Source organism: Brienomyrus brachyistius, chromosome 1, assembly GCF_023856365.1.
Source record: "Brienomyrus brachyistius isolate T26 chromosome 1, BBRACH_0.4, whole genome shotgun sequence".
Taxonomy (NCBI): domain Eukaryota; kingdom Metazoa; phylum Chordata; class Actinopteri; order Osteoglossiformes; family Mormyridae; genus Brienomyrus; species Brienomyrus brachyistius.
Genome location: NC_064533.1, coordinates 55,654,610 through 55,888,107, shown reverse-complemented (window position 1 = coordinate 55,888,107; position 233,498 = coordinate 55,654,610). Strand labels below are relative to the sequence as shown.

General features: G+C 44.7%; 9 protein-coding genes and 2 long non-coding RNA genes across 35 annotated transcripts; 3 read left to right on the top strand and 8 right to left on the bottom strand.

Annotated features, from left to right (window-relative positions):
* The first annotated feature begins 11,275 nt into the window (after positions 1-11,275).
* Positions 11,276-30,559, top strand: obsl1b (obscurin like cytoskeletal adaptor 1b). Of its 5 annotated transcripts, none has more exons than XM_049028385.1 (26): positions 11,282-11,544; positions 14,883-16,290; positions 16,698-16,967; positions 17,112-17,372; positions 17,461-17,766; positions 19,072-19,338; positions 19,600-19,872; positions 20,044-20,319; positions 20,402-20,680; positions 20,762-21,034; positions 21,183-21,458; positions 21,742-22,017; positions 22,094-22,369; positions 22,473-22,748; positions 22,828-23,097; positions 23,261-23,527; positions 23,676-23,948; positions 24,206-24,472; positions 26,756-27,022; positions 27,268-27,380; positions 27,620-27,773; positions 27,897-28,058; positions 28,282-28,386; positions 28,467-28,733; positions 28,866-29,135; positions 29,394-30,559. In XM_049028385.1, the coding sequence occupies exons 2-26, from the start codon at positions 14,916-14,918 to the stop codon at positions 29,399-29,401; spliced, it is 7,107 nt and encodes a 2,368-aa protein (XP_048884342.1). In that variant the 5' UTR covers positions 11,282-11,544; positions 14,883-14,915; the 3' UTR covers positions 29,402-30,559. The 5 variants fall into 5 exon arrangements, with proteins under 5 accessions (XP_048884369.1, XP_048884351.1, XP_048884359.1 ...); XM_049028377.1 differs by having other exon boundaries at positions 11,283-11,665; XM_049028394.1 differs by lacking the exon at positions 29,394-30,559 and having other exon boundaries at positions 11,280-11,665; positions 28,871-29,064.
* On the bottom strand, positions 30,126-57,581 carry LOC125750518 (carboxy-terminal domain RNA polymerase II polypeptide A small phosphatase 1-like). Of its 7 annotated transcripts, none has more exons than XM_049028470.1 (9): positions 56,910-57,217; positions 39,516-39,670; positions 38,751-39,163; positions 35,017-38,055; positions 34,237-34,338; positions 33,692-33,748; positions 32,787-32,879; positions 32,480-32,665; positions 30,126-32,250 (listed from the first exon to the last, which is right to left on the bottom strand). In XM_049028470.1, exons 4-9 carry the CDS (start codon positions 37,825-37,827, stop codon positions 32,122-32,124), a joined length of 3,378 nt encoding a protein of 1,125 aa, XP_048884427.1. In that variant the 5' UTR covers positions 37,828-38,055; positions 38,751-39,163; positions 39,516-39,670; positions 56,910-57,217; the 3' UTR covers positions 30,126-32,121. The 7 variants fall into 7 exon arrangements, with proteins under 7 accessions (XP_048884427.1, XP_048884398.1, XP_048884436.1 ...); XM_049028441.1 differs by lacking the exon at positions 56,910-57,217 and adding exons at positions 43,741-43,761; positions 43,861-46,904 and having other exon boundaries at positions 35,017-39,163; XM_049028479.1 differs by lacking the exons at positions 35,017-38,055; positions 38,751-39,163 and adding an exon at positions 57,529-57,581 and having other exon boundaries at positions 56,910-56,999.
* On the bottom strand, positions 54,527-56,895 carry LOC125750550 (uncharacterized). Its single transcript, XR_007400369.1, has 2 exons — positions 55,777-56,895; positions 54,527-54,911 (listed from the first exon to the last, which is right to left on the bottom strand). It is a non-coding gene; the product is annotated as an uncharacterized LOC125750550 (long non-coding RNA).
* A 2,703-nt stretch (positions 57,582-60,284) lies between the features above and the next one.
* Positions 60,285-64,511, bottom strand: LOC125750549 (SPEG neighbor protein-like). 2 transcript variants are annotated; one of them, XM_049028540.1, is made up of 5 exons: positions 62,280-64,511; positions 61,853-61,959; positions 61,287-61,594; positions 60,901-61,042; positions 60,285-60,762 (listed from the first exon to the last, which is right to left on the bottom strand). In XM_049028540.1, exons 2-5 carry the CDS (start codon positions 61,957-61,959, stop codon positions 60,624-60,626), a joined length of 696 nt encoding a protein of 231 aa, XP_048884497.1. In that variant the 5' UTR covers positions 62,280-64,511; the 3' UTR covers positions 60,285-60,623. The 2 variants fall into 2 exon arrangements, with proteins under 2 accessions (XP_048884497.1, XP_048884486.1); XM_049028529.1 differs by having other exon boundaries at positions 61,853-64,511.
* A 148-nt stretch (positions 64,512-64,659) lies between these two features.
* On the bottom strand, positions 64,660-115,759 carry LOC125750489 (striated muscle preferentially expressed protein kinase-like). The gene is given in 44 exon segments (XM_049028366.1): positions 64,660-65,369; positions 65,371-65,568; positions 65,758-65,907; positions 66,130-66,205; positions 66,607-66,830; positions 66,916-67,155; positions 67,519-68,464; positions 68,545-68,709; positions 68,834-68,956; positions 69,436-69,603; positions 69,964-70,080; positions 71,067-71,204; positions 71,321-73,871; positions 73,954-74,022; positions 74,202-74,244; positions 74,436-74,588; positions 74,665-74,691; positions 74,777-74,949; positions 76,728-76,805; positions 77,113-77,170; positions 77,386-77,586; positions 77,827-77,929; positions 78,324-78,492; positions 78,913-79,025; positions 81,111-81,283; positions 81,519-81,642; positions 81,811-82,017; positions 82,263-82,367; positions 82,489-82,608; positions 82,851-83,080; positions 83,546-83,735; positions 84,284-84,442; positions 84,825-85,085; positions 85,862-86,037; positions 86,241-86,329; positions 86,578-86,759; positions 89,967-90,149; positions 90,480-90,623; positions 90,802-92,303; positions 95,477-95,627; positions 97,363-97,458; positions 97,818-97,852; positions 98,902-98,944; positions 114,594-115,759. Coding segments are annotated over 44 exon segments (11,016 nt in total). The 5' UTR covers positions 115,021-115,759; the 3' UTR covers positions 64,660-65,233.
* A 1,125-nt stretch (positions 115,760-116,884) lies between these two features.
* On the bottom strand, positions 116,885-124,561 carry LOC125750542 (gap junction gamma-1 protein-like). Of its 3 annotated transcripts, XM_049028513.1 has the most exons (3): positions 123,980-124,559; positions 118,128-119,257; positions 116,885-118,038 (listed from the first exon to the last, which is right to left on the bottom strand). In XM_049028513.1, the coding sequence occupies exons 2-3, from the start codon at positions 119,224-119,226 to the stop codon at positions 118,025-118,027; spliced, it is 1,113 nt and encodes a 370-aa protein (XP_048884470.1). In that variant the 5' UTR covers positions 119,227-119,257; positions 123,980-124,559; the 3' UTR covers positions 116,885-118,024. The 3 variants fall into 3 exon arrangements, with proteins under 3 accessions (XP_048884470.1, XP_048884458.1, XP_048884448.1); XM_049028501.1 differs by having other exon boundaries at positions 116,885-119,257; positions 124,091-124,561; XM_049028491.1 differs by having other exon boundaries at positions 116,885-119,257; positions 123,980-124,560.
* A 4,236-nt stretch (positions 124,562-128,797) lies between these two features.
* On the bottom strand, positions 128,798-148,575 carry LOC125711274 (serine/threonine kinase 11 interacting protein). Its single transcript, XM_048980451.1, has 26 exons — positions 147,729-148,575; positions 146,470-146,537; positions 146,021-146,223; positions 145,564-145,638; positions 145,224-145,319; positions 144,894-145,001; positions 144,654-144,725; positions 144,132-144,261; positions 143,823-143,926; positions 142,694-142,783; positions 141,377-141,418; positions 141,121-141,291; positions 140,960-141,035; positions 139,883-140,266; positions 139,581-139,786; positions 139,372-139,482; positions 138,086-138,254; positions 137,110-137,270; positions 136,599-136,890; positions 135,600-135,712; positions 134,957-135,054; positions 133,402-133,583; positions 131,351-131,435; positions 130,617-130,702; positions 130,284-130,510; positions 128,798-130,080 (listed from the first exon to the last, which is right to left on the bottom strand). The coding sequence occupies exons 2-26, from the start codon at positions 146,534-146,536 to the stop codon at positions 129,940-129,942; spliced, it is 3,489 nt and encodes a 1,162-aa protein (XP_048836408.1). The 5' UTR covers position 146,537; positions 147,729-148,575; the 3' UTR covers positions 128,798-129,939.
* A 21-nt stretch (positions 148,576-148,596) lies between these two features.
* Positions 148,597-171,240, top strand: LOC125708012 (anion exchange protein 3-like). 6 transcript variants are annotated; one of them, XM_048979031.1, is made up of 23 exons: positions 148,597-148,740; positions 152,635-152,785; positions 157,539-157,695; positions 158,141-158,418; positions 158,729-158,871; positions 159,677-159,900; positions 161,467-161,615; positions 161,790-161,970; positions 162,047-162,182; positions 162,469-162,634; positions 163,334-163,436; positions 164,218-164,402; positions 164,526-164,745; positions 166,013-166,228; positions 166,382-166,530; positions 166,640-166,834; positions 166,951-167,172; positions 167,928-168,017; positions 168,122-168,288; positions 169,076-169,329; positions 169,613-169,782; positions 170,004-170,177; positions 170,318-171,240. In XM_048979031.1, exons 2-23 carry the CDS (start codon positions 152,732-152,734, stop codon positions 170,393-170,395), a joined length of 3,711 nt encoding a protein of 1,236 aa, XP_048834988.1. In that variant the 5' UTR covers positions 148,597-148,740; positions 152,635-152,731; the 3' UTR covers positions 170,396-171,240. The 6 variants fall into 6 exon arrangements, with proteins under 6 accessions (XP_048834988.1, XP_048834141.1, XP_048835846.1 ...); XM_048978184.1 differs by having other exon boundaries at positions 166,001-166,228; XM_048979889.1 differs by having other exon boundaries at positions 158,141-158,388; positions 166,001-166,228; positions 170,004-171,240.
* LOC125714764 (uncharacterized) lies at positions 163,804-179,497 on the bottom strand. 4 transcript variants are annotated; one of them, XR_007384053.1, is made up of 6 exons: positions 179,367-179,497; positions 169,104-176,189; positions 167,674-168,354; positions 166,628-167,263; positions 166,355-166,523; positions 163,804-164,675 (listed from the first exon to the last, which is right to left on the bottom strand). It is a non-coding gene; the product is annotated as an uncharacterized LOC125714764 (long non-coding RNA). The 4 variants fall into 4 exon arrangements; XR_007383896.1 differs by having other exon boundaries at positions 166,355-166,503; XR_007383957.1 differs by having other exon boundaries at positions 166,355-166,503; positions 167,791-168,354.
* On the top strand, positions 179,091-193,705 carry LOC125711879 (insulin-like growth factor-binding protein 2-A). 4 transcript variants are annotated; one of them, XM_048982510.1, is made up of 4 exons: positions 179,091-179,706; positions 185,071-185,249; positions 185,518-185,658; positions 192,346-193,705. In XM_048982510.1, the coding sequence occupies exons 1-4, from the start codon at positions 179,340-179,342 to the stop codon at positions 192,544-192,546; spliced, it is 888 nt and encodes a 295-aa protein (XP_048838467.1). In that variant the 5' UTR covers positions 179,091-179,339; the 3' UTR covers positions 192,547-193,705. The 4 variants fall into 4 exon arrangements, with proteins under 4 accessions (XP_048838467.1, XP_048837660.1, XP_048840177.1 ...); XM_048981703.1 differs by having other exon boundaries at positions 179,092-179,706; positions 185,071-185,250; positions 185,510-185,658; XM_048984220.1 differs by lacking the exon at positions 192,346-193,705 and adding an exon at positions 185,962-187,882 and having other exon boundaries at positions 179,103-179,706.
* LOC125713885 (insulin-like growth factor-binding protein 5) lies at positions 192,611-204,134 on the bottom strand. Its single transcript, XM_048984884.1, has 4 exons — positions 203,386-204,134; positions 196,853-197,067; positions 196,639-196,758; positions 192,611-195,239 (listed from the first exon to the last, which is right to left on the bottom strand). Exons 1-4 carry the CDS (start codon positions 203,705-203,707, stop codon positions 195,102-195,104), a joined length of 795 nt encoding a protein of 264 aa, XP_048840841.1. The 5' UTR covers positions 203,708-204,134; the 3' UTR covers positions 192,611-195,101.
* Positions 204,135-233,498: the final 29,364 nt, after the last annotated feature.

Sequence of the window (233,498 nt, the reverse complement as noted above, 5' to 3'; positions counted from 1 at the left end):
GAGCTCATCACCTGTAGGAGGGACCAAAGGGATCAGGTACAGTGTGAGTTGGGTAGTGGCCAAAGGCGGGGACCTTGGCGGTCCGATCCTCAGCTGCAGAAGGTAGCTCTAGGGACATGGAATGTGACCTCTCTGGCAGGGAAGGAGCCTGAGCTGGTGTGCGAGGTTGTGAGGTTCTAAATAGCTATAGTCGGACTCATCTCTACACACAGCTTGAGCTCTGGAACCAGTCTCCTGGAGGGGGTTGGACCCTTTTCTACTCTGGAGTTGCCCACGGGGAGAGGCCCCCTGAGTTGCCCCCTGGCTGGGTGCCTGTACATTGGGGTTTACCGCAGTGGACGAGAGGGTAGCCTCCCTTCGCCTTCGGGTGGGGGGACGGGTCCTGACTGTTGTTTGCGCTTATGCGCGAAATGGCAGTTCAGAATGCCCATCCTTTTTGGAGTCCTTGGAAGGGGTGTTAGAAAGCGCTTCTCCTGGGCACTCTCTTGTTCTGCTGGGGGACTTCAATGCTCACGTAGGCAATGACAGTGAGACTTGGAGGGCCGTGATTGGGAGGAATGGCCGCCCCAATCTGAACCCGAGCGGTGCTTTGTTATTGGACTTCTGTGCACGTCACGGATTGTCCATAATGAACACCATGTTCAAACATAAGGGTGTCCATATCTGCACTTGGCACCAGGTCACCCTAGGCCGCAGTTGAATGATTGACTTTGTAGTCGTGTCTTCGGACTTGCGGCCGCATGTCTTGGACACTCGGGTGAAGAGAGGGGCGGAGCTGTCAACCAATCACTACCTGGTGGTGGGTTGGCTCCGCTGGTGGGGGAGGAAGCCGGCCAGGCCTGGCAGGCCCAAGCATAGTGAGGGTCTACTGGGAACTTCTGGCGGAATCCCCTGTCAGGGGGAGTTTCAACTCCTACCTCCGGCAGAACTTCTCCCATATCCCGGGGGAGCCGGGGGACATTGAGTCCGAATGGGCCATGTTCCGTGCCTCCATTGTGGAGGCAGCTGACCGAAGCTGCGGCAGTAAGGTGGTCGGTGTCTGTTGCGGCGGCAATCCCCGAACCCGCTGGTGGACACCGGTGGTGAGGGATGCCGTCAAGCTGAAGAAGGAGTCCTATCGAGCCTTTTTAGCCTGTGGGACTCCAGACGCAGCTGACAGCTTTGGCGGTTGCTGAGGCAAAAACTCGGGGGTGGGAGGAGTTTGGCGAGGCCATGGAGAACGACTTCTGGACGGCTTCGAGGAGATTCTGGTCCACCATCTGGCGGCTCAGGGTGGGAAAGCGGTGCAACATCAACACTGTTAATGGTGGGGATGGTGCGCTGCTGACCTCAACATTTTGGGTCAGTGGAAGGAATACTTCGAAGACCTCATGAATCCTACCGACACGCCTTCCGATATGGAAGCAGAGTGTGGGGACTTGGGGGTGGACTCGCCTATCTCTGAAGCGGAGGTCGCTGAGGTGGTTAAAAAGCTCCTCAGTGGCCCGGCCCCGGGGGTGGATGAGATTCGCCCGGAGTTCCTCAAGGCTCTGGATGTTGCGGGGCTGTCCTGGTTGACAAGCATCTGCAGCTTCATGTGGGCATCGGGGGCAGTGGCTCTGGATTGGCAGACCGGGGTGGTGGTCCCCCTCTTTAAGAAAGGGGACCGGAGGGTGTGTTCCAACTACAGGGGGATCACACTCCTCAGCCTCCCTGGTAAGGTCTATTTGGGGGTCCTGGAGAGGAGGGTCCGCCGGATTGTCGAACCTCGGATTCAGGAGGAGCAGTGTGGTTTTCCCCCTGGCCGTGGAACAGTGGACCAGCTCTATACTCTCAGCAGGGTTTTGGAGGGTTCATGGGAGTTCACCCGACCAGTCTACATGTGTTTTGTGGACTTGGAGAAGGCATTCGACCATGTCCCTCGGGGAGTCCTGTGGGGAGTGCTCCGGGAGTATGGGGTACCGGGCTTCCTTTTAAGGGCGGTTCGGTCCCTGTATGACCGGTGCCAGAGCCTGGTCCGCATGGGCGGCAATAAGTTGGATTCGTTTCCGGTGAGGGTTGGACTCCGTCAGGGCTGCCCTTTGTCACTGATTCTGTTCATAGTTTTTATGCACAGAATTTCTAGGTGCAGCCAGGGCGTTGAGGGTGTCCGGTTTGGTGACCTCAGGATTAGGTCTCTGCTTTTTGCAGATGATGTGGTTCTGTTGGCCTCATCGGACCATGACCTTCGACTCTCACTGGAACAGTTCGCAGCCGAGTGTGAAGCGGCTGGGATGAGAATCAGCACCTCCAAATCCGAGACCATGGTTCTCAGCCGGTAGAATGCTCTCTCCAGGTTGGGGATGGGGTCCTCCCCCAAGTGGAGGAGTTTAAGTATATCGGGGTCTTGTTCACGAGTGGGGGAACGATGGAACGGGAGATCGACAGGCGGATCGGTGCAGCGTCAGCAGTCATGCGGGCGCTGCATCGCTCTGTCATGGTGAAGATAGATCTGAGCCAAAAGGCGAAGCTCTCGAGACCCCGGGGAAGACCCAGGACACGCTGGAGGGACTATGTCTCTCGGCTGGCCTGAGAACGCCTCGGGATCCCCCCAGAGGAGCTGGATGAAGTTGCTGGGGAGAGGGAAGTCTGGGCCTCCCTGCTGAGACTGCTGCCCCCGCGACCCGACCTCGGATTAAGCGGAAGATGATGGATGGATGGATGACACTGTCACTAGCAAAATAGTTGCTTTACGGTCATAAATGTGACCCTCCAGCACAAAACTGTATGGAAGTCGCCACCGATCGACTGCCAGAGGAACTCCAAACTAATGCAGATGCTCTTTTCCACCGTGTTTAGTCATTCTCCATATAACAAACCTAACTATATTTCTTTCGATAACTATTCAATGTAATCCTGGGTACGCGGGCAGAATCGCTCAGGAAAATCTGTACATCTCCATGCAACTTGCATACGGTTTTGTGCTGGAGGGTCACAAATGTCCCCGTCAGGGTCCGTTTGTTATTGACGAAAAGGTAAAAACAATAAATACTTCTTAAAAAATATAACTAAGACAAAACAAACACAAACAAAAACAACAAGATAAGTAAATTCTAACTATATATAACCGTGTACGTAAAACAATATATACTATAGAAGAGGAATGAAGAGACTGGCATCATATTGTTGACTAATGAATGAAACAAAATGATTTTATTTTGAAAATCAATTCCAGTGTAAGTGCCTAGGGATTTGATTTTGAACTGCTCACTGTCTGCCATTCGGGGGGGGGGGGGGGGGGGGGGGAATCACACCTTGTTATTTCCTATACTGACAGTGGAGGTGTCCTGAGAGTGCAGACTGCAACGGAAGTGACTCCACAGTGAAGGTCTGCAGCCAGATGGTCTTCGCATTGTCGGCAGTAAGTCGGACTCCGCCAGGGCTGCCCTTTGTCAACGATCCTGTTCATAACTTTTATGGACAGAATTTCTAGGCACAGCCAGGGTGTCTGGTTTGGTGACCTCAGGATTAGGTCTCTGCTTTTTGCAGATGATGTGGATCTATCGGCTTCATCGGATCATGACCTTCAGCTTTCACTGGAGCAGTTCACAGCCAAGTGTGAAGTGGCTGGAATGAAAATCAGCATCTCCAAATCCGACACCATGGTCCTCAGCTGGAAGGATGGAGCAGGAGATCGACAGGCAGATCGGTGTGGCGTCAGCAGTGATGTGGGCGCTACATCAGTTTGTCATAGTGAAGAAGGAGCTGAGCCAAAAGGTGAAGCTCTCCATTCATGTTCCTACCCTCACCTATGGTCATGAGCTGTGGGTAGAAACCGAAAGAAGGAGGATACAAATACAAGCGGCTGAAATGGGTTTCCTCCCCAGGATGGCTGGGCTCTCCCTTAGAGATAGAGTGAGAAGCTCTGTCAATCAGGAGGGACTGTAGAGCTGCTGTTCTTCCGCATCAAGAGGAGCCAGATGAGGTGGCTCGGGCATCTGGTCAGGATGCCTCCTGGACGCCTCCTTGGTGAGGTGTTTCGGGCATGTCCCACTGGGATGAAGCCCCAGGACATGCTGGAGAGACTATGTCTCTCGGCTGGCCTGGAAACACCTCGGGATTCCCCCGGAGGAGCTGGACGAAGTGGCCAGAGAGAGGGAAGTCTGGGTTTCCCTGCTTAGACTGCTGCCCCCGTGACCCAACCCGGAAAAGCGATAGAAGATGGATGGATGGACATGTGAAAGCAAATGCAAAACTCATTTCATTTCTTTTTTTTTAAATACTTTATTGATTCCCATAGGGAATTTCTCTTTTGCACTGCCCCCAAATTGCTCCCTGGATGTATGAGCAAGCTGGCAGTGAAGGGCAGCCACCTATAGCAACACCCAAGGAGCTAGGGGTTAAGAGTCTTGCACAAGGTCCCACTGAGATACCGAGGCCAGGCTTGAACTGGCAACCTTTTGATCAAAAGCATAGAGTCTTAGCCCACTGAGCCACACTCTGTCCCCAACTGAAGCGTTCAGTTTAAATGATTTTGTTCATTTTCTGTTAATTACCTGCACATCATTCATACCATCATTCTCCTACTCAAAACTGTCTCCCAACAAATTCTCTACATTGTAAAGTCTACAATATTGATAGCTATGCCTTTAAAGTGTATATGTAACTCTGCTGAGCAGCACAATAAAGTCAATGTAAGAAAAGCAGGGCAACACCCAGGACTAGACAGCAACCATGAACAACGCTGAACTGACCAGACCCTGACCAGGGTGCCCTGCCAAATGCTATTAATGAACATACTCTTTGGTGATGTGATGCCCGGCCCGTCTGCTCCTCGTGTGTACCACGCCCCCTAATTATCCACGTGTGCTTTCCCGATCGTGCCCAGCTGTGTCTGATTATTTTCAACCAGTCTTGTCCTTTTAAGTCCACGTCTTGCCTAATGCCTTTGTCTGTCATTGATGTTAGTTGGCGTCCGATGTTTCCTTCTCCCCGTCCTTTGATTAAACCCCTAGTTTTGCCCCGTATTTGCCTGTCTGCCTGCTCATTCCACGCCTGCCCGCACGATCGCCGTTCGGTTCCACGCAGATCGTGACAGGTGAACTCAAAAACGTGCAAGCACCATTAACCAGGATAGCTGACAAACTACTACTCTGTGGGTGTTTGAAGGCTTTAGGGACCAAATATCTAAGTATGGTTGTTAAAAAAGCTGGATGAAAACCATCCTTCTGTTGAAACCAACGTTTGGCCAAAAGAAAAGTAATGAACATTTGGCTTATCTGTGCTCAAAAAACAAGCACCCATGTAGTGATCAGGCAAACAAAATCACTCAGATGAAAAAAAGAGTTTTATTACTACTATCCAGGAGAGAACTCCACAGCAGCCATGATGGCAGCAGAGCTTCTGCCCTCTTACACTCTGATAAAAAAAGATTTCACATTTGTACTTTTGCTTGTCACTGGGGCTGTACTTTTGTAATTGTACATTTTAAGGTACAGGAATGGAACAAACAGTATTAATGTACCATCAATGGTACAGAAATTTCCCTCAGAGTCCATATCTGCACGTTAAAAGGTAGAATTATCAACTGCTAAGGGTATAATTGGCAGATCCTTGAGGGTACAGCCCCAGTGACAAGCAGAGGTACCCTTTTTCTGAGAGTGTACTTAGGCATCTGAATCAGGCCAAGCCAGGTTATGCCTGTGTTATGCAGTGTGTCTAGTGATACTGTGCATATGTGCACTGACTCCATGGCCTGATTGCGATGTAACAGTGCAGACGCATCCTAAAGAGCATAACTTTCCTGGGGGCTGTACTTTTCCACTCATTCCTACAGAACCTTGCTGAAATGTGAGGAACATCCTAAAGAGGTCAATCTGTTCTATCCATTTTAACATCCGTTTCCAGCAACAGAAGGCTGAGGCAATCAAGAGCCAGTAAGAGCAGCCTCCGTGTAGGGGTATGATGGACAGAGGAAGTCTTTAACCAGACAGCAAGATTCCCAAAATGATTCATACATTCCCAGCAGAGGCACAGACCCACAGAGACCAACAAGCCTGTTGTCACCCCCTCTGGTATGTGCCTGCATGGGGGTTTCATTGAGCCATGTGCTGATAGGTGAGGCCCCACCTCCCCACCCCCTGGCCGACATCCCACCCAGATCCAGTATCTGTTCTCATTCTCTCGCTCGTCCTCCACATCACCTCCAGGAGCAACCATAAAGATTATCTCACGACCCCACATACCCAAGAGAATACAAACATGCTAAACTAGCATAAGGTCACACGGTGAGCACAGCCCGCGTGACACGTCCCCCTCAGATTTAATGGCGGCGACACTCATGCATTAATGAGACGCATGTTCGAATCGCACATAATTTGTACAAAGTATAGAGTGAAAGTGCTTTCTATTTACTTAAGCAAATTCGTTCTCTGAAGGTGCCTTTATAGCAATGTGAGTGCAGTCGATAGCTCCGATTACATTGGGAAAACCGGACATCGCTGCAAATTGTGCTTTAATGTTCACCTGGTCAACCACAGTGTAAGAAAATTTTATATATCTGGGTGACAAGCGGACTATGCCGTCCTATACAGCTGGCATGGTGCGAATTGGTGTTGACTAAATCACTATGATCCCTGAATACGCATTCTCTTCTAATTCTTCCATAAACTACATCTTCCAATAACGCAAGAGCTGCCATGGCAGTTGTAATAGTTTGGTCATTTTCTGCACCGTTTTATTGTTACAAATTGAATAAAGAATCAGGTGCCGTACATTTGTATACAATATACAATTAATGTCGGTGTATTGGATAAAATCTGCATCATGATTGAGAGTTTAAAAATGGAAACCACAGTAGCAATGACTTGACACTGGGTGCCATCTGTTTACAAAACCGAACAGAAACGTGCGTACACTGTGTCTGGAGCTGCTCTGAGAATGTGCGTAGCGGTATGCCAAGTTTCGTTTTTATACATCTCGACGTGAGTGTGGAGACGAACGTACGCAACATTTCCCGTGTGTACGCACCGTTTATAAATGAGGCCTGCGGTCTGGACCCTAAAAGTTCTGTATGTATTGCAGGCTAACAATATTTTTGAAAAATTTCAATCTGGCTTCTGCCAGAAACATAGCATTGAGTCTGCTCTTTTGAGAATCTTTAATGATCTTATGTATGCTGATGTGGGAGAAGACAGAAGTGGGTTGGGATATCAGGCGTTGCATTAAATTGATTTCTGTCTTATTTGTCAAATCATAAATTTGCTGTATCAACTGATGATAATTTTTCCTCAATTTGAGATATTAATTCTGGGGTAGGGCTGGGTGATATGACCTCAAATCAATATTAAAATTAATTGAACATTTTATCTTGATTACAATTAATGAACGATTATTTTGTTTTTGTTTTGCCCTCATATTTCATTGACAAGGTTTGTACTGTAAATATGCTCAACTATTAAAGCTGGGATGTTTTTTTCTAATGAATATCTTTATGATTTAAAAATAATTTTAAGAATTACTTGAACAACTGAAATCAAAACACAAATCACTTGAAATTAAAACATCTCATGAAAAAGGTCACATTTTAGTTTTAATGTAAAAAGCAAGTTTCCTAAAAAAGTAGAAAATAGTTTTCTTTTCTTACAAACAAAACAAACAGTTTATAGTCACTATAAATGGATGATCGTTATATCCGTTTCTTTTTTTCTTTATGTCTCAGACAAGTTACCAAATAATTCACATTTGTATATTTAGCCTCAGGTAGCTAGCCAGAAGCAGACGGGTTACTGTAAGGCTATGTAGGCAAGTAAAAAAAAGGAATAATTTAGGTAGGTTTTATTTTTTCAGTACGTTATGTACAAAAAGTTCATAGTGAACACTAAGCAGATTACCTGATTACTATAAGTAAATTATTTAAACAGTTTTTGTACAGGAATGATTCTGTCCCAAGGTTTTTGATCCATATAAGCGGCTGATAACTATAACCGTGATCACTATAAGTGGTTTTCACTGTATTTTAAGTACTCATGTTCAGATCAGGTGGTATTACCTTTGGTAGCTGAAACTTTTTTCGCATTGTTTACATTTGACCTCTTTTTCTTCAGTGTCTTCTTCACTAAAGCCACAATGTATCCAAATGACGGACATGGTATTTTTCTTTGGTACAAACCTGCTGGAGTTGCTCAGTTGGCTCGGTGTTTGAGTTTTCCTGCCTGTTGCTTCCATGTCGCAGATTGAATGAGGCAGAGTCATGTGACAACACACATGGTAGTTTGTTTTTAAGTGAACAGTTCATGAACACACACTGGGGATTAACAGATTTTAAGAAGTATTTAAGAAGTATTAACAGAATTAAAAACATTTAAAAATTAAGTAACCGACATGGGCAAGATTATGTCAATTAGAGGTTCTAAATGTTGGTTTTGATTAATTTAGATTAATTGCCCAGTCCTACTCTGGGGTGCCTCAAGCATCCATTCTTGGTCCTATTTTATTCTCACTGTATATGCTTCCCCTTGGATGTTAAATCTGGAGTTCTAATATTTCTTTTCACTTTTATGCAGATGACATTCAGCTTTATCTCTCTTTTAAACTGAACAAAGTCGCTGTCATTTAGGTTAGATAATAATCTATTTGAGTGTATAGGAGCAATTAAGGACTGGCTGTCATGTGACTTTTTAAAACCTAATAAGGATAAAACCGAGGTTTTCATCATTTGACCTAAGAATTGTTCAAAGGACTTGCAGGATACTGATTGGTCTCCTTTGGATTCTTGGTGAGCTTATGTATTAAGAATTTTCAGTTCAATTTTTCTCTTCAGGTAAAGAAACTAGGACTATCTTGCTTCAAATTTTACCTCAAAACTTATTACTTTAATAACAAAAGTTTATTTCCACTTTAATCATGACAGTTCATTTAGACTTTTTCCTCAAATTGGGGGAGCCACAGAGTCACCATTTCAAGTTTATAATCTAAAAAATTCAACTTTAAAATCTAAAAACTTTTCAGTTTAATGTGAAATATTTTTTTTCCTCTATTTGGTGACCCAAAAGTTGTTCCCTGAGAAACAGCCATATGTCAAATACTTCCAAAAAAATAAATAAACAAACAAACAAATCAAAGGCGCCAACTTTTAGATATTGGAACTACTATATGGATCCCTTCATACATTTCCTTCATACATTTACTGTAGGTCCAGAGCAGCACAAGAGATTGTCACTGAAAGCAGATACTGTTAAGTACTATGACACCTGCTGTTCACATCTATTTTTGTGCACATTGTTCTAAGAAAGTATGTGTTGCATTTTGCAGGGGTTGTACAGCCTTTCATGGTTAAGTCATTTTTGTCCATGATATATTAACTTAGTAAGTTTAACTCTTCTGACAAGTTCACATACCTCATGTCGTATTTGATGTAAACAGCATAAACCATGTAATATTTGTTCATGACATGTGGTGGTTCAGGTCTTTCTAAGGACTCAGCACAGGTACAAAGCACAGGTGCATTAATGTAGCACTGCCAGCTTTTATCCAAATATCTGAGGAGGCTTTTAAACCATGAATGTGATCCAGGAATGTCATTGTCACAATGTCTCGAAGCTCTCTGGCCCTTCGTTGGCAATTTTTCCCCATTGGCTATTGATTTCCTTCTTGGCATACTGCAATTAGAGTATCTTTAATTACTGTGGCATACTAACTAATCCCCCATGTACTGATAATCTGCAGCACACTTCACATTCGTGTTCCTCACCATCAGGGGGAGCCACAAACTCACCACTGACAAAAGGGAGATCCTCTGTAAGGTACTCTCTACAGTCTTAGGGACACTCAACTCTGGTCCTCAGGTATGGACGCCCTAAAGGTCTTTGGCATTGGAGGATCAAGGGCAGGATTTTCACCTGGCATCTAGGAGGTCTGGGCTTTTATTCCTTGCCACTACAGCCAGGTGTGAATGTTAATAGTTAATTTTATTGTGGCCATGTGCTCTAACTTTCTGTTGCATTTACAATATTAGAGTAACATAAATGAAATACAGAAATGGTCCCCCAGGATTATTTGTCCATTTTCTGTAATTTAGGACCTAGGAAATACTGGTCACATTAAGGAGGACACCAAAGAGGAAACAAGGGACCACATGAGGGAAGTTCCACCAGTGGCCACACCTCTCATGTATTAAAGGCAACACATCACCAAGTTCAAAAGTGAAGCTGCTGAATATTTAACAAACAGAAGACTTGATTGGAAAAATGGATAAGGTCTGCCAGAAGATTCTGGCTGGCCTGGTTAAACAGGTGTGTGATGCAGAGACACTTTGAGAAGAACTAACACGCAGACATGATGACGCATTACAAATGCCCACATAGCCAGTGCCAGGACATGGTTAAACACAAGCCTTTCTCCTCCTCTCCCGTTGGTGGGGGTGGTCCCACATTCCAGTTGAAGTAACTGAGATTGTGTAAATGAGAAGGACACCAGGTTCAATCTGGAGCAAGGTCATGACGCCAGCTGAAACCAGAGAGGTGGGGGCAAGACAGGGAGGGGGTTCTCAAACAGCCCAAGAAGGTGAGGGGGGAGATGAAACAGACAGTCTCAGAGTACACACACATACACACACAAACTGGTTTGTAATTATATCTTTGTGGGGACTCTCCATTCATTTCTATAGGGAAAATTTTAATCTATGAAACACATGACGACCTTAGCCTCTACCCAGCCCTAACTTTAACTATAAGTAGCCTTTGCTGGGGTATGAGACTTTTGGTATTTTTACTTTTTAGATTGCATTCACAAATCTTTGCGGGGACCTGAAAAATGGTCCATAAAACGTCAAACCTCCATGTTTATCACATTATGGGGAACATTCGGTCAGCACAAGGTAAAATGAACATAGACCACACACACACACACACACACAGAACGCATCAGCTTCCCCTCCAAGGATAGTAGACGTGCTTCTGAGACACCAGGAGCTCTGTTTGAGAGGGTGATATGATCAGCTATACAATGGAAGGTTTTGGGCAACATTATGCCACATGCACAAGCAATTGCCTCTCACAACAACTCACTGTGTATCACGGTATGAAAAACTATGTGGGGCAGCAAACTGTGTTATTTATTCTATTTCCTGAATAAACACATGACAGCAGCTGTGCCTGTTTGTGCAGTCAGAAAAGAGCATGTGCTAAACACTCAAGCAGAATGCTAATCAGGCCCTTATGGGAGAGGAGAATGTTGCCCTCAGAGCAGTCCTTGGGGTTAAGTAGGTTGCCCTCCTCATTAACGTTCACTGCAGGAGTGAGCTTGGCGATTCACCCTGCCTCAGTCATATTGTCTATCTTTGGCCAGCTAATGGAAAGGCCGGGCTTATCTGCACCCAGATACTAGAGGCCACCGGTATTTTTAGCCGCTTGCAGCAGCTGCAGAAGTGTTTAGCGGTGCTGCCTGGACAATGAGGGTCAAGGAGTGTCGGCAGCAGAGTCTGCAGGGACAGATCGTCACACACAGAGCTGGGGAGACTGCGCCATAAAGCCGGATTTCACACGCTGGGGAGATGGACTGATTTAACACTGGGAAAAGAGAAACAAGGTTATAAACCAAACTGCATTTGGTAGGAGAGAATATTTAAGGGAGATTTCAGAGGCTGTTTGTGGTACTTCAGGAAGAGCCAAAACGTAGATGGTAGTGGACCTGTGAAGACAGGAAGCAGGTAGGTGATGAGAGGGTTACAGGACATGCAGTAATGGGGTCAGAGGTTGCTCTCATTAAATTTGAGTGATGGGGGTCACTGTCATTAAATGTGAGCAGCAGACATGAGGCTTAAGCAGTTTGTGTCACATGGTGCTGATCTTCATTAGGAATGGAGGACATGCTTGGGGGAATTCTGGAACATGCCTTGACTTGCTGCTGTAGAAGTATATTCTTTGTTGTATTTAAAATGCATGTATGTAGATTAGACACGAAAAGTCCCGGTTCATCTAGCGACTGACATAAAACAACCTGTTGGAAAGGGTGACATCATGCTTGGAAAGGGGGATTCCGTAAGATGATGGAAGTATGTGATGGTGGAGTGAAGGGGCCTGTGTGGTATGCCCCAGCATGCCTGTATGTGGTGCGGCTAAACAGAGAGTTTGAGTCATGTGGGATGGCGTGTGAGAGCCAGTGGGACAGTGGGATTCCATGGCGAGATCTGGTTCCCCAGATTGTCTGCAGCCTTCCGGGGAAACTTCCCCTTCAGAGACATCGCCCACAGCAGTCCAGGCTGTTTTTTTAGGGTGGATTCACACTAGCTGATTTGTATTGTGCCCAAACATATTTGACTCCCAAAATCCAATTCATTTCACCAGCATGTTAGGCTTAACCATGCCTTGGCCCACTTGATGAGGTGGCCCAGAGCATTATTAGTCGGATTCAGGCACAGTACGCATCAAGTGTGATCACTAACCGTGCCCAGTTACAGTACACAGACATGACATCAATGGTGCAACTGACACACGCATTTGCCCCTCTAAAGAAACGTTTCAGGTAGGATGCACAGATCACACAATTTTAGCAGCAAACATTTCTGAAACATGCTTGTGAAGCCTGTAGCTAAGGATACTAGTTTGATTATGTTAAAGTAGCCTCTTTGCTGCATTATAATATCCCTTACATAAATCACTGACTTGAAGCACAGGAGATGATATTTAACTAGTTGACATTTTAATTCGCTATACAGCATGATGTATGCATTTCTGACATAGGAAGTAGTTGACATTCGGCACAGGTTCTGACATATTGTTTCTGATTTAGAGGTTAGCGTTAGAGATGACTGTAATAGTGTAATTAATACCAGCACTAAAGAAATGTAATACCAAACAGCTTTCAAAAATGCAGTACCACGGTACCTTATCAGTGCAGGTATCCCTAGCAATACTAGTCTGCGTAAACTCTGAGATGTTATATGCATACAGCATGAATAAATAAATATCACTGCATTGCATACTTGATAAATCTATATGTGTCCTCGTGCCCAATGACTCCAAATAAGCCATGAAATAATGACATTAATCATGAATTCCACTCTGCTGTGCCATAGTGCTTTCCGTCCTAAGTTTTGTTCAGCACAAAAAAGTCACACAATGATGATGAATGCATGGGGCAGGATTGTTAAATTAGATGAGAGTACAGGACAGCAAGGGAGTGGGGAGATGGGACAGTCATGCTCAGGCAGAGTACAAGACAGCTAAAAGTGTGAAGAGGAAGTGGTGAGGCCACCAAAAGTGCTGCAACGCGGGTCAGACCTACTGCATTTTATTTAGCACCAGCTGTGAATGCAGCTGCTATTGGCCAAAAACTTCAGGGTCCTCCCAAATCGCACTGAGCAGACTCTTGCATCCACCATGGCTTACAAAATGTGGCTTTGCGTAGTTTTTGTGCATCTTTCCCTGCAAGTGAACAAGGCTCTGCTTTCAGGGCTGTGATCCTACATCAGCCACTCCTGATTTTAGATTACAGGGTTTCATTGCATCTGCCCCCCAGCAGAGAATCCAAGAAAACATGGCTGTGAACTGTCAATAACTACATTTACATGCACAGCTTAGTCGAGCAACAATTATAGCTCGACTATGCCATTATTCGGACTACTAACCAGTCCTAGTATACATGCATGGGAGGAGAATCAAATCATTGAGTGAAGGATATCCGACTTCGCTACAATAAGTGCCCATATGGCTCCTGTCAGCTTGTTAGTACTCGGGTTTTTCCAGCTGACACATACGTAAAAAATATAAAATTAATAATAATGGATACATGAACAAATGAAGTGACACAAGCTTTAATTGTGATGTGGTCGGAATAACAGATAGAACAAGATCAGGAAAGCATAACAAGAAATAAAGTATTTTGTATAATATACAATGACAGCACGGTATTGGAAATTTTTTAAATATTGATTTTGCTGTAATAAATATTGGGGTATTTATGAAACAAAAAAAAGACAAATTTCTCACAACCCCGTCTAGGAGTGATTTAAACAGCAAGGATGAAAAGGATTACGATTGTCTTGGAAAACACATGCAGTTCTCATGCACAAGCAGCGGAGGTAAACTTTAAACTGATTTTTAAATATATACTAGATAATCTTGAAAATGAATAATTATTAAAATTATTAGGATTTTTTTCTTATGACAGAGTAAAAATATTTTAGCAAGACTTAAACTCCCTGCGCTATAATATTCATATCAAACTGAAAGTTAGAAAAAGCCTGATCTTAATCTAGTTGACTAGAGATTTAAGAATTGCATGTGTCCAGTCCTACTACAGCCATTTTTCGAATTCATTACAAAAAACCCCGCCTTGTGTTGTATTGTCATTCGGCGCTGGTACCAGTTTTTACACCAATGGAAAACCAACACCTTTAAGTACCATACTTTTGGTATCTTCTTAAAGTACCAAAGTACAGTACATGATGGGGTGGAAAGCACCCTTTTGTTAAGTGGTGAGTTGGACAGCTTTACAGCACTGTACATTTTATACGTGCTGTATGTCCTCTGCTATGCTCCAAGCTTCTTCTGCATACCGGCATATTTTGTTACTTTCGGGTCAAAGTCCAGGGGGGAAACTGGAACATGCGCAGAATACCTAGTCCAGTTTGAGTCCAATTGAGCGTATACATGCAGGAGTAAATTAGTCTTAGTCTAATTTTGAGACATTTGCTTGGAGAAATGCACTTTAAAAGTCCAGTTTTAGTCGAACTAACACAATAATTAGATTTTGCATGTAAACATATTGAGTGAGAGTCAAAGATGTTCAAATGTGTGACATTTCCTCTCCTGACACCTAGTAGATAAAGTAGGGAGGTGTGTGGTGTGCAGGATTAGGCCTTCTGTGCAGAGCATGTCATCTGAAACCTGTTTGAACAACCACTTGTGTTTCCATCTCCTCAGGTGAGTGTGTAACAAAACAGGGAAGCAGCAGCGATGGATGCATTTGCGGGCGCCCCCCGCATCCGGTCCTACCCCCGTCCTGTCACAGTATGTGGTGGTTCTGATGCCATCCTGACGTGCTGTATCAGTGGAGATCCCCATCCTGAGGTGGTCTGGGAGCGGAATGGAGAGAGGATCCCCATGGGAGGGCACTTCTGTCCCACCGAGAATGGTGACGTCTACAGTCTCACGATCTCTGCAACAACACCAGAGGATGCTGGTCAGTACATCTGCAAGATCAAGAACAGTGTCGGGGAGGCTTACGCAGCTGCTACACTGAGGGTGGAGGGGATAGCAGATAACAGGGACACCAGCCTGAAGGGTAGGGGCAAGATGGAAGGGATAGGGTTGACCAGGGAGGACGATGACATCACCATGAAAGAAGGGGGAAAGATGGAGGGAATGAGGTTAACCATGGAGAACTTGGACTCCACCCTGAACCTGGAGAGTAAGCTGATGCATGAGAGGTTACCTGAAGATAATCTGGCAGTTATCCAGAATATGGAGGGCAAGGAACAGGAGAGAAGATTGACTATGAACAATGAGGACACCAAAATAAATGCTGAGGGAAGGCAATCGCCTCTGGATTTCAATGGCTACACCCCCCTGAAAGTGGAAGATAAGATAGAGCAGAGGAGGCAGCCCACAGAGAGTGAGGCAGGGAGGGTTGCGAATGGCTACGCTCCCCTGAATGTGGAGGAGGTGGAGTGTGCGCCCCGCGTCCTCATCAGGCCGCTGTCTGCCCGTGTGCGCCTTGGTGATGATGCCACGCTGTCCTGCAAGCTGTGGGGACATCCCCTTCCAGAGGTTACATGGGAGAAGGACGGCCAGCGGCTAAATGAGATCTTCGACAGTGCACACTACAGCGAGGGAAGCCAGGATGGTGGCTGGGTCCAGCTCTGCATCTTCGGGGTACGGGGCCCTGATGGGGGGGTATACACTTGCAGGGCCCGCAACACAGCTGGACAAGTGCTGGCCAGCGCCATGCTTCTAGTGGACAGGCTCGACCTGGAAGAAGATGCAGTCCAAAATGGCTATGGTCACTGGGAGGGCCGTGGGCGGTACCACATCCCACCGCTCAGGGACGATCCCTCCCTCAACCCCAGCAAAGTCAAGAAGTTTGCAGTGACAGAGGGCAAGCATGCCAAGTTTCGCTGTTACGTGACAGGGAAGCCCAAACCGGACATTATATGGAGGAAGGATGGCTGGGCAATCAGATCTGGCCGACGCCACCTGCTGTATGAGGACCGAGAGGGCTACTTCACTCTCAAGGTGCTCTACTGCAAACAGCAGGACATCGGAACATACGTGTGTGCGGCATCAAACATGGCTGGACATACCCTGAGCGCTGTGCACCTGTACGTCAAAGGTATGACAAGTTCGTCTGTGAGCACAGGTTATGGTTAGGCCATGGTGCATGTGAGAACTGATCCAGTAACATTCCGTAATCATATGTCGCTTTGAATATGTGCAATGGTAATATTGGAGCAGAAGAAGCTGTTCATGATGTTACTGGGAACACAGACCATGTAAATGAGTGATTAGGGCCAAAGACATGAGCCTGCTGGACTGAAATTCAAATGTAAACCTGGGAGTTTTGGTAGGGGGTATAGGACCTTGTAGTGCATACTTAAACACTGAGATAAACACTGAAGACCAGCAGCAGTTCAGCTTTCCAGATGAACTGCACATGCCGGCTGGCAAGATTATTTGAAGTGACAGCTATGTCACACGTGCCCCCTTACTCCCTCTACTCCCCCGCCACTGTCCTCTTAGAGCCTCGTGGACACTTCCAGCAGCCACTTCAGGATGTGGAGGCTTGTGAGCGTGACCTGGCCGTGTTAGAGTGTGAGGTGGCCGATGACAGCGCCCCAGTCACATGGTACCTGGAGGATCGGCGGCTGCAGGCCAGTGTCAAGTACGGCATGGAGGAGTGGGGCAAGCGAAGGCGACTGACCATCCGTGATGTGGGTGCTGACGATGATGGTGTCTACCTATGTGAAACAGCAGATGGCAGCAGGAGCATTGCAGAGTTGGCCATCAGAGGTGACAGCATGTTTATTTACTCATTTAGGATGGGCTTCCAATAACAAGTGCATTTTGGTACTCACCTTGCCAGCAGACTGCATTGTGTGCTGGGTGAGTAACCCATCACATTTCTCTGTTTTTGGGGGATGTCTTGGTCCCTAGGCACCATCACCCGCAGACTCCCACGCCGGCTGGAGGTCCTGGAGGGTGAAAATGCAGCCTTCTGTGTGGAGGTGGCTGAGGATGAGATGGACAGCAAGTGGCACAAGGATGGACTGCAGCTGTGGGACACCCACCGCACCATTATCAAGTCCTTCGGTAAAACCCACATCCTGGTGTTTGTTGACACCATGCTGCAGGACTCTGGTATAGTGACATTCACCGTGGGTCGGTCCCGGACTACTGCCAAACTCAGAGTGAAAGGTGACCATCTCTCTCTCTTGCCTGCTTTACTTATTTTCCCACCTATGTGCCTATTTCACTGGCTGCTCTTTTCATTCCCTGCTCTTAGCTGCCAGACACGCCCCACCCAGCTGCCCCTCAGATGCTCAGATCTGCGAGAATTGTGCCAACGTAGCCCTGCTCTCCTGGGTGCCAGTGCAGGATGTGGTCAAGGGCTCCCCCTTGGGGTATGTGGTGGAGCAACAGGAAGTAGGTTCCCAGGAGTGGCTGCAGTGCCTGACCACAGATGGTGCCACCTCGGCAGAGGTGCTGGGTGACAACATGCCCCGTGAAGCCGACTATCGCTTCCGTGTCTGCAGCATGAACAAGTACGGCAGGAGCAGCCATGTGGAATTCCCCAGCACAGTGCACTTGGGTGAGGAAAAGGCTCCTGTGAAGATGCTACTCTGAGAGGGTAAAGGGATGTGTATAACATCACAGAATGTGCTGATGACTGTTTGCAGCATATAGCTATCCGGCTGTGTCTTCACAAAGGTCTTCTAACATTTCAGTGAGCTTCAGGATGTCCAAAGAGTGACGGGCTACAGTCTTACACCACAGTCTTACTCCTACATTGCTCTGAATTTTGAGTTCCGATGTAACACTGATGTCTCACCATTCTGATTATCAACATTGTCAAGTTCAGTGGATCCTATTTATTATGGTAATACCATGCTTGCAGAATATGGATCCACGTAAGCCGAAACTAAATGCAGTGATCAGTAGTATGATCACGTCTGTTTGGGTGAAACTGATCGCTATAAGCGGATGATCATTATGACTTTTATGTAATATTTTTCCTCTCTTTATGTCTCAGGCAGATTTCCATCTAATTGACATTTGTATATTTATTACATGAAAATAATGTAATAGAATGGACAGCATCGCTATTTACTACATTTTACTGACTCTTTCAAAACACAGTACATCATTTTAAAACGCTTTTCAAATTACAGTACTGTACAAATTAAATCCCTGAAATGTACAACTCAAATACATTATAATACAGTACTATACATAAAATATAGCTAATTGTGGTTTTGCTGCTGCCTCTCATTGGCTTGTTTTTGGCATTTAACAATAAACTTTGATGAAACTATATTTTTCATTGAGAGAAAATGACTTTCTTTTTCTTGTAATGTTTTCAATGCATGCAACAGATAGAAGCAGATGGGTTACCTCAAAGCAAAGTAGGGGCATCAAAGTAAAGTAAAAAAAAAAAAAGAAAGAAAGAAAAAAAAGAATTACCGTTGTTATGTATAAAAAAATGTTTTTACAGGAATGATTCTCTCTCAAGCTTTTTGATTCACATGAGTGATCACTCACTATAACTGATCACTAGGAGCGTATAAGCAGTTTCCATCTCACAGTCTCAGCGAGGTTCCTCATTCTACCTGCCAGTTCTACCTCTATCTATACATTAGTGCAAAAAATTGTGGAAACAGTTCAAATTTTTAGAGATTCCAGATCTTTATTCAACATTTGCCCCAGTTACTTATTTAATCATCCATTGCACAATATTTGTAACGTTCTTTGATTGTTTATAAACATTACCACAATATACGTGTAGAAATTTTTAAAGTGCAATGCCAAAAATGCTAGGTGTTTCCACAATTTTGGCTTCTAGTGTAGGTGCTTGTGGAGATGATGCCCCCCTTAACTGTGTTTTTCTATGTCTCAGTCCCTGTGCTCAGGGTGGAAAAACCACTGCAGGATGTCCTGGTGCGTAGGGGCCACGAGGCCCACTTCATCATCCAACTCTCTGCCTCAGCAACTGGATCATGGTTCTGGAATGGCACCAAGGTTGAAGACAATGGCCAATTCTCCACCCAACAATCTGGCACGTGCCACTCCCTGCTCATTCAAGGGGTGGAGCTCTGTGATGACAGGACAGAGGTCACCTTTGTTGCCACTGGGATCCGAGAATCTGCCTTCCTTCTGTTGCAGGGTATGCCCGACCATAACGTTGTTCCTACATATTGCGCATGTTTTGCAATGTATACATTTCTCAAACCTCTACTCCAGGTTAACATTGCCAACACAGTCAAACACATCTCAAACTGGAGAACCTTGAGAAAACAGAATATTGAGATATGGGTGGGGTGGCAATGCTAAGCCAAATGTCTTAGGCATGCATCTGTACACTCTATGTGTGGTGCAGGTCATTTAATTCCTACCACAACATGCATGACTGTCCTTATTCACGCAGCTCCAGCAATGTTCACACCCCTCCTGAAGATGGACTCACACAAGCGTGTTGAGCTTGGGCAGCCAATCGTACTGTACTGTGAGCTGTCAGACCCCACAGTCCCTGTCCACTGGTCCAAGGATGGGGCAGACCTAAACACGAAGAACGGTTTTCTTGTCCAATCGGTGGGCAACATGCGAAGGATCATCATTGAGTCGGCTGAGTTCTTGCACTCTGGGGCCTATACGTGTGATTCCGGTGATGATGTCATCACATTTAACATTGAGGTTGAAGGTAAGCTTAAAGTCGTTCCACACAGAGTCTTTCTGGGCTTGGTTTTAACGGGATGTCATACTGAGCTCCCTAGCATACAGCCATTACCGTTCCCTGCCCTTTGTCCATTAATGATCAGTAGAAATAGGATCTTTCCCTGATCTCATATGCTGTTTACCATCTTAAATGCAGCTCCACCGCCAAGGTTTGTAGAACTTCCTGAAATTCAGAAAAACCCATCTGTCAAAACTGGTGACCCAATCATCCTGCAGTGTGCAGTCACAGACCCCACTGAGCAAGTCTGCTGGTCCAAGGATGGAGTCAAGCTCTTCACACATACTGGACTCAACATCCAGTCAGAGGGCACTGTGAAACAGCTGACTGTCCAATCAGCAGACCTATCCCATTCTGGAATTTACAGTTGTAGTTTAGGTGATGATGTCATTACATTCAACGTCAACGTTCAAGGTGAATTGTTGTTTGGATTTTGAAATAACATGAATAATAGTAACATGTGGCCACTGAATAAGTGCTGCTTTCCTATCTCCAGAACCACCTGTGACATTCATGGACATGCCTGAAGAAGACCATCACAGAAGAATTGTGGAATTGGACCCTCTGTTCCTGTCTTGTGAGGTGTCCAGGTCAGACGCAGAGGTCAGCTGGTACAAGGATGGAATGGAAAAGCACCATGGAGACAACAACATCATCATCCAGGCCAGTGGCACCACAAGAAGGCTGATCATCCAGTCAACTCAGTCGTCAGATTCTGGGACATACACATGTTGCTCAGGAGATGAGGAGGTCCTCTTCACAGTGCAAATACGAGGTTTGGAGCATTTCCTTAAAAAAACACAGTGAGATGTGTGTCTTTAGGGTGGTTGCATTGTCATGTTACCTCATTCCACAGAACCTCCTGTGATGATCGTCCATCCCAAGGAGGACATCCACCTAGAGCTGAACCTATCAGAGGAGGTGGTCCTGAGTTGTGAGCTGTCTCACTCCAGCAGTGTCGTGCACTGGTACAAGGATGGCCAGAAGCTGCAAGAGGGAGACAGGTTCAAACTGAAGAGTGAGGGGCCATATAGGACGCTGACCATTCCCCACAGCACCATTGAGGATTCAGGAGAGTATATGTGTGACACAGCTGATGACTCCGCGTTCTTCCAACTCAGCATTACAGGTGTGGATCGTTCTTCATCACTGTTGTGCTATCCAGTTACTTTGGGTGCATAGACAATTTTTGAGGCTCTTTCATATCAGTGGAACAAATTCCTACTCTTTCCATGGATTCTCTGTCTTTCAGCCTCATTTTCTCTTTTATTTCCCAGAAGCCCCTGTGTATATAGTGTCTCCCAACCAATCACATGTGGAGCTGTGTGGGTGGGCTTTAGAGCAGGTGGTTCTGAGCTGCGAGATCTCTAAGGCAGAGGCGGAGGTCCGCTGGTTCCGTGATGGCCTGCAGCTGGAGGACATGGATGGTCTCTTCCTGGAGGTCGATGGACTCCACAGGAGACTCATCATACCAGCAGCAACTACTGAGGATTCAGCTGATTACATATGTGAGACCACTGGAGACTCTGTGACCTTTACTGTCATTGTCACAGGTGTGTGATCTTCAACATAATCTCTGATAGTCTTTCTTTTTCAAATAACCATAAATGGTAAATCTTGACTGAAACAGGTTTTTGTATGGTTATAGCATTTTTTTCTTCTCATACACATTTAATAGGTTAGATAGTACCAGGAGGTCACAGGTTGAGATATAAGAGTCAAGGCATCTCCATCTAAGGAATAGAAACAGATTTCACTTCAGGTTTTACTCCCAGTAGTATCAATATCAGCTTCCGATTTCAGCATTCCCACGGATTCATTCTTCTGTTACTCCAGAAGCCCCAGTGAAATTTGTCCATCTCAGAGAGATGCCTCAGCCCACAGAGGCCTTGGCTGGGGAACCGCTGGTGCTAAGGTGTGAAGTGTCTCACCCGGAGGCACCAGTGAGCTGGATAAGGGACAGCGGGGAAATCAAAGTGGGTGATGAAATCGAAATCACAGAGGATGGTGTCTTCCGCCAGATAACCATACTGTCGCCCACTGTGGCAGATTCTGGGAAATATATTTGTCAGACAAAGGATGACAAAATGGAATTCCAAGTCAAAATCACAGGTAAGGTCTCTCTTGAAGAAATTGCACTTTTTTTTTACCCTGTTTTTAAAATAATTTTTCAGTTTGTTTTTTAAAGAGCCACCAGTAAAAATTCTGAGAAAAGAAGAAATAAATACTGAACTAAAAACATTGGTGTCTGATGACCTGGTGCTGGAGTGTGAGCTTTCTCGAGCCAGCGGGAACGTCATGTGGTACAAGGATGGTAAGCGGATCATCAAGAACGAGCGCTTCTGTTATGAGGAGGAAGGGTCCTTCCGATCCCTCATCATCCTTAGCGCCGAGTTCACAGATGCTGGTGAATATATTTGTGACGCTGGAGATGACAGAGTGGTTTTCAATGTCACCATGAAAGGTATGACAAACATACTGCATTCATCTAAATGGTCATGTTGAGTAACTCATAATAACGTATGATAAACGTAATGATGACAACCAGCTGCTGGCTTGTTCTGCAGAGGCCCCAGTGACCATTACAGGTAACTCAATCAGCCAACAGCAGCAGTGCCTCGTGGCAGGAGATGACCTCATTCTGGCATGTGAGGTGTCCCACCCAGATGCCCCGGTACAGTGGTACTGCAATGACAGTGTTCTGAGCTCAGACTCCCGAACCTGTGTGGAGAGTTACGGTACTGTTAGGAGACTCATCATTTTGGGGCTCCAACCTTCAGACTCGGGGAGGTATACATGCGATGCCATTGATGACAAGATGTACACCACTGTCAAGGTGCAAGGTATGACTGGTACCTCAGCGCATGCATCAGTGTGTCACACCTGTCTTTTTCACTAATCGGGGTCCCTCGTATCTGACAGTGCCACCTGTTCAGTTCCTGAACAAAAATGAGGGTAATGTGCTGGTGGGCTATGAAGGTGAGAGCATCATGCTGAATGCCCAGGTGTCCCAGGACAATTCCACTGTCTGCTGGATGCGGGACTGGACCAACGTGGCTGGGGAGCGTTTCCACTTGAGCAGCGAGGGGAGTCATCGCATCCTCACAATTGACCCCCTGCAGAGGTCAGACAGTGGGGAATACACCTGCGATGCTGACACGGACCGCATGCACTTCAGCCTCCTGGTCAAAGGTGGGCACCGCAAAGACACCAGCACCTCATTTATTAAGTTTTGAACGAAACCTAGAGGCATGAGATAATTTGAACAGGACATTTTTCCCAAGGTTAATCAGAAATTGGTTCTTTGAAAATTGTTTAGAAAAACAAAGTGGTGAAATAGTAATGTTTGTCTTAGAGATGAGGGTGAAATTTGTGAAAGCCCTGGAGGACACATTGGCACACCAGAATGGCCTGGTCACCCTGCGGTGTGAGCTCAACAAGCTCAGAGGTGATGTCCTGTGGCTAAAGGATGATGTGGAAATTGTGCCTAGCCGACGGTACACCATCCGTGCTAATGGCCCGGAACGTACCCTCACCATCCACCGGCTAATGCCAGCAGACGCCGGAGAGTATGCCTGCGAGTCCAAGGACGACAGGACCTGCGGAAGACTCGTGGTGAAAAGTAAGAGGTCCTCCAGTAAAACGGGAACACGTCCTAGGGTTTTTCTGGTATTTAACAAATTTTCTGGAATGACTCGTAAAAAGGGGGTCCAAAATACACAGGTTTTGCTCTTGCCAGGACTGTCATTACCTGTCCCCTCCCCGCCCAGTGCCTCGTGTGGTTGAGTTCCTTGTTGAACTCCACAACACCACAGTGATGGAGGGTGAGGACGCCACCTTCAGGTGTGTGGTCTCCCCAGAGGACGTGCAGCTGCTGTGGTACTGGGACGATGAGATGATCGCCAACACCGATGGCAGGATCAGTGTGTCCAGAAACGGGCTGTGTCACATGCTGCATATCCACGGCTGCCAGCTGACAGATGGTGGAAGGATTGTGGTGGAAGCCGAGGGTGTTGTGTCAAAGGCCTATCTTCAGGTGCAGGGTAAGCTGACCTCCAGCACCAGACACCATCACCTTCACCTGAGTTACACTGGATCCACCTGCATGGCATCCAGAAGCATCAGCCAGCAGAACACAGGAAGGCTTCTCTTGGTGCCCCTGAGAACCCCCACAGGGGTGTGGTTAACTTGTGCTGACTGGTTTGTCCCACAGGTTCAAACAGTAAACTCAAAAGGCCAAAGAAAAAACAGGCAAGAATTAAGAATAGTAAAAACACTGACTCATGCTGTTGGCTTTCAGAGGCACAGGTGCTCTTCACCAAGAAGATGGCATCGGTGGTCTCTGAGGAGTATGGAGTAGCTACACTAGAAGTGGAGGTGAACCTGGAGGCAGCAGAGGTGCAGTGGATGCGACAGGGATTGGTCATTCAGCCAGGGCCCAAGTACACATTGAACAGTGAGGGGCACCGTCGCTCCCTCACTGTCCACAGCCTGGGTATTTCTGACCGAGGCACCTACTGCTGCGAGACGCTACATGACCGCACGCAAGGAAAGCTGAACGTGGAGTGTAAGTGTGTGTCTTTATTACTACAGACCTCCGTCTAACTGTTTATGGCTGAAACCTCAATCAGTTACCTTCCTTGAGCTCTGAGATAGCAGGCATTAAACCTGAGCTAGCTGGCATTAGTATTCAGCCAGCAGTTATTAATCCTATGCTAGCTACCATTAGCTCTGAAATAGCTGCCATTAGAACTGAGCTAGCTGCTATTAGTCCTAAGCTAGCTTCCATTAGTCCTGAGATTGCTTCTATTAGAACTGAGTTACTGTAACTGCCATTAGTTCTGAGACAGCTGTCATTAGCTATGAGAAAGCTGCTGTTAGAACTGAGCTAGCTATCCTTAGACCTGACCTAGGTGCCATCAGTCATCAGGTAGCTGCCATTAGCTCTGTTATAGGTGCTGTTAGCCCTGAGCTAGCTGCTGTTAGTCCGGAGATAGCTGCCTTTATATCTGAGATACCTACTGTTAGCCTTGAGAAATCTGCCATTAACCCTAAACAATCTGCAATTAGGATTGAGCTACCTACCATTAGGTGTGAGCTAAGTCGCTTTAGACCTGAGCTAGCTACCGTTAGACCACATCTAGCTGCTATTATACCTGAGGTAGCTGCCATTAGCCCTGAGTCAGGTGCTGTTAGTCCTGAGATAACTGCCTTTATATCTGAGCTAGCTGCCATTAGACCTGACCTGGCTGCCATTAGTCCTGAGATAGCTGCCTTTAGCCCTGACCAAGCACCTTTTAGTCCTGAGGTAGCAGCTATTAGTTCGGGTTTAGCTTCCATTAGTCCTGAGATAGCTGGCATTACCCTTGAGATAGTTGCTGTTACTCTGAAGATAGCTGCCTTTGAATCTGAGCTACTGTTAGCCCTGAGAATGCTATACCATAAACTAGCTGCCATTAGGACTGAGGTAGCTGGCGTTAGGTTTGAGCTACCTGCCTTCAGACCTGAGCTAGCTGCCATTAGACCAGACCTAGCTGCCATTATACCTGAGCTAGCTGCCATTATATCTGAGATATTCCATTCTAAATCCATAAGCATCGATATATAACAGTTGCCATTCTTCTGGAACCCATACCCTGAAAAACAACCCCATGTCCCTCCTCCAAACTTTACAGTTGGCACAATGCAGTCAGGCAGGTAACGTTCTCCTAGCATCCGTCAAACCTAGACTCATCCATCAGACTGCCAGACAGAGAAGCCTGAATTATCACTCCACAGAGCACTTTTCCACTTCTCCAATCCAGTGGCGGTGTGTGCTTTACGCCACTCCATCCCATGCTTGGAATTTCACTTATTGCTCGCCCATGTAAGCCTATTCCAAGACACTCCCAGACACATTTTTTTGTGCTGGGGTTAATGCAATTATTGAGTCAACAGAGCACTGGCAACATTTGTGAATTATGCGCTTCAGCACTCAATGGCCCCACCATGTTAAATTACATAGTCTACCCCTTTGTGGCCGAGTTTCTGCTGTTCCTACATGCTTCCACATTGCAATAATACCACATATAGTTGACCATGGAATATCTAGCAGGGAATAAATTTCACAAACTGACTTATTGAGAAGGTGGCGTCCTATGAGACTACCAAGCTTGAATTCACTGAGCTCTTCAGAACGACCCATTCTTTCACAAATGTGTATAAACCTGACTGCATGGATAGTTGCTTGATTGTATACACCTATGACAATGGGTCTATATGAAACACCTGAATTTAATGATTGAGATATGTTCCAATCCTTTTTTCCATATAGTGTAGCTGTTAGCCTTGAGATAACTGTTGTTAGCCATAAGATAACTGGTATTATATCTGATATAGCTGCTGTTAGACCTGAGCTAGCTGCCATTAGTCCTGAGATAGCTGGTTTTAGCCCTGAGATAGATGTCATTAACCCTGAAATAGCTGCCAGGCAAAAGGTCTTGATTCTGTGATGGAGAAATAGCTTCGACCCGTCTCTGCTTCACTCTGTTCATTGTTCTCAATACTGTCAAAGCAACAAAAATTTTTGTCTCTGAAAGTGTCTGATGGCATCAGTAAAAGTTATAAATGGAACCCGTTCAACGCATGTCTGCATGAACACACATCTGAGAATGTGGGCCTGGCCAGAGGAGGGCACCACATCGCTAAAATCTGACTCAGACGAGCAACTCTGTATCCCCTCCCAGTCTCCCAGCATGTTGCATGTTTATAATAGCTACACATACAGAACCTTTATAATATTATCATAATTGTTATTATTACTGTTAAAGTCAACCATGTATAATATTAGGATTTTCTCTGCTGCTCACAGCAAGGAAGATCACCATATCCAGAGGACTGACTGACATGGAAGTACTTGAACGGGAAACAGCCACTTTCGAAGTGGAGCTATCTCATAGCAATGTGGAGGGCGTGTGGCAGAAGGATGGGCTCCGCCTTAAACCCAGCCACCAACTGCGAATCACATCCAAGGGGCAGGTTCACAGCCTCACCCTCTCCAGTCTCACTCTGGAGGACACCGGCACCGTTGTTTTCTCAGCTGAGGGTGTGAGGTCATTGGCCAGGCTCACTGTTAAAGGTGAGGTAGCAGCTTACAAGTAAATGAGAGGTTCAAAATAACACGATCAAAATTAAACAAATGCAGCTGATAGACAATCAGGTCAGGCAGGGGTATTTTGTGTTCGGTGTTCAAGAAGAAAATTTCTAACAGAAAACAGGCAAGGGGTGAATACAAACTCACTTAAGAGGATTCTAATCATCAAATGTTCAGCAGATTCAGCAGACCTTCTGGGCTTAACCTTTTTCACTCTCAACCATCTCCAGAACCTCCGGTGACATTCCTGAAGGAACCACAGGACCTCTGCCTGCCAGAGGGTTCATTAGCCTCCATTGAGTGTGAGTTGTCCAGGCAGAATGCCAGGGTGAGGTGGCTGAAGGTGAGAGGATATCCTCCAGCTAGGTGATGCCTAACCCTCCAAGAAAGCAGTTTATACTTTCCAGAAACATGATACATCAATTCAAAGTCACCCCACGGCTAAATATAACAGACTTTAAATCATAGGCTATGTATACTGATAGTATAGTTCTGACAAAGGGCAGCCAACTCAGACTCAAACTCGCTTGCAAAGAGCAAACAGGAGATAATGCCCCCAAACCGGTTCCTCCCCACCTGTAGGACAGTGTTGAGCTGAAACCAGGCAAGAGCCATCGCATCTACTCTATGGGGCGTAAGCGCCTCCTGCAGATCCTGGAGTGTGATGTGTGCGATTCGGGGACCTATGAGTGTGACGCTGGAGATGCCAGGGCATCCTGCTCTATGGACATCTATGGTACCATTTATCGCCGCTCTTCCTAGCACTTCCTCTGGCCTTTTTTAGTGAACTGTCCTTCATTGTGGGAAGGACACATTCTGGTGGTCTGTTAAGGCCCGTTTGTGGTCCCTACTTCTTCAGAGAGGGAGGTGGAGGTGCTGCAGGACCTGGTGAACCTGGAGATCCAGGAGGACCAGAATGCTGTATTTGTGTGTGAGGTTTCACGTGCTGATGTCCCCGGGGAGTGGTTCAGGAATGAGGAGAAGATAAGACCCACCAGCATGATCAAAATTCGACAGGAAGGTCAGAGCCTATCCACTCAAGCACCTCCCCCATTATCTGCTCCTTGTTTTTATTGAAATGCTTAGCTGTGGCCACTAGGTGGCAGTAATTAGTGAACTAGAATTACATTAAGGATCTTGATGCAGATTTTGGAAGTGGACCCTAGCTGACATTAATGGCATTACTGAATGATTCTTACAGCTGTAGTCTATATCTTGGGCACTTTTTGTGTTGCACTGTATAGGGAACAAACATTTTCTTCTGATGTGCAACGTGATGTCAGAGGACTCTGGAGAGATCCGATTTGCCGCTCGGGGGGCAGAGTCCATAGCGTACCTGGAGGTGAACGGTACAGTGTAGCCTTTTCTATACAAATGCCCACCTATGATCAAACAAATTGCCCTGACCTAGACGTACCACCTCCCCCAGAGCTCCCGGTTACCATTGTGAAGCCACTTCGGGACCGGACGGCGCTGGAGAGGCACAGGGTGATCCTGGAATGCACTGTGTCATCCCCACGGGCCACTGTGCACTGGTTCCAGGGGGTCAACGAGATTGTATCATTGGAGCGTTTCACGATCCACAGTGAAGGCTGCTACCACAAGCTGGTGATACAGCCACTGGTCCAGGAAGACGAGGGGACCTACAGTGTTCAAGTAGGAGAGCATACCTCTTCTGCTCAGCTATTAGTGGAGGGTGAGGGGCCGTTGGGCAAGTGCCGAATCCAGGAGAACACCACAAAGGGGCGGGTTACACATAGCCTTAGACATGGCCAGATAACAAATGGGTGTGAAGCCGGTGGAAGATAAACCCTCTCTCTCCAACCAGCCCAGGCGCTGCTGATTCTGCGGGAACTGGAAGACGTGGAGGTGACAGCCCCTAACAAGGCCCGTTTTGAGTGTGAATTGTCGGTACCGGCCGCCCGCCCCCCACTGTGGAGCCTGAATGAGGAGACCCTGCAGCCAGGCCCCCAGGTGTTCCTGGAGAGCCTTGGCACTGTGTATCGCCTCACCCTGAGGAACACGTCCCCTGACATGCAGGGCCTCATCAAGTTCACTGTGGGGAAAGCCAGGAGCTGCGCCAAGCTCTCTGTCAATGGTGAGAACAGCTGGGAGTGAGTCGCACCCTGTAAAAGCCATTCTGCATGGACTGTCCATGTTACAAAGGGACCCATGGCTCTGGAACCAGAGCCAGGGGTAAAGTACCTGGGCATCATTAAGAATGCAGTGATAAACAATCTAAAAACATTATCTACAAATAATTTAAAGCAAACTTTAATTATATCAGTTTCCACGTCCATGACTAGGTTAATGTCATATGATGGAGTGCTAAATCTCTGACCTTCACTTTGTACAGGTGATTAGCCCACCCGGACGGAAGGCCTGGCCCATCACTGGAGGGGGTACAGGAACCATGTGACCACCGGCACCAAGGCAGCAGCTGGGCTGCTCCAAACACAGCCCAGCTGGTCAGCTAAACAGCCAACCCTAGCTTAGCTCAATGAGGAGAATCAGTAAAGAACCAGTAAAGAACCATGCAGGACTGTGATACTATGGATCCAAAGGGGGAGTTTGGAGCAGACTCAGTTATTCATTTATAAGAAAGAATGTGCATAGGGCATATACCAATAAAATCATTTTAAAAGAATTTAATTGGAACACCCAAATTATCCTGTAACAAGACCTGAATTTTGCAAGGTCCAGATTTCAATGGGTGAAAAATGTCCCAGTACTGTTCATGTTCTCCCCACATAAGCAAACAAAGAAAGGAAGGTGACTATCCTTTTTTTTAAATGAACACAGGTTTAACTTATACACCTTTTTAAAAAAATAACCAGCTACTAAAAACATAGATCTGAATTTGGTCCATGGTCCAATTCTTGTTTTTATATTTCAGAATTCTTGTGTTCACCTGTTTTTCTTTGTTTGCAGTTTCCCTCTGTACACATCTTCAAGTTTTTCTGCATTACTCAAAGAAGGAAAATACTCCTAATTAAATAAGACAGATGACATTCACTTTGTGGGTCCACACCTGCGAATGATGGTCAGGAATGACTCGTGATGAGACAAGCCACACTCAAAGCAACCGTTATATTTGGAATAATTTGTATTTAATTTTTCCACACAAAATGCATTACATACTGCATATATAATTGTTCACAGCTGGATTACAATTACTGTTAATTGTACTGTGTTCCCAAATCATTCAGAAACTCCTGTATATTAATGCCAATTTTAGTTTCTTTGAATTCCATGTGCAAGGACCACAAATACTTGCATGTATTGGAATTAAAGTACAAGACACAGAGCAGGAAAGTTAAGAAGATACACTCTACGGATACATTCTCTACAGGGAGAGAGGGAATAAAATCTGCTTCTTCCATTGTGTTAGAAGCCACAATCACAAGGTACAGAAATAAATGACAACTGACCTCAAAGTTAATTGCAGGTTGACAGAGAGTTGCACGACTAACAGACCTAAGATGTGGTTTAAAATAAAATAAAAATTAAATTCCTGCTGAACACTTGACCTTGTACTCAGAATTACCAACACAGTTACAGTGACTAGTTATTTCCAAATGTGTTTTTTTTACTCTTGTTTACTGCAAATCACCCTTTATAGGTTAATTACAGACAAAAGAGCATCTCGTACAGTCCTGTGGCTGTACAGCAGTTTCCATTGACAGCAGCAGATGCCAGTTTCATTTAACAGACTAAAACCATTTTCCCACAAGCTCAAAATAATAATAAAAAACAGGAAATGTTCTATATAATATTTTTTTGCAATTATATAAAATATGGTTAAGTATTTAGAGATCAAAGTGCACATCTTGTCCTAGCTGTTTAAATGCAAATATGACAAAGTATAGTGGTGATTAACCCTGAAATCCAGGAGATGTCCCAAAATACTATAATGCCCCTGCACAGAGTCACACAGCACTGGCGTTAGCCTCAGTACAACAGTGGCTTGACCCTAGCGGAAAACACTTTGAAATTAAAATGCTGAATTTGTACAGTGGTCAAATGTGACCCCATGTTTTAACTGAATACAAGCTCTCAAAAAGAAATACTATTATCCAGGTATACTACTACTACCTTAGTCATAACAGAACAGAATGGCAAATGCCTAGAATTTTACTCATATAATATGCAGAACAGTTAACATGCATTTTTCCTAAAAAAAAAAAAAAAAAAGCCTATAGAAAGACAGTGTGCAGAGGGACTGAGCACTGAGCTGGTTACACCAAGCAGGACCTTTTTACCATAGAAGAGAAAGTACTCAGAGCATAACGTACAGAGAAAGATAGTGTGCGCTTCACCAACATTGTAATGCAGAATAAAAATATATACATACATCCACTTTAACAGATACAACAAACTGACTTGTCTCGCTTTTGTCCTGAAATGTATAAAAAATAAATTCTCGCCATACAGACTGGTACCAATGTATCTGTAAATACAGTACAAGACAGAACCTAAGATAGAAGTGCAAGGCCCATTAGCTGAAGGGAGTTAATCCAGTCTATCAAAGGCTGGAGCTGAAACAAATGGGACCTTCCAGTGCTCCCTCTTCAAAGTGGGAAAAAGGTGTTTTTCTTTCTTAAAAATACATACAAAATCAAAAGCAAGAAGTATAATAAAGACTCAGGTGACTTCCAATCAGGCTGTCCAAGTGAGATTAATGCATCAGAACACAAAGAATGTGTGTTAAAATGTTCTGTCCCTCAGATCAGGTTTAACTTTCCTACAAAAAGCATTTTAAAGCAAAACAGTTCAGTTTCATTTTGAACACTGTGACGCCAGAGTTCAGTCACACGCATCTCACCGTAAAACAGGTGACATTTTAGTTGAATCTGCAGAACAGGCCAAAAAGCATCAAGCTGGAGAAACTTCCTCTCTGCATCATTCTGCATGGAATCGGTAAGGATTCATGGTTCTGCTTGTAGGTTCTTCACAGCCCTGAGAGTCCTTAGAAGAGCAGGTTGCCACCAGCCTTTTTTCTGCTTCTCTCCCACATTTCCCATAAATGGAATTCTGGGATGGTGCTGTTCAAGAGGGTGGGGGACCCCCCTTCCCAAACTATGCTAGCTTGTCTTCCTCTGCTGCTTGAGGACAGTGTACACATCTTGAACCTTACTGAGTCTCTCAAAGAATGGGATCAGATCAAGAAGCTCTGTGTCGGACATGTCGTCAAACCAGGAAGCAACGGGGACCTGATGGACAAGGTGTATGTGGGGGGGGGGGGGGGGGGGTAGGAGAAGAGAAGGAGGAGAAACACCAACACAAATCATTAGCCATGGATGAAGATGACATGAGACCAACCAGAAGTGTGGAAAGACAAAGACCAGCAACAAAAGAAGGGTACTAGTGATGCAGATGAATGGCAGTGTGAAGGACACAGAAGCAGTAGCGGCGATGGGGGCGGGGGGGGTTGGAACGCACAGCGTTGTCTGGGTGAAAGATGTAGGATGCTGGGGAGTTGTCCACAATGATGACCTTGCCGAGTTCCCGACCCAGACAGCTCAGGTCCTTAACGTAGTTCCCACGATGAAAGACACAAGACTCCCGGAAGAGCCGGGTGCGGAAGGCCCCCCACTTGTCCAGCAAGTCGGATACAGGATCAGCGTACTGAGTCAAAGAAAAAAAGGCCACAAGGGGGAGACATGATTCAGGAGGAAGTCAAGGCAGAGTCATGGTAATGTTGACAGAGCAGTGTTTAATCTGGGACAGATGGCCTTGAAGAACTTACCTTGGCCAAACTGGCTGTGAATAACACACATTCAAATAACTCTCCCATCCGCTTAAGAAACTCATCCACATGGGGGCGTTTCAACACATATACCTGGATTAAAGGAACACGACACAGCTTCAGTCCTCAGAAGCACAACAGATGAGATTCATGGACTAATGAAAGTGTTAAACCTACCACAGTGGACACATCAGACACTCAGAGCCTGCCTAATCACACCCCACAGTGCGTCAAGCTCAAACTTCAGCGGCTGTCGCTTTTGGCCGTGCTCCTGAGCCAAGTCATCCAGAGTAGGCTTTGGCGTCCTAAACAACCTATCCTGGATTACTTGAACCAGGCCCAGGTCAGAAACCCCACAGGTTCTACCTGTGTTTGTCTGTGAGGGGATGCTCTTCTTCACAAGTACATGCTGCTGTAGCCCTTTAAGAAGCTCAGGAAGCCCATTCCCGACCTCATCCCAAAAGCCTGGCTGTTTTGTGGGGCTGGGAAGCTGAATTAGTTGCCTGCTGCCTCAGGTTCTTGGACCACTGGTCACTCCATTAGACTGCTGGAAGGTGCAGCAAACCCGACACCAGCACATAACATCGTCATTAGTATTAAATAATTCATTAACATAATGCTTCAAAGAATCCAGAACCGGACATCGTGAAACTATGCAGATTAAGAACTCAGGGAAATTTGAACTGACAGCCTCTTAGCCAGAGAAGCAGCTCATCAGATAGCAACACCAAACACCAGCGCCGCCTTCCACACACTTGGGGCAGCTCCAAAGCCCGTTACATGCTTCAGCCCTGCACTTCAGAGGCGGTGAGCTACTCTACGCATCAAGTGATATAAGAGAACATCACCAGCTGTAATTAGAAGGTGCTGAAATAAGAAGACGAGGCGTAGAACAAATTACCCACCTGATGGACGGTGCCATCTATTTCCACTGGAATGATAAAATCAGCATTGTTCACAGGCTGTGTAAACAGATGCAACAAATTAGGTAGCATAAAGCAACAGAGCACATCAGACAATAAGCAAAACAAGTCTCCTGAGGACAGCTTTGCTGTAGAGAGGAAGACTATCTTTGGTTTGCAGAAAGGCTCAAAACATAAAGGCATAAAGCTCACATTTTTATAATTTTTCATTTTTAATTTTTTTAACCCACTCAGTGCAATCGTAGAATAATAAAAGCTTGAATCACAAAAATCACCTCCTAAATCTGATTTATGCCAAGTCTTTTCAACTAGTTAGCCATCAAGAACATGAGCGTTAAAAAAATAAAGTTAGAACTCAGATAAAGGATCACAACATGTAGGGACAGATTCATGCTGCCACTCTCCTCCCTCAGTGGAGAGCCTGATTATTTTATTAGTTTCTTCCTATTCACAGATCAAGTGAACCATATGCATATACTAAATCCTGTGGTTTGCCACAGTCAACCAGAGGTGCCACGAGCTTGTACCTTGAAGGAACTGTGAACTAGTGTTTCATCCAGATCAATGACCACACAGATCTTGCCCTCATCTGTGGACTCTATCTGAGGCAACAGGGTCTTTGTTGGGACCTACAGAAACAGCACACAAAAATAAACTGAACAAAACAATGTCAAGCAAATCAAGTTATGCAAAATATCTTTACTGACATATCATAATATTGTGCGTCCATGATCCTATTATAAAATTATATCATACACCTTCAGCAGCTAACAATCCAACATACCAGGATTTCTACTGCAACAACCATTACATTTATAACAACTGACAACAACCCTGCATAATTATTACATCCACAAGGGGGCAAATGGGGGCACTATCCCCACTGTAGTGAAATTCCAGAGGGTGGGTAACAGCATGTGACTATCCAGTGTTGTCTAGGGTTACACTTCTGTGTGGAGCAGGGGGACAGAGCCGTTTTAGAACTACTCTCAACATCTGAGAGAAAGCAGGGAAATGTGCTTGCTAAATCAAGTCAAATCTCAAAACAACAGGTCGAATAACCAAAACACATCGGTCAGGAGGGGCCGATCGGATCCTGTGACACTGACTTTGACATCGCTGCTCCATATGGAAACTATACAGCCTATATTTCAGTCAACAGTGTCATCCATTTTGCGGTCGTCATTCTGACTGACAGGTATTACTTGATATTCTCCAGCCTCACCGATACTCTGAATGCCGCCAGAGATCAACGCTCACAAAAACAAACAGCTAACGTTTTCTCACCCACAAGCTAACACAAGTACCTGTTCCTCAAAGTCAGTGCAGTAGTGACAGTCACAGTCCTCAGGGACATCACCGTCATCATACACTTCAGCCTCATCATGAAGTTCTTCAGAGTGTGAACTCTGATAAATGATATTCAGGTGTCCAAAGTCACCATTGTCACTGCATTCAAGTTCACTCTTTTCAGCACATTCACCGTGGTCACTAGGTTCAGTGTTTTCAGAAACCTTCAACTGTTCGTAATATTCAGCTTCTTCAGAAGATTTCCTGCGTTCACACAAGTGTATAGGCATCTTGCTTATTTCATAGGGTTCACAATGCTCGTTTGGTTTCAGAGATTCACACAATCCAATACTGGGTCCAAGAGGTACCCTTTGTTCAGGGCTGTTGTCAAGGCTGTGGTCATGCAGTATGCTTTGTTCAAAGCTGGATTTAGGTGCCTCATTTTCCTTGACACCGCAATAAGAGAGTTCACTTTGTTCAAAACTGTGTATAACTAGTTCACTTTCATTAGTTCCCCGTTCAACTGGTTCCTCCGGTTTTGTTCTTAAATTGGATGGTTCCCATTGTTCAGAGCTGGGCCATTCCCTTTTCTCAGCACTGAAATCAGAGAGCTCGCTTAGTTCAGTATTGTATCCAGGAACTCTCCTCTGCTCAGACCTTTGTTCTGCTGGTTCAAGTCTATGTTCTGCTGATTCCCCTGGCTCAGAGTTTTGTTCTGCCAGTTCCTTCGGTTCAGAGCCATGTTCTACCAGTTCCCCTGATTCACAGCTCAGAACCACAGATTCCCCGAGTTTAGGACTGTGTTCTGTCATTTCCTTTGGCTCAAGCTGTTCCGCTGGTTTAACGCCATGTTGTGATGGTTCCTCTGGCTCAGGGTGGTGTTCTGCCTGTTCCGTGGATTCAGAGCTATGTTCAATCAGTTCCCCTGATTCACAGCTCTGTACCACTGGTTTCCTGGAGTTAGTGCAGCATTTCTCAATTTCCCCTGACTCAAGGCTGCATTCCACTGGTTCCCTGGGTTTAGAGCTGTGTTCTGCTAATTCATCTGATTCAAGGTTGTGTTCTGCCTGTTCCTTAGGTTCAGAGTTATGTTTTACTAGTTCCCCTGGCTCAGGGCTGTGTACAGCGGCTTCCTCTGCTTCCCAGCTGTGTTCTCCAGATTCAGGGCTGCCTTCTGCCTGATCCCTTGGTTCAGAGCTGCATTTACCTAGTTTCACTGGCTCAAGGCTATGTTCTGTTGATTCCCCTGGTTCACTATTGTGTTCAGCCAAATTCTCGGATTCTGAGCTACATTCTGCAAGTTCCACTGGCTTAGGGTAGTATGCTACTAGTTCCTCTGATTCACAGCTGTGTTCCACTAGAATTCCAGGTTCAGAGCAGTGCTCTGCTAGTTCCCCTCCCTCAAGGCTATGTTTTGTTAGTACCTCTGGTTCAAGGCTGTATCCTGTTGCTTCCTCTGACTCAATGCTGTGTTCCACTGGTTCCTCTGTTTCAATTATCTCAGTGAGAACTGAAATTGTGAGGTGTTCCTCATGCCTGGATGGCTCATATTCTTCAATGTTCTCCCATGATTCACTGGGTTCCAGCTGCTCAAAACAGATGCATGAATCAACAGAGTTCTCTTGAACATCACTGTGGTCTCTGAGCTCAGAAAATGTATAGTGTTCATGGACCTCATGGTGCTGAGATGGGTCCCTCTGTTCAGATGCACTGCAGTCATTTACCACTTTATTTTTATCAGAATACCCCCCATATTCAAAACCATCAGATGCTTTAGAGGTACCAAGAGGTACACAGTTTTCATCAAACTTGTCCACGTTCTGCTGAGTGATGTTCTTCACAAGACTCTGCATTTCTGTGAAGAGCTCAGGAGTTGCACTTTGTGTAAAATGCAGACAGTCTTCAGAGAGACAGGACTTGAGTGAGGAATTCATATCTTCAGGAGTCTTATTGTTTTGAGTGTCACGGGGTTTAATTTGTCCCAAAGGCTCAATGCACTCATACAATGCACACTGTTCATCAGCATGACCAGAGAGACATATTGTGTTTTTCACACATTGTCCAACACTGTGTACAGGACTGACAATTTGATTAGATGGTTCATCATGTCCAAAGGTCTCACATTGTTCAGAAATATTACTTTGATCATAGGTCTCACATTGTTCAGAAATATTGCTTTGCTCGTAGATCTCACATTGTTCAGAAATATCACTTTGTTCGTAGGTCTCCCAGTGCTCAGAAAGATCACTTTGTTCATAGGTGTCCCAGTGCTCAGAAAGATCACTTTGTTCATAGGTGTCCCAGTGCTCAGAAAGATCACTTTGTTCATAGGTGTCCCAGTGCTCAGAAAGATCACTTTGTTCGTAGGTCCCACATTGTTCAGAAATAGGTGGATAGGTGCCGCATTGTTCAGAAAGATAATTTTTTTCACAGGTCTCCTGGTACTCAGGAAGATCACTTTGTTCTGCGGTTTCACAGCATTCAGGATCTTGCACATAAAGCTCTTTTTGTTGCAGGATATGGCAACATTCACCTTGACTGCATTCAGACCGCTTCGACAAGTAACAGATCACATGGTCTGCAGTGAGCTGAGCATCTTCTAATAACTCACTAGGTCCAGTAAAGAAGCCTTGCTCAGGTTCCTTGTTTTCCAGGAGCTCAGAGAATGAACTTGGCTGTGTAGGCACACTTTCCTGTAGTGCCACGCATTCAACACAAAGCTCACATGGATCTTCCGGCTGCTGGAGTGACCCAAAATTTTGCCAAGACACAGAACCACAGTGTTCAGAAAACCTGCTTTCTTCAGAAGTCTGCATATGGTTATACATCTCACAACCTTCATTAAAGTATTTAATCTGACCTTGTTCCAAAGAGTCCTTCCCTTCAGAAATGGCACAGCATTCATAGTGCTGTTCAGGGAGATCATGTTCCTTACTTAATGTATGAAGTTCTGAGCTTCTTAGTGGTGTGTCCTCATTTGGGTAGCTTTCAGGACAGCAGTCAGAAGAACTGCAATTCTGCCCAGGGGTCTCAGTACAGTTCTTCAAATGCAAATTCTGTAAAGAAAATCTGAAGTAATTACAGACTGCACAATCTGTCACAGAGCAATCACCGGAGTCAAATTCTTCAGGACCCTGCAAGCACACGGGAGACGAGGAGGATTCAGATCCCTCAACGGCTTCAGAAGCCTGACACAACGCAGAAACATTCCCATAGCATGCATTGCAACATTCACAAAGATCAACTCCTACAGAAACCTGACAAACATCACTGGATCCATTTTGTCCAGGAACCTCCAGAGAGACAGAAGCCTCACAGTGGTCATTACAGCATTTAGGGAGGAGAGGTCTCTGGTCTTCTGGGCATTCAAAGTACTCTACAGAGCACTCAGAAAAGTCACTGTCTTTTGAAGGTCTCCGATCTTCAGGATGCACAGAGCATTCAGAGATATAATTTTGTTCAGCTCTGGGGTCTTCTGTGCACTCAAAGTACTCTGCAGAGCACTCAGAGAGATCACTGTCTTCGGGTCTGTGGTGCTCAGGACACACACAGCATTCCACAGAACATTGAGAGACGTCACTGTGTTCACAGGAACTGTGTTCTTCACACGTCTCACAGTGTTCAGTACAGCACTGAGATTCAGTGCTGTGTACAGTGTGTTCAGCATAAGCCTTACAGCACCCGTGATTTTCACCATGTTCAGCACAGCATTCATAATGGTCACTTTGTTCAGAAGGTCCAGAAAACTCACAACGTTCAATGTCCTTGGAGCAGTCCAGGCAGCTTTCAGAGGGCCCCGGGGTCGCGGCCGGTTGCCGGCTGGCTCGTGGCACTGGTGGCAGCAGAGCGCACACAGACATGGCTGGAGGGTCACTTCCACACTGAGCTGTGAACCCGGTCCCCCCCAGGAGCGACACACGGCGGCTTATTTTGGGGCTTCAGAGACGTGACAAACAGCCCCAGGAATATCAAGTCACTATAAAGAGCTGAAGTAAGCTGAAGTCAAGCCCCGCGGAGCAGGGAGAGGGCCTCCTGTCTGTCATGAGAACCACCCGCCCAGCAGGCCGGACTCAGAAAAAGAGACTGAAGGATCCGCCCTCAGCTGACCGGCAGGCTCTGGCAACGATGGGCAGGAAGAGGGCAGGACAAGCACACCCAGGTGCACTGTGTGTACAGCAGCAGACGTTTAGGGAGATGGGGGGGGGGGGGGGGAGACAAGGTGGGTCAGAACAGCACAGGATAGGACAGAATGAAGGGGATTATAGGGAATGATGTGTCTAAGAATTAGTCTTACCGAAACGCCACCATGAAGATCCTCTTAGGACAGTGACATTACTTTACAGTTTACCTTACTCTGCTTTATTTTATTCCAGCTATTTAACTATTAGCATGGATCACTACGCCAAAAAGACTCCATTAAAATGTGACCGTGAAAGACAAGCAAAGGAAGGAGGGAGAAGGAGAGAAAGAGACAGGACTTATTGACAGTGGGCAGAAAACAACAGACGAAACCTACCTTTACTGCAGTGCCATTTTCCTCTACTGGGAGGGGAGTGTTGTTGTTGGAGGGGGGTTGCTCTGTGGGGGTGTGGCAGAAGCAGCAGAAGAGGCTGTGTAGCATGCCACAGCCATGGGGCTTCTTTAGGTGTGGGGGTGCATGAGCTGGGGCTGCTGGAAGTAAAGAGCACCAAACGTGAACTGCAGCTCCATACAAAAGCCACTGTCTCCAATCCCGCCACCATACGGTCATTCCCTGAGGAAATAAGGGATTATGTTTTCATTCCAAATCAGTCCATTCACCTCCTGTGACCTCCTGGAACTCATAACTGCTTCTCTCTCAAGTGCTGACTCCAGATTACTATCAAGGAACGTTTCACAGGCAGGTTTATGGTGCCCTGAGGAGCTGGCACAGATGTGCAGGCTGCCTATCTGAAGGTCACCATGCTGTCCCCACATGTGTTTCTGTAACGTTCCTCTCAGAATGACCATAAAACACACAGACAAGTTCGCCAGTGGCCACCTGACAGCTGTAGTGTGAAGGGTTTAGCGCTTTTCAAATTTCTACTCCATTCTCAAGCTAAGCGCCTGGCACCAGCTGGTGAACAGGATAGCCCTGCTCGTATGCCCCGCATGCCAGCCATGAGCTGCAAAGCCGATGGGGTGGGAACTTCGTAAGTGTAAACAATTCGGGGTAAACACACAAAAAGCAACTAAATCACAGAAATGACTGAGAAGTTCCCACAGCTGAGGGTGACCTTGAAGTTACAGGAAGCCTGAGGAACATCAAGCTGACAGAATGACAGCACACCTAACACCCAAATAGCGCCAAGTGAGGGCTGCTGACAGCGGCTTCTTTCGGCTCCACTGTATTTATAGCGCCTTGCATCCACCCAAGCCATAAACGGAGGCACAAAACAAAACATTGCAAGGCACCTTACAGGTCTGGTGAAGGGGGACTCTGGGCCACTCGCCTTGTGGTAAAATATGGTAAAACCTGGCACCCTAATCTATGTCTTAAGCTCCCCCATCCCGAAGTCAAAAACAGCCCAGTAAGTTTACCATTTCTAATTTTAATATGGCGACGGGGGGATGGGGTGGGGTTAAAGACAGATGTCCTTTTAACCAGGCCAGACCATCTGTTCTGTTATTTAACCAAAACAACAATAGTGTATTAATACAGTATGAGAAACAGAACCAGGCCCCCAAGAATTTCCAACTCCAGTTTCACCAGGGGTTTGAGGGGGTAAGGAGCACCTATATTCTGTTAATGAGGTTACAACTTTTTCTAATGTCAGCCAGTTTCAGCCCCTCGTCCATCTTGCTTGTTAAAGGTGGCTTAACCCAGCACTCGTCAGCGGTGACTCTGGTTCTATTCAGATCAGGGCCTGCACCCAACAGCCGGCTCGGGTTCTGCAGGCTGACACTCGAGCTGGTACTACAAACTGACAAGGTGTCCGACAGTGTCTCTGGCTGCTATGGACAGATTCAGTCATGTGGTGGCGGGAGGTGGAGGGGGCAGCATTTCAAGCCAGCAAGCTCTCGTTTCCATGTGGGAGGGTTAACAATCCTGGAGATCATAAACTGCAACAGCTCTCGGAAATGACAGCCAGCCAGCAGAGAACAGGAGCCCCCCCTCCCCCCAAAGATGTGAGCTGGCTGGGACACCACTTTGGCAGCCTGGAAAAAACACTCCCTAAAAGGCAGAGTAATGCACATTACTCCCCGAACAACTCGGCAATTGTGCCCAGCAGGGTGCACTTTGAATTCACTGCAGATTTTAATAATCTAACAGATGACGGCCTTTATTTTGATGCCTGATTTTTAAATACATCTTGATTATTCTACAGATTTATTGACAGCTTAAAGCAAAATGCTCTAATCCCGTTACAATCCAAAAATGACATGCGTCACAATATGCTTACATCATGGGAACGTGACAATCCAGATCGCCCATCAGCATTCTTTTTCTCCCCTCCCTGCCCCGCTTCTCTGCCCCTGACTGTCCCTGGGTGCTGGGCACTTGGGACCTGGGAGGTTTGGAACCAGGAGTCCATCCTTAGACAGAGAGGCATCCTGCCCTCCCACCTCACAGACACAAACACTGCGCATCAACCTCTCAGTCAGGCTGGGAAATGCACCCTGAGAAGTGCATGGTCACTGATATTTCCCCAAATATGCCTCAGACATCATGAGATGCGGCCTAAGAAGCATAACTAGGCTGAGAAGAAACGGACAGAAAGAGGAAAACCAGCAATTATCACAAAGAGGAGTGGCTTCCTGTGTGACAGACACAATAACACAGATCACAGAGAGAACATCCATCCATCCACAACTGCTAATCCCGCACAGGATCACGGTGATCCCAAGAATCCCAAGGAATGACCCCAGGGAGTGCTGGATGGGATGCCATCACTGATTACATTCTTTCTCTCTCTTTCTCTCCCACACACACACATACACACACACACAAACATGACTGTAAGGTATGTGTGATCAACTAATATGGATCCTGTGCAGGGGATTGCACAACAAGCAATCCTTTGAGTGCATGATTTGTGTTGTAACCAGTTTCTATCAGTATCTCACATAATTAGAGGGGAAACCAGCTCTGAAATTGTTTTTCCTAAACAATTATAGTGTCACCTATAAAATTATCTGCGTTGAGCCCGCCATCATCCTCTCTCATGTCTATCAGCAGCAGTGTGGTTTACGATTTCTCATTGTGTTTTGGTAGATTCCATTTGGTTCTCCTATTACTTGACCACCGAGGCAGGGTCCCTGTTAAATTCCAAATCAATTACATTTATTTTTGTATAGTGCCTTTCACATCAGAGTCGTCCCAAAGCACTTTACACAGATGTACAGTGATACATTAAACATCATTAGAGAGAGTAAAACAGAAAATGTTCCTTATGTAATGTGAAATGTTCCTTATACAGATAAAAGGCAAAACAACCTGATCAATATTGCTTGTTTGAAATCTTAATAATAATAATAATAATAATAATAAATTATTATTATTATTATTATTATTATTATTATTTAAAACAACCTGATCAATATTGCTTGTTTGGAATCTTAATCGTGTTATTGCTATGATAATTTACTGCTCGTCAGAAATCCCTTATTTCCCCAGTCATGCTTCACAGAATGTCCCTGGGGATAGCTTTCAAAAGGTGTTATTAACATGGGCCATGCTGTGCTACTTCCTATAGAGATCAGGGAGATACATTGGAATGCATCAGGACTACTTCCCATGACCATAATGAACATAAGCACCAGTGCCACCTACCCCTGCAGGACTCTTTATAGCCAAAAACACAGAAAGCACTGAAGTGCTGGAACACACACAGAAAAACATGGTTCCTCCTGCTCAAGCATGGACATAGAGATGCCACCCTCAAACACCCCCATTCAGGGGAGTAGACTGGGAAAAACAGAAACTGTAGGGGACTCTTAAAACCATCCATCAATAAAGCATGCATCAGACATCGATCCCTAGCAGGGGGCTCCCCACAGTGGCCATTTAAGCTAGCACTTCTCATCTGGTTTAGCTTCAGGGGCCACATTTTCCCTGTCGTTAAATAACAACCTAATTTTTTACAATTTGGAACAAAATTTATTTCCAAAAAATAGTAAATATAACAGTGCAATAACAGTACAATGTTTTCATGCACTGTAAAAAAAAAAAATCTTACATTACAAAAAAAATGCACTAGGAGTAAAGATGCATTGATACATCGTGATGAACCAATTTTTAAGATGGCAATTCAACTGCATCAACCAGTAATGTCGGATTTGATTTTTGGGGGCAATATCCACCTTAATGATAAACAAACAGGCTCTCGCAGTCATACGCTGCAGGTACATGAATGCAGGACATGCAAAATAGCAGTACTGGCACACGAATCAGGGCTAGGTAACCCTGATACTGAAGTACCTGGATCCAGCACGTTTTCTATCCTACCTGATGAGTTACTATCTGCCTGAGATGAAGTATGGTTCATCAGAGACCAGGAGCCTGTACTACAGGGTTTACTGGCTTAAAGGGGTAATTTTCCAGATTTAAGGTAATCTGGGTAAAATGTAAATGAACGAATATGAAGTCCATTTAAACTGTGGTAGCTTAAATTCGACAAGTTACCCCGATAAGCCAGTAACCCCACTTCATAGTACAGGCCACAGGTACAGTAAGATATAAAACCTGTTGGATACCAGCACTCCAGGATCGTTATACTTACCCCTGCTTTCGGCAATCAGCCCTTTTCCAAAGTGAAGAAAGAATTCAAAAATGGTTTGAATTTAGATTAAAAAAAATAATCAAATAATTGATTAACTGAATTAAATTCCCCCAGTCATACCTGAATCGAATAGCATTGCACCCAAAGTTTTACACCCCAGCTATGCACTGAAAGGCTCAACAGTAGAAGAAAAGTAGTCCCCATCAGACAGACATCCAGCAGTCAGCGGGGCCCCTGGTGTAAAACACAACAGTTACAGCAAATGGGTGTGAATAATAGAGAGCTGTAACATGACCAGAAACCTGCCAAAATGATGGCCCCAAAGACGCCCATAACTGTGAATCTCTAAAAACTTTCCGGCATTTTCTCTTTGTTCTTGTCAAACGTTCCACGCAAGGGATTCATCACAGATATCTGCAAATATACTGAAAATAACAACAATTGCAGATTTTTGATCTGTGGAAAAATGTTGTGAAATACTGAGCATTACTGGTTTTGAGGCCAAGTGGAAGTGGCAGTCTTTGCACAAGCCTGTTTAAATTACCTTAAGAGAACCAAACAACGAGCCAGGACAATATCATTATCCACCAGATTTTCCCCTTGAGTTCACAGTTGCTAATCAACTGCCCAGATGTTTTTACCTACAGCACCTAGCATTGACAAAGTTCAACACAGTGGCCATGTACAAAATGTCACAGAGGCTAAAGATAGCAGGTGTGATGGGGTTCAAGCCCACACCTCTAGGTTATAAGCCCAATTCCTTAATTGCTGCACCAAGCACAACAGCAAGACTAACATGATGCAAGAAAGAAATAAAAGAAAAGTAAACATACCAGTACTGTGAGCAAAGCTTCAACAGCTTTAGAGCAAATACAAGCTACTGCAGACACATATGGCAGTCTCTTTTATAGGCCATGGTTCTCAAGCTTTTCAACATTAAGACATACCTACTTATCTATGCAGGTTGTCAAGGCCCTATGGGTCTTGTTAGATGGCATTTAATAACTAAGTACTGATATTCATATTTCAAATAATGTATCTTCTTTGGCAGAGAAACAAAATTCACATTCAGACACAGATGTTTTAAAGCTATTGTCCAGTTCTATAGACTGAATAAATAACATGCTATGCCCATATGAATAATTACTATGTAATAACCAATTAAAATATTAAATATTCAATAACAAAAACACCTACAGATCAAAATTGCTCAATTTTTTACTAAAGCTAGATCATAATGTCATGAACATCTCCAGAAAATTTGGTCTTTGGTTTTTAAGGTGTTGTTGAGATATCTTGATGTAAATGTAGCGTCACATGGTTTCATATCACTAACGGGCCTTTTTAATGAAATAGTATAACAAGCACAGGTGTAAGTAATAACATTAATTAAGGTTACAAATATGCTAGAATGAAATTTAATGGAAGCTTCATTAATATCATTGCAGACACCTGTACTTGCCATACTATTGAAAATGCAAAGTTGTTGCTGAGATATCATTACTTATCTGAAGTGTGTATCAAAACCACAATTCCTTACAATGCTGTTAGCTGAAGCAGAATAGCAGTTAGTGATCAATGCATGGTACAGGGTAATTATTTTTCATGACCACTACTATTGCCAGAACTAGCTGTGGAAATATAATTTAAATTGAAAAATACTGAAAATGATTCATGAAGCACTGTTTTGGCCATCACTACTAAACAGCATTTCACATTTCACAAGTCTGAGATAGAACTTATTTGCTGGCTGGTTGTTTCCAGATTATCACAAGTATTGGTATCACAATCACCCTTCATCAGAAACAATTTACCATAGATTTAAGACAAAATGTTCTACAGTTATTTATTATCCAAAAAAGTGCCGGTTGCTAGTGACCTGACCCTGGTAAAGTGATTATAAGTGCACATATAAAGTGCTGTGTTTCCACACAGTGCTGGACTGTTTTTTAATCCTTAATAAAGTAATAGTGTTTCCTTGAAGTCGCACATACACAAATGTTAAATAGTAACAAAACAATGAAACATAAAACAGTTACAGTCAAACCTCATATTGCAAGTAACTTGATTTGCGAGTGTTTTGCAAGACGAGTAAAAATGCTAAATTAATTTTAACTTGATAAACGAGTGAGGTCTTGCAATACGAGTATTACATATACGCTTTGTCTGACCAGCGTAACAGTTGACCAACAGTTCAAGATAAAGTGTCGTCAACCATCTAAAATGGTATAATTACTTACCTTAAATACTTACCTGATAAGCTGTTAAGCGGTTCGCAAGCTGTGAAAAAGCTAATATAAACAATTAGCATTCCGCTAGTCGCTAGTTAATTTAACCATTTGTAAGTGCAAAGTATTTATTGTGTATTGTTTGAGTTGATGGGCCGAATGGCCTCCTCTCGTTTGTATAGTTCTTATGTTCTTATGTTGTAAAATATGTAGGCCTATTATGTGTTCAGTTTCAGAGTACCTCTTTTAGTAAACGTCTCAAACTGCAAGGTTTGCTTCCCAGATGTTTATTGGAGGAGCCTGTTAGCTGTCTGCCAAGCTAAAAACTGCACAATCACATTAGCAAGGACAGAATAGTGCAAGTAAAATGCATTAATTTTGATTAATTACAGAAATAATAACGCATTTAAAAAATTAACACATTAAAGTACCAGCCCTAATAAAAACACATTTGAACAAGCTAAGTGAAATGTTTAATATCTGTTTCTGATAGTTATGTAGTTCTGATAATTCGTTATAAGTTGTTTTACATTTGAATATTTTTAGGATTATTTTGGACTTTTGGTAATTTTCGTAGGCTGATTCGGTGTCTTACTAATCCTCATCGGGAACTGGAGAGAGAATCACTACAATATTGAATTGAGTCCAGGAGCAGTAATTTCATAATGCCAACTTTGGATATTTGAACTCCAAATATCCGTCTGTGCTTAGAAAATTGAACGATAAACATTACACAGACAAAAATTACTTTGAACAATATGTGGTTGCTGTACTGGCAGCGGAGCAGGGCAGACCATGAGGGAGACACTGCATATCCTGTAATTGTTGCGCTGTGAGGAAACTCCCCAGCAAACATGGAAAGTTCAGGAAACGTTCCATAAAGGTTCCCTGAAGGCTCCGACCTCTAGAGAACGTTCTTGGAATGTTCTGAAAAGGTTACACAAAATGTGACCTCTTACGAATGTTCCTAGAACGTTCTCTAAAGGTCACATTTTGTGGAACCTTGGTAGAATCTTTAGGGAACGTTACCTGAAGGTTCTACTAAGGCTACGTTTTTGTAACCTTTTACAAACGTTCCTAGAACATTCTCTAAAGAGCACATTTTGTGGAACCTTGGGAGAACCTTTAGGGAACGTTACCTGAAGATTCTACTAAGAATACGTTTTTGTATCCTTTTATGAACGTTCTGTGAATGTTCCCTTGAGGTTATTTTTTATACAGCTCCCTCCACAATTATTGGCACCCCATGTAAAAATTTGTAAAAAGGGTTAGAAAAAAATCTACCTTTCTGTGAAGTAGCTTCATCAAGAAATAATTATTTTTAACAAAAATTCACATGCCACAATTATTGACACTCCTGGAAATTATAGTGAACACAATGTAACTGAAACATATTTCCCTTGTAAATTGTACATCTTCCAGTTGATTGGAGTGAAAAGGAACCTTCAAGCTGTCATCTATGACTTCCTCATTAACTGGGGTACAAACATGAGGTGACATAGATCACAAATTCCCTTAGTCAACATTCTACATGGCAAAGATAAGAGAACATATGAACCAAATGAGGGAGAAGTGTGTTGACCTTCATAAGTCAGGGAATGGGTATGAAAAATAGCTACTCGCCTGAAAATGTCAATTTCTACTGTTAGGGAAATAAAAACTTGGACAACAACTGGAATTGCCTGGAAGAGGACCCAAGTTTATTTTTCCTCCACATACAGTGATGAAGATTGTAAGAGAGGCAAAAAATCCCCAAGGATCACTGGTTGTGAATTACAAGACAAAGTAAAATCGTGGGATTACCACGTCTCCAAAAAAAACCATCAGACACTACATTCATTCTAACGTATTATTTGGATGGTATGTCAGAAAAAAAGCTTTTTTGTCAGTTAACCACAAATGAAAACCTGCAGTTTGTAAAAGACTATTACCACTTTGACTGGAACCAAAATTCAATGGTCTGATGAAACAAAAATGGAGCTTTTTGGCAATAAACATTCAAGGTGGGTTTGGTGTAAAAAGAAGGATGGCTGTAGGAAAAAGAACCTTATCCCATCTAAAATATGGTGGAGGTTCTGTGATGTTGTGAGGATGTTTTTCCTCCAAAAACCATGGAAACCTTGTTATGGTACATGGCATTATGGGCTCCATGAAATGCCAGGATATTTTAAATCAAAATTTTGCTGCCCTCACCAGAAAACTAAAACTGGGCCACCACTGTATCTTCCAGCAGGACAATTATCCTAAGAACATGTCCAAATAAAAAAATGGTTAGGTGATCACAGAATCAAGCTTTTACCATGGCCATCTCAGTCCCCTGACATGAACCCCACTGAAAACCTGTGGGCGGAGCTGAAGAGAAGAGAGCACAAGAGAGGGCCGAGGACCCTGGATGATCTGGAGAGATTGTGTAAAGAGGAAAGGTCTCAGATGCCCTGTTTGGTATTCTCCAACCTTATAAAATGTTATAGGAGAAGACTTTGTGCTCTAATACTGGCAAAGGGATGTTGTACAAAGTATTAAATGCACAGGTGCCAATAATTGTAGCACATGTGTTTTTATTGAAAATAATTATTACTTGACGCAGGATTCGTTTTTCGTTTTCAAAGAAAAGTGAGATTTTTCTCATTTTTTGAGTGTCAGATGAAGCTACTTAACTGAGAGGTAGATTTTTTTAACCCTTTTTTACAAATCTTTACAAGGGGTGCCAATAATTGTGGAGAGTGATGGAGAACCATAAAATAACAGAGAGAGATGGAATACCGCTTCTTTCAAAAAGATTTATGACATAAAGATCAAAGGGTCAATTTGTCGAAGATGACAGGTTGGGTCAAAGGTCACGAATATCAAAGGGTTGGGGTCACAGAAGTCACTGGGGGCAGGGTCATGTGACGTCACGACTAGTGGGCAGTGTTGTTAATTATTTCGAGATGTTGCTGGGACTGCCACTGGTGCGGTACTGTCGGAAGGTGAATGATGTCCACATCAGTCCAGAGCCTGGAAATGTTGCAGATAAGGAATTCTACAGCCCTCTGAGGTTGGCTGTGTCTGCAAAGGACTTGGACATTCGGAGAGCGATGTTGGAGCTTATCCCGGTGTTGTACGAGTCTGAAAGAAACTCTGGGAAAATGAGAGAGTTGGAGCATAGAATGGGAGGAGGTGTGTCTGAAGCTATCCGCCAATAAACACTTTGCACCCCCCTGCAGCAGCTTGACCGTGTGATGTGTCTGTGAAAGTGGCAGGGAGGGAGAGGGAGCAGGGTAGTGTCTGTCCCCCGCAGCACTCCCGTGTTTGTGTGTCTGTGTTTGTGAAAGTGTCTGACCCCTGCAACAGTCTAGGAAGTGAGGGTGAGCCCTCCTTTTTCTTTAATGTGCGGTTATCTGAAGAAGCTTTAAAAAACATAAAAAGTTTTTTTGAAGTTGGGGGTAAAGTTGAGGGCCAAGTAGTTTTCCCATACACCTGTTATTTTCTCCCCACTGTAGATCATCCCGGGTCGAGCGTAACGTCTGTGTCTGCGCATGACTACAATCGGAATATAAAAGCACAACACTGTAACTTACAACATCAAATAGACAATCGACATAATTAAGAAACAAAACTTGACACGCTGTATTTCTCATTAAAGAATCCTAAGAAAAGATAAAAGTTTGTCTTTCCATGCATATCTACTACTAAAAGGAATGCAACCAGCCACAGATATTTATTACAGTGAGCGGTCACCGTACCCCACTGTAAAAAAGAAAAAAAGAAAACTACACAGAACATCCATAGAGTGAGTATATTATTTCTTTTACACATGTTTTATGATAAACGCTATACATTAAAATAAGATTGTGGTATTCTGTGTTCTTTCTACGAGATGGCGCGGATCGAGTGGGTCTGTCAAGGCAATCTACATAAGACCTGAATCAGTAGGTATGGACGGAGCAACACCCCCTCCTATACCCGAAGCCTTATTAGATGAAATCGACATCATCAACAACGTGGTCGGACTTAACAATGAAAATAATATGCTTTACTTTGCTCAATACGACTCGCCACCCGCAGCGTCTAGTGAAGCGAGGGTCGAAGACCCCCTGACCCCTCCTACTGTCCTTAGAGACATTATTACCTTTATGTGAGATTAGGGTCGGCACCGACCCGTTTCTAAGTTTAAAATGCATAAAAGCAGCACATAGATTTATGTACTGCATCGAGGCTTTTTGACTTTGTATGGAACATCTAAACAAAATAAATTAAAATAAAATCAAGGCAAGACATGTCCATACACGTAAGGCAAGACAAGACCAATTCAATTTATTTATATAATTTTCTTGAGGTTTATTTTGTCATATTTTTTTTATTGAAAACGAGAGGTATGCTGTCAAAAGAAAGGTCCAGAAAGCCACACCAAAAATATTAAAACCAATCTTTTCATGGATAAGGAAACCTAACAAAGTAACAAAGAGGTAAGAAACAAAATAGATGATAAATAATTGTTTTGAGGGTATTTTATGACTGATTTAAGACATAACTTGGCACCGACCCGTCTGACACAGGAGACAGAAACCTAACACAGGACGAAGGTTAAGCATGTTAAATGAAAGGCATCGGGATAATCGCCTATTATAACGCACTATAACAAAACCAAACGTAATGTGAAAACGTTTCACCTGTTTAATGGACCTCTTGATAAAAAGGCCAGGGTCATTTAAAACAAAAGCATATTGTTGACTAGTGGGGAAACTACCTTTTGGTTACTGAAATGTAAAACTAGCAGCATCGCAAAAAGGGTGTTGTACGTCTTAAAAAAATACTTCATGGAATGAGTTTGTTAATGTAACATAAAAGTTGCTTAAAAGTTAAGTAAGATATGCAGATGTTTTAAAATGTTACATAAAAGTGTTTTGAAAGATGTAACATTTACAGGTGTTGTACAAAATGTATGCATTTATCAAATTTGTTTTGTTAATGTAAATTCAACATAGTTGTACATTGTTTATTTTTCAAACATGTTGCACAAATTGTATAAATTTATCATGAGTTTTGTTTTGGTAATATTACTTGACCATAGTTTTTTAGTTACACAAATGTTTTAAGATGTAACATGAAAGTTTTTCAAAATAAGATGTAAAGATGTTTTAAGATGTAAGATGTTCGGGTATTTTATTTTCCAGAGACATTGTACAAAAATATTTTGTTATGTGTATGCAACCCAAGCGTGTTTTTAAAATGTACAAAGTTTTATGCATTCATTTTGCGAAATAGTTTTGAAATCTAATATGGATGTGGCTTTTATTTTACAAAAGCAAAGTTGCAAAAATTTTGTAGGCTTTTTATCAAAGGAGATTTTGTTAATGTAACGAAGTTTTTTTTATTTTCAAAGTTGCACAAGTGTTTTAAAATGTATCATGAATACGTGTGTTTTATTTTTCAAGCTTGTACAAAAATTTTTGTGTACACTTATCAAATGATTGTTAAAATGTAACCTGACCGGGTGTTTTATTATTTAAAATAAAATAAATAACACGGGAGTGCTGCGGGAGTCAGACACTACCCTGCTCCCCCTCCCTCCCTGCCACTTTCACAAACACAGACACATGGCCAAACTGCTTCGGGGGGTGCAAAGCGTTTATTGGAGGATAGCATCAGATACACCTCCTCTCATTCTACGCTCCAACTCTCTCATTTTCCCAGAGTTTCTTTCAGACTCGTACAACACCGGGATAAGCTCCAACATCGCTCTCCGAATGTCCAAGTCCTTTGCAGACACAGCCAACCTCAGAGGGCGGTAGAATTCCTTATCTGCAACATTTCCAATCCAACATCTGGAAATAATTAATAACACTGGCCACTAGTCGTGACGTCACATGACCCTGTCACGAATGACCTCTGTGACCCCAAACCTTTGATCTTCGTGACCTTTGACCCAACCTGTAATCTTTGACAAATTGACCCTTTGATCTTTAGGTCATAAATCTTTTTGAAAGAAGCAGTATTCCATCTCTCTCTAATAACCTTTAGGGCATATGGGTTAAATGCAGAAGATACATTTTGTTGTGCGCTGTGGTGTGTCTATTAACACTGATCTCTAAATTTGACTGCCCATTAAAATTGTCTCCAGTGTGTACTCTATTAAATCCAAAAAACGAGAGCCCATCCGGGTATTCCATCAGTACTTGACACATGAACCTAATCGATTGGTCCCAGATAAAGCAAGAGATTTGAAAAAGCCGACGCGCTTGTGGACGTTACTTGTCGTCTGAGGAAGCAGTGCCTTGCCTGACGGATGATGTGAATGTTGTATAAAATGTCTATGTATGTCATATTATATGAAATGATTTATGAGAAGATTTCATGTAACATTTTTTACCATTACACACACTAATCTGACAGGATTTCTAGGGTTTTTTTAACTTTTTGATTCACATATTTAACTTTCAGTGTAAGCCAGCTATGCTAACCTGACAGGATTTCTGGTAGAGAATTATATATGTAATATCCCGAAACTCTAACTAGGAGCAATGAACTTCAACATGATGTTTTCTGCACTTACATTTAGTCATACATGACCAATGAAAAATGTTAATGTTACAATACTGGAAAAAAATATGACATGCAGTGCTCTCAAGTTTCATGGAATGTTTACACTTTAAAGTCAGGATGCATCTGTTAGGGCCAGAATATTGAAATGTTCATTTTGGCTGCAATGACCCCTCGGCCTCATCCATTTCTATACAATGGAATTTTATTAACTTATTGTAAATGTATTTTGGCAGCCATCATTATATACAAATGTATCATACATATGTCGTATAATAAAAACACATTTGAACGAGCTAAGTGAAATGTTTAATTTCTGTTTCTGATATTTAGCTATGTAGTTCTGATAATTCGTTATGTTTTACATTTGTATATTTTTGGGATTATTTTGGACTTTTGGAAAATTTTCATAGGCTGATTCGGTGTCTTACTAATCCTCGTCGGGAACTGGGGAGAGAATCACTACAATATTGAATTATTTGAGTCCAGGAGCAGTAGTTTCATAATGCCAACTTTGGATATTTGAACTCCAAATATCTGTCTGTGCTTCGAAAATTGAATTGATAAATATTACATAGACCGTACTTTGAACAATATGTGGTTGCTGTACTGCAGAGGCGTCAGAAGCATTTTGAATGTGGGGGAGGGACACACTGGCATAAAACTAATATTTAATGTTAAATGTGGGGTGTCAAGTTCCTGGGCAGGAAAGCACAGATCCAGGGATGCAAACCAGAATGGGATTTATGGGTTTGAACCAGGCAGAAGTAATGGAGGGGACAGGCGAATATCGTGGTCGGTAAACGGGCAGGTAAGTCAGAGGCCGGGGAGTCCGTACTACGGGAAGGCACGGGATGGGACCACACAGGGGAGCGGGAACAGGACGTGCCGGGCTCGGCAGGGAAGACGGATCAGGTTCGGGAGCGGGTCTGGAAAAGGAAGATGAGACAGGTAAGGAATAAACACAGGGTAAACGGAAAAGGTTGGGAATGAGGGTAACACGATGGACAAGTAAATGCTCGGTAAGGCTTGAAATCATTCGCGCAATACTTCGCGTTGAACTGAGGACTTTGGCTGTTTATATGTGCCCTCTCATTAGCCGTAACCCAGCTCAGCTTGTGGTTCCTGTCTGCGAGGGCATGACATGGGGGGATCCAAACGAATAATCATGAAGTGTGAGGGAGACACATCCCCCTCAGATTTAATGGCGGCAGCAGAGGAGTGCAGACCATGACACAGACACTGCATATCCTATAATTGCTGTGTTGTGAGGAAACCCAGTAAGATAAGAAAAAACTAGGCCATGCCACATTTTACATATAAATCAGCTAGATAAGATTTTAACAACTCTGAGCTATTAGTTACGTTCTCCCCAACCGAGCTTTGATGGCCCAAACGGCCTCTTATCGTTTGTAAATTTCTTACATTTACCACAAACTTGAGAATGTTCTCCCAATGTTTGTATGACATTCCGTGGAACGTACGGTTTCTCAAAAATTAACAGTTCGGAAAACGTTAACTTTCCTGAATTACGTTCGCTTAAGTGATCTTGGGAACGTTTCCGCACCGCTCAGCCAAAAACCGTATGCTGGGCTGGTAGGAGATAAAGAATAATAATGTGGTAAAGCAGTAAGGGAAGGGGGGGGGGGCACTATGTCCAATGGCCCAAGTACGCCATCCTAGAGGGCAGATCAAATAAACCCCCCAGGGGATAAATACAGGATAACTACTTCCAATTGATCACCCACACAAGTCCAATGCACTAAGCAGCAGACGTGAATTGACTTACACAATTTTTATTACACAAATCAGAAAAAAAAAAAAACACAAACAAGATCTAAAAACTTAAAATTGCAATATATATTACAATGTTCTTTATAAACAAATAAAAGCTTAAATACAAGAATTACATAGACCACCAAAACAAAGAGAGCTCCACAAAACTAATGAAAGAAAATCAGTCACGACTAGGCAGGGCTACAGGGAGACAGACTAGCTGATAGTGTACTCCCATAGTCACATCACTCGTGCGCGCGCACACACACACACACACAATAGGCATAAGAAAACATTCAATACACAAGCGGTCCCACCATCGGATGACTCTAGCCGCCCGTTAGAACCACCCGCACCTCCCCAATCGATCATGAAAGTTAAGAAAAAACACACAACCCATACATAAACACAAATCCAGTCAGAGCAAAACAGCAACGAAAAATCAGCCTTTTGGCCCACGAGGCTACTCATCATTAATGCGCCCACTCCGGATTCCAGTGACGACAATCTCACGGAGCCTCGCTGAATTAGCAGGGGGGACGAATACACCCCTCCGGGATAATGGAAGGCGAAGTCAGAACTCCATCCATCCATTTTCCAAACCGCTTATCCTACTGGGTCGCGGGGGGAAGTCATAACTCCATTCTACAAAACACAAAACCATTGTAAATAAATGCACTCAAACAAACATTACAATAGGACAGGCCACGTACCTGCACTAGAACAAAGCACGAAAATAGGGATGAAAGCCACAAAACCAAAGACTGTGGCTAGAAAACTACACCGAACAAAAGAAAAGTAAGCCCAATAGTAGAAATAATTAAGAAACCACAACCCCCAAGTTATAACCTACCATACTAAACAAAAGCCACGCCAACAGACGGGAAAGGGGAAGACAAACCACTGCCATCAGTCCCAATCATTCGGCCACAGATTTTCTCTGCCTAAATAGCACTGCTAATTACCGGAGAACCAATCCCACTGCCCGAGTTATGCCGAAATCTGCACCCCTGTCGTGAAATGTACCCCCTGTCGGGAGCGTGCACCGCTCTTTTTTTTCGATTCGAAGGGGGAAAAGACGTAGTTCCGTAAATCCAAATGGGCAACAGAAATATTAAATTGCATTTGCACATTTAGAAGATGGCCCCGAAAGAGAACGTAGGTTATTTGTCTTGTCATCAGTTTGCTAGTTTGTGAACAAGGAATTCCTTTGCTTTAATAACCAAAGACAATTACATAATATTATTTCTTATACATATTTGGTCATTTATTTTTGTCCACAATTTAATATTTCTGCTGCACATTTAGATTTACGGAACTACGCCTTTTCCCCCTTCGAATCGAAGAAAAGAGCGGTGCGCGCTCCCGACAGTGGGTGCATTTCACGGCAGGGGTGCAGAATTCGGCACACCACCTGTTGAAAATAATCAAGATATAACACGTTTCTAACAGAACACAATAAGAAAAAACTAGGCGATGCCATATTTTAATATACATTTCGTATATTTACCTTGAACTTTGGAGAATGTTCTACGAACGTTTGGAGAACGGTACAGTTTCTCAAAAACGAACCTTCCGGAAACGTTAAGAAAACTTTCCTGAATTACGCTGTCGGAACGTTCGCTTATGGTGATCCTAGGAACATTCCCGCACCGCTCAACATTCACGGAACGTTCGCCGAACTGAAAATTGTTTGCTGGGTTATTACTTTCAAAATTTGCGCCTCAGTAAAGACTCTATACTTTAGCTGACAAGAAAATACTCATTAAGTCGTGCATAACGTCAAAGACAAAAACAGATGTGAAGAAAAAATATTCCAAATATAACTTAAACATGGCAGATCCTATTAATGGATACACCGTTTTCAATGACCAGAAAGGTACTTTCAGAAAATGGATGGATGAAATATGAAGCCTAAGTTCAGTGATAACGATAATCCATTACGTCTCTCTAAACGTATTTGAACACCCGAACATTTCAAACGAGAGTAATGCTACCGACGCGCGCAAACAGCAGAGGTCCTCGCGCACACGTTTAAAGTCCTGCCTCTGTATTATGATAGACAACATCGGGACGGATGCTACGGTAGGTAGTAATTGTAAGTGCACCTCTACGGTGATTATTTTTTAATTAAAAGGCGTGGTTGAGAATTTGTCTCATTAGTAAACCGGCAATTAACTATGCAGCGAAGTGTCGTGGAGCATCTGGATGTGTTAAGGGTTTCTGGAGGGGGATTCCCTCCAGTTATTCTGAGTGTGGATACACTACATGATGTGTCTAGAAACTCACAGGAAAACAAGGTGCATACTATTAGCGTTCTGTCGCATTGTCCTGTTGTCAAAGTATAAAACACTAGAGATATTATAAAGAGAGAGTTATAAAACTGTCAAACATTCTTAAATTAAATTTCGTACATTTTACCAAAGCATTACACATTATTACGTGGTGCAACGTATTATGCACCACAAAAAACAAGCACTCGGGATGTTGTCTTGGTTATTAAAATTCAAAATGACCTTACTCTTTCTGCATACAGTCGTGTGGGTGCTTGTAAGACCCCGGCAGCGATTCATTTTTAAAGCAACTAGACGGTGCCCGATGCGCTTGACAGCTCCGCAACTCTGCAAAACTTTTCAATCTTACCTCTGCCTCTCACAGACGCGTTGGCCTCTTCATCTTTGCTAGCTTGAGTGATTATTGACGAGGAAGGTTGGCCCATGAGATCCATAAATCCTAAGTGCAATTCAAACTATAATTTTATTGAAATATTAAGTTAATTACGTTAAATATGTACTGACTCTCGACCATTAAATATAAATATCCTCAATTCCGATGTGTGCATGAATTCAAAAAGTCATTAAAAAGTATAACCGGAAATAAATATATTTAAACATAAAACAAAAGTTTGCTGCACATAACTTTGTAACAACATGGAGTTCATCTAGGCTCTCAATTTCAAGATACAAACATGGAACTTGACTGTTTCAAGGGTTCCCCTCCCTCTTAAAGCGGCAACTGCGCTCTTCCGCTGCCGCGCTGGGACCTCGGACCGGGAGCCGCGCAGCCTTAACTGGATTCCAGGCTCACTGAGGGCTTTAGGGGATGGCAGGTGTGCATGATATGCACATACGGTTCCCAAACGTGCGCCGATCAAATAATAATAACAATAGTAGTTATAATGGGCAGCTTTGATATAGCGCCTTTCATACCCATCTTTTTGGGGAGTAACTAACCTCGGGCTGCTCTAGTTTGCAACACCCACCTGAGTGACGTAAGGCAGCCATTTTGCTCCAAGGGGCTTAGGGCACGAAAGCTCCGCGGATGGATGAAGAGTTACGATAACAGTAAAAGATTATTCGGACTGATTTTTCCGGAATAAGTGTTATCTGGAAACACCCGGGTTATATGGCCTGCTCTTCGGTAAGTACCATGGCACCTTTGACGACTAAATAGGAGTCAGGAATTTGGTTTGGAGTTTCGGCACAGCGCCACTGTCTCCCCCGCGCTACATTAATGACATTCCGTTTGTTTCACAAGGAAGAGCGCCGTCTGCTGTCAGCCTGAACTCTGATGTAATGTTACTAAAACTGCATTATTAAAGTGAAATATTGGATGGCAGCAGCGAATCCAAACTTCGCCTGTATGTTTAATCCCCGCGCTACATTAATGAGCTGACGTTTGTTTCATAGGGATGGCCTATCATGGCCAAATAACACTAATACACTAAAAATGATATTTGACAATGATTGCAAATACTCAGTGATACAGTCAAATACACTGGATCATTTGGTGGATCTGGGCTGGGGAAACCTCAGTCCCAGATGTCACATGTTTCCTGCATCTGTCCGTATGTGGTTCAATGGGGTCATTTGGGTACAGTTTTGACCACCCCCCCTCACCCAACTGATTCAGTGCCTCATCAGAAAACACCAACATTTCTGTCAGGATTGGACAGGGATTAAAAATCGTCTCTGGATGACTGACCATTCTGGCTCACCACGCATATATACCCACTAATCAGGTTGATGGAGGTGGGTGTCACAAATTATTAATCATACCCAGCTCCTACTTCAGCTCCTGATCCTACTCCCAGTGGCCACTGTCTGAGTGTTTTTTTAGTCTACCAGACATTTGAATACCTCCAACGCCAAAGTACCTTTTATTTACGGCCATGTGAGAAAACAATAGTTTATTGAAGCGCAGTACATATTATTATGTTCAAAAACATGGAAAAGGCAAGGCCACGTGGAAAAGTAAGCTCAGTTTAAATGACAGCGTAAGTGAATTTCATTTAATACTTTTAGCCCTAAGGTTTGAGAAGTAATATAACACTTTCCAGTGAGTGATGAATTTGCTCAAAAAACATCCCATTTAAATTTAACAGCAGACGGAAGACGGCTACACCACATTCACATTTCCATTTGCTTTATAGCTCACAGTTTTTCATTAGACTGGTTAGAAATGCATCATCCCCCCCCCCCCCCCCCCCCACACACACACACACACAGCCAGCACTACGCTTGGGCGTCACACAGTGTGGATATTAGGCCTATACTGCAGTAAAGGCCTACTGTATTGTAAAAAAGCAGCGTTAGTTAAGTATTTCCTGATAGCATTTGCCGAATGGGATATGGGGGTAGGCATTGGTTTGGGTTATTTTGCTATGGTATAGTTACCGTTGTATAGGGCAACAATATTAACGTAACACAGTATCTCCCCCCACCCCTCCCTGTTGTCCCTCATCCACAATTAAAAATGGGATGTCTGGGATATTCTGTTTGTGTACTATGTGTGCTGCGTTTGCACTTTGTCTTGTTTTGCACTGTTTGTCTTCACTTTGTTTTGCTTTATACAAATCCTGTTTTTCCATCCAAAGTATTTATAGTTGCTACCTGCCTCCTGTAGCTGGCTGTTTTCACATATGCATATACATTCAAATATTTATTTGTATGATTATGGTTTTTTTTATTTTTTTTTACCTTTTTATTTTTTGATCTTTTCCTTTATTGCACCTAACAGGAGTCCCAAAGCCACCAAGCCTGCCAAGAAGTAACTTTACTGGATATGGAGTTGAAGTGAGGCTTTTCAGCAGTGGAGCCCACAGCTTCGTAATTCCTAATATATCCCGGACATCCACTTCATTAACAGATAATGACATACACCATCCATTAAGGACGAGAAGGAGCCGACCGAAAAGATTGACTTAATATCATATACATCATATAAAACAAAAATCGTCGTCACGTACATTCTTCAGTTGCTTGGATCTAATCTGTTCTCGTTAAACGGTACTTCGGTTTTAATCTTTAGCTTTTCTGTGCAGCATACCTGTTTTTTTAACGGACAAGAGGCACTTCGCCCAGGGGAGCCTTGAAACGGCCTAGAGTAAAAGACAGCTAGGGAGAGTCGCCAAAGTCCCTTCCGGGCTTATTAGCTGGACGACATTAATATTCACCGTGTGCTGCGCTCATGTTAAAATCACTTCAGAGTAACACTTTAATTGTATTAACACATTTATCTGCACGGAGGTTTTCAATGCATTTGCCATATCTGTCATAAAAAGCTACACAAAGTATCCGGTTTACCATAAAATGTCAGTGATACCACAATAAGCCCGAAGTGCTCTTTTTTATAAGCTGGAATCACGGATCTTAAACAACGCACGGACAACTGGGGAACAGGATCTAAAATTGTAAAACTTGCAGAAATTAATATGCTGTTCCATGGCAACAACTAGATGGCGCTGTTGATTACGCCTGGGTATCTGGACGCTGCACTGAATATGATAAATAATTTTATTTACTGTATATTTCGCTCAGGTAGCTAGAATATAAAGTTGGTTGAAGTCAGCAGGTTCTCTGCTTTTACCAGGATTGTCATCCTCTCTCGTCTGTGAAATAATAGTGTGCAGTGTAAAACCATAAGGTGTGAAAACTCATGTAGACACCAAAATCTACTCATTGTGAAGTCTGGAACCTGTATGAAGTTGGCGTTCGCTAAAAACACACAAGGCTGTAGTTAGAGAAATGTACAGTCCTTTATTAAATATCAGAGATGCTGATGGGGGATTAAGTCAGGGCCTCCACCTGTCCACGGATGGATCTCTAAGCCTATAGCTTCTGAACAGAGCATTTGCTCATGGTTTGTCGTGCTTTTTCACAAGAGGAAGAGAAACGGGAAGCTGAAGGGTGAGACATCCTGCACCTCATGTAGCTCAGATTCATCCTTACTGCAAGGCGATTTTCTGTAGGTCATGCACCTGGTTCCTCCTAACCCTGTGATGAAGAAGTAACCTGTCCCGGATGATATCAGAGCAGAGAGGGCCACAGGGCAGAAGTCCATACCTGCCCTGCCTCTTCACAGGATGTCCAAACGGGCAAAGGACTGGTCCACTCCAAGTTTGTTCTCCACAAAGACCTCATACTTCCCTGTGTCTGCAAGCTGTGCGTTTTTGATGGTTAGGATCGTGTCAGTGTCTCCGACATCAAAGTAAACCCTATGAGGGACACGTTTAAACACTCATCAGGTCACATCAGGCGTGTGAATGCTGGACCTTTATGTTTCATAGGACACCTCAATTACTGGGACTGGGGCCCACAGTGTTCAGCAGTCCCCATTGTGACGACACACCCACCTGTCATCCTCATTGATGTCATCCCCGTCCTTTAGCCAGCCTACATCGGGCGCTGGCTCCCCGCTGATCTCCGCTCTCAGCTTCACCATTGACCCCCTCTTCACCTTCACACTGTCGGGCCCCTTGGTGATCTTGGCAGGCACTGTGGGGATTAGAACCCAACCCTTCCGTGATGCTGTGTGCTATTCCTGTGTTGCTCAGGATAATAATAATAATAATAATAGTAAATTATTATTATCGTGTTTCTTATTGCCATAGATATTTTACCCAATTAAAACATTTATAAAGGTACAGGAGGTCAAAGCTCTACATGGTTTATTGGTGCACAATCAGGACTGGGATTCTTCTAAAGCAGCTGATTAGTTAGCTACCCCCCCCCCCCTCACCCTCCACCATGATGCAGGCTGAGTCTGAGGTCTCCCCAAAGGGGTTCTTGATCTTCACAGTGTATTGGCCCAGGTCACCCAGCACGCCGTCACACACCACCAGGGCCACCACGTTGGGGTCCTCAAACACGTAGCGATACTTGGGCCCGTCCTTGAGCTCTTGGCCATCCTTGGACCAGACAATGAAGGGGTCGGGAAAGGCGCTGACCCGGCACTCTAGCTTGGCTGCGCTACCTTCCAGCAGCAGCACATCTGTCAATGGCTGCAGGACCTTGGGGGGCCCTTTCTCACGTAGCTCCTTACGTGACCTGATGGCACGACATGCACACATAGGGTCATGACCGTGCCACACAGGCCACTCTTACTGCTGGTCATTCTCACAAGTAACACAGTCATGGGGGCTCTCAGGTCATGCAGGATGTATTCTGACCCTAACATTTCATTACAGTGGCCACCATCTGTGTATGGGGATAGCGTAGTGGTGGGGAAAGGAAGGAAGGCTTCCTTCACAGGTGTCAAACAATCATCTGTAGAGAACATCATCAAAACACCAAGCAAACAGCTACCTGTGGCCTCTGTAAGATGCCTGAATACGAATAGCTGCTTCCTGCACTTGGGGGTCATTTATGTTGAGGGTACACCCCGGAGGGAGGACTGTCTTGACTTTAGACATCTGCAGGGAGGAGACAGGGACCCCCACAGGAGTGTGGGTGCCTTTGCATTCAGCAAGAACCGTAAGGTACAGCAGTGGCATGTTAGAAAAACGAAGATGGCGAAGTAATGCAGGAACCCAATAGAGAAGTGTGTGAGCTTTTGGTGTCTTAGGATATTGAGGGAGACCTCAGTGTACACCACAAAAGCTCCATTTTTAAATGTGACCCAGCTTCAGCAGCACCCACTGCATCTCCCATTCTGGCCCACCACGCATACATACAACTTCTCCATCAATCCCCCTAGTACACCGAACCAGACTTCGCAACCCCAGGAACTCACCGTGAACTGGCTCTGGAACAGGCTCCACTGGCTTTAGACGCAGCAGGTGGTGAGTGTGGCCGGACCGTCAGATGGGCCCATTTAAACAGAGTCCAGAGGGGACCCCCCTCACAAGGGAGGCACATTCCAAGTGATGCCTGTCCTTTTTTGGAGCATCTCACAGGGTTTGGCCCAGCCTGGTCAGTGAAAGAGCTGCTGCCCCTGCAGTCCAAGACTCTGGCTGACAACCTTATATAGCCTTGGCATAAACATCCGAAGGGGGACAACTACAGGGCAGGGTGAAAGAAGAGTGGCCCCTGGAGGACGATATCAGCAGGTGAACTTGGGGGGTGGACCGATGACCTGCTGTGGAATCTCCCAGCTGGATCCAATCAAACCTGTCAGCTTAGCATGGTAGACATCTAGCAGGTCTGAGGTATAAATATGACCGGTGGAATTTATCAACTAGTGAAAGGGTGTGTTCTCCATTCTCAGAATGGTGATGGTTGTGTTTATTATGTTTAGGACTCTCAAGTTTCATCAAAAGTTTGGAGTGAGATCTGGAGCGTGTGTCTCACGGTCAATGCATGAAACTTGAGAGCCCTGCCTACCGCATTCATCAGATCTTGCTCTTCCACTTCCACCTCATCTGTACTCCATGTGTGTGCACGTCCATGTAATAATGTGCTTGTAACTTATTTTAGAATTTACCCGAAATCTACAAATGTTAATTTTATGATTGGCTGGGAAAGCTATGAACTCATCGGAAAACTCCACTCTGTATGCCTGTGCATCATACATTAATTCTATATATTGGGACAAATTGGTGGGAGTTATCCTTTACTTCTCAGCATGAGAAACACAAGGTGTGGTATATGAACATGTGAACTAGTTGAAATGTGTGAGACTTGAGAGCCCCCTGTTTCACCTAAACAAAATGAAGCTGATCTAAATGCACATTACAAGATCATCCCGCTTGAATAGCTTACTCAACGCCAAAACTTGATTTTAACCCAAATTTAATGCAGTTTCACCAAGAAGCTTAGCAGCTGTTAGATGGCATGTCAGTCTAAATATCGAGAAATAACTCTGCCAAGCTGACTCCAAAGCCACCTCGTTACTGTGAATGAAAACATTGAATGAACCGAGTAAACACAATCTTTTACAAATACAGTGGTACCTTGGAACATGAACTTTATTCATTCCAGAAAGCTAGTCAAGTTGTGATTTGGTCGAGGTCCAAGTTGAATTTCCCCATAAGAAATTATTTAAATGAATTTAATCCGTTCCAGATCCCCAAATGATGGCCTATTTAAACCTATCAACCTACCTAACTAATGATAAAAAAACATTGTCAATCAATATAAAACTAATACGCACATAAAAAAAAGCACACATAGAAAAGTAATAATCATGAAATAAGTGACAATTGATGAGCACTTTACCTGTATTGAGGTGAACTTTGGTGTGTCATTGTTTGGAAGGGGAGACGTGTCTCGACCCATACAAGTTTTACCAGGAATGTTTGAGTTCCAAGATTTCGTTTAAGGTACATGTCAAAAAAAAATGACAGACCCACTCAATATCTGAGTTGGTCAAGTTAAGAGGTGTTTGAGTTCCAAGGTTCTACTGTATACAAAAAAATATTTAAAAAGGTTGATACGAAAAAGGCAGGGTGTCATGGTGGTGCAGTGGTTAGCACTGTTGCCTCACACCTTTGGGACCCAGGTTCGAGTCTCCGCCTGGGTCACATGTGTGCGGAGTTCCCCATGTTTTCCATGGGGAGACCCATGTGGTCATGGGGTTTCCTCCGGGTACTCCGGTTTCTCCCCACAGTCCAAAAACATGCTGAGGCTAATTGGACTTGCTAAATTGCCCATAGGTGTGCATAGCTGAGTGAATGGTGTGTGAGTGTGCCCTGCGATGGGCTGGCCCCCTGTCCTGGGTTGTTCACTGCCTCGTGCCCATTGCTCGGGCCCCCCCGCGACCCAGTAGGATAAGCGGTTTGGAAAATGGATGGATGGAAAAGGTTGATACATGTTCAGCCCTGTGACCACACCCTGACCCCCTTCAAATCCCCAATCTGAGCTGCAGTAAGACCCCTGGTGTGGGGTGGGGGCCTGGACTCCTTGGTGCAACCTAACAGACACAAAACCTTCACAGCAGAATTTGGGCCACAGCATGTCGAAATATATGAGTAGTGTCGTTTGTGTCTTTAAACAGAAACATCATCTAAATGAGAATAAAGCAGAATGAAGTACGAAAATTTTGATAGGCCTTCTGTGCAGGGTTAGGCCTTCTGTGTGAGGTTAGCTTTAGAGGGAGAGGGAGTGACATGATTCTGTGGGTCTCTAAGATGCGGATTGTGCCATTTTCCCATACATGGCCAGCAACACTGAGCTCACTCAGTAAACATTTATTTGAAGTCCTCAAAAGATCCATGTTTACTGTATTACCAGCTATAACAGTGAAGCGTTACATTGACCCCCAAAGGCATAATTAGCGTGTTTATACACTACTCCAACCACTGATTTACTTTCAAGTCATACTGACAATTATTATTGAAGTACACACCAGTGATAAAATAATGTTAATTAGATAGTAAAAACTAAATTAAAAGATATACACTCTACAATTGCACGGAGCGTCATTGTAAAGGGTACAGAGTTATACATTTACAGAACACGTATGTTGGCAGTCTGAAAGGGGTGTCCTAGACATATTGCTCTGAGGGTCTCACACGTGTGGCTGTGACCCCTAGTGAGAAGGTGTCACTGTGAAGAACCAGGAACACTGACCAAAGAGAAGCACAACATTGCAAAAAGGTTCTGGAGAGAGAGGAGGTGTGGGAGGTGGGGCTCTGGAGGTGGGAGGCTGAGCCTGGGGGGACGTCTACCAGTGTTACTTGGATACTTGACTCAGAAAGAAGGAGCTGCAGGAGGCTGGGTTCTGGAGGAGGGATCAGTGATCCACTGCTACTCGTACTGTACTGCATTAACTCCTCTGTCTGGAGAGTGGGGGCATAGACTCCCCACACCCTGGAGCCAGCACGCCCCACCCTTGCTGTCCCATTTTTCTGGCCTGGGCTGCTCATTGGGCGGTGGATGTGGTAGGCATGGTCGGCGAGCTCTGATAGGAGCGTAGTAGCACCTTGTGCTTGGTGACGCCCTCGGCCCGCCGCCGCTGCTGCTCCACCAGGAAGGCCTTGAGGCGCGTGGTGGTGAAGGTGAGCGTCTGCCGGCGCAGTTTCATCAAGTAGGCATCCTGCAGCCAGGCATTGTTGAAACAATCTTTGATGGTCGGACGGGCCCTGGAAGCCAGTGCAGATATCAGGAGAACTACATCAGCTACAGGCATGTGAGAGCCATCAGCAGAAGCTGTCATGGTGTCCTCCAAGGCATGTAAAATCAAATAATAATTAATCATAAAAGTAAAACATTAAGAATGATCCCACAGTAAGTCACTTGGGATCAAGAGTGACATATGAGGCTGAACTCACCAGGCGTAGCTACACATGATCTTCTTGAGGAACAGAGAGGCACTCTGAGACACGTTCTGGTAGAGTTTTGTCTGGTCAAACTTGGCAGCCAGGATTTTGGCCTCAGTTTCCTGGGAGCTGGACTCCAGGAAAGGCAGCCTTCCGCTGAGCCTGGAGTTGCAGAGGTCAGAGCAGAAACAGGATAAACATCCTGTCACCTTGCTGCCTTCACATGTCATGACTGTCACCATGCCACCCTGACAGGTTACTCTCCTACAACACCGACCTCCTCCATGAATTCCACCATCTTACCTATAACTCTCTCTCTAGTGATCATCTAAGTATTTACAAATGTCATGTCCCACACATCTTCTTGGCAATGGGGGTACTTACATGACATAGGTGACCACACCCAGACTCCAGATGTCAGCAGGGGGGCCCACCACATCTCCTTTAACCGTCTCAGGAGCTTTTACATCAGCAAAGGGCAAGAAAAAAACGAAAGCAATTCATAGGCAATTGTAAGAGAAAAGATACTGGTGAGATCAGTTAAGCCTGGGTATGAATTATGGGGGTGATAGAGGCTTGTAAAACACCTAATAATCAGAACTGGCCAATATAATCCCCCCTCTCAAATAATCATATTGTTATGATGAATGAGTGGGGACCTCAACCCCCCCCCCTCCCTGTGCTCAATCCAAAGTTCTGCTCTTGCAGTTAGGAATTTATTTAATGAAACAACCCAACTCTTAACATTTACAATAAAAGTCTGCATTTTGAACCAAGACAAGGGTGAGCAGCAATTGAAATATTCACTTATAACATCACTTATAACGGTTATTCACCCATCACCTGATCAAGACAACTCACCCATGAACTCCAGGGTAGACAGGTGACAATTATGAGGCTTAAGGAACAGCGGATTGAAACTCTGTGCACTGCCGAAGTCCACAATCTTGAGAACGTTGGTGGGCGACACCATAATGTTGTCAGGCTTGATGTCCAGGTGGAGAATGCGTCGGTTGTGGAGGTATTCGAGGCCCTGCAGAGCCTGGACCACAAAACTGACCACATCATCCTCTGAGTAGCGGTACCTGAGGAGAGCACGTTGTACTGGATCATCAGCATGCCCCACGCATGCTGCGCACGCCATACATGCCACACACACACATGCCTGACCTGTCAACAAGGCTGTACAGGAGCTCCTTGCCTGGGCAGCTCTCAGTGATGAGCACCAGGTAGCGCGGTGTGATGTAGGCCTCGTGCAGTGCCATCACGTTGCTGTGGTGCAGGTTTTTCAGTACCTCGTACTCCCGCAGCACACCCTGTTTGCTCTCTGCCTCATATGGAACAATCTTGGCCATAAAGAGCTGGCCTGTGGCATTCTCCCGGCACTCGCGGATGACACCAAAGCGGCCCCTGTCCAGCACATGCCAGCCACACAGCACGGCCCCAGAAGTAGGGAGACTGTTATTTTATATGCAAGTGGCTGCTTGGTCCATCTCACACACACACAGATTTAAAGCTTCCATTATGACAAACTCCTTGTTTTTACATGGCTCATTAAATGTATTCACGCAGTGGTAATTGCTCTAATCATTGATATGATTATGCAAGACCCCTCCATCAAAGGTACAACAGAAGCAGCTCGCCTGGGATCATGCAGCATTGTCTGTAAACACCACCTACTCAAGGCTTGACTCTTTTATGGCTCAGCACTTTCCCTGTATGACATTTGAATGTTAAATAAATAGACACTGGTGAAACACGGATGCTACTTACCTGCTCTTCTCGTCCAGGAAGGTATATGGCTTCTGGGGCACCCCCTGCTTCAGGGTACTCTCACCAGACTTTCCTGAGGGTGCTTTTTGCACTGAGGGGGTGGCTGCAGCCTCCCCAAAGGGGCTCAGGCTGGTCACCATCACTACAGGGGACAAGAGGGTAGGGCCTGTTGCTGGGGGTGTAGTCTGGTCTGTGGGCATGGGAACATATGTAGGAACAGGGGAGATGGGTTTGCCAAGGGGAGGGGATGGTGAGACCAGTTGGGGTGGGGAGACAGGAGGAGACTGGGCCATGGGGGAGACCACGTTGACAGGGCTCAGTGGCTTAGGAAGCACTCTTGGGGGGGTGGTCCTGATTGTGGGCAGAACTCCAGGGGATGGGCTTCCCATAGAGATGTTCAGGGTGGACTTGGCTTTTGTGGATGTAGAGGGGACTGAATACGGTGCCTGAAACTCCTGAACAAACTGAGTGGGAGTGGCAACATGGACAGGAGGGGACAGAGCCTCAGTGACAGATGGTGGGGTGTGGGCAGACATAGGAAGAATGGGTGGGGCTTGAGCTGTTGGGGGAGCAGATCCTTGGTGGGAAGAAGAATGGATTGTTGGGGCTTTGTATGTGGGAGGCACAACTTTTTGGGCATAACCTGGATGGGTAGATGGGCCTTGGGCTATGGGAGGAGCAATTCCTTGGGCAGAAGCAGGACAAGTAGGTGGGGCTTGGGCTGTGGGAGGAACAATTCCTTGGGCAGGACCAGGATGAGTGGGCAGGGTGTGTGACTGAAAAAAGGCAGATACTTTGGATGGAGGAGGGGTTGATGTGGGGTGAGAAACAGCAAATCCAGATTTACTGGGAATGGCAACAGAAGCAGGCCTGAGGGGCATGGCTGAGCTGACAGAAGATAGTGTAGATGGCTGCATAATCATACTGGCTGCTGCCTTCGAAGTTGCTGGGGAACAGAAGGTTCAGTTTAGACTATGAACTTTATCTTTCTGGCAAGAAATGGAGGAGGAAATGGGAGGTGCTTACCTGAGGAGTCCAAGCACACCTTCTCTGAGACGTTACTGTAGGGACTCTGCCCTGCCTTGTTGACACAAGCCACCCTAAACCTGAAGGTGCACCCAGCTGAGAGGTCCGTGACGTTGTAGTAACAGTCGGCCACACCTGTAGCTACAATCAGCCAGTTTTCTTCACCTGGTGAAAAGCAGGTGAATAAAAACCTTTGCACCTCAGTGTCCACTGGCATTGCTGCTATCACAGCTATGCTGAAGCATCTGATCACTGGAGATATGGACCTGGGATGGTTCTGCTCACCCACCCTCAGTTCTCCTCTCCAGGGAGTAGGTGCAAGGCGTTAGCGTATCTGAGGGCTTCCATAGCACTAGCACGGTGTCCCGGTACCGCTGGGGGATCTCTGGCGTCCCAGGTTGATTCGGAAGACCTGAAGGAGACGGGGACTTGGTGTGTACTGAGGGTGACATCACTGGGAGAGGCACTGACCGCTTGAGCATGACGTTAATCTGGGGCGCAGTGTCACACCCATGTCTCTGTGCATGAGTACAGTATGTGTCCCTCTGCAGAGGTGACAGAGGACTATCGAACACCTTGGAGAGATGGGTAATGGCAAGTCTACAGGGAAACACTGCACCCTTAGGCAGGGGTCCCCATGGGGCATGTGTCAGAAGGCAGCAGCAGCTCATGGTGGGTATGGCAGGTCATGGTGGGTACAACGAGTCAGGTGGGTACGGTGGGCACAGTAGGTCATAGCAGGTACAGGAGGTACAACAGGTATGGGCAGGTACAGTAGGTCAGGGCAGTTTCAGTAAGCACAGTGGGTCATGGTGCATCACAGCGGATCAGGGAGGTCACAGCAGGTACAGTGGGTCACCGTGGGTAGAGAAGGTCATAGCAAGTACTTACGGGCGAGGGATACGGTGCAGGAGCTGCTAACAGAGCCCAGGGGGTTGGTGGCCACACACTCATAAAGTCCAGCATCCTTCGTGGTGGTCATCATGATCATGAGGAGTTGTCGGCCATCAGGGCAAGCGATCATGTTCATCCTGGCATCCACGTCCAGGGGCTTCTTGTCTGTGAAGGAAAACTGAGTCCAGCCGGGGCTCACAGGCTGGTGACGAAGGGCTCCCCTTATTCCGAAGTAAAAGTACTGAGCAAACTCAATGGAACTCTCAAACTTTGAAATGATGTGGTCATCGCCTGATCATTTTCATCTAAAATGATTGCATAGAGAGTAGAATAGGATAAAATTCTTAGTGTTGCAGTGAAGTAACTAGTGGGTCACTGTCACATCAAATTTCAGTGAACTGTAGCATGTGATGAAACATCTAGAAATGCATGATGAGGTGTGATGTCAGGCTGTGTTTGGAGGTTGAGAGATCAGGAAACAATCTGTGGAATGATAATCAGGGTGGGGTGGGGGTGGGGGCTCACCCTTCATCCAGGCAATCCGTGGGTGTGGGATTCCTGCTGGGAGGCAGCTGAGAGTCACTGGGTCTCCCTCCAGCAGAACATGGTCCCTCAGCTTGATGTGAAATACTGGAGGGAAATCTGGGGGGGGATCGACATCTTCCCTTATATTTAACTGCACAATATGACCTATTACATGGCCTGCCAGAAGAATCCCGTTTTTTATTCAGGTCCATTAGGGAGGCAGGAAATGTGAGTGGGTGTGTGGAAAACAGAAACATCACGGGAACTGAACAGAAGGTGTAGCTGATCATGGGAGACTTTCCAGCATAACCTCTGTTAACCTTGAGGTCCAGCAGGAACAATCACTAACTAGCTAACTGGGACCAAAATGCAAATATCAGGAATAGTATTAAAATTTTTCCCAAGAATGCCAGTTAGAACTATTTGTGACCCTCCAGCACAAAACCGCATGGCCGTATTTTTATATATTTTTTGAGGATTTTTTTGTGCTCTTTCATTTGATACCATAATCCTAATTTCTAATTTTTGACCCAAGTGTACAGTTTTGTGCTGGAGGGTCACAATTATGAGGGGAGGTAACCCCCGAGTTCAGTGACACGTGTTGTCTAACACAGCCGGGGGGGGGGGACGCGTCGCCCATACTGCGCAGAGGGTGGGTGGGGGCACGCGTCAGGAAAGTGCTCCGGGCGCGAGCCGCACGTTCCCCGTCCGCTGATTATCGATGGTCGTCGTGTGAGGAACCGGTAGATCTCAGAGCGCGAGGCAGCTTCTAGCACTTGCGGCGCTTTAACGTCACCGTTACCCGCGTGCTCTGCTCGAGAGCAAAAAGAACAAAACTCTTTGTGATATTGTGACCCTCCAGCACAAAACTGTACACTTGGGTCAAAAATTAGAAATTAGGATTATGGTATCAAATGAAAGAGTACAAAAAATATCTAAAAATACGGCCATGCGACTTCCATACGGTTTTGTGCTGGAGGGTCACATTTCTGTATAGATGATATCATTCAGACTGACAGAAACCGGCATGTATCTTTTAAAATAATCAACCTAAAAGAAAAAAACAAGTATCAGGCAGTGTTTTGGTGCTGTGCACCTCGTACCAGAGGCCAAGCATGAGTATTGGTTCCTCTGGAGGGCACCATTCCCCCGGACAATGGAGGACGGGATGTCTGTCCTTTCCTTCTTGCTCCTGCCCAGACCCCAGCGGTCCCACCGCGATCGGCGTCCATCATCCGGTCCTTGAAATGAGAATGCCAGCTGTTAGAGCAGCTAACACACCAGAAAGCTGACACCAGGGTGAGGGCTCGCCGACCTTATGGACGAGAGTGACCAGGCGACAGGCAGGCTCTCTTACCCTTCACCAACTGCAGACTGGAGGTGGACTCAAGGGACTCCATGGACTCTCCAGCTCTTGGTTCCGTCACCTTCCGTTGGCTGCCTCCCTCAGAGCCCGAGCGACGCAGGATGGAAATCAAAGGAGCCCTTCTGCTTTCTGGCTTGGCCTCCTTTTCTTCTGCCTTCCTCTCCTCCCTCCGTTCTTCAGACTGGCTCCGAATCCTCATGGAGATCCCAGCCACCGTGGACTCAATCTTCCGGCGCATAGCCAGCACTGGTGACTCACCAGATCTCCTAGACATATTGCTGCCTCCCTCATCCTGTGAGCACTCCACCTCACCAGCAGGCTCATTCTTCTCCTGGAACCTGTTGTGACCAACAGCCCAGGAGACCCTGCGCTTGGGTGCAGTGATGGTGGAGTTGATCAGTTCCTCTCTGTTTCTCTCATCCTTCCTGTCTGTTGACGAAGCCCTTTTCATCCGCAGGGAGAGCCTCCGCATGAAGCTTTCCTTCTCAGCTGGCCTGAGCTCCTGGACAGACATGGACCTTTCCACTAGCCTGGGTGTCTCATATCTGATGAACTCTAGGGGCGCGCCTACAGGGCCTGGGCGGTACACCTCTTCATCGCCAGTATGAGCTGACATGGCATTCACTTTCTCCTCAGTTTTAGGCTTGGTCAGCATCTTCAGGCCACGTGTTAGAGATAACTCGCGTTTCTTGAACTTGGCTTGAAACACCTCCTCTGAAGCGATATCTTTGATGCTGGGGTTGAACGCCAGCTCCTGTAAGGGTATCGAACTTGTGGGGGTCCTGGATCTCACCCTGGAGAACACAGCAGGATGTTCCAGTGAGGGAGAGGACTCGGGTTTGAGAGGGATGACGGTGGGATTAGGGCTAGGTGCTCGTATAGGTGAGGGGGCAGGTGCTGGAACAGGTCCAGGCATTTCTGGGAGCTGCAGAGATGGAACCAGGATGGTTTGCATGATACTGGAGTATGCAGATGTCCTGCCATCTGGCAGCATCACATGGCTGGGCTGGGTGGCAGCACTCACTGGTGTCTTAATGGGACCTGGTGTCACCACAACAGACTTGGTGGAAATGCTTATTTCAGGTGTTCTCTTCTGGCTCCTCACTTCTTCCTCAGTGTCTTCACACTCCTTTCTGTTTGGCTCTTCTCTCATCTTCTCTTCCACATGATCTGACTTTTGAATGACCCTGGGAGCTACTTCAGAATATGGTCTGATCTGGGCCTGCATTTCACGCTCCATGGACAGAGGTTTACTAATGGCCACCTTCTCCTGTTTGCCCTGTGGGTTCTCCAACATGCTAGATTTCCTTTCAGGATGATTCACCTGGGGAGTCTCCTCAGTGATGTCTGCTGCTTCATCTTCCATCTTGCTCTCTGTGTCTCCCTTTCTGTGTCTTGCTTCCTTTCGTACTATTGTGCTCTGCTCTGGAGCCTCTGGAACAGGACTAGCTGGCTTGGAGCAAACTTCTCTGGGGGTGACGGGCCGTGAGTCCAGCCTGGCCTGTTCGGTTAGAGCTGACATGGATGTGGCCTCCTGGAGCCTTTGCTGACTCTGAACCAGGGGAATCTCAAGGGGAGCACCAGAGCGTCGATGCAGGGGGATGGGCTCATTGTCTCCTTGGGTGAATGAGGCACTCTTGCAAAGCACCTTGGTCTTGACTGCCCCCCCTCCTGGGGTTTCAGTGGAAGCTGCTTTAATGAGTGGAGGCACGGCCGCCCGGCGTGGGTGTGTGTATCGGTCAAGTGACACAGTGCATCTCTCATCCCCGATGCCAAGTGTCTCTAGCAGGGGGCCCCGGAGGCCACTCATCTTGTTGTCTCCCGAGCTGCCCCTGAGTAGTCTTTGCCTCATAAGCTCCAGTTTCAGAGCGTAGTCCTCCTGGCTCAGTCTCCCAGGGCCGGGACTAGGACTCCTCCTTGGCAGCTCCATGGACACTGCCTTCTTCAGGCTTTCCCCCCCCTCTTCTTCGAGGGTAACTGTGGTGCCCCCCTCTGGGGTGATGTGGAGCAGGAGGGCACTGTCAGCAGAGCTGCCCCTCCTCAGCTCCCCCCGTCTCTGGCTGCTCTCAGCCTTATCCGACTCCACACTTGAACCCCTACGCAGTGGTCCCCTCGTCTGCTTGGCCATCTGTGCTGATTCTTCTTCTGACATCGTGTCCCCTTCTTGCGCTTCCCTTTTCCTGGTCTGGCCTGTCCCTGCAGGCTGGTCTCCAGCAACTCCCCCTCTACTGACTGGCTCACACTCCATGGGCTCCTCTGCCTCCACTGCCTCCAAGGCACTGCTGGTAGGTCTCCCCAGAACTTCATCATCGGCAGAGATCTCATTGAGGGACATGCGAGAGCCGGAGAAGGCCACTATCAGAGGCATGGGGATGAAGGGCAACTCGTCCACGTCCTCATCCGAGTCCGAGGAGGACGAGGGCGGGGGGGTACCCTCCTTCAGATGCCTAGGCACCGCAATGGAGATGTGGCTGGAGGAGTCATCCAGCAGCTCTGGAATGGAGCGCATCACCATTTTGGATTTATAACTGATGAGTGAGCGCTGCAGAAGGCAGGGAACAAAGGTGGTGACACAAAGCACATGCCGTTTTAATTCAGGCACTGACATAAATAACCCCCCTCACCTGCCACTTTCTCCGTGACAAGAACTGTTTGAGAGACTCCGTGCTGATGCTTTTTCCCTTTGTCAACGTCTGTGAAAGAGATGGTTAAACCGTGTCAGAATCTGACTGGTGGAAGTGAACAGAAGCATGGAAACACTGAAAGAAGCCATTAAGGTAGTGGGGACAAAGGAAGAACATGGAAGCTGGTAGAGTAAGTGATGACTCATCACTGTCAACACAAAATAACACCACTTGGCCCACAAACTCACCTTGAACCAAGGATGACGAAGGCATTCATTTGTATCAGGTCTCCTGAGGAAAGTGCAGATGGATATAGTTAGAGTCACCAGAAACACAGAAGATCTGTCTTCATTGAAAGTTAATTACCTTTCACCAGAGTATCTACGAGGAGGTGAACTTTGCATAAACACCATGTATGTCTGGTTACATCTTAGTTACATCCTGCCCATGTAAATCCCCCCCAACTTTCCCCATGAACTCACAGTCTGTCAGCCACCAGTAGCTTTATGATGAAGCCCCGCCCCTCCAAGCACACCCCCGTGAACATGCCCTCCTCAAATGCCACGTTGTAGCTGCGCACGTTGAGGGCCGTGTCACGGTCATTCTCTCCAGCGAATGGAGACACGCCAGTCAGGCTGGGAAGACAACAGAACATCACAAGGTGCAACTGCAGAGCCCTGCAGATTTAGATTAGACATACGGCTAACATACCACAGGTAGGTTATCACGCCGACAGGCCTGCCAAAAAAGCAAAGAGTCAGAAACAATAAAGTAGAAGACTACATTTAATGATTCTTCCATGTAGAGCATCAAGGCACCTCACCAGATATCTGTTGCCTTGGAGACCGGTGTTTGGTTAACAACCTCTGGGGCAATGAACTCAGGAGTGCCATATTTGCAGTAGTGGGTGTCACCAGGCGTGAGCTCCATGGCATTGCCGAAGTCGCAGATCCGGACCTGGTCACTGCTGCGGTCTGCCATGAGGATGTTCTCAGGCTGTTGATGTTTTTTCGAGAGGTGTGTTATACATCCTCAGAGTAGGGATATAATGAAAAACATAATATTGCGATACCGCGATAAAAATACCTCGTTAATAAATCGTTATCGGACTGACTGCTACGATATAAATTACGATATCACGTGGTTATTTCACTCATATAAGCTCCGTCTCAAAAAATACATGCTACATTAACGAATGCTTTGTGCTCTCTGGCCTTCTTCTGTAACCCACATGACAATAGTATTTAAATCAATTACTATTACAACAATAATTTACAAATTGACCAAATAGAAACAAATCACATTTACAGTATGTTAACAAAACGAAAATTTATCTCTTTAAGAAAAAAGACAATTGTATGCAGATTGTGAGGTGACGTTACGATGTAACGTGGAGAGCGCAGGGTTTTTTTTTTTTCTTTGCCAAAGTGGTTGAGGCTGGCTGCAGGTAGTGCTGATAGCAGCCCATAGGATTTAGAATATGGTAAAAAGAAAACTTGATTTTCAAGCTTATGTAGTATAACAAGATTCTTTTAATTAACTAAAGGAAAAGGAAGATGGAAGAAATGTTTCAAACCATTATAAATTGTTTTTTTCTGAATTTTATTGATTCTTCCAAAGATTTGGAAAGGATATTCCTGCATGTGTTTCACCGATCAGGGACCCACCGAATAGAGTTCATATCAGGATGGTGACCTAGACCCATGGAGCGATTGTGAAGGATGAGTGGACTAGTGTCACTAGTGGACATTTTGGCCTATACTAGTGCTACTGATAAGCATTTTAAGCCTTACTAGTTAACTAGTGCAGCAAACTTCTGGCCCACAGGTTAACAAGTTGAAGAAAAAGCTTGACTAGTTAGCGTTTTTGCAGTAGTAGTACGACCTCATCGCGTACTAGTGTGCCAGGATGTCTTAGTTGTACGGCCAAAGTTCGAACTAGTACAGCAAAGCGGGCTTGATATCACGGATATCAGAATAAATGCTTAGACAGCTTTCCATACACCCTCACTAGTGCTACTAGTGGAGATTTTGGCCTTTATTAGTGTCACTAGTGGAGATTTTGGCCTTTACTAGTGTCACTAGTGGACATTTTGGCCTATACTAGTGCTACTAGTAAGCATTTTAGGCCTTACCAGTTAACTAGTGCAGCAAATTTCAGGCCCAAGTTGATGAAAAAGCTTGACTAGTAAACATTTTTGCAATATTAGTACGACCTCATCGCATACTAGTGTGCCAGGATGTCTTAGTAGTATGGCCAAAGTCTGAACTAGTACAGCAAAGTGGGCTTGATATCACGGACATCAGAATAAATGCTCAAACGGCTTTTCATAGGCATGCCCTATGAAAAGCGGTGAAAACAGACCCTGCTGAAAAATGGCGGAAAACACTATTTTTGAATTGCAGATTGTGTTTTGATTAAAAAATCCAGCTGCTGCAGTAAGAATATTTCATAAAGGAAATATTCACTACTTGCTTTTGTTTTATAATTACATGCATTGTTCAGCCATTCATTGCAAAGGACAATTACTGCTAAGTTGTGGGAAATGCTTAAGGTCATAGCAGGATATTTCTCTAATGAAGAAAAGCAGAAGTACTATGTTAAAAGGAAGAACTAATTTGATATAAATAAATATGTTGATTATGAATTATTAAAAGAGACTCATTTCATTTTAAAATATCGTGATAATCATCATATCGTGAAACTTGTATCATGATATTATCGCACCATGAGTTTTTGGTGTCGTTACATCCCTACCTCAGACAGCAACTTACTTTAATGTCCAGGTGCAGGATATTGTTCTGGTGCAGGTAGCCCAGTCCTTCTAACAGCTGCCTTATGGATGACCGGATCTACAGCAACGGGAGACGTTATGTTAGACAGGCCTCCTAATCCATGTAAGCAGCAGATCTGCATGTGTTTAGGTCTGATTCCCAATGATCTGCTGCTTTTAACATATAGACTAATATGGGTGAAGGTGAAACTCCAAGAGTACAAAGAGGACACATGGTCATCCCAAAACTTATAACAATATATTTTAATATGTTTTTTTAGTTACCCATAGCTGTCATGCTCAAAGGTATAAGCCAGGGTGACTTACCAAAGTGCAGTCAGTGTCTTAGTACTAAAGGTCACCCTCTGGGAATCAGACTTTCTTACCTCACACTCCATGATGAATGACTTCTTTGCCATTCTGTCCAACAGTTCCTCATGACACCTTTACACAGTGGTCAAGGAAAGGACTCCATTCAGCCAAGAGAGCCGCTGTCATATCAGACCTCCATGAGGACACAAGCAGAAGTTGGAGCTTAGGCTAGACTAGTTCACTGCAGGAAGTAGCACCTTATCCCCGGTGAGATGGTACATTATCTGTGCTAAACAATCATGTTGTGTTTCATTGCGAGGGAAAACAATGAAAAACCCACAGGATACAGCTCAGTGACAATGACGACGACATTCTTCTTCTCAAAGGCATCATGGAAGTAGATGATCCTCTCATGCTCCAGCCGCAAGAGTAGCCTCATTTCCCTCAGGGCGGACGTCTTCCTCTTGGCACGGGCCGAGATGAACTTTGCTGCAAACTGTGCCTTGTCGGCTTTCTGTGTCACCCGTTTCACATAGGAGAAGGCTCCCCTGGAGAAACAGTGCATTGGACCACAAAGGGGGGAGGGATCACCAGCTGGTATGGATATCATCTGTCTAACTATGTATGAATATTGCTGTCATGCTTTTCAAGGAGAACCTACAGATCTATATGGTCAGATAGAGGTATCATATTGCATGATGAGTGCCTTAAATCTACGTTCATGTTCCACCATGTTCCTCATTGTTCTACCATGTTCCGTTATTTTGCTCTTTCTGCCAGGCACTCACCTGCCAATCTCCTTGTGAATGTCATAGTAGTCTGTGAGCCTCCTCATCTTCCTCAAAATGGTCTCCTCACCTTCCATGGGTTCCTCTGTTTCCTGCTTGGTAGCTATCAGAACATCACACATCCTCATGTTAGGAGACCTGATGATGCATACTGTTCAAGGTTTTCTTTCAAAACCCAAGTAAAATCTCAAATGATGACAATTTATCAAGTCATTACCTTTTACCCAATTAAGCTATTAAACTCATCGTATAATGAGAAACAGCCTGTCACTGCCTGCCCGATATAATCGTCATTTTTATCTCAGAAACTAGATTTTAATCTTCATTGGACCCTTATTCAACATTCATGGTATCTCTTTTATAGCCTGTCATTTTCTAGCAGTCCTAAGCAGGAGTGTGTGCTAGATCCAGATGACTGAATTCGGGAGCTTCTGGGGACTTTGTGGGACCATGCCAGACTTTGTGAAGCTGCTGTGCCCTCACGCAGAGTACCCCACCTGTGAGCACAGTGAGCTCAGCCTTGCAGGACACGGAGCCGGCCAGGTTCTGGGCCGTACAGGTGTAGACCCCTGAGTCCTCCTCCTGTGTGTTGAGGATCACCAGCGAGCACTCGGTGTCGTCGTACACAAAGGTGAAATGGCTGCTCTCCGACAGAAGCATGTCATCCTGGACAACAGGAACATTTGAAGAACATAGAGCAAATGCTAAACGTAACATCATAAAGACAAACAGTGAGTCAATTTCATGCCAATATTGTGTGAATATGAAAACGATGGGAGGCAGGGTTTGACCACTGAAAGCTTAAGTGAAATCAGTTATAAATAATTTCCAGCAAAAATAGAGCTGAAGGCTAGCTGATGTCAGTATGTATTGTGCTTATAGAACAGGATTTATGAGGAATATGGTGCAGGTCAATAGGTAACCCACTGAACCGAAGAACACAATGCTGGAGGTCACAAAAAAAGCAGGAGCAGTTAGGCATAAATGACCACAGCTCATCATCCCATCTATGACTTTCCTTCCTGGAGCATTAGGGAGCTTTGAGAGGAAGACATGGTAAAACTAACAGGCATCAGTGCTGCCCACCTTATACCACATGATATTAGGGATGGGCTTGCCGTCAACGACCACCACCAAGCGAGCTGTCTCCCCCATATGCACATCCATATCCTCCATGATAGACTCAAATGCGGGCTGAGCTAAGAGAAGACAATGTGAAAAAGCAGAGCAGTCATCCACGAACAGATTACACACAATTCTCAGAGAACAAAACCAAGCATACCTGAAGACCAAGGATTGAAGCTATTTCTGAAAGGTTGTGGGTGTAAAATACTTTTTGTCAACATATAGATACAGCATCCTCCACAATTATTGGCACCCATTGTAAATATGTGTAAAAAAAAGGATTAGAAAAAATCTACTTTTCAGTGAAGTATCTTCATCTCACACTGAAAAAATAAGAAAAATCCAACCTTTCTTTTAAATAAAATTATTCAAAGAAAAACAAATCCTTCGTCAAGAAATAATTATTTTCAATAAAAACACATGTGCCACGATTATTGGCCCCCCTGCTTTTAATACTTTGTACAACCTTCCTTTGCCAATATAACAACAATGAATCTTCTCCTATAACATTTAATAAGGTTGGAGAATACCAAGCAGGGCATCTGAGACCATTTCTCTTTACAGAATCTCTCCAGATCATCCAGGGTCCTAGGCCCTCTCTTCTGCACTCTTCTCTTTAGCTCAGCCCACAGGTTTTCAATGGGGTTCAGGTCAGAGGACTGAGATGGCCTTGGCAGAAGCTTGATTCTGAGATCAGCTAACTATTTTTGTGTTGATTTGCACATGTGCTTAGGATCACTGTCCTGCTGGAAGATCTAGTATTGGCCCAACTGGATGGCCCAGTTTTAGTTTCCTGGCACAGGCAGCAAAATTTTGATTTAAAATATCCTGACATTTCATGGAGCCCATAATGCCATGTGTCATAACAAGGTTTCCAGGGCCTTTGGAGGAAAACAGTCTCACATCACAGAACCTCCACCATATTTTAGTTGGGATAAGGTTCTTTTTATTATAGACATCAGTATGAATGGTGGCGTCTGATGGTTTTTTTAAGAGATATGGTAACCCCAAGATTTTACTTTGTCTTGTAATTCACCACCAGAGATCCTTGGGGATTTTTGCCTTTCTTACAATCTTCATCACTGTATGTGGGTGGAAAATAAAGTTGGGTCCTCTTCCAGGCAGGTTTGTAACAATTCCAGTTGTTGTCCATTTTTTTATTATTTCCATAACAGTAGAAATGGGCATTTTCAGGCGAGAAGCTATTTTTCATACCCATTCCCTGACTTATGAAGGTCAACACACTTCTCCCTCATTTGGTTTGTATGTTCTCTTACCTTTGCCATGTAGATGGATGACTTAGGGAATTTGGCCTCTGTATCACCTCATGGGTTTACCCCAGTTAATCAGGAAGTCATGGATGACAGCTTGAAGGTTCTTTTTCATTCCAATCAACTCAAACATGTTCAATTTACTAGGGAAACATGCTTCAGTTACATTGTGTTCACTGTAATTTCCAGGGCTGCCAATAATCATCGCACATGTGTTTTTGTTAAAAATAATTATTTCTTAATGAAGGATTTGTTTTTTCTTTGAATAAATTTATTTCAAAGAATGGCTGGATTTTTCAATTTGTTTTCAGTGTGAGATGAAACTACTTCACTGAAAGGTAGATTTTTTCTAACCTTTTTACAAATCTTTACAAGGGGTGCCAATAATTGTGGAGGGCGCTGTAATTGATACTCAATTACTTACTTACTGCACACAGCGTCCTGCAATTAGTGTGTTTGCTGCTTTTATTTATTTTTATTTTATATGTTTTTTTAATTGTCTCTTCTCTGCTGTCTCTCTATTTTTATTTTATAAAATGACTCTGGGAGATACACACAAGAAGTCCAGTGTACTTGTACTGACCTGTACCTGTGCAAATGAAAATAAAGATATCTATCTATCTATCTATCTATCTATCTATCTATCTATCTATCTATCTATCTATCTATCTAAATTACTGGGCACAGAGAGCTTAAATTTATTTATCCTTTATCAAATTAAACTTTATTAAATATAAATTAATATTTTAAATTGTCAAATGATTTGTTGAGTATTTAAAAACATGCAGCTGGAAGAAGAACCTGTGTAGGTTTGTCCTATCAGGATCATCCTTGCAACAGATTTCCCACAATCCTGCCTTATGGAGGGGTACTAGTAAGGGGACAGACCTGCCATGTCCAGAGTGAGGATGCAGGAGTCATTGCCGAGTGGGTTGCTGGCCACGCAGATGAGCTGGCTCATGTCACTAGCCCTGGCTCTGCTGATGCACAGGGTATGCTGGTTGTCATCGGGCATGCTCAGTTCAAACTCACCGGGCTTGTTCTCCAGCTGCACTCCATTCCTGCAGATGGCAAGCAGTCACAATGAGAGACAGGATTATTAAAAAGAGGGAAAAGGTTTATGTGGACATGTGGGGTGGGGGGCGGTTAGACACGCGAATCATGCTGACCTCACACAATGGCACAGTGTCAGCATGAGAGAATGTGGAGTGTTGGCTTTGCAGGGGAAATGAATGTATTTATTAAATTAATGAAAGATGGCCATTTGGGTTGAGAGAGAGTGTTCAGACCACCTGCCTTTTCCAGATGACTGTGGCTTGGACATGGTTCAGAGTTACGGTGATGCTAGCTGGCTGATTCTCAACCATGTAGACGACGTCTGGCTTGTCGATAAGAACAGGGGCTTCCAGAAGATATGGACCTGTGTGAAAAGAAGGGTCTGGGAAAGTCAGGGGGGCTGTGGGTCCAGGTGGATGCAGGATCAAATACCAGAACCACATCAAACAGCTGAATATCCATACAAATCCTGAAAGTGGCCTAAATGATAGAAGATACAATTATGTACTATATTATTGTCCTCATGTCATACCTCTGTCCACAAGCTGTAGAGGATCTGTAGAAGGTGAGGGCTTGCTCAAAGCCTTGCTAGTGGCAGAAAGGACCCTGAAGCAGTACTTCACCCCTTTGCAAAGCGATGTTACTCTGTAACATGTTTGTTTCAGGCTGGAGGCGATGATGGTCCACTGGTTTGAGCCCACGGCTTGCTGCTGCACAACAAACATCAGGGAGCTGGAGTCTGCAGTAAGAACAACATGACAGGTCACACTCTTTTTTACTGACCACATTTTTCCTCCAATAGGTCACAGGGTTACCAACTGTGAATGAGGAAACTGAAGGAGCAGGTAATGATGCATCTGAAGACTCTGTGGCTGTGAGCTTGATGAGGACCAGCCTTGGAGACAAACATTTCCCTGCTCGAAAGTACAACTCAGAACTGAAGCAGGATTCTGTAACTGCCGATTGGACTAGTATAAATGGTACCTATAGATGGGTCCAATCTTTTGGGTTTGTTCCAGCGCAGGCTGATAATCTTGCCGGTGATGGTCTCTACAACTGGAGGCCCATCAGGAGGCTCTGGGAGGATATCTGCAGAGAGAACACACCAGAGACCTTACGCATGCACACTGAATATTCTGCAAAATGTCATCTTTAGAAGTAATTCGGGGCCACACAAGGTTCAGTGAAAGTATAGAACTGCAGATCTCACCTGTCACATAGAGGTGAGCATAGCAGGTGGCCTTTCCCACCCTGTTAGAGATGACACTCTTGTAGACCCCACCATGGGTGTGGCACACCGTATGAATGACCAGGCTGTGCACATCTTGGTCTGTAAGAGTCCAAGCAAAGACAGACGTCTTTGACAGATGTCAGTGATGACTGCTCATTCAGCTCTAAGACAGCGGACCTGGGCTTGACTCAGTTAGCATGAGACTGGACCTAAGTGGAGCTGCTGTCACAACAGTGAGACCCAATTAACTGCCTGGTCATGGGACACATGCAGCCAGGCCACCACAGATTGAGAGAAGCCTAATGTCTTCCGGCACACTGGGAGCTGCCACACCCACTCACGTTGCACCATCTTCCTGTCGTCTGTGCTGTCAATCTTGTGGCCGTTGTGAAACCAGGCGATGGAAGGGTACGGCAGGCCGGCTACCTGGCACCGCAGCACAGCCTCCCTACCCTGCACCACTTCCAGGTCGCACAGCGACTTCACAAAATCTGGCATGGTGTAGCGCTCAATCTCACTCTCCACCACCTCTGGCTCCTCTGGGATGGATGGCATCTTCTCCAGCTTTGCCCTACAGGCCACCAGAGGAGAGGAGCACAGGAGAACAGAGAGAGATTGTCATGTGTAGCATATCTATGCTCTTTCATATCTGTCCATGTGTTCTTCATGTCATCTGCTCTCCTTGGTCACCTGTCTGATGAGAACCGCTCATGTCCATGTTGTAAGTTGGTATCTCAGTAAGAATCACAATAATGGCAAACAGCATGAATACAGGGAACTAGGTATTTGGTTTTCTGCACCAAACAGTCTGTGTTTTTATGGGTGTTACCTGGGAAACAAAGAAACCCATGGAAGTGTTCATTTTCCTACTGATGTATTACTTAACTTTAGTTTCATGGCTGCAGGTATAGAACACTGTTAAAAAGGCTGGTAGCACATTCATGGCAAGGCATCAGTATGCATAATTACTTCCATTGTAGTTATTGTTCTTGTAGTCATAATGGCAAAATGGGACAGGCATAGAGAAGACGCCTACATTTGCGAGGAGATGGTGGGCCTGGGTTCCTGCACATATAGCTCAGCAGAGCTCTCTGCCACCCCATGTGCGTTACGCGCCACTGCTGTGTACAGACCCTCGTCGCTGCTGCTGGCATGCAGGATGAGCAGAGAGTGGCGGCCCCTGTCCTTCAGTATGCGCACGCTTTCACTGTCCATCAGTGTGAGGTCTGGGGGGGGGGGGGAGGGGGAAGTGCATCAGCAGACAATACACCTCACAGACAGGAGGAGAAATCTAATCTAATATACTGCAGTAATTCCATCAGAAATCACAGTGTAGCAATTGCACAGTGGGAATAAGAGGGGTGAGTGGAACAGAAGGAGGGAGTGTGGAACAGAATAGGGGGAGCATGGAACAGAAAAGAGGAGTGTCAAAGAGAAGATAGAATAGAGGAGTGTGGAACAGAATACACAGAAATTTGGAATAAAAGAGAGGAGTGTGGAACACAAGAGGGAAGTGTGGAAAACAAAAGGGGAGTGCAGAATAGAAGAGGGCAGTAGGAACAGTAGAGGATTATGGAACATAATAGAGTGTGGAACAGAATAGGTGAGTATGGAACAAAAGAGGAGTGTGGAACAGAAAAGGAAAGTGTGGAATAGAAGAGGGAAGTATGGAACAGAAAATAGTATGGAACAGAATAGAGTGTGAAACAGGATTCTACTGGACTTGTCTGGTATTTGCCTGAATATTCAGCAAGACTGACTCAGCACTCCTTACCAAAGTGTTTCCAGATGACGTTAGGGGATGGCGTTCCGCTGACCTTGCAGTCAAAACGAGCCGTTCGGCCTTCCAGCACCTCCAGTACGTCAAGCTTACGGGTGAACATTGGCTCGGTGGATGGGATCACTTTGAGGTAGGCACTGGAAGTTAACTCCACTGGAATCGTTAGCAGAAGAAAAGAGCCCATGATCTATTGAAGCATACAAACCAGTTTCTTCAGATGTCACCTTGCAGTTTGCCATGGTGATGCTGAATGTGACTTCCATGCTGGTATAATACTTTGTAAGATAAGGCAATCTGTCCTAAGCATGAGTGTCTCTGCATTGAGTGTTTTCTGCATTCTAGCATGTGTGAAGTTATTAAATGAATAAAACCAGAAATAACTGCTGTATGAATATGACTGCTGTTTTGAATTAAACTGATGTATATGCTAAACTATAGATTGCCAAAAGCCTAACTGGCTTAGTGGTAAGTGAACATCAATAAAAAGATGGATGGTCTCTGGAGGAGGTCTGTACCAGATAAGAGCAGCACTCACCCTTAGCAGTGCTCAGCTTGCAGGTGTACGTGCCGCTGTCATCTTCGTGGATGGAGTTGAGCAGCAGGCAGCATGTGCTGCCATTAAAGTGCATCTTGCAGTTCAGCAGTGCTGGTTGGATCAGCTTCCCATTTGACAGCCAGTCTACATCAACATCTGGGGGACCTGACATGTAGCACTCGAAGAGAGCAGTCTCCCCAGCCTTCACTGTCACATCTGTAATCTCACGGGTTATGGCTAGGCCTGACTCTACAGGGGGCACTGGGAGAGACAGTGCAGGTCATTCTGTTAGGTCTGCACCAGGGAGGACTTTCCATTATTGTCTACAGTGGGGGAGAAACTTAGCATAACTTTAAAATGTGAAACAAGTTTGCACATTGTCTTGATAACTTGAATAAAGCTTCTTTAATTCACTTTAGTAAATCCTCGACTGCTAAACTAAGTGACTACTTTTTTTTATATGGTGTCCTTAGTGTCTCTTGTGTTACTATTATTGCATTTGTTCACTGCTGGCTGTTCATTTAAGCCCTAAGTTTCTGAGGCCAGCTCCAGCCCTGGCATTTGTGTGACATCAAAGTGGGAACCAGGATTGGCCTCAAAAAGGCTTTGGACAAAACGTGTCATAAATATTTAATGGCTGCCATGTCCGAGGTGTTTGAAAGCCCTTGGAGGTTCTCCATGGGAGTTCACTGGGAGTGAGGCAGCAGGTCCTGATTTAATCTTTTCAAATGAAGCCTTGTCAGTGTGGCAGTATGAGGCTGCATGACGGAAGTACATGAATATGATAAATAGTAAACAAAATGTGTAAATAAAAAGAATTACAGATTATTTTCTGTATAGTTTTCTGTATCATTAACAGTGCCTGCTGACTTTTCAGGAGGCGTTATTGAGTCCAGCATGGAGAACTTAACATTCACAGAAGCAATAATGACTAAGGAGCAACGTGTGAAGCCTTTTCCAGTGGAAACTGGAAACTTTCAGTACCACTGACCAGTGATGTGAGCTAGGTGCAAGGGAGCTTCAGAGCATACTCTCACCTATGACCTCCAGGTGGCAGTCACACTGATTCATGCCGTACTCATTGACGATCTTGCAGGTGTACAGCCCTGTGTCGGCCTTCTGAGCTGCAGTTATTCGCATCTCAAAGCTGCCATCCTCTGCCTCCTGCAGAGTGTGCCGATTGGAGGATTTTATGACCAGCCGGCCTCGTAGCCTGGAGACACAGACGCTGGATTTTAGGGGAGATCCATCAACAGAGAAAGTGTGCAAGTGTCTTCAGAGAACAATATGCTTTAAGCTCTTTGGGTGGAGAATTAAGAGCTCATAAATTTTTCCTCTTCTCTGGTAGGTGTTTCATTCCCAATCAATTGTCTCCTGCAGAAGATAAAACTAACTGTGTAAGGCTGAGGAACCCACCAATAGATCAACGGTTTGGGCTGTCCCTGCACGCGGACTCGCATGGTGATGTCATCCCCCTCGGTCACCACCTGGTCATTTAGGGTTACCTGTTGGACACGTAAATGAGATGAAGAAATAAGCCACACGATACTGCTGTTTATGAAGCCTATTTGCTAAATGAAGGTATCACAGTAAAAATAACTAATCTTAGCCTGACCCAGATCCAGCAGGAGTTCATAAGCATCTAGAAATCAAAATTCAAGCCTAGTTGTTTTGCAATTTAAATGTTTTGGGACACAGTTTCTCACTGCCTTAGAAATGAGGGCATGGGAGCATGAGGCTGCACCTCCTTTACCTGGAACGACGGGGTTTCCCTGAATGCTACGTCCACCACCTTCCTGGACTCAGGCCCCCGACATGACCCTCCCTCTGCCTCCATGCCCTCCTCCAATGGGTTTAGATGTTCTTCATTGGACGTGATGGCACTGCTGAGGTCTGAGGGAACACCATGGACTCTTTGCTGGTCTTCCGTGGGCTCTGTCAGGTAGGCAGGGAGTCAGACTATGGCTCTTTTTCAAACAGACTTTGACTCTCTATCAGACATACAAACTGTGACTATTAGATAGACAGACTGTGAATTTCTATTACACAGGCAGACTGTGACTCTCAATTAGACAAGCAGATAGTACTCTTCTATATACAGGCATTGGGGCCTCTATCATATAGACTGTGACTCTCTTTTATACAAGCACTGTGACTCTATTATAAAGACAGACAGAGACTATTAAACAGGCAGACAATTAATCTTTATCAGACAGATAGATTGGGACTAAAAAGAGACAGAGATTCTCTATCAGATAGACAGACTGTGATTATCAGACAGGCAGACAGTTACTCTTTATCAGACAGACAGACAGACAGTGAATCTCTATCAGAATGGCAGACTGTGACTCTTAGACAGACAAGAAGTATACAGGAGCAAACAGCAGCCTATGGACTTGTTTAAAAAATGCAAAATTACAATTCATGCTTCTAAGAGTTTAGGTTTTTGTCTTCCAAAACCATACAAGCAAGGGCTAAACTTTAAATTCATTCAAGTCTAAATCAGATGAACAAACACAAGAGTCCAGGTGAAGTCTTCCAGTCCTAAATCACAGGAGATTAAGAAAATTCCCAGGAAATATGGGCACAGGTCCTCCTGGACTGAAGGGGCAGCAATACTGAGAAAACAACATCTGACCAGGTTCCCAATTTTAATGTACAAACCCAACACACTTCAGGGTGGTCATTGAGCACGTCAGGGGACAATGATATGACAAACTGACCATTAGCAAGAACAAAGAGTTCTACATCACTTAAGAAAGAGAACAACAGAAATAGAACCAAAGTATTCTATATCAGTGGGGAGGACCAGGCATGTCCAACCCACCCCAGACAAAACATTTTAAAAGGTACTAAATGATATTAAATGGATCAGAGAGCAACTCAACATTTCAGGTTCACTTGCTGTTTGAAAAGGCCTGATGCAAATTTAGTCCAATGAGTGTACAGAAAGTAGTCTAATTGCCAGGCATTTCCTGTTAGCATCAGACAGTGTGAGCCAGTGAGCAGGAAACAGTGAATGGTGAGCAGTGAACAGTGAGCAGCAATGAATGAATGGTAAACAGTGAGCAGTAAACTGTAAATAGCCAGCACTGAGCAGTAGTGAACAGTGATATGAACTTACCTAGCCCTATATCCCTGTCCTGCTCGTGTCTGAACACCAGATACTCACGTGTGACTCCATGGTGTGTCAAACTTCAGCTACATATCTGTGAACTTTCCAGTGGCAGCACAAGTGACCCAGAGCTGGGCTGGAAGTTTGCGCAGGAGACTCGCAGAGCCCTGCTTCAGTCCCACCCCCACCCCTCCCCCTCTCCCCCACCACCACCACCCCCTTGCTCACCCAAACACAGAAAAGGCACTCATATGCTATTGCGGAATTTCTCACTACAGCAGCAAACAGAGGAGCCCTCTATTGCACAGTTTACTGCGTTTCTTGCCTCTCTGATCATTAGGACAAGCCTGTTCTCTGCAGACTTTAGTGACACCTGGCCAGCAGCATGCTGGATTAGCACTAAAAGTGAGCTCAGCATAAATAAGAAGCAGAGTGCATCATTCAGGGGGTCACAATGTCAATATGTTAAGGACCCTGCAGCCTGAGAGCGCACAGAGTTGGGGGAAGCCAACATCGATTGCATGGCGAGATGAGAAACCAACTACGAGTGAGAGGTCCTATAAATACACTGGTATCTGCTGCCCTAATAAGGTAAAGCATCCCCTTCCCTGCTGTGTGGTGAGGCTTCGCATAGACACTGCGGAATGACGGCCTAGCGACGTCTGCAAGGTCCTGCCGATACAGTGCGCAGATGCAACTAATTGCAAATGCAGTTCAGTTAATGTGCAGCTCCACACAGACACAAGTCAGCAAACATGCAGCTGAGTGCAGATGCAGCTTAGCAGAGATGTAGCTCAGTGCTATACATCTGCACTTGGGCTTTTGGTCAGACATTTATTACTCGCAAAAGTAAAAAAAACAAGGATTTGGCTTGTATTTTCAGCTCATTTTCTAATTGTAGTATGTTTAATTGACACAGACGAAAATGGTATTTTCCATTATATTATCATTAACCAATAACATAATGATAAAATATGACTGTTCCCCTGGGTGATCTGTCACATTACAGGGTCATGTCATGCCCATTGACTCTGCTAGCTAATATACACTAGCTTAGTTTAACCATTGTATTTGTGGGCTCTCAGCACCCCGCTGAATGTGACTCCTTGGGCCAGCATGGCTGCACTGCAACTCTCTCTGTCAGCTAGGACTCATTTCTATCAGTCGCTATCATTTTTGTCTAGAAGGCAAATTACACTTTGACACATACAAGAAGCACTCACATAAAAACAAAGTCAGCTGTACTGCCTACAAAAGCAAAACACAGTAAAGAGACTAACACTGAAACTGAGAAAAATGGTTTAAAAGTTTTTTGACTGTCCACCCACATGTGTAGCAGGTAGGTAAATGATGTTTTTTTTTTTTTTTCAAAACTGCACATAGCTGAACAAAGGGAGTTACAGTTTTCTGTCTTTGTATGCAGTATAGACAACAAACAACATGTTTTTGTTATTTAATCAATGTGCAGGTTTAACGGTGTGATCTGCATTGCTATGGTAACTATCAGCAGAGATGCAGCTGTGATAGTTGAGAATGGTTGTAACAGGAGCCTGATGGACAGGCATGAGGAGACCAGACCAAACCAGACCAGACCAGACCAGACCAGACCAGACATGCTGTAGATGAAGCCCAAAACTCACGTCACCGCTATTATATAATGGACATGGAATCACACAGTGGCTTCACACATGCAAAGCATTTGTCCATGTACACAGTGACCTTTTACCTCTGTGCTGCCTACTGTCTCTAGTAACTAATATTCACATACTTTGACATTGACTTGGTTATGATGATGAAGTCTGTTTAATCTGTTTTAACTAAAAGGAGAAGCCATTCACTTATTCGCAGGTGATGTGGCAGGTTTTACACCATGAGCAGTTCGATGAAGGTGAACATTAATCACTTTAAAATCTTCTCCATGAGGTATCCCGCATTCTTCACATATAGGATAACTGTAAAACCATTCATGCTCTTTTCATTCTGCAGGCTCCCCTATCTCCCTGTTTCATCCTTGAATTTCCACTCACCTGATTTGATAAAGAGCACAGCACTGCAGGATGTCCGACCTGCGCGGTTGGCAGCCATCACTGTGTATGACCCCGCATGGCTGGCCTTCAGCTGCTCGATCACTAGTGAGTGTCTGTCCCCCTTCACTCTGATTGAGTGCATAGGGCTGTTCTTTATCTCCTTGTCACCCTTCCACCAGGTCACTGGGGCAAAAACACACAAATGTCTGATCTTTCTTAGCAATCCTGCTCCAGTGCTCTCCCACTCTGTGAAGTTTGACAGCTCAACCCTTTAAGGAACACACTTATTACTGGATTCAAATGTTTTAGGCTTAAATATATGTTTAGAGCTCAACTCTTAAAAAGTGATTATCTCACATTGATTTTACTTGACTGAGAATGGCACCTAAAAGCCAGAGAAATTGTTCTCATAAAATCATATTAACCAAAAAAGTCTTGATTGAATGCTAACCCTATCCTTAACATAACCCAAACTGTCTAAACACTGGAACAGAAAGGGGAATGGTCACTTGCCTTCCGGCAAAGGGATCCCAGTAATAATACACTTCAGGACCACCTTTGAGCCAGCTGACACCACAGTGTCCTGCAGAGGGGACTTGAACATGGGGGCCTCCATGGTGTCCTCCCCTCCTGATTCATATAAGACATCCATGGAGCCTGCATGAAGGCCTCAGATGATGTGGGGTGATGGGTAATCTGAAATGTCTATACAACTGTGTTGCTTCACTGTAACAATGAACTCATGTATTGATAAATTGAAACATATAATACTAAGAGCTTTAAATTTAAATATAACGCAACAGAAAACAGAAAGGAAAAATGTTAGAATGGTCACCTGTATCAGGAGACATTGGCTTGGCATGGTGGACCCTCCCCATGCCTATCCAGGACCTCCCTCCCTCAGTAACTTCAGCTTTCTCTGCCTGGTTTTTTAACATGGGAACATCCTCTTTCATAGGTTCTTCTTCCAAAATGATAATGGGGATGGAAAGACTGTGAGCTAGAGATGCAGGTGTTAGCTGCACCTCCCCCTTTTCCTCCTTTGAGATTGGGTTAGTGGTTGAAGAGACAGAGCTTAAAAGTCTTGGGGGTTTTGGTGGTGGCTGAGTGGGGCGCTCTTCAACATGCGGAGGCTCTGTCTGAACAAGTGATTTTACTGGGGTCTGGTCTACCTTGGGTATGGATGGCTGCACCTTCCTAGGGGGTGACTTTTCTTTTGGTAGTTGAGAAGAAGGTGTCTGATCTTTTAATGTGTATGACATTTCTGTTGAGGCCTCCTTGACCGGGATGCTTCTCTGTATCTGCCTTGAGGAACGCTGCCCAGGGAGCTCAGCAAGTAGCTTGCTTTCAGAGGAGTCTGACTCCCCAAGCCTACTTGCTGTTATGCTGATCACTGAAGATTCAATTGTGTCTGGTCTATGGTTTGATTCTTGTTGAGGATTCAACTGGCTTTGATGCAGTTGTCCTTCAGGTGATGATAGTGATTTTTGCACTAATGACCCTGTGAGTTGCTCTCCCTGTTCCTGCTGCCATTGGATGCGTTCCCTGTCTTGCAGCTTCTGTAGGACCTGGGGCGGGATGGGCTCCAGCTTTCTCAAAGGCTGCTGTCCATGTTGGTGCACCTGCTCTGTGGAAAAGGACTTTTTCATATGGGACTTCCCCATCAGGTTCTTGATTCGCTGGAGCTCCTGTGTGAACTTGTTCTCAATCTCCTGGACCTTCTGGGAGTAATGGGACCTATCCTCCAGGGAAGCAGTCCTCTGGCGAAAACTAGACCGCCGTTCTGCAGCATCAGCTTTCACTGCCTCTCGCAGGTCCTCTCTGGAGTTGTCTTTGGAAATCCCCAACCGGCTCCCCCCATCGTCTGAGTCAACAGATGCAGCCCGGTTGAATCCAGCCCAAGAGCGCCCGGAGATGGAGCCTTCAGTGTGGTCAATGCTCCTTCTCCTTTCCTCAAAGACACGCACTTTCTCAAAAATTTTGGAACTGGGTCTACCCACTTTAGCCAAGGGCCTGTGAGTCTGGTCCTTCCAGGAGCCCTCACTGATGGGAGTCTGAGGACAGGAGTCTTGGGCACCAGAATGAGATGCTGCTGAGGTTTGGGACTGCTTGATCGTCTCCTCAAAGTCTCCTGAGACTATGTCTTGGTAATTAATTGGTATGACAGTGACAGCTTTTTTACGTTCAGAGAGGGATCTGGCAGGGACCATCCCAAAACGGACTGGCAAGGGAACAGCAACTGTAGGCTGGCTAATTTGGGGAAGGGACAGAGTGGGAGGTGGGTGGACTTGGGTCTTAACTTCACTTAGAATGTCTTCAGACTGGCTCCTGGAAAAGCTGTTTAAAGGAAATTTCCTGTCAGGGTAAAGGTCTGTCATGGGAGGGAGCCCAGCTGGGTGGCCCAGTTTGGAGTTATGTGCCTAGGGAGTAAGCAAAGGGGGTGGCTTTCTAAAGCCTCTCTGTCTGAGTATCTGAGTGAAGGACAAGCCCTAAATACTGAGCGAATATGGGTTAGTGAAGCAAAACAAACCTACAGCTGATATCAGCAAATTATAATGGAAACAATTAAACAAGATCAAGGAGGTCTTGGTCTTTTGATTGAGTGTAATCAGTAGGTCCTCGTGTAAATATTGATTTTGTATAAAATGCAGCAGTACAAAGCAGGGTAAAGTGTGCAGAATAACACAAATATGGGAATGGAACTCATAAATGATTGCTGAAGAAATAACATGGTGAAGTCAAACTATCCTTCAAACTCTATTGGACTGGATTATGGGAAACCAGCACATACCATATAGATGAACATCCAGGAAAAGCACAAGCACAGAGTAATCAGTGTGGAATTACTGGAGCAGATGCACTGAGAAATGTAAACTACTAGGACTGGCAGGAGGACAGGGTCCAGATGGGCCACTCAACTGCAGCACCGCCAAAATATATAAAACCCACATACACAAACACATGCAAGCAGAGGGCTTGAGCCCAGACACAGAAGACATGCATGAGAAGCAGCAGAAAACCAACCCAAACCACCAACCAAATGTGGACAACTTAGACTTAGATCCAGCATGCTGCTCTGTGTGTCTTAATTGATGCATCGGTCAGACATGGACAAGGGTGGGGGGCAAGGGAGAGCATGAGGGAAAGGTGGAGAGAATACCAGTGATGGAGACCAACAGCAACTTCTACAATGAGAGACATCTGATATAATGAATGTGCTTATTCAGTGGAGCTTGGAGTTCAGAGTAATCTGTCGTATGCCAAATGGTTTATGTGAGCTCTTGAAGCAAGTCCTTTTGAGTGTGATCTTCGGTGGAAATAAGATTCATGATGTGAAAATGTGTTATTCTCTTTACATCTAAGAAGGACATTTTGACCCACGGTTGTCTCACAATGACAGAGAGAGTATGACATAATAAAGAAAAAGGCCAACAGCAAGCAGAAACATGGCAGAAAACAATAAGAGACGGAGGGAAAATATATAACCTCGATATTCCAAAAAATAAATTTAATTATAAAAACAAGATCTAATTTGGGTTGATTTGAAGGTTTAAGCAGTGGAGGTAAATGAGATGTAGGGTTTGCTACCATTACTACACAGCATATCCAGCTGAACCTTTGACAGACTGAGCTTCCTATTTCCTGTCTCCATCAAAGTCTTCCTGTAACCTAGGGGTAATGATAGATGACCAGCTACCTCCTGCTGACCAGCTTTGCTGCAGTGCTGTTCCAGTCTTGTGTATTTACTGTGTATATAATATCAGGGAGATCAGATATGCTTTATCAGTATATGCAGCTCAGCTCCTAGTATAGGCTGTTATCATCCCATGATTTGATTACTGTTACTCTTTACTGACAAGCATGGGCTCTCAATCCACTGTAGTTGATTAAAAGTGCAGAAGCATGTTACTTTTCATTGGCTCCTGAAATGCGAAAGCCAATCCCACCTGGAGCTCCCTCCAGCATGTGAGAAGAAATGAGCTATGTATCCATATCAAAGTCTCTTCCAAACCTTCATGAAACACCTCAAAACCCATCTTTTCTGGGAAGAGCTTTCCCGGTCACCAGTCACCAACCTGTTCTGCCTTCATCTGGTATGCCCTGCTTTTGGTTTCTAGGCATGTGTGGATGCTTTTGCTTTTTACCCTTGTCTAGTACTGTAGCAACCCAGTTCATCATATACTGTAGGAATAACTCTTCTCTTAGGCCCTTACAGTGTCTTGTGATGTATTGTATTGCACTTGCTAACATGCATGTTTCTGCCCATTCATTGGAAGCCTACTGTAGCTGCATTTGTGATGCATTACCTGCCTCCCCCATACGGCTTTTTGGTCAAAAGCGTCTACTAAATAAATAAATGGAAATGCTAATAATGCTAGTGGACAATTAAATTTAAACTGACCAATTATTACTGATCAATAATTGTGTGGCAGAGACAGGAGAGGAAAGGAGACAATGGCTTGTTTAATGTGTAGTCATTAAGGGTGTTTTCACATATAGTCCTCTTTAAAGGAACCAAACTCAGAACTCTAGAAGTGGTCCCAAAATTGGACCAACAGAAAGGGAACTCAGTTCTTTTTGTGTTCACAATGCGAGTTCATTTGAAAGGGGATTCAGTTCTCTTTCTGGTTTAGTTCAACTCAGATGGGGTCTCAGTTCTTCTTCTATTCATACTTCAAGTTCTTATGGAGTTCTCAGACCTTTACTGCTTTGGATTCTGAGTAGTCAAGAAGCATGTCAAGAAGCTCCATAGTCTCCTCCTCTGACCAAACTATTCAGCATCCCACACTTGCAGCTATTGTTTTTGCTTGTTTCTCGGGTCTATACCACATGATCTGCCTACGGCAAAGCTTTGTTTTCATACTGCATACATACATACATAAGTTAAACAAACCGTGACACGGACTAAAAGTGAACTGGACTGAGACTACCTCCCGATGTTGTCACAGTTCGGTTTATTTCAAAGTGGTCTCAGTTCATTTGGCGTGTTCACATACAGTATATACAAAAAATGCTGACTAATCGATCTGAGTTCACTTTAAAGAACGAAACGGACCAAATGTGAAAACACCCTAAGGTGGTGATCACTGTGCATGGCCAATTTGCATTGCAATTTGATGTCTGCTTATTTGCTAAAGGCTAAACAGGGTGAATGGAAAGAAAGAAACATGATATGTGTGTGCTGTGTTATGTCCAGGGTCTGCTGTTGCCTGTCCAGTAATTTGTGTTTGGAGCATGATTTTTAAGGTGTGATGTTTTTGTAACTTGTGAGTGAGTTGGGGGGGGTGTCTTTTTTTTTAATGTTGTGACATTAGCGGTCATACAGTGGCACAGAAAAGGTCCTTCCTCTGTAGAGGCTGAAAGTGCTGCTGTAGTGGTCGCTACCTACAGACATGCTCTCCTCAGACCCCCACACTGGGCGAGCCAAATTGGCATGGGATGCCCGGATCAGTGGCTCCACGCCCAGGTGCCTGACTTGGCCCCCTGGCACCTCCTGCGGCTTCGCTTGCCTGCCAGATCTCAGGGGGTCCTGTAGCCCCGGTGCTCTCGAACCCAAGGCCTTCTCTTTCTCCACCACTGTGTCCCGGCCGGGACTCCAGCTGTCTATGCGAATTCCCCTACTCGGACCTGACTCAGCAAGGACGCTCCTCACTCCTTCACCTGAAATCAAGAAAAATCCATCAAAGACAGGGCCTCCAAAGGCTCACTGGAAAATTGTGTTTACATGAGGGAGCAGGATGAGTTGTGGATAAGAGTACAATTAGGGTGAGACTACAGGCATTAAATCTGTGCGATTGAAACTGCCGCAGAGGGCAGCACTGTACTAGATAAGCATTGCATGGACTGCCGATCTGTAAAGCCCCTGGTAATGTGATATCATCAGCGGGGGGGGGGGGGGGGGGGGGGGGGGGGCAGAAACTCAACTGGCATATCACAGAGGAGTGCCCCAAGTGCCGAGCTCACCCAACAGGCCACTGCTTGGCACAGTGTTTTTGTTGTTTAAACACGGGAAGGTTTCAAGGAGCAGGTCAGAAGGTTAGGAGTAAATCCTAGGCCAGCAAATGTAACAGTACTGGACATAAAAGCTATGAAAACTGGCATGGAGGCACATTCCCCGTCAACAGGGGGCAGACAAACACCCTGTCTTTCAGCAAAAGGCTCCCATGGTGACTAAAATTACATAAATTTTTAAATGATGACAGTCAAGAATGGCTAATTAATGTCCCCCTCGTTACACAAGCCAAAACAGCCACCCAGCTTACTCTTTGGGCTGCAGGTTTCATTGAGCAACATGTTGTTCTTGGCAGTACCCAGTTGCTAATGAGTGAGAAGAACCCACATGCTGGAAGCCAGATTAGGTTCTCCGGTTCTCAATGATGAACCTTTTATATCAGTTCTACTCTTTCATTGTTTAGCCAACCCAGTTATGAAGAGCAGTCTGTGGCTTCACCGTTTATGCACCTGTAAACACTTGTACGCCAGGAGAAGCTGAGAAAGTGCTGCTCCATCTATGATTTCATGCACAAATGGTTTTAGGTTTCAGTGCCTTATCAGGGACAGGGCTTCATGTCTCATCCTCTCCATAGCAACCGGGTTATGATAGACGCAGATGGTAACAGAGACTATTTAAGACAATGTGTTATTTATACTCGCTGACAAACTGCGCTGAACTGTGCTCAGCTAGCAAAACACTATGGGGCACTTGACCAACGTTCAGCCAGAAACGTCTCCTGACTGCATCCCCTGCATTGTCCCTGTGTCTTTGTGTTCACTTGGGCAAGGTAGCCCAAGTCAGTGGCTTAAAGTAGCAGCAGTGTGTTTGAGAGAGAAAAATGCTGGATGGAGTTAAAAGCTTATTAATCAAAGTAGTGTCACAGAAATACCAGCTTTCAAACCAAGCAAGAAAACAACCCAATCTACGACACTTCAGAAACAACTGCATACTGGCCCTGTTGGAAGCCGCCATCTGCATGAATATTTCTACATCTGTTAGCTTTAAAAGTTTTCAGCAACCATCCTGAATTAATAAGTATAAATAAATTGGATAAATAAATAATACAGCAATACAAAAATAATACAGTGGGGTGACAAATATAAACACGAAGCCATTACCTTAGACTTCTGTCACTAATTTATGGTTGCAAAAGGTGAAAGTCATCCCACATTAAGTGCAGTCTGATCTAAATCCTGGGAAGAACGTTTGAAGACCATCATGGTGCTGATGACGCACAAAGAGAGGCCTTCTGCAGCTGTTTTGGCAGCCCACCTCAGATTGCGTTCCTACTTCATGGTTTCAGTGGGGGTGGGACACCCTACCCAGACCGCCAGCTGTGAGAGCATGTCTATATCACGGTGTGAGTACAGACCCCCGGCCATTCACCACAAGGTACTTTACCTCTGCGGGGAGCCCACTTTGTCTGTCCTCCAACCTCTCCCTTAGCCTCCATCGGAATGTGAGCTTCCGTGGTCTCATCTTCGGTGGTCTCTGAGTCTGGAAAGAGAGACAGGTAATGGGATCAGTGAGACAGACACAGGGGTGCCAGAGAGCAGCAGGGGGGCATGTCATGTGGACAACATTGAGAAACATAGGGTGTGATGGACACCAGAGAGAATATGAAACGAGGTGATGCAGTGATGAACAGGGAAACACACCAAAATATCTGGTGGTAAAAGACAGGGTGGGCAGAGGGCAGTTAAAAAGCAATGATGACATGAGCATGACCACCTAATCTTCTTAATGTGTGTACCCATAAATTATGACTTTCAAACGTGAGCTTGTCATTCAATATCACTGAGGTAGAGAACGATGGAGAAGACGAAGATTCCAGAACACTCAATGAGGGCCTTTACCGTAACGCTGTTTCCTGCAGGAGCGGAAAACTTCGCTTCCATAGTGGTAGCAAGGAAAAGCAGACAGAAAAGCCCTGTTACTATGGGAACTGCTGGTACACCTACTCAAAGCCAATCAGCTGCAGCCAGACCATGCAGCATGTTGAGCATCACCACAGCACTACTGACATAGTCTGGGACTATTCGACGAGGCTACAGCAGTGCATGTCTGCTGGGGCATGATTGCGGTTGTGTGGCAGGTTGCCATAGTTACTCTCATGCTACACATACCAGAAGTTTCGGAGTATATTTTGACACTTAAAAACAAGACTGGCTCGACAGAGACACAATTTGAACTAATACTAACAACACAAATAATGTAACATGATCAAGAGAGAAAAATGTTTCAACCAGTAATTTATTACAATACAAAAAGCAAAAGAGCTTGCATAATATTTATAACGAGTTCAACATTTAACAGCAAGCATGTGCAAATGGAGTCTGTGGTTAAGTTTCAGGATGCCTTGGTGACAGCTGGATATTTGTCACAATCACAGACCTTTGATTGGCTGGGTGGGCGGGTGCTGAGGGCATGAAACCTTCCATCCTCACAATAAAGAGAAAGAAGTAAGATGTTGGAAAGCAGAGTTCTCAGGACATGACTATGACTCAGTGAGTCTGGCATTTATACAGCAGGACTGTAGCTTCACCCCTAAAGGAAGTATGCTTGGTTCAGAGAGACCAGAGTAACTGGTTCAACAGTGAGTGACCTGCTCTGGTGCATTCTGGGTAGCTAGTTTAATAGTCAGTGTGCTGTTCTGGTGCACCCTGGGTTCCAAAGTAATTGAAGGGACCCAGATGGACTTAACCTATTTTGATGACATATCTTTTCAAAGCCTTTGGGACATTTTGAGTGAAGCATTACTGATGACTGAAGTACGAGTGCTCCCTCTACCAGGATGATTGATTGGGTGCTCCCTTGACTGGGATGACTGAGGCATCCTTAAACTTGGATGAATGGTAAACAAATTGTTGCCTAGCCAAGGCTTTGGAATGTCATTGAATCTCTGCTATAATAACCTGTTATCTATAAACCCAAACACACCATGGGTAAACCGTCCAAAGGTTCGACTAGAATGTCCAGGTTTCTGAAATGAAAAGACAAAAAATTTTTTTAGTGACGGGCATGTACATGAAAGAATAAAGAGTATCACCAAGTATCACAGATATGCACTGTGCTATGACCATGCACAGGTTAAATGAACAGTGCCCCCTGGTGTCTACAGAGGTAACTCTAGCACTAATTAGCAGTAGTGAAGGAAAAAAACTAATATGTAAACAAAATCAAAACTCTCTTTCTGTCTTCACACATCTGCGAAACATCAGAAACAAGCAGGAAGAGCCTGGAACAGCCAGATCTATTCAGGCTGACTGTGAGCATCCAGGATAGCTGTATCAGACTCTCAGGGATTCTCAGGGCAAGCTGGCCTGAGCCAACTCCAACTAATATATTGATAACAAGGATACATTCATCCATACAGAGCACCCATCAAACTTATCACTACAATAATGTAAAGCTTCATACAACATGGAGGGGGGGCTTATGAACAGGTCAAAAGACCAAGAGATTCCCCCATGGCTCAACCTTGTGGGGTTGGGTTTATTGCTGCGTGGTGAAAGGCCAGACCCACACTAGCTCTAGTGGCCCACTCTCGGACAGATCCATCTTTGGATGGATGGGGTCTCCACTCCACTCACCCCACATAAAGGGAGGAATATTTTTTTATAGGATGACCATTTAATACAGGAATCAAATATACACATACACAAACCCTCAACAGGAAGAAAGCAGCAGATGGGAGCCTGCATTCACCATTAACAGGCCAGGACATGACGGCGGGAACCCAGCCCTACCTACTTGGCGAGTGACCGATGGTTTACATCTCCATTTCCGCCACTGGCAACAATCAACATCTTAATGGATGGCGACAATGGCAGTGTATCTGTCTGTCTCATTATGGGAGGATGATGATGGAGTCTGGCAGTTCGGGCCTTGCAGTCAGGCTACTGGTTGCTCTCCTCTTAATTAAACATCCATTTTAATTAAACTGTCTAGTTTATCAAAACTGGTATTCACAGATATATATGCAGGAATTATGTTAAAACATGCAGAAATCTTACACCTACAGTAAGGTTTAAAAATAATACTACAGTTTACTTTATGTTTACTTTATATTATTAGCATGTTATTAACGTGCTAATAATATAAAACTGAGTCAGAGTGTGATAAAAACTGTGTTAGGGTGACCTGTGTTTTATCATTGCCTCAGCTGGACCAGGCAGCCTGTCGCCTTCTCGCCCTTCGCTGGCCACCACATCCTCTCAGACCCAGACCCAATTACGTCCTCCCCATCGCAGACGTGCATTGACTGCACCTACGTGGCCTGACCCGCTCCTCCACACGTGACTCCCCCGAGTGGAATTTTCTCCAATATCATTCCAACTGCTTCATGTCTGGATTGCAGGTTCCCCATGTCGTCCTGTGCTCACTGTGCCCCTCATAACAATCTTTAAACTAGGGGTCACCAACATAGTGCCCACGGGCACCAGGATGCCCCCAGAGACCACATGAGTCGCCTGCAGACCTATTCTAAAAATAGCAGTCACCAGTGAACAGAGTCTAAAATTTTATTTTATCCTGTTGCTATTTTTCTTTAATCACATTTGCATTGATATGGATTTGAAAATGACTGTATCTAAAAAAAAAAATTAAAACATGTTTATTATACTGAGTAAATTTGTTATTTAAGAAGAGTGTGTAAAACTGCTAGCCCTTCGTATGGCTCAGTACCTGTGCAGTTTCAAAAAGGTCGGTGACCCCTGCTTTAGACCTTGACACAGATAACTAAAGAGCTCATCCCTACACAGTTAGTCAATGATCCACTTCCACAGTCATTCACCCAGATCACACACAGTATAGCTTCTCTTCTAGGGGCCAGACAGGTTAACAGCTACCAAACTGGCCTTCTTAGTCTGCAGCTTTTGCACTCGCTCTATGATTCTGATTCTTTCCCTCCTGTCTTCCTAAAGAACTGCTCACGGTCTGACCTACTGCAGAAAATGAATTTGTACCATGAAGCCTGAAGCATAATCTGTGTGACATGCACAACACGGAGGTTGGCCAGGCAACAAGCATTAAAAAAGCATAAAGCAATAATCACAGTAACACAGTGAAGGCAGTGATAGATATGGCAAGACAATTTCCCTCACCCTGGCACAGTTGACTGGCTCAAAGGCACCAACTTTGTTTTCCTCAGCGCTTGGCATTGTGGGATAGGGCAGCTGGCTTCATAAGACCGTCCCTGTCTGATCCTGTCACTTCCTATGCCTGCACCCCCACTGGTACCCTGGGTGCCTTTTTATGTCACGGTGACATTTTGGAGGGGGGTCAGTTTAGAGCCCACGCTGGCAACATTTTGTAAGTAAGGGGACCCATGCGATAGAGTCCAGTCTGGCTGGCTGTAGCTCTGGCTTAATAAGCACATCTGCCCTGTACGGTTTGTGATGGCCACATGCCAGGCAACACAGACCACAAGCAAAGGGGACAAGGGTCAGAGTTCACAGACAGCTGTACTCACCTGGAGCCTCTTCTTTGACCAGATCTTCTTCATGGTTGTAACAGGTCCAGGTTCTATGTTGTCTTCCAGTGTGAGACAGAGAGATTTTCTTTTCTTTTTTTTAAATGCACGGCCCTCCCGGCACATGGACTGGTGACCTGGTCTCTGTGGCAATGACACCCCTCATGCTAGACACTCACTGCTCCTGGGTTCAGGCAGCATCTCAGGTCAAAACTTCAATGAAAGACGTTGATGACAATGAAGCCAGAAAAGTTTGAATTTCCTAAGCTGTGGTTCATCCAGCGCTGGTGAGAAAGCAACACGCGATAAACACGGGTGAACCAGTGATTTGTATCAGGGGTGTTGAGCAAACTGAGGACCCCGACACTACCAAAGCAGTCCCGCACACGGTCGTTGGAACAAGGAGAGCACCGAATATCACCGAATGCAGTGGCCAGCCATAGGAGAAGAGAGAAGGAGCGAGAGTGATGGAGACAGAGAAAGGGAGAGAAAGAGCGAGAGGGAGGCAGAAACAGTGAGGGAGAGAGGAGAGAGGAGAGAGGGGGGGGGGAGGGGAGGGAGAGAGAGAGCTTTCACTGGTCTGCTTCCTCCAGAGAGAAAAAAGCTGTGAGTCAGCCCCCCCCCCCCCCCCCCGCCACATACACACACACACACTGACCTGAGAACTAAAATGCAGGCTGGTCTATCCTGTGCCTTTTTTCATCCCCCAGCTCTCCTAATTCTCCAGCCTAAGATTCTGCCTTCACCCCACAGCAGACCATGGCTGAGGAGAGCTTCAGCTGTCAATTGCTGGTAATCGATATCGCCCCCACCAGGCAAAGCTGTGACACCGTAACAGTGCTTAACCTCCAAACACCGGCGGCAGTCTCTCACCTCTGTGTTATCAGGAACAATCCTCCCCCCAATACTGACTTCCATCCTGAGGGACCTCCAGGAATCAGTGTATTTCATTTCACAGCATTCTCTAATAGTGGGGCCTGTTGCCGTGCTAATAGACATGGTGACGAGCACACATCCAGTGGAGATGGTGGCGACGTGAGCCCCCACCACCCCCTGGTGCTAGGCCAGTGGGTCAGCTCGTATTACTGGAGGTCGCAGTGTTTACAAACTGCTGGCTGAGGGGGTGGTGACTATACTGCGTCAGCCTCCATTAACACACCTCTCTAATTACACGTCTGTCACGCGTGTCAGATTCCCAGCACAAAGCACCTTAGTAAGTGCCAGCTGATATGTGGCCCTTTCACATGAAAGGGAGGACTTTTCCAGCTTTGCTGCTGGCTTGTTAGTCCAGCCGAGGGCGCTGTGCCTCATTTCCGGTTTATCATAACCCATTTATCTTCTGTAAGTTGCTTTTGATATAACCTTCACATAAATGAGCTTATGTGTGTTGAGGCGGTCCAAGCTAGGTGCAATGAGACGGTGTGAACACGAGTATCCAAGTGTTATAAACAGCCTCCATCTGTAGTACGGGATGTGGAACAGCAAAAAAAGTAGGATTTTATGGAGAAGAGTAGCCTCTGAGATGTGCCTATGAGATGCAAGCAAGATTTGCAGCAATTGCACAAGGCTCGAGCAGCTGGTTTTAGTATGGTGAATCTAGTGGGCAAGAGTGAGCCTAGAACTGACAGCATGCAGAGCAGCATAGACACAGATGGCAACTGACAGACCTACACTGATACTGCTTGTGGAACAGCGCAGACACACTCAGCCACAGAACAAATTCTTCAGAGATGCAGAGTGCCTGAGCGTAGAAGTAAATGACTACAGTAGTTAACAAAGATGAGCACATTTTCAAGACAGCTAGTAAGGGTTCAGACTATGCACTCACATGAAAGGTAAAGCTGACAGACAAAGTTAATTTAGTCTTTGTCTTGTTTTTCTGCAGGTATAAGATAAAATGTTATATATCTGACATAATTTATTACATGCATGCTGTGCTGTCAATCATAAACATAAAACACGACAACTTAATGACACCAAAGGCCCTGATTGGTTGAAATGCACCTCACAGAGTTCTGACTCTTGACCAATCATAGTTTAGGTAGCTGACAGGAAGAAGAGCTGAGGAAAATCAAGTTGGCTTAGAGGACAGGCATAATATAACCATAATTTTATGGCTCTGTTTATAAAATCCCATCTGTGCATTCTGGTTGAAATATGACTCATCCTTGCAAACTGCCAGTAGTTTCTGTACTAGAAAGCTAAGATGTTACTTTCAGATAACTTAATCTAATCACATCCTGTGATCATCTTACTAACATTCTGATGGACACACAATACAGCTTTCCTACTGTAAATCTAAAGAAGTAATACTAATCTCAGGTTAAACAACTTAAAATTATTTTTAGCCATTTAAACACCTCATCCATGATGGCCATGAAGTCTCACCCATAAGGACACAAAACCAGAAATGTCCCTCTCTCTGATGCAGACCCCTAAGGATACAAACCAGACGTGACACTCCCTCTAAAGCAACTCCTAAGGACACAAACCGGACACGTTCCTGTCTCTGAAGCAGACCAGCAAAGACACAATCTAGACCACGCCCCTTTTCTCTATAACAGACTCCTAAGGACACAAACACAACACTCCCCTCTGTCTGACACAGACCCCTAAGGCAATAAACCAGACATGCCCCTCCCTCTAAAGCAGCACCTAAAGACACAACTTGACACACCCCTCTCTTTGACACAGACTCCTAAGGACAAAAATTGGACATACCCCTCTCTCTGACGCAGACCCCAAAGGACACAATCAGGACACGCCCCTCTCTCTGATGCAAACCCATAAAGACACAAACCAGACACACCCCTCCTCTCTGACACAGACCCCTAAGGACACAAACTGGACACGCCCCTCTTTCTGATGCAGACCCCTAAGGTCACAAACCGGACACACTCCTCTCTCTGACACAGACCCCAAAGGAGACAAACCTGGACATGCCCTTCCCACTAAAGCAACTCCTAAGGACACAAACCGGACATGCTTCTCTCTCAGAAGCAGACCCCTAAAGACACAAACCAGACATCCCTCACTCCAATGCAGAACCCTCAGGACACAAACTGGACACTTCCCTTTTTCTGACACAGATCCTAAGGCAATAAACCAGACATGCCCCTCCCTCTAAAGCAGCACCTAAGGACACAACTTGACACGCCCCTCTCTCTGACACAGACTCCTTAGGCCCCAAACCAGACCCGCTTCTCCCTCTGATGCAGACCCTTAAGGACATAAACTGAACACGACTCCTCCCTGAAAAGCAACTCCTAAGGACACAAACCAGACACAACTCTCTCTCTCTGATGCAGACCCCTATGGACACAAACCAGACATGCCTTTCTCTGTTAACCAGACCCCTAAGGACACAAACTTGACACCCCCCTCTCTCTGGCACAATCGGCTTAGGACAAAAACTGGACATGCCCCTCTCTCTAATGAAGACTTTTATACTGTACTCTGTGAATGAATGCTGACCATGTAAAGGGATTTTGCTTTATTCTGAATGCCTACAGCATGCAGCAGTGAATCGAATGCTTTCTTAAGGTCCTGATTTTGCCGTAAGCTGTTTGTTTGTTTGTGTATGCGCGTGACATATTCCACCAGTGATGATGCACACTGTTTTATCAGAGGCAGGTGCTGCGTCTGGGTGCCCTGGGAATTACAGAACCTCCCTGCCAACAACCTCCATTCGGCCACTGGATACCAACACTGTCGTGCTTCTCATTCTTCTTATACTGTATGCACATACATCTACAGGTCATACGGACTCCTCTTATTAATAGGGATGTAACGATAAACGCGATAAATATCGAGATATCACGATAAAAAATACCTCTAAACTGTTGTCGGACTGTCCCGATAGCAACCAAAATATCACGTGGTTATTTCGTTTGTATAAGATCCCTCTAAAAAATACATACTACATTAACAAATGCTTTGTGCTCTATTGGCCGTGTGTAACCCACATTAAATCCATTACAAAACAACTATTACAACAATAATTTATAAAATGGTCAAATACAAACAAAAGCACATTTACAGTATATTAACAAAATGATAATTCATCTTTAAGAAACAAGACAATTGTATGCAGATTGTGAGGTGATGTCACGAAGTAACATAGAGAGTGCGAGTTGTTTTTTTGCATAAGCGGTTGAGGCTGGCTGCAGCGAGTGCTGCCTTAGGATTTAGAATACGGTAAAAAGAAAACTTGCTAAACTTGATTGTATAGTTTCTGTGGTGGAAGAAGAAGATTTTTTTTGACTAACTACAGGAAAAGGAAGATGGAAGAAATGTTTTAAAGCACAATAAATTGTTTTTTTTTCGGTGCTATATTAACACTTCCAAAGATTTGGAACGGATATTCCTGCATGTGCTTCACCGAACAGGGACCCACCGAGTTCATAGCAGGATGGCGAGCTAGACCCATAGAGCGATTGTGAAGGACAAGTAAAGGGAACTTTGAATTTATAATACGATGGACTGAACTGAACTGTATATTAACTTTTGGACATTGTTATGCCTGAAATGAACGGTATATTACATGTGCACTGTTTTCACACATTATTTAAGGCCTTAGTATGTATGGGCGTGGCCTATATTTCACGTGGTGAAAACGCAGCTGGCAGAAAAATGGCAGGAAAGACTACTTAGGAATTGCAGATTGTGTTCTGATTAAAAGGTCCAGCTGCTGCAGTAATAATTAATATTTTATACAAGAATTACTGACTGCTTGTTTTTGTTTTATAATTACATGCATTGTTCAGTCATTCGTTGCAAAGGACAATTACTGATAAGTTCTGGCAAAGGCTTAAGGTCATACCTGGATATTTCACTACTGAAGGAAAGCAGAAGCACTTTATGTTAAAAGGAAGAACTAATTTGATATAAATAAACATGTTATTAATTATTAAAAGTGTTTTACATCGTGATAATTATCGTATCGTACCGTGAGTTTTTGGTATCGTTACATCCCTACTGTATATATATGTGTGTGTGTGTGTGTGTGTGTGTGTACAAAAAAGTTTTGGTCAGTGCATAAATTTAATTGTCATGTTATTTTATAGTTTTGATGTTTATTTGAGAATGTAGAGAATAATTCAAATAAACCCATATAGGTGTGTCCAAATTTTCACTGGTACTGTTCATCTACAGCAGTGATGCTGAATTCTCTTACATTCATATACATTTACAGCAATGAAATCTTTTTATATACATTTACATCTCACTACACATGTCCCAATAACCCATTACTGCTATACCTTAATTCCAATTTTTGCCAAATGTAATCCATCAGATCACTAATACGTACAAAAGAGTCCATGGTATAAAATGAGAATGGTGATACTCCATTACATAAACAGTTTGGTTGATCACTGGTTACTGGGTTTGCCCATGCTTAGTGCCAGGCCGGTTAGAGAATAGAGCCATAAACCTGCATCAGTAATGATCCCACTTACCAATTCAGTGCTGCATATCACTGTCACTACGCAGACTCTGACAGTTAAAAGTAAGTCATTCAATTTATGTGACATTTGTGCTGTTTAAAATTGAGGAAGGAAGTTCCTCTTAAAAAACCTTTCAGGGATCAGTTTAAAGTGTCTCTCTTACTCAGTAACTGTCATCCAGCTTGATTTCAATGCCATAATGTAACCATTTCCCCATGATGGACAGCTTAGCAGTCCATGGAAAGTGGCTGGCTCAGGCACATTTTAGGAGTGAGGGAGTTCAGAGGAGCGAGACTGTTTCTCCACCTCTCACATACCTGAGGACAATATGAGGTTCACCCCCTCTGTGCTTCCTCTTGACACACCCAGTCTGTATACTTTGTGGGCAGTGGAGGTTTAACGCTTAGGGAAGCGCAATTGTAATTGACAGATTGCAGGTTCGAATCTCTGACTAGCAAAGCACCACTGAGGTATCCTGAGCCCCCCTGAGGTACTGCCCCCCAAGCACTGTTCCCCGGGTGATGAATTAGCTGCCCCCTGCTATATCACACTGTGACATATGGGTTAAATGCAGAGAACACATTTTTTTGTGGTGTATCAACAATGACAATTAATAACTAAATTCAAATTCAAGCTTCACGTGGACAGTTTGCAGAGCCTGCCTGTCCTCCCATAGCTCTTGCCTTAACATGGCACCACTATTCTTTGGTAAAACGTAAGCAACCGCTAGGGTTGCCACCTTTGATCTGTAATTATCCGGGACATTCAGACATTTTATCTAGCTTTCTACATTAAATACAGATTTTTTTGCTCTAACTGGTAAATAAATATTTATGGCCTAATTATAATCTACCATACAACTTAACCCTAAATATGTTCAAAAGTGTACTCACCTTACCAATGAAAACAGTATTAGACATGTAATAAATTTTAAACAACCATTTAACTTAATGACTTTGTATAACCTAACACTGACATTTCTCACCTCTTTTCTATGTGTATTTCTCATCACTTTTTGCTGCCTGCAGAAGTCCCTGCTGTCCTCAGAGAATACTTTAAACTCCAAACAGGATAATTTAAAGTTTACTCTAACCTGATGTTCTGCTTTGAGCAAAGGCTGCAAGGGGTAGATTTTTGTGTTTGCTTAATACAATACAGTAATGCTATTTTGTTTTGCATAATTTTCCAGCGCTATTTTTCATTTGTATTTAACTGAATTTTTGGCTGAACACAAAACATGAGTGCTGGAGAATGGGGAAGGGGGTATTCCACAAAGCAATATTTTTTCATCAGCCAGATAACTTAAGTCAAATGTAAGGATTGTCCATTAGGAAGAAATTTGCAAACGAGAGGAGGCCATTCGATCCATCAAGCTCGTTTGGGGAGAGCTCAACTAATACCTCAGAGGAAGAGAATCTTATCTAGCTCTGATTTAAAGAAACCCAAGGTTATTGCTTGCACTATACTAACAGGAAGACTATTCCATAACTATATGCTGTGTAAAGAAGTCCTTCCTCAAATCCAGTTTAAAATGTTCTTCCGCTAATTTTCACCTATGGTCACGAGTTCTTGCATTTAAACTAATATTTAAGGAACTATTTGGTTGAACAGCATCCAGACCTGTTACAATGTTATATAACTGAATCATGTCCCCCCTTTGTCTCCTTTGCTCGATGCAGAATAGATTCAGCTCAGCTAACCACTCCTCATAAGACATTCCTCTAAGAACAGGAGTCATTCTTGTAGCCCTATGTTGAACCCTTTCTAAGGCAGCAATGTCCTATAAGAAAAAAGCGATTGGGGCCCTGTGATTTATTTATTTTGAGCTTAGCTAGGCTTTGTAGCACATCAGCTTCAGTTATACATATATGAGTCATGAACGATGCTGGATTAGTAGTCAGTATGTTACTCATGTAGTCTACGGGAAATACCCATGCAAAGCAATCATTAAACCCATTAAATATATAAATTTCATCTTCAATTATAAGACTATTACCATCTTGCAAATTGGTGATTTCAGCTTTTAGAGCTCGTTTGGAGTTAAAATTTTGGAAGAAACTTTTAATGTCATCCTTAGCCTCCAATGCAATTTTACTTTTGACATTCCTCTTAGTGAGTATAATATTATTTTTTAAGTCAACCTGTAGACTTATATACTCCCACTTTATCCCGACATCATTAGTTATTTTCCAGTTGTGGAACAGAGCCCTTTTCCTCCTGACTTTATGCTTAATTTCCATAGTAAACCACCTTGGTTGTAGTTTCCTAGATTTAGTTGTGCTGGAAACAGGTCTGAAGTCCTCTTGCACTTGCAGTCATGTGCTTTTAACAAAAATCCCATGCCTCTTCAAGAGTTTTATTATTTAACTCCATCCAGTTAACAGTTTCTAGTTTCAGTCTCATACCATTAAAATTAGCCTTCCTAACATTGTATATTTTTGTTTTGAACTTTGCTCCTCAGACACTAAAATCAACCACGAATTTAACCATGTTATGATCACTACTGTCAAAATTTCCAATCCTATCCTGGTTATGAGAGGAAACAAGATCAAGAATGGCTTCTCCCCTGGTAGGAGTTTTAACAAGCTAAGTAAAAAAGCCATCCCATACAAATTCCATCACCTCAAGTTCATTTACAGTAGAGTAAATGAGAATCCCACAGTATATTACTGTGGAGAAGAGAATCCCACTGTATATTATGCATAATCCTGATATTATTGTGTAGTATTCTACTTTCCTCTATAACCTCACCTCAACCCCATGTGTGGGTAATTTATGTAACATATTAAAATATCGTTTGTGTATCGTTTATATATTATTATATATATAATATTGTTTGTATATTGAGTTCCATTTGTAATTCTGACCCATTTGTAATTTTGGTTATTGTAATATTTCCCCATTTGTAATTTTGGTATTGTAAATTTGTATTATTTGTTATTGTATTTAACTTATTATTATTACTTATCTTCTTACTGTCCGGGAGCAACTGTACCCACATAATTTCCTCTGGGATCAATAAAGTATTCTGAATCTGAACTATATTAGGTGCTTATAACAAACACCAAGAATTAGGCCATTTGAGTTTTACCCATATAGCTTCTGTACTTTTATTCTTAGCTCCCTTGCCTGCAAGTTTTCTTTTACATATATTGCAATAACACCTCCCTTCTTGCCTATCCATGCAGTTCCTAAGGAACAACATGTAATCATCCATATTATATTCCTCTCCATCATTGTCACTCAACCATGTTTCTGTTATTCCTATAATGTTGTAAGTCTAATGAAATAAAAGCCTCTAAATCATGAATTTTCCTTCTAATATTCCTAGTGTTTAAGTACAGACAGCAAAGGGTAGGCCTTTTACAGTGCTCACTTTCATTATTATTTGGGGCTTTCCGTCTCCCCCCCCCACCTATATTCTTAACTAACATCTCTGCCCCCCATCCCTAGTTTAAAAAATCCTCAACTACTGTACACATACGCTTCCCCAATACACTGGTTCCCTTCTAGTTCAGATGCACCCCATCCAGCTTGAACAGGTCCCATCTGTTCCAGAATCTCCTCCAGTGCCCCATAAACCCAAACCCTTCTTTCCTACACCACCCTTCGAGCCATTAGTTTAATCTCATCTCAGCTAACTTAGCCTGGCTCACATGTGGCATGGGAAGCAATCCAGAGAATATCACTGTGGACATTCTGCTTCTAAGCTTATCTGCAATTTCTATGATTTTTTTCCTGCAGAACAGCCCTCCTACTCTTGCCTGTGTCTTTGGTGCCAACATGCATCACGACCACTGGATCCACCCCAGCTTGGACCAAAAACCAGTTGGACAAATTTCCAAATTTTTCTTAAGTTATTAAGCTAACTGGGAAATTCGGCTTTGTTGAATACCCCCCCCCCCCAAGTCTTTTTGGTTGCACCTTACACATTTATAAAGTTTTCTCCTTTTACCCACTTTGAGTTATACCTTGTAAATCACTTTTTCTTTGATGCTGGAGGCTCATCCAATATTGTTTTGTCATCCTCCCATATCACTCCCCCTATTTCACAAAACCTAGCAATTTAAGTCAAGTGGGGGGTGGGGGTCGTGGATGCGGATGCCCACGGCAGACTGATAATAAAATCATAGACATGGCCAACGGTCCCTGTGTTTTACACGTGTTTTATCCATTTATGGACACAAGATTGTATGTATAAAAATAACTAGGAAGAAAAAAGAATGGCAATAGAAGAAAAGTGAGGTTTTATTTGAAACTTCGAAATTCTAAATTAGATGAACATCTTCACAAAAAAACTGTGACAATTTGTGTCCCGGGAAAGAATATTAATTTTCCGGGACAGTTGCTCAGAAAAGAGGACAATCCCAGGACAAGAGGCAACCCTAGGAAATGGGTGCATCCTGTCCTGTTCTGCTCATTCTTCCTGCTCTCTGCCAACTGGAGCTCAAGCTCCAGTATTTTGCAGGATGGCTGGTGACAGAAGGGGTCAGTTTCTCACATCACATAAAGAGCCCCATGCGGCATCAGCAGCAGTAAAGTTGAGACTATGCTGAGGCATGTTTGCAGCTTAACCACCCGCTTGATGCCCATCAGGAGGTACAGAAGTACAAAACAGCACTGTCTGGGAAGTAATCACAGTTAGATGGACACCATGAGCGGAATAGCCAGGCAAGGTACATTCTGGGAACGTGTATGTCGCTTCCGCTATACCCAATTTCCTGCCGGCAACGAGCTGATACTGTTCCAATACTGGGGTGGTTACAAAAAACTCGTTAAAGTTAAGATATTCCTAGTCCAAGTTAAGATTTCCTTAAAATAAAATTTGTGGTTACACAAAAGCCTATTTCCTAAAATTGCCACATAATGTGCACTGGCAGCAATATGGCTAGCAGATCTATATTTCATTTTCCACGGAATAAAAAACGTTAGTCCGCTCATAAAAGCTGGCAAGAGAAGCAACATGAAGCAGCATGAAGCCTGCATCAGCAAGAAAAGAGACAGATGTACATCGGTTATCGATTGAATTTTCCGACTCAGAAATATAGAGACGCATGCAAAAAAGATGTTCATGAATGCATTTAACGTAAGTGGGATTCCATCTGCTCTATTTCTGCTCCACTAGTTCTATCTCTGGTGACGAAATCCGGCCTTTATTATTATATTTATTATTATTTTTATTTAATTTACATTAGTCGGACGAATAATATGTTTAGTCATTAAACAAATATTTAAATCGCGTTTTAATCGTTGTTTTAGTCATCGTTACGTAAAAACCCTTCGTTCGGCCATATTTTCGTAAACTTCGTCAACAAAATTAACACTGGAGTCGATAACAGGTATCACGACCACGCACAACTGCAAGCAAACAGGCGGTCCCCATGGAAACTGTACGATTTTACTGCCGTAAAATATTTTTCAATGTAGTAAATCCCTTAAGGTTTTTCTGTATAATGTTGATTCTGTGCAACATCAAGGCTCTCAAGTCTCAGGCATTGAGCGGGACAGTCACTGTTTTCAGTCTTTCGTCACGCACTCCCGCCACACATTGTATTTCTCACGGAGGAAAATAGTTTGTAGGCTAATATGCCGCAGCGCCGAATATTTCTCAGACCGCGGCACAGTAGCGCCTCACTATGAAACAAGCGCGCTGGAGTCCTAGAACCTGTCACTTACCAGCTAACCAAAAAAAGAAAGGGCCTACACAATAGCCAATCAGAAAATAGCATTATTGTATCTGGGTAAAATGCAACACAACAACCAATGAAAAGGCATCCTGGGATTCTTCTCTCATACGCTTTTATTCCACAAGTCTTCCACACGAGCAATTAATAATAAGAACAACGCTAATAATAAAATAATTAATAAAACACCCCCATTCCTGCCGCCCATCCGACCCGCGCCCCCTTTGACCCCCTGACAATGGACGAACCGTGACAGTACAGGGTGGAGGCGGAATGTGGAATGTCACTTTTGCCTGTCTTCAAAACTTGAGAGCCCTGCCACATCCTTAAATAAATCTCTCAGCTAAGTAGAAATGAAACCTTAAGTGTTATATTTAAAGGGAAAACTAAAGTTTTTTGTGCAGCCAGCCCCAGGTCATTTGAGAGATGATCAGGATGTACACGGGAGCAGAAGTCAACATCCTGAAAGGACATTCCGTGCCTCACTGCACACTGAAAGGCCAGGAGAAGCAGTAGAAAGCTGTTTTCATGACAGCCTACAGACCTTGTAAGGTCCAGAGGGACTTTCCCCAAACTCAGTGTGGTGGAAGGTCTTGGATGTCACTTTGGTTGCTGTTACATCACTCCCTCTACACCTGTCAAGCTAACACTGGGTTTTCAGAGCCAGAACCTGTCAATCGTATAGGCGAGACAGGTGTCCATCTAGGGCGTCAACATCAACGTCCAAGTTCACATTGTCTTGGAAGTGGGGGGGGGCGGGGGGCTCTGGTAATGCTTGTGTAGGGTAGCACATGTCTGTCATGTACACAGCTGGTCATATGATTTGAGCAAGTCATGTGATACATGAGCCCTCCCCATACTGATGCCTCATCATGGCATACCCTAGAATACTAGAAGTGAACCATACTGGAATAAGGCTAGTCATTTACACACTAAATGAAATTTTAGCCTTTTGCTGCTTAGCTAATGCTTTTCTCCAGGCTGATAAACATTTTTATAGTCCTTGAAGGTCTGGAACCCAAACAGCGAACATACTGGACTCAGCAATGTGACACAGAACGATGATGTTCATGTTACCCTCTTGAAAATCAGCTGTCAGTAGGTAACAGGTGACATCATAAACATCATGCTGTTCCTCGGTTCTGGTCCAGTTCGGAGAGCAGCTGTAAGTGTAATCATCGCACAGCTCCCAGCCTGCCCCAGCGTGACTATAATTAAAACGTGACGTCGTCTAGTGTAAGCAGAGTGCAGACAGCAGTAGCCCGGCACATTCCCGAGTATAAATATCCAGAGGTGTGGGGAAGGGAAAGCGGGATGGAGGGTGATCGACAGGACAGCTGCGGCGTGGGGGAGGGGATGCTGAGAGGCCTTTTCTGGGGCCAGTTGCATCAGGAGTAGGGCAGGATGCAGCCAAGTCCTGGGAGGGACTCTGAGTTGCCTTAATCGATCTAGCCACCCTGAGCTGGCAAGTTTTTACACACTCACAGCATCACAAACCCATATGCAAGGAGCCACTTATGCACCCAGCTTGCACTGATACCCATACAGACAGCACGACAACCTCCATCACATACAGCAACAGCACCTGCCCCATGGCTGGATAGTGTCATTCCAAACACTCTTCTCTTGCTTCCTCTTGCAGGCATGCAAAATGAGCTCCCTTGAGAATGGCCAGAGTGTGCAGCACAGCAACAGCTGGCATCCATTTTGAGCCGCATCAGAAGCCTACAACCTGAACTGCCCTCCCACATCTCGTGGTAAAGGTCAGAATGCGGCACTGAAGCTGGGGGACTGCCATTGCAGACACCCTGCACACCGCCGCTATGACCTCATGCAGGTTTAATGTCCCTAGGAACGTTATCACATGGCACTGTTTCCCTGATCATGATGGCTAGGGATTCTGAGCTTAGGACCTCTACCCAACCAAACTTTCAGCACAGGGTGATGACACATGACCATCTCACCAAAGTTCTTATGCAGTTCAGTTCTGCACCCCCAATCCAGACACTCAGAAACTGCATTACCTACCTTCTCCCAGGTCCAGCACGGCCAGGATGGCACTACTGCGAGCTTCACCCAGCTGGTTGTTGGCCACGCAGGTGTAGAGGCCGGCGTCGGAGGCATGGCAGTCCCGCAACCAGAGAGCACCGTACTCCTGGCCTATTGTGTCCAGCAGCTCTTCGTTGTGGTACCAGTAGAAGGAGGGCTGTGGGTTGCCCGCCACCGCCACCTTCAGCCGGACGTCGCACCCCGTGCCCACGGCAGCATTGCGCATCTTTCGGATGAATACCGGTGGCATTGGGGTGGGATATGGAGAGCTCTTGGTCTCTGGTGCTGCTTCATCCGGGCTCACTCTGGCACGCTTTAATGGTATCTGGGGACTAGGGGGTGCCATACTGCTGGCCTTCTCCTCTGGTCCCTTATTCAGGGTTAGCTGGACCTCAGCCTTCCTCATAGCTAAGAAGATGCCCTGAAAGCTACTGCGTTGCTCACACCCTTAGCCTAGTTTATGCCACAAATCTCATCTCACTATAACTGCAAATACAGTGAATCTCCTTCATTCTCATAGAGGACAGGATTTTGGGTAAATCTCTATGAATTCAATCTTTAAGTCAAAATTATGTTCCAAGGTATTAATAAAGTTCAGACATTGTGTCATAAAAATCAGCTTTCTCAAGAATAACAGACGCATTAATTTTAGAAGTGGGGTCCATCATTGCTGTGTACAACTTTACTCTGGTAAAAACTCATTTCATGCAAACAGATTATAAACAGATGTATGGATTACCTTCATGCTGCTTCTCTTAGAAACTTCCGGAATACTTTCACACATCCATGGAGTTCAATCAGAGCAATGAAAATGAAATTAAGCGTCATCTTTATCCAATTTAGTGTGTCAAACGTGACCAAGTCCTACTGGACGATGGTATTTTTAGAGTGGGTCCTGCTGGATCAGGTTTCATTAGCGAGGTGCGGTGTGGAGGTTGAACGCAGCAGATCGGTGGGTGACTAACCCCGGGGGGACTCTTTCCACGTCGGCTCGCGCTTGTCCTCCGCTTCTCTATGTGTAGGTTTCCACACCACCCCAATCTTATTTAGCCCTGGAAACAAGCTCCCTTGCCCCTGCTCTCTACTCTTCAGCCAACAGACCCCAGGGGTGACTGCAGAGTCATGAGACAGCTGTGCCTCAATAGGGTCATTTTTTTGGATGACCCAACACCCCCGCCCCAATTTGGGAAAGTACCCAATCAATGCACAAAGCCTGTGTGTCTATATCTTTGGGAGCATGCATTTTATTTTTCTTATGTCAGCGTACATGTGCTAAGGTGCACATATATGTTGGTGTGTGTTAGCTTTTTAAGGGTGCAATGAAGGAACCAGCAGACCGGAAAAATACAGGGAGAGTCAGTATCCTGAGGCATGACGAACAGTGAAACTAGGCCAGGGTCCATTTCATTCAGTGAATGTGGAGTTCCTTTACTCCACATTTACAAGCCTCAAACCACATCAAACGCTGAAACAGGCAATAATGGATTCCTTCTTCACTGGAGTTACCAATTTGACATTAGGACTGAAACCCAGTATAGTGACAGTGCTACAAAGTAGTGACAGCACCACCTAGTGGCCTAATATTGCCATTAAACAGGGCACCCATGAGGTCACAGAGCTGACTGAGGAGGCAGTACTGAATGTAGCTTAAATGCAATATGACCAATATATCTGCAGCCAGCATACTGAACCGACATTTTCTTCACCCCTCATTTCAAATAACTGCTGAATTAATCCAGCTTCCTTCAAAATACATTCAAATTTACATTTATAGTATTTGGCAGACGCCCTTAGCCAGAGCGACTTACATAAGTGCTTTAAGACGCTGCGATGAATTTTTCCGCTATTAGCTCAATAAGGACCCAAGCTATGAATACCATCTATCTGAACACTCTGTTGAGAAAGTGCAACAAAAAAAAAATGTTTCTTCTTTTTTGTACACATACACACACGGAAGAGCTGAGTAAGAATACAGAGTACTACTTCGGGTATTTCTGAAAAAGGAAAGTTTTGAGTTGTCACTTGAAGACAGCCAAGGTTTCCGCTGTTCGGACATCAAGGGGGACTTCATTCCACCAACTAGGTGCCAGGACAGAGAAGAGCTGAAATGTGTGTCGTCCTTGTGCCTTGAGGGGTGGCTGATTTTAAATGTTTAAATTTGAGAGCCAATTAAAGATGAAGAGTGAGGATACTGATTTTGGCAAAAATATCCAGCTTTACATGAACATTCATAAATGGATGAGTAAATGAATGAATACTGTAGGATGCACTTTGGGAAAAAAAACAAAACTTTATTTTCCATAAGAAACACTAGTAAACAAATATCACTGGTACAAAATGCATACAAGACTTTCCCATTTGGCCATGAAATGTTACAAGTCCAAAATACTGTTTTGAAAGGCATAGCATGAAATGTCAAACGCAAGGAATGCCTATGTCGTCCTGCAGGGGGCTCTTTCTGGGTCTTAAAGATTTCTTAAAGAGTTCTGACAAGCTGCTGCCTTCTCCAAATAACCACCACTGTTCAGTGCCAAAAACTGAAGACAGAGAGTAAACAGGGACATATAGAGCACAGCGATATACATATGAGGACAGGCAGACATTACAATACTTAGTCTGTAACTCAGTAGTCAGTGTTCAGGAATTTGCATAGAAGCCCTTTCATCCATAGTGGCTGGACCAGATCAGCCAGCAGTGAACATGAACAAAACTGGCTCCTTGAGTCTCTAACGAAAGGGTCAGATTATGAAAAAGATTCTAATTTCTGATCCAGAGTCCCACAAACTTTCTAGCACAAAGAAAAACGAGAAAATAAAAACGTATCAAAGAAGTCACAGGCACCCACAAGGGGGCAGTGCTGAGCAACATTCAAGCTTCTTCCAGGGACACAGTGGTCACACCACTTCCCATTTGCGAGTGACTGCTGTCCAATTCTTGCAGAAATGACCAGACTGACCACCCTTGTTTCTGCTCAAACCCCCAGGTTCCTTTCTGTGAAGACCTCATCTCACAGTTATACCAGGTGAATTCCCATGGAAACCATTACTCTAACGGAAAAGTGCCATGTCTGTCCCTCTGGTCCCACCATAGAAGATACCAAAAGACATGCTTCACAGTATGTGTGACAGGTGCTGATGTTTGCCCTTTTATTCTTAGAACATGAACCACACCGTTGAGCAGAATATAGCCTGTGCACACTGTGCAGGTAGAAGACCACTAGGGGGCAGGCTCTCAATAGGCATTTAGATGTTGACCATTAAGCTCATGAGCCTTTCTTGTTCTCTGCAGGGCAGGGCAGGACAGGGCACCACAGACACACTGACAAACACTTCCAGTAGCTCATCCCAGGACAGCTTCCCCAGTAAGGCAGGTGACAGAACAGACTCTGGTTGGGCCAGGTGACAGGATGTCTATGCTCTGATACCTGGGGGAAGAAGCAAGGCGATCTGTGACAAAACGGCTGCAGGCATTCTCATCACCGTCACCTCCTGACACAGCTACTTGCAGACCCACCTTTGTCACAGGGCCCCCGCCTCTTCTCCTGCGCAAAGTTGAGGCGGTTCTGCTCAGCAGCGGTGCCGTTGGACTCAGGGCTACTGCTGCGAGATGGACTCGCCTCTTGGTGCTGGTAGGCCAGGTCCAGGTGCTGCTGGGCTAGCTTCAGGTGGCGGCGCAGGCGCTCCAGCTCACGGGACGGCGTCTCATAGCTCAGAGACTCATGACCCGAGTCCTGAAGACTGTGTGGTTTCCGGATACAGCCCTTCTTCAGGGCCATCAGGTACTCTGGTGGTGCAGAGGCAGCCCGAAAGCACGGTGTGGACCGGTGGGTAGCCACTATGGGGCGCTTGTGCTGTAAGCAGTCACAGACACTGCTCACGAGCAGGTGCAGGATCTCCAGAACAGTTAGCAGCAGGCAGAGCAGGCTGACGCCATACATGACCAGCAGAAAGATGGTCTTCTCTGTGGGCCTGGAGATGAAGCAGTCCACGGTGTGGGGGCAAGGCCCGCGGCTGCACATGTAGGAGGCAGGCACCTCGAAGCCGTACAGTACATACTGGCCTACCAGGAAGCCTACCTCAAAGGTGACGCGGGACAGCAGCTGCAGCACATAGACCTTCATAAGCCCGTCCTGCTTGATCCTCCGCCGCCCATCATGCCGCTTCTCAGGCACCCTACCCTTCTCCGCCTTCTTCTCCTGCTCCTTCTCCACAGTAATCATGGGGTCCTCCTCACCATTGTCCTCGGTGGCATCCCGGTGGATCAGGGCTGCCCTGCGCCGATGCCGTGGTCGGTAGTCGTCATCGTCCATGCGGGCGATCTTGTGCATGGCGAATCCCAGGTACATGATGCTGGGGGCGGTGATGAGGATCACCTGGAAGGTCCAGAAGCGCACGTGCGACAGAGGCGCAAAGGCATCGTAGCAGACATTCTCGCAGCCTGGCTGCGCAGTGTTGCAGCTAAACTTGCTCTGCTCATCGTGGTAGATGGACTCGCCCCCTACCACCGTCAGCACAATGCGGAAAATGATTAGCACCGTCAGCCAGATCTTGCCTACGAAGGTAGAATGCTTGGAGATCTCATCCAGCAGGCGTGTCAGGAAGGTCCAGCTCATGGCGCAGGAGTGCGGGGAGGGCTACTCAGCACTGAAAAAAAGTGTCAAAGTTCAATTATGGCAGCATTAATGGGAAAAAATAATTGTATTATTATTAACAACACTGTACTGTCTGGAGCAGCCACCTTCCTCTCACTGAACTACCAGCAACCAAATAAAGAGTGTCTAGGAGTACAGGGATGGGGCAGTAGGGAACAGATTTTGTGCTGGTGTTAGAAACTGGGCTGTTCGAAAAAGGTCAAATGTAAACACTGAGAACTCTAGCAATATTTAAAAACACAGTGTAAACCGCTTATAGTGATCATGGATCAACCACTTGTATGGATCAAAAGGCTTGGAGCAGAATTATTCCTGTACAAATACTGTATAAATAATTCACTTTACACGCAATAAAGTAGTCCACTTATAGTGTTCATTTTGGGTCTTTTTTAAAATGACTAGATATGAGAAAAAAACTGCAGTAATTAGTTTTGCTTGCCTACTTTGTCTTGCAATAAACCATCTGGTTCTGGTTAGCTACCTGAACTAATGCTGCATGCACAGAAAACATGACCGGAAAAAGTCATTTTCTCTCACTTACGAATACAGAGGCTCCTCTATTTACAAATGAGTTATGTTCCGAAGGGCTGTTCGTAAGTCATTAACAAACATCATTTTAAGGGTATACGCAAGTACAAAGAACTAGGATGCTGGGAGTCCACACGCTACGTTGCTGTACAGCAGGAGTAGTGGCCGGAAGTCGTACTAGGCAGAATTGCCGCATAGAAAAAAAAAATTGATGTTGCGGACAGGAAACGGGAGCCCAATGAACACAATTTAGACTTACAGTCCTCTTCATTCATATCTCTTAAAGTTCATAAGTTGAAAGTTCGTAACTAGAGGAGCGACTGTATAAACTAAAATAAGTTTGATTAACTGCCAAAAACGAGCCAACGAGATGCAGTAGTGAAACAATAAGCTATATTTTATGTACATTACTGTATTACAGCATATTTGAATTAGACAGTTCAGTAATTTGTGCACTTTGTACATAACATTAAAATCCTTGAAGTAGTGATAAAATGATGGGTTGAAGCATATTTAGCTGTAATCCTATTAATTTGTGCAGTACCATGAAAAGTGCTTGAAACAGATGTACTGTATTTGAGAGTCTATAAAATTCAGTAAATAGTGAAGCTGTCAGTTTTATTAGTATAAATACACAAATGTCAATTGGATAGTAATCTACTTCAGATGCAAAGAAAAAGAAAAAAAAAGTTAATGATCATCCGCTTATAGTGATTTGTTTCAACCAAACAGAATTGATCACTATGAATGGTTTCCACAGTAATTTTGTTCGCAAGCAATATAACAAAATATAAACAAAATAATCTTTCATTAATTGTGTAACACTTACACATGAATTCAGAGAAATGTCAATTTAACGTCTAACTAGGGCTGTGCAATACGACACCATATAGAGTGATGAAATAACGCCTATTGTTTCAAACTATGCTTATGTTTATCGTTTATTTCATGGTGTCGCTAAATGTTTACGGCAACTTTTTCATCATTTGTCTAACCTGGCAAAACAGATGACACCACCACATGGGATGTGGCACTTGTGTGGAAGTCTTTATTGAATTATATTAGTTGTAACCCACAGAAGACATGATCCACAAATATTTAACTATGTGCAAATATGTATTTTTTTGTGTTATGTCATATCCACTAGAATAGAGAGCTTTACAAGTAAACTGTTGTTTGCACATTTGTGGATCACATTACATTTGTGACTTCTTGCCTATTGATTTGTGGGATTTTTTTCTAGTTGGTACTGCTACGGCGCCCCTAAGAGGTCTGGGTGGGAAAATATTTTTTGAAATAATTTTGCAATCTCACTACACTTGCCCACTTACCATTTGCTGCAATGTGACGGCATAGATAAACCCAAATAATACAGACGTGTCCTGTAAAGTGTGCTTTAAGCATTAAACTATGGAGGACAATGGACTCCATATAACTGTAATATGTGTTTTATATGTATTCATTCGTAATCACATTGGGTCCATTCACCGCCAATGACTTTAAGCAATTCAGCTGGGTTATTGAATGGAAAGTCCACACATACAAACACTGAAGTATATTGCAAACACCGAAAGATATTACAGTCAAAAACCTGCATATAAGGCTAACTTTACCGGGGTTTTGGAGTTAAGGTTTAAACTGGACCCCGCTTTCTAGAATATTTCAGTATAGATCTGCATATCACCATATGCATACATCAAATGAAAATATCAGGGAGGTAAACCCAAAAGTGGATTCCCAGCAAACATGGGGCAGCCGGAGGATGTTACTATGAAAAATAAAGAAATCCTTGATAGATCCTTGTTATGACAGCTTCCAGAAATAGCATTTTAAATATATAATTTTAAGTCCTCCTTTTTATGAATGTTCCATTAAGATATCCAGAGGACGCCCTACGAGGACCACATCCGGACCATGGACTATGAAAGAAATCTTTCAAAAACAATTTATTATGACAGCCTGCAGGAACAGCATTTACATATACAAAAATAATTGCCCGGATGTCTACCAAGTGGCGAGATATTTGCTTAAGGACTTAACTTGAAGTCAGAATTCAAACTTATGGCCAGTAGTGGCTTTGTCTTGATGCTATGTAGACGCTTTTTGCAGCTCGTGCTCCCTTGCGAACCCTCACTCACTGTTGTTCAAGGCATTGTCATGGGTAAGACGCGACACTTTTGTTTCCACAAAAGTCTGCAACGTATAATAAGTGATGAAATATGATGAGTTGAAGCATATTTAGCAGTAATCCTAAATTGTTTTAGTGTCCTTGGTATTACATCAATTAAAACAACATTTTAAATTCTTGTCAGAACGAGCTAACATTTATATTACTATATAATTTGTATGAAGAGAGGAGTTGTCTATGGTGACATTCAGGCATGTTCGCTAAATTGTACTTTGAATTAATGTGATAAACTAAACAGAAGCAAGCAACACCCCTTGGTTTTCCAGATTTCTTTACGGGCAAATTTTAATTAATATTTCAATGTTTGTGTGGCACTTCAACTTCAATAGCCTAGCAGTCTTATTTGCAGTCACTGACAGTGAATGGACACAGCGCAATAATTAACTACGATAAACTAAATAATTAAAATACGTTTAAAAACACATGAAAAATTACATAATGTGCATTGTCCCCAATAGTTTAATGCATACAATACACTTAACTGGACATGTCTTTATAGCTTAGGTTTATACTTATTAGCCAATTAATTCTCTCTTTTGAACTTTATACGGACGTATAGATATTATTAGTAACAGAAAAGTATTGCAAGGGAACTCAAAACTTCCAAAAAATATCTATTATAGATATTATCTAGATATCTAATATCTATTTGGGGCGTTACATTTGTAACTTCGCTCCTTTTTATTTGCGGATTTTTGCCGAATCCCTACCGCAGCTGATCTATAGAAAAAAAAACCCTAAATACGAGGTGCCGCCATGATATACGTGCAGGGATTGACGTAACTGGTACGCAAGTACGCATTCACCTTCAGGAGCTATACCTGCGGCAATCGATTGTTCTAACAGCGTGAATGCGTACGTATTTTATGTTTATTTGATCCGATATGACGACATTATCGTGAATTTTAACCTCTATACCGCAAATAAAGTACGAATTAGCATATAAAGGTTAAAATGCACGATAATTTCTTGTCATATCGGCACAAATGCACATAAAATACGTACGTATTCACGATGTTACAACAATCGATTGCCGCACGTATTGCTTTTAAAGTTGAATGCGTACTTGCATTCCAGTTTTGTCAACCTCAGTATATATGGTTATCGGGATATGAGATGACATATCGGGATATGAGATTTTGGTCATACCGCACAGCCTTACGCCTAACAGCATGATTATGGAGAAGAAAAAACAAAACCTTTTATTAAATTATTCATGTATGAATCAATTTTTATGCCTGGATTTAGTTAAATATATCAGTAAATACTGTCAACTTTGTTCACAGTTCATCCGCAGAAGAATTGATATAGGCCTAATCAAGAGGAGTAACTCCCAAAACGATACACGTGTGTTTTAAGTGTGGAAGGTTATGGGAAATGATGCGTGGTTATAGCAAAGTGTTTACCGGTTAACGTTCGGGCTAAGATCAGGATAAAGTCTGTACGGGTTAGTGACATGGATACGGTAAAGTATGTACTGGTTAAACATTTAGGCCTACGGGTTAATGTACGGGCAGGGGTGTAAAATTCCCATTTAAGTGGCATAGGCAGCATTAGCCCGAGTTTCATAATGGGGATAAAGTTTATGAGGCTGGAGCGTGAAGGAAAAGCACCCGGGATCCGGCTTTATGCGCGGCACTTCACAACCCCAATCTCCAAAATCATTAAAACTCCTTTTAATAGATCCCGGTAATCCGGTCATATGCTTTAGATTCGAATCTGACTAAATTTAACCACTCTCCAATTTCCCGCTTGCAAAAATATGAGTAACGTTGGAGAAACCAATGAAAATGGTTTAAGCCAATTGCAACCACAGGCGAATAAACATTTATCAGCAACTTAACTGCGCAAAAAAGTGGATTTATCAACATTCTTAATCATTTCGGTGAGTCTGGACAAGAGATTAAAAAATAAACTAATTAAAACAAATACGCAATTAATATCAGAACTGAAGTAGCGAATGAAAACGCAGCATTTAGAATAACTAACGCTACTTACCCCTTATCACAAACTTTCCAATAAAGCTGCCGTTTATTATAGTGCTTCGGGAGCAGCAGCATGGGTAGATCCTAGCAGCTCACGGCAAAACTTTAAAACGTCTACTCTCACCTAAGAAAAGTTCCTATCTGCCGATATTTCGGCCTCCAGATGATCAGCAAGCACACATTCCCGTTTTCCTCCTCCTTACGCGGCTCTTCTTTAACCCATTCAGCCAGATGGGCACCATGTGACTCCTCTCCACGTCAGTACTACTGCGGGGGGAAAGATATCCCAATATGTCCCCCTTTTTCCTCCTTTCCCCCCTTTTTCTTCTTCTTCTCTTCCCCGGGTGTCCACGCAGCCGTCCCCTGCCCTTTTTAAGAACTACCTTTACGGCCTCGGTCTTTCGGTTCTTAATTTGTGTGAAAAATGCGGCTCAGACTAAGCACGTCTAGTCTCATCTGATCTAATCTGATTTTGTCTTCTTTGAAAATCAACGTCAAACAGCGAGCACACTGGAGAATTGCGAGACACGCCTTGAACTGCACAAGCCCCTATTTGTTCACCCTATAAACCATGCGTATGACGGTACTCCTGAAAGCCTATCGGGATTGACAAAACTGGGCTGAAACCGAAATGTTTAAGATTAGTAACGACACCTCCCGGATCGGAAAAATCCACGCAGACCATAATTATATGTTATCATTATGAAAAACCAATGAAATGCATGCGGTTGAATCTATCCAGCTATCATCCAGCGTATATAGCACGTTGTTACTATAGTAGTATGACATAATATTATCATACATAATAATTACAATAAAATGTGATATTTTTTAGAAATATACTGTTTTATAGTTACTATTTTCTATGATGTACATTCTATGTATATATAGATCAAGTTTTGGAAATAACTGAGTAACTTTTACAATATCTTAAGGGAAGAGTTACTAGTATGTAAGTGGGTCATCAGCCACAGGTGTACATGCTACAACTGTATGGGTGACTGTATCAAAGCGCCCTTCACCATAACAGCCCCACACTCTTGCATGCTCGCAGTTGTCGGCCACAGCTGCACTGTGTCCTGGTTACCATGCAGTGGTGCTTGCAAAGCCGACCGCCATTTCTCTCATCCACATGTTTCTACATGACCTCTGAATCTACAAGACAAATTGTTTGTATACTGCAGACTTTCTATGAAATACTAATGCAGTTAATCTCAGCATAATAATAATAATCAATACTTTTATTGTCCCCGTAGGGAAATTGTCTTTACGCCTCCCACAACTTGCTCTTTTTTCATAGAGGAAGTTGTCTGCGAAGGGCTGCCACCTGTAGCGGCGCCCAGGGAGCTGGGAGTTAAGGGCCTTGCTCAAGGACCCACAGTCTGAGGCAGGGTTTGAACCTGCGACCTTCTGATTACAGGCACACAGGCTTAGCCCACAGAGCCACACACTGCTCCCTAACCCATGTTAGTGGGTCCAGATTCTCTGTTTATTTCCATTCAGCTGATAAAATTCACTGGGTGCCATAGAGGTTGAGGAACAGGTCACTGGTCCAAGACTTACAAAGGACTTGCATTATACTTGAATTTTAAAACAAAACATATACAAGCATGGTTTATACCTCTGTGCTTCGGGAGTATGTGCCTGTGACTGGAAGATTGTCAGTTCACATCCTGTACCTGGCAGAGTAATCACATCACTGCTGGACTCTTGAGCAAGGCCCTTAACCCTCCAGGAATGCTATATACGAAAACCAAGGAATTTCCTGTGCAGGGCTCTGTGTACAGGTAAGAATGAAGATGTTTATATAGAAACACTGAACTATGTATTACAAAACAGATGCATAACTATGGCGCAGACAGCTAAGGCTGGAATTCAGAAGTGAGGTTTGTGATGTTGGAAGGGTACAAGGAATCTCAAAGCTTCTAATGGCTGATAAAAAGAAAGTTCACCTGAAAGGATGCTTTGTTGGTGTGTATTTCTCCTGCTACTTTGGCTATCTGACACCTCAGTTCCCTCATATCTTCAAAGACAATGACAAACAAAGACAAGATGGATTGTAGTGAAACATAGGCAGCACTCACCTAAGCAGTCAAGGATTCAGAGAGTTTCTACGATCTGAGCTTGACTCAGGGAGTGGCCCCAATGCTAGCTTACAGATATATCACTGAACCCCTTGATCTTCTCAGGTAAACCTCAGGGGTGTGTTCACGAATGCAAGAACATTCCAATAGAACGGTACTCTGCTGGAACGCCTCTGTCCTTCTGAATATTACAGGCATTGAATTCTTAGTGGGTCATTTCTCAAAAGGTCTCACACAGGTATGGAAACCATGTCTACCCATTTTTAGTATAGTCAGAATGAGTGATTGCACTATTGGTGCTGTATTCACTGTCCCATGCAAGGTGAAATTGACTGATTATGCTCAAAGCCAATGAGGCAGCCTGGTGCAAATTAATACAGGAAAAAGGTGTTAGAAACCAGTTTGATTATAGTTATTTGTGTGGATTTCCTCCTGAAGTCCAAAAACATGCCCTTAGATAGACTGACACCTTTAAGTGGCTAATAGTGACTGTCCTATAAGGGATTGGTATCCCATCCAGGTTGTCTCTCTGCTTTATGCCCTGTGCTTCCTGAAATAAACTCCTATCTGCATGGAAGGTAACACATCTACTAAGCAGTTAGCAAATAAGCATTAATCAGTAATGCTTTGCTATAGAGCCCCCTCATAACCACTACTAGCCTTGTACTAACCCAGAGTATAACCTCTAGCCACTGCCCGAGCAACTATATGGGGCTGAAGCAACAGCAGGTACAGCATCCAAGTGTAGGAGGAGGAAAATCTGCTCATGTTAGTTACCACTGGCAGGAATGACTCTTACTGAACCCGCTGTACAGTCACCCTTTCCAGTCACACTTTCCCTACCACAGTTTTTTAAGGAATTACAAAATGTTGCCCAGCAACAAGATTGGCTGTCTGACTCTAGACATTGTTGTGCAATTTTAGCTGAACTTAAGGCTGTGAATTCTAGATAAAGGACTAACACAGCTTCATGCGGGTACATAAGCCCAGGGGAGTAACCAGGGGGCGTGGGATGGGAATCATCTTTTCCATGGATACAGACAACATGCCCCACCCCAAACAGTATGGAAATAGGTTTCATATTTAATACTTCTAACACTAAACACATCCAGCAGCTTTTGAATTTCCCTCTCAAAGTGTTTTTTTTTTTAATTAACTACTTCAAGGGAGCAGCTGATGCAGTCATACTATAAACAGTGTGGAAGTTTAAAGTGCTTTTCCATTTTTAAGATAAAAAAAAATCTGTCATGTTGGTTTGGAAAAGCTACTCATTCCGGAAATACTGACTTTAGTTTGAAAAAGGTCCTGGAGACCTTTTTATGTGGCCCAGACGAGATGTTTGAGGTTTGGCCTATGAAGAAAGCAAATGATATTTGGTCTCCCATTGATCACGGGTCCAGAGGAGAACAAATCAGGAAGATCTGGTGAGTCACTGACATCCTCCTGGCATTCACTGCTCCTCTGACCACTTGTGGTCCAGCTTTACATGGTGCCTTTTCTCTCCTTTTTAAAATGTCCTCTGCCTTCTCTTACCATGTGCCACGAGATGCCTTTTCGCCCTGAATGAAATACTGGTGTCTTTCATCATGTGTGTGTGTGCGTGCATGGATGCAGTTTTGCTTATCATCCTTACTACTGCTACTGCTTACTGACAATTACCTGGACCTTCAGGCTTCGGCCAGGCTGGACAAGAATGTTCTCCATTCTTCTGGAGAATTACACAAGTACACAGTATTCAGCCAGAACAGAAAATGTAACTACGGGAATATAAGAGATATTATTTCGCAAAACCCTGTTACCATGTGCGAGTACCTGCGTGTTGCAATGACGTGAGCGCACACACACATACAGGTTTGTAATTATATCTTTGTAGGGATTCTCCATTCATTCCTATGGGGGAAAATCTAATCCCAACATGACAACCTTAACCCCTACCCAGCCCTAACCTTAATCATAACTTAATAAACAAAACATGAAAGTTTTGGCATTTTTAGTTTTTTGATTGCATTCGCATATTTTTGTGGGTACCTGAAAAACGGTCTTCACGCCATCAAAAGAACAGGTTTTTATTACATTGTGGGGGATATTTGGTCTGCACGGTGTAATATAACACACACACACACACACACACACACACACACACACACACACACACACACACCTATTTATCCACAGGTCTCCTTCCCATGGCCTTGCACAGGACACACTTAAAAGCAGCACTATCCCAACAAGTATACATAAGCATGTGGTAATAATTGCTTTATATCAGGCTGGGAGATTTACAGCAGAGATCAGTGAAGGACTGGAGTGACTCAAGCGCATGCGTGTTTGTATGTTCACAGGAACAGAGCACTCACAGTCCACAGAGCACTCCAAGCACATGAGATGGCATCCTCGAGCTGGGATGAATGAGTCAGTCGACCAAGGCTGCCGTGTCATCATGCCTCCTCCGCATGGTCAGGAGGATGGGGTGTGTGGCCCTTCCCACATTGTGATGCACCACAGCACAAAGCCTCCAGGAACAGGAAGAGCCTGTTCATTATGCACTGAGCTATCTGAAGAAAGTGTGCTCCTGCATGAGCATGTTACAAAGAGCACCGCAGAATGCATCATTCACTCCTCGGGAAGCAAGGAAGGTGAGAGTGGATCCGGCCCTGATCCGGGCTTTAAGCAGACCATCTAATAAATCCCATCTGTGGGGCAGGAGCCAGCCAGCCCATCCCAAAAAGAAGCCGAGACTTGCAATGGCATGTTTACATTTTATTTTACTGACCAAAGAGCACTGCGTCCATTTTTACATTACAAGTCACACAACAGCATCATGTAGAATGAGAACAATGGATTTCCTTCTTAAATAAAATCTGCACCTTTCCCCACACATCAGCTTACAGACAACAATGACGCAGATGACACACATGGTAGAATAAATAGCCATTATAATCTTGCATTTCCGAAACTCATCCATTCACCATCTACAGTGTCCTGTGACCCAGGGTTAAGGGTGAAGGCCCTGCCCCCTGACTCACTCCTGTGGAATCCGGCTATCGGATGGGACTCCACGGCTCAGAGCAGCACGCTCCATATGGCCTCCACTCTTACACTAAACATGATGCATTTTGTAACTTCCAGTAGATCCTCAGTTTGAGAGGGTGGCGAGTTGAACTGCCAGCCATTGCCCACAGTGCCCATCCCAACCTGGCATCCTGACACGAGCTGTATGCGGCTCCCCAGCCACATCCCCAGCACACCACAACAGGAACTTTATTTTTACATGCTAATGTGTTTCTTTTTTGCTGCTGTCATCTGTGTACAAGATAACCACAAAAACAAATATTTGTTTCACTGCCCTTTTACGAGTCTCTGACCCTCACGCTCAGCCGAGGAAGTATATTTGGATAGTTAAGACTTAAGCCTGCCCAGTGGACTGTGGGGCCTTGTGCTGGACAGGGAACTGCTCTTGGACCTCTGAGTGAGCTGTCTGCTGGAAAAGCAAGCCTCACACATACCTCTGATCACTAAAAAAGAGTCAGCAAATTCGGCACAGCTCTGATTGGAGTCTGACATATAAACAAAGACATTCCCCCCCCTCTGCACAGTGTAACCATTACAAATCTACCAAAAAAAAAAAAAAAAACTTTCCATCATTTGTGCCACATTTTTTAAACATTAGAAAAAAATATAAAAATAAAATGAGAAGCAGGAGGGAGCACAAAGTGAGGAGATCTTTGGAGGCCTGGGCTTCCCAGAGGCCTGGAGGGGGGGGGGGGGGCAGAAGAGGGCACGCTGGATAATCTTAGAAGAATCAAAAGAGCTTTTCCCTTTGGAGGCATCACATGAACACATGAACCCTCTGGTCCAGCCATTATTCTGGGTTGGAAGCAGTGGTGTGTCATATTCCGGACTCTATGATGCTCGTGATCAGCTTGACCCCGAACATGGCTTCCCAGTGGGCCTTGACCCAGTCCACCAGGCCCTGGGCCAGGTCCTCGCTCTCAGTCTTCAGAGCCCATGTCTTCTCTACCTGCAGCATCTAGGCAAGCAGATGTCGTGGGTCAGAGAAGAAGCAGAAGGACAAGAGGCCAGGGCTGTCGCACCTCACACTGACACTTCCTGTCTAAGCCCTAAGGGGTTAGCATATAATTTTATCGGAACTGTTCCATGTCTTTTGCTCATCTTCTAAATGCAGTGAATGGTTCAGCAAGGTTTCTTACACTTTGAGAATAATAGACCCACCTCATCATAAAGGTTGATGTCAATGTGGAAAGGGTCACAGGAGAACAGATGGATGGAGCTGACACAGCTGATTGGCTGACTCTCCTGAACTGTGATCTTGTCTCCATGGAATGGTGTCATCTCATTGGATGAGGAGCTAGGCAAGCTCTTGCTCCATTGGTGGTCTTCCTTCAGCAGGTAGAGAGTTTCCTGAGTGGCCAGCACTGTCACTGGGGTAAAATGGCCGTCTTGGAGGTTAAAAAAAAAAAAAAAAAAAAAAAAAACACACCAAAAAGTTTGATTTGGCACAGTTTGACATGATGTTTCACACTGAATTTCACGGTAGGTCAATACCTCGTTGCACAAAGGCCAGCAGGTAGAAGAAGTGCAGCTGGAAATCTTCCACACCATCAGGGGGGCTGGTGTCGCACACCAGAGGCCTGGGAGGGGGGAGGGGGCACCACATCCATCATCATACTACACGACAATGCTATTTGTTCTTGGTTTTCCTGTCATCAGTTTAAGCTGAGCTGCCATACGCAAGTCAGGTGTGGTTTATTTTGTTTAAAGGAGGGAAACACACAGCCATAAGGTGATTGCTATCAGAAATGGAAACAGAGAAGGGCTCAATCTACCCGACTCATGATATAATCTTTATTGCTGAACTTTTCCCTTTTTAAATCACTGCATTTCCCCCAATATCCCTACCCACCCACTCTCACACCAAGGGCACAATGGGGACCATACGGAGAGATGACGAGGACACTGGTCTAGTCATTCCTGCAGGTCCTGGAGCTGAACAGTGTGGCCAGGCCCTAATTAGAGCTGAAAAGGGGTTTGGATCTGGTTGGAGACACCAGCCATGAGAGAAATTAAATAGTGGCTTGCTGGGCCCTCTGGGCATGCTTAGCTGCTTCCAATGTTCCCCACGACCTCTCCAACGTCAGTGTTTATCTTTAACCGTAAAAAGTTCCAGAGCTAGGCAGTCACCTGACAGACACTCGTATAGCTGTGTGACCATCCCTCGAAATAACAGATCAGAGGGCAACATGCGACACACAGAACAGAGGGGGCCGGGCTGGACATACCAGAGGGGGTGCTTGGGGTGCAGTCGCGATGTGGAGATGGAGCGCAGATGGCTGTCACACTTGGAGGCCAACTCCCGTGCCATACCTGATGGAGTAGAGGGGGGGGGGTGTTTATTACATATTATTAAAACATATCCTCAGGCATTTTTCAGTGTTTGCAAAAATTCTACATTTATAAGGATGTTAAAATAAGCTAAAATGAGCAGATTCATGACAGCAGTGCCGCCAATGTCATGATGGTAGACAAAGTCATCCGCACCATCTGCTTATTCAATCACTGCAGTAGCGATGCGCCATCATGGAAAACAAACAGACTTCCATCCAATGGCAGGCTTTCCCAGAACTAAACAGGCTCACGGAGAGCTCCGGGGGGCACTGTTGCAAGAAACGTTGAGTCAAAACCACGTGTAATAAATAATATCCAGAGGTGGTTTCATGACCTGAAGAGAAGAGTCTAGACTGAACATGGGCAAGAGTTGACATCTGGGACTGTTATTTACACCCCAGAGTCCAAGTACAACGGGAACATAACGAGACTAAGCATCTCCACAGCTCCCCAGCCACGCAGACTGAAATTACAGAGTTCTGAGTTTCAACAAACTCACACCTAATGGAAACTTTCCTGGTAAATTTCTTTCATGACAGCTGGGTCACGTATTGAGTCGACCATCCCTGTTACAGCGAAAAGGACAGTAACCCCATCCCAAGCACAGACCTTGTGGATATCACACGTTTCTCGGGCTCAGGTAAAGGACACCGTCTCAATAAACCTGAGCTTGTTCTCCTTCCCTGAAACCCAAGCCTCCCCAGATGTGAACCCCATCATGGTGAAGCAGATAGTCTCAGAATGCACCCCCCCCAAACCCCCACTGGTGGTTTTGGGCCAGCACAGGCTCTTTTTATTAAGTGATGCAGTACGAGTCCATCTTGGATTCATAAACACCTGAACGCTCTCTGACACCAAGCAGATCTATGTGGAGATCAGAGCATCTGAGGGGGCAGGGTCAGCGGTTCAACTGTGTACCACCGCCCTCTTACAAGAGGAAATGAAATCCAGATCTAGCAGATACCCCTCTGAGGTGTGCAGCTGAAGCCCGGAGAGGGTGCAGACCCCACCCCCTTCTGGCCTGTGACTGTAGTGCTGGCAAACAGCAGGACCGGGGGGGGTGGGGTGGCCAACATCTGTTCTGCGTTGCGTAAAACCAGTGCAGCCAGGGGGAGATGTTTAGCTACGGTGATACTGACTGCCGGTTCTTCCCAGGAAGAGACAAGCAGCAGAGCAGCCACTCAATAATAAGAGAACTGAGTAAGTATGCTCCTTCAAGGCTACAAAACAGATCCTGGGGGCAGAGGTAGCACCAGGCAAGACGAAGCAGGCATCTGAGATCTGAGTTCCAACACAGACAGCCCACTGTTTATGGCACGCTGCAGAGGCCGACGGCACAAAAGCCCAGTGGATATTTGTGTGAAACCCTGAGAGGCAGGGCCAGCTGCACTCCCTGGACATTGCTCTGCTAGAGGAACATGCTCTGTGGTATGAAGCAGAGAGCCAAAGGCCTCAAATCAGTTACAAACAAAAGTGGATCCAAAACACGCCAGAAGGCAGCTCATCCCAAGGCAGTCTGGTTACGGGACTCCGTTGGCGCTCCACGTCCCACAGACCAGAACAGTTTGACCCAGGAGAGAGAGGCCATATAGACCATAAATGGCTGAGACCACACACCCTTGAGCTGGCAGAACGCCCCAGACAGGCCAAGCCCACTGTGGTTGACAGGCTCTCGCCAGGCCCTATTTAACCCCCACCCCGGCCCCAGATCTGGGGCCCAGAGTTGCACCAAGGGGTGGGAGGCTCCGGGAGGCTCCCAGGGTGATGTGGGTGTTCCCAAACATGTTGCTCGGGCAAGCCTGAACAGACAGAGCTGCACAGGGCAGCCAGAGGCAATCATGGAAAGACGGGGGGGAGGGGGGCTTATGCACGTGTACCATGCAGGTGAGAAAAGGGCTGTGTTGGTGACATGCTCTCGGTGAATGTGGGCAACGGTCCGGCATACCTGTGAGGAGGTTGAAGAACCGCTTGCAGCGTGTGTTATGGCGCACTAGCAGAGTGTAGGATGCGGGACCACCATCCTCGAACTGCATGTGCAAGCTCTGAGAGCCCAGGCCCACCTCCAGGTAGCAGAGATCGGCCACACGGTGGTGCTCCCTCTTCTTCAGCCAATCAGACGGTTGGCCTCTGCAAAGGGGGGAGGACAGGGGTCAGGACACGCTGGCCCGCTGGGCCGTTCTTTGGCTTGTTTGAGGCTGACATTCACAGCGCTGTCTCTGGGTAAAGGAGGCTTGTTGAGATAAATAAAGCAGTGTTTCACTTCAGGTCATGGAAGAACATGTTAGACTGAATAAGGTAGCACAGGCTGTAAGACTCCAGATCACAACCAGGCTGAAAAGTAACATCAACACATTCTTTCATTGAAGCAAAATGTCCAGTGCAAAGCCTTTAATAAGGAAAAGGACCGCTTCACTGTGTATGTATAGACTTCACCCAAAACATCCTAGGGTGATGAGTGATCGTGATGGGGCACATGCGCGAGTGCTGACCCTCGGCTGTGATATTGTGTATGTTTGGGACATAAACAACATCAACTCTCGCACCTGTACTCACAGATTTTGACAAAAAAGGCACAAGAAGTCTATCAAGATTTTACTCATCCACTTCATTGTGCCTGACAGTTGTCGCCATCAGGCAGGGGACTTGTAGTCCCATTAGTCAGGAAAAAAGGCTACAAACTGTCATTTATTCCATCAGCTGTAACCATACTTAACAAAGACTATTTTTCTTAGATAATTTAATTAGCAGCTAGTTTTATTATATTGGTATCTTATATATTTTGTTTTAAATGTATTATTTATGTTAAATCTCTCACTTGGAGTAAACTGGAATGATTTTATAACATATTCTACTTATATTTAGTTGCACTTACATATGTTTATTGTGTATAGTGTTGCTTGTATTGTGTGCTGAATTCGTCACTGTCAAAGATGAATTTCCATCTGATGTAAATTTGATAGACATTAAAGAAGTATTCTATTCTATTATTCTATTCTATCCTGTTTATGACGGTTTCAACAGCACTAAAACCATTCCAAAAAACAGGACAAACAGGCAGGCTGGCAGACAGACAGTGAGACGAGATCTCCAAGGAGGGTGTCACTGATGGCAGAAATGACTGAAAAGTGTCTTTATTAAAAGTTACACAGGAAGAGGAAGCGGAGAACAGGCTGCACAGATGTTGTGAAAGTGGGGGCAGTTTCGACATGCCGCTGAATGTGGACATGTTTCAACGTGCGACAGTGATCGCTTACAGTTCTATACTTTTTTTTTGTCAGACTCGTCACCAACCAGCTGAGCAGGATTAAGGAATGTGTTTCGACACGCGACAAATCAGGCAAGCAGCAGGCTTCTGCGCTTGTGATTTAACCAGGTCTCCATCCTGATCCAGAAACATTGTGGGCGTTGTGCTCTAGTGATCATGGAACCTGTCGCAAAAGCATCCCTGTGGTCTGCCAGCACTCCTCATGTTTCCATGTGCGAAAGGCGGAGAGACTCACTGCATTTCTGAGGTGATCTCCAGGAAGTAGAAGCGTTGGTCCGACACCACCAGGAGGGATGCAAACTCCTCGGCCTGACCAGACCTCACCACCGACATCTGGGGGGGGAGGTGGTAGGAGGTTATGGTTGGGGGGCAACCAGGTAAACTCCAGAGGAGCCAGATGTGAGCAGCAGCTTCTGTGGTTAACCTCCCAGCTTGGGAACTAGAAAACACAGCATTCATTACTGCCTAGGAAGGACCCTTCTACTGTAACCTTGAAATTACCATTTTGACTTAAATTTTGCTAATTAAAAAGAAAAGAGTATATGCAGTAAATAAAAATAGACATAGGTGTTAACAATGGGGATCTCAGTATTAGAGTCAGCTACAGTATGTACCGAGATATTACTGATTAACTGTCCAGGTGGGTTAATTTAGGGCTGCATCTAAGCTCTGCAGGATGGTAGATCTCCAGGAACAGGGATGGGCAGCCTGGTTAAGGACATACTGGTGAAATCCCAGAAGGGACTACAGCATTGAGCACAAGGTACCACCCTGTTCAAAGATCTCCTTGCATAAATGGTGGGAATGGTGAATCATTCGGGAAGTATGTGAGGACAGTGGGTGAGGAGCCCCCTTAAGCCATGCCGACACTGCCTTGCCTTGAGGAAACAGCGTAGCTCCTCCGAATCCTCCTCAAACACCTCCATGTCTAGGTAGAGCTTCAGTCGGTGATCCACAGCCTCAAAGTCCTCAGAGAGCAGGTCAATCTGGGCTGCAGGGTTCAGTCAGAAGCCACTGATGTGGGCAGGTTTTCCCTGATACACTCCTCCCCTAAGGGAGCTGCATGTGCCATAATCAGTGACTCTAGCCCTATGGGACCAACGCGGGGCCTTAATGCGGAGCAGACGGCCGGAGTGACTCCCTTTCTCAAACACCATAAACTTACAGGCATCCATGTAAAAAACAGCTTGACGTCAAAAACACAAATTAACGAGCAAAAGTGGCACTAAAATGTCAGGCAGTAATATTTTTACAGACTTTACTGACGGTTAATTTGCAGTCTAAAAAAAACACAGGCAAAAATTTGCCATGAAGTGGAGAAACGGGGAAACGAATTTATTTAGACGAGCCTGGAAAATCCTCAGCCTGGCAAGGGCAAGAGTCCCTAGCAGACGACACAACATGATGCAGGGTGACAACACCACAGGGTCGCTGGGTCCTGGTCCTCTCCAGTGGTAAAACAATCGGCAAATTAAAGAGGACCAGCTATGTCAGAGCGAGGAGGAGCCTTCTGCCCGATTAAAGATGGGCAGACCACATCAGAGGTGCCTCGCATCTGAGGACAGACTGTGAAACCACCAGCAGGGGGGTGCTTCTATATGGAAGCCCTGTGGGCCCAAAGCACCACTCAGGGTAACAGAAGCAGCTGGACTGACTGACAGCATGACACCAGAACCCCCAGGTACAAAAGTGTGACACAGATCAGTGGGGGACCAAGCCCCCTGAAGGTATGCAGGGCACATTGGAGAAGAGGCTTCATTCTACCCCTTTGGGGTAAAAGTTACCTTTGACTGTTTCTTCTGCTTTCAGGGGAAACCAGTTAACATTCTGATCTATGGTTTGAGGCCAGAGGACGCCCTCACCCTCGGTGAACCAACCTGGGCTGGACCCCTCAGCAAGGGGGGTGGCGTTTGGCGCGAGCCGGGGCGTGCTGTAGCTATAACTCCAACTGGTCGCAAAGTCCACTTCCCTGCCCTGGGGTGAGGGAGGGGCCACTGCCACATGCAATCTGTTGGGGGTGTGTAAGGCCTGTAGCCCCTCTGACCCCAGACAGGAGGTGCTGCTCCTGGCAGTAAGGAATGTCTCAGTGAGCTGAGATGCCTCCTCTGCTGTTTGCTCCTGCGTTTTGTCCGGGGGGCTGGGGCTGCCGAGGGCCTCAGCCTTTGGGTTCTGCAAGCATTGAGGGGTGGCTAAGTAGGAATGAAACTAAACTGAACAGAAACTAACAGAAAACAGAAGGGTATGCTTCAACCCACCCCCCACCTACCTCCCCAAACTACCTCTTTAGTCCATTTAACTGCTAGACTTTCTAAAATACACCTGATATTCTCTTTAAATCCCCAGTGGTCACCCTCACATGTCCTGAAAGGAAGAACTCTGCAGCATTACCAGAGTGCTGGAGGCGATGGCCCCATCCTCAAAGGTGAAGCTCGGGACGGCAGCATCCGTCTCGCTCAAGCACGGGCCTGGAGTGCTGGTGGAGGGTCCCTGCCAAACAGCTCGCTGCACCACGTGATCACTGCCACATTTTGGGCAGGCCAAGGCATATCCTTTGGTGAGAAAACACTACATCAAGGCCAGAAGTTGTCTGATTCAACTCTCAGGAGATATCCTGTAGTTATGCTTCATGTCTGATAGAAATTATCTGTTTTTAAGAATGAAAAATGAGCTCTCTGTAAACATGGCCTGCCAAAGCACAGTACTGTGTCATTACAGAGCCACACATGTGCACGCATGTGCACTCAGCATCACAGTCAGGCTGTTCCAGAAGCCACCTGTCCCCAGATGCCAGCGTGACCGATTCAGATTCTTCGCAGAACCTTCAGACAGGGGCCATGTCTGGGCTTGTTGGGTTTGGGTAGTTGCTGAGATGTGAAATTGTGCCAAAATTCCGGCGTCACACCAGACATTCCTGCTTTGCCATCATGAAGGGAACTCATGTTACCATTCGTTAGACCACAAATCACAGTTTCCACTTCCGTACTCATCTACTGAAAACAACTTGAATCACTTTGAACGATTTAGATTACAGGAGAAAGCAAAAGAGGGAGTGTTTCAGGAGAGGATCAGTCATCATAACCACATATTGACAGTGGTTAGGAAGCCATTCACGTACCACTGCAAGTCATCCAAAGGTACGTTGGGGAAACAACGGTGCCCTCTGGTGGCTGATTAGGATAGTAGCACCTTTGGCACATTAACAGAGGAACATTACCATATAGTTAATGCCTGTCTGAATGGGCAGACTGGGCTAGACCACATAGGGATTTGTGGGTTTGAGTGTTTTTTCACCAGATGCACCACTCCCTGACACTCTCCACTCCTGCTCCCAGTGCCCCCATCTCCCCTGGCTCTGCTTCCTCACCAGCTAGGTCGCGTCCTGCTTCTTTGTCTTTGAGCTCCTGGTCCTGGCAACACCCCCGATGGAGGAACTCAGCTTGACACCTCAGACACTGCAGGGGGGTACACAACAGCTGCCCCGCTGCCTGGCGCCCGTTGTCCTCAGCGACATGTGACAGGATGTCAACCAGCGCCTGTGTAGGGGTCAGGGTATGAGTTTTAAGCAGCGCCAGGTGAAACCCAGGCAAAGCCCAGCTAGACATGACCCAATATACCAAGGTTTAATTATGGGTCTCGACCCAATTCTGCAAACAAGGCAAGCAAAACTTCCTTATGGAAATTTCTGAAGTTCACTCCAGATAAAGTGCACTGGAGGGTGGGGGCAGGTGAGAAACAGATCACTCAACAAGAGGTGCTCTTCCACCGCACCAGGTACCATACTTTTGGTACAGTATTTCTAGGTGTTGGTTTTCCACTGGTGTAAAAATTGGTACCGGTACCAAATGACATCCCAACTCGAGATGGGTATTTTGTACTGACTTTTTTGATTTTTGATAAATGACTGCAGTATATTATACGGCTTGGTGATTAATACCAACATCGCGTGTTATGCACATGCAATTTTACGTCACTAGTGAGCTATATTAAAATAAGCCAGTTTCTTGCTTTCAATTCTGTACAGACATTAAAAATCTGCAATTTCAATTATTATTCCTTCTATAGATTCTTATGTTTAAAAATCAGTTTAACGTTTACCTCCGCTGCTTCTGTAGGAGTGCTGCATGCTTTCTCCAAGACACTTGTAATCATTTTCATTCTTTCCATTTAAAACACTCGAAGACGCATTTGGGAGAAACTTATGAACTCTTTTTTGTTTTATAAATACCCCAATATTTATTGCAAAAAAATCACATTGCTAGGACAGCACACTATATGTAAGTATATTCAACAAAATACTTTTTAATTTCTTGTCATGCCATCTGGTACTATTCGTTGTATATGTTCTTACGACCAAATTACATTTTTTATTTTTAACTTCATTTATCATTTTCTGTTTTCAAGGCAGCGTTTGTATTGTGTTTCAGCAGCAGGCTATTTGCATCACCAATCGACAAAGAAAGCATTTCAAGACCCTCCCCAAAGTACCCAAGTACCAAAGAAGTATGCCAGCTGGTTTGGCAAGTTCGGTGCTGGTACTCAACCGGAAGGCAATAGAAAAGCGAAAGTACTGAAAGTATCATACCAAAAGATACGGTACTTGGTGTGGTGGAAAAGCCCCCGAGGTGTCTGGCAGAAGTACAAGGTCCTCACCTGTAGTGCCACCTGGGGGTCGTCATCTAGCAGCACATACTGCCGTTTACGCCGTGTGCGGCTGATATAGCTGAAGTTCAGGTGCAGCGAGGGCAGCATGCGCTCTCCAACCTAGTGGGGGGGGGGGGGGGGGGGGGTTAGGGGATATTTATTACCTACCGCAGGGACATGACGTCAACACAGAGGATAAGAGCAGCATGACCTCTGACCTTGTCCGCCCACACGGCCTCGGAGGTGGTCACCTCCCTCAGGCTGTCCAGCTCCAGCCGGACCAGAACAGCTCCGCTGTGCATATCCACCTCAAGCAGGTGACCTGGTTTGACCCGCAGGAACAGTGGGCCGGGCGACTTCCTGTCATCGGGCTCCTCTGCTGAGTCCAGGATCACTCCAACCAGCAGGGGAAGACACTGGTCCACTGAGGAACAGGCTGAGGTTAAACTCAAAAACAGTGACACCCGTGAGTCTCTTTTTCTTAATGGCACCTTCGGCAGAGTGTGCAGTGAACCCTGACCTCCAAGCTCCTCCTCCTCTGGGGCAGCCTCAACACCTGCAACTGTCGGGACCCCCAGGCTGGTGTCCAGGGTGGACTCCCCATCCCCAGGGCTGCAGCCAGGCCACTGAAGCGTGGACTCTGTCTCAGGGTCAGACCCAGTTTCTCTGGGCTCAGGATGGAGCAAGGGGGTGGGGAGACTGTCAGTGGGGACTACAGCATGGCTCGTGATGTGGGTAGATTTGAGGACACAGTGGCCATTAGCAGCCAGCGCCCCGGAGGTTGGATCTGTCTGCCTCACTGGCTCCACATCCAGGTGGTGCTGATAGCGCAGCCAGTCTTCACCCAGCTGCTCACGGAACACGTCCATCCTCTCAATTTCCTTCTGGTGGTGGAGCACGATGTCTGCGATATGAAACAGTTTCCACATCATTACTGCAGTGTTTATCCAACTGACCAGCAGCATATAGCACAATTGTAATGCCTAAAAGTTAGTATTGAAGCTCTGCTAAAGCTGCAGTCATTTGATCACTATTCTTAAGACTGGTTCATACTTCTCCATACGCATACTAGGGGACACGTCCACTCTTTATGATGCATTTGATGTCATTGTGCGCCTCCATGGACAAAACACCCACTGCACTCCAAATTTGTGTCTCAAAGTCGCTAGGGTCCACTTTAAATACCAACACAGATGCTTTTGACGAGCGTTGGGGTAGTTTGCAAACCCTACGGACTATTTACAACGTAATAAAATTGAAAATCTCACACCAGCCAATTGAATAAAGTTGGCAGCCCTGAGAGCCAGTTCTCTGAATTTGTAAAATGTACAGAAAGGGGCACAAACCTCACTGCTGTGGTATGTGTGCAGGGAATATCAGAATAATAACTGATAATAATAATAATAATAATAATAATATAAAATATAAATACAACACATTGTGTGCATGTGCAAAGTATGTGGCTTGACCAGAGAAGTATGAACGTTTCCATGAACGCATATGCAGAGTGGATATGTGAATGTCGCGTTTGTGCAGATAAGTATGAACCAGCCTTTAGGCAATATGCCACCTACTATCCGTGGGCAGTACTGCTCACCATGCCCAATGACCATGGTCTCATGGTCCGTGTCACTTGGCTCAGAGATGCTGGCTCTCCTCACACGCACCCTGTTCTATAACACAAGAACAGCCCCCTAAACACCAAGTACAAGGGAGCCAACTGGAGGTGGCAGCACTGACACGGGAGTGGGGGCTCACCTTGGATTTCTTCTTTGTTAACCGTGTCACCCCCGGTTCACTCACAGAGAGACTGTCACTCATGTCCCCACCTCCGCTGGACACTTCTGTGGCCCCCCGCTCGGGCACTATGGCAACCGGAGGCATAGCCTGCCCCAATCGTCCAATCAATTGCCCTGACTTGGGCAGAACCTTAAAAGAAGAATGACTCTGAGTTTTGGAGCCAATGAGGTGTCAACGCTGATCTCAGAGCAATGCCTCACTCCCCAATACTCACAGCCAGCTCAGAGGATGTCAGGAGGCTGCCATCCAGTTTGAGCTGTAGAAGAGATAGAGAATAAGTTATCGTGGGCCATGCAAAAGCAACTTCAAGGGGCCATGCCAACCACATTTCAGCACATTCCTGCCTACTGAAACAGTTACTGTACCCCCAGCCAAGTCAGCACACATAGCCAGGATCACAATGATTTCAGACTTTAAAACACAAGTAGAAGTCAGACAGTGAACAGACTAGGGACAATATAGTGTGTGGCTCAGTAGGTTAAGCCTCTGTGCCTGTGATCAGAAGGGTTAGGGCTTTGGAACGTCTATGTCCTTGAGCAAGGTCCTTAACCCTCTGAAGTTGATGGAAATCATCGGCGACGCCGCGTATCTTTCTTGTGTATTTCAATTCATAACTCATTGAAATCGTATTGTAGAAACATAAAAAAAAAAAAACACTGACTAAATCCGTAATCTATCTTCCTTTCAAAACGCCAAGTGTCGGAAATATAAATTTTTTTTAAATTAGGCAAAAGAGTAAAGCATGTCACCTTTCTTTATTGTACCTGCATCGGGGTGTGTAGTACCGCCCTCAGCTGAAGATCGCTATTTGCATTCTAAATAGCCGCATTTCTGCGTATTCAATTCGCATTCACAAATTTTGACGAACAACGCAACGGGGAAACATGATCCAGATACATCCCCATCAGCACCATAAAGAGTGGCCAGATGTGAAGGGCTCATGCATACATGTACATGAAAGTTGCTACATATTCAATGAAAGGAGGCCAGAAATTGTGACATGAGTTAGGTTTTTCTTATTTATTTATCCAGCTGAATGTTGTAATTACACCATTTAGTCATCTTCATGTAGCCAAGACTTTGGTGATCAGATATCTGGGATAAATAATAATAAAAATAAATCTGACATATTTACAAAGTACACTAAGTTTAAGATGAGTTTAATGCCAAATGAAATATATAAGAAATAATTTATTTGCCACGAGTTAAGTTTATGATATTGAATGAAATGTGTGACCATACCCCAGTCTGTGAAAGTGTCTTTCCTACCCCTAGACCTCCAGTTCCCTGGCAACCACAACAGGTGGCTGTCCTTCATGGCCAGCTTGCTCTCACCTTGGGAGAGCAAGCTGGGGGAGGCATAAAAAGACTTTATTGATCGTTGTGGGGAAATGATCAATTATTACTATTATTACTTCACTCACAAAGTTTCATTGTAGGCCCCCGATTCAGTCCACTTTCTCATCCACTATGCCCCCTGTTGGCCTGGAATGTGAAAGTTTGAGGTCTGATGGAGGAGACAGGCCCTTACCTTGCTCAGGGCTGCCTTTGGGGAGAGGTGTTTCACCGTGCTAGTCCTGTGGCTTCTGTGGAAGTACAGAGGGTTCCCCTCAAGCTGGAGCTGAGGGAGACAAACAACAGGATCCAGTTAGGGACCCTTTCTGAGCAGCTGGGCACAGAAAATGCGCTCTATACAGACAGTTAACCTTCTGGAGTCGACAGCATCGTCGGCGATGCCGCGTATCTTTCTCGTGTATTTCAGTTCACAACTCGCTGAAATCTTGTAGAAACATGAAAAAAATGCTAATGCTGACTAAATCCATAATCTGTCTTCTTTTCAAAACGTCATTTGTCGGAAGTATTCAAGTTTTTAAAATTAGGTTAAATCGGCAAAAAAGTAAACCATGTCAACTTTGTTGTACCTGCATCGGGGGCGTGTAGTGCCACCCTCACCTGAAGATCGCTATTCACATTCTAAACAGCCACATTTCTGCGTATTCAAATCACATTCGCTCGGTAATTTAATGAACAACACAACGGTGAAACGCGATCCAGATACATCCCCATCAGCACCCTGGGGGGGGGGGGGGGGGAGAAGAGTTGGGGCGGGGGTGGCCAGGTGTGAATGGCTCATGCATATACATGAAAGTTGCTACATATTCAATGATAGGCCAGAAATTGTGACATGAGTTTGGTTTTTCTTATTTATTTACCCAATTGAATGTTGCAACTACACCATTTAATCATCTTCATGTAGCCAAGACTTTGGTGATCAGATATCTGGGATCAAAACAAACTGCCACCATCGCTTACTATGTACTTTTATAATGTTTCTGCAAGTGTTCAAAACTGCATTTTTCAATGTCTATACTTTGATGTCAAATTACAAACTTCACATAAATCTGACATATTTACAAAGTAAACTAAGATTAAGATGAGTTTAAGGCCAAAATAAATATATAAAAAATAATTTATTTTCCATGAATTAAGTTTATGATATTGAATGAAATGTGTGACCATGCCCCAGTCAGTGAAAGTGTGTTCTCTACCCCTAGACCCCAAAGGGTTAATCACAGCAATGTCATATATTTGTGCGCCAATGTGTAAACAAAAGAGAAAATCTGCAGCCGCAGTACCCCATTCTGCTACAACAGGCTCACCATGCTAAGGCAGTGCAGGAGTGACAAGGGTGCGAGCTGGGAGTGCTCCAGCAGCAGGTTGTATGCCAGGTCCAGATGCTGCAGACTAGAGAGCTGCTCCACCCCTGCAGATAAACAGCGTCACATGGATGGATGGATTTAGGGGAAAGTGACTTCACCAGGTGGAATGAAGCGAGAGGTCTGGACAGATGATGAAAGCAGGAAAGAGCAGGGGAGGGAGCGACAAAGGCTGAATTGCAAGGAGGCGTGACCACCTGTGGTGATAACACGGCGACTCCCCCTGGTGATAGTTCTGGGGTGCAGCCTCACCATTGATGGTCTCCAGCTCATTGTTCCTGAGGATTAGTGTGACAAGCCGGGCACGGCCACCCAGACCCAGCAAGGGCGTTCTCTGCAGGAAGTTGTATCCCAGGTTCAGGTGCTCCAGTTCACTGAGAGGCTGCAGAATAAAGGAGAGCCATGATCACATAATGAGAAGCAAATTTTGGTTTCCTGCCAGCAGGAGGAAGTGTGGCTAACAATGAGAATTTGTTATGAATCTCAGGAGGGTACAGTGACGTTATATATAAAGAAATAACAGAAAAATTATTTACGTCTTGCCCTAAATAATTTTCATTTTCACATTTCGCAGTGTGACATCAAGGATCAGAGGGATGTGAGCATTTCACAGGGGTTTGAAGCAGTAGTCGGTTCCTGACCCACCCGGCCCAGAAGCTGACAGTGGGGTGGAGTTTTCACAGGAATGCTGTGCTGACATCACTGTCATTACCACTTATCTATTTAACAGAAACACTCCTGGGACAGAGGATGAGAGGGGGTGCAGGAGCTTACCAGGAGGAACTCACTGCAGTCCTGGATCTTGTTGTGGCTCAGGTCCAGGGACTTCAGAACATTGAGCAAACTCTGGATGGGAAAGCAGAGTGAGATGAAGACATCACATCACACAGTGGCATTAAGGAGGACCTGGCAGCAGCTTGCAGCTCATAGCTACCATAAGGCAGGCAGGGTAAAGATGAGTTCCGACAGATGCTCAGGAACACCTCTTAACAGCCCGGGGGGGGTCGATCTTACCAGAGATTCGTCGAGGTTTACGACGGAGTTGTAGCTGAAGTTGAGAGTGTGCAGCTCCAACCAGGGCATAGCAGAGCTGAGGTCCCCTCCACAGAGGGAGAGGAGCTCCTGGGGACACGAACACGCACATAGACACATGAGAACGTTATCAGCAGCAGAAGACAGCTCTGACAGATGAAATATCCGCTAACCTGCAAAGCATCCTCTGACGGAGCAGAGGCTGGATGTGTTACACTAATGATGACGACAGTGAAGGTCTCACCACTGCTGAGGCTATGTAAAATTATTAGTAGCTGGGAAGGCCTACATGCCCTGCCTGCGTGGACCTACCTCCAGGGAGCTGATGCTCTTCGAGCAGATGAAGACCTCCAATTGGGAGTACACTGCTCTGAGGCCCTCCAGACTGTGCGGAGGCACACGCTTCAACTGGGATATCAGACATACACTGTGTTAGAGTGTGAGTACGCACACACACATGGGCACGCATGCAAACAGCTATTAGGCCAGGCACAATGGAAGCGTGTCAGTCTCCGCATCTACAGGCACCTGAAGCGGGCCAACATCTTTCACGTAAAGTTAACAATAGAGCCGATTTTGATGTTAGAGATTCCACGAGGCACAGAGTGAAACCTAGTGCTTTTCAACACCTGCAGCTGGGCCGAGGCCTCACCTCCAAGCATTTGAGGGATTTGAAGGGGAAGATCTTCACCACAGACTGCAACCTAGGGCCAGGAGGGTGGATCAGCTGCGTTTGGACCAGAGAGAAGACAAAGGACAAAGAGAGAGAGTTAAACATGTCCACCTACAAGGCAATTATTCAAAAACCACTATTCCCATCAAACCCCTGTGAGAAGCAATGGTGACACGGCAACAATCCCTCCCAAAAGCAAGGATCGACTACCATAAATCAGGAGTCTGTGACGATCTACCTTTGAATGGTTTTACTGGAATTGCTGGGACAGTTTTCACAAGCTGCAGAAGTTACTGTACCTTAGTATAGAGAAACTTAATTGTTTTACTAAAATATTCATCTGTATAAACAGATGGATGTGCACAGATGTGTATGCTGGCTAAAAAGCTTCTACAAGCAGGTTAAGGATATCTAACTTTGGCGAATATACACGCACCTTGAGGGAAACTGTCTTCTGGAGGATGTCGAAGAGGAGCTGCAGCTGCAACAGGGAGGAGGTGTCGGCTGGGTGTGATGGTAGGGCTAGGAAGCCATGCTGGTGTGTCCGTGACAGTAGGTAGCGCTCGAAGAGACGCGTCAACTGCTGCAGATGGGTCGCTTTCAGCGTTAGCGTGCTGGTCCCATCCAGCACTGAGTCGCCTTGGTGATAAGGATACGGGGGGGGGGGGGGGGGGGTAACAAACACAAGTTAAAATGCAGGGTTTTTTTCACAGGACCTTTTCACAGGGAGTTTAACCTGTGACATCCCATACATGTCCACCCACCAATCCAAACCAATGATGCCCATATGCCAGGTCATGAAAAAGAGAGACCAAAATGTCATGCTGCCTGATGGCCAATAAGAAGTGAAGAAGGTGTACAACATGAATGAACATGAAGAGTTACCAGAGTTCCTCAGCAGTGTCGCCAGACTCTGTACAAGTGTGGCTTCGCCACCAGGGGGAGCTGACATCCTGTCAAAAGAATGCAAAGCGTTCACATTTTACTGCGTGGCCATGATGCACGTTTTCACTTCCAGTCCAGTCGAAATTAAATGAACCGTCTAACATGTATACTGTATTGGTACAAACACAAAAGAATGTAAGAGGGAAAATATAACTAAACAGGTCATTAAAGACGCCCTATTCCGCAGGATCTGTTGGTTAAGTTTTAAAATCATGTATTTAAAGTTCACCCCGCAAATTGGGATGTATTAAATAAAGGTTTCAATTATGCATTTCAGACTGATGGACAGCGACAAATAATAAAGTTAATTTCTCACGACCTTGACAAAGATCTGAAAAAAGAAATATTATTTTTTTGACAGGCGAATGCAAGAGAACTTAATGCTCAAAACGGAAACCGAACGTGTACACACCAGAGTAATGCAATGTAAAGTTTGTAAAGTTTTACAAGCTAAAATCTGCTGACTTCTATCAGTACTGAAAAGCCATCAAACTGCCCACGTGATATGCAGTGAAGCTGCAGGAATAGCAGCCCTGGACGCACAGCTACTCATGCCTGTACAGTTTAATCTCTCTCCAAAGTTGATAACTTGACTTCCTCACTCGTGATGACGGTAGTTTCACCCTTTATAAAGCAGCAAAATCTGACGAAAAACTGTTTATACACAGGTTTAGAATCAGGTTAAAAGCATTTAAACAGGAAAACAGGATAGCGCTTAAAAAAATAACACCAGATAGGAACTTAAGCATCATGGTTTGATGCATAAACAAACACAAATAACTCGCTTTTTCGTAACTTATAAAAAGAAGTAAAATACGTTAATTAGTTTCGCAAAGGAAGCTTTCCGACGTCCCCACTTCCACAACGGAGAATTAGACGTAACGCGTTGGGTGCACAGACAGAAATTGTATTTTAACAGCACAGATGACAAGGGGGACTACAAGATAACTGTTTTACAAGAAATACAACCCTACAAGCATTCTCTATTGCAAATGTTTGGATGGAGCAGCCTCCGACAACGTTAACAAGACAATTAACACGACGTGTGATACCGGACACACGGAAGTTTAATGCTAGGGGAAATGAATTGAGATGAAGCATCAGGAGGCACCAAGTTGCGCAGACAACAATGACACGTAGAGCAGCCCGACCATCGACAGCCACGAAACAAACGGCCATGCAAACTTGGTGTCAGGCACCTTTCACGCCTTCATAGGGCAGCAGTCTCGGCAAGAAAACAGTACAATCCGCAGGTTCCCAGCTCTCCTAAACTGGCACTTTAAAGACGGGCTCCATGACTCGGTGACATCACATGTCTTTTTCCCATTATTGACATGTACTACACTATTAATCACGTGATCAGGCAGCACCTCACTCTACGGCGGCCGCAAAGGGGCTAAAAAGTCGTAGTGCGTACCACTCGACTCATATGTTGAACTAGAGACCCATCCAGAGAGTAAAATTTTTCTGATCCCTTTTCCTATTTCTCTTTCAGCATACAAATTTCCTGGCATTGTAGGCATAGCAGTAGGGTATGCTACGCTTCACACATTAATTATATTTTGCATTGATTCTATGTAACGTGTAAAGCTAAATGGACATCAACTAAATGTCTTAATTAGAACAAAAGAGCGAACATGGACTATTGTTATATGTTCACATGTATGCGCAATGATTTGAGATTCCCAGATTAAATGTCTCCCTTAATTAAAATTAAAAAATAACTGCAGGCATTGGCAGTGCTGCACATTCCTTGTGATGACACCAGCGTCAGTCATATCTGCAGACAGATCTTAAAACAAGAGTGACGCTGCATGGTTGACCATCCGCTGTCTGCATGGTTTCATTGTCGCACCTAAAACAATAACCTTATTCCCTCCATTTTTTGTAGACATCCAGTACCTTCATTCTCTAACAATTCTTATACGCTTAATTGTTTTTAAATGTAACATTTTATTTAAAGATCCCCTTTAATAAGGAAGTATTTGTACAGCTGGCTGTATTTCTGATCACCCCCCTCCCTTCCTCATTTAAGAGCACCGAACAGATATACACTCCCACGAAAGCCGTGCGTTATCCCGAGCATCACGTGTCCGTGGGTCCGGGAGGGTGGCGGCCGCTGCGCTCCGTGCGCTCCACGCCCGCAGCGCGCCGCACCTCACCGCACCTTACCTCACGCCTTCCGCCACGACAGTCTCTCCCAGCGCACAGGTAGGCGAGCGAAAAACTGTTTCCAGACGGAGGCAGGCTGCTCCTTAAGCGGGATGCCATTGACACGGTTATAGGAATAAGGAAGGATCCCCCCCAAGATCCCTTTACGCGCATATCGGGAAGGCGGAGCAGCCATACGCGGGAATGACATCCCTTCTAGCAGGGAGGGCTTAAAGCGCAGCGGTCGGGGATACGCGGGTACCTTCGCCCGGAGCCACGGCCGTACTCGGACCGTTATCTGCGGGATGCATGTGGGATCCCGGGCAGGTGACTGTGCACCGATTGCAGCTTTGCGCCGCCCAGTGTCATTTCCTCTAATTCCAGGGCAATCGCGGAGCGTCGGAGCTGTAGAATACGCGTCTCATCTTTGAGAAATTATTGACCTGCGGCGGCACGACTAGCATGACACGGACTTTTCATTTATTAATATGCATGGCACAAAGAAACGTAAATGCTGAATGACAGGCCAGCGCAATGCTTTTGGGAGGATGGTCTTCTGGAGGAGCCCAAACTGGGTTATATGATGGGAGATGCTCAGAACGTCGACGGACCGTGTGCGGATATTTAATGCAGCCTATGAAGTATTGAATAACTCCCGTCTGCCTTTCTCAATCCATGATAGCCCAAGGACACGATCAGGCTATTTACAGCATCTATAATATATATTCACAAAAAATGCTTTTCTTGAGTGCCTACGCAAACACACATTCTTCAACGTTTCATTGTAAGAAACGTGTTATTCTGTATTGTATTGTTTTAAATCGACTGACATCAACGCACCTGTCAAGGCACCGTCCTGTGCAGAAAATGCATGGCTTGTTAACATAAAAAAAATGAAACTATGATTTAAAAATAACAACAGGTAACTCGATAGGGGCAGCCTAAACACCATATTGATAAATGTTAAATCATATAGTTCGTTTACTTATGTACTAGTTTACACGTTAGATGCAAATTATGTATTATTGATTTATTTATTATGTTTTATTGTACACAATCCATGCTACTTTAAGGGCTCTATCGACAGTGTTAATTTAACACCCGGTATCCATATAAGCTTAAAACTTGAGTAACCTTAGCATTATGCCGCCTAGAGCGAGAAATTAATTGACGTTAATTAAGGTCCAGTTCAAAATAAGGTCTTCTCGTTTCTCCGTTGGTTACAAGTTCGAGTGAATCTTATTGCAAATATAAGTATTCTGCGTGAACGACCTCCAGCGCCCCACGACATAAGCTGAAACATATGGATTTAAAACCGCTGTTTCACCGTGGTTTTTTTCGTCCTGTTTGAGGGGCACAGACTGGGATCACAATCCAAATGACACTCCCAAAATTCACCCAGGTTTGGCCTCAGAAACGGACGCCGGCAAGCCAGTTGAAGCCTCATTCATGCACATTCATGTTTATTTTACCCCTAATGCTGGTTGGTTTTTCCTATTTAAGTGAGATAGGGGCTGAAAACCTGAAACCTGAAAGCTTTCTTAGAGGCCTGTATCTCTGTTGGGTGTTTTCTTTTTTTTTCTTTCTTTTTTTTTAGTATTTTTGTTTCCAGTAAGGCACATTACTTTTACAGGAAAACCAGCTCCACATGTGGTAGCCTCTGTTTTCTCAGAAAAGAAGGTCACTTTCTGTTAGCGTGGTCAAAGGCCTCTTTTACCTGTGCAGGGTTCATGCCCATGTCTGTCACCTTCTGATTGCATGCAGACCACAAGGCCAAAGACCAGAATGGACTATCCAGTGGCAGACTGGTATCTGTGAGGCATCCCAGATGTCACATTCTTATGGGCTAAATTGCTCATGGTCTCACACTGCCTAAGATTATTGGCCCCTGTCCTTCTGGAGATGATTCATTTGCATTCTCCATGTCAGTATAAGCCTAAAGGCTGATTTATGCTTTTGTGTTTAGCCTACACTGTAACCATGCACATATCCTATGCCGTACACTACGACATAGAAATCAGTTTATACTGCTGCATTGACGTTCAGTGGTATATGAGGCATATCTGTGCTGATACGAGACTTGGAAATAAAGCCACATTTGACATATTTTTTGAATGCCAGCAGACATTTAATGACTTAGTTTGTTAACTTTGCTCATTGATCATTTTATATGAAAAACACCTATTTACATTCCTGAGAGACTTGCAGTCACCGTCCATGTCCAAGCTTCACGTACCAGCCAAGAGGCTGCTGCAGTTAATCTCAATTACGGTACCTTCCACAATTTTTGACGCCTGTTAATGTCTGTGGAAAGCAAACCAGAGTTCCTTCCCTATATTTACCAAGTGGATCAATCAGAATCATAGGGGTCAAAGTTATGTTTTTGAGGAGTGGCTCATCAGTCTACACTGTAGCTATGCTATAGACTTGACACAGAAGTATCAATTAGCCTTTATTCGTGTTGTTTGCGTCTCACCAGAATTGCTGGGGTACCTGGTGACGCAAGGCAGGGGTGGCTTTTCCATGTGACTCGTCACTGCCTATAAATAGTTTGGACTGACAGATTGGTGTGAGCAGTTCTCAGCATATCATGGATGGGTCGATTCCATATAAAGACATGTTTCCGCATCACAATCACGGAATTGTACTACTTGCATTGTTTGAGTGTAACATTCCCTTGTGATGACATTGGCAGTGCAGAGGGTGGGCATTCAGGACATACATATCCCTGCTGTTTTGTGCTCTCCTGATGTAAACTGGCAGTCTTTTGTGTTTTTTGTGCTCCTTTGAGATTGATCACGTGGCTGTGTTCATCGCCTGTGATCTGACCTCGTCACACTTCATTATTGCACGTAGTGAAGATGTGAATGGAGCTGGCCCATCTCAATACAGGTCTACGTGAGTCACAGTGAAATTTCTAACATCTGCCCTGCTGATTGGTTTTAGTCCAAGCCAAAACAATGTGAAGATCATGCCTTAATTTCTGATAAAATACATTTGCAAATGCATATGGACTTAAAATTATGCATTCATGGGTTGATTTGCAAATGGATATTGTATTGCATTTTGCATGAGTTTTTCTCAAACAGAACCTGTTGAGAACATCATGTCAGTCTGTCTGGAGTGTGGACAGGTCTGAGGCTGGGTATTTATAGTTGCTGCTGCAGTTGGACAAAGATAACATATTTGATGAAGGCCCTTACGTTTGACCTTTAAAGCACCTTAAAGACATTCTTTTCTTGTTGAACAGGCAGCCTGTTTCAGAGTCCTCATTATGTCCAGCTGGGTATTTGAGAAAGTACTTTCTGTTGTCCCAGAGAGCGGGGTTCTTCATTTGTATTTATTTATCTAGCAGGCACACATTTGCAATAGCAGGGTCTGATAGTGCCTGGAGTAATTGGGTCTGACCCTGGGATTAGAACCAGCAACCTTCTGCTCACAAGCAGAGCACCGTATTCTGCTGAGCCGCACACCACCCTTCCACTAGGTGCTTGGCTGCATGGTCCATGAGGGTCCTGGTAATGGTCTGCTCTTGATGTGATAAACCCATCAGTCTCTATGTGTTATGAATATGACTGGGATGTTGGGAGTATGGAATTTTACATGAAGTTCTTTATCAAAGTCCTGGACAACAGCTGGTTTCACATGTGTTTCTGGATACTCAACTGGTCTGTTTTAAGAGCCAGTATTACTGTTGTACTGGTGAGATATTGTTAATTCCTAATTGGATAGAGTCACTAGTGTAATATAGGACATTTAGCATAATTATCTTGGAATTTCCACAATGGTCCTTTTAATGGTTTCCTGAGTCGATATGTTCTCAGATACCTCTGTAGCAATGCCACTGCTGAAAGGTGAAGTTCAGTTGTGCCTTGAGCTTGAAGTACCAAGCCCACCAGAACGTGCAGAAGCTTCTGCCCCTACCCTGATCTCTAATCCCTCCCTTTCCCACAGGTTATGCCACCCAACAGGTTGACTGGAGTCCCAACCGTGAAAGAAAACGGCTGATCCTGCTCTGATCCCACCTGTCCTGCTCCCACCTCGTGTCCCCATGGCGGCAGGGGGCCATGTCAATGAGACAGATGTGTTGATCAACCTGCAACAGGTAACACGCATCTTGCCAGACTGCAGAGTTCTGCCTATTGGTTTTCCACTCAGGCCTGAATTAGTTGCTACATTATTGCAGGGTCATCAGGGTGGCTAGAGTTTCAGCACCAGAGGGCTTCCTAAGGGACAGGCCAGTAGCATGTGCTGAGGTTGCTGGGAAGTGACACAACCTGAGAGGGTTGTAAGTCTGACATGTCTCTCTGTCAGGGACTGTAAGCTGGTCCCGAGACAGGATGGTACAGCTTTTCAGGCCAGATAGGCCCATCATGACTGGTATTAGACCAGCCGTGAGCAACTGGGAGACTCTGCTGGGCCTCAGAGAAGTCAGTGAGACCAGCATGCACTACAGTGGTGGCTCAGGGTGGGCCAGGTTCTGGAGGGAAGACCGGAATGGAGAATACATATGAATCACCACCAGAAGGACAGACCAGTCCTGGATGTTTGGCATTATGGTGTTAGAATGCCAGATGTAGGAGCCTCAGCACCGGCCTGGCAGAAAGACAGGGCCTGACTCATCCATAGCTTCAGAATAAACAGAGGACACAGGCCTAAGAGTTTTCGATGTGCTGGAACCACCAGAGCTCCTGCACTGACCTGTCTCAGAAACTGCCAATGAGGTTTGGATGGGCGATTCCCATGGGGAAGCCAGGACATTATAGGTCATCCTGGGAGGTGCTTATCAATTTGCTCAAATCGAAGCAGTGGGCATCAGAGGGAAAGGGACTTTAATGTGTGGGTAAATTGGTTCAGGTAGTCACCTTATATGTCAGACTAGCTCTGAGCCGAACTTGGTGTGTTTGTGACCACAAGGTTGTTAAATTCCCAGGTGCTGTTAAGTTTTTGATTCAGGATCTAGTATAGTGTTCATGAAAGTCAAACAGACATTTGGTTAAAGGGGCTGTGCTGAGGGACCTTTATCATCCGGCATATGAGGCACTTAATTCTGCAAGGGGAGGAATGAGAGGCAAATTAAATACAGCTAGATAGTGGGTGAGTAGATTTGCCTGCTGATGCAGTCATTGTATGTGTGTGTGTGTGTGTGTGTGTGTGTGTGTGTGTTCCATGAACAGACCCACCGGACGTGCACAGAGAGCCTGGACACCTCACTCTGGAGCCTAACAGGAAACGACAGAAAATGGAAAAGAAGTTTCTTTTTTAGGTCGTCTCAGTTAAATATAGTCCAGTGTCTGAAGTTGTAGGTTGCCGAGTATATAACAGCTAACAGAGCAGTGTAACATTATAGTATATACACTGTAACAACGTGTATATCTGACTGAGCAGTGTATATACCAGAGTATATAACTGTTAGTGTATCTCACCAAGCAGTATATATATTATAGTGTATCACAGTTGTGTATCTAACAGAGCAGTGTGTATATAGACTGTATGTCTGAAAGAACAATGTGTATGGTAAAGAATATAACATCATGCATATCTGACAAAACAGTGTACTGTATATATCAGGGTATATAACATATATAACATAGTATATCTTACAGAGCAGTTTGTGTATCAGAATATATAACACCGTGTATATCTGACAGAACAGTGTATATATTAGAGTATATAACAGTGAGTGTATCTCACTAAGCAGTATACAAACATGGTTATATACATAAAATGCTCATTTACAAAGTCTATTAAGCCTTACACTGAGACTGACGCCAGGGGGTGGCCTCTTGCTTTGTGTGTTTTTATACAAGGGCCAGACCTACCTGCCTTGGGGCCTGTACTACGAAGCGGGGTTACAGGCTTATCGGGGTAACTTGTCGGATTTAAGGTACCACAGTTTAAATGGACTTCATATTTGTTCACTTACATTTTGCCCAGACTACCTTAAATCTGAGAAGTTACCCCGATAAGCCAGTAACCCAGCTTCGCAGTACAGACCACAGGTCTTGCTCCCCGGAGGGTATCAGTGTTGTATTTCTGACACAAATGTGTGTACCAGGCAGCTCTGTGAATGAACAGAGATTGATCCAAAGTGAAACCCAATCCCACACATCAGACAGAAACACTGGGGTTCTGACTTGATCAAGGTCTCCCTTTAAACTGCTATATAACTCAGAATATGAAGGTTACTTACTGAAAGGTGGGAATTTACTGCCACGCACCAAACACTTATGAAGAATATCACTACCCTTGGTTACCTAATAAATCCATGCCACTGATCCAGTCTGCCAGAGACCTCTGACAATTACTTTACGTTGTCTGTGTCCTGTTTGGCGCACAGTCATTTCACTTACATTTTCTGTTAGTCATCATTTCTGTTACACCATTAAAGTCATCATTTCTGTTACACTGTTACTCTCATAATTTCTTTAGCATTGTTAATCTCCTCATTTCTGTCAGACCGTCTGTCTCGTTATGTCTGTTATAAGTTTCCTTTCATCATTTCTGTTACACTATTACTCTCATCATGTCTGTCACACTGTTTACTCTCATCATTTATGTTATCATTTATGTTGCTGAGTGTCTGTGACGTTTTGGGAACAAGAACATGTGTCCCTTATCCAGTTTGAGCTATAGTCGTTGGGTGAATTCTCTGCATTTATGATGAGTCATGCACTTCCTGTGTTTTCCTGTGTATTTCCTGTTGTTATGGTCCCTGGGAACACAGCTGCTTAATGACATGGTGAGGTGGGGGTCAATGTTCACCATCTGGGGGCGACAGGCAGTCGCTTGGCATTGGCATTGTTTTGCGCATAGCTGCATGACTCATCGTAAGGCTGCACTGTGGGGTGTCTGCACGGAGGGTGGGGGGCTGCTCCTGTCTGCTTCCTTCACTGCTGTTGCCTCTCTGTCCTTATTGGAACTGGGCTTGTGCAGCACATCTGGAATTCTGGAGGCAACTGTTGGCATGATGATGACACTTGGCGGCAGTGGCACCCACCTGACACCCCAGAGACATCAAGTGTATCAAAAGACCAGCCGTTTGCTTGTGTTTCAGAAGGGAGCTGTCATCTGCACAGTGGTGCGCAATCAATAGTCAACATCATTCTGTCCCCTGTCCCTTTTATGAGTTGCATAGTGACTGTGAGGATTAGATGGAATATGGCATTTTTAGGAAATCTATCTTTGCATGTCCCACTACATTCTTGGTACAGTCAGAATTGGCCTATGCTAAAGAGAGTGAGGCAGGAAAAACAGAGACACACAGAGGAAGAAAGCTAGAGAGAGGCAGGGAGAAACAGAGACAGAAAAAGAAAGAGAGAGAGAGACAAAGAAAGAAGCACAGAGGAATAGAGACAGAGGAAGAAAGTGAGAGAAAGAGAGAGAGAGAGAGCGTAGCATTACACCGCATTTTGTCAGAAACACCAAAGATTGAGGGGAGATAGTGCCCCTGGCCATTACTAAGGCATCCATGTGGGAGATTTCTGCAATATGGATTATGTGGTGGGAGTGTCTGGATAGGCGTGGCCTGCTAGCAATGCAGCCTCAGTGTGAGCCAATGGGAAATGAGATGAGGAAAAGCACCCTTTGCTGACACAGAGGCAGGTCCTCACCGATTAAATGTGTTCGCGGAGCTCTATATCAGGTGGTGGTGGTGGGGGGTGGGTACACATTGGAGTAGACAATGGCATGACACACACAAAGTGGACCTTAACGAGTCCCTTTTGTGCGTGGTCCAACACAGAGTCGTCGCTTCCTGCTCCTTCACGTCCCGCCATCTGCTGTTTTAATTATCTGGCAGCATTTAAAGAAGCGCCAAGACAGCTACCCTTTACCAGAAACCGCTTAGAGGAGGGCCCAATGGAATCACGCCTGTGGCTCCTGACAAGGGGCCTGGACACTGCTGCTGGAGCAGACACTGGGCTTAGGATCTGTACAAGTTCTCGTTGGGGTGAATGTATGGTCGGATTAGCTGGATGGGGCAATCACTTGGCTTTCAACCAAGATCCATGTTGGCTTGGGTTTGTATTAGGCTGTTCTGAAGGTTGGATCAAACCAATGAGTCTTGTCCAGACTTTCATAGTGCTGGGTAGGCTGGGTAGGTGGTTGTAGGTTTGACCTCTGAAGAGGGGAGCCAGTGCTGTGAATAGAGCAAGTTTGAGGATGGCCGTCAGATGCTTTGACCAATTGTTGTTTTTAGTGCCAAATTACAGATTAAATCTTTATTGTTGGTGGCATTGTGGTGCAGTGGTTAGCATTGTTGCCTCACACCTCTAGGAACAGGGTTAAAGTCTCTGCCTAGATTACATGTGTGTGTGGAGTTTACATGTTCTCCCTATGTCATTGTGGGGTTTCCTCTGGGTGCTCTGGTTTCCACCTTACAGTCCAAAGACATGCTGAGGTTAATTGGAGTTCCTAAACTGACCGTAGTTGTGTGTGAGTGAATGGTGTGTGAGTGTGCCCTGTGATAGGCTGGCCCCCTGTTTTGGGTTGCTCCCCACCTCATGCCTGTAGCTTCCAGGATAGGCTCCAGATCCCTCCCATGACCTAGAAGGATAAGCGGTTTGGAAAATGGATGGATCTTTACTGCCCCCACTGGTGAACTTTAACCCTCTGGTTGGTTGTTTATGGTGCCAAACATAACTTGGCTGCTTGAGATCCCTCCCCTTCCTATGGGAGAAGATTGCCACTCCCGGTGCAGCTTTGTTTGGAAACCATTGGCCTGGCTTATTCAATACATTTACTGCTTCATTACCTGGACTTGTTCATAACTGTAACTATCTGCACACAACACCGTTAACAGGAATGTAATTTTCACACTCTTTAAGCTTGTTGACCGTGCCCCCCTGCTCTTGCAGGCTCTGCCAAATGAGGAGAAAGGCTCCCATGATGTCTCCGAGGAGGAGGCCTGGGAAAAGGCCCTGTCTGTGGAGAGGTTTGGCGACATCATAGCCAAGCCAGTCGCCGCCAACGTGGAGAAGATGGGCCGCAGTTACGGAGAGAGAGACTTCGAGTGTGAGTTTTTCATACCATAGAGGGTTTTCCCTGAATTGCTTAGCTCCCAGATAATCAGGTGAGCCAAAGAGAGGAGGTATCTTATGACTTGAAGCTGTAGATTAAGCCTGTAGAGTAACTTTATACCTCTGGAGATTCTCCATCCCTACAAGGAAGGTGAAATTTCCCCAATTTATGTGTTTCTGTGGTCCTGTCTTTTTACATATGGATGTGTCAATTACTCCTTTTTTTCTATGCAAACTGTACACTGTCTTCTGTTAACATAATGACAGTGACATTTCATCACACAGGGCATTTTATAATTGTCCATCACACTGCAGCACTATGAACCAGTATGAATGCTGTCTGTAAACCTCAGGCTCCTGGTGTGGATAGTGTCCGTGGTGTGGGGAAGGGAGGGGCAGCAACCTGCTTGACTGACCAACACCGCCCTCCCCTCCCACAGACCACCGGCACACTTTTCACCACACCCACCACCCTCTCTCCACCCACCTGCCTCCGCCCACACGTGTCCACAAGCGTGCTCTCGGTACAGACCGCCGTCGGAAGAAGAAGCGCAAAAAAAAGAGGACGTCCGTGCCTCCCTCAGAGGTCACGCCCACTATCCATGAGGTGGATGAGGAGGAAGAGTCAGATGCTGAAGGGCGGGGCCAGGTGTCCAGGCCCACTGAGCCAGCAGACTGTGACATAGAGGTGGGTTGGGGAGAAGTAACCACTAGGAAGGTCAGTCCTGGTCCCTTCCTACTTTGCACACTTATATTGAAAACTCCATTTATTATTTGAAATTCTGTTAATGAACTAGAATATGCTGTATACATCCATCCTTTTAAAGGTTATTGCTTGAATGTTACAGAATATATAATTGGCAGGACACCTTGTGTGAAGGAACAAACACTATTTTAATTTCTAAATCATGGGCCTTTTTAGTGACTCAAAATGGAATTTGGAGGCTACACTTCTAAAGTAGACTTGAAGTGGAATTCCGAGGGTCCACTTTTAAAGCAGACTAACAGTGGACTCTCCTTTTTTGCAGAGTCGTGGAGAGGAGCACTTTGCCCTACCTCTCCCACCTGCCAGCTTCCACATAGAAAGTGAGTGTCCCCCACTAGCTGAAGATGTGCCTGTTTACAAGACCCTGGAAGAAAGAGAGGAGGCGTCACAGGAAGCTTCAAACAGGTAGGGCCTCAGCGGTAATGGGGTACCCAGGGAGACGATGTTTGGCAGGTCTGTCAGATCCTTGGGCAGATGGATCAGACAGAAGCACCCAACGCAACACGGCTTCTTGCTCAATTAATTAAACACATGCTTTCTTGGTTTATTAAAACATAACAGGCAAGCAGGAGAAGAAGTCGTTCCCAGATTATACTGGTTTCAGAATCTGGAGCTAATATTCTTATCACATTCAGCTGTTTTCTGTGCTGCAGTACAGCTGGAGTGCAGCTGTGTTACAGCTGCGTTTCCACAGTTTTTGTCGTCGTGTTGCGATGAAGCACACAGGCAGATGGTCGGCCTCTTATTACAAACAATTTCCTTTGGTATAATAAAAGCATTCTGATTCTGATTTATGGAGCAGTTTGTACCGAAGGAGCATGAAATGCGGGAAGCCGTGAGAGAGAACAGCTTCACCCACAACATGTGAGGATCTGAAGATGGTACAGTGTTCCTCATGCCCTGTCCCTGAACCCTACCCACTTCACGAGTGCAAGTGATATTTAGGGCATAAAACATTGGTGCTGGCTTTTTGTCTGGAGAACTTTTAAGGGTCCTGGGTCCCCCATAGGTGAATCCTATACACAACATAGGCAGCCACTATGGGCGCTATCTTCTGAGGGGACACCGACTTAGAAATCACATGGGCTTCAATCATCTCTGATCCCACTGCCAGGACCACAGTTCCAGTCAGTCAGTGACAGGACTTTCAATGATTCAACTGCCATCCCCAGTGAGCACATCCATTTGGTGAAGCTGCCATTACCTGCAGGTTCTCCAGCACCCCTGAGCCACCCAGTGCCCCCACCCGAGCCTGGTTCCGGAGGAAGTCCATTCACCGGCTGGCAGGGGCGCAACGTGCCAGCTACGACCTGCGGGAGCGGATCTGCATTGGCAGCATGACTACCGCAGGGGGGGCCGCCGTCTACCACAAGGTACCCACTGACGAGGCGGAGGCCCAGATGCTGGCCAGCGCTGACCTGGATGACATGAAGAGTAAGAACTTCTTCCGACACATGCTGGAACCAGAAGGAGCATGGCACAGGAGTGTTCCCTCTGTACTGCAACCAGATCCAGAATGAACACAGTGCGGTACTGTTCCATCTGTATTACAGCCAGATCCAGAACAAGCGCAGTGTGGTCCTGTTCCATTTGTATTATAGCTAGATGCAGAAGAAGTATCGCGCAATTCTGTTTCCTCTGTTTTACAGCCAGATTCAAAATGAGCATGGCGTGGTCCTGCTCCCTCTGTTTCACAATCAAGTCCAGAATGAACACTGCACTGTTCCCTCTGTCAGGGCATATTTTTCAGCTGGCTCTTGTCTCACTGCTTCTGTAGGGTCCAGTTTTAGTTAGTAACAGTGATGACGAGAAACTGAAGTTGTTAGGTCCAATGCCAGTAGTCCTCAGACAAGGATCCCTCTGGGGAGGTGCTGCACAAGGGCCTGAGGGCTGTATCCACACACTTTGTGATGGCAAAATGAAGCCAAGTTTTACTGATTTACACAATGTAATATAACTGTGTGTATTAATAAGGACAGTCCATAGGAAATGTCTATAGATGCTGATTGATGGTACCATGAGAATGGAGCTTTTGATGGCTTTTGCCGTTCAGCTGTCTTTCACAAATCAGCACACTGGGACAATAACAGGAGCCCCTCTATTGTGAAAGTGGGGAGGGTCCCTGGGCTTTAATTAAAGTTGCAGTTCTAATTGATCACAGGCCCCCCAGTTGTTGGCCCTTTCTGGGCACAGCAGAGGTGGCAGTGAACTCTCATGAAATGGACAGCACTCACAGTCAGAGTCCATACTGGGCTTTTTTTTTGGGAGGGGGGAAGCGTGAAGATTGAGAAGCTGCAGCTGGTTGTACTCAGTTACTGAACTGGACCATCCCAGCTGATACTATCCATTTGAAAGGGCAGCGTGTTGATCACACATAAAGTAATGTTCAACTGATCTGTGGCATCAGCATTACCAGATCCTCCTGCAGTGTAACTCAGCTGTGTGTCTGTTGTCATCAGTTTGGGCATAGGGTTCAAGGTTGCAGACTTCTGAATCAGCTGTGGCTTTTAACCAGCGAGTTCAGCGCCATGTCCTGATCTGTGTACGTATCTCCCAGACGATTAATGGCTCCATCAGGTGTTCTGTCAGCTGAGCCACTGACTCCAGACCAACCATTGTTCTAGAGAGGCCACTTCCAAGCTGTAATTGAAGAAGATGCTAACTGATAAAGCTGAGTGCTGCCAAGGGATATGCCCTCCTGTTCTTCTTTAGGGTGATGACCTCATGACATATTTGTCAAGTCACAAGCCAGCAGAAAATGTCAAAAGGCCTCTTGTGGTTGCCATAACAACAGAATGGTAAAATGCCATTGGGGGAAAGGAGCTAAAACTCTTTTGAGGATAAACTAGTGCGTATCTAATTGATATGTTCTATTAATAGATAGTATTGTCAGACATGTTCCTTTATTTCTTATACTCGGCTGCCTGGTGATGGAAGGTGCTCTGTGGTACACCCCTCTGGCCCTTGGTCATGTCTGCTCTCCCACTCTATCATGGCAAGGTCATCGCTTTGAGGACAACCCAGGAGTCCGGCGTCACTTGGTGAAGAAGCAGTCTCGTAGCCAAGTTACTCGGACTAACAACAGCTCGCCCTCCTACCTGTTGTCCAGCCTGAGTAAGAGGAGGAAATCAGACAAGAAGACCCATGAGGTGAGAGGGTGGGATGGTGGGTGAGGGTCATCCTCCAGGCTGAGCTGTAGCCTGACAGAGCATTCACAGTCAGCCAGCTGGTGAAGGTGCATCTCTTGGAATCCTGAATTCACTCTGTATCTGTCTGTGCCTGTCTGTCTGTATCTGTGCATGTGGGTCTGCATCTGGGGCCAGGTCTTTGTGGAACTGAATGAACTGACGATGGACAAAGATCAGGAGCTGCACTGGAAGGAAACAGCACGCTGGATAAAGTTTGAGGAAGATGTAGAAGAGGAGACAGAGCGCTGGGGCAAGCCGCATGTGGCTTCGTTGACCTTCCGAAGCCTGCTCGAGCTGCGTAGGACCATCGCCCATGGTGAGACCAGGCGGCAACCCTCTTCGCTCAGCTGGAATCACACTGAGATGTCTGCAATCCCCATAAACCCCCACAGGTGCTGTGCTGTTGGACCTGGACCAGACAACATTACCCGGTATTGCCCACTTGGTGGTAGAGACCATGATCATCACTGACCAGATCAGGGCAGAGGATCGACCCAATATGCTCAGAGTCTTGTTGCTCAAACACAGGTGAGTGAGAACATGGTGAGTGGATGGATCCATGAGCCACAAACTACACATCAGTCTGTCCCCTAACTAACAAGGTGCTCAAGAGCATTGTAGAGTCCAATTGGCATGGTAATCAAGCTACTTTACCACTCACCTCAGAAGAGTTGGCACATAGGGCACTAAGGGTGGGTGTGCTTCAACTGCACTGCATTTGTTTTTGAGGCATGGGTAGATAGTGGCTGTGACTTCCAGCTACAACAATTCACTGATGATACCCTTAGATATCCACACTCCCTTTCTTTCCCAGTCACCCCAATGACGAAAAGGATGGCTTCTTCCCGCGCAATCCCTCAGTCCACAGTCTGGCCAGCTTCCACCGCAACCACAACCATCTTCCCGACACCAGCCTGCCTCTAGTGACTGAAGACCATGCCGACTCCCATGGCAGCAAATCCCCAGAAACTGACAAAGAGGTATTTGTGAGCTTATTTGTGACTTGCCTGCCAACTGATGTCGTGTGTATGCTAGGTGTGGAATGAAGTACACACATTCATGGCCATTAATGCACAACAGCGCTGGCTAATGTATCAGGCAACAGGCTAACATATCAGGCAGCAGGTTAATGTGTCAGCCAGCAGACAAATATGTCAGACAGCAGGCAGACATGTTAGGCAGAAGGCTAACATACCAGGTAACAGGCTAACGTATCAGACAGAAAGCTAACTAACCAGGCATCAGGTTAATGTGTCAGCCAGCAGGCAAACATGTCAGACAGCAGGTTAACCTATTAGGCAGCAGGCTAACACCTAAGGAAGCAGGCTAACATATCAGGCAGCAGGCTAACATGTTAGCTAGCAGGCAAACATGTCAGACAGAAGGCAAAAATACCAGTCAGCATGCTAGTGTGTCAGATAGCAGGTTAACATATCAGGCAGCAGTCTAATGTGTCAGGCATCAGGTTTACATGGGCCACACAAGAGTGCTGTTCTGTTATGTGTTAAACACTAACTCTCTAATTCCTTTTTCCACAGAAGTACATTGTCCCTTAACTCTGCAGCATGACCAGTCACAAGATCAGTGTGTGCTTTTATGATTTATGGGGCATCTGTACGAGATCTTGGTCACAGGTTTTAGCTAACATTGCCTAAATGTCTGTCCCCTGAAAATGAAAGAAAGAACTTCACCCTGGCCCCCCTGAAGGACATGCCCCCTCTCGTTGCATAAAGTTACTGGCGAAGATCCCCAAGGAGGCAGAATCGGCTGTGGTGCTAGTGGGTATGGCATCTCCGGCGGTTCCCAACTGCTAAGAAGCAAGTCATGCTAGTCAAGCTAGTATCACCCACTATTAACTACCGAACTAAAATAGATTCCATAGGAGAACTTTTAACTGCGAAACTCTTGATTTTAATGCCATTGCCGATATACAGGTCGTCATCAACTTGCGACCTATGTGACTTACGACTGACCAACTTTACAATAGTTCCAAGACTGTTCTGCGAATATGTGGCCATGACTGTGGCAAGTCTGGCAGCACAAATGTTGCCCAGTGTGAGTGTAGGATAGTTTCTGCCCCAACTGCTGGCAGAACTAGTATCCTTGTGAGAAAATGATGATGAAAAGGTTAAACACCAAACAATAAGACTTAAAGATGATATAATTTTATTGTACACTATACTGTACAAATGATATTTTTTGCATATAAAATACAATGACTTATGCGGTCTTAAGTCAATGATGACCTGTAATGCAAACCCACATATCTGGTATTGATTGGGCTGTGTTTGGGTTCAGCTCTGCTGTGTTTGGAGTCGCTTCTGTTGTGCTTGCGTTTATCTGTCTTGTGTTTGGCTTCACCTCTGCTGAGTTTGGCTTCATCCCACTGGTGTTTTGGTTTACCTCTTTTGTATTTGGGTTCATCTTGTGCTTGGGTTCAGCTCTGCTGTGTTTGGGTTGACCTTGCAATTCTGTCTGCAGCCCTACTGTATGGCCTCTGTAGCCTTCCTGCTTGGATGCACCTTTGGCGCTGGATCATCTGACATGTTATGTGATTTAACAGGCTGTGTGGAGTTCTTGGAGCAGCCAGCCTCAGCCTTTGTGCGGCTTAGTGAGGCGGTGCTGCTGGAGTCCATCCTGGAGGTACCAGTTCCTGTGCGTTTCCTCTTCGTGCTACTGGGTCCTGCCGAGTCCAGTATGGATTATCATGAGATTGGCCGGTCCATCTCAACTCTCATGTCTGATAAGGTGGCCCTTTCAATTTCTTATTCTTAATTAATATCTCATTTTCATCAATGGTATTTTATATTTTATACGCCGTTCCTCTGACTTTAAATGTGACAATATGTTATGTTGTTGAAACCCTGCTAGAATTTCCATGAGGTGGCCTACTTTGCCGACGATCGACAGGACCTCCTCAGTGGCATCAATGAGTTCTTGGACTGTAGCATTGTCCTTCCTCCTTCAGACGTGGAGGGGAAGGACCTTCTGAAAACTGTGGCCTCATTCCAGAGGGAGATGCTACGGAAGAGGAAGGAGCGGGAGAAGAAGTGTGTCAGTATCACAACTGCATCTGAGGTAGAGGCCAGGGGTAAGGATGTCCACCACGATCCTATTCCCATCAGCAGGAAATCTGAGAACCTGGGCTTACAAGGACAACATGGATGAGAAGGCAGATAGATTCAATTAGACTATCTAGGTATGAAATAAGTCACACTTATACCTCCCTGTAGGACAGGTTATTATGTGTACCTGCTTGGGAATGTGTGCAGTCTACTCCAACAAACAGCCAGTCATGTGGCTACAACTCATTATATGCAGCACTCAGATGGGGTCAGGAGGATGCCTTATTCTCAGGTTAAACATAAGTAGAGCTAAGACTGCATCCACATGGCAAGCGGTGAAATTTTTACACCGTTGTATGTCAATGGGGAGAGTGGCGCTGCTCTCCACCGGTGCAACACTGCCTTGGGCACCAAACTCTGCCTGGTTTTCGCAACTTCGCTGCGCCGCTCAAAGTTTAAATTGGTTGAACTTTGACCTAGTTTGCTGACCTCTAGCAAAGTGGCATCCAATCAGATATAATCCTCAGTTTGTGACAGATAGGTTCAGCCACTTGGAAACCAAGCCGCTTAATGACATGGAGGAGAAGCTAATAATAGCAGTGTCCCAGTACCCCGAAATATTTAACGTCACCTTAAAATCATACTGAGACTTAATTTACACTAATTCTGCTTGGAGGTGTATAAGTCCAGAGACGAGGAAACCAGATTTTTTGTAAGCATATTTAGGTAATGAAACTAAAATAAACATACTTGTAAATGCATTTGATCCAACAGCAGGAGAGCTGAGAGTACTCATTTTATTTCAAGCCAAAAAACACTTTACAATCATACTTATTTTTATAACAAGCGCTCTCTCATGATGTAATGTTCACCCGTCCAGTGCCTTTTGCGAGCACTGGGTGATTCGCTGCTGACTGAATGAACAGGAAAGCAAATTTTTCTCTTGCACCAAGTGGTTTGCCGCTTGCTGTTTTAACGGCGCCTAAGAATTAGCTAAAATTGTCACCATTACTCACTTCGTCCTACATGCTTAACTTGAATTAAAATAAAAATTCCAAAAATGCTGGAATGTAGCTCTTGAGACTTGAATTTACTGTCCCCGTCAGAAGTTGGTGAATGTATCTAATATTGGGGCATTTTCTGTAAAGTTTGGTAGTTACGTATATGGCTATAGTCACTCATAGAGCTTATCAACTTCATGTCCACCAGTCCAGTATCTGTGCTGAGATTTCAGGACTCTTCCTGGCGGTGTCTTTAGATGTATGACTGGTTTTCCGTGAGTTCATCTTGCAGAGGTGAGCCTAGATGAACAGGAGGATGAGGAGCAAGATGTGGACCCCATGAAGCGTTCAGGGGTCCCGTTTGGGGGTCTACTCCATGACATCCGTCGGAGGTACCCTCACTACATGAGCGACCTGAAGGACGCCCTGGACACACAGTGTGCAGCTGCTGTCATTTTCATCTACTTTGCAGCCCTTTCTCCAACCATTGCGTTTGGAGGGATGCTGGGTGAGTGGGCAAACATAACTATTATTTCTATTAATAATATTATTGTATTGTATATGCAGGTAGCATACAGTTCGTATACAGTATACATTTGCTTGAGCGCACAGTATCTGAATGCTTTTTCCCTACCTCCATTGCTGCCTACTGTTCTTACAGGTGAGAAGACAGAGGGTCTGATGGGTGTGTCTGAGCTGATCATCTCCACTGCTGTCCTAGGGGTGATCTTCTCCCTCCTGGCAGGCCAGCCTCTGCTCATCATTGGTTTTTCTGGTCCTCTGCTAGTGTTTGAGGAAGCCTTCTTCAAGGTACAGCACACATGCAGATACCAATATGCTGTATATATGCAGAACACATACACAAAGATTTGCCTTTTCTTCACATCCTTCCTAAACTATTTCTTACCTTGTGTCCCAGTTCTGCCAGGCTCAGGGTCTTGAGTACCTGACTGGCCGGGTATGGATTGGCTTCTGGCTTATCTTCATTGTGCTGATCATTGTAGCTGCAGAGGGAAGCTTCCTGGTTCGCTACATCTCTCCCTTCACCCAGGAAATCTTTGCATTCCTTATTTCTCTCATATTTATCTTTGAGTCTTTCTCCAAACTCATAAAGGTAAGGTCAAGCCCTGGAAATAACTCCCACCATGAGTGCAGAGGCTTGGGATGTGAAATTACTGATCCTTCTGTTATTTGTGAACGCCTGATCCTGTGTCCTCACCCAATTTCCAGGTGTTTCAGGAGCATCCATTCGTGAGAAATAACCCCTTGCCCAGCTCTCCTTCTTCCCTGGGCTTCTCCAACAATTCCTGGGAGTTGGACATTGAAGTAAACCCCAGTGCCCAAGGCACACAACCCAACACAGCCCTTTTGTCTCTGGTGCTTGTTCTGGGCACCTTCTTTGTGGCCTTCTTCTTCAGAAAGTTCCGGAACAGCCGCTTCTTGGGAGGGAAGGTATGGTGTGACTCACTGGGAGCTGTTTGACGTTTCTACTGTTGCAGATGGGCATGGTGACAAACAGATGATTCAGGTTGACTTTATTGAACTAAAGAAAACAAGAAACAAAAAGACCACGAGGGGTCAACAATAAAATAGGTAAAAAACATAAACTAAGACAGGGTGCAACACAGGAACAACCATAGTAAACAGAGGGCAACAACAGCAACATAAACATAATGACCAATGGGGAAAGAGGGCAAGGACAGGCACATATATATATACAGGTATGGGCTATACCAGAGCACAAAGACTACCACTAACAAGAAACAGGTAAGCATAATCAAGAATTACTACAGACACAGACACTAAGAAAGACTACAAACATGGATACAGAATATAACTATAAGCAGAAGATAACAAGGAGCAAAAACAAGGATCCAACAGAAATATACCAGCAACTTGACCAGGGGTGCACGACAAAATACAAATGTTAAATTATAAATTGTCGAGGCTGACCTTTAGCTAGCTGTGAACTCCAGAAGTAGAGATACCTTTTACATAGTTGCACACGCAGCTAATTGAGCCACATGGCAGCCCAAGAAACAAGAGCAGATACTGGGAACTAAAACAAACCTTTGAAATAATGGGAGATGGGGTGACCAGCAACACCTGCTGGCTAAAAATGGAAATGACATATTGGTCAGGGCAGGACAGGAACCAATCTTGACATCTTTTGACTGCCTGAATGGGTTCATTATTCTACTTTGCAGGCCAGGCGAATCATCGGTGACTTTGGGATTCCGATCTCCATCCTGTGTTCCGTCATTATGGATTACGTCATTCCAGATGCTGACACACAGGTTCTTAAACCCAATTGAGGCTCTCATGCATACAGGGCATGTTCCATAAGAGTGTCATGAGTGGCTATAACTCTTTTTGTTTTGTGGTCTCATTGCTGTGGCAGAAGCTGAATGTGCCCACAGGATTCTCAGTCACATCTCCTGACAAGCGTGGCTGGTTCATCAGTCCATTTGGAGACAAGCAGATCTTTCCCATCTGGATGATGGCCGCCTCCATTGTCCCTGCCCTTCTGGTTTTCATCCTCATCTTCATGGAAACCCAGATCACCTCGTGAGTGTGTGTTTCCCCAAACTTAACACACACCATCCCACTTCAAGCCCAATGGATCTGCACAACCTGCAACATAAATTTTCTCCCTCGAGGAGCATGTGTGCACAGTTTCCACAAATGCACATGGCGAGGAAAAAAAAATATATAGCCTACTTTTGGTTAGCTGAACAAATAGCTAATCAATACTGAAGTTAAAAAAATGAAACCAGAAATGCAAATTTATAACATACAACATATTTATAAGCTGCTCAGCTTGCTGTTTAGATTCTTGATAAAAAATGCAAGACAAAGCAAGCACTGTAAATCAGTTGTTGACTGAGATGTAAAATAATTACAGTGTTCTTGTTACAATGCTAAAAGCAAAGTTATGACTATACTAAGCATAAGTGGGAGTATCGCACTTACATGTGGTAAGGTATAATGAGTACATTCTAAAATAAATATAAAAAGTCCAGTATATATACAGCATTATGTACTGTAAATGATTGTATGTGCTATACTTTTACATGGCAGGCAGTGCAGTAGGTTAGTTTGCACCAGCATCAACACAAACATGTGAGTCATGTGCTATGCTACTGTATGACGTGGTCAGATTATAGGAACTTTTCTGCACTGTTGTAATGTTATGGGAACACCATCATATATACAGACCATAGATGAAAAAATGTTATTTTAACATGACTGTAGAGATAGTACCTTTAAAACTACATTATAATATTAACTGTTATTTCAGGATTGTAAAGGTTATGTCAAAGCCAAGTCTGACTCCTAACCTCCCCCAACCCAGGCTAATTGTGAGTAAGAAGGAGCGTCACCTGGTGAAGGGTTCAGGTTTCCACTTGGATCTGCTGCTGATTATCCTGCTGGGGGCGCTCTGCCCACTCTTCGGCCTGCCCTGGCTCACAGCTGCCACTCTTCGCTCCATCACCCACGTCAATGCCCTCACAGTCATGAGCACTACCACAGCCCCTGGCGAGAGGCCTGTCATCCAGGAGGTCAAAGAACAGAGGCTCACCGGCATGGCTGTCGCCCTACTCATGGGTAAGTGCTACCTCTCAACTATACTGACATCTAGTGTTCCTTTTGAGTAAAGAAGGTCTGTTTGACCTATCAGTCAGAACAAAATGTATTTATATTCTGCAGGGGGCTCTTCAGTGCTTGTTGGATTGTGTTCTTAGCATCGCCTTTGTCTGTGATGATGTTCTCTTGAGGCGTGTAACATTTCCCTGTTATTTAGCCATTTTCAAGCAGCTTTTCAGGGAGCAGTTCCAGTCTCCTGAGAGATGTGATCTCCTGACAAGCCATCCCTCCTGCTCTCTCTCAGGCATGTCTGGTGTCATGACCAACGTGCTATGCCACATCCCCTTGGCTGTGATATTCGGCATCTTCCTGTACATGGGTGTCACCTCCCTGACGGGCATCCAACTGTATGAGCGTGTCATGTTGATGGTCACACCAGCCAAGCACCACCCAGACCATGTCTACGTCACCAAGGTGCCGTCCCTAACCAGCACACAGCAAACCTTATTACACAGTGTTGTACATAGTAGGAGCCACTAGGTGGTGCCCAATCCATTTTCACATCCACAAACAACCCCCCTAATCAGAGGAGTCATGCAGAACCATGTAGTTTAGGAGGTGTGAACATGACAGCATCCCTGCATGCGGTGTCTGTGCGAGAGTCTGTGTATATCCCTTTGTGTCGTGATTTGCAGGTTAAAACCTGGCGTATGAACATGTTCACGGTCATCCAGCTCACGTGCATCATGCTGCTGTGGGTAGTCAAGTCGACGGTGGCATCTCTGGCCTTCCCATTTGTCCTTATCCTGACCGTGCCACTACGTCGCCTAGTCCTCACACGGATATTCAAGGAGCGGGAGCTCAAAGCGGTGGGTGGAGCTTCTTGCTTTCTGTCACGTTGCTGGGAAACCATGGAAACAGCTCTGGCCCATCATGCCTTGCTGCACCTTCAGACTGGAACTTAGATGGTCCTGTAGCATATTAAGTCCCTGTATTTGGATGATTTCAGCTGGACTCTGACGAGGACTCCCCCAACTTCGACGAAGACGGCAGGGATGAATACGACGAACTCCATATGCCTGTATAACTACATGCTCTGCAAGGGCGGTAACAGCATAGCAATCAGAAGAAGCAATATGCTAATGCTGGCCAATTGATAGAAGGAACAATAATTTCTAGAGGAGAACAATCAATGACACTTGTGCAATACCCATACAGAGGTTCAAAGTAGTGATACAGTATATCGCACTGTAGGTTTCTGTCTGAATGTGTTGCAAACAGACAATGACTCTGCCTGAAGACCATGTGTGTTTGTGTATGTGAGATTTGTGTGAGAGAGCTTTTGTTTCTTGGTGTTGTTGTTGTTGCTGTTTTCTTGTTGTAGTTGTGATTGGATGGCTGCAAAGAATCCCAGGCTGTCAGCTAGGCCTCCAGGAGGCCCGGTGTGTCCTGCCCACTCTGTACCCTGTCTGTTTACCTTTTTTTCCTCCTGTTTTACTTATCCTCCTGAAAGAAATTGTGGGGACATTGGGCGATGTGCAATGAGGGTGACATGGTGCGAGTCACAAGGGTTGCATCTGTGACGACCTTAATGGTCACCGAAAACCCAAGCCATATAGCCACTGGTCGATGTGCTGGTGTGTTTGGCGTGGGCTTTGGTCATTGTGATGATGCACCCGATGGTTGTGTGTCATATGACTTGTGCATTTCTCCAAGTTCTGTGTGAGTCACTATGGCAGCAGGCATATTTGACTACAGCTCACCTGCAGGCAGAAGGGAGGGTTGGGCACTTTCCCCCCCCACCAGATAAAGCACTGAAGAAAACTGGCATGTATAATAGGGAGGTATTTTTTATATGACAGATTTTACATTGTACATACAAATTAAGATGTAGGAGCTTTTGGATGTAGACATTAAAGAATAACACCGCCACCAGGATTTGTGGTGAAGCTGCTCTGTTGCAGTCAAACTGCATGAATCACCCGTCAGCGAGACGGAAAACGGCTTGCTTCTGGATTCAGCCATGTGTTAAAATCGGGCCATCACTCCTTTTCAAGAAGAATCACTTTAAAACGTGACCTTGATATGAGACGTGAGTCATGAAAGCTAAATGAGATACACCCACATATGTCGTGCACAATGACGCTCCCTTCTCAAGTTATACCGCTTATATTCCGTGTTTGATCTTTCAGTGTCAACACTAAAAGAAATCATTCACAATCATCACATCTGACGATGACATTAAGTAAAGAAACACGTTATTTCTTTTGAGGACCAGATGCAGTGATATAAAAACTACCAGAAAAAAAGGAAACTGTGTTTTTTGGTGAACACATTGGCTGAATGAGTGCGATGTCATTTTTACAGCTGAATTGCAGGACGTGGAACATGAAATGATCTCCCCAGGATAACTTGATGGTTCAGGAACCAGAGTGAATGACATCTCACAAGTCATCCAAGATCAGGGGCTGCAGATGTGCTGCACGGATCCCTGTCTATCAGAGCTAGCAACATAGATAAGCCATACCTGCATTCAGCAATGGGACCACACTCCATAGGGTGTTTGCAAAGTAAAGGAACAAACAAACATCCTTTAGAGTAAAGGAACAAAGAAACATGTACCTTAGAGTAATGTGGAATCCCTGATGGTGAGTTTTGTACAGCATTCTAGTTTTTCATAAGAACTTGACATTGGTGAACAGGTGGGACCATTAGTACTGCAGTAAGGCTCTCGTCCCACTGAATATGCTGAGTAGTTTTTTTGCGTTTTGTTTTAGTGTATAGTTTGAGTGTAGGGTTGTTAAGAAATGATGCTGGTGCCGGAAACACACCTTGGGCCAAGGACTAACATGGTGAAACTGTGTGAAACTGGGGGGTTGGTGGGCTTCGCAAGTCCAAGCCACCCCCAGGCAGATCAACTGTCGCTGGTCCCAGCACAGCTTCAGTGATGGTGCGGGTGGCAGCAGACATGTGAGTTATGGGGATAGCTCAAGCCCTTGTTGAAAAAAAATCAAAAGCCTTTGTTACGGTCACATCAGGTTGGCTCGGGGGGAGATGGGGAGATCCAGGTGCTGCGGGACTGGGCTGGGATCTATACAAAGCCAGCTACCTCTGGTGTGAGTCCAAGTTATTACTCAAGATGGTAAACCACCATAGCTCGGTCTCCCCTCTCCCTGTACCTCTCAAGGAGATGAAAGCAAAGCTGTTCAACAAGAACACCAGACACTTACTTTATTTCCCAGTCTTGCTCGCAGTACAGACCACCCAGCAGCCTTTAGCCGTATAACCTTTTTTAACAGGAGGCAGCGGGAACGGCCGCTTTTTATTAGTGTGTGATGTGTGTTTTTGTAAGGAAGCTTTGCTCTCAAGTGGAACCAGATGATGGGAAGCTTTTGGGATATCAGACCAAGGAAGAAGCCTTTCTGTGACTGTGGAGGAGTAGCTGTATAGCATCTCCATGGCTAATGACTGGCCTGCTGAGCCCATTTCAAAGCTCACTGCTTACTGCCCTTCACTGGCCATGTGGTGGCTTTGATGCTGCCCCTGGTAACAGCACAACAGAGCACAGCAAATGGAGCTTATGCCTCAGAGGACACCTTGCAGATCACTAAATGATGCTTATATAGCCATGTACATCAGCCATGTTGTTGGGTTGACAAATTAAATATGGAAATCCATTAGATATTAAACAAATTAACACAGCAAAAATAACCAAGAATATTAGCGTATGAATACAGTAAACACCACAGTAAGAGACTGTGATGGAAATTAATATCTTCACAATAAGCCAAGGGACATTGTTCCAGTAAGTTAATAGTTCCACGGTAACTGAAGCTGGACTGAAGCAACTTTGGACCATTAACAATCTGGAGCAGCACCATTAGAAATAGTTTAACTGGATGAGACAAAACCTCTATTGCCAGCAAAAAATAAATACAATAGCAAATAAATCAGCCTGTTACTGCGTATGTGTTTACATGCTTTGTTAGTCATATAACTGTTAGGTGCAGTAGTTAATGGTAACCAAAAGCACCTTCCGCAAGGGAACAGTACTATTCCCTCAAGAAAGGATCTTAACCTGGGTGATACTGGTGATAGACCCTGTATTGCCCACAGCAGGACTGCCAGAATCCGCAGGAACCTACCCAACATGCTGTTTTTCCTGTGGGAGTGCTTTCAGGAGGGTCAAAGGCTGTGTTTGAGAGCCAGCTTATTTGGCTCTCTCTCCCTTTCTCACATACACGCACACACAGACAACTGAAGGAATTGATTATCTAAACATGTGCCTTCTCTACTGGAAATTTTACTGAAATTTTCCAGAAGGGTTTTATAGCTGAGCTGCTCTGCATTATTCACCAGTTTAGTATACTGGTCTGTGTTTCAGAAGAAATAGCCTTATGCCACTGATCTCTCTGCCTCTAGATTTCTGAGTTCTTTGTCGTCATTTGATCCCAGCTGATAATGTGTGTTGAGCAAAACTGTAAGTTCTATTCTTTTCCCTATTCCAATATTAATATGAAACCCTCCCCCCATTACTAGCCTGATGGGACATTTGTACTGCACAAGAAAAACATCCAGCGAGACCAACAGGCTAATTTAAGCCAGTGGCAGCTTCTGAGAAGACGCAGAAACAGTGCGCTGTGTGTAGAGACCACACCCTATAACTGCACCATAGATACATAATTCAGATTATAGCGAGTGTCAGGAAACCACATGTTAACACCAGAGTTGCAAAATAATATCTGTTACAGATTCAGGGCATAGTACGAGCAGGAAGAGATGTGATGATCTACTTGCAACTTAAAAACAATAAGCGGTTTTGTAGTACAGAACACTGGGAATCACAGAAAATAAAGGACCACGAGGGCTCATAAAATTATAACAGAACTTAAAAGTAAAACAAGCTACAAAATCCATAAGGGAAAAACAACTAAGGAGCAGAGCAACACAGACAGCAGAACTGGGAACCAGGTACAAGGACCAAAGCACATGGCAACATTTCACCATGACAATGGCAGACTAAAGCGCAGAGTGAGGGAAGGCACTTATATACACCAACATCTAGGGAAAACAGGGAACAAGTGTAACTTAATCAATGAACCAATCAAGGGAGACAAAGGAGCAATGAGAAACAGGTGGACAGAATAATCCTAAGAACACAGAAAACTAAGAGAATTAACAAACATCTACAAAGCAAAAATCTACAGCAAGTACTAGGGGAAACGCCACCAGAAAATACCAGAAACAAGAATACACAGAAATATCCACAATAAACCTGGGGAAACTTGAGAATAAGAAAACACAAAATAAACAATAGAGAACAAAAATCCAGGAAACAAAACAGGTGAGACTGGTCTCAAGCCAGCCTCAAACCCACAACACAAGGGAACAGTATCAGAACCACACTGACCTATTTAGCAGTTTGTGGAACAGTGAAAACACACTAGAAATTTAGGCAAACTGGGGCTGAAGGGCAAGAAAACAGGGAAGAGGACAGGATGGCCAGCAACACCTGCTGGCTTAATGGGTAGGGGACACGTAGGGCGGGGTCGGACAGTTGCTGACCCTGACAAATATCAGTTTAATGTTTGGCTACACATCATGACCAAAATTTGCCAATTTTGCATTCCCTGTACCCATAGTTCAGAGACTGGCATAGTATTCTAAAAGGCAGAGGGGTTGGTTAACTTCCAAAAATAAACTATTTGCAAGCCATGCCTTTTTTTAACGACCCGATGTTTGTGCATTCCGGTTGCATCTGGAAGTGATGTAAATGGTTAAACTTATATCCATGAGATACAGTCTGGACCATAAATATTTGGACAGAGACAAAGTTTTTCCATTTTTAAGTTCTGTACATTACCACAATAATTTTTAAACTTTCAGCTTTAATTCAGTGGGTAGAACAAAAACATTGCATAAAAATGTGGGGAACTAAATGTGAGGAACTAAAGAAATTTTTCTGCACAATCCCCACCTTTCAGGAGCTCATAAGTAATTGGACAAATTAATATAACTGCAAATAAAATATTCAATTCTAATACTTAGTTGAAAACCCTTTGCAGGCATTGACTGCCTGAAGTCTTGAACTCATGGACATGACCAGACGCTGGGTTTCCTCCTTTTTAATGCTCTGCCAGGCCTTTACTGCAGCAGCTTTCAGTTGCTGTTTGTTTGAGGGTCTTTCTGTCTGTAGTTTAGTCTTTAGTAAGTGAAATGCATACTCAATGGGGTTCAGATCAGGTGACTGACCTGGTCATTAGAGAATATTCCAGTTCTTTGCTTTAATAAAGTCCTGGGTTGCTTTTGATGTGTGTTTTGGGTCATTGTCCATCTGCATTATGAAACGCCGGCCAATCAATTTGGCTGCATTTGAGCAGACATGATGTCTCTGAACACCTCAGCATTCATTCGGCTGCTTCCATCCTGTGTCACATCATCAAGAAACACTAAAGACCCAGTGCCACTGGCAGCCATGCACACCCAAGCCATCACACTGCCTCCACCATGTTTTATAGATGATACGATGTTCTTTGGATCATAAACTGTTCCAGCCCTTCTCCATACTTTTTACTTTCCGTCATTCTCATACAGGTTGATGTTGGTTTCATCTGTCCAAAGAATGCTGTTCCAGAACTGTGCTGGCTTTTTAGATGTGTTTTTGCATAGTCAAATCTAGCCTTTCTGTTCTTAAGGCTTATGAGTGGCTTGCATCTTGCATGAACATTCTGTATTTGCTTTCATGCAGTCTTCTCTTTATGGTAGACTTGGATATTGATATGTCCACGTCCTGGAGAGTGTTGTTCACTTGGTTGGCTGTTACGAAGGGATTTCTCTTCACCATGGTAATGATTCTGCGATTGTCCAATTACTTTTGGCCTCTTTAAAAAGAAGGTGGCACATGTTAACGAGCTGAAACTCCTAAACCCTTCATCCAATTTGAATGTGGAAACCCCAAAAATGAAATCTGAGAGTCTACACTTTATGTCCATGTCTATTGTATAACTTCAATTGGAATATATTTCAGTAAACAGGTAAAATAGTAAAACTTATGTCAGTGTCCAAATATATATGGACCTAACTGTATGTACGATGTAAACCAGTCATAGTGGATCCTGAAGCAGCTCCATCCCACCACTCCTGCCTCACCAAGCCATGGCTTTCCACATCCGCAGCTCCTCTTGGGCTCCTATTCTTTTGTTCCAGCTTGTCGCATTTCAAGCAGCAGTCTGAGCTAAACAGGGACCACATGTTTGAATCTGTGCACTAAGCGCGTGCCTATCTAAATGAACGCCTGAGCGCCCTCGCCTGGGCTCAGTGAGGTAACGGAAATTGGAAACTAACTTAATGCCCAATTTCTTTGCATAAAATGGAATGCCTACAAACGTTCACATCCAGCTGCTAAGCGACACACAACAAAATATGATGCTAATAGAACTGTAACCAGACAAATTTCCATGGGTGGTTTCCTGTAAACTTTTCCACTTCCCTGTGATGCAGTGCCTCTCGCAGGAAACGTTAGCTCTGGAACAAAAATACAGGCTGTCTGGAATCACTTTGCAGACCCTTGCGGACACACATCTGTTATCTGTCAGGCAGAAGCCACAGATCAGCTGTACATGGGACTCCAAAATGAAACCGAGCCTCCCAGGGCCATGGCCGGTGCTGCAGGCTACTTTGATATGGACGCACTGGAGGGATGCATCCTGGGTGTCTGAACCCAGAGGGAGTGTAGTCCTGGTTCTCAAAGGCCTTTAGCTGCTGCCAAATGTTTCCCACAAAAGCTAGTCTTATTCCTGAATGGATGAATATGAAACTTGAAAAGTGGCTTTATTACAGAGAGCTCTGAAGGTACAGATCAGGAAAAAGTTGAAACCACGTATGAACCTTCAGGAGCCCTGGTGAACTTGTCCAAAGCAGAATCTCAGAGCCTTTAAGAAGCTAGACAGGGCAAGAGGCATCAGGATGGTGTCCTAGTCCTGGTCTGGAGGGAGGAGGACCTGTGGTTGCTGTAGATCTCATGGGAGATCCAAAAACTCCATAGAGAGAAATAAAGAAATGAAGGTCCTGGCTACGGGTAAAGGGCAGCTGTGGGTAGCAAAGAACCAACAAACATTATTCCCAGGAGATCTGATGTTGGAATTGAATGGTCATCCCATCCAGCCCAAATTCAACAACTCTACCTAAAGGCAGGAATTCTTACCATGCAAAATAAAAAATCCTCACTGCCTGCATGACCATTCTTGAGACTAATTATTGAAATTAAATGCGTGGTTGCACGTGAACTCCACTTGACCCTGATCATGACTTTCAACTTGATTTATTCCAGGATTTCCAGGACCATCCAGTAATAGCGTGGACATGCTGCAGTCATCTGTAGAAATGCATGGGGTGCCATGACCCCAACACCAGCTGCTGTTGACTTAACCCAGCACTGGGTCCATGTGGGATTGCCATCTAGGAACGAACAGTCCATCGTGTCTCTTTCAGGGTGGATGGAGATGAGGATTCATCTGGAAAGTTTCCGAAATCCCTGTCAAAGAATACTAATTTGTGCTTGGATACAATAAGATAAGCATGTGCTTTACCAGCACCCTGCAGTGCTAGGTCAGTGGGGAAAAGAATCCATAATTGTGCCCTTAAGAGGTAAAGTGGGCTATCCCACAAAAACAAAGTTTTGAGAAAATGAGCTCCAAAGTTGAATTAAAAAAATATATAAAATCAGTATGCCTATACCCTACAATTGATATATATATATATATATATATATATATATATATATATATATATATATATATATATATATATATATATATATCATAGGTAGGTATGACTTAGTTAATAACTTATCCAATTGAAAATACTCAATAAAAAGGGGGTAGGGGTCAAAAATGTGGGATAGCCCACTTTACCTCTCAAGGGCACAATTGGCTGAGCTGTGATGGAGTCGGCGATTCATTCACGCCCATTCTGCTTGTAAGGGAAGTTCATTAGGAGTCTGCACATTTGTAAATGCTCAGGACTATAAGAGCCGGCACACTGTAATTCATCTGACTCAACCTGTGCACAGCCAGGGAATACACAGGGACAAAGCAATTAAGCTTTAAATCATCTCATCTTCATTAATATCTTTCATGCATTCAATTATACATTGTGCATATAATTCTATTTCAAGACCAGAATGCCATTTTCCTTTAAAATCAGAAACGGATGCCCAATGCTTTACGATGGTGCGATAGTCGTAAACATTCAATAATCATCAAACTTTTGATTTTGATCAGGGGTAATGATATACCGTAACGGATGCTTTCTATGGGTGGTGGGCAATGGCTGCATCAACCCAACCACACTTCTGGTTTCTGTAGCGATTGCGAGGGCAAGTATTTCAAACAACATTGTCTTTTTTTGTGTGTGTTTAAATTATTACCTATTCCGTGGTAGTAGTTGATTATTTACTTACCTATTATATTGCATAAATATTCATATTTCATATTAATGTAGATACCCGAGGACACCCCAAACAATAAATACTGGACACATTTTAAAACACACGTTTTTCCTATCTATTATTAATATTTAATCTTTTTAATTCCTTAATTTTTATTTCTTTATTTGATGGAGCTGCCTAAATCTACTGCTTATGCTGTACCGTTCTGCATTTGATAAATAAACTTTGATTTGATACTGAATAGATAAAAATCACGTAGCCTCGCACGCAAGCACATGCTTATCCTATTCCAGAAACTTCATAAGCAGAAAATATTACAATATTTAATAATAATAACAAAACAGACACACTGCTGCACCTCGACGGAAACTAGGGTCGTCATTAAACCTAGAAGCTTTCGCGAGCGTCATCGCATATTACAGTAGGTCTAGCCAGCAAGGATGGGAGGGAAACATGACCGATGGTAGGACCCTGCAGCCCGTCGCTGGACCGCGCTGCTTTTCTCCACACTTCACCTGTTTGCACACACAGTCGCGCTTCTCCACCTGAAACCTACGGAGATCTCTTTCGGTGTTTCTGAGATATGATCTGGAGCATGCATGTCGCTTACGCCTTAATGCTGAGCCTGGCCGTGCGTCGGGTCGACCTGTCCGGGGAGGTGGTATTCCGGTGCCCCAGCTGCAGCGCCGAGCGCCAGGCGGAGTGCCCGGAGCTGACTGGGAGCTGCGCAGAGGTGGTGCGGGAGCCAGGCTGCGGCTGCTGCCCCGTGTGCGCTCGGCGCCTCGGCGAGCTCTGTGGTGTCTACACGCCGCGCTGCTCCAGCGGCTTGCGCTGCTACCCGGAGCCGGGCTCCGACCTGCCGCTGGAGCAGCTCGTGCAAGGGCTGGGGACCTGCGGACGTAGGGTGGAAGCAGAGCCCACGGGAGGTCCGGAGCGCCATGAGAGCAGTGGTGAGTCTGCTCGCCTGCGCATCGGGACTTACAGGCATGTGCATCAACGGTAATTCCGTTTGTAGGTTTCCAACTGCGCACGAACAGCAGATCGGCACCTTAATGACACACCTCCACATGAAGCCGATTTATTGTCTCAGATTGAAATTCAGCATGCTGGAAAGCGTTTGCTTTCACTAAGCTGGGGTATCGGATAGGATAAACCTCAGTGACATAGAAAGTATGCTGGGCTTGGAAGAAATGCACTTTGCTCTTTATTCTCTGACTTTCTGTCGCGTAATATTATGTAAGTGCGCATTAACTCTGGATCTTTCTGGTTTAAATAAACGGCACAGCGCAATACATGGCGTTCTCACAAAGTAAATGTTGTTAGCCAACCTCCTGAAGAAAAAAAAAGCTCCTCACTAAGCTGGAGAACCTCCCCTTGCACCCTGTAGCCCCCCCAGACCCGTTTGTTACATGTGTCGACATCACATGACCACAGGATCAGCTGGCCAAACCTCTGAAGGTAAACGGGATCGCCTGTTCCTTTTGGACTATCTGGTGCATGATGTGTGTATCCCAATGCCCAGCCCTCTTAGTTTTGTGCCACCAGGAGTTAGATGGTTCACTCATTCGTTTTCCCCCAGTGTAAAAGGCCTGCAGACTTCAGAGTGCTGATGTGACTTCCCTCTTGGGGTTTGGCAATAACACTGTTCCTAGAAACAAGGATGTGTCCAGGAGCAACAAGCTCCCTGTGTATGCAGTCCTCATTTGGGAGTAGTTTGGACTTTAATATCAAGATTCCTGCTGAGACCGGACTTAACAAAGAACAGAACTGGAAAAAAACAGATTGGCATTGATCTGTATGGTGGACCTTGAACTGTGACCCATTTTTGCAACTGTGTTGCCTGATGCGTTTCTTCAGTGTGCGCATTGCAGGACAATAAATGAAACATTTTTTAAAGAGACCTGTGATTTATTTTTTACCGCACAACCACATGGAGGCTCTCATTTTTATTTATTTAGCAGATGCTTTATCCAAAGTGATGTACGGTTCAGAAAACAGACTGGGTCAATTGGAGTATCAGTGACTTGCTTAGGGGAAAAACAGTAAAACCATTCTGCTAACCCTATGATGTGAACCAGAAGCCTTCTGATCACAGGTACAGCCTTCCAACCTGCTGAACCATCCTACATACCTTCTGGCCTTCTCTAAACCAACCACACTGATGGGCTAGCACCACCCCACACCCTCTCAGCCCACAGCAGGTGGGCTGCACCTTCCTCACCACCAAGAATCATGAGGTTGTCAGGCTGGTTGGTGGTTGAAGGCCATGGAGAGGCTTAGAGGTGGAGGGTCAGGGCCTTGGCCCCCATGCAAATACCTTACTGACAAGATTCTAGGACAATGCACAAACATGCTGGCTTTGGCTGCATTCAGAGGAGTGTTTTGAAAATGTTTTGAGGTACTTGTGAGAGTGGGGCCACAGGAAGGGGGGGCTCTTTCCACCGTGCTGACGTTCTGCGGTGTGGTTTTTGGCGAGGTCGGCACATGCCACGTTCCAGAGTGTGATTCACGGTGCTGTTGCTATGCTGCCCTTGTTTCTGGTTCAGCTTGTTTTCTTGTAGATCCTTGGCCAGCGATTCACATTTTGATAAAACGTCCTTCGTTTACTATTTGAAACTGCCATTTATATCATCTCTTGCTGCTAAAGGCGTCTGTGGGAGGGTGAAGGTACGATCCTTATCCTCTGTTTCTCATAGGCACATCCTGTGAGATGGGACTGGCTTCTTAAACTGCAAGGAGCATCATCTCCTCGCAGGAGAATAACAAGACATCTTGGGAAGAAAACCACCTTTTGAGCAGCCAAGACAGATTAGTGTAATAATAAAAAGCAGATTATGGTGCAGTGGCTCTTTGGTACAAGGTGCGAGTGTTAGCGGTAGACTGTGGTTGAGAAATACTACTTACCTTCGCTTATGTTGCCTCTGGCTTTTCAGCTCCTAAGGGTCATTCATATTTACAGGGTATAGTACAATGTGCAGATTTCTCTTTCCTGAATGCAAAAAGGAAACAGAGCTTCCTCTTCAGGGCATTTCAGACATTCTCTGCTCTGACACAGCTAGTTAAACATTCACAGACATGGTGCAATTTCAGAAAAATCTGTATTTCATTTGTGGCCATAATCTTGGTGTGGGTGACACAGACAAACCCACCCTGGCACGTAAGTGGGCAAGCAGTAACACTGCAGTCAGTGATCACTAACTCCATCCCAGCAAAATTCAAATAAATTAAAACTCATAACAAAAGTCTCTTAAAATGTTTGGTTTCTTAAATATGTGTTTATTTTGTAGAAGTTCCGAGAAGGGAAATTGTTATACATACTTTTTCTTCAAATGTGTCCTTGGAATGAACCAAAAACAAGAACAGATATGATGTCAAAGTCAAGGACACAGTTTTTATTGAGTACTGTAAAAGCGAGATGCTTCTTCAAGATAAGGAATGGTTAGATGTTCCACAGCTTTATATAAAGATCTACTTCTCCCTCTTTATGTGAAAATATTATCTATCTTTTGGATCTGGGCTCACACAAATCAGAGGGGAAGGTGCTTCCAAGGCATGCTGGTCAGAGGGAGGGCATATCCACAGGTAGTCTGTGGTCCACTTTCATATGAACCTGCAGTTCAAGTTCAACGACAAAGACAAAAGTGATTCCATGAGACATGGCACTCACCTTACTACGAGGCAAGAGTAACCTGCTTGTGTATGCCATTATTATGGAATGTTCTGGCAAACAAAATAAAACACTGCGCTTCTTTAACTAAAAAAATTACCCATCCCTTCTTTTGAGTTGTATAATAACTACCACACTACAGACACACTGGGTCATGGTCTTTGGCCACAGCAGTGGTAGCACCTCTTTCTCAGTGGTTTAATAATATCCCCCCGAGACAGTATCCCAGTTCATTATCACATAAGAAGGTGATCAGTGAATGAAAGGTGCCTTTAATGGACTATGGGACCCATTTGTATAAATATCTTTCTCAGGCTGTCTCAGACATGACTGTCCTATTTTATCTTGTCTCAGATCATCTTGGGTTTATGAATTCTTGCTAGATGGAGAGTTCCAGACACTATGAAGCCCACTCTTACTGCAAATGTTGGGATTCCGCTGTGATCTTGTCCCACCTCTGCATTTGTACCCCACAAACCCCTTTGTGTTTAAGCTGCTCAACTATATTTCCTGTTAATCGGATGACCAATTTTTTTAGGTACTGGGTAGGACCCAGCACTGTGATGGGCTGGCCCCCTGTCCTGGGTTGTCCCCTGCCTCGTGCGCATAGCTTCCGGGATAGGCTCCTTCCCCGTGACCCAGTAGGATAAGCGGTTTGGAAAATGGATGGATGGATGGGTAGGACCCACTTTATTATGTATCCCTACTCAGTACTAGGTAGGACCCACTTTAATAGGTACCCTTACTGAGTACCAGGTAGGACCTACTTTAGGTACATCTACGCAGTACTGGGTAGGACTTACTTTATTAGGTATTCCTACACAGTACCCGATAGGACCCACGTTCTTGGGCACCTCTACTTAGTACCAGGTAGGACCTACTTTATTAGATACACATGGCTATTACTGGGCAGGACCTATCTTATTGGGCACCCCTACTCCAGGTTGGACCCACTGTATTAGGTGTGTAAGGTACAAAGTACTCAGTGGGACCCCCTTTTGCCTCAGAACTGCTTCACTGCTTAATCTGTATTTGTAAAGGAGACTTTGTGTATGCCTCAATAGTACTGAGCTGTTTTTTTTTTGTTCAGTGTTAGTACTGAGCTGTTTTTTTTTTGTACTTATGGCCTTTGTTAGCTTTAACACATCTGAATGATCTCCCTCTGATTTTTTTTACCCATGAACTTCTGCTGCCTAGATATTTTTTATGTTGATATCACACCTACCTCTGTAGACACTGTAGTAGGGCTGCCACTAACGACTATTTTTCTATAGATTTTATCGATCGGTCGAGTAATCTAAACAATTAATTTTCCTCCAGAAAATCAACTTGACCGTTTAATTTAATTTTGACGACCAATATATGCCATTGCAGCGCTTTAGGTAATGTATGCTGGCAACTATATGAACATTATTTTTGCCCACAATTTGATAAGCAGATTAGTAGTATGCCTAAAATATTAACGAGTTGCGTATTGTGATGCCCAGAAGTTAGTAATCTGTATAAATTTGCCGTATCCTCATGCTTAATATATGAAATAAGCGGAATACGCCACTTGCGACACAAGCGATAAACATTGAAGTCGCGATGAAGGAAGGCAGAAATTAGCAACCACAACATCTTTAAAAGTAAGAGATTCTGTGGTTAAACAAGGTAAAAAGATGTTGATGTGTGACGATACTTTCTGCAGATTAAAGTTTTCATTTATATTTCAGTTCACGAGTTATTTTCTGTTATTTAGTGTCAGTTTTTGATTCAGTTTTAGTTTACGACAACGAGACTGGTCCCTGCAAGTCCAACGCGTACGAACGCACACACTGGTACCGTCAACGAAGGATAAGCCCAAATTTTATCTAAACATTTTCAATTTTATGGCTATAATAATGAGAGTATTTAGCAGCTACAAGTACAAAAGATATTCAAAACCTGTCCGTACTAATGGTAATTTAATAAACATGAAACGACACCGTGGTTTTTGCCTTTTCTGGCTATTTACTGTAGAATAGCGCCTATGTGTTTTCTCTTTAGGTGCTCACGCATACCGCTTGTACCGCCGTATACAATCGCATGTTGCACCGGGTAAAACCACCTTCTTCTTCTGTGATAATTTGAGCTACTCCCATAATTACTCAATGATATTAAAGGAGAACATCTGTTATAATGAATTAATTGAAGCGTTTAAGAACTCATTTTCAGCGTTGACGTCGACTAATCCCGGCAGTCCTACACTAGTGCAGGAAAATCCAAGGAATGTAGCTGTTTTTCAGATGCTGGAACCACCATACAGTACTTGGCATCAGTCGACCATCTTTAATATCTGTATATGTTCAAGTGCAGCCACATGATTGTCTTTATTAAAGAACAGGTGAACCTGGTCAGACCACAATATTTTGCATCTCTGAAATGTGTAAAGAATCCTGACTCATGTAATAGTTTTTCTGCATCTTGTATGATGGGCACTTGAACCAAAGGCACCCCATTTCCTGTTCATTCAAAGCCCCAGATGTACCCCGGCACCTCGTATTTTCCCATTGCCTGAGATGCTCTTTTTAAAATAATTTGTAGCTTAAACATAATAATAAAAAGACTATACAAGTAATTCATGGGTGATTACAGTGGGATGGTGCGCTCTGGATTTTGTCATTAGTGCAGGCCCAGGACCCAATGGAGGGGGCTCAGACAGAGGTACCTGCCATAAAGAGGCCACCCAAGGACAGCCCATGGGGGGGGGCCAAGAAGGCTGCGATGTGGCTGCACAGGCAGGAAATGAAGAGCAAAATGAAACTGAGCAAAGTGGATGATGGCAAATCACCTTGCCTGAAGCCAGTAAGTGATCACTGCTGGTTACAGGTTGGAACCAGCCTGTCTGGTATGGCTCTTTTGTGAAGAGTAAATGGTTTCTAGCCTCCTGACACACTGGCCTGTTTGTAGCCAGCTCTTTCCCCGCATGGCACAACAGTTCCCTCTTGTGGTGTATACTGCATATATCAGGTTGCTACTTGTAAAGTGTGTATGTGTTTGGAGGACAAGCAGAACACAAGGGGGGATCCAGCTGGTCCTAACTTCTTTATCTGGGTTTCTTTGGGCCGGGCAGACCCAATGTCAGCAGGAATTGGACCAGGCTCTGGAGCGGATCTCCAAGATGCCCTTCAGTCAGACCCGAGGGCCTCTGGAGGACCTCTATGCGGTGCACATCCCAAACTGTGACAAAAAGGGGCAGTACAACTTGAAGCAGGTGAGCTTATGACATCATGGAAGGCAGAGGGCTGGGATGGAGCGGAAGCACCCCATAGAAACAGTTTTTGGTACATTCTCAAATGATATCCCCCGTGCATGTCTGGATCCTCTAAACTGTCGTGTGGCAAGGATTTAGCTGATAGTGTCTCATTATACATTTAATACTTTTTTGACCAATTTTTGTACTCAGTCTGACAGTTCACTTTATTAACCTACATCAGCAGAGCACCCCCTCCAGGAGTCAGTTTACCACATTCTCTATCCTAAGGCTTATTTTCCCCCCTCCCCCATCTGCATTCAGTGTAAGATGTCAGTCGCTGGACAGAGAGGTGAGTGCTGGTGCGTGAACCCCTACACGGGCCGACAGATCCCGGATTCCCCCATGGTGAGGGGCAACCCCAACTGCAGCCAGTACCTTGGCGGTCTGGAAACAGAGCCACCGATACCCCTGCGAAAATAGCTCAATAGCTTCACCCACTTCCAGGAGCCCAGAAACTGGGGCCTAGGCATGTCCCAATGGATGTGGAAGAAGAATGGATGTGTGTGTCTATCTCTTTGTGGGCATAGCTGTGACTGTATGCTGCTCTATCTTCTCATCCCCATGTTCCTGTGTTCTTCTCTGTACATATGAGTGGTGGTAAGTGGAAAGGAGAAGCTAGGATACTTGGAGTCCGCAGCCTGATCAGACTGAAGACGTGTGCTCATTACCCTCCTTCTTGCTCCTTTTTATAATTGCATCCTGTTGTCTTGATAACTCAGGCATCCCAAGGCCTATTTGTTCAGCTGTCCTAGTTCAAGCCTCGGGCCTTTCATGTTTGTTCAGCCGCAGTAAAGCTTGAGGGTAATTATATCCTACATACTGCACAGGCCAGCTTGGTCCTATATATTAGCAAAGGTATGCCTCCAACCAGCCATACACCAACCAGTCAGTCTGTTATGAATGATTGCCCATCCAGGTTTTGCAGGCAAAGTATCTGTCCATCACAGAATAAAACGGTACGTTCATTTAACAGTTATACTATAATTAATCATAATTAAAGAAAGTTTAATTATAAAAAGAAAGTTGAATGCAGTTTTAGGTCTAGAGCTGCAGGCAGGATGGGCTGGACATTAAAGCCAAGTGATCCATGTATCCCCACAAGTAAACTCTGTAACAGATGCACATAATACAAGGCTAACAGAGGAGTATTATCATAGCAGAGTATCTATCATTGACTATCCCCTATTGTGTCTGTCAGTACCGGTAGGTTACCATTGACTATCCCCATTCATGTCTTTCAGTGTCAGTATGTTACCATTGACTATCCCCATTCATGTTTTTCAGTACTGATGTGTTACTGTTGACTATCTCCAGTTGTTTCAGTCCCTACTAGTATGCTGTTGTTGTCTATCCCCAATCATGTCCAACAGTACTAGTATGTTACTATTGACTATACCCAGTCATGTTCATCGGTGCTGGTATATTACCAATGATTGTCCCCAATCATGGCCATCAGTACTGGTATGTTATCCTTGACTGTCACCAATCATGTCTGTCACTACCGGTATGTTTACTGTTGACGTTCTTCAGTAGTGTCTATAAGTATCAGTATGTTATCATTTACTATTCCTACTACATTGACTATCCCTACTAACCAGTATGATTATCGTTGACCATCCCCATTCATGTATGTCAGGATGAGTATGTGTCCATTGGTTAGCTCCAGTCACATCTGTCAGTACAAGTATTTTACCATTTACTATTCACATTCATGTCTGTCAGTTCCAGTATGTTACTGTTGACTTCTCTGAATTGTGTGATCGTTCCAGTGTAGCTCGAGCTTATGATCAGCAGATATTTCACCTGACGGTTTGACTGTTACCATGGAGTGGCCTTATTGACACAACCTCTTAGTTGAAGTGATCCCACTGCAGGCGCACATTATGAGCTATCGGCTAAGACCCACATGGGCGTGAGCAAACTCTCCGATCCATCCGCGTGACACTAGGAAACTCTGCAGGATGATGAGAGACTTGTTTGTCCTGCATGTGTCCTGCAGGGGCCTCTGTGTTCTCTAGAAAGCTGTTCTGTACATAGTACTACGGCTGAATGCAAATGGGTAAAATGCTTTTTACTTATGAAAGACCAAGTGACTTATTAATGTATTAGATCATGTTTAGTTATACAGCATTACAGATACCTATGTTTAATACAGTCTCTCATTAAATACACCCCGTCTCTACTCTTTAGTGTCCTATGTGTTTTTAATTACAGTGACCAAATAATCCATGTGAGAGAGGACACTTTGAGCTGCAGTAGGATAGGATTTATAAATTACCATTTCAATTAAAAGGATCTGGATTTAACTTAACTACTAAGTTTTTGCTGTTTGCTGATTGTTAAGTCTCCTATATTCATGCATGTGCCACTAATATTAATGTGAAACAGCTGGGTGAGTCTTTCAACTAAGGAAACAAACTGGTCATAGCATAAGAAGAACTGAACTGTTGAGCCAAGCACAGAAGCGTTTCAGTTTTAAGGCAATTTGTAAAACTTTATGTAGCTCAAAGTGTCCTCCTTGACATGTATTATCTCGTATGCCTTTTTTAATCCCCAGTCATTAACTGTATTTGCTGTGATGCTACACTGGTATGCTGTTGAGGACCTTAGTAATTTACCAGTTATTACCTATCCAGCATCGTCTATAGCTAATATATATATAACTGAAGCAGATGTTTTGCAAAGCCTAGCTAAGCTCAAAATAAATAAATCACAGGGCCCTGATGGCATCTTACCTATAGTGTTAAAAGAGATGAGGGATATTATTTGCCGACCCTTAACTTTACTGTTTCAAAAATCCTTATCTGAAGGTGTGGTACCTTCTGATTGGAAGCACGCCTTCATAATGCCTATTTTCAAAAAAGGGGATAGAAGTAATTTTTCTAACTATAGGCCAATCAGTCTAACTTGTATAACTGGTAAAATTATGGAGGCTATAATCAAAGAGAAAATGGTAGATAACCTGGACTCCAATAACATTTTGCGGGATAGCCAGCATGGATTTAGGAGAGGTAGATCCTGTTTAACAAAGTTTTTTGAGGAAGCTACTCAGGAAGTTGATGATAAGAAGGCCTATGATGTCATCTACTTAGATTTCCAAAAGGCTTTTGATGTCGTCCCCCACAAGAGGCTCCTACTTAAACTCAAAGCGACAGGTATTTTAGGTACCGTAGCGACCTGGATTGATAACTGGTTAACAGATAGGAAACAGCGAGTAGTTATAAGAGGCACAATGTCACAGTGGGCTTGCGTTCATAGTGGGGTACCGCAGGGTTCGATTTTAGGACCACTATTGTTCCTAATTTACATAAATGATATGGATACCAATATATACAGTAAACTGGTGAAATTTGCAGATGACACCAAGGTGGGTGGTGTAGCAGATACTGAATTAGTGGCTCAACAGCTATAGCGGGATCTTGATTTAATTAGTGACTGGGCCGATACCTGGCAGATGAAATTTAACGTCGATAAATATAGGGTACTCCATCTAGGGAGCTGAAATATAAAGTACAGCTATTTCATGGGTGTCATTGAAATAAAGGTAGCTGATCATGAGAAAGACCTTGGTGTGTATGTTGATGCTTCCATGTCCCATTCTTGCCAGTGTGGGGAAGCAATAAAAAAGGCCAATAGGATGTTGGGGTATATCTCCAGGTGTGTGGAGTTTAAGTCAAGGGAGGAAATGCTAAGATTATACAATTCCTTGGTGAGACCTCACCTAGAATATTGTGTGCAGGTTTGGTCACCATATCTTAAAAAGGACATTGTGGCCTTAGAAAAGGTGCAGCGTAGGGCCACAAAAATGATTCCTGGTCTTAGAGGAATGTCATACGAGGAACGGTTACTTGAGCTAAATCTGTTCAGTCTCAAGCAAAGGAGACTGAGGGGGGACATGATCCGGGTATATAAGATTCTAACAGGTTTGGATGCTGTTCAACCAAATAGTTACTTCAGCATTAGTTTTAATACACGAACTCGTGGCCATAGGTGGAAATTAGCGGGAGAACATTTCAAGCTGGATTTAAGGAAGCACTTCCTTGGGGAAGATGGTGGCACAGGAGGTAGTGCTTTCGTTCAGCAACTGGAGGGTTGCAGGTTTGAGCCCTGGTTCCTCCTGACCCCATCAAAGTGTCCTTGAGCAAGACACTGAACCCCAAATTGCTCCCGGTGAGCAGGTTGGCACCTTGCATGGCAGCCTCTGCCACCGGTGTGTGGATGGGTGAATGTGAGGCATGAAATGTAAAGCACTTTGAGTACTTGTAGGAGTAGAACAGCGCAATATAAATGCAGTCCATTTACTTCTTTTCACAGCGTGTAGTCAGAGTATGGAATAGCCTTCCTGATAATGTAGTGCAAGCTGAATCCTTGGGTTCCTTTAAATCAGAGCTAGATAAGATTTTAACAACTGTGAGCTATTAGTTTAGTTCTCCCCAAGTGAGCTTGATGGGCCGAATGGCCTCCTCTCGTTTGTATAGTTCTTATGTTCTTATGTTCTTATGTTTAAAGGTGGCTATTTTAAGGCAGCCAGTGTTGTGGACGCCTCACCAGCTGGGCTAATGGATTACTAGTATCTGTTTGGGGTCCTGGTCATCCCATGTTAAACTTTTAGGACAATACAGGTGAAGAGTGGTAATTATATTTATTGTACCCTGTTGAACCACCTAATAGGGAAATTTCACCAAATGTCCTTTTTCTGCTTAGTATGGCGTCATATCAGTGTAAAAAATACAGAGCTCCCACTATGTCTCCTATTATGTTGTGTGGATTGCAATATGTTATGTATAGCCGTGCTATTGCTCTTCTAATTCAGCCTGTACATAAAAACAACATACTGTTCCAGAGGCATCACACTGTTCTTCTTTTTCAGCTTATTATTATTATCCATCCATCCATTTTCCAAACCGCTTATCCTACTGGGTCGCGGGGGGTCCGGAGCCTATCCCGGAAGCAATGGGCATGAGGGAACAACCCAGGATGGGGGGCCAGCCCATCACAGGGCACACTCACACACCAGTCACTCACACACGCACACCTACGGGCAATTTAGTAACTCCAATTAGCCTCAGCATGTTTTTGGACTGTGGGGGGAAACCGGAGTACCTGGAGGAAACCCCACGACGACATGCGGAGAACATGCAAACTCCACACACATGTGACCCAGGCGGAGACTTGAACCCGGGTCCCAGAGATGTGAGGCAACAGTGCTAACCACTGCACCACCATGCCGCCCATTATTATTATTATTATTATTATTATTATTATTATTATTATTATTATTATTATTATTATTATTATTATTTTATTATTATCTGCTTCTGTATTTTCTGTACGCTTCACCTCCTACAGTTTTAGGACTACAACCATTCAACTTTCCACCCTTCTTTGTCTAATAGTGGTGGGGTGTGCTTGTTGTTTTCCAAGTTGTCCCCCTCCCCATCCTACTGGGTTGTCCCGTCAAACACCCCATTTTTCCCATTAACTTGTACTGGGTGGATTTTCAAATTCAAGCTTGGAAGCTAAACTCACTTGAATCCTACAGTCATGGGGTCACACTAAAGCATTTGGTGGATGTCCTCGAACCCAGATCCTTTCCTCCATTCAATCAAATGTAACCTTTTCAAAGTCAATGACATACCGAACAGTCAATCAGATTTCAGTAATTGACTTTAATGGGGAAAATTTAAGCTGGTGACATTTTCACATTTTTGATGGCAGGGTCCCAAGCATTGCACAGCTGGTCAGTAGGTGACTGCGGTTCCAGGTTTAAAAAGTGGGTGGAGCCTCCCACAGACAATCACAATTCACTCATTGTCTTTAATGGGAAAACTTAAACTTGCGGAACCTTCTCTGACTTTATGTAACTATCCTTTGACAACATGTTTGTTCACAAATTTCTTTTCTAGTTGTTTATATTGCTGCATAACCAATTAATACATAAAATGTATGTCCATTCACCCTTACATAAGTTTTCAGTCACCGACTGTCCTGTTCAGGGTCACGCGGGGTCCAGAGCCTTCATCTTGGAGGCTACAGCCACAAGTCAGGTATATATAAAATGTGTGATATACAGGGGCTGGACAATGAAACTGAAACACTTGGCTAATTGTGTTTGAGGTTTCACATCTATATATGCATGGCCTGGTGGCCAGTCTTCACTGATTGCACATTCCCTCAGTAAGAGTGTGAAGACTGAATTAGAAGACACAGCTGTACATAAAATATTATAATCCACACAACATAATGGGAGACATCAGAGTGCAAAAGTGGACAAATTGTTGGCGCGTGTCTGTCTGGTGCATCTATGACCAGGACAGCAAGTCTTTGTGGTGTTAAGAAAGGTATGGTATCCAGGGTAATGTCGGCATACCAATACAAAGGATGGACCATATCCAACAGGAGTAACTGTGGATGGAAGAGGAAGCTGTCTGAAAGGGATGTCAGGGTACTAACCTGGATCGTGTCCGAAAAACATAAAACCACAGCTGCCCAATTCATTCCTATTTCTATCAAAACTGTTCATTGGGAGCTCTACAGGGTCAATTTTCATGGTCAGGCTGCTATAAGCCAAACCCTTGGGCTGTGGACAATGTGAAATGTACTGTTCTCTGTTGAGTCCACCTTCACTGTCTTTCCCGCATCCAGGAGAGTTACAGTGTGGAGAAGCAACAAGGAGGCTTACCACGCGGATGGTTGCATACACAGAGTACAGCAAGGAGGTGGATCAATGATGGTTTGGGCTGCGATATCATTTGGGCCTTGGTAAATCTTCTGGATCCTCATTCTCAGCCTCACTGTATTGCTGTTGATCATGATTATTCATACCTGCTTTTGTCCATAAAATGACCATTGCACATTGTCAATGAACCCCCTGACGATGTTCAAAAAAGACACAAGATAAAACGACCAGTAAATGAATACATAACTTTATTTAAATAAATGCTTTGCCATAGAAAAAAGACAAAGATTGAGAGTACATAAATTATGAGTTAAATGAATAAATATTACACAGTGATATTCACTTTCTTAATAATTAGATTTTTTCCATAAGAGTTTATTAGATGTTTCCAAAAGTTGGATTTTATCATGGTCGTGATTTTTTTATTTCCACAAAGTTTACATCTGGTGCTGATATAACAAGCAGTTCATCGCTGCTTTACTGTTACTGTACTGCTATAGTAAAAGTTGTGAACATTGCACTAATAAAAAAGGTGGAAAGCTCAGAATGAGCCAGATAAAAAGGACTGCAATATGGAGAACATAATGGATGAGGCTCGGTTTTGACATTTGCATTTTGACAGAGCAGAAGGTGCAAATGAAGTTACCCGATATTTCCTTTTTGAATCTGAATTGTACCAAGATGGGATTTTTACATGTAAGTTGACCTTCTGCCCTTTCTCCTCTTCTCCCTTCTCCCGTCAGTAAAAGAGGGATAGGTCACACAGTTCAGGACCAGAGCATTTTCCTTGGTTAATAGGGACACATTTTCAGGATGTCATCATTAGTTTGTCACAGCTATAGGAGCTGAAATCAAGGCCCAATAGACAGCTAAGCCTTGGAGGTACGTTGGACGTCATGTCCAATGGGAAGGAGAGAGTGAGCGAGCGGGGGTCTGAGTGAGGTGTCTCAGATTGAAATTTGGTCCCCGCCTAGCAGTCTCTGGTTCCCAGCTCCCAGTAGCTCCTTTGTGTGTCCATGATAGTGGTATTTAAGTCATGTGTGTGTTGTGCCTGGGAAGGGCCTCCGGGCCTCAGAGATGACTCTGCCTCACAGGGGAGACCTTTGGAGCTGCCCCCAAGTCACGACCTGTTCCAGGTCCTGCACGTGTCTGTGCCATTCTAATCAAAGCCCGTTTTGAATATGGTGCATATTAAATCATTTAAGAGCTAGCTTCTATCAGTGGGCTGAGAAAATGAGGTGGTGTATTTCCATTACAGAATCTGTCCTTTTCCTGCTCATTCACTGTAACCCAGCAATATAGCCTGCGTTGACCCCCCCCCCCCCCGTCCTTAGATAACCTGAGGCTTGTCACAATTCTAGATTTTGGGCTACTTTGGAAACACAATACTCCTTATAGTAGTGTTTACATCTCATGGTTGACTAGACACAAACAAGGGAGATTCCTTTTACAGAGAAGGGAGTTGAAAAGCTACATAAATTATGTGCCCCAGAGCATGGAGGTGGGTTGAGTGCTGGAGGAGGGGGCATTTCTGCTGGTAATGTTTCTCAAACCTGAAGGTTCATCACTGCTGTCACTGACAACAATGTGCTTCCATGAGGGGAAAACTAGCATCTCTCCACACAGCTGCAGGTAATGGTTTAGCATCACTTTTTTTTTGTTTAAATTTTAAACCCTCATTTTCTATGCAAATTTACATTGAAATGTATTTGTGTGTGGGAAGGCACTGAAATTTACATACGGGACAGCACCAAAGGCCCGACAGGGGTGTGCTGGTATGCAGGTGAACCTCGCAGTGGAGGAACATGTGGAGAGTGGGAAGAGGGTCCAGCACAGTGCCATCTTGTGGCAAAGTTCAGGAACACGTGGGGAGCAGGTAGAGGGCCTGACACAATGCAGATCTTCTTATTTATTTATTTGTGCTGAAATCCACCCCAGTAAGCTTAGGAAGTGCTTTGAGCGAGAGCAAGAGCAGGGCCTCTCCAAGCCACTAATTTGAATGTAGGGTTTGCAGGAGTGGAAACGTTTAAGCAAAGGATGCAAATCAGTTACAGGGGTGTCAGTGTAACAGGAAGCACAACTGGTGCCTGCACATAAACCCCCACCCCTCCCACATCACTAGGAGTAGGGTGCCCTCAAGCTCACGCAGTCACGGCCTCTACCCCCACACCCCTGCATTACTATGCCTAAAATATATCTAGCATGTGCAGACCTGAGGGGTCTCATCAGGCGTTGTCCCGAAAATGAGGTTTCCTGCAAAGCAACCATGTGATGATCAGACATGAGAGCGTAAGAACGGTATCTGTACTGTATGTGTGTGTCAGTATGTATCTGCTTGTGTGCGCATGTATGTATGCTGAGATAATGAAATCATTCTTATGTACAGAACTGCTATGATTTCAAATATAACGGTATCATCAGTGAGACAGATAGACATTATCTCTTAGTGCCTTGTGTTCTGATAGCTTAGTTTGCAAAGAAAAAGTCCGGTGCTGAAACCCCAGCTGCTATAAAAATAAATGAATATTTCTACATATTTCGACAAATTGTTTGTACGGACCCGCGTCCAGCAGCGTGAGTCCGGGAGCCACCCAGCTGGCATTCCACTTGCTCTCCTTGTCTCTTTTGCATCTCAAATGTCAAAATGTTGCATGGGAGGAGGGGGCGGAGCAGGATAAAGTAGGGAAGGGGCAGTGACTATGCTGGGCGGGGCCGGGAATCCTCACTCGTTGGTGTTTCCGGTGTTTTCTAGATCCTTGCACTGCACGTCGCCCCCATTGTAGTCTGTGCCAGGCAGCTGCGCCCCGTACTTGTCGACACACCAGCAGATCCCTCGCTTGCGTCCACGGGAAGGCTTACACTATGGGGGAAGGAAGGGGTTAGCGAAATGCTATTGGACAAGGAGCACCCATGAGAAGCCTGATGGGAAACAGAATCGCTTTACTGGGAGAGCAATCACATAGCCTAATGGGAAATGGAGCAGCTTTATGGGGAGAGCGATCACACAGCTTGATGGGAAATGGAGCCATTTTATGGGGAGAGCAATCACACGGTCTAATAGGTAACGGAGCCACTTTACAGGGAGAGTGATCACACGGTCTAATAGGTAACGAAGTCACTTTACAGAGAGAGGGATCGCATCACACGGCTTGATGGGAAATGGAGCCACTTTACAGGGAGAGCGATCTCACAGCCTGATGGGAAATGTGTGTGTGTGTGTGTGTGTGTATTATATATATACACACAAAGTAGTGATGTGTGGATCAGCTCTGACGTGCGCTTAAATCATCCACCCGCCACCACTCCAAATGAGTTTTTTTCTCTGATTTAGAGACTTGCACCCTTCACACATTACCAGTATTTCTCAGTGGGATATATGTAAGTGTGATGATCTGGTAATATATTACATGGAATTACACAGGTAAAAGTTTTTCTTTTTTGGCAAAATGAAAATGGCAATAGGTATTTCCACTTCCAAACTAAAATTCGTACTGTCACTGAAACTTCACAAACACAAACAATTTAAAAGATAATAATAACGTTTGAGCTCTGCAAAAAATAAATAAGTAATAAAACATAGCATGTTCAGCAGTCCAAATAAAAGCTGGCATATTATGGCTAATCCATTATCTCTTCAAAATAAAATTATGCATGTCACTGCAATTTCCCAAGCACAAACATTTATGAATACTACTACTATGTCACAAATTACATACCTAGCACTTGACTCATGATTAACTAATTTTATTATTCAAAGTATTTTTATATATTATACACACAATCATTTCATTGGCTATCATTTCAGCTATGCTACATTATGGTGGTGTATTAATAATTCATACTGTACAGGAAATTATAATCAGTATACCGGATGAATGGGTATACCGCCCAGTTATTCCAAAGATTGCAAAATGTATGCTTCCAAGGGAATATCACATGACTGTCAATACAAAAATGTACAAGATCAGTAAACACACTGGTTTGGAAGGTTATATCACTGGAGCAAGATCCACACCTGTTTCTGTAGCCAAAAACTACACAGTGTGAAGGATTGCTTTGTTTTGAAGGACAAATCATTGCATTTGCAGTCAGATGGGAATGGAAAGAGTGGTAGTATGACCTGATGGGTAACAGAGCCAACCTGGGCAGAGTGTTTGAACATCCTGATGGGTAATGGAGTTGCTTGGTTCAGATCCTTGCACTCCAGCCCTTGATCGCAGCATGCTGTAGCATGTAGCATGCAATGCACGGGTGCATACCTGCTTGCGCTTAAAGAAGCCCTTTTTGTCACAGTTCGGGAGGTATAGGGATAGGGCCATCACTTGTGATGTGTCCTTCATCCGCTGGATGATCCCATCCAGTTTCCTCCTGCAGGGGCCCTGAGGAGTGGAACGGGGACAGGCTTCATCACTTTTCAGGGTGTGGGCAGTGGGCCACACCCCCTCACTGCCACACAGCCTGGCCAGCACTTACCAGCTCACTCACAAGCTTGTCGCCACCCAGCAGGGAGTAGTCCGCGTGCCCCACCGACCGTGACTTGCCCTGCTGCCGCTTGCGGTCATTCTGCACGGCCTGTGCCTTCTTCCTGGTCATGTGGTCTTTAGGGAGCAGTGGCATCTTTGCGAGGAGGTACGAGTTCTCCGGTGCTTCAGCATGGCCCGTGTTCTCATGCTCACGCGACTCGTGGTCTGCGGGGAGGAGTCAGACACAGCCTGTGCCACTATACTCACAGGTATGCATATCTGAGTATACAGAGCAAACAAGTGTGAAGAATCTTTTTCTAGTATCAGGATTTAGTATTAGGGTAAGTACACTTCAATAAAAATTCAAATACCTGTTTGACTGTCCTACAAAACGATACATTAGAACTGGTAGAAATACTGATCTAATGAAGTTAGCATGCTGACACATGAAGGGGCAGGACACCCTCTGGTGTGAATGGAGGGTATTTCTCACCAGCAGGGGGTGCCTTGGCATTTATTTATCCTTAACAGCTTTGAAACCCAAACAATCTGCCATCATTTACAAACCTATACTGTACATAGACTCACATTCTTTCTGGGATTTGGGGGGGGGGGTTCTTTCTAATGATTTTTTATACTATTTTATACTATAAAAAACAATAATACAGAACTACGAACATACTAAATTACCAAGAAAAAGAGGAAAAATGTAACATGAATTCATTGTTCAGTCTTCTAGTGTAAGCCTGCCCTCTTAAAGAGATATCTAACAGTATGACGTCATGGCAATGGAAGGTTCCGGCAGGTCCCAGACTGGAAGGTAACTTTATCCAGGTGAAGGAGGACATCAGAGACAGTGGGGCTGGGCGGCTGCTGATTTAGCAGACTGAGGGACGCGGGTGACTCTGTGAACTGTTTCTGCAAGTGCGTCTATGAGGGGGGTAGGGGCCTGGACTTTGAAATGAATCCGGCGTCGCATGACTTTGTCCCCTTCTGCTGTCTGGGTCACCGCGTCACGTAGCACAGCCCTGATGCTATAAATAACAAGTGCTACAGGCCAGACATGCCGCTCTGCTGCAGGCGGAACCCAGAGCATTCAGGGGAAGGTGCTGTGGGCTTCATGCGTGTGTCAGTGTGGGTGTATGTGTGTGTGTGAGAGTCAGTGCAGGCATGTATGTCAGGTTAGGAGTGTGTGTGGGTCAGTACAGGTGTGTGTATGTGTGTGTGTGTCAATGCAGGGATATGTGTCAATATGGGAGTGCGTGTGTCAGTGCAGACATGTCTGTCAATCTGGGAGAGTGTGTGGGTCAGTGCCTATGTGGGAATCAATGCCTACCCATGTCAGTGCCTTTGCATATGTCGGTACCTATGTGTGTGTCAGTGCCTACGTGTGAGTCAGTGCATACCCATCTCTTCTGCTCTTCTGAAGTTTCCATCAAGCCGTTGCCGGTTGGTGGAGGAGAAACATACCTGATCCCTCTTTAAATATTAACTCTCACATTGGGCAATTAAACTTCATGAATATCTTAAAGTTCCTTACTTCCTAAGCTGGGTCAAGAAAGCTGATCCAGCCTCCTTTTTGTAATCTGTGCCGGATCTTTCGTACAGCAGCCGTAAAAATTGCACCGATGGCCATCGACATCTGAGCCACACTTCAAACCCCTCAGACGGTTTGGTTTCAGCATCACCAGAATCAACTTTTGCCAAAAATGCGTTTCTAGCAGTACCATGGTGTGAGAAGCTATGCTCGGCATGTCCTGGACCGTTCACACTTCACCCACCCCGAGAGGCACACTGGGGCGGAGGCACGGCACAGATTTCCAAACAGTGAGCCGATGATGTTTATGGAGTGTTCCAGCTGTACATGACTTAGAACTCTACCAGCCCAGGAAGGATTTTAAATATAAAACACTAGGACTTCCTGATGTGAGTAGGCAGGAAGCTCTACTAGATAAATTGCCACCTCCTTGGTGGAAATGTATGCACCAATCTCAGCTGTGAGCAGGTCCTGACCATCTCATCTACACTAGTCTGGACCTCTAAAGTAGGACCGTCCATTTCCTTACCAGCAGAGTGATCTCATAAAGTCATTGCTTGATTAATTGGCATTTATTTTGCAACAATAAAACATCTTGAGAAAAAATCTGCATGCCAGCATCAAGCAAACATTGCCCATAGTGTTGTGAAAACCACATGCCACAGTGCTGTCCCTGGCCCTGGGCCCTCAGTGCACAGTGCCTATTGGACAGCCCCGGACTATGCGGTTCACAGGCATAGCATGGGGGCCACCTGCAGGGACCCCGAATCAGGCTCATCTTTCCTGCCTTAAGCCCTACTTCCATATGCTTTTAGCTCCCCAGGTTACCAAAGTCCGACTGGCTCTTTGCTCATTACTGCCACCTGGAGCTGGCAGTCTGTGTCTTTTGGGAAAAAAGTTGTAACGGATGCCGACCAGGCTGGCTCTCCAGGTCAGTGTGGTGAGGTGCAGAGCTCAAAATGAACTCCTTTCATGGTACCAATTGTTTGGACCTTCAGATGCTTGTGAAAATTCTTTTGGGCTTTTCATATCCCACACAGAGGCTGCCTCTACTGGGACCTCTATCAGGTCCATCCCAGATCTACTCCTAGATCTCCTACCCAGGTCAACCTTGCAATAGAAAAAGCAGCCGGAGCTAAATCAGAGTAGTGGGGTGCAGATTCACCCTGCTTTGCTCTGACCAGGGAGGCAGCTGCACTCCAGAATCCTCACTGAACAACCACTGTGGTTTTTCCCACAATGCATTTCCTTGGCCCAGTGGTACGTCATGCACCTGCTGATATCCGGAGCTGGCAAGAGAGCCAAGGTGACCATCTGTGAACCCAGTCAAAGCTCAGCAGCAGGCAGGCACTCCGTGCTGAGAGCGCGCTGCGATGTGAGCTGTTACCCACGATGCCCTGGGTGTCCAAGGAGGCACACACCCCATTTGCAACTGTGTTTACTGCATTCCCCCACATAGGTAGGGCATCTATAGACCTGCTTCTCTCTATTGGATATGATGTGATGGGTGAAAACCAAGGCATTCTTCTCCGTGACAAGCTGAACTGCATCTTTGATGCCACTGCTCAACATGGTGTTTGTAGGCATAAGAAAGGGCCTTCAGGCCAATCACTGATAGCAGCTTTGCCCTGCCGAGTGCCTTCCCAGAACATCCTTTCCCAGGGCCCATATTTGCAAGGCATTTTATCTGAACACTAAGAGCACTCCTTTATCATACTAAAAGTTCTTAACTAAGGCCTTTTTCCCAAAATCTATTCACAAAGTGGCTGAGAGCAACTTTTAGTTAGGAAAAGAGCTAATTCTTAAGCTAGGAGTAAGACTCTGTCACTATGGCTGATGTCAGTTCTCATGCACGAGCTTGCCTGCAATAACCACGGGGTTCTCACAACATCCTATTTATATGATCCACTTATATGGATCAAAAAGCTTGGAACAGAATCATTCCTGTGTAAATAATTTGCTTATAGTAATCAAGTAATCTCTTACTATGCTTTTTTTTTTTTACTTTACTTTGATGGCCCTACTTTGCCTTGCGGTAACCCATCTGCTTCTGCTTAGCTACCTGAGCCTAATGCTGCGTTCATATAAAACATGACGAGAAAAAGAAAGTAATTTTCTTTCAATAACTAATATAGACTCAACAAAGCTTTTGATAAACTGCCAAAACCAAGCCAAAGAGATGCAGCAGCAAAACTACAATGACAAATTTTTTATGTACAATACTGTATTATAGCGTATTTGAATTATACACAGTTCAGTAATGAAAAGTTTACCTTGAAAAGGGTTTAAAACAACAATATTGCATTTTCAACAAGTTGATAAAATTCAGTACATAGTGACACTGTCCGTTTTATTACCTATTATGCATGTAATAAATATACAAATGTCAATTACATGGTAATCAGCCTGAGACATAAAGCAAAAGAAAAAAATAAACAGTTATATGATCATCCACTTATAGAGATCAATTTCACCCAGAGAGATGTGATCACTATAAGCGGTTTCCACTGTGTATTATTAGGTTGGTTCGGTTTGTTGGAGATTTTATTGTATCCCTCACAAGCTTCACAAAAATCATGATTCCCTCCTGACTGAAGCAGTATCCTTTAAGTAATTCAACATTCGTTTGATGTTGCCAAGACAGGTTGACGTGTAGTCAAATTCATTTTGCAACTGTTTATGAATTGGTTTTAGTGATTTAAGAGTTCTCTTGACTACTTTTAGTTCTCCAAAACTTAGGTTTTACTTTTAGCTCTAAGGGGCTTTGTAAATTGCTCTTAATCAAAAAAAATTACGAGTCCCAAATTTAGAACTGACCTACCCATTATTTTTAGGAGTTTCTCCTAAATAAGCAACTTAAGAGCTACTTTTAGCCTGAAGATGCTTTGTGAATACAGGCGAGGTGTCTACAGGAAAAAGACACCAACACCAGCACATAAAACTGCCTCTCCTTGTCTTCCCTGCATTAGACTCAGGATTCCCCTGAACACTGACACTGTGAGCACCATGCAGTGTTTAAACAGGCCCCTGGAGACGGCGCACAGTTACTGTTGGTGCTGGGAGCAGAAGGGTGAGCTGCTGCACAGCTGCAGATCACAATCCCGAGATGGCAGGCAGGCAGCAAGCAGGCAAGGAGAAGGCCTGTAAAGCAGTCTTTCCTGATTTGGTGTTGGGCTCCTTCTGTCTGTTCCTGCCACCATCTTGAGTAAATTCTGGAAAAACACCTGGACTGGGTCTATCTTAATCCTGACCCGGTTACCCACCCCCCTGCCCTGAACCTCATGACTGACTATGCCCTGTCTCTCTTCATACAGCTGGTAAATCTGGGTTGAAACAGGAGCCCACAGGAAATGAGAGGCACTGATCTAAATTCACCCGTGGCCTGATGGACAGCTCTTCACAGAAGACCTGCAGAGCTATTCTGTTGAGTCACTCTAGCACAACTCTGTGCCTACCAATCTGGCAACAGGGGGCGCCTTAGAGCAGAATGTTCCCTTACCAGGGGGTCACCGTGATGGTACCAGCAGTGGGCACAGCTTGGTGTGGGGGGCCCCGGCATGACATGCAACTGTGTACAGTTGTCTGTGCCCCGTAGGTGGGAAGCATCCCCTCCCACAACACCAACTGCACACACTACAGTGCACACGAGACACTGCTCTCACATTATGGACCCACCTCACTCTTACCAATGGCAGGGGGGGCAGAAATCTTCATCAGGTGGCTGCAGGTTTGGGCCTGATAACTACTCAGCTAACTACGGTAACTAGTAACACATAAAGGATACAAATCAGGCAGTAATCCCAGTGTGAAAAAAGCACATACACATATGTATTAATTTGGAAATAATGAGGAAAAAAAGATACTTGCCACGAGATCAGATCTTTACACGTACTTACACAGTACCATTTATGTATTTTAATTTGACAGTCCTCTTACCCCCCATCCCCCCACACATAACCTCCCTCCCAAACCGATAATTTTACTCCCAAAAATGACACCTTTCATATGCCACTAAAAAGCACTGAAATGTATCCAGCTGCGACATACAGCCTATTGTGTGAAGAGCTATCGAACCTAATCCAAGAAACACCAGTCTCCGAGAAATTAAGCCAGGTAACAGGTGGGGAAGATAGTGTCCTTTTATTGTATTTTTTTTTTAGAAACCCCAATGACAGTTCACCAATTTGTCTCTCTCGTTTCCCTAAGACAACACTAGTATGAATGGGAGATGCACAATGGTTTTCACATCACGATCCCTGACTTTGACAAAATCTGCGAGTCTCACAAAAAGCCGGCAACATCTGGATGCCTGCTGTGTGTGTATCGTGAGGAAATTCGCTAAACTTGAGTAGACAAGGCATGAAACGCTGATTTGCAGAGCGGTGCTACTGTGAGCAGGACGGACAGCGTCCGCTTTATGCCAAGCTCATCGGTCCACCATCTACACACCTTTACACAGTCTACACACCTTTACATCTTGGTCTGTACGCCCAGTGATGCACATCTTTATGCGCTGACCACACAGCTATACTACCCCGTCTTTAAACAGTTTTATACCTCACATTTCTCCCGTTTGCTGCTTCGCGAATCTGCGAGACCCAAGACTCTGAGTTATATGTTCATTTCATTATACGTCCATTTTCCCTTATAATTGTTGTCAACCCGTTAATTCGATCTCATATTTCAAACAATTGGGGCTCGGAGGGAAATCGTTGATAAACATTTTGCTGGAGGAAAATCAGTGGGAAAAGAATAGTCACTTCACGAATTTCCGCAAAAAAGACACATGCAAAGTAGCCTATATTTGCAAAAGGCGGGCATGTAAAATACCCTGAAGAGCGGCTGCCTGTAGTGAACCTGCTCCCCTCGCGAATAAGTGCAATCGCAGCGGCTCATTTTGAGTTTGCGCATTTAACCTCAAGCAGCACCCAAACCTCTCGCTCCGCACCCACCAACGGTGTTGTCTCCCTTATCGTTAGCACACAGACCCCCTGCTCCGCACCCACCTATGGGCTTGTATCCCTTCTCGTTGGTGCACAGTCCCCTGCCGTGTAGCAGGGCGTGTAGCGGCTTCTCCTCGCCGCTGCGGGGCAGGCAGCGCAGCCCGTGGGCACACGTCCCGGTGTAGACGCCGCAAGCCTGTCCCTCCGCGAGGGCGCAGGTCAGGCAGCAGCCGCAGCCCGGTTCCTTGACGAGCTGGCAGCCCAGCGGCACCGGGGGACACATGGACAGTGCCTTCGGGTCGCACGGCTCACAGGGCACGTATGAGCCCAGGCACCGAGATAGTGCTGATAGAAAAGACAGCAGCAGACAAAACCCGACTGTCATGATGTCCGTCGGCAAAAAGAAAGGAAATGAAATGTTCCACCGATGCCTATTAGTAGATCAAAGGACTGAGAGGAAGATTGCTGGATGAGCTATCTCCGGGAATCAGAGCTGGAGTCTCTGTGAGAGATACGGCATCCAGCAGCACCGGCTGTCCACCTGGTAGATTCACCCAGCTGAGCTGATTACTCAATATGCAACGGAGAAATAACTCGCACGCTATAATGTCCTTTAGCGTTTCTGCTGGGTTATCAGAGCTGATGTCCCTGCCTCTGTGTAAGCAGCTCCCGGTTGATGACACAGTCCCCTCTGGATAAGTTTTGCAGGCAGTCTGATCCTCTCCAGAGTAGGCTTGCCTTTTTAAAACCTGCCAGATGAATACACCAAGCATGGGTGCAGGGAGGCGCACTTGTCCTCCTCGTAAGGTGGCGGCTCCAGGGCGGGTCCTGGCTCACTTCCAGCCCCCCCTCCATCCACTCGCTGTGGGATCGTTCATATGCGTTTGGAGGTTAGACGTGATGCCGAGGGTTGTTCGCTGCGAGAAACCTTCATCAAAACAGGGAAGCTGCTTTAACACACTGGCAATCGGTATGTTTTACATGCTGCTGTGAGATGATGGCGAAATAACTACATCTGCTGATGACACCAGCTTAGATCTTTATCAATATCTTACGGGAAAAGACAACAACATACTCTCCCTTAGGCTCCTGGGGATCGTTTCAAGCATGATATCCTGCTAATTGTATTGCATAAAGAAACGCAGAAAACATGCTTCCCTAGGCACGACCCTAAAAAGTAGCTGTTTTTAAATCTTGGCCAAGACATTAATGTGCACAGCGTCCTAAATGGGTTGTTTATGCATTTTCATAATCACACAACAAATTACATATAAACGATATTAATCATTTCCCACGCATTGCGCAAGTTATTCGAGGACACAACAGCGAAACGGCTCGTATACTATATCTTTTAATTTGCTGTTGTGGTCTGAGAATGAAAGGTGGATATAAGTAGAGCAACCTTTGTGTGGCACACTACCTCACCTCCACCGACAATTTAGCAATAAATATTGCTGGACTGACTGACCCCTCTGCACTATTATTACTGAACTTTGAGTTTCTCAATAAACTGCAGCGCAGCATTCATATATCGCCTAATCATTTTCTGTTTATGTAGCTACTTGCATCAACAGTCCAATATGTGACAGGCTAGTGTATTTATAATATTGTCTCGGTGAAATATGTATTTCTAATGGTTATAGTTTCTGCATTTATTTAATACTACATCTATTACTATGTATGTATGTGTGTATGTAGTGTATGTATATATGCATGCATGTATGCACATTGCTAGTACATTTCATTGTGCGCGCCACGCGCTCAGTGCACTATAAATTTATCCTCCGTTTATACGTGTCAGTGAGGCTGTAGTCCTTATGTGGCTCCTTCTTAAGTGCGGCTTTTCATTTCACACCAGTTCGTGGTGTCTTATGCAAGATCCCGCTCCTAATGCCGAAGCAGATAGCCGATCACTTAAATTGATAAAAGGCATTTATATGCTCATGTAAGCCGAGAATTAAACAGAAAATTGCATATAGCAGATATGACCTATTTCACGGTCCGTAAATGACACAGTTTGTTGTTAAGCACAGTAGTATTGGTTTTTTAAGAGCCGAATGCGGCGCCCTTTTAAAAACTCTGACTTTATAAGCACACGGCCACTAGAAGGCGCTGTTACCAGCTGTGATTCGCTAAAAGGTAGGGGATGTGTGATATGCACACAATTCTTCAGACATTTTACTCTGAAAATCCGTAGCGATGTTCACAACTTACAGAAACTGTAAATAATATAGCTGATAACTGATATCTGCTAAATCTGTTTTGCAGTGCAACTGGTTATGATGGTCTGTTGAGGAAATAATATAATGAAGACTTCCATCTCCCCAGCTTCCCAATGAGAAGTAGCTGATCTTCCAGCCCCCCCACGAGAGAAATGGATAGAAGATGGATGGATGCAAGAAGGTAATGATGTACAGCTAAACAGAGAGATATGGGAAACACAGACCGTGAGCAGTTTATATGTCACCTTCAGAAAGCTCAGGACTGAGGGGCCAGCAGGTACGGTGGATTAGATGGGATTGTTTCCCTCAGTCAGTCGTTCAAAGCTCACTTCCTGAATCCACGTCCTGACACAAGGCACTCTGAATCCTGTTACATTTTGGTGCTTGGATTGGGCCCCATCTGTTCAAAGCCTTGGAATGTTCCCATTCGGCATGTTGGACTTTACCGTGGACAGGAGATAAGCATGCTGTGGAAATTACTGGAATCACACTGGACAAACCATGCGGGTGATTGCAGTTCAGAGGTGCATGTCCCACGTCAGGAGGCCACTTGCTGGTCTGATAAGCTAAAACCTTATGCTGACACATCCTGTGACCCCTTTAATTCCCTGACACTCCACCTAATTTATGCATCCCTCTCTTCCGGGTTACTTTTATTCTCTCAGTGGAATCCTGCTGAGGTTAGAGAATCGCTTCTGCATCAGGGACTCACACTGAAGATGAATCCTAAGACTTCAAACCAAACACATTCATGTAATCTGGACATGAATGAACTCCACGCAGAATGTTTTATGCTTTGGTTTTTGTCTTCCTCATAGGATCATTATTCCCAGCACCAGAGACCTTGGAGCCTTTAACAAGGTCTCTGCCCACCCCAGCTCAAACAGACTTCAAAGCACCATATCTCTGATTTCTTCATGTTCCCTGCCATGCATTTGCATAGTGCCTGAAAAGTAGCCGTCTCCTCTGGATGGCTTCCTTCTCTCATACATGGATCTTATTGGCCATGTTTTGGCTGTTATCTGCACAGATTCTGCAGCAACTAAGAGGAACCGTTGTCTTTGTGTCAAAGCACAGCAACTATCACTTATTAAATCTGCCGTAGCGTAATCGCACACTGCCTTGTTGTACAGTGAGCTACTCTGCTCTTCAGAAAGCTAAAAACCACAAAGACAAATATTATACAAAAATAAAAGACGTAATCAAATAAAAGCGGGACCATGCACGCTTCAGAAACACCAGACTCCGGCTCGCCAAGTCTGGTTACACTGTTGTCCGAAGCATTTACTGCATTTATAAATATTTATCTGTCTTTCCCCACTCTCTCTATACAGACACCCACACAAATACATGACTCCTATTCCTCATCGTCAGAAAGAGCCCCTGAGCTGTCCTGTAATGTGGGACTCAGCCATATTATCAGGAACTGGGAGGTGAAGCTACTCTCCACTGTCTTATAGTCGTATAAACACACCCAGTGTGTGCTTATAAGAAAGCGTGTTTTCTGTTTGCGTTACTGTGATTGCATGCATGTGCTCAGCCAGTCATGCATCAATTGTTAAATAAATATGTGGGTGTTTTGTGTACAGCGGCTGTACATCTGCATCTCATTTTACTGAAATAAATAACTACAATCATGACCTTCGGGCAGTTTATGGAATTACTAAACTAATGATTCAATTTTCTGAATCGATGCTGTAATCAGAAATTATTCTGTACACACTCGGTTATGTGCCTCACTGTTATGGACATCAGTCTTTAAGGGGATTAGAGCTCATATAGACTGAAGTGAAACCCCAGAAAAAAGGAGGGGAGGGAGGGGGTTGCATGCAGTTAAAATATAGCCCACCCCACTTCATGGCGTCCTCTGCTATAACTGGCAGAGCTCCATCCTTGAGACAGGGTCAGGAAGCAAATGAAAGCAATGCCAAGGACGATAATGTGGGACCTTATGAATGCCCTGGGCTTGCAGATGGAGAGGGACAGAGAATGGGCTCATTTTCCTAGGATTAGGTCCCAAGCTGCATCTCTGCAGCATACAGTATGAGGGTCGGCCTGACACCTCCCCACATGTCAAGAAATTGAAACAAAACACTCTATGGTTTTGTAGCCAGATTCTTCTCCCTGAGGAATGGCTTCAAATGCCCTGGCTTGGTTTTAATTAGCCATTATTAGTCAGGCAGTCGGTTTGATTTATTCTGTTGGATCTGTTCCTATTGTTCACCTCCTTCTTTAGCGTAGAAACACTGTGATTTAAATATGTGCAGCACTAACCTAACGGCACCAGCTACAAAGAAACATCACAAGGCCTTGTCAGGGTCAGCTCCTGTTGTCCCACTCTGTGTCCCTTCCCCATTTGGCCATCAGACGTTGCTAGTCATCCCGTCCCTCGTGTTGTGGGTCTTGGTTAATTGTCTATGTCTCACTCCTGTTGTGTCGTTACCCAGTTTAGTTTTTATATTGAAGTTCCTGATCCTGTTCTGTTTTTGCTGGAGTCATTGATGTTTCTTTGATGTTGTTTGAGGTCTTATGCTGTGTTTTTTTGTTACCTACCTGCCTGCCCACCCCTTGTTGCCCTGACCCATTTTGTAGTCAGTCTTTGTTTATCCCCATTTACTTTTGACCCCTCGTGGTCCTTTTATTTTGTAGTGTTTCTTGTGTTTTTCAGTTTAATAAATCCCCATTTGTCCTCTGAGCCACCAGTGGGTCGTCCACATTTTCTTACCTGCCTGCACCATGGCTTGCCCTCGCACCTGAACCACCTGAGTTCATGACAGGCCTTTTACGGAGAGTTTGATGAACACAGTTCAGTAGGGCTGTGCAGAGACTTTTTGATGGGCATGTGCTCAAAAGTCAAAAAGAAACACTCAGTACCATTGAAGCTCAATCACAAGTTCACATTAAATTGTTTGGGCAAAACAGGCAAGAGCTCAGGCACCCTCAGCACTCCCTTTTGTACACACATGCAGTTCAACTTGCCGCAGCCTCTTTGGCAAACAGCCTTTTCTATGTTTCTTACAGTTTCTTGCCCAATTAAAGTGACCTGGATTCTTGCCACATACTGACGTGATACCTTGTGATATGTTCCAACCTCTACTAATTGCCTACTAAAATGTAATTTTTTTTATTAACTATGTACAGTATATACTTTTATGTTGAAGCATATACATGTTTATATTTATGTGTGTAAGACTAAATTTCACTTAACTTTATTTATAAAGAGTCTGTTGCGGAGAATATTGAATTGAAAGTATAATTCTGGAAAAATCCTACTTTATGCATCAGTGGCCATGTTCCCTCCATGATCTGTGCCACGTGTCCTGGATGGCGGTGCCTCTGGGGCTGACTCGCAAACCTGTTTTCGTCTGTCTCTGGAATTGTGGTCAAAGTGAATTTGCTCCATGCTTCACCTCAGGGTGACACTAATTGAAAGCTTGCTGAACACCTCCCATGCACCAGGGACCACACCAAATAAATGCAGGTGGTACTAATGATCTAGCTCCTCTAAAGAATAGGCTTATTTTAACCACTTATCCTTGGTTCACCCCTGAGCTCAGAATAATGAAGGTCACTGGCTGGTATCTTTATGACTGGACACCTTTATGAGAAAACTGGTCTCACCATGCACATGCTTTTACTTTACACCAAGCACATCCAGAAGTATAAGGATGCCCTGAATACTGCTTGCTCAAACTTCTATTTCTCCATCATAAGCGGTGCTAAGTCTAGGCCATGAACATTCTTTGGGACTGTTAACTTACTCCTCAGATCTCCTATATTAGCATGTCCCAAGACAGCTGAGCAGTGCCAGGCGTTTTTATATTTCTTTGATGCCAAAATTAACCGAATCATAATTTTCGTTATGCTTCTCAGTCTTTCTCCCCCGTTAACTTTGACTGTACTACAGTGATCCCCCGCCCATTGCGGAAGATGCGTTCCATACCCATCAGCGATAGGTGAAATTCCGCGATTTAGAAAGACTGTATACAGTAAATAAACATTTTTTTTATAGTTTAAGCCTTAAAATACCCCTCCCACATGTTTAAACACATGTAAATTTATTAAAACAACACATATGGTATGTGGATGCCAGGCTAAGGATATGAGTAACATAATAATAATAATAATATGTAATGTATACGTATGTGATTCCATTTTAACGATGGCTTTATTCCGAGGAGTTGCCACTCTCTTAATTCCTGTTTGACTAAAAAAAGTGATGCGGTGGCTCTTATATTCTTTTCATCCTTCTTGATGTATTGTACCATTGATTCATCCAAGCCATAATGGCAAGCATCGTCCACGTAACACTTTCCTTCCCGAAGCATATCCAGGAGTTTTACCTTCTCCAGAATGATCAAGGTCTTCCTCTGGCGCTTAGGCTCACTACTACCAGAAGGATTTGAAGATATAGGACGCTTGGGAGCCATCATAGGGCTTAAAACAAACTAAAACAATCGAGCCGCACGCAAGGTACGTGATACGCAGAGAACTGTGACGTGTCGGGGAAAAATCCGTGATATACTGTAGCGGGGGTGCGATAACTGAAATGCGATATAGTGGGGGATCACTGTACTCCAATTACTAAACTCTCTTGTTTTACTCTTGTTGTCTCTATCGTTGTCTCTAAATTCATCCTTAAGTCTAATCCTTCCTCATGTGAGCTTGATCCACCCCCTACACCTAAACTTAAAGCATGTTTTTCTATAGTAATTTCTCCAATTGCATCACTGACAGTTTCTCTTTCGACTGTATCCCTTCTGCCCTCAAAACTGCTGCAGTTACCCCTATCCTCAAAAAACCTGAGTTAGATCCATCATCTCTCTAGCTACAGAAGATCTCAAATCTTCCTTGTCTGACTAAAGTGATAGAAAGAGTTGTAGCTACTCACAACTGCATGTCTTTCTTAATGGTAATGCACTGTATGAACCACTAAAGTCTGGCTTCCGTAAACAGCACAGCACTGATACAGCTCTTCCGCGTGATGTGAATGATCTCCTCTGGTCTGCCAATTGCGGTTTTCTCAATATTCTCATCCTTCTTGACTTAAGCTCAGCATTTGACATGGTAAACGATGATGTACTCATTTCTCGCCTGTCATTTAGCCAAGTCTCGCCTGTTGGTATCACAGACATATGTCCTTCAGTGGTTTATGTCATATCTTACTAACAGACAACAGTTTATCACACTAGGTCCACATAAGTCCTCCACCTCTCCTGTTGTGAGGGATCAGGCCCCACCTCTTCCTAATTTACATCGTACCCCTTTGTCAAATCATTCACAGATATGGCCTTAACTTTCACTATGCAGATGATATTCAATTATATCTCAGGACACACTCCTCCACTGACTCCCTTCCAAATACACTCACTGGTTGCATCTCTGATTTAAAATTTTGGAAGCAGGTAAACGTCTTACTGGTCGGTCCAAAATCATTAGTATCTAAATCCCCTAGTATCTCTGTTTGTTTTGATACTGTCACTATACAACCTGCAGCATTAATCAGAAATCTTACCATACTATTTGACTCTACACTCAACTTTGATCTACATATAAAATCCCTCCTCAAAATTGCATTCTTTCACCTTCATAACATTGCTCATCTACGCCCATTTCTGTCCTGTTTCTTAATTCTTACTTACAATGCATGACCTTACTCCTTGCCACCTCAGTGAACTCTTGACTCCCTATTCACTGTCTTGCCCTCTCAGATCCTCAGATAATAATCTCCTTGCCGTTCCATGCAGTAGACATTCCACCATGGGTGGTGGTCCTTCAGGGTCATGGCCCCCAAACTATGGTACTCTCTTCCACAGTCTGTGACTGTGTCTTTTTCTTCCTTCAAATCCTAATTAAAAAGATTTCTTTTCCTTGAACATTTCTCTTCTGTCTCTTCCTCCTGTACTGATTACTGATTTTTTTGTGTAACATGACTTTGGGATTGTGAAAGGTGCAATATAATTGGAACTGAATTATTATTATTATTATTATTATTATTATTATTATTATTATTATTATTATTAGTGATGGCTCACTTGATGACCTTTCAAGAACTTGCAGTTCTGACTGAAGATCTTGCTAAGAAGAACCATTGCCTAGTTCAGGGCCTGGCTGATGTCAGTGAATTTGCCTGGTTTGGCCACAAGCTGATACACTCTGTCAGTCCTTTGATTTAGGATAGTAGTTCTCTACCTGGGTTGCTAGATGGACCTGAGCATTACTCATTTTTAACTAGTTCTGCATGTGAGTCATTACCATAAAATGGCTACCCAAGTTTTATAAATGGGTGGGAGGCAGGCAGAGTTTTTATCGCAGTGATCCCTAATTGGACTGACCAATCTATCAAGCTGTTGTTAATGATAACACTTATGAGCTGAAATGCTGAAAAAATGGACTGATAGCCAATCAGAGCCCTCGTCCTAGCTTTTGAGGCTTCTATGTGCAGTGAGTGTCAGGGCAGCTCCCTCAGGTGTGAGGCATGAGTTTTGTTTCAACTTCTTTATTGGATTTTGGTCATGCTTTACAGCTAACCTGATACTGTATTCAACCTATAATTCAATCAATAATTAAGGATGCTTTGAGCCTGACAGGTCAAAAAAAATCCTGGACCTCCTCTGCTTTGTCCAACAGTAAACATGGCCACACTATACAGTCCACACGGATTTGAAAATGAATTGCCTTGCTTTCTTTTTTTTATTAAACGTGTTTTTCACCTTGGATCGTGTTCGGTGTATTGTTCCTTTAACCGTCACTTTGCACGGAGCTCTGCGGGTCTGCCGCTGACCCTCTCAACACTGGATGGGGGACAGAAGAATGAGAGGAAAAGCTGTTTACGCTCCATGTGGAGAGGAAGGTCTTGGCTCTGTGGCTAGCATGGGGACAGTGCAGCTCAGGACTACTGTGAAAGCTGTTTGTTTTTGCTGCAAGTTGTGTAATGCGCGCAGGCTGTATATCACCATTTCATCCCCATTCCTGGATGAAAGAGCAGGCAGACTGGGCCTCTTTTCCTGTGCTTTGTTCTCTCCCTGCTCATTTGCTAATTTGCTGGGGGAGCATTCCTGTGAGACCCCCCCTCCCCAGAGGAGCCTGTTCCTGTCAGAAAAACATGGAAGTGATGGGTTTGGTGCCCAGGAAGGTCATCGCTGTACATCCCTTCACCAATGTACGTAACCTGAATCAATCCGGTAAGGCATCCATTTATTTCAATGGGTAAACATTTGCTTTACATAAAAGCATCAGCTAAATGTAGTTAGGGTTAGGTTTCTCAAGAGTGGCTCTGAAATGTGTGAGTGAAGATCATAATATGTTCAAACAATTTGTAGTAAATACGTCACTCAAAGGCTCAAGAATATCACTCCTGGGCCAGAAATCACTGGATTTGGGCCAGAAACCTAGCAGATGCCTTGTTCGAAGGTTTGCGACTTGGCTTGCGACCTCTAATAGTTCAGTATAACTATCATAATCATGCTCCCACAGAGCCCGAGCCCCAATCCATCTGCAGCACACTAATTCAGCTATATATTTGTTTAATTTCACCCACCATAAAGCGAACTGATTATTTTGCCGGATGTTTAAATTTCACAGTGGAAAGTCACAGAGTATATCTTTCCTCACAGTCAACATTTCCAATATGGTCCTTCACTGAAGCAATCAAAAGCAAAAAAAAAAAATCAGTCTTAGACTCTTCAATTTTTTTCTACACTTGTGCATCTTATAACATAAGAACATAAGAACATAAGAACTATACAAACGAGAGGAGGCCATTCGGCCCATCAAGCAAGCTTGGGGAGAACTAAACTAATAGCTCAGAGTCGTTAAAATCTTATCTAGCTCTGATTTAAAGGAACCCAAGGATTCAGCTTGCACTACATTATCAGGAAGGCTATTCCATACTCTGACTACACGCTGCGTAAAGAAGTGCTTCCTTAAATCCAGCTTGAAATGTTCTCCCGCTAATTTCCACCTATGGCCACGAGTTCGTGTATTTAAACTAATGCTGAAGTAACTATTTGGTTGAACAGCATCCAAACCTGTTAGAATCTTATATACCTGGATCATGTCCCCCCTCAATCTCCTTTGCTTGAGACTGAACAGATTTAGCTCAAGTAACCGTTCCTCGTATGACATTCCTCTAAGACCAGGAATCATTTTTGTGGCCCTACGCTGCACCTTTTCTAAGGCCACAATGTCCTTTTTAAGATATGGTGACCAAACCTGCACACAATATTCTAGGTGAGGTCTCACCAAGGAATTGTATAATCTTAGCATTACCTCCCTTGACTTAAACTCCACACACCTGGAGATATACCCCAACATCCTATTGGCCTTTTTTATTGCTTCCCCACACTGGCGAGAATGGGACATGGAAGCATCAACATACACACCAAGGTCTTTCTCATGATCAGCTACCTTTATTTCAGTGACACCCATGAAATACCTGTACTTTATATTTCTGCTCCCTAGATGGAGTACCTTACATTTATCGACGTTAAATTTCATCTGCCAGGTATCGGCCCAGTCACTAATTAAATCAAGATCCCGCTGTAGCTGCTGAGCCACTAATTCAGTATCTGCTACACCACCCACCTTGGTGTCATCTGCAAATTTCACCAGTTTACTGTATATGTTGGTATCCATATCATTTATGTAAATTAGGAACAATAGTGGTCCTAAAATCGAACCCTGCGGAACCCCACTATGAACGCAAGCCCACTGTGACATTGTGCCTCTTATAACTACTCGCTGTTTCCTATCTGTTAACCAGTTATACATTATACTTGTACATCTTATACATTAACAACTAAACAGAAGCCCAGTTTACAGTTATATAGATTTTATGTGAAAAGTCAAGATGAATCACCAAACAATTCCATGTTTGAGGAAGACAACAACTGCAGTTGCAAACTCGAGTGATGCAGGAAAGCTCCAGTGAAATGCTGAGCTGATCAGATGTAAAACCATGAAGGAGTGAGTGAGTATGTTTTACATTAAACAAAGGAGCTCATTATGGCTGAATCATCTTGGAGAATTTACAGTGGCCCTCCAGCTTTGGGGAGCTTCAGCCTGGTGGCTCTGTGATGCTTGAGGAGATTTCCCACCTTCTCACAGTCTCATAGCACGTTTCAAGGCTTACACAAAATGATTAGGAATCCTACGAAAGTCAACAGAACCTTTTTAGGTTGAAGGATTTTCAAAGATGTATATATATTCTCATATTGCTGTTTCACATTACAAACTGTTTTACTTTGACTCTTTAATTGACCTTCCGTGTTTTATGAAAAATAGGTGCCACAATGTATTTGTTATTTAATGTTAAGATACATCCCATCCAAGAATGTTCTGTACAGAGTAGCACTTATCGACTCATTAACACATACATGTTACACGTATCATAAAACACACACTCGAGGTTCTTGGCTTCATTGATTCTGCCCTTTTAGGATTTGAACATTTAACCTACTGGCTTCATCATGGGATGCATTTCTTTCCAAATTGTTTTCTGCTGACTACATAGAAGGTATGTGAACTTGGTTTGGTCAAAAATGTCCAGAAGTGGTTTTAAAGGTCCATTTACAACCCTATAATCTGGCCCTAGAATGAAACAGGCTGTTTTCCCTTATTTTGTGGGCTCATTGATATGTTGATGAGCCCTGCTCTGATTGGCTGGTTTATAGTGAGGCACTGTGATGGCTCACACAGAACTAACTTGCTGCGTGTAACTTTAATACTCCCACTTTAACCTAGGCACAATGTTAGCATAATCATAACCTTGTCTTTATCTTTAGGACAGCATTATGACAGGAACATTAGAATAATTTTCCATCTCACTCAACAAATCATTTTACAATGCTTGCTTCGTCATGCAAGTTTTATCAAGAACTCCAAACAGCAAGCTCAGCAGCTTGTAAATGTGTTGTTTGTAATGAATTTGGAGTTCTGCTTTCACCTTTTTTACTACAGTATCGAATAGATATTTGTTTAGCTGACCAAAAGCAGGCTATGGGAAGTACAGAATTCTCTTGTCAAAGTCAGTATCACAGACTTCGTAATATTGCTTACTACTCCCCTAGTACACTGGGGTACAATTTCCCAAAAGCATAGTTTCTAGCAACGTAATTAGCAACTTACTGTATGTGGAACCATGCAACTGAACATTTCCAACTATGTTAGTTGTTAACAGGAGCTTTTAGGAAGCATACCCCTGACTTAGCTCTAAACCATGCCTGTTGAAAGTTCGTTTTTGGGAAGGGTATGAAAAGTGTCAACTTTCCCTATCACAGCCTCAAACAGTACACTTATGCATCCAGCCTGTCATTTTCACTGTTGTGCTTCATTCTTCACAATACCTGCACAGCTGTTGAAGTCTGAATGTACATGTCCCTAGAGCTTGAAAGTGGGCTGGCATATGTAGATTTCCAGAGTGTTATGTAACAGTTTCCAATTCCTTCTTTTACATATCCAGGAAGTATATTTGAAAGAGGGAACAACAGTGTTTGACATTCATGGTATGTCATTCTCATCTACTGAGCTCTCCTTTTTCAATTATGCTGAGGTGAAGTCAAATTTTCATTCTATGGCACCTTCAATTAGAGGAGACTTTGGCTATTGAAATAAAAACACTATAACTTATTTCCTTCAGTTTTGAGTGTTTCTGTTAAAATACCAATGTTATTTTAATAACCAAAGGTACCTTCCAAGTATGACAGGTGCCTGATTAAGGGCAGAGAATGACCTACTGAGAACCAAGGAGCTAGAAATAGCTCAGATGTCAGCTATATTTCTCCAATTTCATCCTGATGATGGCCACAGAAGGTGATAATCAGACAATGGGTCATTCTTGTAGATGCCTTGCCTCGGCTGGATGCCTCACCGTGGCCTCACACTATGTGCAACCACATTCATCTCTCTCCATATCACTTCTCCACTGACTGATATTTACTTTGGCTGTTTAATCCCCCATCTCACATATCTCATCGAGGGATGGCCTCTGCTTCCTGCCAGGTGTCATGCTCTGCCCATCTGACGCTCCTGTTTCCACCCTAGTGTGTCCTTAATGAGCCATGCCTGTTACTCCCGGATCTAAACCATGAGTGAGTCACTCCCAGCTGCCTCTTGTTTGCTCCTTTGTCAGTCATGAATTTAAGTGCTTCCCAGTCCTGTGTTCTCCAGTCTAAGCATTGACACGAAACCCTTGTATTGCCTGAGCCTTTCCATGGTCCCCTAGTGGTTCCCCATAAACCTGTTTATTTCCTGCTTATGTTATTCAGTTAAATAAAACCCCTTTTGTCTCACCAACACACCTGCTCTCGAGTACTTCTTCCCTCACCTCATGACAACAGGCGTAGTGAAAATGTACCAAGCCATCCGTCTCTCTGGCACATCCACAGATGCCTTTGCTTACAGCAAAAGGGGCCTGCTGAGCTCAACCATGGCCTTCCTTATCTGCTCAGGGACAGCCACACTTTTGAGATTTGAACTTGCAAAGTTCTCCCTAATGGTTCAGAGTTATGGTTAAAGAAAAATATAGTTACCCCTCCCCACCTTTCCCTTCAAACCCCTAGAAAAAAGGTGGATGGAGCCAAAACCACAAATTATGAGTGTACGCAGGACAATAAAAAGGCCTTTTAAAAAGTGACTCGAACTGCAGAGCAGCGTCTGAGAGCTGCTGACTCACCCTGCAGACTGAGTGACTCTCAGAAGGAGGAGAAGGAGGCGGCAGCTGGAGGCCTCAGCACTTTTTCAGTGATTCACCCAGCCATGTAGCTGTGAGTGGGGGTAGGGGGCATTATTCATACCCCGTACCAGACAGCAGTCAGCCATGCAGAGGAGAGCTTCCAGCACATATACATACACACCCACACACACACACACATGCACACACACACGCATGCACACAGATAAATATGCCCAAAGGTGTAGACTGTAATTCCATCCCCACCTCCTCCCCTCCCCTATCCTTGCAGCCCAGAGTGGTGTAAGATGGCTCCAGGGCCTGGGGCAGCATTGTAGCCTCTCGCTTTCAAGCACCCCCCTCACTATGAGGACCCCCCCCCCCCCCCCCCCACCGTGGTGCATGACTGCACAGGCACTCAGACATGTTTGTTATTTCTTTATTAATTACTGCCACTACAACTAAGTGGCTTTTTCACCCATAATGCAACACTCTGACCCTTTGTTTTTACCCTGTAATGCAGCACTCCAATACTCTGTCTTCCGTCCATAATGTAACACTCTCATCCTCTGTCTTCCTCCCATAATGCAGCACTCCCATCATGTCCTCCTTCCACAATGCAGCACTTTCAGCCTCTGTCTTATTCCCACAATGCAGCACTTTGATCCTCTGTCTTCCTCCCATAATGCTGCACTTTTATCCTGTCTTCCTCTGATAATGCAGTACTCCTCTCCTCTATCTTCCTCCCAAAAAGTAGCATTCCCATCCTCTCTCTTCCATCCATAATGCAGCACTCCGCCCCTCTGTCTACTGTCCACTTCCCGCTCTGCCACCCCCCCCCCCCCCCCCCCACTGTCTCTTCAGAGGCATCATAGCTTGTTCCTGTGCATCCTGGGCATTTTTGCTAAATCCAGGGCATGGAATCTGGGAAGAGAGGAAGACTAAGAGGGAGAGGAGTAGGGTAAAAGTCTCCGACATTCGGTAGGGCCCACAGGTGCCATCCTGGAGCCAAAACATGCAGTGATAAGACCACCATGGACCACAGACGGGGTTGGGAGGGCCATGGAGATAAGAAAGCAGTAGCCAGGGCCTCCATCATCACCATCTCTCATAGTCTGCTGAGTGTGCGCTTCATGAAGGGGGAGCATAGCCATACCACTACTGATATCCTTGGGATAACTTTGTTTGGGGTCACTTTTCATGAAGGCAAACAGATCGCTTTCTGAGGTTGAATCATATCTTGATCTCCTCAAACAAACCTCTCAGCTGCCTGGAGCTCACATGCTTACCAGAACCCCAAAAGGCTGTGGGGTTTATTCCAGTAACAGAACTGAACTGTTGTAATAAAACTATGTCCTGTGTCAAAAGGTAACCTGAATAAAACACATTAGATAGAGATGCGCCGTCATATTATTTTCCATTAAGGAAACCTGTAGGCATCAGAATGAGAGTCAGATACAGGACAGCCCTGCGGGGTGGGTGTTTTTGTCATTGCCCTGGGGCTGGATGTTTGGTCACAACCCTGAACCCTGGGGAGTGTTTGGTTACTCTCCTACATCACAGGACTCCCTGGGGGTGGATGTTCTCGACTTCATCTGGTCACACTTCTACGTCAGCAGTTTGTCTTCTGAAAACAACAATAAATGTCCATATGCCTTTGAAACACTCATATGTTTCCCATGGTAGCTGGGCTTTTACTGTGGGCATCCATGCCCTTTACTGTTTATATTTAAGTGTTTATATTTGTTCCTGTTTGCTTTCAAACATTTCAGTGGGCCAGGTCTTCTGGTTCAGGAGAAAGCCTGACACGTGATACTACCCAAGCAGGAAAGATGACCCCAGCCAGTCCCAGTGCAGCGAGACCTGTCCAAAATCCAGGGTCTTGGCTGAGTCTCAAGGCTGGCACGGAGTGTGATAAGATACCTGTCACCAAAGAAATGATGAATACCTCCACTCTTAGCGTATATGAGTCATGTTTGGTACTGTAAGACATATTGGAAATATCAGAAGGAGATGGGATCAGGCCTAAAGGGATCAGGTTTGATGGGATCAGGCTGAATAGATCAGGCCTAAGGGGATCAGGCCAAGGCTATCAGGCCTGAGGGTATCAGACTGAGGGGATCAGGCCAAGGTAATCAGACTAAAGGGATCAGGCCTAAGGGGATCAGGCCAAGGCTATCAGGCCTGAGGGTATCAGACTGAGGGGATCAGGCCAAATCCATTTATCCCCTTGAGCTAGAGGGGCCTGCTCCATTTATCCCCTTGAGCTAGAGCTGGGCGGTATGACCAAAAATGTATATCATGATATTTTTCAAAGTTATATCGGTTTCATGGTATACAACAGTATTTTTTTTAAGTATCACTGTGTGTTTGTTGGCTGTTTGTAGATTTCCTTTTCTTAGAAGGAAAATGTATTGCCTGGTTTTTATTGCAAAGGCTTTAATGGGCAAATTACATATGTAGTTTGCTGACATTCCTCACTAATACAGACGGTACCCGTTCATCAGTTAAACTTCTCCTTCACCCTCCCACCACATGCACAGAACTGAAGAAATCCACCTTTTGTTCTTATGTACCACATGAGTGGAATATATTACAAAATATATTGAATTTAGACTTGCCTTCTCTGAATGTGTTTCCAAATCTCTTAAACTCTGAGCTTAAAGAACAGTATCATTGTTTCATATAAATTTATTTTATTCTAGGTATTTCTGGAGAGTTTGAGTTTAGTTTGTGTTTATATTAATCATGTCTGTGTGTATGTATCTGAAACTTTTGTCTTATTTTTCTTATTTGCTGCCATCTTCGTCCTAGAAGAGATATTGTATCTCAATGGAACTTTCCTGGTAAAATAAAGGATAAATAAAATAAAAGGCTAATGTTAAGGTGTGCACCGGCCATGTTAACATTTTTGATAAGTGTTTAATATTTCAGTGTTGCTGGAACGCGAGATTTACAGACCTCGCAAAATTTCTCATAAAGACCGTGATGTTGGTCTTTAAAATGCTTCGCCAGATTTGACGTGCTACTTGACTTTGTTGCCACAACTTTGTAGCAGTGTTTGCATAGAGGCTTATGGACATCCTTAGCCTTTCCATGCTCGTCTGCAAAATACTTCCAAACGGCACTTTTGCGTTTTTTTTTTTAACAAAGCAGCTTGCGAAGTGCCTTCAACTGCAACATATGCCATGATCAGCCAACTCGGTATGTGTGTGTTAACCAGCGCAAAGGTGTTCAGTGGCTATTGAGAGGAGGGGAGGGGCTGCGTGAGTGTGTGTGTGGCTGTGCGTGCAAACGCGCCTGCACTGTAGTGGTGCTGTGTGAAATGTGGTGAATGAGGCGAAAACCGCACTGTTGGTATCGATAATGGTGAAAATTAGTATCCAATCAGATATTAATTTTTAATATCGATTAGTATCTGAGAATCGATTTTTGACAACCCCAGTGTCTCATTATTTTCAACTCCAGCGTCAGCTATATCTTCCGTTTCTGATCTTTCGCGGTACATTTTTAGTGGTGCAGCAGTGAAAAAGGTCCCCCATTAAACAGTTTCCAGCTGCACCACATTCCGAACTTTGTGTGCCTATTTAAACCGGAATTGCAGTATAAGAAAAATTCATATCATAACAATAATAAAAAAACGGTTTTTGATATGAACCGGTATACCGGCCAACACTACCCTGAGCTAACTGAGGACCAGGCAGAGTGCGGTACCCATTAGATCACAGGGTCCTATTGAGACACATATGCCTCTAATCAAAGCAGATTTATTGCATAAGCAGGCCAAAGTATCCGCAGATCTATACCCTGGGTCCCATGTCAGAGATCCCTGGGTGTGCAGCGAGGCAGATTTCTCCCAGCCAAGTCAGACGGTGTGAGGAGGTGGACAATGCATTTTGTCTGCAGCAATGCTGTGACATTTGTCTTCATTCAGTAAAAAAATCCCACACTTCCTATGTACATGAAGTCCAGAGATAAGAGGCTTTAGCTCAGATAATCTGAAATTTCAAATGTCATGAAAACTTTGTATGTTATCAGGATTTCCCTACCCTGATATGCTAATCATATAAAAACTCTCCGAAGTGCTTTTCACGGAAGAAATCACATACTGTATGGAACCTCGTAAACCCATGTTTCAGACCCAATGACAAACTTTCACTGGTAAAAATTAAACTTTCCAAGTTGAACAAAGGTTCCATCAAGCCATGTATCCTTGGAAAGCTCCCTCAGCTAGAAGCCTGTCTGAGGAGTGTCTCCAGTCTCTTGGGAAAGACACTGACATAGTAAAGCCATTGGTTTTTGTTGTTGTTTTTGACTAAATTGACTTCAAGAATAGAAATAAAAGATTTACAAGACAAAATATATTTAGAAAAATAAGGAAAAAAGGAAATGTCACCTGTTAACGTGATGCACGCTCTTTTATGTGCAGACATGGGAATTATGTGTGACATTTTATTATCATCACAAGTTCCTTTGTGTAATGATACAGATTTGTGAGGATGATGTCAAAGGCAGATGTTAACCGATTCCTCCGGACATGCTTTTGTCGAAAGATTCCAAGTTGCGGGTGTGAAGATGTATGGGGGTGCACATTTTATTTATATAGCAGACGCTGTCATTCTGCATAAACTGCACTACTGTCTCCCATTCTGCTTTTTAAAACCATCTCGTCATATATCACATGAAACACCCAGAGAGCAAGAACTGGTGTGTTTGTGTGTATATGTGTGTATGTGTGTGTAGTCCAGATATACCTTACCAGTGGGGACCAAATATCTCCACACGGTGATGAAGGCCCTTTTTTTATGGGGACCAGTTTCCTGGTCCACATTAAGGAAAACTAATTTTTTTAAAAGTCTGTGACTGCAATCATCCATCCATCCATTTTCTGAAACTGCTGATCCAGATCAAGGTCATGGGAGTCCAGAGCCTATCCTAGAAGCTACAGGCACAAGGCTAGAAACGGCCCAGGATGGGGTGACAATCCATGGCAGGCACACTCACACAAAACAATTTGTCAAACCCAGTTAGCCATAGCATGTTTTTGGACTATGGGGGAAAACCAGAGTACCCAGAAGAAACACCACACACATTGAACCCTGATGGAGACTCAAAGGCTGGTGTCAGAGGTGTGAGGCAACAGTGCTAACCACTGCATCACCATGCCACCCCTGACTGTAATCCATCTATCCATCCATTTTCCAAACCGCTTATCTTACTGGGTCGCGGTGGGTCCGGAGCCTATCCCAGAAGCAATGGGCACGAGGCAGGGAACAACCCAGGATTGGGGGCCAGCCCATCCCAGGGCACACTCACGCACCATTCACAGCTATGGGCAATTTAGCAAGTCCAACTAGCCTCAGCATGTTTTTGGACTGTGGGGGGAAACCAGAGTACCTGGAGGAAACCCCACGACGACATGGGGAGAACATGCAAACTCCACACACATGTAACCCAGGGGGAGACTCGAACCCGGATCCCAGAGGTGTGAGGCAACAGTGCTAACCACTGCACCACCATGCCGCCCCTCTGACTGTAATCAAAAACTAAAAATGTAAAAACCCTTATATTTTATTTGGTTACTTATGATCATGGTTAGGGATGGATAGGGGGTAAAGTTGTCATAGTTAGCATTACAATTTTTCCTATAGAAATTAATGAGCAATCCCTACAAAGATATGATTACAGGTCTCTGTGTATGTGTCTGTGTATCTATCTGTGTTTTTGTCTGGAATACATTTAAATAACTTGTAACATATGTCATAAAATTTCATAAAAAACCTGATAAAACCTGATAAAAGTGGTCCCCTCAAAGATCTGTGAATTCAATCAAAAAACTAAGAATGTCAAATGTCCAATATTTCGTTTGGTTGCTTATAGTTAAGGTTAAGGCTGGGTAGGGGTGAAGAGAGAGAGAGAGAGCGCTTTTCCACCACAGGAACTTTTTTCCAGAACCAGGAACTTCTGTCATGTTAGGAACTCAATAACTTGCTGAATGGTTGACCACAAGCACTGGAGCTAACTTGAAAGTTATGCGGACATGCAGAGAAAAGAGACGGATAGAGGAGAAAAAATTGAGCAGATGGAACATTTACATTAATGAATACCTTTTTGCTTGCGTCTCCATATATTGCCGGTGCCAGTGGTGAAAATTCCCAGCATTTCTTAGTGGAATAACGTTTTTTATTTTGTAAAAAATGAAAGATCGATCTGCTGACCAAATTCAATAATGAATTATTAACATGTCCTGGGTTGTAGAAATAGAATATAAATTACAGGCAACGTCCCATTATGATCGTGCTTAATCCCCCCACTAACTAACACAAGTTGCCAAATCTCACACATCTAGCATGACACTCACACTTTCAGACTCTCACGCAAGAAATCTTACAGAAAATCAATATTATTTCATTATAAACCTAAAATTAGCTCCATCAAAAGCGTTGAGGCAGTTTGCAAACCCTAAAGACTATCTACAAGGTAATAAAACTGTAACATACATGTAAATGTATGTGCAAACTGAAACTGAAAATTTCACACCGGGCAGCTGACCAAAGTTGGCAACCCGGGTAACAAATATCCAACAGAACGACTTGTTCATTATCCATTTTAGGGTGGCGGTGTAGTTTCCTACGAAATTACATGTGAAGTTTAAATTATGAGCTTTTTTTTGTGTTTTCAGCTTTTCGTTGTTTTGTGTGTCCATTGCTTGTTCAGCATAAAGGTCCCAGTTCCTGCTGTATGATGGGAAAGTGACAAGTAAAAGTCTTACAAAAGGCTACAAAAGTTCCCGGTCCACATGGCCCAGGAACTCGGAACCAGGAACCATGAATTGCCACCTTATCATGGTGGAGGGGTTTGCATGTCTCCATTAACCTAGGAGCTATGTTGTCAGGAACAATTGCCCCTGGTAGGGTCGACCAAGGCAAATTGTTCGTACTGTAGGTGAGCGGCCAGACTAAGTGTGGTTCAAATGCCTATGAGGGTTAATATGAAGGATTGTGTTACCCCTCCTAGATTGGGGAGACCAGGGACTCGCCCTGGAGCCAGGCCTGGGGTGGGAGCTCGAGGGGAAGTGCCTGGTGGCTGGGTATACCGTTTAATTGTTCTGAAAACCCGCGCACATAAAAACCAGGCATGTGTATGCGCTTGTAAGAGAAAACCCATCCTTCTCTATGCAGTCGCTGGACCCGCTCTACATGCTTGTGTCTGCACAACACTCACTCGCTAGACTTGCTCGCTTGTTTGCTCAGCATTAAATAAGTCTCAAAACCTGAACCATATGCGAGTATATGTCTGTGAGCAGAAAACCCATACTCTCTATGCACTTGTGCTTGCTGGACCCTCTCTATGCATTCACATCTGCACAACAGGTTGAGTATTGAGACTTTGGAGGCAGGAACAGTGGCTGATTTCTCCACTTCGTTAACTGATCACTTTGAATCCTATGATTGGCTGTTTGCTGTCGATGAAGAAGGAGATGATCACTGGCCAGTTGATGGGAGAACAAGAAGTTTCATGCTCATGATTTTGGAGCAAGGAAGTTTTACACTCTTTCAGAGATCCTATTTTAATACTGCATCTTTAATGTGGTAATCGGAATCATACATATGTGATTCAGAATGTAATACTTAATGATTTGTTGGTACCGGCCAATAAGGACACCAATGTGAATAAGGGGAGTACTGGCACTATTTTTCCCGCTTCAAGCATTGTATACATACAAATACAAATTATAAATAAACAGCCTTTCTGTCACGCTCGTCCGGGAAGCGGGCGAGTGCGCTGGCAGGCGAGCGAGCAGGCAAAAGAAGGGTAAACGGGGATTTATTGGACGGACTGGACACAGGACACATCGCTCGTAGATGTACACTAGGTAACATCAATGACCGACAAGGGTAACAGGCAAGACCAGGACTTAAAACAAGGCAAGACTAATCAAAGTAATCAGACACAGGTGGCAACGATCGGGAAAGAACACGTGGGTAGTCAGGGGGCGTGGCACACACGAGGAGTGGACGGGCCGGGCATCACAGAACCCCCCCCCAAAGGCACGCTTCTCTGGGCGTGCCTCGGAGGGGCGCAGGACGGGACGAGGGAAAAACACGACCTAGTCTTAACGCCGGCGAGTGAGGACAAGCCAGGGTGCAGGGTGGGCGGGACCCTAGTCCGTCGTCTGTGCCCGTTCCCCTTATGGGACACAGATAGAATTACCCCGGCTCGGGGTCGAGGTCGCTGGGGCGACCGTGACGGGGTTACTAGAAGGGTCCCTGAGGGATCCCACTTTAGTTCCACTCCCTCCACGGAGGGAGGAGTGGCGGTGGGGTCCTCTGGGACCTCCTCAGGGACATGGGCCGTGGGGACTGGACACGGGTCAGGAACAAGAGTCACAACCGGAGTCTCAGGAAGCGCCTCAGGCGTGGGTGCAGGAGCTGCAGACAGGCAGGGCGCCTTCTCGGGAGCCGGGTCCGCAGGCTGAGGGAGTAGCAGAGACGGTTGCACTGGCAGCGGAGGCCGCTGCACAGGCAACGGGGGAAGCGGCGCAGGCAACGCAGGTAGCACATGGGAAGAACATACAAACTCCACACACATGTAACCCAGGCGGAGACTCGAACCCGGGTCCCAGAGGTGTGAGGCAACAGTGCTAACCACTGCACCACCATGCCGCCCCCATATAATAATCATATACTTTAATAATGTAATATCTGTATGATAATATATATAGCACAGGTTACCATTAAGTGCGGGATTTACCAAGGAGATGCCCTGTCCCCGCTGCTGTTCTGCATAGGTCTTAACCCTCTCAGCCAGATCATCAACAAGACTGGCTACGGATTCCGACTACGGAATGGGGCGAACATCAGCCACCTCCTCTACATGGATGACATCAAGCTGTATGCCAAGAGTGAACGAGACATCGATTCACTGATCCACACCACCAGGATCTACAGCAATGACATCGGAATGTCATTCGGGCTGGATAAGTGTAGTCAAATGGTAACAAAGAGGGGGAAAGTAGTCAGAACCGAGGGGATCGTACTGCCAGAGGGCAACATAGCAGACATTGAGGATAGCTACAAGTACCTTGGAATCCCGCAGGCAAACGGGAACCATGAAGGGGCCACAAGGAAAGCAGCAACAACCAAATACCTGCAACGAGTAAGGCAAGTCCTGAGAAGTCAGCTAAATGGGAGGAACAAGATCCGGGCAATCAATACCTACGCCCTACCAGTCATCAGATACCCCGCTGGCGTTATAAGCTGGCCAAAGGAGGAGATGGAAGCCACTGACATCAAGACAAGGAAGCTCCTCACAATGCATGGCGGGTTTCACCCCAAATCCAGCACACTGAGACTATACACTAAGCGGAAAGAAGGAGGCAGAGGACTAGTGAGCGTCAAAGCCACTATCCAGGATGAAACATCGAAGATCCATGATTACATCAGGAAGATGGCCCCGACTGATGACGTGCTCAGTGAATACCTCAGGCAACAGAAACCCAAGAAGGAAGAGGAGCAAGAACAGGAACCATCATGGAAAGATAAACCCCTGCACGGCATGTACCACCGGCAGATAGAGGAAGTGGCTGACATTGAAAAATCCTACCAGTGGCTGGACAAAGCTGGACTGAAAGACAGCACAGAGGCATTAATCATGGCAGCACAGGAACAAGCTCTAAGTACAAGATCAATAGAGGCTGGGGTCTACCACACCAGGCAGGACCCCAGGTGCAGGCTGTGCAAAGATGCCCCCGAGACGATCCAGCACATAACAGCAGGGTGCAAGATGCTAGCAGGCAAGGCGTACATGGAACGCCATAACCAAGTGGCTGGCATAGTGTACAGGAACATCTGCGGGGAGTATGGGCTGGAAGTCCCAGGGTCAAGATGGGAGACACCTCCAAAGGTGGCTGAGAATGATAAGGCTAAGATCCTGTGGGACTTCCAGATACAGACTGACAAACTGGTAATGGCTAACCAACCGGACATAGTAGTGGTGGACAAGCAGAGGAAGAAGACCGTAGTGATAGACGTAGCAATCCCAAGCGATGGTAACATCAGGAAGAAGGAACATGAGAAGCTCGAGAAATACCAAGGACTGAGAGAAGAGCTAGAAAAGATGTGGAAGGTGAAGGTAACAGTGGTCCCAGTGGTAATTGGAACACTCGGGGCAGTAACGCCCAAACTGGGAGAGTGGCTCCAACAGATTCCAGGAATGACATCTGAGATCTCTGTCCAGAAGAGCGCAATCCTAGGAACAGCTAAGATACTGCGCAGGACCCTCAAGCTCCCAGGCCTCTGGTAGAGGACCCGAGCTTGAAGGACAAAGACCGCCCACAGGAGGGCGAGTGGGGAAAAATTATATATATATATATATGTGTGTGTGTGTGTGTGTGTGTGTGTGTGTGTGTGTGTGTGTGTGTGTGTATTGTTACGTGCATGCACAGCACCCTCAACAATTATTGCCACCCCTTGTAAAGATTTGTAAAAAGGGTTAGAAAAAATCCACCTTTCGGTGAAGCAGCTTCATGTCACATTTAAAAATTGAGAAAAACTTAAGCACTGGAGCCAAATTCAATGGTCTGATGAAACAAAAATTTTGGCAAGAAACACAAGCTGCGTTTGACATAAAAAGAAGAATATAATGAAATGAACCAATGCAAATGCAAAATATGGTGGAGGTTCTGTGATGTTGTGGGTGTCATGCCCTGCTCTTGCCAATCCTCTGTGCAGGATGTCCTCTCCCACCGCTCAGGCAGCCCGAACCTTTTACTAGCCCCGCTGCGTCGGCATGCAGAAAAAAGAAGCGAAAGGTTCACAAGGGAAAGGGCATCTTCTCTCCAGCAGCAAATCGAGGTGATCCCCTTGCGATTCTTGACCCTGCTGTGTTTGCCTCACTGGGATTCCCTGCTGCTTCGTCTGCGCCCGAGTCTCATCTGCCTGCTGCTTCTCCTATGTCCGAGGCTTGTCTGCCTGCTGCTTCTCCTGTGCCCAAGGCTCGTCTGCTTGCTGCTTCACCTGCGCCCGAGACCCTGGCCAGGCAATTGTTTGCCCTTTATGGTCTATACTAGTGAGTGATTGGAGATCTGCGGTGCAGGATTCCCCAGAGTTCGCCACCATCACCCCAACTTCACCGCCTCGTGCGCTGGAGAACATGTCAGAGAGCCTGAGGAAACTGCTCCATTTGAGGACGAAGCAGGCTACCTCAGTGCAACCCCTGGCCGCCCCCAAGGTTCTGGATCCAGCCCTCGTAGTTCCTGTCCTGGAGGTTCTTGCTCCCCTGATTCCCTGTTTCCTGCTCCTGTGCCCTCAGCTCCCATCCCCGAGGAGGTCCCCGATTGTCAGACCACCGCTCCTCCCCCCTTGATGGAGGTGGAGGAGGAACTCCAGTGGAACTTCTTGGGGATTTCCCTGATGACTGCCCCAATGAACCCTTCCGGTGGGTCACCCCAACCACCACCACAGAATGGCAGATTCCGGCTGGGTCCCCGTCTCTCAGTCTCCCAGAGAGGAAGAGGACACCTGCAGTTCCTCTGGCTCCCACTTGGTGGTCGCCTGTGATCCCCCTGGCTCCAGCCTGAAGGTCGTCTGCAGTTCCACCTGCGGTGACTTGTCGGGTGGCTGCAGTCCTGCCTCCGATGCCTCGTTGGTCGCCTGCGGTTCCCCCAGCTCCAGCCTTGTGGCCGTCTGTGCCTCCTGCGGCTCCCGCCTTCTCCCCGCTGCTGTTCCCTCTAGCTCCCTGGTTCCCCCCTCCCTTTTCCCCCTTGCCCCCTGGTGTAGTACCCTTTGTGTTTGCTGCCTGTCCCTCTGTTCTGCCTTTGTTCCCTTCTGGTCCCTTTGCTCCTCTCGTCGGTGTCCCTCTGTTGGTTTTGTGCCCCCTGTTGTAGTCCCTTCGTTGTTCCCCTCCTTGGGTTTTGTGTTCCCGTCCTTGATGTCCCTGTTCGTGTATGCGATTGTTCAGATGTTGTGCGGGATCTTGTCTTGCTTGACCCTTGTGTCGTTGGTGCGTTGACATTGCTGGCTTTCTTTTTCCCAGGTGCTGTCCTGTTCTGCCCTGCGTCCTGTGGTGTGCCCGGTTTCACCCCTCCGGTCCCTTTTTTCTGGGGTCTGTCATGCCCTGCTTGTGCAGATCCTCCTGTGTGCCATGGCTCCCTCGCTACCTCATGTGGAATCCCAATGTCTTCAGCTGTTTCTAGTCTTGTTAATAGCTGTTGTGTATTAAAGTCTACGTTAGAGTATGTTTCCCGAGTCCAGAAATTAACGTTGAGAAAATTGTTGTTTGTTCCTGCCTGTCTTTACCCTGAGTAAACCCGGCATTCACCTGATTCCTCGAGCCTTGCTCCTATTTCCCTGGTCCGTGCCCGTACGTCATGATAGTGGAGCTGTTTTTCCTCCAAAGGCCCTGGATACCTCATTAGGGTTCCTGGCATTATGGACTCCATGAAATACCAGGACATTTTAAATAAAAATTTGGCTGCCTCTGCAAGGAAACAAAACCTGGGCCGTCATTAGATCTTCCAGCTGGACAGTGATCCTAAGCACATGTCCAAATCAACACAAAAATGGCTAGCTGACCACAGAATCAAGCTTCTGCCATGGCCATCTCAGTCCTCTGACCTGAACCCCATTGAAAACCTGTGGGCTGAGCTGAAGAGGAAAGTGCACAAGAGATGGCTTAGGACCCTGGATGATCTGGAGAGATTCTGTAAAGAGGAATGAACTCAGATGCCCTGCCTGGTATTCTCCAACCTTAAAAAATGTTATAGGAGAAGACTCGGTGCTGATATACTGGCAAAGGGAGGTTGTACAAAGTATTAAAAGCAGGGTTGACAATAATTGTGGCACATGTGTTTTTATTGAAAATAATTATTTCTTGATGAATGATTTGTTTTTCTTTCAATAAATTTATTTTTCAATGTGATATGAAACTACTTCAGCAAAAGGTGGATTTTTACTAACCCTTTTTAAAAATCTTTAGAAGGGGCGCCAATAATTGTGGAGGGTGCTAAATATTTAACATTTTTATACTTCTAATTACTGTCTTCTTAAGTATGTCTGCAGAATTTAGATGTAAACAGCTAAGAATTTCATTGTCACTGCATATACAATAAAGAACTTGATTTCATTTATTAGAGAATAGAAGTCATCAGTCCTGCAATAGAGAACTGTAAAACTCACCTATCTATGAATACTTTGCATGTTACAACATGCTTAATCCTACGAATATTCCATTTGAAAATTCTATACATATGGTCTGTACTTAAAAAAAAAAGATACATATTAATGCTACGGACTTTAACAACATTATCTTGTCAATGTGCACTGAAGGTGCGATATTAACCCAACTTCTTGTCAGTTAAAACACTAGCCCAAAATATAACTAGTATCAGGGGAGAGCTGCTGCCAGGATTTAAACTGGTTTAGTGATGTTGTAGGAAGAAAGATGCCTTATTTTTCATTATGCAATTTACTGCACAGTCACCCCTTCTGCAGTGACTTTTATATACATTATATACATTAAGACGAAGCGAGAAATTCCAGAAATCTGAATTTCAAGAACTGTTTTATTAAGTATGCACAGGCATGTCTGATTCCAATTACCACCTGGAATGCGTAATATTAAAATAGGATCTCTGAAAGATGTTAATTTAGTGTAAGACTTCCTTGCTCTGACATCATGACAGAGCCTGAAACTTAAATGTGAACTCCCAGCAACTGGCCAGTGATCATATTCTTCTTCTTCCAAAGCAAACAACCAATCATAGTATTCAAAGTGACTAATCAACGAAATGCTCCAAACTGCTCCCGCCTCCAAAGTCTCAATACTCAACCTGTTGTGCAGATGTGAATGCGTAGAGAGGGTCCAGCAAGCACAAGTGCGTAGAGAGTATGGGTTTTCTGCTCACGGACATATAAGTGCACATGGTTCAGGTTTTGAGACTTATTTAATGCTGAGCAAACAAGCGAGCAAGTGTTGTGCAGACATGAGCACATAGAGAGGATGGGGTCTGCTTGTGAGCACATACATGGTTTTTATGTGCGTGAGTTTTTAAACTAATTAAATGCCATAGCTGGGCCTCCACCCATGGAGCCTGGCTGGGCATAGTCCGAAGAAATAACATGGATCTGCCCTCCTGTGGGTTCACCACATGCAGGGGGAGCTGTAGGAGTTGGGTGCAATGTAGATTGGGTGGCAGTTGAAGGCAGCAGCCTCGGCGGACCAATTGTCAACTACCACAACTGGCATTAAGTATATGGAATGTAACCTCTCTGGTGAGAAAGGAGCTTGAGCTGGTGCTAGAGGTAGAGAGACACCGGCTAGATATAGTCGACCTCTTCTCGATGCACGGCTCGGACATTCTCCTGGAATGCAGCAGGACTTTATTCCAGTCTGGAGTTACCCATGGTGAGAGGCAGAGGTAGGGGTAGGGCTACTTATAGTCCCTCAGTTTGATGCCAGTAGAGTTTACCCCAATGGATAAGAGGGTCGCCTCCCTACGACTTTGTGCCATGGGACAGACTCTGACAGTTCTTTGTGCATTTGCGTCAAACACCAGTCCAAAGTATCTGGCCTTGGAGGGGGTGGTGAGATGGTAGTATGGAGCGATGGCCATAAGGTTGTTGGTTCCAGTCACGGCGGCAATCTCCAAACCCAGTGGTGGATACCAGCTGTAAAGAGAGCTATCAGGGCTTGGTTAGTTTGTGGGACTCTGGAAGCAGCAGAGAGGTACCGACAGGCCAAGCGGGAAGCGAGAAGGCAAAGCTTGCAATTTACTGGTCGATCTACGTTCCCACTCTCATCTATGGTCATGAGCTCCGAGTAGTGACCGAAAGAATCAGATTGCGGATACAAGCAGCCGAAATGAGTTTCCTCTGCTGCATGGCTAGAGATAGGGTGAGGAGCTCAGACATTCGGGAAGGGCTCAAAGTAGAGCCTCTGCTCCTCCACATCGAAAGGAGCTAGTTGAGGTGGTTTAGGCATCTGTCGAGGATGCCTCCTGAACGGCTCCTTGGGAAGGTGTTTCTGGCATGTCCAACTGGGAGGAGACCACAGGGCAGACCAAGGACACACTGGAGAGATTACATCTCTCAGCTGGTCTGGGAATGCCTTGGTATTTGCCCAGTGAAGCTGGAGGAGGTGGCTGATGAGAGGGCGGTCTGGCATCCCTGCTTAGACTGCTGCCGTCGTGACCCAACCTTGGATATGCGGTGGAAAATGGATGGATGGATGGATGGATATCCTGTTTAATGTACAAACTGTTTTCCTCTACCCATCTTCACAAACCAATAATATCACTGCACATAAGATATTGCCGGGGTGCTCGTCCTCGTATCACTACGCAGTGTGTGGAAAATAATTTGTGCATTAAACTGCTCACTACAGAGTCTGTGGATTACCTTCAATAATCGGGTCATAATTTCTGGTCAGATACATTGCTGTGGAATTTTTCAAATGTATTTTTCTGCTGCTTTAACCACCATAGAAAGTATGCCATTCACGCCTGATGTTTCTGCACCCAAAATCTCCATAATTAACAATCTCCAAGTAGATGGATAGAAATCAGTAAAGACCCTCTAAAACATTTTTTTTTCAGTTTTAGGGTGTACTGTACTGCATGACAATTTAATTGAATGTCAACTTAATTGGGGTGCCTAAATTTTGTGCTGGTGCTCCTCACATTTCCAATAAGGAGCACTAGTAATACTAGTGGGAAAAGTTAATCTGGAGCCTTGAAGAGGAATCAGACAACAGTCCCTTTGAGGTCTTACTCAGAAGCCCAACGGTGACATCACACTGCCGATCCTGGGATTTGAACCAAGGACCTTCTGATCACAAGGCACAATCTAATCTACTGTGCCACACAACAGCAACATGCTTCACTCTTTATTGCAATCAGATGTTAATGTATCCAATCTTTGCCTCTGAATAGGCTATGGCTTCTCTGGGAGATGCCATACTGTGTACTCAGAGACCATCCGCAGTAGAGGCGTCCCGCCCAAACCTGTCTTATGCTTCCTTTTCCAAAGCAGAGTCCCCTTGCCCAGGAGTGGGTGCCCCAGGCCTCTTTCCACCTGTCTGTACCGTCTGGGTTGAGCCTGATCGGGTACTCTGAAGAAGCGTTTCTCAAACTTATTTGTCCTGGGGACCAGTCATGTCAGGTTTTGGGGCTGCAGGGCCCTGCATAAACGACTGCCCCCAACCCCCCGCCCCCGCGGATGCATTTCCTGTCCTAACTGACGGAGAGCGGAGCAGGGAAGCAGGCAAGGGCAGCAGGACTGGGA

Bases quoted from the DNA above. Each gene is read 5' to 3' on its own strand.
- obsl1b (XM_049028385.1), top strand. From the start codon at position 14,916: ATGGATGCATTTGCGGGCGCCCCCCGCATCCGGTCCTACCCCCGTCCT. The intron at 21,035-21,182 runs GTGTGGATCGTT...TTTATTTCCCAG, and splicing joins CTTCCAACTCAGCATTACAG to AAGCCCCTGTGTATATAGTG. The intron at 22,370-22,472 runs GTATGACAAACA...CTTGTTCTGCAG, and splicing joins TTTCAATGTCACCATGAAAG to AGGCCCCAGTGACCATTACA.
- LOC125750518 (XM_049028425.1), bottom strand. From the start codon at position 38,859: ATGTCTGTGTGCGCTCTGCTGCCACCAGTGCCACGAGCCAGCCGGCAA. The intron at 32,666-32,786 runs GTAAGTTCTTCA...TCTTTGACTCAG, and splicing joins TCACAGCCAGTTTGGCCAAG to TACGCTGATCCTGTATCCGA. The intron at 32,251-32,479 runs GTGCGTTCCAAC...CTTGTCCATCAG, and splicing joins TCTTTCACCCAGACAACGCT to GTCCCCGTTGCTTCCTGGTT.
- LOC125750549 (XM_049028529.1), bottom strand. From the start codon at position 62,040: ATGCCACTGCTGTACCTTACGGTTCTTGCTGAATGCAAAGGCACCCAC. The intron at 61,595-61,852 runs GTAGCTGTTTGC...TCGTGCCATCAG, and splicing joins GCATCTTACAGAGGCCACAG to GTCACGTAAGGAGCTACGTG. The intron at 60,763-60,900 runs GTGGGTGTGTCG...TGTCCCTCATAG, and splicing joins GACATCAATGAGGATGACAG to GGTTTACTTTGATGTCGGAG.
- LOC125750542 (XM_049028501.1), bottom strand. From the start codon at position 119,226: ATGAGCTGGACCTTCCTGACACGCCTGCTGGATGAGATCTCCAAGCAT.
- LOC125711274 (XM_048980451.1), bottom strand. From the start codon at position 146,536: ATGTCAGCTCCCCCTGGTGGCGAAGCCACACTTGTACAGAGTCTGGCG. The intron at 145,639-146,020 runs GTGCGTGTATAT...GTCCAAACGCAG, and splicing joins AGAAGACAGTTTCCCTCAAG to CTGATCCACCCTCCTGGCCC. The intron at 141,419-142,693 runs GTAAGGGCCTGT...TCTCTTCTACAG, and splicing joins CAAAGGCAGCCCTGAGCAAG to CTCAAACTGGATGGCAGCCT.
- LOC125708012 (XM_048975762.1), top strand. From the start codon at position 152,732: ATGGCGGCAGGGGGCCATGTCAATGAGACAGATGTGTTGATCAACCTG. The intron at 159,901-161,466 runs GTAAGAACTTCT...TATCATGGCAAG, and splicing joins TGACCTGGATGACATGAAGA to GTCATCGCTTTGAGGACAAC. The intron at 167,173-167,927 runs GTATGGTGTGAC...TCTACTTTGCAG, and splicing joins GCCGCTTCTTGGGAGGGAAG to GCCAGGCGAATCATCGGTGA.
- LOC125711879 (XM_048981703.1), top strand. From the start codon at position 179,340: ATGATCTGGAGCATGCATGTCGCTTACGCCTTAATGCTGAGCCTGGCC. The intron at 179,707-185,070 runs GTGAGTCTGCTC...TTTTGTCATTAG, and splicing joins GGAGCGCCATGAGAGCAGTG to TGCAGGCCCAGGACCCAATG. The intron at 185,659-192,345 runs GTGAGCTTATGA...TCCCGCATCCAG, and splicing joins GGCAGTACAACTTGAAGCAG to GAGAGTTACAGTGTGGAGAA.
- LOC125713885 (XM_048984884.1), bottom strand. From the start codon at position 203,707: ATGACAGTCGGGTTTTGTCTGCTGCTGTCTTTTCTATCAGCACTATCT. The intron at 197,068-203,385 runs GTGGGTGCGGAG...TCCTCCCCGCAG, and splicing joins GAAGGGATACAAGCCCATAG to ACCACGAGTCGCGTGAGCAT. The intron at 195,240-196,638 runs GTATGCACCCGT...CTTCCCCCATAG, and splicing joins GCTTCTTTAAGCGCAAGCAG to TGTAAGCCTTCCCGTGGACG.